Source organism: Melanerpes formicivorus, unplaced genomic scaffold (genome assembly GCF_026170545.1).
Source record: "Melanerpes formicivorus ecotype bairdi unplaced genomic scaffold, bMelFor1.0.p_v2 SCAF_164, whole genome shotgun sequence".
Lineage (NCBI taxonomy): Eukaryota > Metazoa > Chordata > Aves > Piciformes > Picidae > Melanerpes > Melanerpes formicivorus.
The window spans coordinates 161,862-413,697 of record NW_027142516.1 but is presented as its reverse complement, the minus strand read 5'-3'; the positions used below and the strand labels follow the sequence as shown (position 1 = coordinate 413,697).

Genomic DNA, 251,836 nt, shown 5'->3' with positions numbered 1-251,836 from the left:
CCCCGGGCTGCTTATCCTGCAGGCAGGGCAGCTGAGCAGCTTTGGGCAGGGCCCTCAGAGCTGAGGACCAGGAGGCTGTGTGGGTAGAGGTGCCAGGGCTGGGGGGTGCCTCGTAGGCAGGTGATCAGGGCTGTGCTGGAGCTCAGGCAGTGCCCTGTCCCAGCCAGGGGGCAGCAAGTGCAGGGGGAAGGAGCCCTGAGGCCGGGCTGGGGCTGGCAAGGACACACGGAGAGGCAGGGGGTGGCTGCAGCATTGTTTTATTGCAAGGGCAGCAAAAGAGGCACTGGAGACAGAGGAGTGGGGCAGAGGCAGGCAGCTTGTGCCTCCCTGCAGGCTTGCAGAGAGCTCTTCGGGCAGCTTTGTGTCAGCTGTGGCTGCTGCAGGGAGCAGCAAGTGTGCAGAGGAGGCCTGGAGGAGTGGAGGCTGTGGTCAGGGTGAGGAGGCAGGAGGAGAGGAGCAAGGAGCTGAAGGGGGAAGCGGAGCAGTGGGCGAGGAGCTGAGGCAGCTGGGGCTGTGCCTAGCAGGGCCCGCAGGTGTCCCAGAGCTTCTTGGTGTAGCGAGGCAGCAGGCAAGGGCTGCAGGCAGGAGCAGCGTAGGGTCTGCCAAAGGTGCAGAGCCCCCCCGAGGCCTGGGTGGCGCCGGCGCCGTAGAGGCCCCCCAGCCCCAGGGAGCCCCCAAAGGCAGGGGCTCCGGAGGAGCCCACCACGGCTTGCTGGGGGAAGGAGCTGAGGATGGGGCCGGGGAAGGTGACGACGACAGGGGGCGGCTGGATGAAGGCCGTGGAGTCGGGGCACTGGCGGGCACACAGCTCGTTGCAGCTCTCAGCGATGGGCTGGGGCACGGCCACGCTGGTTTTGGGTGGGCACACGTTGGCCTTGGGTGGGCACAGGTCGTAGCAGGACATCGTTGTGGGCGAGAGCTGAGCCTGGAGGACGCAGAACAAAGCAGAGCAGTCAGGAGCAGGGATCAGATCCCAGAGCAGAGCAGCTGGAGAGCTCAGAGCCAGCCCCTTGCCCACAGTGCCCACCCCTTCCCTTCTGCCCGCCAGAGCCCCGAGTGCCCTGCTCTCTGCAGCCCTCCCCGGGCCCTCTCTCCACGCTGCCAGGGCACACCAAGCCCTCGCCGAGAGCCTGTGCAGGGCCTGGCTTGCAGGGTGCCGGCCGGGGGCTTCTTCCTCCTCCTGCAGCCCTGCCTGCCCAAGCCTGCTGCCAGCCTGCCCGCTGCTGCCAGAGCTCTCCTGGCCAGCGAGGCCCCGGGCTGGTCCCTGCCACAGCACAGGGAGCCCCAGGGGCACTCACCGAGCCTTGAGCTGAGCAGAGACAGGCAGGAGCAGTGGATGGCCGTGGCCGGCCAGGGCACAGCTTTTATGCTGTGACGGCCAGCCCGGGGAGGAGCTGCCAGGCTGGGGGCAGGAGGCTCTTGCTGGCCGAGCCCCTGCCTCCTCCCAGCCCGACACGGGGCTGTGCTGCTGACGCCGCTGCCTGCCCAGCCCCAAGCCGCTCGCCCAGCCCCGGCACTGCCCCACCCGGGGCTCTTGCCAGCTGCCACCTCCTGAGTGCCACCAGCCCTGCTGGCTCCCAGCCAGCACCAGGGACCAAGCCAGGGCACTACTCTGCCCACTGCCTCCTCAGCAGCGAGGGCCCAGCATTGCCCACTCCAGCAGGCAGCCTCCCTCTGCCTGCAGGCTTTGCCCATGCCCCTCTGCAAAGCTGGGCGACAAAGACCTCTCCTGCTCCTCCCTGCCACCACAACCACACAGTTCCATAGGGAGCCTTCCAGCACAGCCTCTACCAGCCCTGCCCCACTCCTCCCATTCCCTCTCAGCGGTCCCTACATCCCCATGGCAGGGCAGGTGCCTGATGGCTCTCAGCACACAGAGCATCACAGAATCCTTTCACCTGGGAAGGATCATCTGAGCATTGCTCCTAACTGGAAGGCAAGAGGAGCAAGTAGAGGGCACAGGAAGGAGCTGTGCTGAGGAGGGCACAGCCACAGCTCTGTTGGGAGGCAAGGCTGAGGGCCCTGGGGTTGTGCAGCCTGTCCAGGAGTTGTCTGAGTGGGGTTGGGCTCAGTGCTTCGGGGTGAGGAGGATGACACCACCTCAGAGGTGTCCCCAGAGGTGGCAGGGCTGGGGGTGATGCCTGCTGCCCTTGTGCCCACACAGCAGAAAGGAGAGGAAATGCTGGCAGTGGAATGTGCTGCTGTGGGGAGGGGAAGCTGAGTCAGGCAGAGGGGCAGGATCTGGGCAGCCCTGTCCTCCTTGGCAGCAGGGAGTGGCCCCTCTGCAGGCTGGCCCAGCTGGTGCTGAGCAATGGCAGGGCCCCTATAAAAGCTGTGCCCGTGACACTGGCTGCCATCCTCTGCTCTGGACACCTTCTCCTCGGGGAACAGGGTAAGTGTGCCAGCGCTGCTGCTGCTGCTGCCTGCTGCTGCAGCCCTGCCCCTCCGCCCGGGGCTCTGCCCTCTGCCTCTGCACTGCCATCTGTGCCCTCTTGCAGAGCTGCGTCTGACCCGCCCCAAGATGTCCTGCTACGACCTGTGCCCACCCAAGGCCGACGTGTGCCCACCCAAAACCAGCGTGGCCGTGCCCCAGCCCATCGCTGAGAGCTGCAACGAGCTGTGTGCCCGCCAGTGCCCCGACTCCACGGCCTTCATCCAGCCGCCCCCTGTCGTCGTCACCTTCCCCGGCCCCATCCTCAGCTCCTTCCCCCAGCAAGCCGTGGTGGGCTCCTCCGGAGCCCCTGCCTTTGGGGGCTCCCTGGGGCTGGGGGGCCTCTACGGCGCCGGCGCCACCCAGGCCTCGGGGGGGCTCTGCACCTTTGGCAGACCCTACGCTGCTCCTGCCTGCAGCCCTTGCCTGCTGCCTCGCTACACCAAGAAGCTCTGGGACACCTGCGGGCCCTGCTAGGCACAGCCCCACGCTGCCCCCACACCACTGCCCAGCACCACTGCCCCCATGCACAGTGAGCCTCTGCACAAGAGCCTTCTGAAGGCAGCAACCTCTGCCAGCAGCCCTGCTGCCTCCTGCCCACCAGCTCCCTGACCACCTCTCCTGCCTCTTTGTCCACAATAAATGTTTCTGGCATCCGACTTTGCTCTCTCTTGCTCCTCCTTGCACTATCAGGGGTTGGGAGGTGGGTGCCTGGCTCCTGAGGGAGGTGCCAGCAGGGTCAGAGCTGCCCAGGTAAGGTGAGGGTGGGTGCTGTTGGGAGAGGAGGATGCAGGCAGCAGGCAGAGGAGAGAGAGCCTTGCCTGGGGCTCGCAGGGTGTGTGGGCAGGGCAGAGAGCAGCACAGGCTCTGGCTGAGCTCCTCGGCCTGGGCTGCTCAGCGCAGAAGGGAGCAGCAGCGCAGCTGCCAGCTCCCAGCCGGGAGGCTCTGTCCAGTGCTGAGCTCGCAGCGCAGATGCGGAGCTGCTGCAGAGGCTTCAGCCAAGGCCACGCAGGGCATGGAGGCAGAGATAGCATCTCCCTGGACAGAGCCTCAGCGTCTGGGACTGTTGCTGTTGGCCGGGAGGAGCTTGAGGGCATCTCTGGAAGGAGCACAAAAGTCGGAGGAGGAGGAGGAGTGAGGAAGAGGGAGCCAGGCTGCTTGCAGAGGTGTGCAGTGCTCAGAGAAGAGGCCATGGGCAGCAGCTCAGGCTGCAGGGACTGCAGCTCAGCATCCCAAATTACTTGATCCCTGCGAGGCTGACTGAGCCGTGGCACAGGTTGTTGCCAGAGGCTGAAGTAAAAGAAGGAAAGGTTTGGGGATGTGGTAAAGAGAGAGAAAAAAGGAAACCACGTGGAAAAGGGATTATGAAGGCAAAGAGGAGAGGAATGGGATAGGGATGAAGAAAATGGAAAGGGATAATGGAGGAGAAGAATTAGGGAAAGGGGGAAGGGAAAGCAAATTTGTAGGTGAACAACATTGAAAGAAATGAATGAACAGAATGGATAAGGGGAAGGAAAAGGGGGAAAAAGAAGAGGGGAGGCAATGGAAATGAGAAGAGGCAGAAGAAAATGAAATGAAAGAGGAAAATGGAGCCAAAGAGGGAGAGAAAGTGAAAGGGGAGTGAAAAAGAAATGGCATATAAAGGGAGAAGAGGAAGGCAGAGATGAAAGAGAAGTAGAAGAGGAAGATGAAGAAAGGAAAAGAAAAGGAGAAGGGGAAAATGGATAGGAAAAATGGGGAGAAGAAAGAGGAAAGGAAATTGGAGAGGAAGACGTTGAAGAAAAGGAATGAAAAGTGAAGTGGAAAGAGAAGAAGAGATGGAATGGAAATGAGTTGGGGAAAAGGAGGAAAAAGCAATTGAGAAGGGGTAGTGCAGGTGGCCACAACCTCTGCCCTCTGCCTTCCCTTGCAGAGCCTTCAGCAGAGCTGTGCAGGCAGTGAGGGGCAGGAGCCATGGTAGCTCTTGGCCCTGGCTGGCTGCAAGCCCCTGGGGCACCTCTGCACCTGGCCAGGGAGCCTGCAGCTGTGAAGTTCCCCTCGGCCTGCCAGTCCTGGAGGCAGGGCAGCTGAGCAGCTTTGGGCAGGGCCCTCAGAGCTGAGGACGAGGCGGCTGTGTGGGCAGAGGTGCCAGGTCTGAGGGATGCCCCAGAGGGAGCTGATCAGGGCTGTGCTGGGGCTAGGGAAGTGCACTGTCCCAGCCAGGGGGCACAGCAAGTGCAGGGGAAAGGAGCCCTGAGGCCGGGCTGGGGCTGGCAAGGACACATTGAGAGGCAGGGGGTGGCTGCAGCATTGTTTTATTGCAAGGGCAGCAAAAGAGGCACTGGAGACAGAGGAGTGGGGCAGAGGCAGGCAGCTTGTGCCTCCCTGCAGGCTTCCAGAGAGCTCTTCGGGCAGCTTTGTGTCAGCTGTGGCTGCTGCAGGGAGCAGGAAGTGTGCGGAGGAGCCCTGGAGGAGTGGAGGCTGTGGTCAGGGTGAGGAGGCAGGAGGAGAGGAGCAAGGAGCTGAAGGGGGAAGCGGAGCAGTGGGCGAGGAGCTGAGGCAGCTGGGGCTGTGCCTAGCAGGGCCCGCAGGTGTCCCAGAGCTTCTTGGTGTAGCGAGGCAGCAGGCAAGGGCTGCAGGCAGGAGCAGCGTAGGGTCTGCCAAAGGTGCAGAGCCCCCCCGAGGCCTGGGTGGCGCCGGCGCCGTAGAGGCCCCCCAGCCCCAGGGAGCCCCCAAAGGCAGGGGCTCCGGAGGAGCCCACCACGGCTTGCTGGGGGAAGGAGCTGAGGATGGGGCCGGGGAAGGTGACGACGACAGGGGGCGGCTGGATGAAGGCCGTGGAGTCGGGGCACTGGCGGGCACACAGCTCGTTGCAGCTCTCAGCGATGGGCTGGGGCACGGCCACGCTGGTTTTGGGTGGGCACACGGTGGCCTTGGGTGGGCACAGGTCGTAGCAGGACATCGTTGTGGGCGAGAGCTGAGCCTGGAGGACACAGAAAAAAGCAGAGCAGTCAGGAGCAAGCATCAGATCCCAGGGCAGAGCAGATTCATGGCCCGCACAGTCAGCCCGCAGCGAGAGAGCTCAGAGCCAGACCCTTGCCCACAGACGCCCCCCCCTTCCCTTCTGCCCGCCAGAGCCCCGAGTGCCCTGCTCTCTGCAGCCCTCCCCGGGCCCTCTCTCCACGCTGCCAGGGCACACCAAGCCCTGGCCGAGAGCCTGTGCAGGGCCTGGCTTGCAGGGTGCCGGCCGGGGGCTCCTTCCTCCTCCTGCAGCCCTGCCCGCCCAAGCCTGCTGCCAGCCTGCCCGCTGCTGCCAGAGCTCTCCTGGCCAGCGAGGCCCCGGGCTGGTCCCTGCCACAGCACAGGGAGCCCCAGGGGCACCCACCGAGCCTTGAGCTGAGCAGAGGCAGGCAGGGGCAGTGGATGGCAGTGGCCGGCCAGGGCACAGCTTTTATGCTGTGGTGGCCAGCACGGGGAGGAGCTGCCAGGCTGGGGGCAGGAGGCTCTTGCTGGCCGAGCCCCTGCCTCCTCCCAGCCCGACACGGGGCTGTGCTGCTGACGCCGCTGCCTGCCCAGCCCCAAGCCGCTCGCCCAGCCCCGGCACTCCCCCCACCCGGGGCTCTTGCCAGCTGCCACCTCCTGAGTGCCACCAGCCCTGCTGGCTCCCAGCCAGCACCAGGGACCAAGCCAGGGCACTCCTCTGCCCACTGCCTGCTCAGCACCGAGGGCCCAGCATTGCCCACTGCAGCAGGCAGCCTCCCTCTGCCTGCAGGCTTTGCCCATGCCCCTCTGCAAAGCTGGGCGACAAAGACCTCTCCTGCTCCTCCCTGACACCACAACCACACAGTTCCATAGGGAGCCTTCCAGCACAGCCTCTGCCAGCCCTGACACATGTCTGCCATCCACTTTCAACGTTCCCTACATCCCCATGTCAGGGCAGGTGCCCGTTGGCCCTCAGCACACAGAGCATCACAGAATCCTTTCACCAGGGAAGGATCTTTCTGAGCATTGTTCCTAACTGGAAGGCAAGAGGAGCAAGGAGAGGGCACAGCAAGGAGGTGTGCTGAGGAGGGCACAGCAACAGCTCTGTTGGGAGGCAAGGCTGAGGGCCCTGGGGCTGTGCAGCCTGTCCAGGAGTTGTCTGAGTGGGGTTGGGCTCAGTGCTTCGGGATGAGGAGGATGACACCACCTCAGAGGTGTCCCCAGAGGAGCCTGGGCTGGGGGTGATGCCTGCTGCCCTTGTGTCCACACAGCAGAAAGGAGAGGAAATGCTGGCAGTGGAATGTGCTGCTGTGGGGAGGAGAAGCTGAGTCAGGTAGAGGGGCAGGGTCTGGGCAGCCCTGTCCTCCTTGGCAGCAGGGAGTGGCCCCTCTGCAGGCTGGCCCAGCTGGTGCTGAGCAATGGCAGGGCCCCTATAAAAGCTCTGCCCGTGCCACTGGCTGCCATCCACTGCTCTGGCCACCTTCTCCTCGGGGAACAGGGTAAGTGTGCCAGCGCTGCTCCCTGCTGCCTGCTGCTGCAGCCCTGCCCCTCCGCCCGGGGCTCTGCCCTCTGCCTCTGCACTGCCATCTGTGCCCTCTTGCAGAGCTGCGTCTGACCCGCCCCAACGATGTCCTGCTACGACCTGTGCCCACCCAAGGCCGACGTGTGCCCACCCAGAACCAGCGTGGCCGTGCCCCAGCCCATCGCTGAGAGCTGCAACGAGCTGTGTGCCCGCCAGTGCCCCGACTCCACGGCCTTCATCCAGCCGCCCCCTGTCGTCGTCACCTTCCCCGGCCCCATCCTCAGCTCCTTCCCCCAGCAAGCCGTGGTGGGCTCCTCCGGAGCCCCTGCCTTTGGGGGCTCCCTTGGGCTGGGGGGCCTCTATGGTGCCGGCGCCACCCAGGCCTCGGGGGGGCTCTGCACCTTTGGCAGACCCTACGCTGCTCCTGCCTGCAGCCCTTGCCTGCTGCCTCGCTACACCAAGAAGCTCTGGGACACCTGCGGGCCCTGCTAGGCACAGCCCCACGCTGCCCCCCACACCACTGCCCAGCACCACTGCCCCCATGCACAGTGAGCCTCTGCACAAGAGCCTTCTGAAGGCAACAACCTCTGCCAGCAGCCCTGCTGCCTCCTGCCCACCAGCTCCCTGACCACCTCTCCTGCCTCTTTGTCCACAATAAATGTTTCTGGCATCCGACTTTGCTCTCTCTTGCTCCTCCTTGCACTATCAGGGGTTGGGAGGTGGGTGCCTGGCTCCTGAGGGAGGTGCCAGCAGGGTCAGGGCTGCCCAGGTGAGGTGAGGGTGGGTGCTGTTGGGAGAGGAGGATGCAGGCAGCAGGCAGAGGAGAGAGAGCCTTGCCTGGGGCTCGCAGGGTGTGTGGGCAGGGCAGAGAGCAGCACTGGCTCTGGCTGAGCTCCTCGGCCTGGGCTGCTCAGCGCAGAAGGGAGCAGCACCGCAGCTGCCAGCTCCCAGCCGGGAGGCTCTGTCCAGTGCTGAGCTCGCAGCGCAGATGCGGAGCTGCTGCAGAGGCTGCAGCCAAAGCCACGCAGGGCATGGAGGCAGAGATAGCATCTCCCTGGACAGAGCCTCAGCGTCTGGGACTGTTGCTGTTGGCCGGGAGGAGCTTGAGGGCATCTCTGGAAGGAGCACACAAGTCGGAGGAGGAGGAGGAGTGAGGAACAGGGAGGCAGGCTGCTTGCAGAGGTGTGCAGTGCTCAGAGAAGAGGCCATGGGCAGCAGCTCAGGCTGCAGGGACTGCAGCTCAGCCTCCCAAAGGACTTGATCCCTGCGAGGGTGACTGAGCCGTGGCACAGGTTGTTGCCAGAGGCTGAAGTAAAGGAAGGAAAGGTTTGGGGATGTGGTAAAGAGAGAGAAAAAAGGAAACCACGTGGAAAAGGGATTATGAAGGCAAAGAGGAGAGGAATGGGATAGGGATGAAGAAAATGGAAAGGGATGATGGAGGAGACGAATTAGGGAAAGGGGGAAGGGAAAGCCAATTTGTAGGTGAAGAACATTGAAAGAAATGAATGAACAGAATGAATAAGGGGAAGGGAAAGGAGGAAAAAGAAGAGGGGAGGCAATGGAAATGAGAAGAGGCAGAAGAAAATGAAATGAAAGAGGAAAATGGAGCCAAAGAGGGAGAGAAAGTGAAAGGGGAGTGAAAAAGAAATGGGACATAAAGGGAGAAGAGGAAGGCAGAGATGAAAGAGAAGTAGAAGAGGAAGATGAAGAAAGGAAAAGAAAAGGAGAAGGGAAAAGTGGAAAAGAAACAAGGGGAGAAGAAAGAGGAAAGGAAATTGGAGAAGAAGAAGTTGAAGAAAAGGAATGAAAAGTGAAGTGGAAGGAGAAGAACAGTGTGGCCAGCAGGAGCAGGGAGGTCATTCTGCCCCTGTACACTGCACTGGTTAGGCCACACCTGAAGTCCTGTGTCCAGTTCTGGGCCCCTCAGTTTAGGAAGGAGGTTGAGCTGCTGGAAGGTGTCCAGAGAAGAGCAACAAAGTTGGTGAGGGGTTTGGAACACAAGCCCTATGAGGAGAGGCTGAGGGAGCTGGGGTTGCTCAGCCTGGAGAAGAGGAGACTCAGGGGTGACCTTATCACTCTCTACAACTACCTGAAGGGAGGTTGTAGACAGGCTGATGATGGTCTCTTCTCCCAGGCACCCAGTACCAGAACAAGAGGACGCAGTCTCAGGCTGCGCCAGGGGAGGTTCAGGTTGGATGTTAGGAAGAAGTTCTATACAGAGAGAGTGATTGCTCATGGGAATGGGCTGCCCGGGGAGGTGGTGGAGTCACCGCCACTGGAGGTGTTCAGGAGGAGACTTGCTGGGGTGCTTGGTGCCATGGGTTAGCTGTTTGGGTGGGTTGGATTGGTTGATGGGTTGGACACGATGATCTTGAAGGTCTCTTCCAACCTGGTTTGGTTTATTCTATTCTATTCTAATAAAGAAGAGGTGGAATGGAAATGAGTTGGGGAAGAGGAAGAAAAAGCAATTGAGAAGGGGTAGTGCAGGTGGCCACAACCTCGGCCCTCTGCCTTCCCTTGCAGAGCCTTCAGCAGAGCTGTGCAGGCAGTGAGGGGCAGGAGCCATGGTAGCTCTTGGCCCTGGCTGGCTGCAAGCCCCTGGGGCACCTCTGCACCTGGCCAGGGAGCCTGCAGCTGTGAAGTTCCCCTCGGCCTGCCAGTCCTGGAGGCAGGGCAGCTGAGCAGCTTTGGGCAGGGCCCTCAGAGCTGAGGACGAGGCGGCTGTGTGGGCAGAGGTGCCAGGTCTGAGAGATGCCCCAGAGGGAGCTGATCAGGGCTGTGCTGGGGCTAGGGAAGTGCACTGTCCCGGCCAGGGGGCACAGCAAGTGCAGGGGGAAGGAGCCCTGAGGCCGGGCTGGGGCTGGCAAGGACACATTGAGAGGCAGGGGGTGGCTGCAGCATTGTTTTATTGCAAGGGCAGCAAAAGAGGCACTGGAGACAGAGGAGTGGGGCAGAGGCAGGCAGCTTGTGCCTCTCTGCAGGCTTCCAGAGAGCTCTTCGGGCAGCTTTGTGTCAGCTGTGGCTGCTGCAGGGAGCAGCAAGTGTGTGGAGGAGCCCTGGAGGAGTGGAGCCGGTGGTCAGGGTGAGGAGGCAGGAGGAGAGGAGCAAGGAGCTGAAGGGGGAAGCGGAGCAATGGGCGAGGAGCTGAGGCAGCTGGGGCTGTGCCTAGCAGGGCCCGCAGGTGTCCCAGAGCTTCTTGGTGTAGCGAGGCAGCAGGCAAGGGCTGCAGGCAGGAGCAGCGTAGGGTCTGCCAAAGGTGCAGAGCCCCCCCGAGGCCTGGGTGGCGCCGGCGCCGTAGAGGCCCCCCCAGCCCCAGGGAGCCCCCAAAGGCAGGGGCTCCGGAGGAGCCCACCACGGCTTGCTGGGGGAAGGAGCTGAGGATGGGGCCGGGGAAGGTGACGACGACAGGGGGCGGCTGGATGAAGGCCGTGGAGTCGGGGCACTGGCGGGCACACAGCTCGTTGCAGCTCTCAGCGATGGGCTGGGGCACGGCCACGCTGGTTCTGGGTGGGCACACGGTGGCCTTGGGTGGGCACAGGTCGTAGCAGGACATCGTTGTGGGCGAGAGCTGAGCCTGGAGGACGCAGAACAAAGCAGAGCAGTCAGGAGCAAGGATCAGAATCCAGAGCAGAGCAGATGGAGATCTCAGAGCCAGCCCCTTGCCCACAGTGCCCACCCCTTGCCCTTCTGCCCGCCAGAGCCCCGCGTGCCCTGCTCTCTGCAGCCCTCCCCGGGCCCTCTCTCCACACTGCCAGGGCACACCAAGCCCTGGCAGAGAGCCTGTGCAGGGCCTGGCTTGCAGGATGCCAGCCGGGGACTCCTTCCCCCTGCCGCCCAACCTCCTGCAGCCCTGCCTGGCCAAGCCCCGGGCTGGTCCCTGCCACAGCACAGGGAGCCCCAGGGGCACTCACCGAGCCTTGAGCTGAGCAGAGGCAGGCAGGAGCAGTGGATGGCAGTGGCCGGCCAGGGCACAGCTTTTATGCTGTGTTGGCCAGCACGGGGAGGAGCTGCCAGGCTGGGGGCAGGAGGCTCTTGCTGGCCGAGCCCCTGCCTCCTCCCAGCCCGACACGGGGCTGTGCTGCTGACGCCGCTGCCTGCCCAGCCCCAAGCCGCTCGCCCAGCCCCGGCACTCCCCCACCCGGGGCTCTTGCCAGCTGCCACCTCCTGAGTGCCACCAGCCCTGCTGGCTCCCAGCCAGCACCAGGGACCAAGCCAGGGCACTCCTCTGCCCACTGCCTGCTCAGCAGCACCGAGGGTCCTGCTTAGTCACAGGCAGCATGGCCAGAGCCCTGCAGCTCCCTGCTGAGCCCTGCCCTGCAGCCTGCCTCTGCAGCTCCAGCCTTGCTTGCAGCCACACTCTGCATCTGTTGGAGCAGCCCAGGCCAGGGCTGAGCTCACAGCTCTCACCAAAAGCTGGCTCAGAGGGGAAGCCCGACAAACCCCTGTGCCAGATCTGTGCCAGCCCTTCGGTCCTACACTCTCGATGCCCTCCAGGGCTGACATCAACCAGGGCAATGTTTCTCCTTTGTTCCCTCTCTGTTTATCGGCACAGCTGGGGCTGAGGCCAAGCCCTTGGACATTCCTACTGCTCACCCCTGAGCTCCTTCATGAGCTGCACAGAGGTCCCTTGGGCTTGCAGGACCTTCTGTGCTCAGCACTGCAAGGATGCAGTGTGGGCCTGCCCCTTGCCCCTGCCCTTCTCCCCAGGCCATGGCACCAAAGGGCACAGGGCCTGCAAATACCCTCGGTGCCTGCACTGCTCCCCCTGCCTTGTTCAGCAGCATTGGGCTGAGTCTGTTCCACTCTTTCCCGTCCCCAGCACAGCCCTGCCCCAGCCCTGCTGCCACATCAGAGGTGTCCCCAGAGGTGCCAGGGCTGGGGCTGATGCCTGCTGCCCTTGTGCCCACACAGCAGAAAGGAGAGGAAATGCTGGCAGTGGAATGTGCTGCTGTGGGGAGGGGAAGCTGAGTCAGGCAGAGGGGCAGGATCTCGGCAGCGCTGTCCTCCTTGGCAGCAGGGAGTGGCCCCTCTGCAGGCTGACCCAGCTGCTGCTGAGCAATGGCAGGGCCCCTATAAAAGCTCTGCCCGTGCCACTGGCTGCCATCCACTGCTCTGGCCACCTTCTCCTCGGGGAACAGGGTAAGTGTGCCAGCGCTGCTGCCTGCTGCTGCCTGCTGCTGCCTGCTGCTGCAGCCCTGCCCCTCCGCCCGGGGCTCTGCCCTCTGCCTCTGCACTGCCATCTGTGCCCTCTTGCAGAGCTGCGTCTGACCCGCCCCAAGATGTCCTGCTACGACCTGTGCCCACCCAAGGCCGACGTGTGCCCACCCAGAACCAGCGTGGCCGTGCCCCAGCCCATCGCTGAGAGCTGCAACGAGCTGTGTGCCCGCCAGTGCCCCGACTCCACGGCCTTCATCCAGCCGCCCCCTGTCGTCGTCACCTTCCCCGGCCCCATCCTCAGCTCCTTCCCCCAGCAAGCCGTGGTGGGCTCCTCCGGAGCCCCTGCCTTTGGGGGCTCCCTGGGGCTGGGGGGCCTCTACGGCGCCGGCGCCACCCAGGCCTCGGGGGGGCTCTGCACCTTTGGCAGACCCTACGCTGCTCCTGCCTGCAGCCCTTGCCTGCTGCCTCGCTACACCAAGAAGCTCTGGGACACCTGCGGGCCCTGCTAGGCACAGCCCCAGCTGCCTCAGCTCCTCGCCCACTGCTCCGCTTCCCCCTTCAGCTCCTTGCTCCTCTCCTCTTGCCTCCTCACCCTGCCCACAGCCTCCACTCCTCCAGGCCTCCTCCACACACTTGCTGCTCCCTGCAGCAGCCACAGCTGACACAAAGCTGCCCGAAGAGCTCTCTGGAAGCCTGCAGGGAGGCACAAGCTGCCTGCCTCTGCCCCACTCCTCTGCCTCCAGTGCCTCTTTTGCTGCCCTTGCAATAAAACAATGCTGCAGCCACCCCCTGCCTCTCCGTGTGTCCTTGCCAGCCCCAGACCGGCCTCAGGGCTCCTTCCCCCTGCACTTGCTGCCCCCTGGCCGGGACAGGGCACTGCCCAAGCCCCAGCACAGCACAGCCCAGCTGCCTCTGGGGCATCTCTCAGACCTGGCACCTCTTCCCACACAGCCTCCTGGTCCTCAGCTCTGAGGGCTCTGCCCAAAGCTGCTCAGTTGCCCTGCATGCAGGACAAGCAGGGTGGGGGACACTGCACAGCTGCAGCCTCCCTGGGCAGGAGCAGAACTGCCCCAGGGGCTTGCAGCCAGACAGTGCCAAGAGCTGCCAAGGCTCCTGCCCCTTGCTGCCTGCACAGCTCTGCTGAAGGCTGTGCAAGGGAAGGCAGAGGGCAGAGTTTGTGGCCACCTGCACTACCCCTTCTCAATTGCTTTTTCTTCCTCTCCCCCATCTCATTTCCTTTCTTCCTCTTCTACTCTTCCCACTTCACTTTTCAATCCTTTTCTTCACATTCTTCCTCTTCAATTTCCCTTTGTGACCGGTTGATGCTGTGCCTTTAAGGAAGAGAATATGATGGACGGAAGTTGATAAAGAAAAGAAGGATCTAAACTAATTTCATTGGTAGAGTGGGTGGAAGCACCTTCTGAACTGGGAGTGCAGGAGGGTATCTTGGGCATTCCGGCACTTTATCTTCAGTCTTTCTTCCGCTTCTCCTTTGGGCAGCAGCTTGCAGCGCCTGGGCTTTCAGCCAAGGCTTTGGCCTTGAAAACTGATAAGGCCTGTATTAACTGCTTTCCAATTAACACAAAACTGCTTCTAACCTTTTTTCTCTTTCTCTCTCTTTCTAACCCGCTCTGGGGAAAAGGGGAAGAGAGAGGGAGAGCGGAGGTGGGGAACCCCCTCAGCAGAGGGGGGAACTCTCATTTCTGTGCTACTTTGTTGTATATCTTTGTGTATATCGGCAATATTGTAAATTTGTATATATTCCCCTGCATATCCTACATTGCTTTGTAAATATACAGCTCCATTGCTTTGCTAATTCAGCTGTGAGGTTTTTTTTCCCTTTCCCTTCAATTTTCTTTCCCTTTACTTTACAGGGGGGAGGGAGGAGGCTTTTGGGCCTTACCCTTCCAACCCTACGACACCCTTCCTCTTCCTTCTTCCCTTTTTGTCTCTTATTTCCCTTGCCCTTTTCTATTCCTTTCATTTTCTTCTCTATCATCCTCTTCTTCTTGCATCTGCCCCTTCCTCTTCTCCTTTCATTTCCCTTTAGTTTTTCACTTCTTCTTTCACTTCCTCTTCACTTTCTCTCCTTCTTCTGCTTCTTTTCCCCCTCTCATTTAATTTTCTTCTGCCTCTTCTCATTTGCATTTCTTTCCCTCTTCTTTTCCTCCTTCCCCTTATCCATTTTGTTAATTCTTAACTTTCATTCTTCTTTGCCTACAAATTTGCTTAACCTTTCCCTTTCCTCTTTCCCTCATTCTTCTCGTCCATTTTCCCGTTCCCCTTTCCTTTTTTTTCACCCTTATCCCATTCCTCTTCTCTTTTCCTTCTTATTCCCTTTCCACATGTTATCCCTTCTTCTCTCTCCCTATGACATCCCCAAACCTATCTCTCATTTCCTTCAGCCTCTGGCAACAACCTGTGCCACGGCTCAGACATCTTCTCAGGGATCAAGTCCTTTGGGATGCTGACCTGCAGTCCCTGAAGCCTGAGCTGCTACCCATGGCCTCTTCTCTGGGCACTGCACACCTCTGCAAGAAGCCTGCTCCCTCTTCCTCACTCCTGCCAATCCTCAGCCCTTTGTGCTCCTTCTACAGATGCCCTCTATCTCCTCCTGGCCGTCAGCAACAGTCCCAGACGCAGAGGCTCAGCCCAGGGAGATGCTCCCTCTGCCTCCATGCCCTGCGTGGCCTTGGCTGCAGCCTCTGCCCATCTGCATCTCCACATCTGCACTGCGCTGCGAGCTCAGCACTGGACAGAGCCTCCCGGCTGGGAGCTGGCAGCTGCGCTGCTGCTCCCTTCTGCGCTGAGCAGCCCAGGCCGAGGAGCTCAGCCAGAGCCTGTGCTGCTCTCTGCCCTGCCCACACACCCTGCGAGCCCCAGGCAAGGCTCTCACTCCTCTGCCTGCTGCCTGCATCCTCCTCTCCCAACAGCACCAACCCTCACCTCACCTGGCCAGCCCTGACCCTGCTGGCACCTCCCTCAGGAGCCAGGCACCAGCACCCCCACCCCCTGATGGTCTTCAGACTTGCAAGGAGGAGCAAGAGAAAGCAAAGTTGGATGCCAGAAACATTTATTGAGGACAAAGAGGCAGGAGAGGTGGTCAGGGAGCTGGTGGGCAGGAGGCAGCAGGGCTGCTGGCAGAGGTTGCTGCCTTCAGAAGGCTCTTGTGCAGAGGCTCACTGTGCATGGGGGCAGTGGTGCTGGGCAGTGGTGTGGGGGCAGCGTGGGGCTGTGCCTAGCAGGGCCCGCAGGTGTCCCAGAGCTTCTTGGTGTAGCGAGGCAGCAGGCAAGGGCTGCAGGCAGGAGCAGCGTAGGGTCTGCCAAAGGTGCAGAGCCCCCCCGAGCCCTGGGTGGCGCCGGCGCCGTAGAGGCCCCCCAGCCCCAGGGAGCCCCCAAAGGCAGGGGCTCCGGAGGAGCCCACCACGGCTTGCTGGGGGAAGGAGCTGAGGATGGGGCCGGGGAAGGTGACGACGACAGGGGGCGGCTGGATGAAGGCCGTGGAGTCGGGGCACTGGCGGGCACACAGCTCATTGCAGCTCTCAGCGATGGGCTGGGGCACGGCCACGCTGGTTCTGGGTGGGCACACGTCGGCCTTGGGTGGGCACAGGTCGTAGCAGGACATCTTGGGGCGGGTCAGACGCAGTTCTGCAAGAGGGCACAGATGGCAGTGCAGAGGCAGAGGGCAGAGCCCTAGCGGAGGGGCAGGGCTGCAGCAGCAGGCAGCAGCAGGCAGCAGCAGCGCTGGCACACTTACCCTGTTCCCCGAGGAGAAGGTGGCCAGAGCAGTGGATGGCAGCCAGTGGCACGGGCAGAGCTTTTATAGGGGCCCTGCCATTGCTCAGCACCAGCTGGGCCAGCCTGCAGAGGGGCCACTCCCTGCTGCCAAGGAGGACAGCGCTGCCCAGACCCTGCCCCTCTACCTGACTCAGCTTCCCCTCCCCACAGCAGCACATTCCACTGCCAGCATTTCCTCTCCTTTCTGCTGTGTGGACACAAGGGCAGCAGGCATCAGCCCCAGCTCTGGCACCTCTGGGGACACCTCTGAGGTGGTGTCATCCTCCTCACCCCGAAGCACTGAGCACTTCCCCACTCAGACAACTCCTGGACAGGCTGCACAGCCCCAGGGCCCTCAGCCTTGCCTCCCAACTGTGCTGTTGCGGTGCCCTCCTCAGCACAGCTCCTTGCTGTGCCCTCTCCTATCTCCTCTTGCCTTCCTGTTTGGATCAATCCTCAGAAAGATCTTTCCCCAGTGAAAGGATTCTGTGATGCTCTGTGTGCTGAGAGCTATGGGCCCCCTGCCTTGCCATGGGGATATAGGGTCCGCTGAGAGGGAATGGGAGGAGTGGGGCAGGGCTGGCAGAGGCTGTGCTGGAAGGCTCCCTATGGAACTGTGTGGTTGTGGTGGCAGGGAGGAGCAGAAGAGGTCTTTGTCGCCCAGCTTTGCAGAGGGGCATGGGCAAAGCCTGCAAGCAGAGGGAGGCTGCCTGCTGGAGTGGACAATGCTGGGCCCTCAGTGCTGAGCAGGCAGTGGGCAGAGGAGTGCCCTGGCTTGGTCCCTGGTGCTGGCTGGGATCCAGCAGGGCTGGTGGCACTCAGGAGGTGGCAGCTGGCAAGAGCCCCGGGTGGGGCAGTGCCGGGGCTGGGCGAGCGGCTTGGGGCTGGGCAGGCAGCGGCGTCAGCAGCACAGCCCCGTGTCGGGCTGGGAGGAGGCAGGGGCTCGGCCAGCAAGAGCCTCCTGCCCCCAGCCTGGCAGCTCCTCCCCGTGCTGGCCAACACAGCATAAAAGCTGTGCCCTGGCCGGCCACTGCCATCCACTGCCCCTGCCTGCCTCTGCTCAGCTCAAGGCTCGGTGGGTGCCCCTGGGGCTCCCTGTGCTGTGGCAGGCACCAGCCCGGGGCTTGGCCAGGCAGGGCTGCAGGAGTTTGGGCGGCACGGAGAATGAGCCCCCGGCCGGCACCCTGCAAGCCAGGCCCTGCACAGGTTCTCGGCCAGGGCTTGGTGTGCCCTGGCAGCGTGGAGAGAGGGCCCGGGGAGGGCCAGAGAGAGCAGGGCACTTGGGTGTCTTGCGGGCAGATGGCAAGGGGTGGGCACTGTGGGCAAGAGGTGGCACTGAGATCACCAGCTGCGGGCTGGCTCTGCGAGCCAAGAACCTGCTCTGCCCTGGGATCTATTCCTGCTCCTGACTACTCTGCTTTGTTCTGCATCCTCCAGGCTCAGCTCTCGCCCACAACGATGTCCTGCTACGACCTGTGCCCACCCAAGGCCACCGTCTGCCCACCCAAAACCAGCGTGGCCGTGCCCCAGCCCATCGCTGAGAGCTGCAACGAGCTGTGTGCCCGCCAGTGCCCCGACTCCACGGCCTTCATCCAGCCGCCCCCTGTCGTCGTCACCTTCCCCGGCCCCATCCTCAGCTCCTTCCCCCAGCAAGCCGTGGTGGGCTCCTCCGGAGCCCCTGCCTTTGGGGGCTCCCTGGGGCTGGGGGGGCCTCTACGGCGCCGGCGCCACCCAGGGCTCGGGGGGGCTCTGCACCTTTGGCAGACCCTACGCTGCTCCTGCCTGCAGCCCTTGCCTGCTGCCTCGCTACACCAAGAAGCTCTGGGACACCTGCGGGCCCTGCTAGGCACTCGGCAGCCCCGGGTGGTGCCCGCAGCTCCAGAGGGCACTGGGACCAGCAGGAGATGCCCTTGAGAAGATCTCTCTCCTTGGCCCAGCTCCTGCCAAGCAGGGTCTCTGTCCTTTGTCCACCATGATGCTGTGAATCTCTCCTGTTCCCTTGGGCACAATAAACTCTTCCTGCATGAAGCTTTTGTCTCCTTTCCTCCGTGTTTGAATTTGGATTCGAGTAGCTCTGGGCAGGGCAATCCTTGTCTAAGCCTCCCCTGGGGCATCTTGAGGCTGTTTCCTCTTGCCCTCGCTCCAAGTGCCAGCCCCTGCCCTGCTCAGCTCTGCTCTGAGGCCAGGCTGAGGTCTCTGGGGGTGCTCTACCTGGAGAAGAGAAGACTCCAAGGAGGCTCAGGTGATTTTTCCTCTCCTGTGCCCTTTTTCTGCTCTCAGCCTGTGCTTATCAGAGCTTTCCCTGCAGTCAGCAGGGGCAGGGCTCAGCAGGGGCCTCACTTCATCAGTCCTCACTTCCACCCATTAAGCCTCCTCGATTTTCCAGTCCCTCCTGGTTCATGCCCCTCAGCGTTCTGAGCTTAGCCCAGGAGCCAGACAGCTCCCAGATCACCTCCCAGACTGCTCCCAGATCAGCTCCCAGACTGCTCCCAGATCAGCTCCCAGACTGCTCCCAGATCAGCTCCCAGACAGCTCCCAGATCAGCTCCCAGACTGCTCCCAGATCAGCTCCCAGACAGCTCCCAGATCAGCTCCCAGACTGCTCCCAGATCAGCTCCCAGTGTCATTAATGCAGCCAAATAATTAGAGCTCTTCCAATCCTGGTCCTTGGGGAACCTGTGGAACAAACCCCTCCACTCCTCCAGCTGCCACACAAGAGGAGGCCCTGGCAGCAGAGCTGGCTCCAGGCACTCCTGACATGAGCCATGAGTTCACCCTGAGTACCCAGCCCAGCCACTGCTGCTTGCTGGCCTTAGCTGGGTGCTGAGAGCTGCCAGCAGCCTCCTTATCTTGGGCTGGGCACTTGTCTGACAACACCCTGGGTGCTGCCTGGCACCTGCCTGCTGCTGCCTCGTGGAGAGGATCACAGCATGGCTCAGCTTGGAAGGGAGCTCAGAGCTCATCTGCCCCAACCTCCTGCCGTGCCCAGGGACACCTCTCAACCAGACTCAGCTCCTCATGGCTTTGAACAGCCCCAGGCAGGAGGCAGCCACAGCCTCCCTGGGCAGCCTGTGCCAGGCTCTCACCAGCCTGGTACTGAAGAACTTCCCAAGAGGTGAGCAGTGGAAAAGTTGGCAGTTGGAGCTGGGACAAGAAGAAATGGCCTCGAGTTGCCCCAGGGGAGGTTCGGGTTGGACGTGAGGAACAATTTCTGCCCCTTGAAGGGTGTCCAGATCTGACCCAGGCTGCCCCAGGGCAGTGGTGGAGTCCCCATCCCTGGAGGGCTTTCAGAGCCCTGGAGATGTGGTGCTGAGGGCCACGGTTGAGCACCAGACTTGGTAGAGTTGGGGAATGGTTGAACTCAACGACCTGGAAGGTCCTTTCCATGACTCAGTGCCATGTCCAATCCATTTCGGGGGGGTACACACACACCCCCCCCTCGAAATTCCCTGTCGAGATCAGACTTGTCCACGACGCTGACCGAGGGCTGAGCCCAGGCAGCTTCCACCTGCAGAGCTTTTCCTGGGCAGTTCCTCTGCCCTGCCAGGGAAATCCTGGGCGGTTTGTTGCTCATCTCCATTCACCTGACCCAGCTCAGAGACCCAGCCGCAGCCTCCCCGAGGTGAGGAGGCAGCGATTAAGCCAAAGAAAAGAAGAGGAAGCGCTTGGGGGTGGCTCATCAGATCCTCATCTTCACCTCCTTCGCCCATGGTTTGCTCTCCTCCTGCTGCTCCTTTGCAGGGCTGTGCTTTGGTGGAACTTCAGCACACAGCTTCCTTCCCTCGCCTTTGGAGCGCAGCTCGGGGCCCCCCCAGCGCAGCGCCAAATTCAGGAGGAATCCCAGCGCTAAATTCGTGGTGAAAAAGCCCAGGGCCGAGTGCTGCAGGTCTGACAAACAGGAGAGTGTGGTGGGCACAGCAGCGGCTCTGGGGCTTTTAGATAGCTGAAGGCTGGGGGAGGCAAGAGGCTGGGGCCAGACTGTGCTCAGTGGTGCCCAGGGACGGACCAAGGGGCACAAAGTGGACCCCAGGAGGAGAAAGTTGTTTGGTGTGAGGCTGCTGGAGGCCTGGAGCAGGCTGCCCAGAGAGGTTGTGGAGAGCTTCCAGCCCCCCCTGGGCACTGTGCTGCTGGGCAAGCTGCTGGGGGAGCCCTGCTGGAGCAGGAGGGCTGGGGGGGGATGATCTGCAGGGGTCAAAGCCTTGGAGCAGGCTGCCCAGAGAGGTTGTGGAGAGCTTCCAGCCCCCCCTGGGTACTGTGCTGCTGGGCAAGCTGCTGGGGGAGCCCTGCTGGAGGGCTGGGGGGGATGATCTGCAGGGGTCTCTTCCCACCCCACCACGCTGGGATTCTGTGGCAGACTGGGTAGATAACTTCCTGAGCAGAGGCAGCTGAGCAGGGCTGTGCTGGGGCTCAGGCAGGGCCTGTCCCAGCCGGGGGCAGCAAGTGCAGGGGGAAGGAGCCCTGAGGCCGGGCTGGGGCTGGCAAGGACACACGGAGAGGCAGGGGGTGGCTGCAGCATTGTTTTATTGCAAGGGCAACAAAAGAGGCACTGGAGGCAGAGGAGTGGGGCAGAGGCAGGCAGCTTGTGCCTCCCTGCAGGCTTCCACAGAGGTCTTTGGGCAGAACTTCTCCAGGTGGGAGCAGGAAGTGCCCAGAGGGGCAGTGGCCAACACCTGGCTGGTGGCAGAGGCGAGGAAGAGGTGGAACAGATGAGGAAGGACAGGAGGAGTGCAGCTGATGGAGATGCTGTAACTCCACTGTGTCAACTGGAAGCCTTGGGTGCTCTGCCCCTTGCTGAGCAGTTCAGGGCAGGGTCAGCAGTGGGTCAGGGCTTTGCCAGGCATCCTTTGGCCAAGGGTCACTGCAGCAGGGTCTAGCAGGGCCCACAGCTCCCACGGCGGAGCCTGTTGAACCGGTAGGAGAAAGGGCTGCAGAGGCCAGAACCAAGGGATCTGCCATAGCCATACAGACCCCCAGAGCCATACAGACCCCCAAAGCCCAGGCAGGAGCCCCCAGAGCCATACAGACCCCCAAAGCCCAGGGAAGAGCCTCCAGAGCCATACAGACCTCTGTAGCCCAGGGAGGAGCTCCCAGAGCCATACAGACCCCCAAAGCCCAGGGAGGAGCCTCCAGAGCCATACAGACCCCCAAAGCCCAGGGAGGAGCTCCCAGAGCCATACAGACCCCCAAAGCCCAGGGAGGAGCTCCCAGAGCCATACAGACCCCCAAAGCCCAGGGAGGAGCCTCCAGAGCCATACAGACCCCCAAAGCCCAGGGAGGAGCTCCCAGAGCCATACAGACCCCCAAAGCCCAGGGAGGATCCTCCAGAGGACCCAAGGAAGGGAGCTCCAGAGGATCCCACGACAGAGCTCTGGGGGAAGGAGCTGAGGATGGGGCCAGGGAAGGTGACCACGACTGGAGGAGGCTGGATCAGGGCGCTGGAGTCAGGGCACTGCCGCACGCAGGGCTGGTTGCAGCTGTCAGCCAGGGGCTGGGGGCAGCTGATGCCAGAGGCAGGAGCGGAGCACAGGTCGTAGCAGGACATCTTGCAGCGGTGGAGGGCAGCCTGAAAGAGTTGGGTTTAGCATTATTGACACACAGAGGACACAGCTGCAGAGCCTGGCTGCAGAGCAGGGAGCTTTGGAGGACCCCAGTTCACCCCTGCCTGCCAGGAAGGGAAGCTGAGGCAGAGCAGCAGAAATGGTTTGCTGAGGAGCTTTGGTGACTCAGAGCATCAGCAAGGACTGACTGGGGACTGACTCCCAGAGGGCTGTTTAGGCAGAGTTTCATCACTCTTCCTCCTTCCCACTGCTCCCCTTTATGCTGAGCCCTGTCAGAGAAAGGATTAGAAGCCATTGCCTGCCCAGATTTGCTCTGGGAATGCTTTGCTGAGCCCATTACAGGGAATTGCTCAGCCCCAGCTTCCTGACACTCAATCAGGGCTCTGAGCTATTCCTGACCAGCTCAGCAACACAATGGTCTGAGGCTGGCCTCTGAAAGCTTCTGAAGAAGTCTCACCACAAATGATCTGCTCACACTGACATGAAACCCCCCAGGGCTTCACCTGGCAGCTCCTGGGGTTCCCTTCAGGATTCCCTAACCCCTTTCAGCCTCTCTCTCTCTTTCTCTCTCTCTCTCTTCACTGAATTTCTTACAGGGCACTTCCAACACCTCTCAGTTCCTCTCTGTCTCACCCACTCCAAGCCAGAGCCTGATGCCTGGAGAAGCTTCTTGAGTGCTCTGCAATAAGCTGCAGGCACTCCCAGAATGGTTTGGCTTGGAAGAGACCTTCAGGATCGACCCCAGCCATGGCCTAAGTCTGGCCCATGCCTGGTGCTAAACCCCAGCCCTATAATGGGAGGTCCTTTTCTCAGCTCAGCATTTCCCTGTGAGCCCTGAGGATTCCAACTTTCCCATTTCCAGTGTCCCACAGAGAGAGAGGGGAGGAAGCCAGCTGGGATGAGTCCCCCACACTCCTGCAGCTAAGGATGAACTGGAACAGGCTGCCCAGAGAGGTGGGAGATGCCCCATGGCTGGCACCAGCCCAGCTCAGCTTGCTTGGGGCTCTGAGCAACCTGTTCCAGTTGGGAATGTCCCTGCTGGCTGCAGGGTGGGGTTGGACTGGATGACTTTGGAAGGTCATCATAGTGTCATAGGATCAGTCAGGGTTGGCAGGGACCACAAGGCTCAGCCAGTTCCAACCCCCCTGCCATGGGCAGGGACACCCCACACTGGATCAGGCTGCCCAGAGCCTCAGCCAGCCTGGCCTTAAACACCTCCAGGGACAGAGCCCCAACCACCTCCCTGCACAACCCATCCCAGGGCTTCACCACTCTCATGGGGAAGAACTTCCTCCTCACCTCCAGCCTGAATCTCCCCACCTCCAGCTTCATTCCATTCCCCCTAGTCCTATCACTGCCTGAGATCCTGAGCAGTCCCTCCCCAGCCTTCCTGTAGGCCCCCTGCAGATCCTGGAAGGCCACAATGAGGTCACCTCAGAGCCTTCTCTTCTCAAGACTGAACAGCCCCAACTCCTTCAGGCTGTCCTCACAGCAGAGCAGCTCCAGCCCTCTGATCATCCACCTGGCTCTGCTCTGGACACCTTCCAGCCCCTCCAGATCCCTCTTGTCCTAGGGGCTCCAGAGCTGGAGGCAGGACTCCAGGTGGGGTCTGCCCAGAGCTGAGCAGAGGGGGAGAATCACCTCCCTTGCCCTGCTGGCCACACTTCTGCTGCTGCAGCCCAGGCTCTGCTTGGCTTTCTGGGCTGCAAGTGCAGACTGAGAGCTCCTGGTGAGCTTCTCCTCCCCCAGCACCCCCAAGGCTCTCTCCTCAGGGCTGCTTTCCAGCCAGTGCCTGCCCAGCCTGGATTTGTGCCTGGGATTGCCTCGACCCAGCTTCAGGCCCCTGCCCTTGGTCTTGTTGAACCTCCTGAGGTTGGCTTGTGCCCAGCTCTGCAGCCTGCCCAGCTCCCTCTGGCTGGATCCCTTCCCTCCAGCCTGCCCAGCTCCCTCTGGCTGGATCCCTTCCCTCCAGCCTGCCCAGCTCCCTCTGGCTGGATCCCTTCCCTCCAGCCTGTCCACCTCCCTCTGGCTGGATCCCTTCCCTCCAGCCTGCCCAGCTCCCTCTGGCTGGATCTTTTCCCTCCAGCCTGCCCAGCTTCCTCTGGCTGGATCCTTTCCCTCCAGCCTGTCCAGCTCCCCCTGGCTGGATCCCTTCCCTCCAGCCTGCCCAGCTCCCTCTGGCTGGATCCCTTCCCTCCAGCCTGTCCAGCTCCCCCTGGCTGGATCCCTTCCCTCCAGCCTGCCCAGCTCCCTCTGGCTGGATCCCTTCCCTCCAGCCTGTCCAGCTCCCTCTGGCTGGATCCTTTCCCTCCAGCCTGTCCAGCTCCCCCTGGCTGGATCCTTTCCCTCCAGCCTGTCCAGCTCCCCCTGGCTGGATCCCTTCCCTCCAGCCTGCCCAGCTCCCTCTGGCTGGATCCCTTCCCTCCAGCCTGTCCAGCTCCCTCTGGCTGGATCCCTTCCCTCCAGCCTGTCCAGGTCCCTCTGGCTGGATCCCTTCCCTCCAGCCCATCTGCTGCACCACACAGCTTGGTGTCATAGGTCCTTTCCAACCTAGAGCCTTCTGCCTGAAATCTTCTGCCATACCAAGAGGCTTTGACAGCAAACAGCAGCCCTGAAGGCCTCCAAGAGCAGCTGCCCACAACACCTCAGATCCTGTCAGGGGAGAAGGTAAATCTCACCAAAGCTTTACCCACTGAGCCCCTAGTGGAAGCCCCAGTGCCAGGCCAGAGTGCAGAGCAAAAAGCTCTGCCAGCAGCTGCAGAGAGCAGGCAGAGACTCACCCAGATGTGCCGAGGAGAAGGAGCGAAGAGAAGATGTTGGAGGGGCCCTGAGCGCAGAGAGCTTTTATACAGCTCAGCTTGCCTGGGGGGGGAGAGGCTCACCCCGTGGGGGTGGATCCCATGTGTTGAGGCAGCACATTTTTGGGGATTGATAGCTCTGCAACGTGATGAAATTGGTTTGGGCTCCCTGTTTGTGCTCCCAGCCAGCGCCCGGAGCCAGGGGGTGGCATCAGCCCAGCTGCTGTCACCTGAGAGAGGGATGTGGAGCACGAGAGCATCTCTCACCCCAAACCTATGATTCATGGCAGGAGCAGCACCTCTCTGTCCTCCCTGGAGTTTCACCACACACAGACACTCTCATCCCTTCTGGAAACTCACTGAGCCACTGCTGGAAGCTTACTGAGCCCTTTCTGGAAGCTTTCTGAGCTCCTTCTGGAAGCTTTCTGAGCCCCTGCTGGAAGCTTTCTGAGCCCCTGTTGGAAGCTTTCTGAGCCCCTGTTGGAAGCTTTCTGAGCTCCTTCTGGAAGCTTTCTGAGCTCCTGCTGGAAGCTTTCTGAGCTCCTTCTGGAAGCTCTCTGAGCCCCTTCTGGAAGCTCTCTGAGCCCCTTCTGGAAGCTTTCTGAGCCCCTGTTGGAAGCTTTCTGAGCTCCTTCTGGAAGCTTTCTGAGCCCCTGTTGGAAGCTTTCTGAGCTCCTTCTGGAAGCTTTCTGAGCTCCTTCTGGAAGCTTTCTGAGCCCCTTCTGGAAGCTTTCTGAGCCCCTGCTGGAAGCTTTCTGAGTCCCTTCTGGAAGCTTTCTGAGCCCCTGCTGGAAGCTTTCTGAGCTCCTTCTGGAAGCTTTCTGAGCTCCTTCTGGAAGCTTTCTGAGCTCCTTCTGGAAGCTTTCTGAGCCCCTGCTGGAAGCTTTCTGAGCCCCTGTTGGAAGCTTTCTGAGCCCCTGTTGGAAGCTTTCTGAGCTCCTTCTGGAAGCTTTCTGAGCTCCTGCTGGAAGCTTTCTGAGCTCCTTCTGGAAGCTTTCTGAGCCCCTTCTGGAAGCTTTCTGAGCCCCTGCTGGAAGCTTTCTGAGTCCCTTCTGGAAGCTTTCTGAGCCCCTGTTGGAAGCTTTCTGAGTCCCTTCTGGAAGCTTTCTGAGCTCCTTCTGGAAGCTTTCTGAGCTCCTGCTGGAAGCTTTCTGAGCTCCTTCTGGAAGCTTTCTGAGCTCCTTCTGGAAGCTTTCTGAGCCCCTTCTGGAAGCTTTCTGAGCCCCTGCTGGAAGCTTTCTGAGTCCCTTCTGGAAGCTTTCTGAGCCCCTGCTGGAAGCTTTCTGAGCTCCTTCTGGAAGCTTTCTGAGCTCCTTCTGGAAGCTTTCTGAGCTCCTTCTGGAAGCTTTCTGAGCCCCTGCTGGAAGCTTTCTGAGCCCCTGCTGGAAGCTTTCTGAGCCCCTGTTGGAAGCTTTCTGAGCCCCTGTTGGAAGCTTTCTGAGCTCCTTCTGGAAGCTTTCTGAGCTCCTGCTGGAAGCTTTCTGAGCTCCTTCTGGAAGCTCTCTGAGCCCCTTCTGGAAGCTCTCTGAGCCCCTTCTGGAAGCTTTCTGAGCCCCTGTTGGAAGCTTTCTGAGCTCCTTCTGGAAGCTTTCTGAGCTCCTTCTGGAAGCTTTCTGAGCCCCTTCTGGAAGCTTTCTGAGCCCCTGCTGGAAGCTTTCTGAGTCCCTTCTGGAAGCTTTCTGAGCCCCTGCTGGAAGCTTTCTGAGCTCCTTCTGGAAGCTTTCTGAGTCCCTTCTGGAAGCTTTCTGAGCTCCTTCTGGAAGCTTTCTGAGCTCCTTCTGGAAGCTTTCTGAGCTCCTTCTAGAAGCTTTCTGAGCCCCTTCTGGAAGCTTTCTGAGCTCCTTCTGGAAGCTTTCTGAGCTCCTTCTAGAAGCTTTCTGAGCCCCTTCTGGAAGCTCTCTGAGCCCCTGCTGGAAGCTTTCTGAGCTCCTGCTGGAAACTTTCTGAGCTTCTTCTGGAAGGTTTCTAAACCCTTTCTGCTTCTGGAATGTTTCTGAGCCCTTTCTGGAAGCTTTCTAAACCACTTCTGGTTCTGGAAGATTTCTGAGCTCCTTCTGGAAGCTTTCTGAGCCCTTTCTGGAAGCTCTCTGAGCCCTTTCTGGAAGCTTTCTAAACCCCTTCTGGTTCTGGAAGATTTCTGAGCTCCTTCTGGAAGCTTTCTGAGCCCTTTCTGGAAGCTTTCTGAGCTCCTTCTGGAAGCTTTCTGAGCCCCTTCTGGAAGCTTTCTGAGCTCCTTCTGGAAGCTTTCTGAGCCCCTTCTGGAAGCTTTCTGAGCCCCTTCTGGAAGCTTTCTGAGCCCCTTCTGGAAGCTTTCTGAGCCCCTTCTGGAAGCTTACTGAGCCCTTTCTGGAAGTTTTCTGAGTCCCTTCTTGAAGCTTTCTGAGCTCCTTCTGGAAGCTTTCTGAGTCCCTTCTGGAAGCTTTCTGAGCCCCTTCTGGAAGCTTTCTGAGCCCTCTCTGGAAGCTTTCTGAGCTCCTGCTGGAAGCTTTCTAAACCCCTTCTGGAAGCTTTCTGAGCTTCTTCTGAAAGGTTTCTAAACCCTTTCTGCTTCTGGAATGTTTCTGAGCCCCTTCTGGAAGCTTTCTGAGCCCTCTCTGGAAGCTTTCTGAGCTCCTTCTGGAAGGTTTCTAAACCCCTTCTGGTTCTGGAAGCTTTCTAAACCCCTTCTGGAAGATTTCTGAGCCCCTTCTGGAAGCTTTCTGAGCCCCTTCTGGAAGCTTTTTTAGACAGTCCCCAAACAAACACCCAAGAAGTGGTGGTCAGGTTTCCAGAGAGCAGCTGAGAGCCTACCTGGGAATACTCAAACCTCTCTCAGCTTTCAGAGGATTCCTCTTCCTGAAGTTTCCTTGGATTCCTAACTTGCTCCACAGCCCCTGACCCTGGTCTACAACTGACCACAGAACCATGGAATGGGTTGGAAGGGACCCCAAAGACCATCCAGTTCCAACCCCCCTCCCCCCACTGCCATGGGCACCTTCCCAAAGCAGCTTTAACCCCACCAGTGAGTGCTGGTGGTTCCTTATGAGCCAGCAGTGAGCACTTGCAGCCCAGAGAGTAAATCACATCCTGGGCTGCAGCAAGAGAAGTGTGGCCAGCAGGTCAAAGGAGGAGATTCTGCCCCTCTGCTCCACTCTGCTGAGCCCACAGCTGAAGCTCTGTGTCCAGCTCTGGAGCCTCTGTGCCAGGAAGGATCTGGAGGGGCTGGAAGGTGTCCAGAGGAGGACCACGAGGAGGAGCAGAGGGCTGGAGCTGCTCTGCTGTGAGGACAGCCTGAGGGAGTTGGGGTTGTGCAGGCTGGAGAGGAGAAGGCTCCCAGGAGAGCTTCTTGTGGCCTTCCAGGATCTGCAGGGGGCTGCAAGGAAGCTGGGGAGGGACTTTGGAGGGTGTCAGGGAGGGATAGGACTGGGGGGGATGGAGCAGCACTGGAAGTGGGGAGATTGAGATTGGCTGTGAGGAAGTAGTTGTTGCCCAGGAGGGTGGTGAGAGCCTGGCCCAGGCTGCCCAGGGGGGTGCTGGAAGCCTCAGCCCTGGAGGTGTTTGCAGCCAGGCTGGAGGTGGCTGTGAGCAGCCTGCCCTGGGGTGAGCTGTCCCTGCCCCTGGCAGGGGGGTTGGAGCTGGCTGAGCCTTGGGGGTCCCCTCCAACCCTGACAATTCTGTGGTTCTATGGCTCCACAGCCAAGGAGGTTTGGACTTCCACCCCCACTTCTGAGGCCACTTAGCTGAACCCTTTCAGCCCTCTGGGAATTTCTCCTCCTAACTCCTGCCCTGGCTTCCCACCTTGCTGCTGCTCCTGGCCCTTTTCCACCTTGCCTGGGGTAAAACTGGAGTCAAAACTGCTCAGAATGCTTCCTTCCACCAGCCCAGGTTGACTCAAGGCCTCATCCAGCCAACACCTCCAGGGAGGGGGCAGCCACAGCCCCCCCCGGGCAGCCTGTTCCAGTGTCTCACTCTCAGGGATTCCTTCCTCATCTCCAGTCTCAACCTGTCCCCTCCTCAAGCTTCAACCCATTGCCTCTCATCCCACCACAAGAAGACCTTGCAAGCAGTCCCTTGCAGGACCATCTTTCAGCAGAGGGCAATTAAGCCTTGGGAGTGCACTGGGAAAGGTCACTGCTGGCTTCTGCTGAGGTTCCTCTCCCTGTTTGGGCCGTTGCTGCCACACACTCTCATTATGCTGCTTACCACCACAATTACCACTGCAATTATCCCTCAGAACACAGATTACTGCCCAATTATGAGCTTCCCCAAAGCTGCAGACACATCCAGAGCTCCCCTGACCTCCTGCAGGGAGCAGAAGCCTCCCAGAGCTTTCACAAGGACATTCCAAGGGATTTCTGCATCCCTCAGGAGCCTCCATCAGCAGCTGCTGTGTCACAGCTGGGCCTGGATGGGTGCACCCCACCATTAGGAGAGGTTGGTCACCTCGAGGGAGGGATGCTAAAGGTCACCTGGCCCTGTCCTGGGAGCACTTCCTGGCTTTTAACACCCCTGGCACCTTCTTTTCATTGGAGTTTGGGTTTCAAGCACACATTGGTCCCAAAGCAGACAGCAACCACTGGCCAAGAGAAGCCCCTCCAGGGTGCAGTGGGGTCTGTCTTCATCCTGGCAGGGCTGGAATCCCTTTCAGTAGCCACAGAAACATAGCAGCATGGAGTGGTTCAGGTTGGAAGGGAGCTCAGGGATCATCTCCTCCAACCCCCTGCCATGCCCAGGGCCACCTCTCAGCCAGACTCAGCTGCTCAGGATCTCTTCCAGCCTGGCCTTGAATACCCCCAGGCAGGAGCAGAGAGGATTTGGCTTCCCAGGTCCTGGCTCCACCTTTTAGAGCCAATCTTTGAGGTATCTTTTGGCCTGGCCAGACTCAGCTCTTCCTAACCTTCCTTCTTTGCACCAAACAACCTCCCCCTGGCATAGCTACACCCAGAGTGGTGGAGCAGAGCCCAGAGAGCTCCCTCAGAAGCAGGGGTTCACAGAACCTCAGCGTGGCTCAGGAGGGAAGGGAGCTCAGAGCTCATCTCCTCCAACTCTCTGCCCTGCCCAGGGACACCTCTCAACCAGACTCAGCTGCTGAGGGCCTCATCCAGCCTGGCCTTGAACACCCCCAGGCAGGAGGCAGCCACAGCCTCCCTGGGCAGCCTGTGCCACAGCCTCCCCACTCTGGGACTGCAGAACTTCTTCCTCAGCTCCACTCTCACCCTGCTCTGCCTCAGCTCCAAACCATCTCCCCTTGGCCTGGCTCAGACACCCTCATGAAAAGTCCTTCTGCAGCCTTCAGGCCCTGGCAGGCAGCTCTGAGATCCCCCTGGAGCCTTCTCCTCTCCATGCTGCCCACTCCCAGCTCCCTCAGCCTGTCCTCAGCAGAGCTAAGACCCTCAGAGCAGAGCCACCTGAGACCCTCAGAGCAGAGCCACCTGAGACCCTCAGACCAGAGCCACCTGAGAGAAGGGAAGAGGTGGGGACTGTGGGCAAGGGGCTGGCTCTGAGATCTCCTTCTGCTCTGCCCAGGAATCTGATCCTTGCTCCTGACTGCTCTGCTTTGTTCTGCGTCCTCCAGGGTCAGCTCTCTGTCTCCAGTGCCTCTTTTGCTGCCCTTGCAATAAAACAATGCTGCAGCCACCCCCTGCCTCTCCGTGTGTCCTTGCCAGCCCCAGCCCGGCCTCAGGGCTCCTTCCCCCTGCACTTGCTGTTCCCCGGCCGGGACAGTGTACTGCCTGAGCCCCAGCACAGCCCTGATCAGCTGTCTCTGGGGAAACCCCCAGCCTTGGCACCTCTTACCACACAGCCTCCTGGTCCTCAGCTCTGAGGGCCCTGCCCAAAGCTGCTCAGTTGCCCTGCATGCAGGACAAGCAGCCCGGGGGACACTGCACAGCTGCAGACTCCCTGGCCAGGAGCAGAGCTGCCCCAGGGGCTTGCAGCCAGCCAGGGCCAAGAGCTGCCAAGGCTCCTGCCGCTTGCTGCCTTCACAGCTCTGCTGAAGGCTCTGCAAGGGAAGGCAGAGGGCAGAGGTTGTGGCCACCTGAGCTACCCCTTCTCAATTGCTTTTCCTTCCTCTTCCCAAACTCATTTCCTTTCCTCCTCTTCTACTCTTTCCACTTCACTTTTCATTCCTTTTATTCACCTTCTTCCCCTCCAATTTCCCTTCCTCTTCCTTCTCCCCTTTTTATGTCTCCGTCCTCTTCTCTTTCATCTCCTCCTTCCTCTTCTCCCTTCATTTTCCTTTCTTTACCACCTCTTCCTTCACTTCCCCTTCAATTTCTCTGCTTCTTCTGATTCTTTTTCCACTGTCTTTTAATTTTCTTCTACCTCATCTCATTTGCACTGCCCCCCCCAATTTTTTGTCCCTTTCCATTCCCCTTATCCATTCTGTTCATTCATTTCTTTCAGTGTTCTTTACCTACAAATTTGCTTTCCCTTCCCCCTTTCCTAATTCTTCTCCTCCATTATCCCTTTCAATTTTCTTCATCCCTATCCCATTCCTCTCCTCTTTGCCTTCATAATCCCTTTTCCACGTTGTTTCCTTTTTTCTCTCTCTTTACCACATCCCCAAACCATTCCTTCCTTTGCTTCAGCATCTGGCAACATCCTGTGCCACGGCTCAGTCACCCTCGCAGGGATCAAGTCCTTTGGGATGCAGAGCTGCAGTCCCTGCAGCCTGAGCTGCTGCCCATGGCCTCTTCTCTGGCCACTGCACACCTCTGCAAGCAGCCTGGATCCCTCTTCCTCACTCCTCCTGTTCAGCCGTTTGTGTTCCTTCCAGAGATGCCCTCAAGCTGGGAGCTGGCAGCTGCGGTGCTGCTCCCTTCTGCGCTGGGCAGCCCAGGCCGAGGAGCTCAGCCAGAGCCTGTGCTGCTCTCTGCCCTGCCCACACACCCTGCAAGCCCCAGGCAAGGCTCTCTCTCCTCTGCCTGCTGCCTGCATCCTCCTCTCCCAACAGCACCCACCCTCACCTCACCTGGGCAGCCCTGACCATGCTGGCACCTCCCTCAGGAGCCAGGCACCAGCACCCCACCCCTGATGGTCTTCAGACGTGCAAGGAGAAGCAAGAGAGAGCAAAGTTGGATGCCAGAAACATTTATTGTGGACAAAGAGGCAGGAGAGGTGGTCAGGGAGCTGGTGGGCAGGAGGCAGCAGGGCTGCTGGCAGAGGTTGCTGCCTTCAGAAGGCTCTTGTGCAGAGGCTCACTGTGCATGGGGGCAGTGGTGCTGGGCAGTGGTGTGGGGGCAGCGTGGGGCTGTGCCTAGCAGGGCCCGCAGGTGTCCCAGAGCTTCTTGGTGTAGCGAGGCAGCAGGCAAGGGCTGCAGGCAGGAGCAGCGTAGGGTCTGCCAAAGGTGCAGAGCCCCCCCGAGGCCTGGGTGGCGCCGGCGCCGTAGAGGCCCCCCAGCCCCAGGGAGCCCCCAAAGGCAGGGGCTCCGGAGGAGCCCACCACGGCTTGCTGGGGGAAGGAGCTGAGGATGGGGCCGGGGAAGGTGACGACGACAGGGGGCGGCTGGATGAAGGCCGTGGAGTCGGGGCACTGGCGGGCACACAGCTCGTTGCAGCTCTCAGCGATGGGCTGGGGCACGGCCACGCTGGTTCTGGGTGGGCACACGTCGGCCTTGGGTGGGCACAGGTCGTAGCAGGACATCTTGGGGCGGGTCAGACGCAGTTCTGCAAGAGGGCACAGATGGCAGTGCAGAGGCAGAGGGCAGAGCCCCAGCGGAGGGGCAGGGCTGCAGCAGCAGGCAGCAGCAGGCAGCAGCAGCAGGCAGCAGCAGGCAGCAGCGCTGGCACACTTACCCTGTTCCCCGAGGAGAAGGTGGCCAGAGCAGTGGATGGCAGCCAGTGGCACGGGCACAGCTTTTATAGGGGCCCTGCCATTGCTCAGCAGCAGCTGGGCCAGCCTGCAGAGGGGCCACTCCCTGCTGCCAAGGAGGACAGGGCTGCCCAGATCCTGCCCCTCTGCCTGACTCAGCTTCCCCTCCCCACAGCAGCACATTCCACTGCCAGCATTTCCTCTCCTTTCTGCTGTGTGGGCACAAGGGCAGCAGGCATCACCCCCAGCTCTGGCACCTCTGGGGACACCTCTGAGGTGGTGTCATCCTCCTCACCCCGAAGCACTGAGCACTTCCCCACTCAGACAACTCCTGGACAGGCTGCACAGCCCCAGGGCCCTCAGCCTTGCCTCCCAACTGAGCTGTTGCGGTGCCCTCCTCAGCACAGCTCCTTGCTGTGCCCTCTCCTATCTCCTCTTGCCTTCCTGTTTGGATCAATCCTCAGAAAGATCTTTCCCCAGTGAAAGGATTCTGTGCTGCTCTGTGTGCTGAGAGCCATCGGGCACCTGCCCTGCCATGGGGCTGTAGGGACCGCTGAGAGGGAATGGGAGGAGTGGGGCAGGGCTGGCAGAGGCTGTGCTGGAAGGCTCCCTATGGAACTGTGTGGTTGTGGTGTCAGGGAGGAGCAGGAGAGGTCTTTGTCGCCCAGCTTTGCAGAGGGGCATGGGCAAAGCCTGCAGGCAGAGGGAGGCTGCCTGCTGGAGTGGACAATGCTGGGCCCTCGGTGCTGAGCAGGCAGTGGGCAGAGGAGTGCCCTGGCTTGGTCCCTGGTGCTGGCTGGGAGCCAGCAGGGCTGGTGGCACTCAGGAGGTGGCAGCTGGCAAGAGCCCCGGGTGGGGCAGTGCCGGGGCTGGGCGAGCGGCTTGGGGCTGGGCAGGCAGCAGCGTCAGCAGCACAGCCCCGTGTCGGGCTGGGAGGAGGCAGGGGCTCGGCCAGCAAGAGCCTCCTGCCCCCAGCCTGGCAGCTCCTCCCCGTGCTGGCCGCCACAGCATAAAAGCTGTGCCCTGGCCGGCCACTGCCATCCACTGCTCCTGCCTGCCTCTGCTCAGCTCAAGGCTCGGTGAGTGCCCCTGGGGCTCCCTGTGCTGTGGCAGGGACCAGCCCGGGGCTTGGGCGGGCAGGGCTGCAGGAGTTTGGGCGGCACGGAGAATGAGCCCCCGGCCGGCACCCTGCAAGCCAGGCCCTGCACAGGCTCTCGGCGAGGGTTTGGTGTGCCCTGGCAGCGTGGAGAGAGGGCCCGGGGAGGGCTGCAGAGAGCAGGGCACTTGGGTGTCTTGCGGGCAGATGGCAAGGGGTGGGCACTGTGGGCAAGCAGTGGCACTGAGATCACCAGCTGCGGGCTGGCTCTGCGAGCCAAGAACCTGCTCTGCCCTGGGATCTGATCCTTGCTCCTGACTGCTCTGCTTTGTTCTGCGTCCTCCAGGCTCAGCTCTCACCCACAAAGATGTCCTGCTACGACCTGTGCCCACCCAAGGCCGCCGTGTGCCCACCCAAAACCAGCGTGGCCGTGCCCCAGCCCATCGCTGAGAGCTGCAACGAGCTGTGTGCCCGCCAGTGCCCCGACTCCACGGCCTTCATCCAGCCGCCCCCTGTCGTCGTCACCTTCCCCGGCCCCATCCTCAGCTCCTTCCCCCAGCAAGCCGTGGTGGGCTCCTCCGGAGCCCCTGCCTTTGGGGGCTCCCTGGGGCTGGGGGGCCTCTACGGCGCCAGCGCCACCCAGGGCTCGGGGGGGCTCTGCACCTTTGGCAGACCCTACGCTGCTCCTGCCTGCAGCCCTTGCCTGCTGCCTCGCTACACCAAGAAGCTCTGGGACACCTGCGGGCCCTGCTAGGCACTCGGCAGCCCCGGGTGGTGCCCGCAGCTCCAGAGGGCACTGGGACCAGCAGGAGATGCCCTTGAGAAGATCTCTCTCCTTGGCCCAGCTCCTGCCAAGCAGGGTCTCTGTCCTTTGTCCTCCATGGCTCTATGAATCTCTCCTGTTCCCTTGGGCACAATAAACTCTTCCTGCATGAAGCTTTTGTCTCCTTTCCTCCGTGTTTGAATTTGGATTCGAGTAGCTCTGGGCAGGGCAATCCTTGTCTAAGCCTCCCCTGGGGCATCTTGAGGCTGTTTCCTCTTGCCCTCGCTCCAAGTGCCAGCCCCTCCCCAGCTCAGCTCTGCTCTGAGGCCAGGCTGAGGTCTCTGGGGGTGCTCTACCTGGAGAAGAGAAGACTCCAAGGAGGCTCAGGTGATTTTTCCTCTCCTGTGCCCTTTTTCTGCTCTCAGCCTGTGCTTATCAGAGCTTTTCCCTGCAGTCAGCAGGGGCAGGGCTCAGCAGGGGCCTCACTTCATCAGTCCTCACTTCCACCCATTAAGCCTCCTCGATTTTCCAGTCCCTCCTGGTTCATGCCCCTCAGCGTTCTGTGCTCAGCCCAGGAGCCAGACTGCTCCCAGATCACCTCCCAGGCAGCTCCCAGATCAGCTCCCAGACAGCTCCCAGATCAGCTCTCAGACTGCTCCCAGATCAGCTCCCAGACAGCTCCCAGATCAGCTCCCAGACTGCTCCCAGATCAGCTCCCAGTGTCATTAATGCAACCAAATAATTAGAGCTCTTCCAAGCCTGGTCCTTGGGGAACCTGTGGAACAAACCCCTCCACTCCTCCAGCTGCCACACAAGAGGAGGCCCTGGCAGCAGAGCTGGCTCCAGGCACTCCTGACATGAGCCATGAGCTCACCCTGAGTACCCAGCCCAGCCACTGCTGCTTGCTGGCCTTAGCTGGGTGCTGAGAGCTGCCAGCAACCTCCTTATCTTGGGCTGGGCACTTGTCTGACAACACCCTGGGTGCTGCCTGGCACCTGCCTGCTGCTGCCTCGTGGAGAGGATCACAGCATGGCTCAGCTTGGAAGGGAGCTCAGAGCTCATCTGCCCCAACCTCCTGCCGTGCCCAGGGACACCTCTCAACCAGACTCAGCTCCTCATGGCTTTGAACAGCCCCAGGCAGGAGGCAGCCACAGCCTCCCTGGGCAGCCTGTGCCAGGCTCTCACCAGCCTGGTACTGAAGAACTTCCCAAGAGGTGAGCAGTGGAAAAGTTGGCAGTTGGAGCTGGGACAAGAAGAAATGGCCTCGAGTTGCCCCAGGGGAGGTTCAGGTTGGACATGAGGAACAATTTCTGCCCCTTGAAGGGTGTCCAGATCTGACCCAGGCTGCCCCAGGGCAGTGGTGGAGTCCCCATCCCTGGAGGGCTTTCAGAGCCCTGGAGATGTGGTGCTGAGGGCCACGGTTGAGCACCAGACTTGGTAGAGTTGGGGAATGGTTGAACTCAACGACCTGGAAGGTCCTTTCCATGACTCAGTGCCATGTCCAATCCATTTCGGGGGGGTACACACACACACCCCCCTCGAAATTCCCTGTCGAGATCAGACTTGTCCACGACGCTGACCGAGGGCTGAGCCCAGGCAGCTTCCACCTGCAGAGCTTTTCCTGGGCAGTTCCTCTGCCCTGCCAGGGAAATCCTGGGCGGTTTGTTGCTCATCTCCATTCACCTGACCCAGCTCAGAGACCCAGCCGCAGCCTCCCCGAGGCGAGGAGGCAGCGATTAAGGCAAAGAAAAGAAGAGGAAGCGCTTGGGGGTGGCTCATCAGATCCTCATCTTCACCTCCTTCGCCCATGGTTTGCTCTCCTCCTGCTGCTCCTTTGCAGGGCTGTGCTTTGGTGGAACTTCAGCACACAGCTTCCTCCCCTTGCCTTTGGAGCGCAGCTCGGGGCCCACCCCCAGCGCAGGGCCAAATTCAGGAGGAATCCCAGCGCTAAATTCGTGGTGAAAAAGCCCAGGGCCGAGTGCTGCAGGTCTGACAAGCAGGAGAGTGTGGTGGGCACAGCAGCGGCTCTGGAGCTTTTAGCTGAAGGCTGGGGGAGGCAAGGGGCTGGGGCCAGACTGTGCTCAGTGGTGCCCAGGGAATGACCAAAGGGCACAAAGTGGACCCCAGGAGGAGAAAGTTGTTTGGTGTGAGGCTGCTGGAGGCCTGGAGAAGGCTGCCCAGAGAGGTTGTGGAGAGATTCCAGCCCCCCCTGGGCACTGTGCTGCTGGGCAAGCCGCTGGGGGAGCCCTGCTGGAGCAGGAGGGCTGGGGGGGAATGATCTGCAGGGGTCAAAGCCCTGGAGCAGGCTGCCCAGAGAGGTTGTGGAGAGCTTCCAGCCCCCCCTGGGCACTGTGCTGCTGGGCAAGCTGCTGGGGGAGCCCTGCTGGAGCAGGAGGGCTGGGGGGGAATGATCTGCAGGGGGTCAAAGCCCTGGAGCAGGCTGCCCAGAGAGGTTGTGGAGAGCTTCCAGCCCCCCCTGGGCACTGTGCTGCTGGGCAAGCTGCTGGGGGTGCCCAGCAGGAGGGCTGTGGGGGATGATCTGCAGGGGTCTCTTCCCACCGCACCTCACTGGGATTCTGTGGCAGACTGGGTAGATAACTTCCTGAGCAGAGGCAGCTGAGCAGGGCTGTGCTGGGGCTCAGGCAGTGCCTTGTCCCCGCCGGGGGGCATCAAGTGCAGGGGGAAGGAGCCCTGAGGCCGGGCTGGGGCTGGCAAGGACACACGGAGAGGCAGGGGGTGGCTGCAGCATTGTTTTATTGCAAGGGCAGCAAAAGAGGCACTGGAGGCAGAGGAGTGGGGCAGAGGCAGGCAGCTTGTGCCTCCCTGCAGGCTTCCACAGAGGTCTTTAGGCAGAACTTCTCCAGGTGGGAGCAGGAAGTGCCCAGAGGGGCAGTGGCCAACACCTGGCTGGTGGCAGAGGCGAGGAAGAGGTGGAACAGAGGAGGAAGGACAGGAGGAGTGCAGCTGATGGAGATGCTGTAATTCCACTGTGTCAAGTGGAAGCCTTGGGTGCTCTGCCCCTTGCTGAGCAGTTCAGGGCAGGGTCAGCAGTGGGTCAGGGCTTTGCCAGGCATCCTTTGGCCAAGGGTCACTGCAGCAGGGTCTAGCAGGGCCCACAGCTCCCACGGCGGAGCCTGTTGAACCGGTAGGAGGAAGGGCTGCAGAGGCCAGAACCAAGGGATCTGCCATAGCCATACAGACCCCCAGAGCCATACAGACCCCCAGAGCCATACAGACCCCCAAAGCCCAGGGAAGAGCCTCCAGAGCCATACAGACCCCCAAAGCCCAGGGAAGAGCCTCCAGAGCCATACAGACCCCCAAAGCCCAGGGAAGAGCCTCCAGAGCCATACAGACCCCCAAAGCCCAGGGAGGAGCTCCCAGAGCCGTACAGACCTCTGTAGCCCAGGGAGGAGCTTCCAGAGCCATACAGACCCCCAAAGCCCAGGGAGGAGCTCCCAGAGCCATACAGACCCCCAAAGCCCAGGGAGGAGCTCCCAGAGCCATACAGACCCCCAAAGCCCAGGGAGGAGCCTCCAGAGGGCCCAAGGAAGGGAGCTCCAGAGGATCCCACGACAGAGCTCTGAGGGAAGGAGCTGAGGATGGGGCCAGGGAAGGTGACCACGACTGGAGGAGGCTGGATCAGGGCGCTGGAGTCAGGGCACTGCCGCACGCAGGGCTGGTTGCAGCTGTCAGCCAGGGGCTGGGGGCAGCTGATGCCAGAGGCAGGAGCGGAGCACAGGTCGTAGCAGGACATCTTGCAGCGGTGGAGGGCAGCCTGAAAGAGTTGGGTTTAGCATTATTGACACACAGAGGACACAGCTGCAGAGCCTGGCTGCAGAGCAGGGAGCTTTGGAGGACCCCAGTTCACCCCTGCCTGCCAGGAAGGGAAGCTGAGGCAGAGCAGCAGAAATGGTTTGCTGAGGAGCTTTGGTGACTCAGAGCATCAGCAAGGACTGACTGGGGACTGACTGCCAGAGGGCTGTTTAGGCAGAGTTTCATCACTCTTCCTCCTTCCCACTGCTCCCCTTTATGCTGAGCCCTGTCAGAGAAAGGATTAGAAGCCATTGCCTGCCCAGATTTGCTCTGGGAATGCTTTGCTGAGCCCATTACAGGGAATTGCTCAGCCCCAGCTTCCCGACACTCAATCAGGGCTCTGAGCTATTCCTGACCAGCTCAGCAACACAATGGTCTGAGGCTGGCCTCTGAAAGCTTCTGAAGAAGTCTCACCACAAATGATCTGCTCACACTGACATGAAACCCCCCAGGGCTTCACCTGGCAGCTCCTGGGATTCCCTTCAGGATTCCCTAACCCCTTTCAGCCTCTCTCTCTCTTTCCCTCTCTCTCTCTTCAATGAATTTCTTACAGAGCACTTCCAACACCTCTCAGTTCCTCTCTGTCTCACCCACTCCAAGCCAGAGCCTGATGCCTGGGGAAGCTCCTTGAGTGCTCTGCAATAAGCTGCAGGCAGTCCCAGAATGGTTTGGCTTGGAAGAGACCTTCAGGATCGACCCCAGCCATGGCCTAAGTCTGGCCCAAGCCTGGTGCTAAACCCCAGCCCTATAATGGGAGGTCCTTTTCTCAGCTCAGCATTTCCCTGTGAGCCCTGAGGATTCCAACTTTCCCATTTCCAGTGTCCCACAGAGAGAGAGAGGAGAGGAAGCCAGCTGGGATGAGTCCCCCACACTCCTGCAGCTAAGGATGAACTGGAACAGGCTGCCCAGAGAGGTGGGAGATGCCCCATGGCTGGCACCAGCCCAGCTCAGCTTGCTTGGGGCTCTGAGCAACCCGTTCCAGTTGGGAATGTCCCTGCTGGCTGCAGGGTGGGGTTGGACTGGATGACTTTGGAAGGTCATCATAGTATCATAGGATCAGTCAGGGTTGGAAGGGACCACAAGGCTCAGCCAGTTCCAACCCCCCTGCCATGGGCAGGGACACCCCACACTAGATCAGCCTGGCCACAGCCTCAGCCAGCCTGGGCTTAAACACCTCCAGGGACAGAGCCCCAACCACCTCCCTGCACAACCCATTCCAGGGCTTCACCACTCTCATGGGGAAGAACTTCCTACTCCCCTCCAGCCTGAATCTCCCCACCTCCAGCTTCATTCCATTCCCCCCAGTCCTATCACTGCCTGAGATCCTGAGCAGTCCCTCCCCAGCCTTCCTGGAGCCCCCTGCAGAGCCTGGAAGGCCACAATGAGGTCACCTCAGAGCCTTCTCTTCTGCAGACTGAACAGCCCCAACTCCTTCAGGCTGTCCTCACAGCAGAGCAGCTCCAGCCCTCTGCTCATCCTCCTGGCCCTGCTCTGGACACCTTCCAGCACCTCCACATCCCTCTTGTCCTAGGGGCTCCAGAGCTGGAGGCAGTACTCCAGGTGGGGTCTCCCCAGAGCTGAGCAGAGGGGGAGGATCACCTCCCTTGCCCTGCTGGCCACACTTCTGCTGCTGCAGCCTAGGCTCTGGTTGGCTTTCTGGGCTGCAAGTGCAGACTGAGAGCTCCTGCTGAGCTTCTCCTCCCCCAAGGAGGAGCAAGCACCCCCAAGCACCCCCAAGGCTCTCTCCTCAGGGCTGCTTTCCAGCCAGTGCCTGCCCAGCCTGGATTTGTGCCTGGGGTTGCCTCCACCCAGCTTCAGGACCCTGCCCTTGGTCTTGTTGAACCTCCTGAGTTTGGCTTGTGCCCAGCTCTGCAGCCTGCCCAGCTCCCTCTGGCTGGATCCCTTCCCTCCAGCCTGCCCAGCTCCCTCTGGCTGGATCCCTTCCCGCCAGCCTGCCCAGCTCCCTCTGGCTGGATCCCTTCCCTCCAGCCTGCCTAGCTTCCTCTGGCTGGATCCTTTCCCTCCAGCCTGTCCAGCTCCCTCTGGCTGGATCCCTTCCCTCCAGCCTGTCCATGTCCCTCTGGCTGGATCCCTTCCCTCCAGCCTGTCCATGTCCCTCTGGCTGGATCCCTTCCCTCCAGCCCATCTGCTGCACCACACAGCTTGGTGTCATAGGTCCTTTCCAACCTAGAGCCTTCTGCCTGAAATCTTCTGCCATACCAAGAGGCTTTGACAGCAAACAGCAGCCCTGAAGGCCTCCAAGAGCAGCTGCCCACAACACCTCAGATCCTGTCAGGGGAGAAGGTAAATCTCACCAAAGCTTTACCCACTGAGCCCCTAGTGGAAGCCCCAGTGCCAGGCCAGAGTGCAGAGCAAAAAGCTCTGCCAGCAGCTGCAGAGAGCAGGCAGAGACTCACCCAGATGTGCCGAGGAGAAGGAGCGAAGAGAAGATGTTGGAGGGGCCCTGAGCGCAGAGAGCTTTTATACAGCTCAGCTTGCCTGGGGGGGGAGAGGCTCACCCCGTGGGGGTGGATCCCATGTGTTGAGGCAGCACATTTTTGGGGATTGATAGCTCTGCAACGTGATGAAATTGGTTTGGGCTCCCTGTTTGTGCTCCCAGCCAGCGCCCCGAGCCAGGGGGTGGCATCAGCCCAGCTGCTGTCACCTGAGAGAGGGATGTGGAGCACGAGAGCATCTCTCACCCCAAACCTATGATTCATGGCAGGAGCAGCACCTCTCTGTCCTCCCTGGAGTTTCACCACACACAGACACTCTCATCCCTTCTGGAAACTCACTGAGCTCCTGCTGGAAGCTTTCTGAGCTCCTTCTGGAAGCTTTCTGAGCTCCTTCTGGAAGCTTTCTCAGCCCCTTCTGGAAGCTTTCTCAGCCCCTTCTGGAAGCTTTCTGAGCTCCTTCTGGAAGCTTTCTGAGCTCCTTCTGGAAGCTTTCTGAGCTCCTTCTGGAAGCTTTCTGAGCCCTTTCTGGAAGCTTTCTGAGCTCCTTCTGGAAGCTTTCTGAGCCCTTGCTGGAAGCTTTCTGAGCCCTTGCTGGAAGCTCTCTGAGCTCCTTCTGGAAGCTTTCTGAGCTGCTTCTGGAAGCTTTCTGAGCCCCTTCTGGAAACTTTCTGAGCCCTTTCTGGAAGCCTTCTGAGCCCTTGCTGGAAGTTCTCTGAGCTCCTACTGGAAGCTTTCTGAGCCCTTTCTGGAATCTTTCTGAGCTCCTTATTGAAGCTTTCTGAGCCCTTTCTGGAAGCTTTCTGAGCCCCTGCTGGAAGCTTTCTGAGCTCCTTCTGGAAGCTTTCTGAGCCCTCTCTGGAAGCTCTCTGAGCCCTTTCTGGAAGCTTTCTGAACCCCTGCTGGAAGCTTTCTGAGCTCCTTCTGGAAGCTTTCTGAGCTCCTTCTGGAAGCTTTCTGAGCCCCTGCTGGAAGCTCTCTGAGCCCTTTCTGGAAGCTTTCTGAGCCCCTGCTGGAAGCTTTCTGAGCTCCTTATTGAAGCTTTCTGAGCCCCTGCTGGAATGTTTCTGAGCCCCTTCTGGAAGCTTTCTGAGCCCTCTCTGGAAGCTTTCTGAGCTCCTGCTGGAAGCTTTCTGAACCCCTTCTGGAAGCTTTCTGAGCTTCTTCTGAAAGGTTTCTAAACCCTTTCTGCTTCTGGAATGTTTCTGAGCCCCTTCTGGAAGCTTTCTGAGCCCTCTCTGGAAGCTTTCTGAGCTCCTTCTGGAAGGTTTCTAAACCCCTTCTGGTTCTGGAAGCTTTCTAAACCCCTTCTGGAAGATTTCTGAGCCCCTTCTGGAAGCTTTCTGAGCTCCTTCTGGAAGCTTTTTTAGACAGTCCCCAAACAAACACCCAAGAAGTGGTGGTCAGGTTTCCAGAGAGCAGCTGAGAGCCTACCTGGGAATACTCAAACCTCTCTCAGCTTTCAGAGGATTCCTCTTCCTGAAGTATCCTTGGATTCCTAACTTGCTCCACAGCCCCTGACCCTGGTCTACAACTGACCACAGAACCATGGAATGGGTTGGAAGGGACCCCAAAGACCATCCAGTTCCAACCCCCCTCCCCCCACTGCCATGGGCACCTTCCCAAAGCAGCTTTAACCCCACCAGTGAGTCCTGGTGGTTCCTTATGAGCCAGCAGTGAGCACTTGCAGCCCAGAGAGCAAATCACATCCTGGGCTGCAGCAAGAGAAGTGTGGCCAGCAGGTCAAAGGAGGAGATTCTGCCCCTCTGCTCCACTCTGCTGAGCCCACAGCTGGAGCTCTGTGTCCAGCTCTGGAGCCTCTGTGCCAGGAAGGATCTGGAGGGGCTGGAAGGTGTCCAGAGGAGGACCACGAGGAGAAGCAGAGGGCTGGAGCTGCTCTGCTGTGAGGACAGCCTGAGGGAGTTGGGGTTGTGCAGGCTGGAGAGGAGAAGGCTCCCAGGAGAGCTTCTGGTGGCCTTCCAGGATCTGCAGGGGGCTGCAAGGAAGCTGGGGAGGGACTTTGGAGGGTGTCAGGGAGGGAGAGGACTGGGGGGGATGGAGCAAAACTAGAAGTGGGGAGATGGAGATTGGCTGTGAGGAAGAAGTTGTTGCCCAGGAGGGTGGTGAGAGCCTGGCCCAGGCTGCCCAGGGGGGTGGTGGAAGCCTCAGCCCTGGAGGTGTTTGCAGCCAGGCTGGAGGTGGCTGTGAGCAACCTGCTGTGGTGTGAGGTGTCCCTGGGCATGGCAGGGGGGTTGGAGCTGGCTGAGCCTTGGGGGTCCCCTCCAACCCTGACAATTCTGTGGTTCTATGGCTCCACAGCCAAGGAGGTTTGGACTTCCACCCCCACTTCTGAGGCCACTTAGCTGAACCCTTTCAGCCCTCTGGGAATTTCTCCTCCTGACTCCTGCCCTGACTTCCCACCTTGCTGCTGCTCCTGGCCCTTTTCCACCTTGCCTGGGGTAAAACTGGAGTCAAAACTGCTCAGAATGCTTCCTTCCACCAGCCCAGGTTGACTCAAGGCCTCATCCAGCCAACACCTCCAGGGAGGGGGCAGCCACAGCCCCCCCTGGGCAGCCTGTTCCAGTGTCTCACTCTCAGGGATTCCTTCCTCATCTCCAGTCTCAACCTGTCCCCTCCTCAAGCTTCAACCCATTGCCTCTCATCCCACCACAAGAAGACCTTGCAAGCAGTCCCTTACAGGACCATCTTTCAGCAGAGGCCAATTAAGCCTTGGGAGTGCACTGGGAAAGGTCACTGCTGGCTTCTGCTGAGGTTCCTCTCCCTGTTTGGGCCGTTGCTGCCACACACTCTCATTATGCTGCTTACCACCACAATTACCACTGCAATTATCCCTCAGAACACAGATTACTGCCCAATTATGAGCTTCCCCAAAGCTGCAGACACATCCAGAGCTCCCCTGACCTCCTGCAGGGAGCAGAAGCCTCCCAGAGCTTTCACAAGGACATTCCAAGGGATTTCTGCATCCCTCAGGAGCCTCCATCAGCAGCTGCTGTGTCACAGCTGGGCCTGGATGGGTGCACCCCACCATTAGGAGAGGTTGGTCACCTCGAGGGAGGGATGCTAAAGGTCACCTGGCCCTGTCCTGGGAGCACTTCCTGGCTTTTAACACCCCTGGGACCTTCTTTTCATTGACTTTCATTGGAGTTTGGGTTTCAAGCACACATTGGTCCCAAAGCAGACAGCAACCACTGGCCAAGAGAAGCCCCTCCAGGCTGCAGTGGGGTCTGTCCTCATCCTGGCAGGGCTGGAATCCCTTTCAGTAGCCACAGAAACATAGCAGCATGGAGTGGTTCAGGTTGGAAGGGAGCTCAGGGATCATCTCCTCCAACCCCCTGCCATGCCCAGGGCCACCTCTCAGCCAGACTCAGCTGCTCAGGATCTCTTCCAGCCTGGCCTTGAACACCCCCAGGCAGCAGCAGAGAGGATTTGGCTTCCCAGGTCCTGGCTCCACCTTTTAGTGTCAATCTTTGAGGTATCTTCTGGCCTGGCCAGACTCAGCTCTTCCTAACCTTCCTTCTTTGCACCAAACAACCTCCCCCTGGCATAGCTGCACCCAGAGTGGTGGAGCAGAGCCCAGAGAGCTCCCTCAGAAGCAGGGGTTCACAGAACCTCAGCGTGGCTCAGGGTGGAAGGGAGCTCAGAGCTCATCTCCTACAACTCTCTGCCCTGCCCAGGGACACCTTTCAACCAGACTCAGCTGCTGAGGGCCTCATCCAGCCTGGCCTTGAACACCCCCAGGCAAGAGGCAGCCACAGCCTCCCTGGGCAGCCTGTGCCACAGCCTCCCCACCCTGGGACTGCAGAACTTCTTCCTCAGCTCCACTCTCACCCTGCTCTGCCTCAGCTCCAAACCATCTCCCCTTGGCCTGGCTCAGACACCCTCATGAAAAATCCTTCTGCAGCCTTCAGGTCCTGGCAGGCAGCTCTGAGGTCCCCGTGGAGCCTTCTCCTCTCCATGCTGCTCACTCCCAGCTCCCTCAGCCTGTCCTCAGCAGAGCTAAGACCCTCAGAGCAGAGCCACCTGAGACCCTCAGACGAGAGCCACCTGAGAGAAGGGAAGAGGTGGGGACTGTGGGCAAGGGGCTGGCTCTGAGATCTCCTTCTGCTCTGCCCAGGGATCTGATCCTTGCTCCTGACTGCTCTGCTTTGTTCTGCGTCCTCCAGGCTCAGCTCTCTGTCTCCAGTGCCTCTTTTGCTGCCCTTGCAATAAAACAATGCTGCAGCCACCCCCTGCCTCTCCGTGTGTCCTTGCCAGCCCCAGACCGGCCTCAGGGCTCCTTCCCCCTGCACTCGCTGCCACCTGGCCGGGACAGTGTACTGCCTGAGCCCCAGCACAGCCCTGATCAGCTGTCTCTGGGGAACCCCCCAGCCCTGGCACCTCTTCCCACACAGTCTCCTGGTCTCCAGCTCTGAGGGCCCTGCCCAAAACTGCTCAGCTGCCCTGCACGCAGGACAAGCAGCCCGGGGGACACTGCACAGCTGCAGACTCCCTGGACAGGAGCAGAGCTGCCCCAGGGGCTTGCAGCCAGACAGGGCCAAGAGCTGCCAAGGCTCCTGCCACTTGCTGCCTGCACAGCTCCGCTGAAGGCTCTGCAAGGGAAGGCAGAGGGCAGAGGTTGTGGCCACCTGAGCTACCCCTTCTCAATTGCTTTTTCTTCCTCTTCCCAAACTCATTTCCTTTCCTCCTCTTCTACTCTTTCCACTTCACTTTTCATTCCTTTTCTTCACCTTCTTCCCCTCCAATTTCCCTTCCTCTTCCTTCTCCCCTTTTTATGTCTCCGTCCTCTTCTCTTTCATCTCCTCCTTCCTCTTCTCCCTTCATTATCCTTTCTTTACCACCTCTTCCTTCACTTCCCCTTCACTTTCTCTGCTTCTTCTGATTCTTTTTCCACTCTCTTTTAATTTTCTTCTACCTCATCTCATTTGCACTGCCCCCCCCAATTTTTTGTCCCTTTCCATTCCCCTTATCCATTCTGTTCATTCATTTCTTTCAGTGTTCTTTACCTACAAATTGGTTTTCCCTTCCCCCTTTCCCTAATTCTTCTCCTCCATTATCCCTTTCAATTTTCTTCATCCCTATCCCATTCCTCTCCTCTTTGCCTTCATAATCCCTTTTCCACGTTGTTTCCTTTTTTCTCTCTCTTTACCACATCCCCAAACCATTCCTTCCTTTGCTTCAGCATCTGGCAACATCCTGTGCCACTGCTCAGTCACCCTCGCAGGGATCAAGTCCTTTGGGATGCTGAGCTGCAGTCCCTGCAGCCTGAGCTGCTGCCCATGGCCTCTTCTCTGGCCACTGCACACCTCTGCAAGCAGCCTGGATCCCTCTTCCTCACTCCTCCTGTTCAGCCGTTTGTGTTCCTTCCAGAGATGCCCTCAAGCTGGGAGCTGGCAGCTGCGGTGCTGCTCCCTTCTGCGCTGAGCAGCCCAGGCCGAGGAGCTCAGCCAGAGCCTGTGCTGCTCTCTGCCCTGCCCACACACCCTGCGAGCACCAGGCAATGCTCTCTCTCCTCTGCCTGCTGCCTGCATCCTCCTCTCCCAACAGCACCCACCCTCACCTCACCTGGCCAGCCCTGACCATGCTGGCACCTCCCTCAGGAGCCTGGCACCAGCACCCCACCCCTGATGGTCTTCAGACGTGCAAGGAGAAGCAAGAGAGAGCAAAGTTGGATGCCAGAAACATTTATTGAGGACAAAGAGGCAGGAGAGGTGGTCAGGGAGCTGGTGGGCAGGAGGCAGCAGGGCTGCTGGCAGAGGTTGCTGCCTTCAGAAGGCTCTTGTGCAGAGGCTCACTGTGCATGGGGGCAGTGGTGCTGGGCAGTGGTGTGGGGGCAGCGTGGGGCTGTGCCTAGCAGGGCCCACAGGTGTCCCAGAGCTTCTTGGTGTAGCGAGGCAGCAGGCAAGGGCTGCAGGCAGGAGCAGCGTAGGGTCTGCCAAAGGTGCAGAGCCCCCCCGAGCCCTGGGTGGCGCCGGCGCCGTAGAGGCCCCCCAGCCCCAGGGAGCCCCCAAAGGCAGGGGCTCCGGAGGAGCCCACCACGGCTTGCTGGGGGAAGGAGCTGAGGATGGGGCCGGGGAAGGTGACGACGACAGGGGGCGGCTGGATGAAGGCCGTGGAGTCGGGGCACTGGCGGGCACACAGCTCGTTGCAGCTCTCAGCGATGGGCTGGGGCACGGCCACGCTGGTTCTGGGTGGGCACACGTCGACTTTGGGTGGGCACAGGTCGTAGCAGGACATCTTGGGGCGGGTCAGACGCAGCTCTGCAAGAGGGCACAGATGGCAGTGCAGAGGCAGAGGGCAGAGCCCCAGCGGAGGGGCAGGGCTGCAGCAGCAGGCAGCAGCAGGCAGCAGCAGGCAGCAGCGCTGGCACACTTACCCTGTTCCCCAAGGAGAAGGTGGCCAGAGCAGTGGATGGCAGCCAGTGGCACGGGCACAGCTTTTATAGGGGCCCTGCCATTGCTCAGCAGCAGCTGGGCCAGCCTGCAGAGGGGCCACTCCCTGCTGCCAAGGAGGACAGCGCTGCCCAGACCCTGCCCCTCTGCCTGACTCAGCTTCCCCTCCCCACAGCAGCACATTCCACTGCCAGCATTTCCTCTGCTTTCTGCTGTGTGGGCACAAGGGCAGCAGACATCACCCCCAGCTCAGGTGCCTCTGGGGACACGTCTGAGGTGGTGTCATACTCCTCACCCCAGAAGCACTGAGCACTTCCCCACTCAGACAACTCCTGGACGGGCTGCACATCCCCAGGGACCTCAGCCTTGCATCCCAACAGAGCTGTTTATGTGCCCTCCTCAGCACAGCTCCTTGCAGTACCCTCTCCTATCTCCTCTTGCCTTCCACTTTGGATCAATCCTCAGAAAGATCCTTCCAAGGTGAAAGGATTCTGTGCTGCTCTGTGTGCTGAGAGCCATCGGGCACCTGCCCTGCCATGGGGCTGTAGGGAACGTTGAAAGGGGATTGCAGACATGTGGCAGGGCTGTCAGAGGCTGTGCTGGAAGGCTCCCTATGGAACTGTGTGGTTGTGGTGGCAGGGAGGAGCAGGAGAGGTCTTTGTCGCCCAGCTTTGCAGAGGGGCATGGGCAAAGCCTGCAGGCAGAGGGAGGCTGCCTGCTGGAGTGGGCAATGCTGGGCCCTCGGTGCTGAGCAGGCAGTGGGCAGAGGAGTGCCCTGGCTTGGTCCCTGGTGCTGGCTGGGAGCCAGCAGGGCTGGTGGCACTCAGGAGGTGGCAGCTGGCAAGAGCCCCGGGTGGGGCAGTGCCGGGGCTGGGCGAGCGGCTTGGGGCTGGGCAGGCAGCGGCGTCAGCAGCACAGCCCCGTGTCGGGCTGGGAGGAGGCAGGGGCTCGGCCAGCAAGAGCCTCCTGCCCCCAGCCTGGCAGCTCCTCCCCGTGCTGGCCACCACAGCATAAAAGCTGTGCCCTGGCCGGCCACTGCCATCCACTGCTCCTGCCTGCCTCTGCTCAGCTCAAGGCTCGGTGAGTGCCCCTGGGGCTCCCTGTGCTGTGGCAGGGACCAGCCCGGGGCTTGCCCGGGCAGGCCTGCAGGAGGTTGGGCGGCACGGAGAATGAGCCCCCGGCCGGCACCCTGCAAGCCAGGCCCTGCACAGGCTCTCGGGGAGGGCTTGGTGTGCCCTGGCAGCGTGGAGAGAGGGCCCGGGGAGAGCTGCAGAGAGCAGGGCACTTGGGTGTCTTGCGGGCAGAAGGGCAAGGGGTGGGCACTGTGGGCAAGGGGCTGGCTCTGAGCTCTCCATCTGCTCCTCTCTGGCATCTGATCCCTGCTCCTGACTGCTCTGCTTTGTTCTGCGTCCTCCAGGCTCAGCTCTCGCCCACAACGATGTCCTGCTACGACCTGTGCCCACCCAAGGCCACCGTGTGCCCACCCAGAACCAGCGTGGCCGTGCCCCAGCCCATCGCTGAGAGCTGCAACGAGCTGTGTGCCCGCCAGTGCCCCGACTCCACGGCCTTCATCCAGCCGCCCCCTGTCGTCGTCACCTTCCCCGGCCCCATCCTCAGCTCCTTCCCCCAGCAAGCCGTGGTGGGCTCCTCCGGAGCCCCTGCCTTTGGGGGCTCCCTGGGGCTGGGGGGCCTCTACGGCGCCGGCGCCACCCAGGCCTCGGGGGGGCTCTGCACCTTTGGCAGACCCTACGCTGCTCCTGCCTGCAGCCCTTGCCTGCTGCCTCGCTACACCAAGAAGCTCTGGGACACCTGCGGGCCCTGCTAGGCACAGCCCCAGCTGCCTCAGCTCCTCGCCCACTGCTCCGCTTCCCCCTTCAGCTCCTTGCTCCTCTCCTCCTGCCTCCTCACCCTGACCACAGCCTCCACTCCTCCAGGCCTCCTCCGCACACTTGCTGCTCCCTGCAGCAGCCACAGCTGACACAAAGCTGCCCGAAGAGCTCTCTGCAAGCCTGCAGGGAGGCACAAGCTGCCTGCCTCTGCCCCACTCCTCTGCCTCCAGTGCCTCTTTTGCTGCCCTTGTAATAAAACAATGCTGCAGCCACCCCCTGCCTCTCCGTGTGTCCTTGCCAGCCCCAGCCCGGCCTCAGGGCTCCTTCCCCCTGCACTTGCTGTGCCCCCTGGCCGGGACAGGGCACTGCCTGAGCCCCAGCAAAGCCCTGATCAGCTGTCTCTGGGGCTTCCCTCAGACCTGGCACCTCTGCTCACACAGCCTCCTGGTCCTCAGCTCTGAGGGCCCTACCCAAAGCTGCTCAGTTGCCCTGCATGCAGGACAAGCAGCCCGGGGGACACTGCACAGCTGCAGCCTCCCTGGACAGGAGCAGAGCTGCCCCAGGGGCTTGCAGCCAGACAGGGCCAAGAGCTGCCAAGGCTCCTGCCCCTCGCTGCCTGCACAGCTCTGCTGAAGGCTGTGCAAGGGAAGGCAGAGGGCAGAGGTTGTGGCCACCTGCACTACCCCTTCTCAATTGCTTTTTCTTCCTCTTCCCCACCTCAATTCCTTTCCTTCTCTTCTTGTCCTTCCACTTCACTTTTCATTCCTTTTCCTCACCTTCCTCCCCTTCAATTTTCCTTCCTCTTTCTTCTCCCCTTTTTTCCTATCCAATTTCCCATTCTCCTTTGCTTTTCCTTTCTTCATCTTCCTCTTCTACTTCTCTTTCAACGCCTCCTTCCTCTTCGCCCTTTATGTACCTTTTCGTTTTCACTTCCCCCTCACTTTCTCTCCCTCATTGACATATTTTTCCTTTTTCATCTCATTTTCTTCTGCCTCTTCTCAATTCCATTGCCTCCCCTCTTCTTTTTCCCCCTTTTCCTTCCCCTTATCCATTCTGTTCATTCATTTCTTTCAATGTTCTTCACCTACAAATTTGCTTCCCCTTCCCCCTTTCCCTAATTCTTGCCCTCCATTATCCCTTTCCATTTTCTTCATTCCTATCCCATTCCTCTCCTCTTTGCCTTCATAATTTCTCTTCCACATCTTTTCATAGTTTCATAGTTTCATTCAGGGTTGGAAGGGACCACAAGGATCATCTAGTTCCAACCCCCCTGCCATGGGCAGGGACACCCCACACTAGATCAGGCTGGCCAGAGCCTCATCCAGCCTGCTCTTAAACACTCCCAGGGACGGGGCCTCGACCACCTCCCTGGACAACCCATTCCAGGGTTTCACCACTCTCATGGTGAAGAACCTCCTCCTCACATCCAGCCTGAATCTCCCCACCTCCAGCTTCACTCCATTCCCCCTAGTCCTATCACTACCTGATATCCTGAGAAGTCCTTCCCCTGCCTTCCTGTAGGCCCCCTTCAGATACTGGAAGGCGACAATTAGGTCACCTGGGAGCCTTCTCTTCTGCAGACTGAACAGCCCCAACTCCTTCAGTCTGTCCTCATAGGAGAGGTGCTCCAGCCCTCTGATCATCCTCGTGGCCCTTCTCTGGACACGTTCCAGCACCTCCACATCCCTCTTGTAATAGGGGCTCCAGAACTGGACACAGTACTCCAGGTGGGGTCTCACCAGGGCTGAGTAGAGGGGGAGGATCACCTCCCTCGACCTGCTAGCCACACTTCTCCTGATGCAGCCCAGGATCTGATTGGCTTTGCGGGCTGCAAGCGCACACTGAGAGCTCATGTTGAGCTTTTTGTCCACCAGCACCCCCAAGTCTCTCTCCTCAGGGCTATCCTCCAGCCAGTCACTGCCCAGCCTGTATTTGTGCCTGGGATTGCCTCGACCCAGATGCAGGACCCTGCACTTGCTCTTATTGAACTTCATGAGGTTGGCCTGTGCCCACCTCTCCAGCCTGTCAAGGTCCCTCTGGATGGCCTCCCTTCCCTCCAGCGTGTCTGCTGCACCACACAGCTTGGTGTCATCAGCAAACTTGCTGAGGGTGCACTCAATGCCACTGTCCATGTCCCCCACAAAGATGTTGAATAAGATAGGTCCCAGGACTGATCCCTGAGGGACTCCATTTGTCACTGGCCTCCACTGGGACATGGAGCCATTGACAGCCACTCTTTGGGTGCGGCCATCAAGCCAGTTCCTTATCCATCTAGTGGTCCACCAATCAAACCCATGTGTCACCAGTTTGGAGACGAGGATGTGGTGCGGGACAGTGTCGAAGGCTTTGCTCAGGTCCAGGTAAACGACATCAGTTGCTCGCCCCTCATCTATTAATTTTGTCACCTGCTCATAGAAGGCAACCAGGTTGGTCAGGCAGGATTTGCCCTTGGCAAAGCCATGCTGACTGTTCCCAATCACCTCTTCACTATTCTTTTTTCTCTCTCTCTACCACAGTCCCAAACCTTTCCTTCCTTTTTTTCAGGCTCTGGCAACCACCTGTGCCACTGCTCAGTCAGCCTCGCAGGGATCAAGTCCTTTGGGATGCTGACCTGCAGTCCCTGCAGCCTGAGCTCCTACCCATGGCCTCTACTCTGGGCACTGCACACCTCTGCAAGCAGCCTGGCTCCCTCTTCCTTACTCCTCCTCCTCTTCAGCCCTTTGTGCTCCTTCCAGAGATGTCCTCAAACTCCTCCTGGCCGACAGCAACAGTCCCAGATGCTGGGCCTCTTCCCAGGGAGATTCTCCCTCTGCCTCCATGCCCTGCGTGGCCTTGGCTGAAGCCTCTGCAGCAGCTCCGCATCTGCGCTGCGAGCTCAGCACTGGACAGAGCCTCCCGGCTGGGAGCTGGCAGCTGCGCTGCTGCTCCCTTCTGCGCTGAGCAGCCCAGGCCGAGGAGCTCAGCCAGAGCCTGTGCTGCTCTCTGCCCTGCCCACACACCCTGCGAGCCCCAGGCAAGGCTCTCCCTCCTCTGCCTGCTGCCTGCATCCTCCTCTCCCAACAGCACCCACCCTCACCTCACCTGGACAGCCCTGACCCTGCTGTCACATACCTCAGAAGCCAGGCAACTGCCCCCCATCCCCTGATGGTCTTCGGACTTGCAAGGAGGAGCAAGAGAGAGCAAAGTCGGATGCCAGAAACATTTATTGAGGACAAAGAGGCAGGAGAGGTGGTCAGGGAGCTGGTGGGCAGGAGGCAGCAGGGCTGCTGGCAGAGGTTGTTGCCTTCAGAAGGCTCTTGTGCAGAGGCTCACTGTGCATGGGGGCAGTGGTGCTGGGCAGTGGTGTGGGGGCAGCGTGGGGCTGTGCCTAGCAGGGCCCGCAGGTGTCCCAGAGCTTCTTGGTGTAGCGAGGCAGCAGGCAAGGGCTGCAGGCAGGAGCAGCGTAGGGTCTGCCAAAGGTGCAGAGCCCCCCCGAGCCCTGGGTGGCGCCGGCGCCGTAGAGGCCCCCCAGCCCCAGGGAGCCCCCAAAGGCAGGGGCTCCGGAGGAGCCCACCACGGCTTGCTGGGGGAAGGAGCTGAGGATGGGGCCGGGGAAGGTGACGACGACAGGGGGCGGCTGGATGAAGGCCGTGGAGTCGGGGCACTGGCGGGCACACAGCTCGTTGCAGCTCTCAGCGATGGGCTGGGGCACGGCCACGCTGGTTCTGGGTGGGCACACGTCGGCCTTGGGTGGGCACAGGTCGTAGCAGGACATCTTGGGGCGGGTTAGACGCAGCTCTGCAAGAGGGCACAGATGGCAGTGCAGAGGCAGAGGGCAGAGCCCCAGCGGAGGGGCAGGGCTGCAGCAGCAGGCAGCAGCAGCAGCAGCAGCGCTGGCACACTTACCCTGTTCCCCGAGGAGAAGGTGGCCAGAGCAGTGGATGGCAGCCAGTGGTACGGGCAGAGCTTTTATAGGGGCCCTGCCATTGCTCAGCAGCAGCTGGGCCAGCCTGCAGAGGGGCCACTCCCTGCTGCCAAGGAGGACAGCGCTGCCCAGACCCTGCCCCTCTGCCTGACTCAGCTTCCCCTCCCCACAGCAGCACATTCCACTGCCAGCATTTCCTCCCCTTTCTGCTGTGTGGGCACAAGGGCAGCAGGCATCACCCCCAGCCCTGGCACCTCTGGGGACACCTCTGAGGTGGCCTCATCCTCCTCACCCCTAAGCACTGAGCACTTCCCCACTCAGTCATCTCCTGGACAGGCTGCACATCCCCAGGGCTCTCAGCCTTGCCTCTCAACAGAGCTGTTTATGTGCCCTCCTCAGCACAGCTCCTTGCTCTGCCCTCTCCTATCTCCTCTTGCCTTCTAGTTTGGATCCATCCTCAGAAAGATCCCTCCACGGTGAAAGTATTCTGTGATGCTCTGTGTGCTGAGAGCCATCGGGCACCTGCCCTGCCATGGGGCTGTAGGGACTGCTGAGAGGGAATGGGAGGAGTGGGGCAGGGCTGGCAGAGGCTGTGCTGGAAGGCTCCCTATGGAACTGTGTGGTTGTGGTGTCAGGGAGGAGCAGGAGAGGTCTTTGTCGCCCAGCTTTGCAGAGGGGCATGGGCAAAGCCTGCAGGCAGAGGGAGGCTGCCTGCTGGAGTGGACAATGCTGGGCCCTCGGTGCTGAGCAGGCAGTGGGCAGAGGAGTGCCCTGGCTTGGTCCCTGGTGCTGGCTGGGAGCCAGCAGGGCTGGTGGCACTCAGGAGGTGGCAGCTGGCAAGAGCCCCGGGTGGGGGAGTGCCGGGGCTGGGCGAGCGGCTTGGGGCTGGGCAGGCAGCGGCGTCAGCAGCACAGCCCCGTGTCGGGCTGGGAGGAGGCAGGGGCTCGGCCAGCAAGAGCCTCCTGCCCCCAGCCTGGCAGCTCCTCCCCGTGCTGGCCAACACAGCATAAAAGCTGTGCCCTGGCCGGCCACTGCCATCCACTGCTCCTGCCTGCCTCTGCTCAGCTCAAGGCTCGGTGAGTGCCCCTGGGGCTCCCTGTGCTGTGGCAGGGACCAGTCCGGGGCTTGGTCAGGCAGGGCTGCAGGAGGTTGGGCGGCACGGAGAATGAGCCCCCGGCCGGCACCCTGCAAGCCAGGCCCTGCACAGGCTCTCGGCGAGGGCTTGGTGTGCCCTGGCAGCGTGGAGAGAGGGCCCGGGGAGGGCTGCAGAGAGCAGGGAACTCGGGGCTCTGGCGGGCAGAAGGGCAAGGGGTGGGCACTGTGGGCAAGGGGCTGGCTCCGAGATCTCCATCTGCTCCTCTCTGGCATCTGATCCCTGCTCCTGACTGCTCTGCTTTGTTCTGCGTCCTCCAGGCTCAGCTCTCGCCCACAACGATGTCCTGCTACGACCTGTGCCCACCCAAGGCCACCGTGTGCCCACCCAGAACCAGCGTGGCCGTGCCCCAGCCCATCGCTGAGAGCTGCAACGAGCTGTGTGCCCGCCAGTGCCCCGACTCCACGGCCTTCATCCAGCCGCCCCCTGTCGTCGTCACCTTCCCCGGCCCCATCCTCAGCTCCTTCCCCCAGCAAGCCGTGGTGGGCTCCTCCGGAGCCCCTGCCTTTGGGGGCTCCCTGGGGCTGGGGGGCCTCTACGGCGCCGGCGCCACCCAGGGCTCGGGGGGGCTCTGCACCTTTGGCAGACCCTACGCTGCTCCTGCCTGCAGCCCTTGCCTGCTGCCTCGCTACACCAAGAAGCTCTGGGACACCTGCGGGCCCTGCTAGGCACAGCCCCAGCTGCCTCAGCTCCTCGCCCACTGCTCCGCTTCCCCCTTCAGCTCCTTGCTCCTCTCCTCCTGCTTCCTCACCCTGCCCACAGCCTCCACTCCTCCAGGGCTCCTCCGCACACTTGCTGCTCCCTGCAGCAGCCACAGCTGACACAAAGCTGCCCGAAGAGCTCTCTGCAAGCCTGCAGGGAGGCACAAGCTGCCTGCCTCCGCCCCACTCCTCTGCCTCCAGTGCCTCTTTTGCTGCCCTTGCAATAAAACAATGCTGCAGCCACCCCCTGCCTCTCCGTGTGTCCTTGCCAGCCCCAGACCGGCCTCAGGGCTCCTTCCCCCTGCACTTGCTGCCCCCTGGCAGGGACAGGACACTGCCTGAGCCCCAGTACAGCCCTGCTTAGCTGCCTCTGGGGAACCCCCCAGGCCTGGTACCTCTGCCTACACAGTCTCCTGGCCCTCAGCCTGAGGGGCCCTGCCCAAAGCTACTCAGGGTAGTACTCAGGTACCTTGCCTGCAGGACAAGCAGCCCGGGAGGCACTGCACAGCTGCAGACTCCCTGGGCAGGAGCAGAGCTGCCCCAGGGGCTTGCAGCCAGACAGTGCCAAGAGCTGCCAAGGTTCCTGCCCCTCGCTGCCTGCACAGCTCTGCTGAAGGCTCTGCAAGGGAAGGCAGAGGGCAGAGGTTGTGGCCACCTGCACTACCCCTTCTCAATTGCTTTTTCTTTCTCTTCCCCAACTCATTTCATTTCCTCCTCTTCTTCTCCTTCCACTTCACTTTTCATTCCTTTTTTCACCTTCTTCCCCTCCAATTTCCCTTCCTCTTCCTGCTCCCCTTTTCTTGTCTCCATTTTTCCCTTCCCCTTTTCTATTCCTAACATTTATTTCCATCTTCCTCTTCTCTTTCATCTGCTCCTTCCTCTTCTCCCCTAATTTTCCTTTCTTTATAACCTCTTCTTTCACTTCCCCTTCACTTTCTCTGCTTCTTCTGATTCTTTTTCCACTGTCTTTTAATTTCCTTCTACCTCATCTCATTTGCACTGCCTCCCCCAATTTTTTGTCCCTTTCCATTCCCCTTATCCATTCTGTTCATTAATTTCTCCTCACCTTCCAATTAGCTTAACCTTTCCCTTCCCTCTTTCCCTACTTCTTCTCCACTATTTGCTCTTTTCTTTTTCTTCTGACCCATCCCATTTCTCTTCTCTTTGCTTCATAATCTCTTTTCCATGTCATTTCCCTTTTTCTGTCTCCATAGCACATCCCCAAACCTTTCCTTCCTTTCCTTCAGCCTCTGGCAACAACCTGTGCCACTGCTCAGTAAGCCTCACACGGATCAAGTCCTGTGGGAGGCTGAGCTGCAGTCCCTACAGCCTGAGCTGCTGCCCATGGCCTCTTCTCTGGCCACTGCACACCTCTGCAAGCAGCCTGGCTCCCTCTTCCTCCCTCCTCCTCCTCCTCTGACTTTTTGCTCCTTCTAGAGATGTCCTCAAGCTCCTCCTGACAGGCAGCAACAGTCCCAGACGATGAGGCTCTGCCCAGAGAGATGCTCTCTCCATGCCCTGCGTGGCCTTGGCTGCAGCCTCTGCAGCAGCTCCACATCTGTGCTGCGAGCTCAGCACTGGACAGAGCCTCCCGGCTGGGAGCTGGCAGCTGCGGTGCTGCTCCCTTCTGCGCTGAGCAGCCCAGGCCGAGGAGCTCAGCCAGAGCCTGTGCTACTCTCTGCCCTGCCCACACACCCTGCGAGCCACAGGCAAGGCTCCCTCTCCTCTGCCTGCTGCCTGCATCCTCCTCTCCCAACAGCACCCACCCTCACCTACCCTGGGCAGCCCTAACCCTGCTGGGACCTCTCTCAGGAGCCAGGCACCCGCCCCCCACCCCTGATAGTGGAAGAAGGGGCATGAGAGAGCAAAGTCAGATGCCAGAAACATTTATTGAGGACAAAGAGGCAGGAGAGGTGGTCAGGGAGCTGGTGGGCAGGAGGCAGCAGGGCTGCTGGCAGAGGTTGTTGCCTTCAGAAGGCTCTTGTGCAGAGGCTCACTGTGCATGGGGGCAGTGGTGCTGGGCAGTGGTGTGGGGGCAGCGTGGGGCTGTGCCTAGCAGGGCCCGCAGGTGTCCCAGAGCTTCTTGGTGTAGCGAGGCAGCAGGCAAGGGCTGCAGGCAGGAGCAGCGTAGGGTCTGCCAAAGGTGCAGAGCCCCCCCGAGGCCTGGGTGGCGCCGGCGCCGTAGAGGCCCCCCAGCCCCAGGGAGCCCCCAAAGGCAGGGGCTCCGGAGGAGCCCACCACGGCTTGCTGGGGGAAGGAGCTGAGGATGGGGCCGGGGAAGGTGACGACGACAGGGGGCGGCTGGATGAAGGCCGTGGAGTCGGGGCACTGGCGGGCACACAGCTCGTTGCAGCTCTCAGCGATGGGCTGGGGCACGGCCACGCTGGTTTTGGGTGGGCACACGTCGGCCTTGGGTGGGCACAGGTCGTAGCAGGACATCTTGGGGCGGGTCAGATGCAGCTCTGCAAGAGGGCACAGATGGCAGTGCAGAGGCAGAGGGCAGAGCCCCAGGCGGAGGGACAGGGCTGCAGCAGCAGGCAGCAGCAGCAGCAGCGCTGGCACACTTACCCTGTTCCCCGAGGAGAAGGTGGCCAGAGCAGTGGATGGCAGCCAGTGGCGCGGGCAGAGCTTTTATAGGGGCCCTGCCATTGCTCAGCAGCAGCTGGGTCAGCCTGCAGAGGGGCCACTCCCTGCTGCCACGGAGGACAGGGCTGCCCAGATCCTGCCCCTCTGCCTGACTCAGCTTCCCCTCCCCACAGCAGCACATTCCACTGCCAGCATTTCCTCTCCTTTCTGCTGTGTGGACACAAGGGCAGCAGGCATCACCCCCAGCTCAGGTGCCTCTGGGGACACCTCTGAGGTGGTGTCATCCTCCTCACCCCTAAGCACTGAGCACTTCCCCACTCAGACAACTCCTGGACAGGCTGCACATCCCCAGGGCCCTCAGCCTTGCCTCCCAATCGAACTCTTGCTGTGCCCTGCTCAACACAGCTCCTTGCTGTGCCCTCTCCTATCTTTTCTTGCCCTCCAGTTTGGATCAATCCTCAGAAAGATCCTTCCCAGGTGAAAGGATTCTGTGATGCTCTGTGTGCTGAGAGCCATCGGGCACCTGCCCTGCCATGGGGCTGTAGGGACTGCTGAGAGGGAATGGGAGGAGTGGGGCAGGGCTGGCAGAGGCTGTGCTGGAAGGCTCCCTATGGAACTGTGTGGTTGTGGTGTCAGGGAGGAGCAGGAGAGGTCTTTGTCGCCCAGCTTTGCAGAGGGGCATGGGCAAAGCCAGCAGGCAGAGGGAGGCTGCCTGCTGGAGTGGACAATGCTGGGCCCTCGCTGCTGAGCAGGCAGTGGGCAGAGGAGTGCCCTGGCTTGGTCCCTGGTGCTGGCTGGGAGCCAGCAGGGCTGGTGGCACTCAGGAGGTGGCAGCTGGCAAGAGCCCCGGGTGGGGGAGTGCCGGGGCTGGGCGAGCGGCTTGGGGCTGGGCAGGCAGCGGCGTCAGCAGCACAGCCCCGTGTCGGGCTGGGAGGAGGCAGGGGCTCGGCCAGCAAGAGCCTCCTGCCCCCAGCCTGGCAGCTCCTCCCCGTGCTGGCCGTCACAGCATAAAAGCTGTGCCCTGGCCGGCCACTGCCATCCACTGCTCCTGCCTGCCTCTGCTCAGCTCAAGGCTCGGTGGGTGCCCCTGGGGCTCCCTGTGCTGTGGCAGGGACCAGCCCGGGGCCTCGCTGGCCAGGAGAGCTCTGGCAGCAGCGGGCAGGCTGGCAGCAGGCTTGGGCGGGCAGGGCTGCAGGAGGAGGAAGGAGTCCCCGGCCGGCACCCTGCAAGCCAGGCCCTGCACAGGCTCTCGGGGAGGGCTTGGTGTGCCCTGGCAGCGTGGAGAGAGGGCCCGGGGAGGGCTGCAGAGAGCAGGGCACTCGGGGCTCTGGCGGGCAGAAGGGAAGGGGTGGGCACTGTGGGCAAGGGGCTGGCTCCGAGATCTCCATCTGCTCTGCTCTGGGATCTGATCCCTGCTCCTGACTGCTCTGCTTTGTTCTGCGTCCTCCAGGCTCAGCACTCGCCCACAACGATGTCCTGCTACGACCTGTGCCCACCCAAGGCCACCGTGTGCCCACCCAAAACCAGCGTGGCCGTGCCCCAGCCCATCGCTGAGAGCTGCAACGAGCTGTGTGCCCGCCAGTGCCCCGACTCCACGGCCTTCATCCAGCCGCCCCCTGTCGTCGTCACCTTCCCCGGCCCCATCCTCAGCTCCTTCCCCCAGCAAGCCGTGGTGGGCTCCTCCGGAGCCCCTGCCTTTGGGGGCTCCCTGGGGCTGGGGGGCCTCTACGGCGCCGGCGCCACCCAGGGCTCAGGGGGGCTCTGCACCTTTGGCAGACCCTACGCTGCTCCTGCCTGCAGCCCTTGCCTGCTGCCTCGCTACACCAAGAAGCTCTGGGACACCTGCGGGCCCTGCTAGGCACAGCCCCAGATGCCTCAGCTCCTTGCCCACTGCTGCGCTTCCCCCTTCAGCTCCTTGCTCCTCTCCTCCTGCCTCCTCACCCTGACCACAGGCTCCACTCTTCCAGGGCTCCTCCGCACACTTGCTGCTCCCTGCAGCAGCCACAGCTGACACAAAGCTGCCCGAAGAGCTCTCTGCAAGCCTGCAGGGAGGCACAAGCTGCCTGCCTCTGCCCCACTCCTCTGTCTCCAGTGCCTCTTTTGCTGCCCTTGCAATAAAACAATGCTGCAGCCACCCCCTGCCTCTCCGTGTGTCCTTGCCAGCCCCAGACCGGCCTCAGGGCTCCTTCCCCCTGCACTTGCTGCCCCCTGGCTGGGACAGTGTACTGCCTGAGCCCCAGCACAGCCCTGATCAGCTGTCTCGGGGGAACCCCCCAGCCCTGGCACCTCTTCCCACACAGCCTCCTGGTCCTCAGCTCTGAGGGCCCTGCCCAAAGCTGCTCAGTTGCCCTGCATGCAGGACAAGCAGCCCGGGGGACACTGCACAGCTGCAGACTCCCTGGACAGGAGCAGAGCTGCCCCAGGGGCTTGCAGCCAGCCAAGGCCAAGATCTGCCAAGGCTGCTGCCCCTCGGTGCCTGCACAGCTCTGCTGAAGGCTGTGCAAGGGCAGGCAGAGGGCAGAGGTTGTGGCCACCTGCACTACCCCTTCTCAATTGCTTTTTCTTCCTCTTCCCAAACTCATTTCCTTTCCTCCTCTTCTACTCTTTCCACTTCACTTTTCATTCCTTTTCTTCACCTTCTTCCCCTCCAATTTCCCTTCCTCTTCCTTCTCCCCTTTTTATGTCTCCGTCCTCTTCTCTTTCATCTCCTCCTTCCTCTTCTCCCTTCATTTTCCTTTCTTTACCACCTCTTCCTTCACTTCCCCTTCAATTTCTCAGCTTCTTCTGATTCTTTTTCCACTGTCTTTTAATTTTCTTCTACCTCATCTCATTTGCACTGCCCCCCCCCCAATTTTTTCCCCCTTTTCCTTCCCCTTATCCATTCCGTTCATTCATTTCTTTCAATGTTCTTTACCTACAAATTGGCTTTCCCTTCCCCCTTTCCCTAATTCTTCTCCTCCATTATCCCTTTCCATTTTCTTCATCTCTGTCCCATTCCTCTCCTCTTTGCCTTGATAATCCCTTTTCCACGTGGTTTCCTTTTTTCTCTCTCTTTACCACATCCCCAAACCATTCCTTCCTTTCCTTCAGCCTCTGGAACAACCTGTGCCACTGCTCAGCCACCCTCGCAGGCTTCAAGTCCTTTGAGATGCTGCGCTGCAGTCCCTGCAGCCTGAGCTGCTGCCCATGGACTCTTCTCTGGCCACAGCATACCTCTGCAAGCAGCCTGGCTCCCTCTTCCTCATTCCTCCTGTTCAGCCGTTTGTGTTCCTTCCAGAGATGCCCTCAAGCTCCTCCTGGCCGACAGCAACAGTCGCAGACGCTGAGGCTCTGCCCAGGGAGATGCTCTCTCTGCCTCCATGCCCTGCGTGGCCTTGGCTGCAGCCTCTGCAGCAACTCCACATCTGCGCTGCGAGCTCAGCACTGGACAGAGCCTCCCGGCTGGGAGCTGGCAGCTGCGGTGCTGCTCCCTTCAGCGCTGAGCAGCCCAGGCCGAGGAGCTCAGCCACAGCCTGTGCTGCTCTCTGCCCTGCCCACACACCCTGCGAGCCCCAGGCAAGGCTCCCTCTCCTCTGCCTGCTACCTGCATCCTCCTCTCCCAACAGCACCCACCCTCACCTCTCCTGGGCAGCTCTGACCCTGCTGGCACCTCCCTCAGGAGCCAGGCACCTGCCGCCCACCCCCTGATGGTCTTCAGACGTGCAAGGAGGAGCAAGAGAGAGCAAAGTCAGATGCCAGAAAGATTTATTGAGGACACAGAGGCAGGAGAGGTGGTCAGGGAGCTGGTGGGCAGGAGGCAGCAGGGCTGCTGGCAGAGGTTGTTGCCTTCAGAAGGCTCTTGTGCAGAGGCTCACTGTGCATGGGGGCAGTGGTGCTGGGCCGTGGTGTGGGGGCAGCGTGGGGCTGTGCCTAGCAGGGCCCGCAGGTGTCCCAGAGCTTCTTGGTGTAGCGAGGCAGCAGGCAAGGGCTGCAGGCAGGAGCAGCGTAGGGTCTGCCAAAGGTGCAGAGCCCCCCCGAGGCCTGGGTGGCGCCGGCGCCGTAGAGGCCCCCCAGCCCCAGGGAGCCCCCAAAGGCAGGGGCTCCGGAGGAGCCCACCACGGCTTGCTGGGGGAAGGAGCTGAGGATGGGGCCGGGGAAGGTGACGACGACAGGGGGCGGCTGGATGAAGGCCGTGGAGTCGGGGCACTGGCGGGCACACAGCTCGTTGCAGCTCTCAGCGATGGGCTGGGGCACGGCCACGCTGGTTCTGGGTGGGCACACGTCGACTTTGGGTGGGCACAGGTCGTAGCAGGACATCTTGGGGCGGGTCAGATGCAGCTCTGCAAGAGGGCACAGATGGCAGTGCAGAGGCAGAGGGCAGAGCCCCAGCGGAGGGGCAGGGCTGCAGCAGCAGGCAGCAGCAGCAGGCAGCAGCGCTGGCACACTTACCCTGTTCCCCGAGGAGAAGGTGTCCAGAGCAGTGGATGGCAGCCAGTGGCACGGGCAGAGCTTTTATAGGGCCTCTGCCATTGCTCAGCAGCAGCTGGGCCAGCCTGCAGAGGGGCCACTCCCTGCTGCCAAGGAGGACAGGGCTGCCCAGATCCTGCCCCTCTGCCTGACTCAGCTTCCCCTCCCCACAGCAGCACATTCCACTGCCAGCATTTCCTCCCCTTTCTGCTGTGTGGGCACAAGGGCAGCAGGCATCACCCCCAGCCCTGGCACCTCTGGGGACACCTCTGAGGTGGTGTCATCCTCCTCACCCCTAAGCACTGAGCACTTCCCCACTCAGTCATCTCCTGGACAAGTTGCACAGCCCCAGGGCACTCAGCCTTGCCTCCCAATCGAACTCTTGCTGTGCCCTGCTCAGCACAGCTCCTTGCTGTGCCCTCTCCTATCTCCTCTTGCCTTCTAGTTGGGATCAATCCTCAGAAAGATCCTTCCCAGGTGAAAGGATTCTGTGATGCTCTGTGTGCTGAGAGCCAACGGACACCTGCCCTGACATGGGGCTGTATGGACCCCTGAGAGGGAATGGGAGGAGTGGGGCAGGGCTGGCAGAGGCTGTGCTGGAAGGCTCCCTATGGAACTGTGTGGCTGTGGTGTCAGGGAGGAGCAGGAGAGGTCTTTGTCGCCCAGCTTTGCAGAGGGGCATGGGCAAAGCCTGCAGGCAGAGGGAGGCTGCCTGCTGGAGTGGGCAGTGCTGGGCCCTCGGTGCTGAGCAGGCAGTGGGCAGAGGAGTGCCCTGGCTTGGTCCCTGGTGCTGGCTGGGAGCCAGCAGGTCTGGTGGCACTCAGGAGGTGGCAGCTGGCAAGAGCCCCGGGTGGGGCAGTGCCGGGGCTGGGCGAGCGGCTTGGGGCTGGGCAGGCAGCGGCGTCAGCAGCACAGCCCCGTGTCGGGCTGGGAGGAGGCAGGGGCTCGGCCAGCAAGAGCCTCCTGCCCCCAGCCTGGCAGCTCCTCCCCGTGCTGGCCAACACAGCATAAAAGCTGTGCCCTGGCCGGCCACTGCCATCCACTGCTCCTGCCTGCCTCTGCTCAGCTCAAGGCTCGGTGGGTGCCCCTGGGGCTCCCTGTGCTGTGGCAGGGACCAGCCCGGGGCTTGGCCAGGCAGGCCTGCAGGAGGTTGGGCGGCACGGAGAATGAGCCCCCGGCCGGCACCCTGCAAGCCAGGCCCTGCACAGGTTCTCGGCCAGGGCTTGGTGTGCCCTGGCAGCGTGGAGAGAGGGCCCGGGGAGGGCTGCAGAGAGCAGGGCACTCGGGGCTCTGGCGGGCAGAAGGGCAAGGGGTGGGCACTGTGGGCAAGGGGCTGGCTCTGAGCTCTCCATCTGCTCCTCTCTGGCATCTGATCCCTGCTCCTGACTGCTCTGCTTTGTTCTGCGTCCTCCAGGCTCAGCTCTCGCCCACAACGATGTCCTGCTACGACCTGTGCCCACCCAAGGCCACCGTGTGCCCACCCAAAACCAGCGTGGCCGTGCCCCAGCCCATCGCTGAGAGCTGCAACGAGCTGTGTGCCCGCCAGTGCCCCGACTCCACGGCCTTCATCCAGCCGCCCCCTGTCGTCGTCACCTTCCCCGGCCCCATCCTCAGCTCCTTCCCCCAGCAAGCCGTGGTGGGCTCCTCCGGAGCCCCTGCCTTTGGGGGCTCCCTGGGGCTGGGGGGCCTCTACGGCGCCGGCGCCACCCAGGCCTCGGGGGGGCTCTGCACCTTTGGCAGACCCTACGCTGCTCCTGCCTGCAGCCCTTGCCTGCTGCCTCGCTACACCAAGAAGCTCTGGGACACCTGCGGGCCCTGCTAGGCACAGCCCCAGCTGCCTCAGCTCCTCGCCCACTGCTCCGCTTCCCCCTTCAGCTCCTTGCTCCTCTCCTCCTGCCTCCTCACCCTGACCACAGCCTCCACTCCTCCAGGCCTCCTCCGCACACTTGCTGCTCCCTGCAGCAGCCACAGCTGACACAAAGCTGCCCGAAGAGCTCTCTGGAAGCCTGCAGGGAGGCACAAGCTGCCTGCCTCTGCCCCACTCCTCTGCCTCCAGTGCCTCTTTTGCTGCCCTTGCAATAAAACAATGCTGCAGCCACCCCCTGCCTCTCCGTGTGTCCTTGCCAGCCCCAGACCGGCCTCAGGGCTCCTTCCCCCTGCACTTGCTGCCCCCTGGCCGGGACAGGGCACTGCCTGAGCCCCAGCAAAGCCCTGATCAGCTGTCTCTGGGGCTTCCCTCAGACATGGCACCTCTGCTCACACAGCCTCCTGGTCCTCAGCTCTGAGGGCCCTACCCAAAGCTGCTCAGTTGCCCTGCATGCAGGACAAGCAGCCCGGGGGACACTGCACAGCTGCAGCCTCCCTGGACAGGAGCAGAGCTGCCCCAGGGGCTTGCAGCCAGACAGGGCCAAGAGCTGCCAAGGCTCCTGCCCCTCGCTGCCTGCACAGCTCTGCTAAAGGCTCTGCAAGGGAATGCAGAGGGCAGAGGTTGTGGCCACCTGCACTACCCCTTCTCAATTGCTTTTTCTTCCTCTTCCCCACCTCAATTCCTTTCCTTCTCTTCTTGTCCTTCTACTTCACTTTTCATTCCTTTTTCTCACCTTCCTCCACTTCAATTTTCCTTCCTCTTTCTTCTCCCCTTTTTTCCTATCCAATTTCCCATTCTCCTTTGCTTTTCCTTTCTTCATCTTCCTCTTCTACTTCTCTTTCAACGCCTCCTTCCTCTTCGCCCTTTATGTCCCTTTTCGTTTTCACTTCCCCCTCACTTTCTCTCCCTCTTTGACATATTTTTCCTTTTTCATCTCATTTTCTTCTGCCTCTTCTCAATTCTATTGCCTCCCCTCTTCTTTTTCCCCCTTTTCCTTCCCCTTATCCATTCTGTTCATTCATTTCTTTCAATGTTCTTCACCTACAAATTTGCTTCCCCTTCCCCCTTTCCCTAATTCTTGCCCTCCATTATCCCTTTCCATTTTCTTCATTCCTATCCCATTCCTCTCCTCTTTGCCTTCATAATTTCTCTTCCACGTGGTTTCCTTTTTTCTCTCTCTCTACCACAGTCCCAAACCTTTCCTTCCTTTTCTTCAGGCTCTGGCAACCACCTGTGCCACTGCTCAGTCAGCCTCGCAGGGATCAAGTCCTTTGGGATGCTGACCTGCAGTCCCTGCAGCCTGAGCTCCTACCCATGGCTTCTTCTCTGGGCACTGCACACCTCTGCAAGCAGCCTGGCTCCCTCTTCCTTACTCCTCCTCCTCTTCAGCCCTTTGTGCTCCTTCCAGAGATGTCCTCAAACTCCTCCTGGCCGACAGCAACAGTCCCAGATGCTGGGGCTCTTCCCAGGGAGATTCTCCCTCTGCCTCCATGCCCTACGTGGCCTTGGCTGCAGCCTCTGCAGCAGCTCCACATCTGCGCTGCGAGCTCAGCACTGGACAGAGCCTCCCGGCTGGGAGCTGGCAGCTGCGGTGCTGCTCCCTTCTGCGCTGAGCAGCCCAGGCCGAGGAGCTCAGCCACAGCCTGTGCTGCTCTCTGCCCTGCCCACACACCCTGCGAGCCCCAGGCAATGCTCTCTCTCCTCTGCCTGCTGCCTGCATCCTCCTCTCCCAACAGCACCCACCCTCACCTCACCTGGGCAGCCCTGACCCTGCTGGCACCTCCCTCAGGAGCCAGGCAACTGCCCCCCATCCCCTGATGGTCTTCGGACTTGCAAGGAGGAGCAAGAGAGAGCAAAGTTGGATGCCAGAAACATTTATTGTGCACACAGAGGCAGGAGAGGTGGGCAGGGAGCTGGTGGGCAGGAGGCAGCAGGGTTGCTGGCAGAGGTTGCTGCCTTCAGAAGGCTCTTGTGCAGAGGCTCACTGTGCATGGGGGCAGTGGTGCTGGGCAGTGGTGTGGGGGCAGCGTGGGGCTGTGCCTAGCAGGGCCCGCAGGTGTCCCAGAGCTTCTTGGTGTAGCGAGGCAGCAGGCAAGGGCTGCAGGCAGGAGCAGCGTAGGGTCTGCCAAAGGTGCAGAGCCCCCCCGAGGCCTGGGTGGCGCCGGCGCCGTAGAGGCCCCCCAGCCCCAGGGAGCCCCCAAAGGCAGGGGCTCCGGAGGAGCCCACCACGGCTTGCTGGGGGAAGGAGCTGAGGATGGGGCCGGGGAAGGTGACGACGACAGGGGGCGGCTGGATGAAGGCCGTGGAGTCGGGGCACTGGCGGGCACACAGCTCGTTGCAGCTCTCAGCGATGGGCTGGGGCACGGCCACGCTGGTTCTGGGTGGCCACAGGTCGTAGCAGGACATCTTGGGGCGGGTCAGACGCAGTTCTGCAAGAGGGCACAGATGGCAGTGCAGAGGCAGAGGGCAGAGCCCCAGCGGAGGGGCAGGGCTGCAGCAGCAGGCAGCAGCAGGCAGCAGCAGGCAGCAGCAGCGCTGGCACACTTACCCTGTTCCCCGAGGAGAAGGTGGCCAGAGCAGTGGATGGCAGCCAGTGGCACGGGCAGAGCTTTTATAGGGGCCCTGCCATTGCTCAGCAGCAGCTGGGCCAGCCTGCAGAGGGGCCACTCCCTGCTGCCAAGGAGGACAGCGCTGCCCAGATCCTGCCCCTCTGCCTGACTCAGCTTCCCCTCCCCACAGCAGCACATTCCACTGCCAGCATTTCCTCCCCTTTCTGCTGTGTGGGCACAAGGGCAGCAGACATCACCCCCAGCCCTGGCACCTCTGGGGACACCTCTGAGGTGGTGTCATCCTCCTCACCTCTAAGCACTGAGCACTTCCCCACTCAGTCATCTCCTGGACAGGCTGCACATCCCCAGGGCCCTCAGCCTTGCCTCCCAATCGAACTCTTGCTGTGCCCTGCTCAGCACAGCTCCTTGCTGTGCCCTCTCCTATCTCCTCTTGCCTTCTAGTTGGGATCCATCCTCAGAAAGATCCTTCCCAGGTGAAAGGATTCTGTGATGCTCTGTGTGCTGAGAGCCATCGGGCACCTGCCCTGCCATGGGGCTGTAGGGAACGTTGAAAGGGGATTGCAGACATGTGGCAGGGCTGGCAGAGGCTGTGCTGGAAGGCTCCCTATGGAACTGTGTGGTTGTGGTGTCAGGGAGGAGCAGGAGAGGTCTTTGTCGCCCAGCTTTGCAGAGGGGCATGGGCAAAGCCTGCAGGCAGAGGGAGGCTGCCTGCTGCAGTGGGCAATGCTGGGCCCTCGGTGCTGAGCAGGCAGTGGGCAGAGGAGTGCCCTGGCTTGGTCCCTGGTGCTGGCTGGGAGCCAGCAGGGCTGGTGGCACTCAGGAGGTGGCAGCTGGCAAGAGCCCCGGGTGGGGCAGTGCCGGGGCTGGGCGAGCGGCTCGGGGCTGGGCAGGCAGCGGCGTCAGCAGCACAGCCCCGTGTCGGGCTGGGAGGAGGCAGGGGCTCGGCCAGCAAGAGCCTCCTGCCCCCAGCCTGGCAGCTCCTCCCCGTGCTGGCCACCACAGCATAAAAGCTGTGCCCTGGCCGGCCACTGCCATCCACTGCTCCTGCCTGCCTCTGCTCAGCTCAAGGCTCGGTGAGTGCCCCTGGGGCTCCCTGTGCTGTGGCAGGGACCAGTCCGGGGCTTGGTCAGGCAGGGCTGCAGGAGGTTGGGCGGCACGGAGAATGAGCCCCCGGCCGGCACCCTGCAAGCCAGGCCCTGCACAGGCTCTCGGCGAGGGCTTGGTGTGCCCTGGCAGCGTGGAGAGAGGGCCCGGGGAGGGCTGCAGAGAGCAGGGCACTTGGGTGTCTTGCGGGCAGAAGGGCAAGGGGTGGGCACTGTGGGCAAGGGGCTGGCTCTGAGCTCTCCATCTGCTCCTCTCTGGCATCTGATCCCTGCTCCTGACTGCTCTGCTTTGTTCTGCGTCCTCCAGGCTCAGCTCTCGCCCACAACGATGTCCTGCTACGACCTGTGCCCACCCAAGGCCACCGTGTGCCCACCCAAAACCAGCGTGGCCGTGCCCCAGCCCATCGCTGAGAGCTGCAACGAGCTGTGTGCCCGCCAGTGCCCCGACTCCACGGCCTTCATCCAGCCGCCCCCTGTCGTCGTCACCTTCCCCGGCCCCATCCTCAGCTCCTTCCCCCAGCAAGCCGTGGTGGGCTCCTCCGGAGCCCCTGCCTTTGGGGGCTCCCTGGGGCTGGGGGGCCTCTACGGCGCCGGCGCCACCCAGGCCTCGGGGGGGCTCTGCACCTTTGGCAGACCCTACGCTGCTCCTGCCTGCAGCCCTTGCCTGCTGCCTCGCTACACCAAGAAGCTCTGGGACACCTGCGGGCCCTGCTAGATCCCTGCCCCTGCTCCATCCTGGAAGCCGTTTCCCGTCCTGTGTCTTGGAAGCCTTTTTGTTTTCCCTAACCCTTTGCTCTGGGTCCTTTTAACCCTTCCCTTTCCCCTCAGCTTCTCTCTTCCCTGCTCTGCTCAGTTGTAAATTGACTTTGCTTTGTGTTTTGAGCTCCTTTCAGCTCCTCCTTCTCTTTGTGTCTCTCTCCTCCTCTGCAGCATTTGCCTTGGTTTGCCCTCAGTGTTGTTCAATCCTGAAGGAGTCAAAGCTTTTAGCTGCACTTTTCCATTCTCTCCTCCTCTCTCTTCTCTTCCTTTGAGTTCTGATTTCCTCCACGTGGACTTTCCCAATAAATCTTTTGTGCATCGATATTTCAGTGATTTTTGGTCTTTCTGTTGAAGTTTTTGACCACTGCTGAACATTTCCCTGAGTGCAGCCCTGCCCCTGGCACAGAGCTGCTTCAGCTCCACTGCCCTGAGCCTTGCCCTCTGTGTCCCCCTCACCACCCTGTGCTGCATTCCCCCTCGCTGTGTGTTCTCTGCTCTTGATTCCTTTCAGCAGCACTTTGCCTTCCTGGCCAGTTTCAGGCAGCTTTGCTGGAGGCAGAGCAGAACTCCTGCTTTCAAAGAGCTCTTTCCATCCTGTGTCTCTTTTCTCTCACTTTCAAGCTGTCTCCTGCTTTCAGCAGGCAGCTGTCCAGCTGCAGCCTTTCTGCCTGCTTCAGGTTCTAGAGACTGCAAAGAGCAAGAAGGTTTTAGCTGAGCCCCCACTCCTGCTACCCCCCTCTCCCTCTCTCCTTCTGAAGATGCTGTGAAGGAGGCAGAGGACTGGGAAGCTGCTGAGGGGCCTGGAGCAGCTCTGTGAGGAGCAAAGGCTGAGAGCCCTGGGGCTGAGAGCCTGGAGTGGAGCAGCCCCAGAGGGGATCTGAGCAATGCTCAGCAGGAGCTGAAGGCTGTCAGGGACAAGAGGCTAGGGCCAGACTCTGCTCAGTGGTACCCAGGGGCAGTCAAAGGGGCAAGGGACACAAAGTGGAGCTCAGGAGGCTGCAGCTGAGCAGCAGGAGCAACTTGCTTGTTGTGAGGGTGCTGGAGGCCTGGAGCAGGCTGCCCAGAGAGTTTCTGGAGCCTCCTCTCAAGACTCCTGGATGCCTTCCTGTGGGACCTGTTCCAGGGGAAGCTGTTTTAGCTATGGCATTGGACTTGGATGGTCTCCAGAGGCCCCTTGCAACCCAATCCATTCTGTGATTCTATCTTGGGTGCTACAGAAGGGAATGGAGAGCAGGGACAGGGCTTGGCCAGCCCTGCAGCTATGAACCACAACCTGGTTAGGAGAGTGATAGGAGTGAGGGAGTCTCCCTGCCCAGCCTGCTGGTATTACTCACCTCTGGGACATGCAAGTTCTGTTCTGACAACAGAACAAGATGCAGAAACCATTAGTCAGGATGTCTGAAGTGCTTTGATAGCCTTTGGTCCTCAGAGGCTTGGAAAGTCCACACTAAGCACTTTTATTTCTTCTTCTCTTCTTCTTTCCCCCCCTGAGAACCCCCAGATGTTGTTTTGTGCCCAGTGGAGCATTCCAGTCCCTGTGTTGTTAAATCCAAAGCAGGGTTCAAGGGGGGAGAGGAAAGGGAAGGCTTTGAGGTGGAGAGTGTTTGATGCCCTGAGGCAGAGCCATGAGGGTTGGTGGTAAAAGCTAACTCCAAGCCCTGAGCTGTACCCTGCAGGTGGTCAGTGGTCACTTTCCTCCCCTGCAGAGTTGGCTTTGCCTTCCCCTGCAGCAGATGCAGGGCAGCTGTTGCTGGGGAGCACTTCCCTTAGCCAGTTGTTGTTTCCACTTCCCATCCCCAGCTTTGCTCAGAGTGCAGCAATCCATCCCCTGCCCCAGCAGGGCTTCCCCAGCAGCTTGCCCAGGGGCATTATGCCTGGGGGGTGGGGGGTGTTGGAAGCTCTCCCCAACCTCTCTGGGCAGCCTGCCCCAGGCCTCCAGCAGCCTCACACCAAACAACTTTCCCCTCCTGCTCAGCTGGAGCCTCCTGGGGCTCCACTTCCTGCCCCTTGCCCCGTGTGACTCCTCCTGCTAACAGAAGGTTTGATCAGGGATGTTGCAAGGAGCCTCTTAATGAAGGCAAAGCTGCAGGAAGGTTGCCCCATGGCTGGCAGTGGCAGGAGTTAATGATTTAATTAAAGGAAATGCTGTGCAGCTCCTGGCTTCCTGCAGATGCAAGCAGAGGTGGTTGTGTCACCCTGGCAGTGTCTCAATCCCCTCCACGCTGCCATCCATCAGCACAGCAGCAGACAGCAGCTGGGCTGCAGGGCAGCTGATGAGTGCTGCTGGAACCACGACCAAGCTCTGCTGGCTCAGCAAGCCCCAGGAGGAGCCTGCCAAGAGCTGACCCTCCCCACAGCACCTCCAAAACTAGCCAAAGGATCTGCTGCTCTGGGGGTTCCCTCTGATTTCTGCCTGCTCTGGTGGGCTGTGGGCAGAGATAGGGCTTCAAACCCCTCTGGGTGGTGAATTCTTCTCCCTTCCTGCCTCAAATCTCCTCCAGCAGCAGCACCCTGGGACCCTTTTTAAGCTGAATTTCAGTTTCTCTCCAGTGTCAGGTGAGAGATGAAAAGAAATGGCCTAAAACTGCCCCAGGAGGGGCTTAGGTTGGCCATGAGGAACAATTTCTGCCCTGCAGGAAGAGTGGTCAGGGACTGGAACAGGCTACCCAGGCAGGGGGTGCAGTCCCCATCCCTGGAGGGGGGGAGCTTCATAAATCATGCAGAGATGGCTCTTGGGGCCATGGTTGAGTGGCCATGGTGGGGTTGGGTTGATGGTTGGGCTGGGTGACCTCAGAGGGCTTCTCCAGCCTCGGTGATTCAAGGGCTCTCTGTTCCCACCCAGGGCTGAGTCTGCCCCCAAAGCTGCTGGTGTGTGATGACCACTCCACGATCTCAGCTGATTCTCCTGCCCTCTTGAGACCCACCCTAGGTCAATGAGGTCCCCTGGAATTAGGGAAGGACAAGACAAATTGCTGGGCAATGCCAAGGCTAGGTTGCTCCCTGCCCTTAATTAATTGAGCAGATGAATGTGAAGGGCTCTTGAGGAAGGGAAAAAAAACCCAACCCCAAAGCCCCTGTCAGCCAGAGAGGAGTCTGAGTAAAGCTCTGCCCAGCTTGGGGCAGCTCTGGGACGGAAGAAGTGAGATGTGGAGTCAGCTGGATGCCTGTGGAGATTCCACTGAGGTCACTATGATGATACCAAGAATTGCTTCCAGACCCAAGATTAAAGAACTCAGGATGGTGCAACACGGACAGCACAGCACCAGCTCAGCACCGTCCCCACCGTGACAAGCACAAAGCTGTCATCACCTGGAAGCTGTTAAGTGGCCAAGGGCAAACCCCCCCCCCCCAGCAGCAGGCCCCAGGTGCAAAGCTCAGCAGAGCCCTGAGGAGCTCTATAAAAGCTCCAGACCCTGAGCTTCTCCACACACTCCTCTGGCTGCTCAGCTCCTCCAGCTTGGTGAGTGTGGAGCCTTGGCTGCTTGCTCTGTCCTTGCTCCCAGCCTGCAGCAGGGCAGAGGGAGAGGATTCTCACAGGGATGCTCAGGTTGTGGGCAGTGTTGGAGCATTTCTGGTCTTACCTCAAGGCTTGGGTCATAGAGAATGGCTTAAAAATGCACTAGGGGAGGATTAGGCTGGAGATTAGGAACAAATTCTGTCCTGCAAGAGTGGTCAGGGACTGGCCCAGGCTGCACAGGGAGGTGGTGGAGTCCCCAGCCCTGGAGGTGTTCAAGAAACTTGTGGCCATGGCACTTGGGGTTTGGTGGCCAGGGCAGTGCTGGGTTGATGCTGGACTGGATGATCCTGGAGGGCTTTTCCAGCTGAAATATACCAGGGGTCACGTTCTGCAGACAGAACCTTTGGCTCCAGGAGCTCAGCTGGGGCTGAAGCAGTTAGTGAGGGCTGCACCCAGAGCAGAGCTGCAGCACAGCCACTTCTCCCCCCCACCCAGACCTCATCAACCCTCTGCCTTTTCTTTTTAGCCTCCACAGCCACCTCCACACCCACAACGATGTCCTGCTACGACCTGTGCCCACCCAAGGCCGACGTGTGCCCACCCAGAACCAGCGTGGCCGTGCCCCAGCCCATCGCTGAGAGCTGCAACGAGCTGTGTGCCCGCCAGTGCCCCGACTCCACGGCCTTCATCCAGCCGCCCCCTGTCGTCGTCACCTTCCCCGGCCCCATCCTCAGCTCCTTCCCCCAGCAAGCTGTGGTGGGCTCCTCCGGAGCCCCTGCCTTTGGGGGCTCCCTGGGGCTGGGGGGCCTCTACGGCGCCGGCGCCACCCAGGGCTCGGGGGGGCTCTGCACCTTTGGCAGACCCTACGCTGCTCCTGCCTGCAGCCCTTGCCTGCTGCCTCGCTACACCAAGAAGCTCTGGGACACCTACGGGCCCTGCTAGGCACAGCCCCACGCTGCCCCCACACCACTGCCCAGCACCACTGCCCCCATGCACAGTGAGCCTCTGCACAAGAGCCTTCTGAAGGCAGCAACCTCTGCCAGCAGTCCTGCTGCCTCCTGCCCACCAGCTCCCTGATCATCTCTCCCTCCTCTTTCCCCACAATAAATGTTTCTGGCATCCAACTTTGCTCTCTCTTGCTCCTCCTTGCAAATCCGAAGACCACCAGGGGTTGGGGGGCAGTTGCCTGGCTCCTGAGTGAGGTGCCAGCAGGGTCAGGGCTGGCCAGGTGAGGTGAGGGTGGGTGCTGTTGGGAGAGGAGGATGCAGGCAGCAGGCAGAGGAGAGAGAGCCTTGCCTGGGGCTCGCAGGGTGTGTGGGCAGGGCAGAGAGCAGCACAGCCTCAGGCTTCCTCTCTCCTCACGCCAATTCAGGGATGCCCCGGGGGTGGGAGCCTGGCAGCCAGGGGAAGGAACATTGAACAAAGTCCAGGAGAAGAAAGAAATGAAAGAGAGGCACCGAGGAACCGCACGAAGGGATGAGGCAAAGCTTCTCTTCTGTCCTGGCACTCGGGCTGCTGAGTCCCCGTGCAAGGTCCTGGAGCAATCTTCCCTTATCTAGGGCCCTGCCCAGCTCGGTCTTTGCTTAAGCCAGGGAGTGAAAGTTTAATTAGGATCCCCGAGGCAGGGCTGGGCTAATGAGGGTTTGTTTGGCAATTCCGGAGTCATTATCTTGTGGAGCTTCAGAGCAGGCAGAGTAATTATCGGTATTGCTCTGTGGGCTTCTGGTGACACCGCAGAGGCCCCCAAACCACCACCTCGGTTACCCACCAATTACCAAGGGATTGTAGCCTCTTCCCAAGCTTTAGCTCCTGCTGAGCATTGCTCACATCCCCTCTGGGGCTGCTCTTTTCCAGGCTCTGAGCCCCAGGGCTCTCAGCCTCTCCCCTCCTTACCCACTGCTTCCTTTTTCTCTCTGACATTTCAGGCAGTACTACAAAGATACACAGGAAATTCTGTTCTTGGCCTTCTGTCCTATAAACCTTTAGAAAACCTTTATTAGAATAAACCAAACCAGGTTGGAAGAGACCTTCAAGATCATCCTGTCCAACCCATCAGCCAATCCAACCCACCCAAACAGCTAACCCGTGGCACCAAGCACCCCAGCAAGTCTCCTTCTGAACACCTCCAATGATGGTGACTCCACCACCTCCCCAGGCAGCCCATCCCAAAGGGCAATCACTCTCTCTGTGTAGAACTTCTTCCTAACATCCAGCCTGAACCTCCCCTGGCGCAGCCTCAGACTGTGTCCTCTTGTTCTGGTACTGGCTGCCTGGGAGAAGAGACCAACCTCTGCCTGTCTACAACCTCCCTTCAGGTAGTTGTAGAGAGTGATAAGGTCTCCCCTGAGTCTCCTCTTCTCCAGGCTGAGCGACCCCAGCTCCCTCAGCCTCTCCTCACAGGGCTGTGTTCCAAACCCCTCACCAACTTTGTTGCTCTTCTCTGGACTTGTTCCAGCAAGTCAACCTCCTTCCTAAACTGAGGGGCCCAGAACTGGACACAGGACTCGAGGTGTGGCCTAACCAGTGCAGTGTCCAGGGGCAGAATGACCTCCCTGCTCCTGCTGGCCACACTCTTCCTGATGCAGGCCAGGCTGCCATTGGCCCTCTTGGCTGCCTGGGCACACTGCAGGCTCATGTTCAGCCTACCATCAACCAGCATCCCCAGGTCCCTCTCTGCCTGGCTGCTCTCAGCCACTCTGCCCCCAGCCTGTAGCACTGCCTGGGGTTGTTGTGGCCAATGTGCAGCACCTGGCACTGGGATGTGTTCAATCTCATGCCGTTGGATTCTGCCCATCTGCCCAGCCTGTCGAGGTCCCTCTGCAGAACCTCTCTGCCCTCCAGCAGATCAACTCCTGCCCCCAGCTTGGTGTCATCAGCAAATTTACTGCTGATGGACTCAATGCCCTTATCCAGATCATCAATAAAGATGTTAAAGAGCACAGGGCCCAGCACTGCTCCCTGGGGCACACCACTGGTGCCTGGCTGCCAGCTGGCTGTGGCACCATTCACCACCACTCTCTGGGCTCGGCCATCCAGCCAGTTCCTAACCCACTGCAGTGTGCTCCCGTCCAAGCCATGGGCTGACAGCTTGGCCAGGAGTTTGCTATGGGGGATGGTGTCAAAGGCCTTGCTGAGGTCCAGGTAGACCTCCTCCCTTGCTAATTAAGGAGGGGATGATTTAAATGAAGCTGCCTGCGTCTGACAGTTTAAGGCAGAGGCAAACCCCACCTCGAGGAGACTCCGGGGGGGGGGGGGGGGGAGGCAGAGGGAGAACGAACATTCCCAGGCACGCAGGAGGATGATGCGCTACAAATTTAATGAGTAAGAAAACAGAATGGTTAAAAAAAACCCGAAGGGGGAGAACAAAAACCGAACCAAAACAACCAACATACAACGAAATGGTTTCCAAAAACGTAAAGAAAGCGAAGTGTTGAGTCTGGACCAAACCAAATCGTCCAGGCTGAAGGCAACGCTGGGCAGCTGGACGCCCAAACTCCTGCATGCAACAACAACCCGAGCGACGCATTCACACCTCATTAACAACAGATAAAAAAGGCTTAAGAGTCGGCGGTGCCAAGCTCCTGCGGTCCCGAGAGCTCGGGGGGGAGGGAGAGGGGAAGGGCAGCAAGCGAGCGGCCATGGTCATCAATCCTGTCGTGCGTCCGGGTCACGCTTCCGAGCTCCTGGGTGTTCCCCCCGTGGGGTCCCCGCTCCGAGGCGCTCTCACGGCCCGCAGCGATTGTAGCGCCTGGAGGGCCTCCCGTAGAGGCCGCCCAGAGCGGAGTAGCCAAGGGTGCCAAGTCCTGAGGAGCTGCCCGAGTTGATGGGGACCCCCCCGGCGCTGAGAGCATCCCCAACGGCTGCGGAGGCCGAGGAGCCCACGGTGGTGTTCTGGGGGAAGGAGCTGAGGATGGGTCCCGGCAGGGTGACCACCACCGGGGAGGGCTGGATGACGTAGGTGGAGTCCTGGCACTGCCGGACGCAGGGCTCGTTGCAGCTGTTGGCCAGCGGGGTCGGCCCGCAGGAGCTGGGGGGGCACAGGTCGTAGCAGGACATGGCTTGCAGCAGGGAGCTGGGTCTGCAACACAAGGGAGGGAGGAGGTAGAGGAAAGACGTCGCGGCTGGAGTCACGGAACTGAGCCCCCGAGAGGCGATGGAGAGCGCAAGCAGCTAAGCAGAGTCTCTGTGGGCAGCGGAGTCAGGGCTGAGTCTCAGGCTGAGAAGAGACTCCGGTGAAACCCCAACCTGCAGCCGCCTGCAGGTGTCCTCAACACAGGTGAGGAGCACAGAGGAAAGAGCTCAAAGAGTCAAAGCACAACGCAGGGCAGGCAGCAGCTCAGGACATGGGAAGCAGCTCTGGACTTACCCTTTCCCCGAGGAGAAGAAAGCAGCAGGAGAGGATGGGAGCAGCTCTGCCTGTGCTGGGCTTTTATAGCTTGTCCTGCAGCACCTGAGGAGCTCAGGCACAGCTCTGTGCACGTAGCCCTTTGCCAGCCAATTGCTGGAGCCCTCTGGTATGCAAAGCACCCCCAGCTGATGAGTTAATTTCTGGGCCCCCCCCCCCGCCCCTCTTCTTCGTGTTTCTTGCCCTGATTTGATTTTATTTCCTCCCCACCACGTCTGCATTCCACTCCAGAGCCTCCTTTTATCTCCAGATCTGAGCCCAGCTCCTTCCTGCCCAAATCAAACTGGTTCATCTCCCCCTACAGAGATTCTTCTGCATCCTGAGGGCACTGCGGGCACCCCGTGGCCCCTTGGCATGGTCCCTGTGAGCTGCCCTCTGAAATCCTCCCTCCTCTTGAGGAGCAAAACTTTCTGACACAGATCCCCCCCCAAAAAAAAAGGCCAAGAATTGGCAGTTTATGACTCCAGGCTGGCTCACAGCTTTGCCAGGCAGCAGCCCAGCTCCAGGGGGAAAGTGGTGCCAGAGCTGATGGCACCACCCCAGTGCCAAAGGGGCTGCAGAGGGTTTGAGGGGGAAGTGAAGATTGACTTTTCCTGCCTGCAGACGAGAGGCCACCACAGCCTGAGCCACGCAGGCCACATCAAACCACTGCCAGGAAGGGATCCGGAGCCACAGCTCTGCAATCTGGGGGCTGCGTGGCCAAGTCCTTCATCTAAGCAGTCTGCAGCTAGGGTTTGCTTTCTACATCAAACACCGGGGGGGAGGGAAGCAGAAACCAGGTCAGGCTGAGGATTGTTGTGGGTTTTAGGCTGGTCACAGCCAGGGGCACTCAGAGTCCTCCACCACTCAGCCTTGGGCTCATGAAAGACTCCAAAGAGTTTTTACATCTGCCCTTAAATTACTGCTTTCCCCTGCTGTGTCCTGGGCTATTACTCACAATTATGCTGCTAATTAATGGCAGCTAATTAGAGAAGTTTAGGATCTTCTTGCCCCCCCTTCCCCCCCCCCCCCCCCTTTTTTCCCTCCTCTTTTGAAAGCAAATGAGGTTGTCTCCCTTGCTGCATCATCCAAAAGAGGCTGGTGAGGTACAGCAACTCCATTTCTATTTCAAAGGCAACTCCCAGCCCGAAGAAGCAGCCCCAGAGGGCACAGGAGCAGGCTCCGGGGCAGGGAGCAGGACCCAACCCCTCCTCTCCTGGCGTTTGGGATCAGGTGGAGACATGCAAAGTGTCCCTGAGCTGCATCCCCGGGAAGGTCCCCTGGGAAGCAAACGCTGATGGAGCACTTTTGAAGAACAAAAAGTCGGCCAGGTTCACATCAGCAGCTCAGACATGCAAATAGGGGAGGTTGGGCCAGACGATCTCGAAGGTCCCCTCCAACCTGAGCCATTCTCTGGCTCCAGGAGGATCACAGAGCAGGAGGAAGTGTGCAGGTTTGTGACGCTGCCTGGACACAATCAAGAGTCTCACTGCCCATCACAAATGAATTCCTTCACGGCAAGAAGCCTTCAGTGAGCAGAGCAGCAGCAGGGAGCTTGGGAAAGCAAACTCCAAATGGTGCAGAGACGTTGAAAAGGATCTCAGGTCCTCTGCTGATGGTGATCATGAGTCAGGCAGGCTTGGCTGCCCCAAATCTTCTCATCCCAGCAGCTTAAAAGCTCTGCAATATCCCAGAGAGCAGAGAGCCTGAATCCCTGGAGGGGTTTCAGAGGGGCAGAGCTGCTGTGCTGGGGTCCATGGCTTAGCCCCAGCCCTGGGTAGAGTCAGAGAAGGGCTGGGGCTGGAGGAGCTTGAAGTTCTTCGGCAAGCACAGTGGTCCTGGGGCTCCATACATCTGGGGTTCCATACATCTGGGGTCCTACAAATGCTCAGAGGTGGAACTGCCCACTCAGGACTGATGTGGGAAGCTGCTGTGGGGGGAGGGGGTGGGGGGGAACTCCTGTGAGCCTCTTGCCACCGAAATTCCAAAGAGCAGCCAAAATTCCTAACCAAATCCAGCTCTGACTCATCCCCACTTGGGGAAGGCAGAGCCAGGCCTGGATGCAAAGCAGGGAGATGAAAGAGGCCCCAGGGAGTGTGGCCTCCATGCAAGGCCAGGGCAATAAACACAAACAGTAAACAAAACAACTCCACCAGTGGGGCCCCAGCCAGATGCAAATGCATTAAAATCAATTAGTGCAGGGGGTAATTACTGAATGTGCAGGGATGTCTCAGCTCCCCCAGGCAGGAGCCCTGTGATGGGAAGTGTCTGCATCTGTCCAGCTGAGCATCTTCAGGATGGCTCCAGAGCAGTGCCTCAGCCACAGCTCTCCCCAGGGGTCTCTGCTGTGGGACTCTGCCTGCTCTGCTCTGCCCTGCCTGGCCACAGGTGCTTGGCCTCCCTTCAAGCAAAGCATTTTGCCACCACCTCAGGTGAATGAGGATCTCTATGGAAGGTCATAGAATCACAGAATAGGATCATGGAATCAACCAGGTTGGAAAAGACCTCAGAGATCATCGTGTCCAACCTATTACCTAATCCCCTACACCTCCTGACTAACTAAACCATGGCTCCAAGTGCCACATCCAAGCCTTTTTTGAACACCTCCAGGGCTGGGGACTCCACCACCTCCCTGGGCAGCACATCCCAAGGGCAAATCTCTCTCTCTGCGAAGAACTTTCTCCTCACCTCCAGCCTAAACTTCCCCTGGCACAGCTTGAGACTGTGTCCTCTTGTTCTGGGGCTGGTTGCCTGGGAGAAGAGACCAACCCCCACCTGGCTCCAACCTCCCTTCAGGTAGCTGTAGAGAGCAAGAAGGTCTCCCCTGAGCCTCCTCTTCTCCAGGCTAAGGTGTTCAGCTGGGGGCGAGGGGGGCAAAGAATCCTTTGCCCATGGACCTCAGACCATCACAACATCAAAGTCTCAGCTTCCCCTCCTCTGTGTGCTCAGAAAATGCTCCTTCAAAGCCTGAATTCTCTCAGGAACTGATCTGCCTCCTCTAATTGAGCTCCACTAATGACTGCAGCTTTAATTACAGGTCAGCATCAGCCTCTGCAGACACAGACAGAGACTCCAAGCCAGACAGCTCAGAGATACCAGGCTGGGAGCTGCGTGGCCTGGCAGGACACTGAGTCTGCAGAGCCTTCAGGTAGAGCTTTTCAAACCTTCTTCTTTTAGGGACCAAAGCTCTGAGCACCACCTTCATTCCAGCCCAGATGGAGCCAAGCAAGGCCTGAAGAAGCTCAGCTCCACCAGGCACAGCAGGAGCAGTTTACAGAAACAGCCTCAGAATGGGTTAGAGCTTCAAAGCCTCCAATCTCCTCCCCCCAGATATTGCTGCCCAGGACCAGCACATCTCAAAGGCCAACCCTCTTCCAAACCCCACAAAGCCCTCCCTTCCTCCCTCCTTCCCTCTCCCTCCCCTTCCCATCCTTCCCTTCCCTCCCCTCCTCTCCCCTCCCCTTCCCTTCTCCCCTCCTTTCTTTCCCTCCCCTTCCCTTCCTCTCCTTCCCCTTTCCCATTTCCTTCCCTCCCCTCCCCTCCCCACCACTCCCCTTCCCTCCTTCCCCTCCTTTCCCTCCCCTTCCCCTCCCCTTCCCTCCCTTCCTTCCCTCCCTTCCTTCCCTCCCCTTCCCTCCCTTCCTTCCCTCCTCTCCCTTTTTTCCCTCCCCTCCCCTTCCCTTCTTCCCCAGGTCTTAACCAGGGCCTGATCTCAGCTGCCAGGGGTTCCTGTACCCACCAGGAAGCTCTGAGCTGCTCCCCTGGGGACACCCCAGCTTGTGGCCTCCCTCCCATCCCCTCAGCCCTGAGCAGGCTCAGCTGTGCTCAGGAATGGCTTCCTCCCTCCCTCCCTCCTTAGGAAGGAGTTTTGCTGATTTTTTCCGAGGTAGGCTAAGGAAAGCCACAGTCCTGTGCCAGCTTGCCCAGGCAGGAGCACACCTGCCCCCTCTGTGCCAGCTGACTGCTGGCAGTGCTTCAGGAGGTCTCTCCCTGCCATGCCTGGTGCCCCTGGGGATGGTCCTGCTGCACCACTCTGCCATCTTTCCTCCCTAGGTTCTCTTTGTCTATTGCAGCCACAGGAGGCCAAGGAGGAGCAGCACTGCCCTCAGAGAGCTTTTCCTTGGGCTTAGGCTCCCTGAAGGGCAGCTGAGCTCCCATCTCAGTGCCTCACCCTTGGCCCTCTCCAAGGACCTCCAACTCCCACCACAGGGCAGTGCCAGGGCAGCTAAAGAGCCTTTCTCCATCTCTTTGAAGTGCAAAGAAGCATCTGCCCTGCTTGAGGGTGTCCTGCTCATGCAGCAGCAGGGGGACAACAGCCTGCTGCTGCCTTTGCCAGGTGTGGCACAGCTGCAGCCTGATTTGCTCTCCCCTGGCACCTGGCATGAGGCCACCTGCATGGTGCTGTTTGGAACTGATGCCTTGCAGCCGGCCCTGCCCCACCACGGACGAGCTGAGGAAGGGAGGGCAGGAGAGGGAAGAAGGACAAACAGACTCTGGGTTTGCTGCAGCACAAATTTAATGAGGCTGAGGAATGGAAGGAAGCAACACAAAGGGGAAGGAGACATATCCATAGCCCACTGAGGACAGGGCCCAGTGAGGACAGTGCCCACTCGTGCCACTCACACGGGCACACTCAGCAGGTCGAGCTCTTCCTTCTCAGTGGAGGAGGCTGTGCTGATCCAGCCAGGCAGGGCAGCCCCTGCCCATCCCACAGCTGACTGAGAGGACAAAAACCCTTGGCCAGACACACAAAGGAAAGCAAACACAAAAGGCAAGCACAGGCCTGGCTCTAGGAGCTGCCAAGCTCCCACCGCTCCACCAGCTGCAGGTGGGGCCGTGGGTACCTAAGGTCACTTCTGGAACCCGTGGCCATGAGCTCAGTCCTGCGTGGGGTTGGTGCTTCAGCGTTCCTGGGCATCTCCTCAGGCTTCAGCAGGGTCCATAGAAGCCCCCACGGTAGGAGGCGTAGCGCCGGCCGGGCCGGCTGTAGGCGCTGCCCAGCCCTGGGTACCCAAAGCTCCCCAAGCCCAAGGAGCTGCCAGAGCTGATGGGGACCCCCTCAGCACTGAGGGCACTGCCAATGGCCGCAGAGGCCGAGGAGCCCACGGTGGTGTTCTGAGGGAAGGAGCTGAGGATGGGTCCTGGCAGGGTGACCACCACGGGGGAGGGCTGGATGACCACCGTGGAGTCCTGGCACTGCCGGACGCAGGGCTCGCTGCAGCTGTTGGCCAGCGGCGTCGGCCCGCAGGAGCTGGAAGAGCATCGCTCGTAGCAGGACATGGATGCAGCTGAGCCTGAAACACAGCACCAGGGAGGTGGAGAGACAGCAGAGGGTCAGGGAGTGGGAGGGAGCTCAGAGCTCAGCTGCTCCAACCTCCCCCACCGTGCCCAGGGACAGCTCTCAGCTGCACTCAGCTGCTCGAGGCCTTGAACGCCCCCAGGCAGGAGGCAGCCACAGCTTCCCTGGCCAGCCTGTGCCAGAGCCTCACCTCCCTGGGACTGAAGAACTTCTTCTTCAGCTCCACTCTACCCTGCTCTGCCTCAGCTCCAGAGGAGGCAGCCACAGCCTCCCTGGCCAGCCTGTGCCAGACCCTCACCCCCTGGGACTGAAGAACCTCTTCCCAGCTCCACTCTAACCCTGCTCTGCCTCAGCTCCAGAGGAGGCAGCCACAGCCTCCCTGGCCAGCCTGTGCCAGAACCTCACCCCCCTGGGACTGAAGAACTTCTTCCTCAGCTCCACTCTAACCCTGCTCTGCCTCAGCTCCACAGAGCCACAGAAACATTCAGCTTGGAACAGACCCTCAGGATCACCAAGCCCAGCCCAGAACCTTGCTCTGCAAAGCTCACCCCTCAACCATACCCCCAAGCACCACATCCAAACCACCCTTGAACACACCCAGGGCTGGTGCCTCCACCCTCTCCCTGGTAGCTGTAGAGAGCCAAGAGGTCTCCCCTCAGCCTCTTCTCTTTCAAACCAAGCAGCCCCAGCTCCTTCATCAGATTTATTCTCCAGGCCCTTCCCAGCTTCCTTGCCCTCCTCTGCCCTCACCCCAGCATCTCCACATCTCTCTTGTCTTGAGGTGCCCAAAGCTGCACCCAGAACTCGAGGTGTGCCCTCCCCAGTGCCCAGCCCAGGGGGGGACAATCCCTACCCTGCTGCTGCTGCCCACACTGCGGCTGACCCAAGCCAGGCTGCTGGTGGCCTTCTTGGCCACAGCTCTTCAGCTCTTCAGCACATCTGAAAGCTCTCCTCTGAATGAACCAACACCACCATGCCAAGGCTCTGTGTGTGGCCAAGTCAGGACTCTCAGTCCCAGGGGAGATCCCTTCCATCCCAGCCCATCCTATGGCTCTATGACTCCAGCAGTACCTCCACCTCTAACAGCCAACCCCAACAGCTCCAAGGGGAGAAGCCTCCTCCTCCCCACCCCAAGCCTAATCCAGCAGCTGGCAGAGCAGAAAGGACAACAACCAAAAGGTTCTGAAGGCAAAGAACTCAGCAAGCAGGGAAGGAGAAGCAGAGTTGGACTAACCTGGCTCACAAAAGAGGGAAAAGGGAAGAGAAGTGGCAGGCAGGAGCTGGAGTGGAGTTTGCTTTTATACTGCACCCAGGATGGCCTGGGGACCACAGACAGCCTTTGAGCATCAAATTATTTCCCCAGCCACTATGTCCCACATGCAAAAACGCTCCCAGCCCATTAAATATCTTTCCCCCACTGTTCATTACTTTGTGTTTTTGTTTCCTTATCTTCTGGCACACATTGCCCCAGCCAAGCTCCTCTCATCCCCTGCAGTTCTGGGCCAGATTTATGCCACTGCCACCTTGCAGCCCAGACAGCATCTCCCCTCCAATTGTGTGCTTCACTTTAGTCATAAGGGGGGGGGGGGGGGGGGGAAAACCACCCCACACAACCCCAATTAAGGAGAGTTTATACAATGCATAATTCATCCTCCTGGGGTGTTCTGTTATTAAGGATCTGAGTGGAAAACCTTAATAAGCTCTGGGCCCCACCAATGCGTTTGCCAAGCTCTGGTTCCAGACAAAGCAGCAGAAGAATCGAGGCTGAAGCTCTGCTCTTTGGGAAGGTCCTGCTCAAAGAGCCTCAAATCCTGCTGCATCCAGGAGAGAAGTCAGAGCCCTGTGGGAAATTCAGAGAGAAATGCAGGCAGATCATAGCCCGGAGAGCTTCCAGTGCCTGGGGGGATGAAGGAGAGCTGGGGAAGGGCTGGGAGCGACAGGATGAAGGACAACGGCTTTGAGCTGGGAGAGGGGAGATGGAGAGTGGAGAAATCCTTGAGAGGGAGGGTGAGGAGACCCTGAAACAGGTTGCCCAGGGGAGCTGTGGCTGCCCCTTCCCTGGAGGTGCTCAAGGCCAGGCTGGATGAGGCCTTGAGCAGCCTGGGCTGGTGGAGGTGTCCCTGCCTATGGCACAGGGTTGGAGCTTTGCCAGGCTCTCAGCCCCAGGGAGCTCTCAGCCTTTGCTCCTCACAGAGCTGCTCCAGGCCCCTCAGCACCTTCCCAGCTTCCCCTGGGCTCTCCCCAGTAGCTCCCAGTCCCTCTGAAACTGGGGAGCCCAGCCCTGGCCCCAGCACTCCAGAGGTGACCTCACTTGGTCAGGGAAGATGTGGAGGAGATCTCCCTTGCCCTGCTGGCCACACTCCCCTCTGTGCACCCAAAAGCTTCTTTTTGCTCTGCTAAGTCACACTTTGCAGCCAAACCCTCACTGCAGTCCTTTCCAAGGGGCTCCTGAGCTGTCTCCTGGTCATGACTCAGCCCCCAGATCAGTCTGACTGGCTCCAAGAACTCCTCCAAGGGGCTGGAAGGCCTCCTCCGAGGTTGTTCTTTGCAAAGATGGTGAAGAAATTAACTGGGAGCTGTTGTGAGGTGGCTCAGACAGGGAAGTGGAAACAAAAGAGGTTCAGGAAAGCTCTGGAGTCTGATGTGAAAATTTGCTCCCAAGACAGCCACAAATTGCCGAGGAGCCAAAAAGGGCTTCATGAAAGCCAGCTTGGAGCCATCGCTCGGCGCAGCTCTGGGAGTCAGCATGAGAGCAGCAGGAATTCAAAGTGCCCAGGCCTGGGGAAGATGAAAAGACTTCCTCATGTCCAGGGCAGGCTTCTCCCACTGAAGCCAGACAGGGAGCCACCAGCAAAGCCATTTCATTAGCAGCAGAAGGTTCTGCCTGCAGCCAGGGACGTGGGAAGCGATGGACGCAAAGAGGGAGGCCTGGGTGGGCTCCTCAGCCAGCAGAGCTGCTGCACCCATGCCAGCCCTGGCACACTGCTGGGCACCTTCTGCTCTCCTGCACCAAGGCTGTCTGAAGAGGGCAGGCTCCAGGACACTGCTTTATGCTTTTGATTGTGGTTTGGGTTTTTTTTTTTTGGGGGGGGTCCTTCTAAATGACAGAATCACAAATTCGTTAGGGTTGGGGAAAGGCCTTTCAAGGTCATCCCCTCCAAGCACTCTCTGACTCTGCCAAGGCTGGGGCTAAGCCATGGCCCTCAGCACCTCAGCTCTGCAGCCATGAAACACCCCCAGGGATGAGGATTCAGCTGGACCCACTCCAGCCTCTCAATGTCTTTATTGGAGGGAGGACCCCAAAACTGAACCCAGGGTACCCCAGCTGTGGCCTCCCCAGTGCCCAGCCCAGGGGCACAATCCCTGCCCTGCTCCTGCTGCCCACACCACTGCTGATCCAGGCCAGGCTGCTGGTGCCCTTCTTGGCCACCCAGGCACATGCTGGCTCACCTCCAGCTGCTGGCACCAACCTCCCCCAGGGCTTTCTCTGCTGAGCAGTTTCCAGCTGCTGCCCCCAGCCTGGAGCCTCCATGGGGTGGCTGTAACCCAAGTGCAGGAGCCAGCCCTTGGGCCTTGTCAAACCTCATCCCACTGGCCTCAGCCCACGGAGCCAGCCTGGCCAGCTCCTTGCAGAGCTTTCTGCCCTCAAGCAGAGCAACATCCAAGCCAGCTTGGAGCCCTCAACCAGGCTTGGGGCAGGGAGCAGATCTCCACCAGCACCACCCAAGTGCCTTTCAGGACTGCTGCTGCTGTAGGGCCCAAGCCTCTCAAGCAGCCATTTCATTTTCCTCACATTAATTCCTGGATCCTTTATGTTCCCTGCCCAGTCTGCATGGCAGAAGGACACCTCCCTGGCACTGAGCAGGAGGCCATTCCCTGATGTGCAGAGCAGAGTGAGCAGCAAACAGCTTCAGCCACAGCAGCTGTGTGACAGCCCCAGGAGCTCTGTGAGCACAACCCAGGGACTGCAGTCCTTCTCTGCTCAGAAAAATGCCTTCAGGGAAGCTGATTTTCCATCAGAGACTCCACTCAGCCTGCTGCAGACTCCTGCAGGGGCAGGAAGGGACCTCTGGAGATCGTCTCATCCAACAGTAGGACCACCCAGAGCAGGTCACACAGGAACACATCCAGGTGGAGGTTGAAAGTCTCCAGAGAAGGAGACTCCACATCCACCCTGGAGCAGCTCTGTGAAGAGCAAAGGCTGAGAGCCCTGGGGCTGGGAGCCTGGAGAAGAGCAGCCCCAGAGGGGATCTGAGCAATGCTCAGCCAGAGCTAAAGGCTGGGGGGAGCAAGAGGCTGGGGCCAGACTCTGCTCAGCGGTGCCCAGAGCCAAGCCAAGGGGCAAGGGGCACAAAGTGGAGCCCAGGAGGCTGCATCTGAGCAGGACACTCTGCAGAGGCTTTTTCCCCAGGATGAAACATTCTTGGCCAAGGGAAAGAAAGGCACAAAGAGACTCAGACTCAGATGCAACTTCAGTTTAATGATACAAAGTCAGGAGGGATTCTGCAAAACAAGAGGAACACATCGAGGTTGCTACAAGAGGAGGGAGACGTTTGAACCACTCCAGCTGGAAGACAGCAAGCAAGACTCCACTTTTCCTTAACTCCTGAATTAAACAAAACCACCCCACCCAACAATCACTGACAGGACAGCATCAGACCACAGCAGTGTGAGATGCAACTCACAGGTGTGAGGAAAGACATCAAAAGCGTTTCAAGAGCAAGACAGAGCCTGGCCAGGAGTCCAGCCAGCACCTGGCTGGCCTCCCTCCTTGGCAGGGGCTCGGCAGGGGGCTCAGCCCAGCTGCCAAGCCTGGCCAGCAGCTCCAGCCTCAGCCCAGCGCCTGGCTTGGGGCTCCCCGGTCGAGGCCCTCCCCGGGGGTCCGGCGCGGCTCTAGCAGGGCAGGCAGCGCCTGCCGCAGTAGCGACCACCAAGGCCAGAGAGGCCAAAGCCCCCGGAGCTGATGGGGACTCCGTCCTCGCTCAGGATGCTGCCCACGGCTGCAGAGGCTGAGGATCCAACGGCGGTGTTCTGCGGGAAGGAGCTGAGGATGGGTCCTGGCAGGGTGACCACCACCGGGGAGGGCTGGATCACCACCCGCGAGTCCTGGCACTGCCTCACGCAGGGCTCGTTGCAGCTGTTGGCCAGCGGGGTCGGCCCGCAGGGACGGCACAGGTCGTAGCAGGACATGGCTGTGGCTGCAGCAGCACCTGGGCAGAGGGCAGGGAGGGCACAGCAGCGTCAGGGCCAGCCTGGCAGCTGCCGGCCAGCACCAGAGCCACAGGCTGGGCACGGAGCAAAGGCTTCAGAGGGAGCAAGAGAGACTGAGGAGCAGGAAGTGAGACCTGCAGAGACAGCCCAGCACCTTCTCCCACCTCCCTCCCAGCACGGCAGGAAGAGCAGAGACGCTGAGAGCAGGGCCAGGGAGGCAAAGGCTTGAGGGAGGCCGAGAGACAAAGAGCAGAGCAGGAGAAAGAGAGCAGAGAGGCAAAGGCTGTGGCAGCTCACCTTGGTCAGCAGGCAGCGGAAGGCAAGAGGAGGCTGAGGGAAGCCTGCTCAGGACCTGCCTTTTATAGTGCCCCACTCTGCCCCGGGCCCAGAGCTGCCTTTGCTCATGGAATGTGTTTGCCAGCAGCTCATCTGCCATGCAAAGCATCACCATTAGAGAAATGAGGCCACTGCTGCTGTGCCCTGCAACGCTGCCTTCTCATTTCCCCGTCCCTCACAGGGCCCTTCAGCCTCCCAGGCTCCTTTCAAGTCCCAGCATTAGAGGCCAGGAATGGTGCCAGGGAAAATGACACAGAAGTAAATGAAGACTAATTCTGAGCCAAAACAACTGAGTGAGGAAAATGCAAATCCAGTGGCCAGGTACAGCCCAGAGCCCAGCTGAGCTATCAAACCCTTGGTGACAAAGCAGGGATGAGCTCAAGCAGGGCAGCAGCCCACAGGGCAGGAGCCCACAGGGCAGGAGCAGAGCCAGAGGTGACCATGATGGGTACAGAGCTCACTGATGCTGAGCAGGTCCCTAAAGCCTCCCAGAGCCCTAGGGCACAGACCAAGGAGCCTCATGCAAGCCAGGAGCAGCTCTGCAAAACCAGAAAGCTTCCTGCCCAAGCACCAAGGTGATGAAAGAGCTGAAACAGAGCCCTGGGTCAAAGGCAAGAGGGAGGAGGAAGAGACCCTAGGTGAAGCTCTTCAGGGTCCTTGTACCTGGGGTTCCTGCACTCAGGACACTGCTGGGCAAGGAGAGGACATCTCTGCCCCTGGCACACAGGCAGCAGCTGCATCTGTCCCAGCAGGGGCAGACAGGAGAAGCTCCTCCAAAGGAGGAAGCTGATTCCATTTCTGTCTTCTCTTCTAAGGCTCCATTCAGCCCACCCCCAGCCCAGCAGATCCCCAGCTGGAGGCTCCTGCCAGACCTTGACACCTCCACAGCCTCTGCCCATGGTGAGGCTCTGCCAAGGGCCCCAGTGTCCTGCCAGGTTCTGCTCTCTCCTGGTACATGCTGCAGGTGATGTCTGCCCTCCCTGCTGCCAGCTCTTCCCCCACCCTGCCTCTGCTCTTGTCCCAGCAGGGCTCAGGAGGCTGCAGCAAGCTCCATTGCCTTGCTGCAGAGGGGCTGCAGCTGGCAGCAGCTCTGGCAGGGCAGGAAGGACTGGGGCTCTGGCACAGGTGCTGCTGGGCTGCTCAAGGCTGGCACAGGTGCTGCTGGGCTGCTCAAGGCTGGCACAGGCACTGCTGAGCTGCCCAAGGCTGGCACAGCACAGGAGCTGCCCCTCACTCGGCCTGGAGCAGCACTGGCACCTCTGGGGTAAAACCTCCCCTGGGAAGGCCTGGAGCCTGTGGGGGGAAGGGACAGGCAGCTTGGCCTCTGCCACAGCCCCTGGGGCAGCAGCAACCACCACATGCCAGGGCAGCTGCCCACAGCAGCTCCAGGAGCACCCCAGGCACAAGCAAGGTTCCTTCTGTCCCTGCTGTCAGCTCCTGCAGCCCAGAGCAGAAGGGCAGGAGGGCATCCTGGCTGCACTCTGGAGGGCTTCATTCTGCCCTTCCTCTGCTGTGCAGAAGGCAGCAAAGAGGTCGGGTGAATGCCCTCAGGGCACTGCCATGGAGTCTGCCAGGCAGTCCCTGAACAGCAACACAAAACACTGCAGAGTGAATGAGAGAGGGGCCTGGGGGGCACAGAGCGAGGGGCTGGGGGCAGAAGGGAAGGATCACAACCCCTTGGGCACTTGGCACTCATCACTCTCATCACAAAATGACAGAAACACAGAATCAGTGAGGCTGGAGGAGCTCTCTGAGGTGATCCAGCCCAACACCAACCCAGCACCACCACAGCCACCAAACCCTGGCCCCAGGGGCCGTGGCCACATTTTATTCAACAGCTCCAGGGCTGGGGACTCCACAACCTCCCTGGGCAGCCTGGGCCAGTCCCTGACCACACTCTGAAGGAAGGAATTGCTCCTCAGGTCCAACCTAAACATCCCTTGGTGCACTTTGGGGCCATTTGCTCTTGTCCTAATTTGTTACCTGGGAGAAGAGACCAACCCCCCTCAGACCTCCTTGCAGGGAGCTGCAGAGAGCAAAGAGTTCTCTCCTCAGCCTCCTCTTCTCCAGCCCAAGCAACCCCAGCTCCCTCAGCTCCTCACAAGACTTCCTTAGAATCTCCATCAGTGTCTTTGCCCTTCCCTGGCCCTGCTCCAGCTTCTCAATGTCCTTCTTGGAGTGAGGGCCCCGAAACTGACCCCAGGACGTGAGGTGTGGCCTCAACAGTGCTAGGAGCAGAGGGGACAGCCACTGCCTTGCTCCTCTGGGCAGCATGGGAGCCATGGGCAGCATGAGAAAGGTTTGGAAATGGACAAACAACTTGTGTGAGGCCAAAGTGTTGTGGTGCTTTGTGCAGACCCGGTCAGGTGCATTGCCAGAACACTTCCCTCCAGGTCACCACTTCAGTTGCAAACCCACTCCAGTGCCCCAGGAAAGACACAACTCAAGGACATTCCTTCAGCCAACCTTTTACCCTGCCAGGGCAGCCCAGTGCCCCAGGGAGAGCTTGGGCAGGCAGTGCAGGGGGGAAGGAACACGAGGAGCCAGCAAGCTACAATGCAGCATCAACTTTAATTTAGAGTCAAAAGAGGGAAACAAAGCAGTGCCCAGGGGAAGGGACCCAGGCCAGGCTGCTGCAAGGGCAGCTGGCACTCAGGCCCCCTTCACAGCATGGCACACACACACGTGGGCACGGGGCCAGCAGCAGGGCCCCTCTCAGCTGGCTGCAGGAGGGAGCCCTGGCACAGGGCAGCAGCAGGCAGCAGGGACTCAGGACGGGCAGAAGAAAGCAGCAGAAGCAGAAGACATCTGCTGGCCGCCTCGGCAGGCACCGCAGGCCGGCCCCGGGCTGGCCTCCCTCCTTGGCAGGGGCTCGGCAGGGGGCTCAGCCCAGCTGCCAAGCCTGGCCAGCAGCTCCAGCCTCAGCCCAGCGCCTGGCTTGGGGCTCCCCGGTCGAGGCCCTCCCCGGGGGTCCGGCGCGGCTCTAGCAGGGCAGGCAGCGCCTGCCGCAGTAGCGACCACCAAGGCCAGAGAGGCCAAAGCCCCCGGAGCTGATGGGCACCCCACTCTCACTCAGGATGCTGCCCACGGCTGCGGAGGTGGTGGAGCCCACGGCGGTGTTCTGCGGGAAGGAGCTGAGGATGGGTCCTGGCAGGGTGACCACCACCGGGGAGGGCTGGATCACCACCCGCGAGTCCTGGCACTGCCTCACGCAGGGCTCGTTGCAGCTGTTGGCCAGCGGGGTCGGCCCGCAGGGACGGCACAGGTCGTAGCAGGACATGGCTGTGGCTGCAGCAGCACCTGGGCAGAGGGCAGGGAGGGCACAGCAGCGTCAGGGCCAGCCTGGCAGCTGCCGGCCGGCAGCAGAGCCACAGGCTGGGCACGGAGCAAAGGCTTCGGAGGGAGCAAGAGAGACTGAGGAGCAGGAAGTGAGACCTGCAGAGACAGCCCAGCACCTTCTCCCACCTCCCTCCCAGCACGGCAGGAAGAGCAGAGATGCTGAGAGCAGGGCCAGGGAGGCAAAGGCTTGAGGGAGGCCAAGAGAGACAAAGAGCAGAGCAGGAGAAAGAGAACAGAGAGGCAAAGGCTGTGGCAGCTCACCTTGGTCAGCAGGCAGCGGAAGGCAAGAGGAGGCTGAGGGAAGCCTGCTCAGGACCTGCCTTTTATAGTGCCCCACTCTGCCCCGGGCCCAGAGCTGCCTTTGCTCATGGAATGTGTTTGCCAGCAGCTCATCTGCCATGCAAAGCATCACCATTAGAGAAATGAGGCCACTGCTGCTGTGCCCTGCAACGCTGCCTTCTCATTTCCCCGTCCCTCACAGGGCCCTTCAGCCTCCCAGGCTCCTTTCAAGTCCCAGCATTAGAGGCCAGGAATGGTGCCAGGGGCAGTGCCACGTCAGCACAGGCAGGTGAGGCAGCCAGGGATGGGCACTGTCCCACCTCAGCCGACAGTGCCAGGCCCTTACCCTCCAGGGCATCCCTTTGTGATCCCCATCCTCTGAGGGGCATGTTCCTGCACCCCAGCAATCCCAGGCCAGCACTACCATGTGTCTGCCCAGCTCCTGAGAGCTCAGCAGTGTTTGCAGATCTGCTCAGTCCCTGCTTGGGAGGTTCAATGCCCTGTGGTCTGTGACAGTGCCCTGAGGGCATTTGCCCAGCCCCTTACCGCCTTCTGCAGAGGAAGGGCAGAATGAAACTCTCCAAATGCAACCAGGTTGCCCTCCTGCCCTTCTGCTCTGACATGCAGGAGCTGACAGCAAGGAGGGGATTGAGGCCCTGTTCAGAATGGGGATCACAAAGGGATGCCTGGGGGGTAAGGGCCTGGCAGTGTCGGCTGAGGTGGGACAGTGCCCATCCCTGGCTGCCTCACCTGCCTGTGCTGACGTGGCACTGCCCCTGGCACCATTCCTGGCCTCTAATGCTGGGACTTGAAAGGAGCCTGGGAGGCTGAAGGGCCCTGTGAGGGACGGGGAAATGAGAAGGCAGCGTTGCAGGGCACAGCAGCAGTGGCCTCATTTCTCTAATGGTGATGCTTTGCATGGCAGATGAGCTGCTGGCAAACACATTCCATGAGCAGCTCTGGGCCCGGGGCAGAGTGGGGCACTATAAAAGGCAGGTCCTGAGCAGGCTTCCCTCAGCCTCCTCTTGCCTTCCGCTGCCTGCTGACCAAGGTGAGCTGCCACAGCCTTTGCCTCTCTGCTCTCTTTCTCCTGCTCTGCTCTTTGTCTCTCGGCCTCCCTCAAGCCTTTGCCTCCCTGGCCCTGCTCTCAGCATCTCTGCTCTTCCTGCCGTGCTGGGAGAGAGGTGGGAGAAGGTGCTGGGCTGTCTCTGCAGGTCTCACTTCCTGCTCCTCAGTCTCTCTTGCTCCCTCCGAAGCCTTTGCTCCGTGCCCAGCCTGTGGCTCTGCTGCTGGCTGGCAGCTGCCAGGCTGGCCCTGACGCTGCTGTGCCCTCCCTGCCCTCTGCCCAGGTGCTGCTGCAGCCACAGCCATGTCCTGCTACGACCTGTGCCGTCCCTGCGGGCCGACCCCGCTGGCCAACAGCTGCAACGAGCCCTGCGTGAGGCAGTGCCAGGACTCGCGGGTGGTGATCCAGCCCTCCCCGGTGGTGGTCACCCTGCCAGGACCCATCCTCAGCTCCTTCCCGCAGAACACCGCCGTGGGCTCCACCACCTCCGCTGCTGTGGGCAGCATCCTGAGTGAGAGTGGGGTGCCCATCAGCTCCGGGGGCTTTGGCCTCTCTGGCCTTGGTGGTCGCTACTGCGGCAGGCGCTGCCTGCCCTGCTAGAGCCGCGCCGGACCCCCGGGGAGGGCCTCGACCGGGGAGCCCCAAGCCAGGCGCTGGGCTGAGGCTGGAGCTGCTGGCCAGGCTTGGCAGCTGGGCTGAGCCCCCTGCCGAGCCCCTGCCAAGGAGGGAGGCCAGCCCGGGGCCGGCCTGCGGTGCCTGCCGAGGCGGCCAGCAGATGTCTTCTGCTTCTGCTGCTTTCTTCTGCCCGTCCTGAGTCCCTGCTGCCTGCTGCTGCCCTGTGCCAGGGCTCCCTCCTGCAGCCAGCTGAGAGGGGCCCTGCTGCTGGCCCCGTGCCCACGTGTGTGTGTGCCATGCTGTGAAGGGGGCCTGAGTGCCAGCTGCCCTTGCAGCAGCCTGGCCTGGGTCCCTTCCCCTGGGCACTGCTTTATTTTCCTCTTTTGACTCTAAATTAAAGTTGATGCTGCATTGTAGCTTGCTGGCTCCTCGTGTTCCTTCCCCCCTGCACTGCCTGCCCAAGCTCTCCCTGGGGCACTGGGCTGCCCTGGCAGGGAAAGGGTTTGGTATCCTCCCTAATGCGTGGAAGAGCTGAGTCCCCTCAGGGCCATGGTCACTGGAGGCATCCTGGAATGCTGGAGCAGGGCTGTGGTTTTGACTTCACCCCAATGGGTTCTCAGGAGCTGCCCCAGGGGATGTTTGAGCAACAGCTGTGGGTGGCTGCTGGCTGCCAGCTGCTGGGGGAAGCCATTGGACTGCCCAAAGCCATTTCTGTGCAGCCCAACAAGCCCCTGCCCAAGGCTCTGATTGCACCTTAACCACTCCCAGTGTGTCCTTTCCCTTCCCACTTCCAAGACCTAGAACTGGAAGGAGCCCTAAGGAAGCTGAGGGTTGAGGGAGTAGCCTGGGCAGCTGGGGACCCTCTGCACAGTGGGGCTGGGGTGACCATGGGGGTATGAAATGGGCAGGATGAGAATGAGAACAGGGGATCCAGCCTCCCCCATCTGAAAGACACAGGCAGCCTTCATCACCTGTCCTGGGAATGCTGCAGGGGGCTGGAAGGGAGCAGGAAGAGCATCTCTGACACCCTGGAGCTGCTGTGTGGTCAAATTCATTCAGAGTGATGGAGACCTTCTGTGTGGGTCACAGTGTCCTGGAAGGAGCTCAGCCTGGAGCAGAAGTACAACAGATCCTCCAGAAAACCCTCTCTGCTCTGCAGGCTCTCTGGAGAGGTCCATTTGTGCCTGCAAGAAGGCAGCAAGCTGGGGAGACTGAGGCAGGGACAGCTCAGCAGCTCTGCTCTTAGTCCCTCCTAGGGTGGGCAGCAGGAGCAGGGCAGGGATTGTCCCCCATGGGATGGGCACTGGGGAGGTCACAGCTGGAATCCTGGGGTCAGGGTTGGACTCCTCACTGCCAGAAGGACACTGAGGGCTGGAGCAGGGCCAGGGAAGGGCAACAAAGCTGGGGAAGGGTCTGGAGAGCAGGGCTGGGAAGGAGCAGCTGAGGGTGTTGAGGCTGGAGGAGAGGAGGCTGAGGGGAGAGCTTCTGTGTCTCTCCAGCTCCCTGAGAGGAGGCTGGAGCCAGGTGGGGTTGGGCTCTTCTCCCTATGTCAGGTGATAGAAGGAGAGCAGATGGCCTCAAGCTGCACCAGGGGAGGTTCAGGTTGGCCATGAAGAACAATTTCTGCCCTGCAAGAGTGGTCAGGGCCTGGCCCAGGCTGCCCAGGGAGGTGGTGGAGGTGTTCAGCCCTGGAGGTGTTCAAGAACCCTGTGGCCATAGCACTTGGGGCCAGGGGTTTGGTGGCCAGGCTGGCGCTGGGCTGATGCTGGACTGCACGATCCCAGAGAGCTTCTCCAAGCCAAACCATTCCAGGATCAAATGACCCAATCCAGACACAACCCAGATCCACTGGGAGCAGGTCTGGCAAGGAACCACTGGGGTGGACTGAAGGATCCCTTCCAGGACTCATGGAAATATTTTTCTATCCATCCCAAATGAGACCCAAAAAACCCCAAACCCCAACCCAATATAAAAGCCCTGAGCTGACTGAAGAGTTTCCTCTCCAGCAACAGCAGAATCTTGATCCTCCCTTGCCTCCCTTCCCCAGTGAGGAGGCTCTGGGGTGTGTCTGCCTGCAGACCCTTGGGGCTCCTCTGAAGGACAGAACTTCAAAGCCAGCCCCAAATGGTCATTACTGGGTGAGACATAAAAGTGTGGAGACCATGAAAAGGCTGCAGGTGTGGGGCCAGAGGGCTGGCACCGGGGCAATAATGTCCCTGGAGGTCGGAGAGCCACCCCCAGCAGGCCACAGTTAATAGCTCCAGACACCAGGCTTATTAATTAATTCATTAATGGTCCCTCCTTATTAAGTGGCTTTGACTGTGTCATCGCCACAGCCTCTTCTGAAGCTCCTGCAGCAGGTCCACAGCTGCTTTAAATTCCTCTGGCTGAATAAAGCAGCAGCAGTGGGCAGCAAAATGGAGCTGGAATATCTTGGGGGGTGGTGGTGGTTGGAGGTTAGATCACAAACACAGAGCAAGAGATGCTGAGGAGCAGCCTGGGCTGGGGAGGAGGTGTCCCTGCCCATGGCAGCAGGGTTGGAACTGGATGATCCCTTCCAACCCAAACCACTCTGTGCCTCCTGTGCCCTGGGATCTGCCTTACCCCACAGAGCTTTCCTCCTCTCTGCAGTCCTTTACCTCCTGCTTGTTTGCTCCTGAAATCCAGCAGCAAGAAAAAAAAAGGATGCTTGAGGTTTTGGTAGGTTTGGGGTTATTTTTATTCCCCCTGCCAATCCTTCCTAGAGGCTGGAGGCATCCCACAGGCAGGGGCTGCTGCTGCCAGGGAGGCTCTCAGGGATTTGCTGATTTGCTGTCCTCTCACAAGCGTTCATGACTGAGTTCTCCTGGCAGCCTGCAGGGAGGCTTCAGCCACCCACAGCCTGAGCAATCAGCAGATAAACAAAGCAGAAGGCCCTGGTGCCAGCCCTGCCACCAGCCCTCTCCCAACCAGGTCAGCATGGCAGGAAATTCCACCTCAAGAGGAGCAGAAACTTCTTCGGTGTGAGGGTGCTGGAGCAGCCTCCCGCCAGCCCAGGATGCTCAAGGCCTCATCCCATCCTTGAACCCTTCCACGCAGGAGGCAGCCACAGCCTCCCTGGGCAGCCTGCACCAGGCTCTCAGCACCCTGGGACTGAAGAACTTCTTCCTCAACTCCACTCTAACCCTGCTCTGCCTCAGCTCCAAACCCTTCCCCCTGGGCCTGTCTCAGACCCCCTCATGCAAAGTCCCTCTGCAGCCTTCCTGCAGGATCCCTCGAGGTCCTGGCAGGCAGCTCTGAGGTCCCCCTGGAGCCTCCTCCTCTGCATGCTGCACACCCCCAGCTCCCTCAGCCTGTGCTCACTGCAGAGGAGCTCCAGAGCCCATGGCCCCTCCCTCATTTTGCTAGCTGCTGTTTCCCCTTTGTATTGATCACTCCTCCAGCTGCAGCCCTCCCCCTCTGAGCCACTCCTGCGCCCTGGATGCCTTTGCAAGGATCCCAGCCCCAGGCCAGCCACGGGGAGAAGCCTGCGGAAGTCTCAGATTAAAAGGGATTTCACAGCCCTCTGCGAGCCCTCATTAATTATTTACCCATGCAAAACACTCATTATCGGATTTCACAGTCCCCAGCACCGTGGCAGAGGCACAAAGTCAGCCTGAAGCACCTCTCAGGGTTCCTGGTGGACCTTCTCCAGCCCTCTGTCACGGTGCTTGCATCACAGGACCTCTCTGTGTGACTTTCATGTGAGGGAGCAGCTTTGCACTGCTGCCAAACCCCCGCAGCAAGCAGCTGAGGACACTCCTGGCAGAGGACATCTGAACCTTCTCAGGCAATCCTGAGTTCCTCAGGGATTACACAAACCTGCACCTTGCTCCCTTGCTGTGAGGCTCAACCAGTGGCCAGCAGGGCAAGAGAGCTTCTCCTGATCCTCTGCTCTGCCCTGGTCAGGCCACATCTGGAGTGCTGGGATCAGTTTGGGGCTTCCCAGACCCAGAGAGCCTGGGAGCTATTGGAGAGAGTCCAGTGGAGACTGGGAAGATGCTGAGGGGCCTGGAGCAGCTCTGTGAGGAGCAAAGGCTGAGAGCTGCCTGGGGCTGAGAGCCTGCAGAAGAGCAGCCCCAGAGGGGATCTGAGCAATGCTCAGCAAGAGCTAAAGGCTGAGGGGCAAGAGGCTGGAGCCAGACTCTGCTCAGCGGTGCCCAGGGACAGGCTAAGGGGCACGGGGCACAAAGTGGAGCCCAGAAGGTTCCATCAGGAGAAACTTCTTGACTTGGAGAGTTCAGAGCCCTGAAGCAGGCTGCCCAGAGAGGTTGTGGAGTCTCCTTGCATGGAGAGCTTCCAACCCCCCTGGGCATTGTGCTGCTGGGCAAGCTGCTGTGGGTGCCCTGTTAGAGCAGGGGAGGTGCAGGAGATGATCTCCAGAAAGCCCTTTCCACCCCTCCATGCTGGGATGCTGTAGATGTTCCCACAGCACAGCCTTCCCCTTTCCCCTCTCTGTTTCCCTCTCTGCAGCTGAGGGCGAATCCCTGCTGAGCCTCCTTGCTGAGCACCCAAGGGATGCTTTTTGCTGCAGGATTTTCATGTCAGGGCCATTCCTGTGCTGCCAAAGATCATTGCTGCACACTCAGCAGTTTGCAGGCTGCAGCCATTGCAGGTTGCCTAAGCGGCAGCTTGGATTTCAAAACCCAAACGTGAGGCCATGGAGCTGACAAGGGAGGGTGTCCCAAGCACAGGTGTTCCCTTCAGACCAAGCCTATCTGCACCACAGGAGGACTCCTAACCCCTCTGGATACTCCAAGTCAGCAGATTCCACTCTAAGTCTCTTATCTCTCTCGGGTAAACAAAGTTCTCCCCAAGGGTTGGATGCTGCAGGGTGCAGCCCAGAGGTGCAGCTGTGGTCCCACGCAGCTCAGAAGCTTCACCCCAGGTCCCAGAATGGTTTGGGTTGGAATAGGATAGGATAGGATAGGATAGAGAAGAGAAGAGAAGAGAAGAGAAGAGAAGAGAAGAGAAGAGAAGAGAAGAGAAGAGAAGAGAAGAGAAGAGAAGAGAAGAGAAGAGAAGAGAAGAGAAGAGAAGAGAAGAGAAAGAGAAGAGAAAGAGAAGAGAAAGAGAAGAGGAGGAAGAGAAGAGGAGGAAGAGAAGAGGAGGAAGAGAAGAGGAGGAAGAGAAGAGGAGGAAGAGAAGAGGAGGAAGAGAAGAGGAGGAAGAGAAGAGGAGGAAGAGAAGAGGAGGAAGAGAAGAGGAGGAAGAGAAGAGGAGGAAGAGAAGAGGAGGAAGAGAAGAGGAGGAAGAGAAGAGGGAGGAAGAGAAGAGGAGGAAGAGAAGAGGGAGGAAGAGAAGAGGGAGGAAGAGAAGAGGGAGGAAGAGAAGAGGGAGGAAGAGAAGAGGGAGGAAGAGAAGAGGGAGGAAGAGAAGAGGGAGGAAGAGAAGAGGGAGGAAGAGAAGAGGGAGGAAGAGAAGAGGGAGGAAGAGAAGAGGGAGGAAGAGAAGAGGGAGGAAGAGAAGAGGGAGGAAGAGAAGAGGGAGGAAGAGAAGAGGGAGGAAGAGAAGAGGGAGGAAGAGAAGAGGGAGGAAGAGAAGAGGGAGGAAGAGAAGAGGGAGGAAGAGAAGAGGGAGGAAGAGAAGAGGGAGGAAGAGAAGAGGGAGGAAGAGAAGAGGGAGGAAGAGAAGAGGGAGGAAGAGAAGAGGGAGGAAGAGAAGAGGGAGGAAGAGAAGAGGGAGGAAGAGAAGAGGGAGGAAGAGAAGAGGGAGGAAGAGAAGAGGAAGAGAAGAGGAAGAGAAGAGGAAGAAGAGAAGAGGAGGAAGAGAAGAGGAAGAGAGGAGGAAGAGAGGAGGAAGAGAAGAGGAGGAAGAGAGGAGGAAGAGAAGAGGAAGAGAAGAGGAAGAGAAGAGGAAGAGAAGAGAGACCAGGTTGGAAGAGACCTTCAAGATCATCCTGTCCAACCCATCAACCAATCCAACACCACCTAATCAACTAACCCATGGCACCAAGCACCCCATCAAGTCTCCTCCTGAACACCTCCAATGATGGTGACTCCACCACCTCCCCAGGCAGCCCATTTCAGTGGGCAATCACTCTTTCTGTATAGAACTTCTTCCTAACATCCAACCTAAACCTCCCCTGGCGCAGCCTGAGACTGTGTCCTCTTGTTCTGGTGCTGGCTGCCTGGGAGAAGAGACCAACCCCCACCTGGCTACAACCTCCCTTCAGGGAGTTGGAGAGAGCAAGAAGGTCTCCCCTGAGCCTCCTCCTCTCCAGGCTAAGCAGCCCCAGCTCCCTCAGCCTCTCCTCACAGGGCTGTGTTCAAACCCCTCCCCAGCTCTGTTGCCCTTCTCTGGACACCTTCCAGCAGCTCAACCTCCTTCCTAAACTGAGGGGCCCAGAACTGGACACAGGACTCAAGGTGTGGCCTAACCAGTGCAGTGTACAGGGGCAGAATGAGCTCCCTGCTCCTGCTGGCCACACTGTTCCTGATGCAGGCCAGGATGCCGTTGGCCCTCTTGGCTGCCTGGGCACACTGCAGGCTCATGTTCAGCCTACCATCGACCAGCACCCCCAGGTCCCTCTCTGCCTGGCTGCTCTCAGCCACTCTGCCCCCAGCCTGTAGCACTGCCTGGGGTTGCTGTGGCCAATGTGCAGCACCTGGCACTTGGATGTGTTCAACCTCCTGCCCTTGGATGCTACCCATCTGTCCAGCTGGGCAAGGAAGGGAGCTTAAGGAGCATCCAGTTCCAACCCTCTGCCATGGGACACCTCCCACCAGCCCAGGTTGCTCAAAGCCTCATCCAGCCTGGCCTTGAACACCCCCAGGGAGGTGGAAGCCACAGCCTCTCTGGGCAGCCTGTGCCAGGCTCTCCTTACCCTCACTCTCAAGAATTTTCCCCTCCTCTCCAGTCTCAATCTGCCCTCTCCCAGTTTCAATCCATTCCCCCTCATCCTGGCACTCCCAGCCCTTGTCAGAAGTCCCTCCCCAGCTCTCCTGCAGCCCCCTTCAGACACTGCAGTCCCCAGCTCATGGTGGGAACAGCGCAGGGAGGATGGAATCTGAAGGACTCCAAATGCAATAATGCCTTGCACCCAGGGCTGTGTTCCCTTCCCAGTGCCACAGATCCTTGGTGTAAAGCTGGGGAAGTCACTCCAGGACAAACCAAGGAGCACTGCCTCTGCTTTTGCCACGCAGTGCCGGCCCCTCCCTTAATGCCCTGCATCCAGGGTGGCTTTGTGGGGCAGGGACTGATCCCTCCTCCTTTGTTCCTCAGCTCTCATCGGTTCCAGCCCTCGCTGCTCTGCGTGGGGCTTGCCCTTTGCCTGCCCGAGCCAATGCAATCCCAGTTAGGACTTCAAAGAGCTGCTGGAACTCCAGTTAGGGAGAATGCTGATACATGTCACTGCCAAAAGCCTCTTTTCACTGCTGGCTGCTCCCTGGGCTCACCAAGTGACCTCTGACAATTCACTTTGCCTCTCTGTGCTTCACTATTAAGCCTCCACAATAACTGGGATTCAAATCTGCTAAAGGCAATGAAAAATGCAGCTGGGAGGGAAAACGTTCAGGGAAGTGCTGGGGAGGGCTCAGCGGAGGCTGGGAAGCTGCTGAGGGGCCTGGAGCAGCTCTGTGAGGGGCCTTGGGGCTGAGAGCCTGGAGAAGAGCAGCCCCAGAGGGGATCTGAGCAATGCTCAACAAGAGCTAAAGACTGGGGGGCAAGAGACTGGGGCTGGCATCTGCTCAGTGGTGCCCAGGGACAGACAAGGGGCAAGGGGCTGAGAGCCTGGAGAAGAGCAGCTCCAGAGGGAATCTGAGCAATGCTCAACAAGAGCTAAAGACTGGGGGGCAAGAGGCTGGGGCTGGCATCTGCTCAGTGGTGCCCAGAGACAGGGCAAGGGGCACAAAGTGGAGCCCAGAAGGTTCCATCAGGAGACTGGGGCTGGCATCTGCTCAGTGGTGCCCAGGGACAGACAAGGGGCAAGGGGCTGAGAGCCTGGAGAAGAGCAGCCCCAGAGGGGATCTTCTCCCTGCATGCAAACAGCTAAAGGGTGGAGGGCAGGGGGCTGGGGCCAGGCTCTTCTCCTTTTGCCACCTGGATGATCTTCAAGGTCCCTTTCGACCGCAGGATTCAGCTTCAGAGCCAGGAGCAGCCCTTGCGTGGGGCTGGGCAGGTGCCACCATCTCTGCCTTGCCAGCCAGGAGCAAGGATTCCTTTCTCCGTAATTATTATTTACTGCACATTTCCCTTCCTATCATAAATTATCCTGGCTCGGGAGCCAGCCTGCAAGGGTCCGAAGGCAAAAGCGTTGCCGGCGGCCTTCGAGCAGCACAAAAGACCTCGTCAGGGTGATGCCCACTCCTGCACGCAGATCAAGGGCAGCGCTAACGCCAGGCAGCCGCTTCCATTGTCCTCCCTAAGTTGCCCCCAGCTGTCTCAGCCTTATCCCTGCTATTACAAGGAGGGTTTAATGAATACCTTTTCTGCATTCAAAACCTGGCGCTGATTTGGGAGCTGCTGTCCCCGGCGACTGTTATGCCCCAAAACTCCTGGCAGCAGTGCCTGGCTCCTCTCCCAGACCTCTGCTTCCATCTGAATCCGGATGTCCCTCCTCCTCCAACCTGGTATTTCTGTTGTGATTCCCTCTTTCCCTTTCCCTCTTTCCCATTCCCTCTATTTTTACTCTTTGCCCATTTCGTCTATTTTTCCTCTTTTCAATTCCTCTATTCCTTTATTTCCATTCCCTCTTTCTTTCTTCTTTTCCATTCCTCTATTCCTTCTTTTCCATTCCTCTATTCCTTCTTTTCCATTCCCTCTGTCTTTCTTCTCCATTCCTCTATTCCTTCTTTCCCATTTCCTCTACCTTTCCTCTTTTCCATTCCTCCATTCCTTCTTTTCCATTCCCTCTATTTTTCCTCTTTTCCATTCCTCCATTCCTTCTTTTCCATTGCTCCATTCCTTCTTTTCCATTCCCTCTATTTTTCCTCTTTTCAGTTCCTCCATTCCTTCTTTTCCATTCCCTCTATTTTTCCTCTTTTCAGTTCCTCCATTCCTTCTTTTCCATTCCCTCTATTTTTCCTCTTTTCCATTGCTCCATTCCTTCTTTTCCATTCCCTCTATTTTTCCTCTTTTCCATTCCTCCATTCCTTCTTTTCCATTCCTCCTTTCCTTCTTTTCCATTCCCTCTATTTTTCCTCTTTTCCATTCCTCCATTCCTTCTTTTCCATTGCTCCATTCCTTCTTTTCCATTCCCTCTATTTTTCCTCTTTTCCATTCCTCCATTCCTTCTTTTCCATTCCCTCTATTTTTCCTCTTTTCCATTCCTCTATTCCTTCTTTTCCATTCCCTCTATTTTTCCTCTTTTCCCATTCCCTCTCTTTTTCCTCTTCTCAATTCCTCTATTCCTTCATTTCCCTTTCCTCTCTTTTTCCTCTTTTCCATCAGTAAATGTTGCTACTAACACATCCCGAATCCCTCCACAGGTTGAATTTGAGGAGGGGGTGGGGGGACAAGCAAAGCACCAGCCCCTCGCTGACCCTCCTGCTCCAACCGCGCCGCGGTCACCGCAGCCCCCCGGGGTCGGGCAGGAGCCCGGAGCTGTCCGAGCGGCTGCTGCCTGCAGGGTGCCCAGCGCCGTGCGCGGAGGCTCCAGCAGCTCACGAACACAAACAGGCAGCAAAACAGTTTCATTAGCTGCAGAAGTTATGCACGCAGCAAAGTTTGTTTTGCAACTAATTAAGAGCTGGTGCTCAGAGGGTGTCACATCCTGCAGGCAGCCAGCAGGCACTCAGCTGCCTCTATAAAAGCCTCCGCTGCGCGCAGCTCCTCTCAGCACTTTTCTTACACTCTGCTCCTTGGTGGCCGGGGGTAAGTCAGCTTTGAATTGATTCTTCTCCTTACCTGAACGTTCTCCAGCCATAGATTAACCCTGGGAAGAGGGAGGGGAAGGGGAATCCTTCCAGCAGCAGCAGCAGCTTTTCTCTTCTCCTGGAGTTTGCAACCCATTGCACTTTTCCCACTCCCCTTTGCCAACCTGCTTCGTGGCTCCCCCACAGCAGGTCAGGAAAACGAAAAACCCTGCCCTGGGAGCTCTGAAGAGGCTCAAGGATTTCAGCCTGGCAAGGATTCTTCTCCCATTCTCGAGAGGAGGTTTCATTAAGGAAATTCTCGCTGACAAAAGGCAGTCATTCCCTTTTGTGCACCCTCAGAGGCTGCACTGCCTTTAGGAGCTGGAGATCCTCTCCTAGGTTCCTTCCAACACACTCCAGAGGGTGGAACTCAGAGGTTTTTCTTACTGAAAAAGGCCACTTTGTGCTGCTTTCATTTGAAATCTGTTTCCAGTGTCGAATCCCCAGCCTAGGAGCTCCTTCTTGACATCTTCTGGGGAGCTTTGGCAGAGCACCTGCCCTGGACCCCTCTGAGGATGTCTGCCCTTGGACTGCTCTCTGGCAGCAATTCTTTCCCTGCAGGCCAACCCAGAGCTCTCAGATGCAGCTTTCTAGCTGGTAAAATGATTCTGTCTTTGCTTTTTGTCTCATCCCCAAGGCAAAATGAGGTCTGTGGTCTCTTGGGAAAAGCTGAAGATGCAGCCCTGAGGACTGGAGCAGGCAGCAAGGGGCATGGGGCTCAAATGAGACACAGGAAACCTGCCTTGAACTTTGTGCCCCTCTCAGACCCCGGGGGTACCTGTGGGGGCTCACTGGGGCAAATCAGTCCAAGCCCTTCCTTTATGCCACCCTTAATCTCTCCCACATCAGTTTCAGACTGATCAAGTGAAGCCAATTATCACTTCTGCCTTGCTCTGCTGGCCTAGCCCAATTAGTGTGGGCACAATCCAGGGCACCCTCAGCCTGCCAAGCTCTCATTGAACAAGGGCCAGGAAAATTTGCCCCTGGTATCAGGTGCAGGCTTAGGGAGATTGAGCTATTGTAATCCATAATGAGAGCAATAAAAGCTGGGTGGATCTCCAGCCCAGATCCTACTGCTCCACTTCTAATCAGGTGAGATAAGGCAACCAGCCTCACCCCCACGGCTGTGAGGAGGACAACTGGAGCTGAGCTGGGGCTGGGGCTTCCAGCAGGGTTTGGGCAGGAGTGAGGCAGAGCAGTGCAGCACCCTGGGAAGAAGAGAAGCAATAGGACAAGTGTGGGATGGAGGCAGCGGTGACCTGGGAAGTGTCGTAAGAGGTTCTGCCCCTTTGCTCTGCTCTGCTCTGCTGAGACCTCACCTCCAATCCTGCCTCCAGTTCTGGTGTCCCCAGCTGAAGGAGGACACAGAGCTGGTGGAGAGAGGCCAGAGGAGGCCACAAGGATAAGCCAAGGGCTGGAGCAGCTCTGCTGTGAGGACAGGCTGAGGGAGCTGGGGGTGTTCAGCCTGGAGGGGAGAAGGCTCCAGGGGAACCTCAGAGCTGCCTTCCAGTACCTGAAGGGACCCTAGAGGGACTTTTCCTGAGGGTGTCTGAGACAGGCCAAGGGGGAATGGCTTGGAGCTGAGGCAGAGCAGGGTTGGACTGGAGCTGAGGAAGAATTCTTCAGTCCCAGAGTGGGGACACTCTGCTGCAGGTGGCCCAGGGAGGCTGTGGATGCCTCCTGCCTGAAGGGGTTTAAAATCTGCAGAGGAGTGGAGCTGAGGGCCATGGTTTAGCCCCAGCCTTGCTAGAGTTAGGTCCTGGCTGGGCTCCTTGACCTTGTCCATCTGAAATGGTTCTGTGATTGATCTCTCACCTAACCATCAGCAACTTGGATCTCCCTCCTCTGCCAGTGGTAGCCAATGCCCTGCCTGCAGCCTCAGCTTCACAGGATCTTGTTACCTGCTATAGAAACGTCCAGCAGGGCTAACAAGAGCCTCTGCTCCCTCTCCCCCTCCTGTGTTGCAGGTCTGGATCTGTCCCATGTCTCCCTCCAGCGAGTGCTGCCTGCCCCCAGGGGTGCTGTGCCCCGAGCCGTTCGCCCTCACCTCCAACGAGCTCTGCGTCATCAAGTACCCTGACACCAGGGTGGACATCCTGGACCCTGACTGCCCCCCCTACTCTGTCATCTACCCTGGCCCAACCCTCACCACCTTCCCTCAGCAGACCCTAGTGGGCTCCACTGCCTTGTTTGACATCGGGAACATGCTGGGGTCCAGAGGATCCCCTGGGGCTTGGGATGTGAGTGGCTCTGGGGCAGGATGGAACTCAGGATCCTTTTGTGAGGCAGGAACCTTCCAGCCTCTTCCTCCTCACTTGTCCAAACAATTCTGTTACATCCCTTGCAGGCCAACCTAAACCCAGCCTGGAGAGCTGTGGCTTAAGTGAAAAGCAGACCCTGACCACGGCTGAGTTTATGGATAATGGTTTATGGAATGCTGAGCACCCACAGATCCCAGGGCAGTCCCTAAGAGCTTGGCTGCCTGGCACTAGGAACCTGCCCTGAGGAGCAGGGTCCCCCAACTGCAAGAGATGGAAGTGTCACTGCTGGGCTGATCCACAAGGGAATTAGAACGAAATTCACAACGAGGAGAAAATTCACCATGAAAATGAAATTCACACTGGATTGAAAAGGAAATTCAGAGGGGGAAAGGAAATTCAGAGGGGAAATTAAATTCACAATGAAATGAAAATGAAATTCAGAGGGGAAATTTAAATTCACAATGAAATGAAAAGGAAATTCAGAGGGGAAATGAAATTCACACTGAAATGGAGAGGAAATTCAGGGGGAAAATTAAATTCACAACGAAATGAAGAGGAAATTCAGAGGGGAAATGAAATTCACACTGAAATGAAGAGGAAATTCAGGGGAAATGAAATTCACAACGAAATGAAGAGGAAATTCAGAGGGGAAAAGGAAATTCAGAGGGAAAATGAAATTCACACTGAATTGAAAAGGAAATTCAGAGGGGAAAAGGAAATTCACAACAAAATGAAGAGGAAATTCAGAGGGGAAATGAAATTCACACTGAAACGAAGAGGAAATTCAGAGGGAAAATGAAATTCACAACAAAATGAAGAGGAAATTCAGGGGAAATGAAATTCACAACAAAATGAAGAGGAAATTCAGAGGGGGAAATGAAATTCACACTGAAATGGAGAGGAGATTCAGAGGGAAAAAGGAAATTCACAACAAAATGAAGAGGAAATTCAGAGGGAAATGAAGAGGAAATTCAGAGGGAAATTAAAAGGAAATTCAGAGGGAAATGAAGAGGAAATTCAGAGGGAAAATGAAATTCACAACAAAATGAAGAGGAAATTCAGAGGGAAAATGAAATTCACAACGAAATGAAGAGGAAATTCAGAGGGAAAATGAAATTCACAACGAAATGAAGAGGAAATTCAGAGGGAAATGAAGAGGAAATTCAGAGGGAAATGAAGAGGAAATCCAGAGGGAAAATGAAATTCACACTGAAATGAAAAGGAAATTCAGAGGGAAAAGGAAATTCAGAGGGAAAATTAAATTCACAACAAAATGAAAAGGAAATTCAGAGGGAAAATGAAATTCAGAGGGAAAAGGAAATTCACAACAAAATGAAGAGGAAATTCAGAGGGGAAAAGGAAATTCACAACGAAATGAAAAGGAAATTCAGAGGGAAATGAAAAGGAAATTCAGAGGGAAAATGAAATTCACAACGAAATGAAGAGGAAATCCACCATGAAATAAACAGGGAAATAAACTTCAGGAGGGAATGGAAAGGAAAATGAAATTCCCAAGGGAGTGAAACCGAAATTAAACTCACAATAAACCCCCGAAATGTCTGCTAGAGAAACAAACCCCCAAAGGAAACAAAACCCCAAAGGAAACAAACAAACCCCACAGCAAATCCCAAACCAACCACAACCAAAACCAAATAAAAATTGACTTTTCCAAGAGGAACAAAAAAACCCAAAAGGAAGAAGATTAAAACAAAACTCAGAATCTATTTTATTCTCTTTATTTGGGGGAGGGAGGAGGTTGGGGGGAGAAGTGGGGGAGGGAAGTTAGATCCTGATGGGTCTCCCACTCCATCCCAGGTTTTTCCTCCACTGTTGCCCCTTTGATCCTCAGTCTCTTCCCACCCACCCACCCCCCAAAAAAAAAACCCTAACCCCAAACTGCTTTTGCAAATCAGAGGTTTGAGAATCTGGGGCTCCAAAAATGCCCTGCAGAAGGGATCAGGAACTTGGATGGGTTCTGAGCCAGCACTTCCCATCCAACCTCCACTCCCCCCTCCCCTGCTCCCAGCCCAGCTGCCCCAGCCCAGCTCCCCCTTTCCTCTCAGGCTTCTCTTTCCTCTGCTTGATTTCTGCTCCTTGATGCTTCCCCAGCCTCTCTCTCTCTTTCTGCCTGCAGCTCATCTGATGCCAGCCAGGGCACAAAGCCAACCAGCCCAGAGCTCCAGGTGACTGCCGAGGCAGAGCTCTGTGTGCACCACTTCTGCCCCACCATGATGGAACTGGAGACCCTCTGCAGCCCCTCCTGAGGCCCTGGAGCTCTTCTCTCTCGGCCTCATTCCCTGCCTGTGCATTCAGCTTCTCCTGCCCATTAAAAGTTATGCTGCAGCAGACACCTCTTGGGGTTTCCTTAGTTGTTGTTTGGGGTTGTTTTTTCCTCTCCCCCCCACTTCATTTTGGAACCCTTGGGAGAGTTACCAAGCTGTCACCTTTGGGAGGGTCACCACTCCCCTGCCAGGCTCCCTGGAAGTGGCATGGGCACCTTCCTGGGGCTCAGCACCCATGGCCAAATCACCTCTCAGTGTTTGTGGCTCAGCCAAGCTGCTCTTCCACAGGCTGGAAGCTCCTTTGGTGTGTGAGGGTTGATGGAAGCCTGGAGCAGGCTGCCCAGAGAGGCTGTGGAGTTTTCTTCTCTGGAGAGCTTCCAGTCCACCCCTGGATGCCTTCCTGTGTGACCTGCCTCAGGCAAACCTGCACCTATAAGGAGCTTGGACTCAGTGGTCTCCAGAGGTCCCTTCCAGCCCCCCAACATCCTCTGACTGTGACTCTCTCCAAGGCCACTTCCAGGGTCCTGTTTCCCCCAGGGGACTCTCTCCCCCAGGACATTTTCCCCACGTGAATCTGCTTGAGTCCTCAGAGTCCACAACTGCAGTGTGCAGCTTCTCTGCCCACAAATCCACCCCAGCTTCACCTGGCTGCTGTGGGATCCTTCCAGCAGCAACAACCAGAGGCTGCATCCCAAACATCCTCTGGCACAGGTGCAGAGCCTTGCAAAACTCAGCCCTGGGATTGAGACATCCAAAGGTTGAGCAACCCCAAGGCTCCAGAGACACCTGGGTGAGGACTGCAGGGGACATCCCTGCCCCTCTCCTGAGGCAGGACAATCCCCCTGCACCCCTGCAGCTGAGGGCTTGGCCTGGTGGAAAGCAGCTTCCCAAGAAGAGGATCTGGGAATGCTGGTGGACAGGAAGCCAACCACAAGCCAGCAACCTGCCCTTGTGGTTAAGGAGGCCAATTGAGTCCAACCATCAGCCCAGCACCACCATGGTCATTAAACCATGTCCCCAAGAGCCATCCCTGTGCCTCTTTTGGACACCTCCAGGGATGGTGACTCCACCACCTCCCTGGGCAGCCCTGTTCCAGTGGTTGAGAATCCTCTCAGGGAAGAAGTTTCTTCTAATCTCCAACCTAAGCCTCCCCCTGGTGCACCTTGAGGCCATCTCCTCTCCTTCTATCACCTGATCCGAGGGAGGAGAGCTGAGAGCCGTCCCTGCCCATGCAGGGTTGGAGCAGATGAGCCCTGACCTCCCTCAGCACTGCTGTGACTCTGTCAGCTGAGGCACGTTGTGCCCTGCCCTCTGGAGCTCCCAGAGGGAGCTGTGGAGACCAAAGCTGGCGGTAACTCAACACCTTCTGAAGCTGAGAAGGAGGCTGAAGGCAGGAGCACAGCTGGGCTGGGGCAGGGGCTGCAGCCTGGGCAGGAGCTGCAGCCTGGGCATGCAGACAGAGCCTGCAGCACCTGAAGAATGGCTTTGGGGTCCTGCTGGCAACAAATCAGCACTTGGGTTCTTTTCTGCCCTGCTTCCTTCAGTCACTTTCCTTCCCTGCTCCCTCCAGCTCCCTCCAGCTCCCCACCACAGCTGATTATTTGTTGGTAGCTTTCAGCACTCCCTATCTCAGCTGCCTCCAGGCCAACCCCAGCCAGGAGTGGACAAAAAGTGCAGGTCCTGCAATCTCCACTGCACTTTGGGACCTGCTGAGCCACAGAGACGTCCTGGTGAAGACCAAGCAAGCCCCAAGGCGAACCCCCAGCCCCTTCCATGCACTCAGGGTGTTCCTGACAAGGCTGGGACCAGCCAGCAGGAGGGCATGAGGCCAGCAGCGAGGAAGATTTCCCCTTCCCCCCCCACCAAACAGTCTCAAAAGACCTTCAGCTGCCAAACACCCCCAGGGCAGACCACCCCCTCCCTGCCACGGTTATTATTTGCCACCCCCCCACCCCTTGTGTTAAATCCTTCTCCTGATGCCTCACGTTGGGGATTTCTGAGGTGTTTCTGGAAACACCCTGAGCAATTAAGCAGCCTGGGAACGCTGTGAGGACCCAGGAGGTTTCACAACTGCTCTGTGATCATGGCTGCAGCTAAGAGCTGCTCTTGGGCAATGCTCTGACCCTGGAGGAGCCCTGGCAAGGTCACTCCTGGCCTTGTCCTCGCTGGGCTCTGATTCACTGCCTCAGACTTTGAATTATTCAACTTTCACTTGCAGCTTGGGTAGGACCAGGCAGGCAGTTTCTGATGCAGAGGCCACCTCTGGGGTGCTGGGGCCAGGGCTGGGCTCCCCAGTTTCAGACAGACTGGGAGCTACTGGGGAGAGTCCCAGAGGAGGCTGGGAAGCTGCTGAGGGCTCTGGAGCAGCTCTGTGAGGAGCAAAGGCTGAGAGCCCTGGGGCTGAGAGCCTGGAGGAGAGCAGCCCCAGAGGGCATCTGAGCAATGCTCAGCAAGAGCTAAAGGCTGAGGGGCAAGAGGATGGAGCCAGACTCTGCTCAGTGGTGCCCAGGGACAGGCTAAGGGGCACGGGGCACAAAGTGGAGCCCAGAAGGTTCCATCAGGAGACTGGGGCTGGCATCTGCTCAGTGGTGCCCAGGGACAGACAAGGGGTAAGGGGCTGAGAGCCTGGAGAAGAGCAGCTCCAGAGGGCATCTGAGCAATGCTCAACAAGAGCTAAAGACTGGGGGGCAAGAGGCTGGGGCTGGCATCTGCTCAGTGGTGCCCAGGGACAGGGCAAGGGGCACAAAGTGGAGCCCAGGAGGTTGCAGCTGAGCAGGAGGGGAAACTTGTTTGGTGTGAGGCTGCTGGAGGCCTGGAGCAGGCTGCCCAGTTGTGGAGTCTACTCTGGAGAGCTTCCAAACCTGCCTGGACACAATCCTAGTCTAAACAAACCTGCTGGAGCAGGGGGGGTGGAGGAGATGATCCCCCAGACGTCCACCCCTCAGCATGGTGTGAGAGAGCGCAGAGGATCTCTGCCTGACCACATCATTAACTCCTGGTGCAGATCTGGACCTGTCCTTCAGCCCCAAATTGCCCAGTGGCAGAATTCCTGCTGATCCAACCCTGCTCAGGTGATGTAAGCAAGTAGGAGGCTCTTTGAAGTGAGGAGGAGGAGGAGGAGGAGGGTGGAGGAGGAAAGCTGCAGCCCTGCCTCAGCAGAGCATCCAGCCCTGAGCGTTTGCCTTTGATTATTCCTTCATTAGCAGTGCTCCTGACTCAGCTCCACCACTGCTGTGCTCTGATGCTGAGCAGGTTCAGCCACACCGACCCTATCTCAGCTCAGCAGGAGCCAGGAGTGCTGCTGGGCTCTGCCTTCCCAGGCCAGGCTCGTCTCCAGCAGCTCACAATTGCTGGGTGTTGACCAAAATTAGCATTTCCCATGGTGGGGCAGGAGTGTGCAGTGCTCCCTGCCCTCAACTGCCTCCAATTCCCTTTGTTAGTCACTCCCAAAGCACAGCACAAAAACTGGGAGGGGAGAAAAAAAAGAGCCCCACGACGACAACAACAACAACAACCCTGTGTGGTCTGGGGAGGTTATGGGAGAGAGCTGAAAGGAGTTAATGAGCTGTGGGCAAGGGGTGAATGAGCTGGGATGTGACAGCCAGGAACCAGCTCCCAGCTCTGGCAGGGATCACCCAAAAGGAGAATCCCTGAGTCCCAGCATGGAGGGTGGAAAAAGACCCCTGGAGGAAGGGACCCCTGGAGGAAGGGACCCCTGGAGATCATCTCCTGCTCCAGCAGGGCAACCACAGAAGCTTGCCCAGGAGCACTGTGGCCAGGGGGGGAGCTGGAAGCTCTCCAGAGGGAGCTGCAGGTACTGCTCCCAGCGCTCCAGATGTGGCCTCGGCAAAGCAGAGGGAGAGGCAAAGCTCCCTCAGACCTGCTGGCTGCTGGCACCTGGGCACCTTGCTGGCACCTGGGCACCCTGCTGGCTCCTGGGCACCTTGCTGGCACCTGGGCACCCTGCTGGCTCCTGGGCACCTTGCTGGCTCCTGGGCTCCTTGCTGGTTCCTGGGCACCCTGCTGGCTCCTGGGCACCTTGCTGGCTCCTGGGCACCTTACTGGTTCCTGGGCACCCTGCTGGCTCCTGGGCACCCTGCTGGCACCGGGGCACCCTGCTGGATCCTGGGCACCCTGCTGGCTCCTGGGCACCTTGCTGGCTCCTGGGCACCCTGCTGGCTCCTGGGCACCTTGCTGGCACCTGGGCACCCTGCTGGCTCCTGGGCACCTTGTTGGTTCCTGGGCACCCTGCTGGCTCCTGGGCACCTTGCTGGCTCGTGGGCATCTTGCTGGCTCCTGGGCACCTTGCTGGTCCTGGGCACCCTGCTGGTTCCTGGGCACCTTGCTGGCTCCTGGGCACCTTGCTGGTTCCTGGGCACCTTACTGGTCCTGGGCACCTTGCTGGCTCCTGGGCTCCTTGCTGGTTCCTGGGCACCTTGCTGGCTCCTGGGCACCTTACTGGTCCTGGGCACCTTGTTGGTTCCTGGGCACCTTGCTGGTCCTGGGCACCCTGCTGGTTCCTGGGCACCTTGCTGGCTCCTGGGCACCTTGCTGGTTCCTGGGCACCTTACTGGTCCTGGGCACCTTGCTGGCTCCTGGGCACCCTGCTGGCTCCTGGGCACTTTGTTGGTTCCTGGGCACCTTGCTGGCTCCTGGGCACCCTGCTGGCTCCTGGGCACCTTGTTGGTTCCTGGGCACCTTGTTGGTTCCTGGGCACCCTGCTGGCTCCTGGGCACCTTGTTGGTTCCTGGGCACCCTGCTGGATCCTGGGCACCCTGCTGGCTCCTGGGCACCTTACTGGCTCCTGGGCACCCTGCTGGATCCTGGGCACCCTGCTGGCTCCTGGGCACCTTACTGGCTCCTGGGCACCCTGCTGGTCCTGGGCACCTTGCTGGCTCCTGGGCACCTTACTGGTTCCTGGGCACCTTGCTGGTTCCTGGGCACCTTACTGGTTCCTGGGCACCTTGCTGGTTCCTGGGCACCTTACTGGTTCCTGGGCACCTTGCTGGTTCCTGGGCACCTTACTGGTTCCTGGACACCTTGCTGGCTCCTGGGCACCTTGTTCTCTGGAGCACTCAGCTGGAAGCCTTTTCCAGGGGTGAGTTTCATGCCACATTTTTGCAGCAGCCACTCTGGGGAGGATCCCTGGAGGGCAGAGGTCTCCCAGACAGAAACGACCTCAAAAGTTCTGAACCAAGAGGCACTGCAAAAGCTTCAAAGAGGAGAAGCACCAAAATGTCAACTTTTCAGCTGAGCTGTGAGCCCCTCTGCCGCCTGCAGCACTCCTTCCACCTTGCCAGGGCCAACTCCTGAAGACCTGAGGCTGCTTCTGCCAGGGCACCCAGCAGAGCCCAAGCGCCCAGCTCAGCTGTGGGCCAAGGGAAGCTCCCTCCAGTGGCAGAGGCCACCAGGAGGACCTCATCCCACACTCCTTGTGCCAGGAGCCAGCTCTCCAGGCTCACTCTTCCCTCAGGATGGAAGCTTCTTGCATGAAAGGAAAGCACAGAGCAGCCTGAGACGGATCCAAAGCAGCAGGAGGAGGTTTGTGCCCTGCACTGCTGATGGTAACTGCCCTGATGGGAGCTCCCCTGGGCTGTGGGAGCTTATCAGGAATATTCTGGAGACATCAGGAAATGAGGTTTCAAAGGCAGCTCAGAAGCAGCTCTTGGTTTGTCATGCATGGAAATGCTTTTATGTTCATGGATCCTGGTGGATCCAAGCTGCTCCAACCTCCTGCAAGAGTGGAAGATGTAAACATCTTCACTGAATCAGCTCCTGGTTGGAGGCTTCAGGGTTGCTGATGGCTCCAGGTTTGTTTAGGAGGTAACTCTGGGGTAGTTCTGCTCTTCAGAAGGGTTCTTGCACCAGAGACTTGATCTGGCATAAAGAGGCAGCTGCAAACCTCAGCAGCATCCTAACAGATTCAATCCAGACATGGAGAGCAAGGCTGGATGGCAGCTGGGGATGGGTGAAAAGTGGGGAAGGATGGGAGCTGGGCATGGATAGGAGGTGAGCACAGATGGGAGCTGGGCATGGATGGCAGCTGGGGATGGATAGGAGCTGGGGATGGATGGAAACTGGGGAAGGATGGGAGCTAGGGATGGATAAGAGCTGGGCATGGATGGGAGGTGAGCACAGATGGAAGCTGGGCATGGAAGGGAGCTGGGCATGGATAGGAGCTGGGCATGGATAGAAGCTGGGCATGGATGGCAGCTGGGGATGGATGGCAGCTGGGCATGGATAGGAGCTGGGTATGGATGGCAGCTGGGGATGGATAGAAGCTGGGGATGGATGGAAACTGGGGAAGGATGGGAGCTGGGCATGGATAGGAGCTGGGCATGGATGGCAGCTGGGCATGGATAGGAGCTGGACATGGATGGCAGCTGGGCATGGATAGGAGCTGGGGATGGATAGAAGCTGGGCATGGATGGCAGCTGGGGATGGATGGCAGCTGGGCATGGATAGGAGCTGGGCATGGATGGCAGCTGGGGATGGATAGAAGCTGGGGATGGATGGAAACTGGGGAAGGATGGGAGCTGGGCATGGATAGGAGCTGGGCATGGATAGGAGCTGGGGATGGATAGAAGCTGGGGATGGATGGAAACTGGGGAAGGATGGGAGCTGGGCATGGATAGGAGCTGGGCATGGATGGCAGCTGGGCATGGATAGGAGCTGGACATGGATGGCAGCTGAGCATGAATAGGAGCTAGGGATGGATGGCAGCTGGGCATGAATAGGAGCCAGGGATGGATGGCAGCTGGGCATTTCCAACAAGGGCTTGTGGTGCTAGGAGGAGGGGCCATGGATCTGAGCTGGGAGAGAGCAGACTGAGATTGGAGAGGAGGAAGATATTCTTGAGAGGGAGGCTGGTGAGACCCCAGCACAGGATCCTCAGGGAGGCTGTGGCTGCCTCCTCCCTGGAGCTGTTCAAGGCCAGGCTGGATGAGGCTTTGAGCAGCCTGGGCTGGTGGAGGTGTCCCTGGGCATGGCAGGGGGTTTGGAACTGGATGCTCCTTAAGGACCCTTCCAGCCCAACCCATTCCATGAATCTATGAAACAAACTTCCTCTTGTGAGTGCTGCCAGCCCTGGGCCCTGGCATCTCCAAGGCCCTGTGCAGCCTTGTTTGCAGCTCAGATAAATCACCACAGCTCCATTTAATTCCTGGGTGGTTTTAATGCTTAATGAAATCAGAGGAGCGAAACCAGGAAGGCTGCAGATGAAAAGAGCTTGCAAGGCACCCTGGGCGCTTTATGTCATCACCCAACTCAGCCTTAGATAATCACAAACAGGCAGCAAAATAAAACACAACAACCAAAAACCAATTACTGCAGCTCCAGCAGGAGGAACAGGCAGCAGAGTTTGCCTCAGCAGTAATTAAAGCCTTGACACAAAGAATGTCTCAGCCCCTCCAGGCGATCCGGGCCGGGCTATAAGAGCCTCTCCCCACCCCAGGAGCTCCTGGCTGCTGCTCCTTGGCTCCTGCTCTGCGCTGCTCTGAAGTAAGTCTGATCCAACAGCAATTAAAACAGAACAGTAATCCCGAGGAGCTCTTTGCTTTCCCTTGAATCTTGGTGGGAATGGGGACTGGAGGCTTCCCAAAGCTCCTCAGAGCTCTTGCTCAGCAGCTTGCTGCAGGGGGTGGCCAGGCTGAGCCGGGACAAGGGGGAATGGACGGAGCTGAGGGAAGGCAGGGTGGGAGTGGAGTTGGAGAAGTTCTTCAGCCTGAGGATGGGGAGACTCAAGAAAGAGAGGCTGTGGATGCCTCCTCCCTGGGGGGTGTTCAAGGCCAGGCTGGATGAAGCCTTGAGCAGCTGAGTCTGCCTGAGAGACGTCCCTGCCCATGGCAGGGGGTTGAAGGAGACGAGCTCTGAGCTCCCTTCCAAGCTGAGCCTTGCTGTGACTCTGTGCTAAAGGATTGGCAAAACCAAGAGATCTTTTTTTTCCAGACTGCTTGGGGCTGTTGATTTTAGGGAAGAAGTGAGGATTTTGGGTTAGTTTTCAGCAGAGCTCTGTGGGGCTGAGCAGTGGTGCTGAAAGGGGTGGGGGGAGGTGGTGCTGGAGGGGAGCTGAGAGGCAAATCCCTTGCTGGAAGCCAGCTCCTGGGCAGTGCTGGCTGTGCTCACCCTGGGCCACTTCAGCTCCAGCAAGTTCTGAGCAGTTTTTAATGCACCTGAAAGGAATAAAATTCATTTCTGTCGACCCTTTGCTGGCATTTCCTTCTCTTTGAGCAGAGATTAAATCAAAGCAGGCTGAGTTTGATTGCTCCGCTCCAACCTGAGCAGTGTTTGGGGGTGGGAAATGTTCTGCATGGGTTTTGCCTGGGTTTGGGGTTTCCTGGGGGGTGGGTGGGCATTTTTGGGTTGTTTTAAGGAGGTTTGGGGTTAGGTTTTTATTGCTTTCTTTAGTTTTTATCTGGTTGGGGCTTTGGGGGTTACTTATTCCTCACTCTTGGTAACCTCTTTAGCCTTAGCTTCTCTTTTTCCTGTGCTTCAATGAAATGGTTTAGTGCCTGCAAGTCACAGGGACCATGCAAGGAGAACAAGACAGCAAACCCAGCAGGCTGCTCAAGAAATTATTCAGCATTCAAATCACTGAAGAGGCAGAGTTTGGGGGTTCCCCACCCCTTGCTCCCTGTAAAATGCAGGCTGAAGGCCCTGCCCTGGGAAGCTGTGTGTGGGGAGGAGCAGAGGAGCTGTGGGAGCAGAGGAGCTGCAGGAGCAAGTCCAAACCTGTCTGTAGGAAGGTTTCAGAGCTGGTGTCTGGTTTGGAGGAGGCAGGCAAAGGAACCAGCACCATGAAGGTGCTGGAACACTGCAACAGGCTGCCCAGGGAGGTGGTAGAGGCTCCATCCCTGGAGATATTCAAGGTCAGGCTCAATGGGGCTCTGGGCAACCTCTAGTGGAGGATCTCCCTGCTGAGTGCAGGAGGCTTGGACTGGATGCCCTTTGGAGGTCCCTTCCCACCCAGCCCATTCCATGACTCCCTCTGTCTAAAGCTCTGAGCTCCGAGCTCCAAGGGCTCACCAAACCCAAGCAGATGAAGGTTTTTCTTTTCCTAACTCTACACATCCCTTGCAGGGCCACGGCCAGGCGATGGCTTCCCCCGAGCTGGCCTGCAGCACCCCCTGCGAGGCAAAGTGCCCCCAGCCCCTGGCCAGCAGCAGCAACGAGCCCTGCGTGGTGGCCTGCGGTGACTCCCGGGTGATCATTTACCCACCCCCCGTGGTTGTCACCTTCCCGGGGCCCATCCTCACCACCTACCCGCAGCAAACCGTCGTGGGATCCTCGGCGGCTCCCGAGGTGGCCGCGGCAGAAGCTCCGGCGGCAGCTCCCCTGCCGGCGGCGGTCGCAGGCAGGCTGGAGGCAGCTGCCGACAAACTTGGCCCTCAGGTCATCAGCCGACCTGAGCCCCGAGGTGTCCCCAGGTACTCCTACACTTATTCTTCCCAATGGACACATCCCTGCAGCTCGCACCGCTCCGGGAAGCGTTGGACGCACTGAGCGCCGCCACCGCCGGCAGCTGGAGGAGGCAGCAGAGAGAGCTCCCAGCTGCGAGGGGGAGGGAGGAAGCTGCAGCTCCAGCGGCTCCAGCGGCAGTGCATGAAGGCTGCAAACCTCAGCGCCTGCAGAAGGCAGCCCCAGGCCTGCATTTTCTCCTTTTGCCTTTAGTTTAGCCCTGTTCTCCTCTGGCTTTAGTCAGCTGCTGCTGTTGTGCTGTGTCCTGCCCGGGTTATATTCGTGGCACTGAAGCTAGAGAGGTGGCTGTAGGATGCCAGGAGCTGCACCAAAGGAGAAATCAGGATCCCTTCACACAGACTGCAGCACTCTGAGCCTGGGGATCAGCCAGAGCCTCGCTGAGCCCCTGGGAGGATGTTCCCCAGCTCCTGCACAGTTGTGTCCCAGGGCAGCTGTCTCTATCCAAATAAATTCTCTGTACCAAACTGGGACTTCTGGTTGTCATTGCCAGGGAATTTCTGGAGAAAAGAGGCTGGGGGAAGACCTCCTCAGTCCCTGCAGCTCCCTGAAGGCAGGATGGAGCCAGGGGGTTTGGTCTCCTCATCCAAGCAGCCAATGACAGGGCGAGAGGGAAGGGCCCCAGGCTGCAGTGAGGGAGGTTCAGGTTGGGCATTAGAGAAACCTTCTTCCAAGAGAGGCTTCTGAGGCCCTGGGACAGGCTGCCCGGGGGGGGAGGCTGAATCCCCATCCCTGGAGGCATTCAAAAACCGTTTGGCCATGGCACCTGGGGATATGTTGAGTGGCCAAGGTGGTGTTGGGTTGAGGGTTGGGGTGCATGACCTGGGGGAGCTTTCCCAGCCTCAGGGAGTCTCTGATCTCCAAGCAGCTTCCCTGGCTTGCAGCTCTCAAGCCTTTGCTCTGAGACATTCAGACTTGCCACAACCATTCCCAGCAAACCAATTCTCATCCAATCTTTCCCAACCTTCCTCAGCTCCACACAAAATCCCAACCACAAGGGAGAACAAATTCAGGCCCAGGGAGAAACAAAAGTTCTTGATGCAAGGCAAACTCTTTAATTCAGATGGAAAAACACAACAGGCAGCGAAACAAAGCCACAGAGAAACCATCAGCTGCAAACACAACCACCAGGAGGCTGCAGCAGGGCACAGCCCTGGCCTCCAGCCCAAGGATTCTCCCCTCCTGCTGCAGGTAGGGAGTGCCGGAGCTGGGCAGAGCAGAGGACACTCAGCCGAGGAGCAGCACAGCTCCGCTGGGGCACAGGAACAGAGGAGCTCCTGGAGGCAGAGCTGCAAAGCCTGAAGCCTCCAGCTGGGGCTCTGCAAGGCTGCTCTGGGCTAATAAGGAGGACCAGAAAGGTCAAGCAGCAGCTTGGCAGCAGCCTAGAGAGGGGCTGAGAGCTTTGCATCTGCTGGTAGAGGGCAAAAGAGGCTTCCTGAGGAGGCCAATGGCAGATGCAGAAGGGAAGTCCAAGGACATCTGGGGCTTAGCAGATGCCACAGCTGCTCCCATAGCTTCCATAGAAGCCATAGGCTCCAGAGCCTCCATAGCCTCCACAGCTGCCAGAGCCTCCGTAGCCTCCATGGCCTCCAAAGCCTCCATAGCCTCTGTAGCCCCCATGGCCCCCAGAGCCCCCACGGCCTCCAAAGCCTCCCATCACAGGGGCTCCTGAGGAGCCCACCACGCTGGACTGGGGGAAGTTGCTGAGGATGGGCCCGGGGAAGGTGACCACCGTGGCCGGGGGCTGGATCACAACATTGGAGTCAGGGCACTGCTGCACGCAGGGATGGTTGCAGGTGTCGGCCAGGGGGGTAGGGCTGCACACCCCACAGGGAGCACACAGGCTGGAGCAGGACATCTTGGCCTTCAGGAAGGAGAGCTGCAAGACAATGCACAGCTGTGCTCACTGCAGGGCCCCAGCCCAAAGCCCTCCTGGCCCTCTGCCTTGGCAGCCTGCAGCCCAGGACCTGCTCTGCAGCCGCTCAGGACGCTGCAGCACAATCCCCTGGGAGCACAGCTGCAATGCCCCAGCCTCTCTGACCCCCTGGAGCGCCCCCAGCCTCAGCCGCTAGCCTTCCGCTAAGGGAAGCCCGGCCCCGCCCCGCGGCAGCATTTCAGCTCTCCCAGCAGCCTCGAAAGCTCCTTGGGACGTTTGCCGCCGAGGCTGCGCCGCCTGCTGGCGGGGACGGTGCAGCAGCACCGCCAGGATGCCCTAGCGAGCAGCGTTCCGGGGTCCTTTAGCAGTAGCCTGGGGGCACAGCTGTGCCCAGCAGCCTCTTCTCCTGAGACTTCTTGCCTGGGGCAAGGAACTGAACTCCACCTGCCTCCAGCTTCCTTGGAGGGAGCTGTAGAGAACCAGGAGATCTCCCCTCAGCCTCCTCTTCTCCAGACACAACACAACCAGTTCCCTCAGCTGCTCCTCTCAAGCCTTCTTCTCCAGAACCTTCCCCACCTTCCCTGCCCTTCTCTGGAGCAGCTCCAGAGGCCAAGCCTCTGAGCTGCCCCCAGGTCTGGGCTGTAGGGGTAGAAGGGAAGCATCAAGCACAACCAGGAGCCAATGTTGTGATGCAAGAGAGATTTTATTGCAGTCCCAGGGCAGGACGAAGCTTAGAGAAGAGCAGAGCTGTGGCCAAGGGCAGCTCACGACCCCTGACAGTAGGCAGGCAGCCAGCAGGGACCCTCCCCAGAAGTGGGCCAAGGGTCCTGCAGGGATGCTGAGGCAGAGCAGGGGAAAGGCAGAGCTGGGCTGAAAGCAGGAAGGAGGCAGCCAGGCTCCAGAGCCCAGCGCAGCCAGCAGCAGGTCCTTTCCTCAGGGCTGAGTGGGGACCTGCCAGGGGTTTTCTGGAGCTCTCCTTCATCTGTGGCCAGATCCAGGCTGGGGCTCAGCAGGGCCCACAGCTGCCACTGAGGTACCGAGAGCCACGGCGCCAGCCCCCATAGCCACCAAAGCCTCCATAGCCTCCATAGCTACCGAAAGTGCCACCATAGCCACCCCCAACCCCGGGGACTCCTGCAGAGCCAACAAAGCTGGACTGGGGGAAGTTGCTGAGGATGGGCCCAGGGAAGGTGACCACAACAGGAGGGGGCTGGATCACCACGTTGGAGTCAGGGCACTGCCGCACACAGGGTTCGTTGCAGGTGTCGGCCAGGGGGGCCGGGGCGGCCACCCCACAGGGAGAACACAGGCTGGAGCAGGACATCTTTCAGGCAGGCAAGAGACCTGGAAAAGGGAGCAGGGGTGAGGGGAGGCTGGGCAAGGCAGGCACAGTTCCCCAAGAGGCTTCCAGGAGCTGGACTTACCCAGGAGATGAGGAGAGTCGAGTGGAGGAAGCTGGATGGAGGCTGTGGAGCCCTCAGCTCTTTTATACAGGTCCCAGAGCGCCTGGGGCAGCGGCCAAGGGGTGGTGGCACCAACCGCAGCAGGTAATCACCCAAACGAGCCAGGCCCACCCTCTGCACCGGGGGCACTGCCATGATAATGGTGCTGGGGAAGGACGGAGAGGAGGGATGCGCCGTGACGCACCAGGGTACGCCAGGCACGAGGCTGCTGCAGCTGATCTGGTGTCACCACCGCAGCCTTGATGTGCCCTAATCTGCTGATGCTGCCCAGCCCCAAGCACAGGGCTCTGCCCACCCGTGCCCTGCACACCTCTCATTAGCTCTCTTTTACAAGCTGCCAAACAGAGGCATTGCAGCTGGGCAGATCTAGGCCCACCTGCTCCAGTCCCTCCCAAATGCCTTGGGGGCTGGGGCCCTGCTGGAGCACGTGTATAGAATCCCTGAACCCTGGCTACTTCCTAGCCCCTTCTTGCCATGGGCTCTTTGTGGCTCCCTGAGTGCTTTCCCTGTGATGAGCAGGGGAGGCTCTGGTGTGTGGGGCAGGGACCCGACGGTGCTGGGTCTCAGCCAGCAGGTGGCGCTTCAGACACCATCCTGCAGACATCTGTTCCTCTCCCGCAGCCATCTCCTTCCCCTGCCCTGCAGCCACACCTGTGCCCCACAGCCACCTCCTGCTCCTCCAGCTCCTCCCCCTGCCCGTGCTCAGCCCGCTGCACTTTCTCCCTTGTCACTAGCAGCGCAGCCTGTGGCTAGGAAAGACCCCAGCTGCCAAGGGACCCTGTTGTCAGCAGACAGCCCTGCCAAGGAGGCACTGGTGTCGAGGGGCACTCCTGGCCTGGCAGTGCCTGTGAGTGGCTCTGACCCTGCAGTGATTCCCCCCGGGGTGCTTCGGGATGCAGTGCTCGCAGCCATCCAGCACCTGCAGGAGAGGCTCCCTGGCAACACACAGAAGCTGCCTACAGAGATGGCAAAGCTGGGAGAGGTGGAAGGGAGGATTGAGCAGGTTGGCACAGCTGTGTCTAGATGGGAGAGGGAGGATGACACTTCCCCTGCTCCTGCTGCATGGCTCTGGGTCACGGCAAGCAGGGAGTGCAGTGCTGCCAAGTGGCCAGCTCAGGCTGGGCCCTGCCAACCACCACAGGCAGCCTGGAACCTCCTGTGTGGTCCTGGGAAGGACAGGAAGTGCTGGCACCATAAGGCCACCTCTGAGCTTGCAGGCAGGCCAAAGGAGCTGCTAGATGGCAGCACCAGGGCTGGTGCTGCAAGGGGGTAGCTGTCTCTGAAACCCTTCATCAGCACTAGAGGGGCCCTGCCTCCAGGCAGAGGGAGGGAAGGCACTGCTGGACCTGCTGCACTCTCTGGAACTGGGGGCCTGGCAGGTTGAAGAGATGGAGCCTGGCTGTGACAGAGGCCTCTTGGCTCCTGCATAGTTTGGAAGCTGAGAATGCAAAGGAGGCCACAGATTGAGTCTCCCTGGGGGGCTGGAAAAGTCACAGGACTCAACTGCTTGACTCAGTTGCCCCAGGGCTGGAAACACCACTTGGGAATGGTCCTGACTGGGAGTGACCCAGATGTGGAGTTCCAGAGAATCTGCAGTGAGCAATGTGCTGTGCTGCACAGAGGGACCTCACTCTGAGTGAGGATGGCCAGGGACTGCTCCTTGAGGTCCATTGTTGGATGCTGCTTGTTGCTGGGCATGAGGCCAAGTGTGACTTAAGCTGGAAACGCTGAGGGGACCTGCTCTGAGCTGGCTGGGCTCCAGATTTCTTCTGCTCCCCTGGGAAGTTCAATTTCATCTCCTCTGAGCAGAGGAACACCTTTATCCTGATCCTGAGAGGTGAAGAATGATCTCCTGCTTGGACCTTACTGAATGTTTCTTGTTTGAGGCTGTGTTTGGCACAGGAACTCTGGAAGGAAATAAAGGCTGGAATGGCAGGGTTGGAGATGGGTGCCTTTAAGAAGCATAAAGATGAGGACCTCCAGGAGGTGCAGAGTGAGCAAGGCTGGACAGGACATTGTGATGTTTGTCATTTCCTTCCCAGAATGCCTGCATCTGGCCTTGAGAAGGGGACAGCACAAGCTGCCTCTTCCCCCTCTCCTCTCCCTGCTTCCTTCTGACCTGGCTCCCTTAGCTCCCCTTTATAATGGGGGAGGGGTTTGGGCTGGAGCAGCCTGCTGGCAGCCTGGGTAAAGCTAATTTTCAGCTGAGTCACTCTGGGCCTGGGATCTGGGGCAAGCCCCTGCCCAGCACACCTCTCATTGTCTGTTACAAGCTCATAAACTGAGGCAGCATGAGGCCAAGCCGAGTCAGAAGCCATTCCACACACTCAGAGTGGCTTCCAAATGCCACCAATGCTTCCATGAGTGCCAACACCAGCTGCACCTCTCATGGCCTTGGGCTCCCCAGACCTCTCTGCCAGCTGACTGCTCTGAGGCACTGCAGCACAATGGCACTGTCAGGTTGGGCACACAAGGAGGAAAGTCCTCAGGGACTGCAAAGACACAGGGGGCTGGCAGAGACACACTGGGCATGGAGATAGGAATGGCATGGATGTGGGAATGGCATAGGCATGGATGGAGCATGGGAGAGCTCTAAGGGAGGGGATGTGCATGGAAGAGCCGAGGGCTGCAGAGGGAGCAGGGCACTGTCTGCTCTCACAGCCTCATATCTGTGGGCAGATGACCTCCCTGGGCACTGCTGCCTCATGGCCTGCAGCTGGGATGCTGCTGAGGTGACCTGCTTGGGCCCAGAGATCTTCTGCAAGAGGCCCAGGAGCCCTGCTCTTGAGCAGAGGGGGGATTAGGGGCACCCCGAGGCGGCTGGGTGCTGCCAGCTCAGCTCCAGCAGCCCCTGCTCTGTCCTGCTGCTGTGTCACCTCCTGTCCCTCCCTCCGCGTCCCCTCTCCAGCTCAGGAGTGCAGAGCAGTGCTGCAGGAGCAAGCACATAAATGTCTCAGCCCAGTGTCATGAAGCTTCTCTGCTTGGCTGCGCCAGCAGCTGCATTTTTACAAGCAGCCCTTGGCTCTGGGGTGGTATAAAAGGGCTGAGGGCCCCACAGCCTCCATCCACCTTCCTCCACTCCACTCTCCTCAGCACCCAGGTAAGGCCAAGTCCTGCCTGCAGCTTCCCTTGCCCAGCACAGGCTTTCTGCAGGGCTCTTTGTCTCTCCTCTGCCTCTCCCAGCACAGGGCTGGGATGTGATGCTGCTGCCTGAGAGCTCTGGCAGGGCTGCAAATGGCAGTGTGGAGCTCCAGGGTCCTGAGTGCTCCACTGGACTCCAGTGTTGGGCAGTTTGGGGCAGTCGTTGCTGCCTGCTGTGGGTCAGGAAGCAGCAGGGAGCATGAGGGGATTGAGGGCTGGGAAGCAGCATTGCAGCTGTGCTCCCAGGGGATTGTGCTTTAGGCTCCTGAGCGGCTGCAGAGCAGGTCCTGGGCTGCAGGCTGCCAGGGCAGAGGGCCAGGAGGGCTTTGGGGTGGGGCCCTGCAGTGAGCACAGCTGTGCCTTGTCTTGCAGCTCTCCTTCCTGAAGGCCAAGATGTCCTGCTCCAGCCTGTGTGCTCCCTGTGGGGTGTGCAGCCCTACCCCCCTGGCCGACACCTGCAACCATCCCTGCGTGCAGCAGTGCCCTGACTCCACGGTGGTGATCCAGCCCCCGGCCACGGTGGTCACCTTCCCCGGGCCCATCCTCAGCAACTTCCCCCAGTCCAGCGTGGTGGGCTCCTCAGGAGCCCCTGTGATGGGAGGCTTTGGAGGCCGTGGGGGCTCTGGGGGCCGTGGGGGCTACGGCGGCTACGGAGGCTTTGGAGGCTATGGAGGCTACGGAGGCTATGGCAGCTGTGGAGGCTATGGAGGCTCTGGAGCCTATGGCTGCTATGGAAGCTATGGAGGCTCTGGCAGCTGTGGTGGTTGGGGCCGAGGCAGCTGTGGCATCTGCTAAGCTCCACGCTGGATGCAGTCACAGCTGAAGGAGAGCTCCAGAGATGCTCCTGGCACCTCCTGACTCCCACCTCTGCAGGAATGCCTCTGGAACTGCTGGGCTCTGGAGCTGCTCTCCCTAGTGCCTGCCTGAGGCCCAGCTCTGCACTCCTCCTGCTCCTCCTCTCCATCCATTCAGGATTCCCTTCCCTTGAGCACGCAGCCCTGTCTTGACTGCCTGCTGCTGTGGCTCAGCCCATGCCAGCCTCCCTCTGCCCCATGCCAGGAGCTGTGAGCTGCTCTTGCTCAGGGCACTGCTCCTGGCCCTGCCCCCTCCTCCCCTGCCCCTTCAATAAAAGCTTTCTTGCATTGCAACATTGATCTTTGCTTGGAGTTGATCCTTCAGCCACAGCCAAGAGCCCAAGGCTCAGGATGGATTCCCATCAGTGTCCCAGGCAGCTCCCACCTGGGGCCTTTCCAGGGCAGCCTGCAGGAGCTGCCTCCTTGGCTCCTCCTGCCTGCCCTCAAGCTTCACAACCTCTGCAGCAGGTAGCCAGAGTGGGGACTTCTTCAGAGCCCCTGACAGCAGCTGCTCCTTCCTTGCCCTCCTGTCCTCTCCCCACTTTGTTCTCCTTCACTCTCAGCCCCAAGAAGAGCTGCAGGACCCCACAGTGTCCTTGCTGCCAGCCTTAGCCATCACCCAGGGGATGCAAGCAGGCTGCTAGCACAGAGGAGCCGCTGGAGCAGGGAACCCATGGCTCTGCCAGCTCCTCAGAGTGGTCTTTGGGGATGTGTTGAATTTAGGGCTGTAGGGAGGGCAGAGGGAGTTCAGAGGCACCCAGTGGGCACTGTCACCACCAGCTGGCAGACACTGAGCTCAGAACGCACCTGCTCCAGAGGAGGCTGCCCTGGGGCACTCAGGCAGTGTAGATCAAGACACTCTGAGGTGTTGAAGGAGAAGAATGAAGTAAAGGGGAAGAAGGAAGGTCCAAGAACAGCCATGAGTCAACACTGCGCTGCCAGAGAAATTTTATTGCAGCTCCAGGGGAGCAGGGAGGTGAGAGAAGAGCAGGGCCAGGGCCAAGGGCAGGTCACAACTCCTGGCAGCAGGCAGAGGGACAACAAACAGGAGCTGTGCCAAGGCAGCAGGCATCCGGTCCTGGCCTCCACCATCTGGAGGCAAAGTCTTGGAGGGCAGCTGAGATCCAGGAGGGGAGGGCAGAGTTGGCCCCAGAGCTGGCATCAGGGCCCCACAGCAGAGCAGTGCAGCAGGGGAGTCCTTCCTTGGGTGGTCGACTTGGGATGTGCCAGGGCACCTCTGGAAACCTTCATCCCTGGCTAGCTGCAGCCTGGGGGTCAGCAGGGCCCAGAGTTGCCATTCAGGTCCTGGTGGCCTTGACACCACCCCCAGAGCCATAGTTGCCTACAGAGCCATCCAAATTGCCACCATAGCCACCCCATACCGCGGCGCTGCTGCAGGGCCAATGATGCTTCCCCACCTTCCTTGCCCTTCTCTGGACCTGCTGCAGAGGCCAAGCCTCTGAGCTGCCCCAAGGTCTGGGCTGTAGGGGTAGAAGGGAAGCATCAAGCACAACCAGGAGCCAATGTTGTGATGCAACAGAGATTTTATTGCAGTCCCAGGGCAGGACAAAGCTTCGAGAAGAGCAGAGCTGTGGCCAAGGGCAGTTCAGGACCCCTGGCAGTAGGCAGGCAGCCAGCATGAGCTGTGCTGCAGGAGCAGGCAGCCAGCGGGGACCCTCCCCAGCAGTGGGGCAAGGGTCCTGCAGGGATGCTGAGGCAGAGCAGGGGAAAGGCAGAGCTGGGCTGAAAGCAGGAAGGAGGCAGCCAGGCTCCAGAGCCCAGCGCAGACAGCAGCAGGTCCTTTCCTCAGGGCTGAGTGGGAACCTGCCAGGGGTTTTCTGGAGCTCTCCTTCATCTGTGGCCAGATCCAGGCTGGGGCTCAGCAGATCCCACAGCTGCCTCCAAAGTACCGAGAGCCACGGCCCCAGCCCCCATACCCACCAAAGCCTCCATAACCCCCACAGCCTCCAAAGCCTCCATAGCCTCCCCAGCCCCCAAGGCCTCCATAGCCACCCCAGCCCCCACAGCCTCCATAGCCACCCCAGCCCCCAAGGCCTCCATAGCCACCCCAGCCCCCAAAGCCTCCATAGCCACCCCAGCCCCCAAGGCCTCCATAGCCACCCCAGCTTCCATAGCCTCCATAGCCCCCACGGCCTCCAAAGCCTCCCACCACAGGGGCTCCTGAGGAGCCAACCACACTGGACTGGGGGAAGTTGCTAAGGATAGGCCCAGGGAAGGTGACAACAGAGGCCGGGGGCTGGATCACCACGTTGGAGTCAGGGCACTGCCGCACGCAGGGTTCGTTGCAGGTGTCGGCCAGGGGGGCCGGGGCGGCCACCCCACAGGGAGAACACAGGCTGGAGCAGGACATCTTTCAGGCAGGCAAGAGACCTGGGAAAGGGAGCAGGGGTGAAGGGAGGCTGGGCAAGGCAGACACAGGTCCCCAGGAGGCTTCCAGGAGCTGGACTTACCCAGAAGATGAGGAGAGTCAAGCAGAGGAAGCTGGATGGAGGCTGTGGAGCCCTCAGCTCTTTTATACAGGTCCCAGAGTGCCTGAGGCAGTGAACAAGGGGTGGTGGCACCAACCCCAGTAGGTAATCACCCACATGAGCCAGGCCCACCCTCTACACCGGGGGCACTGCCATGATAATGGTGCTGGGGAAGGAAGGCCAGGAGGGACGCGCCGTGACACACCAGGGCATGCCAGGCACGAGGCTGCTGCAGCTGATCTGGTGTCACCACCACAGCCTTGATCTGCCCTAATCCCCCTTCTGTTGATGCTTCCCGGCCCCAAGCACAGGGCTCTGCCCACCCGTGCCCTGCACACCTCTCATTAGCTCTCTTTTACAAGCTGCCAAACAGAAGCATTGCAGCTGGGCAGTTCCAGGTCCTCCTGCTCTAGTCCCTCCCAACCACCCTGGGGGCTGGGGCCCTACTCGTTTGTGTCAGGAGCATCCCTGAACTATGGCTACTTCCAAGCCCCTGCTTGCCATGGGCTGTTTGGGGCTCCCTGACTGAGATCCCTGTAGTGAGCAAGGGGGGCTCTGACGTACGGGGCAGGGACCCCGATTGTGCTGGGGCTCAGCACTGCTGTGAATGGGAACAGGCAGCTAAGCATCAGGGTCTTGTGCCATGGTTGGAAGCGCAGAGAAGCCTTGGCCTCGTGCCTAAGTGAGGTCCTCCCTGAGCCTTCCTGGTGCACTTGGAGCACCGTGCCAGGAGCTGCTGGATCAGCACCCACACAGAGCCAGGCTTCACGTGGCCATGCTGCACCCAGGCACACTGGGCACTGCTGCCCCGTGGTCTGCAGCCAGGATGCTACTGAGGTGACCTGCTTGGTTCCAGACATATTCTGCCAGAGGCCTGGCATTGCTCTCTGTAAGCAGAATGGGGGATTAGCACCAGATCAGGCTTGATTGGTGCTGCCAGTTAAACCCCAGACGCTCCTCAGTGCCTCGTAAAGATCTGACACTTCCTGTCCTCCCATCACACCTTTCCTCTCCAGGGCATCTCTGCTCCACAAGGACAAGGCCTCCATTAGTCTTGCATCACAGACAATCAGTGGCATGATGCTCGCTTGGGTGATTACCTACAGGGGTTGGTGCCACCACCCCTTGGCCGCTGTCCCAGGCTCTCTGGGACCTGTATAAAAGAGCTGAGGGCTCCACAGCCTCCATCCAGCTTCCTCTGCTCGACTCTCCTCATCTCCTGGGTAAGTCCAGCTCCTGGAAGCCTCTTGGGGACCTGTGCCTGCCTTGCCCAGCCTCCCCTCACCCCTGCTCCCTTTTCCAGGTCTCTTGCCTGTCTGAAAGATGTCCTGCTCCAGCCTGTGTTCTCCCTGTGGGGTGGCCGCCCCGGCCCCCCTGGCTGACACCTGCAACGAACCCTGCGTGCGGCAGTGCCCTGACTCCAACGTCGTGATCCAGCCCCCTCCTGTTGTGGTCACCTTCCCTGGGCCCATCCTCAGCAACTTCCCTCAGTCCAGCTTTGTTGGCTCTGCAGGAGTCCCCGGGGTTGGGGGTGGCTATGGTGGCACTTTCGGTAGCTATGGAGGCTATGGAGGCTATGGAGGCTATGGGGGCTATGGAGGCTATGGAGGCCTTGGTGGCTATGGAGGTTATGGAGGTTATGGAGGTTATGGGGGCTGTGGAGGCTATGGGGGCTGGGGTGGCTATGGGGGCTGGCGCCGTGGCTCTCGGTACCTCAGTGGCAGCTGTGGGATCTGCTGAGCCCCAGCCTGGATCCAGCCACAGATGAAGGAGAGCTCCAGAAAACCTCTGGCAGGTCCCCACTCAGCCCTGAGGAAAGGACCTGCTGCTGGCTGCGCTGGGCTCTGGAGCCTGGCTGCCACCCTCCTGCTTTCAGCCCAGCTCTGCCTTTCCCCTGCTCTGCCTCAGCATCCCTGCAGGACCCTTGGCCCACTGCTGGGGAGGGTCTCTGCTGGCTGCCTGCTCCTGCAGCACAGCTCATGCTGGCTGCCTGCCTACTGCCAGGGGTCCTGAGCTGCCCTTGGCCACAGCTCTGCTCTTCTCGAAGCTTCGTCCTGCCCTGGGACTGCAATAAAATCTCTCTTGCATCACAACATTGGCTCCTGGTTGTGCTTGATGCTTCCCTTCTACCCCTACAGCCCAGACCTGGGGGCAGCTCAGAGGCTTGGCCTCTGGAGCAGGTCCAGAGAAGGGCAAGGAAGGTGGGGAAGGGTCTGGAGAAGAGGGCTGAGGAGGGAGCTGAGGGAGCTGGGGTTGTTGAGGCTGAAGAAGAGGAGGCTGAGGGGAGAGCACCTGGCTCTCTACAGCTCCCTGCAAGGAAGCTGGATGCAGGTGGGGCTCAGTTCCTTGTCCCAAGCAAGAAGCACCAGGAGAAGAGGCTGCTGGGCATAGCTGTGCCCCCAGGCTGCTGCTAAAGGACACCGGAACGCTGCTCGCTAGGGCATCCTGGCGGTGCTGCTGCACCGTCCCCGCCCGCAGGCGGCGCAGGCTCCGCAGCAAACATCTGCAAGGAGCTTCCGAGACCGCTGGGAGAGCTGGAATGATGCCGCGGGGTGGGGCCGGGCCGGGGCGGGGCCACCTTAGCGGGAGTCGAGCGGCTGAGTCTGGGGGCGCTCCACGGGGGTTGGAGAGGTCTCGCTGCGGGAGATCCTGCGCGGCCCTGGTGCGCGGCAGGTTCTGAGCCGGTGCTCGGGCCGGGCTTGGCAGGCCCTTCCCTGTCAGTCACCAAATGTCTGCTCTCAGCCTGCCCTCAGCTCTATGCCATCTGCTCTGTGCCATCTGCATGGTGTTGGTGGCACTGACAGCTGTCTCCTAAGGCTCTGGGGCAGGATTCAGTTGGCTGCCAAGTCACTGAGTCCCAAATTCATTCTCCTTGGAGAAGATCAAACTGTTTGGTCCTGCTTGGTTCTCGGCTAGGGGTGCAAAGAGCAAAGCCATCACCCAGGGAGGTGCTTTAGCTGTCTCAGGTTGAAGGTTGGACTATGATGATCTCAGAGATCTTTCTCAGCTGAAAGAGTTCTGGAGTTCCATGGTTTTAGCTAAGTGCAGGTAAATGAGCCTTGGCACAGCAGCTGGTGCCACACTTCTCACTGCAGGACCCAACCTGGCCTGGTCAGCAGGCACAGGGGCGATGTGGTAGTGCCCATCTGTGACAGCAGGCACAGGGGTGATGTGGTGGTGCCCATCTGTGACAGTAGGCACATAGGTGATGTGGTAGTGCCCATCTGTGACAGCAGGCACAGGGGTGATGTGGTAGTGCCTATCTGGGACACAGGAGAGCTGCTGTTAGCTCAGCCACAAGCCAGGGCCTGTATGTAAGCAAACGGAGGTGGCGTCTGCTGTGACATCACAGGGGTGTTGATGCTTCATCCCACAGTGATGAGTGTGGCCACCATGGGCAGTGGTGACCATGGGTCATGGTGACCATGGGTTGTATTTGGTCTTGCTCAGGGAAGCAGTGAAGCAGCCCAGCTCTGCAGCATGCTGTGCTCTCGTTTTTTGTTCCTCCTTTTCCCCTCTGGTTTCCCCAGGCATCCCCTACAGGATAAGACATCGGATAGCAACAGGTTCTGGCCAGGTCACCTCCTGGACAAGCTCTGCCTTTATTTTCCAGGGCAGCCACACAACAGGGCATGTGCCCTCTTCAGCATGGTTCTGCCAACCAGGCCAATCTACCCTGGCCTCCTCAGGAACCAGTACACTTGGCCTCTGGAGACACTGCCTGCAAGAAGACTCCTTCCACCCGAAGCTCTTCTCCCAGCAGCCGCTGGCTGCTCAGCTCTGTGGCCTCTCCTGGTGCCACAGATGGTTGGGGTTGGAAATGCCCTCTGGAGAGCATCCAGCCCAAGCCCCCTGCCAGAACAGGAGCACCCAGGGACACATCCAGGGGGGTTTGGAAGCTCTCCAGAGAATGAGACTCCACAATCCCTCTGGGCAGCTGCTCCAGGCTCCATCAGCCTCATACCAAAAAAGATTCTCCTCATGTTGAGGTTGGATTTCTGGTGCTCAGCTCAGGGCACCTGGGCCCTGCTTCTGGTTAGGCAAATGTGTAAATGAAGATTTCCTGCTCAAGCTCAGGGTGTGGGGGCTGGAGAGAGCCCAAAATGCACCTCAGGTTTATTGGGGCTGAGCAATGCAGACGTCCGCTGCTGTTCCAGCCCCACCTGAACTACCTCCCTGAAACCCAACTGGCTGGAGGTTGGACACAGGAGAAGCTGAAGAATTTTACCTCCTCTGAGCCAAGAGAGGCCACAGGGAATGGCCTGCAAGGCACAGGGAGGATGGGGAAGGGTGCTCCCTGTGTGAGTGCCCCACCCCAGCATCCAGACTTGTGCAGCTTTGTTAATAAATTGATCATTTTGCCTCGGGGTGAGGCTGGCTCCTTGCACAGCAGGGAAAGAACCTGCCCTTGGGACCAGAGCTGTCTGGTGACCCAGCTGGGGTCCTGTGCACCCAGGGCAGCTCTGTGGGGCTCTGGTGGATCTGCTCCCAGACTGCAGGCAGGAAGCCACACACAGGTGCAGGACCAGAGATATTGATCAGAATCCTAAAGCAGGGAAGGTGGGGAGCACAGTGAAGGAGGGGAGGAGGACAAAGTGGGGGGAAGACAGGGAGGGCAAAGAGGGAGAAGTTGTTGGTGAAGGAGATGAGCAAGGCCCAGCTGCAGGAGATGGAGTGGTGCTGGGATGTGATGCCACAAGGCAGGAGGAAGCAAGGAGGCAGCTCCTGCAGGTACCCCTACAAGCCCTCAGCTGGGAGCCAGCTGGAAGGGCCAAGGAGCCAAACCTGCCACTGCGATCCTGGTTATGGGAGAAGGGTGAAACAAACCCAGGGGTCAGTGCTGGGATGCAAGAGAGATTTATTGGAGTGTCAGAGTAGGGCAGTGGGAGAAGAGCAAGGCTCTGGCTGGGGCCAGGCCACATATGCAGGCAGGGGGCATGATGAACATGAGCCTGAGTTGTGCCCCAGCAGCAGGCACCCAGGGCAGGTCTCTGCCAGCAGGGCTCAACAAGCTGCAGAGGGACAATCAACAGGGCAGGAGGAAAGCAGAGCTGGGACACAAGGGGGTGTGAGGCATCCAGAGCAGTGCAGCAGGGGAGTCCTTCCTTGGGTGGTCAAGTTGTGACAGGCCAGGGCACCTCTGAAGATCTTCAGCCATAACTGACTGCAGGCTGGGGCTCAGCAGGACCCACAGCTGCCACCGAAGTACCGAGAGCCACGGCCCCAGCCCCCATAGCCCCCAAAGCCTCCATAGCCCCCACAGCCCCCAAAACCTCCATAGCCTCCATAGCCACCAAGGCCTCCATAACCACCCCAGCCCCCATAGCCTCCAAAGCCTCCAAAGCCTCCATAGCCTCCATATCCTCCATAGCTACCGAAAGTGCCACCATAGCCACCCCCAACCCCGGGGACTCCTGCAGAGCCAACAACGCTGGACTGGGGGAAGTTGCTGAGGATAGGCCCAGGGAAGGTGACCACCGAGGCCGGGGGCTGGATCACGACGTTGGAGTCAGGGCACTGCCGCACGCAGGGCTGGTTGCAGGTGTCAGCCAGGGGGGCCGGGGCAGCCACCCCACAGGGAGAACACAGGCTGGAGCAGGACATCTTTCAGACAGGCAAGAGACCTGGAAAAGGGAGCAGGGGTGAGGGGAGGCTGGGCAAGGCAGACACAGGTCCCCAAGAGGCTTCCAGGAGCTGGACTTACCCAGGAGATGAGGAGAGTCGAGCGGAGGAAGCTGGATGGAGGCTGTGGAGCCCTCAGCTCTTTTATACAGGTCCCAGAGCGCCTGGGGCAGCTGCCAAGGGGTGGTGGCACCAACCCCAGTAGGTAATCACCCAAGCGAGCCAGGCCCACCCTCTGCACCGGGGGCACTGCCATGATAATGGTGCTGGGGAAGGAAGGACAGGAGGGACGCGCTCTGACACATCAGGGCATGCCAGGCAAGAGGCTGCTGCAGCTGATCTTGTGTCACCACCACAGCCTTGATCTGGTCTAATCGCCCCGTTGTTGATGCTGCCCAGCCCCAAGCCCAGGGTTCTGCCCACCTGTGCCCTGCACACCTCTCATTAGCTCTCTTTTACAAGCTGCCAAACAGAGGCATTGCAGCTGTGCAGCTCCAGGCCCACCAGCCCCAGTCCCTCCCAACGATCCTGGGGCATGTCAGGAGCATTCATGAACCTTGGCCACTTCCAAGCCCCTGCTTGCCATGGGCTGTTTGGGGCTCCCTGACTGATTTCCCTCTGATGAGCAGGAGAGGCTCTGGTGTGTGGGGCAGAGACCTGATGGTGCTGAGGATCAGCACTGCTGTCAATGGGAGCAGGCAGCTCAGGCATCAGGGTGTTGAGCCATGGCGGGAAGCACAGAGAAGAGCTGGAAGGCAGGAAGGGCACCAGGACGCTCTCAGAAGCCTTGGCCTCGTGCCTGAGTGAAGTCCTCCCTGAGCCCTCCCTGGTGCACTTGGAGCACCTTGCCCAGAGCTGCTGGCTCAGCACCCACACAGAGCCAGGCTTCACGTGGCCACGCAGATCACAGGCACATTGGACACGTCTGCCCCATGGTCTGCAGCCAGGATGCTACTGAGGTGACCTGCTTGGTTCCAGACATATTCTGCCAGAGGCCTGGCATTCTCTCTGTAAGCAGAGTGGGGGATTAGCGCCAGATCAGGCTTGATTGGTGCTGCCAGTAAAGCCCCAGCTGTTTCTAGTCGCCTTGTAAAGATCTGACACTTCCTGCCCTCCCATCACTCCTTTCCTCTCCAGGGCATCTCTGCTCCACAAGGACAAGGCCTCCATTAGTCTTGCATCACAGACAATCCGTGGCATGATGCTCGCTTGGGAGATTACCTACTGGGGTTGGTGCCACCACCCCTTGGCAGCTGTCCCAGGTGCTCTGGGACCTGTATAAAAGAGGCGAGGGCTCCATAGCCTCCATCCAGCTTCCTCTGCTCGACTCTCCTCATCTCCTCGGTAAGTCTAGATCCTGAAAGCTTCCTGGGGACCTGTCCCTGCCTTGCCCAGCCTCCCCTCACCCCTGCTCCCTTTTCCAGGTCTCTTGCCTGTCTGAAAGATGTCCTGCTCCAGCCTGTGTTCTCCCTGTGGGGTGGCTGCCCCGGCCCCCCTGGCCGACACCTGCAACGAACCCTGTGTGCGGCAGTGCCCTGACTCCAACGTGGTGATCCAGCCCCCTCCTGTTGTGGTCACCTTCCCTGGGCCTATCCTTAGCAACTTCCCCCAGTCCAGCTTCGTTGGCTCTGCAGGAGTCCCCGGGGTTGGGGGTGGCTATGGTGGCACTTTCGGTAGCTATGGAGGCTATGGAGGCTATGGAGGCTTTGGAGGCTATGGAGGCTATGGAGGCTTTGGTGGCTATGGAGGCTATGGAGGCTATGGAGGCTGTGGGGGCTATGGGGGCTGGGGTGGCTACGGGGGCTGGCGCCGTGGCTCTCGGTACCTCAGTGGCAGCTGTGGGATCTGCTGAGCCCCAGCCTGGATCCGGCCACAGATGAAGGAGAGCTCCAGAAAACCCCTGGCAGGTCCCCACTCAGCCCTGAGGAAAGGACCTGCTGCTGTCTGCGCTGGGCTCTGGAGCCTGGCTGCCTCCTTCCTGCTTTCCGCCCAGTTCTGCCTTTCCCCTGCTCTGCCTCAGCATCCCTGCAGGACCCTTGGCCCACTGCTGAGGAGGGTCCCTGCTGGCTGCCTGCTCCTGCAGCACAGCTCATGCTGGCTGCCTGCCTCCTGCCTGGGGTCATGAGCTGCCCTTGGCCACAGCTCTGCTCTTCTCTAAACTTTGTCCTGCCCTGGGACTGCAATAAAATCTCTGTTGCATCACAACATTGGCTCCTGGTTTTGCTTGATGCTTCCCTTCTACCCCTACAGCCCAGACCTTGTGGCAGCTCAGTGGTTTGGCCTCTGGAGCATGTCCAGAGAAGGGCAAGGAAGGTGAGGAATGGTCTGGAGAAGAGGGCTTGGGAGGGAGCTGGAGGTGTTGTGGCTGGAGAAGAGGAGGCTGAGGGGAGAGCTCCTTCTCTCTACAGCTCCCTCCAAGGAAGCTGGAGGCAGGTGGGGTTCAGTTCCTTGTCCCAAGCAAGAAGAGTCAGAAGAGGCTGCTGGGCACAGCTGTGCCCCCAGGCTGCTGCTAAAGGACACCGGAACGCTGCTCGCTAGGGCATCCTGGCGGTGCTGCTGCACCGTCCCCGCCAGCAGGCGGCGCAGGCTCCGCGGCAAACATCCCAAAGGCGAGCGGCTGAGTCTGGGGGCGCTCCAGGGGGGTTGGAGAGGACTCTCTGTGGGGAATCCTTGGAGGCCCTGGTGCACGGCAGGTTCCGAGCCGGTGCTAGGGCCGGGCTTGGCAGGCCCTTCCCTGTCAGTTACCAAATGTCTGCTCTCAGCCTGCCCTCAGTTTTGTGCCGTATGCTCTGTCCCATCTGCATGGTGTTGGTGGCACTGACAGCTGTCTCCTAAGGCTCTGTCGCCAGGTTCAGTTGGCTGCCAAGTCATTGAGCCTCAAATTCATTCTCCTTGGAGAAGATCAAACTGTTTGGTCCTGCTTGGTTCTCAGCTAGGGGTGCAAAGAGCAAAGCCATCACCCAGGGAGGTGCTTGAGGTCTCTCAGATTGAAGATTGAACTCTGATGATCTCAGAGGTGTTTCTCAGCTGAAAGAGCTCTGGGGTTCCATGGTTATAGCTTAGTGCAGGGAAATGACCCTTGGCTCAGCACCTGGTGCCTCGCTTCTCACTGCAGGACCCAACCTGGCCTGGTCAGCAGGCACAGGGGCGATGTGGTAGTGCCCATCTGTGACAGCAGGCACAGGGGTGATGTGGTGGTGCCTCTCTCTAACACAGGAGAGCTGTTGCTAGCTCGGCCACAAGCCAGGACCTGGATGTAAGCAAAGGGAGGTGGCATCTGCTGTGACATCACAGGGGTGCTGATGCTTCACTCAAAGTGATGAGCATGGCCACTATGGTCAGTGGTGACCATGGGTGGTGGTAACCATGGGCAGTGGTGACCATGGGTAGTGGTGGCCATGGGTAGTGGTGACCATGGGTAGTGGTGGCCATGGTTGTGGTGACCATGGGTAGTGATGACCATGGGTAGTGGTGACCATGGGTAGTGGTGGTCATGGGTAGTGACCATGGGTAATGGTGACTATGGGTAATGGTGACCATGAGTAGTGGTGGTCATGGGTAGTGGGAGTCATGGGTAGTGGTGACCATGGGTAGTGGTGGTCATGGTAGTGATGACAAGGGCTTGTGTCTGCTCTTGCTCAGGGAAGCAGTGAAGCTGCCCAGCTCCGCAGAGCTTGCTGTGCTCTCAGACATATATTGTTCCTTTTTTTCCCCTCTGTGGTGGTTTAGGCTGAGTGCTGGCCCAGATGCCACTGCACAGACCACACCTGGGAGGTCCCAAGGGGTGGGCCCAGCCCAGGGGGTGGTCACAGGAAACCAGGTATTCCATTTCCCATAATGCCCTGCTCCCCTATAATAGATCAGCACAAGGTCTTCACTTCCTCTTTCGTCCCCTGCTGCTGCCTAGGTAAAATGTTGTGAGCCGCCTCCCTTGGGCCTGCCTAGGCCAAAGGATGGGTTTGGGTGGGGGGAGAAAGACCCCTGGGGGGTTTGGGTGCACCCCCAGGTGGGGATGAGACATTCTTGAGTATGTATTGGGATCTCTCTCTCTTTTGTCACGGTGTTTGTGGTTCTCTGTAAAACTCTCGTTGTTGTTTTTTATTGTTTTCCCATTTAAACTTTCCATCACTTTTGCAATCCGTTTGTCTGAGTCATTATTTCTGCCCGTGGTGGGGAGGGGGTTTGCCCCAACCCATTACATTTTGGCGAGCCAACGTGGGGCTAGTTGCTGTGGCGAACCGCTGATCAGATTGCAAAAGATGGAGAGTTTGAAGTCAGACGCGAGGCGTTGCTGGTTTGGAAGTTGGGGCTCAGGTTTTATTGCCGGGGCGACTGTGTGAACTCCTGTGGACTGCAGAAGGACACTTGGTGCGTGGCTGGTGGCATGGAAGTCCCTCCTGTTGCTTGGGAACAGCGAGGGGTGGCTCTTTCTGTGACTTTCTGCTCAGGGTAGCTTAAGAATGCTCGGGTAGCCTAAGAAGGCGAGACCTGCCTTCTCCTCCTTGTTTCTCTGCGGAGCAACAAGCGGCAGAGAATGGTGTGGAGAAGCGGCAGTGTCAAGCAGAGCGGAGTTGGCCCACTGCCGCTGCGGGGGATGGCCACCCGCGGCGAGCGGGCAAGTGACAGCTTCTGAAACCCGAGGGTGAGCAGGGACTTCAGCTGGAAAGCCGTTCTCAATGGCTCTGAGAATGCGCTCGTGGCTTTGGCTGAAACAACCGTTTGGATGCCCGAAGGGGTGGAGGTGACTTTGACTCTGTATCGCGGCGACAGCGAAGGCGGGTGCCGGGCCGGGCTGCCTTCAAGCAGTGGCGGCAGCACCACCCGTGCTGGGCTGCGTTCAAGTGGCAGCAGCAGCTGTAAATCTTTCCCTGGTGTTTTCAGACATGTTCCGAAAATGGCGCCAAGCACCTGGCTCCACCTCCTCTCTTCTCAGCAAGTTGTGCTGCAGCCGCTCCCTCTTCTGGGGGAGGGCTGTGAACTGGATGCGGTGATGCCTCGGTACGCGAACGCCCAGTGGGAGGGCGATGACCTGCGATGTGCACTTGTGTAGCTTTGGACCGCGGCTGGAAGTGGTCAGCTGCGGCTCCCTGGAGGCATGGAAAAAATCGGTCGTGGAGCCTGATTGCTCCGACCGGCTTGCCCCAGGGGTGCAAAAAGCCGCTGAGTAAATGTAAATGCGAACAAAGGCTCGGCTGAGAAGTTGTGAGGTATTTCCAGGTGATCAGGATGTCCCAACAAGTCCACAAGAACTTCACACTGCAGAAGAATGACTCTGCGTCACTGGGAGGTTCCATCACATGAGGAAGAAGAACTGGAATGGATTGATACTTGAGCCTGAATGAGAGACTGTGTGGAAGGACGCCCAGATGAAGACACAGACTGTTGCTAGACATGTCAGCAGAAGAGTTCTAGTTTGATGATATGCTTTGGGTGCAGAGATTATGGATGAAATAAGGGGTGGCATGTGGTGGTTTAGGCTGGGTGCTGCCCCGCATGCCACTGCACAGACCACACCTGGGAGGTCCCAAAACAGTCCAGCCCACTGAGTGGTCACAGCAAACCAGGTTACTTCACCCACAATCCTCTGCTCCCCTATAAAACATCCATGCGGGTTCATCACTTCCTCTTTCGTCTCCTGCTGCTGCGTAGGTAAAATGGCATGAGCCAACTCCCTTGGGCCTGCCCAGCAAGGCCCAAGGATGGGTTGGGGGGGAAGAAAGAGCCCTGTGGGGTTTGGGTGTAAGCCCACGTGGGGTTGGGAAGTTCTTGGGTATGTATTGGGATCTCTCTCTCTTTTGTCACAGTGCTTCTGGTTCTCTGTAAACTTTCATAGCTATTTTTTAATTGTTTTCCCATTTAAAGGTTCCATCACTTTTGCAATCCGTTTGTCGGAGTCATTATTTCTGCCCATGGTGGGGAGGGGGTTTGCCCCAAGCCATTACAGGGCCCAAGGAGCCAAACCTGCCACTGCGGTCCTGGTTATGGGAGAAGGGAGAAACAAACCCAGGGGTCAGTGCTGGGATGCAAGAGAGATTTATTGGAGTGGCAGAGTAGGGCAGTGGGAGAAGAGCAAGGCTCTGGCTGGGGCCAGGCCACAGATGCAGGCAGGGGGCACGGTGAACATGAGCCTGAGCTGTGCCCCAGCAGCAGGCGCCCAGGGCAGATCTCTGCCAGCAGGGCTCAGCAGGTTGTGGAGGGACAATCAGCAGGGCAGGAGGAAAGCAGAGCTGGGACACAAGGGGGTGCGAGGCATCCAGAGCAGTGCAGCAGGGGAGTCCTTCCTTGGGTGGTCAAGTTGGGACGGGCCAGGGCACCTCTGAAGATCTTCAGCCATAACTGACTGCAGGCTGGGGCTCAGCAGATCCCACAGCTGCCTCCAAAGTACCGAGAGCCACGGCCCCAGCCACCATAGCCCCCAAAGCCTCCATAGCCCCCAAAGCCTCCATAACCTCCATAGCCTCCATAGCCACCAAGGCCTCCATAACCACCAAAGCCCCCATAGCCTCCAAAACCTCCATAGCCTCCATAGCTACCAAAAGTGCCACCATAGCCACCCCCAACCCCGGGGACTCCTGCAGAGCCAACAACGCTGGACTGGGGGAAGTTGCTGAGGATGGGCCCAGGGAAGGTGACCACCGAGGCCGGAGGCTGGATCACAACGTTGGAGTCAGGGCACTGCCGCACGCAGGGCTGGTTGCAGGTGTCGGCCAGGGGGGCCGGGGCGGCCACCCCACAGGGAGAACACAGGCTGGAGCAGGACATCTTTCAAGCAGGCAAGAGACCTGGAAAAGGGAGCAGGGGTGAAGGGAGGCTGGGCAAGGCAGACACAGGTCCCCAGGAGGCTTCCAGGAGCTGGACTTACCCAGGAGATGAGGAGAGTCAAGCAGAGGAAGCTGGATGGAGGCTGTGGAGCCCTCAGCTCTTTTATACAGGTCCCAGAGCACCTGAGACAGCGGCCAAGGGGTGGTGACACCAACACTTTGGGTAATCTCCCAAACGAGCTAGGCCCACCCTCTGCACCGGGGGCACTGCCATGATAATGGTGCTGGGGAAGGAAGGACAGGAGGGACGCGCTCTGACACACCAGGGCATGCCAGGCACGAGGCTGCTGCAGCTGATCTGGTGTCACCACCACAGCCTTGATCTGCCCTAATCTCCTGATGCTGCCCAGCCCCAAGCACAGGGTTCTGCCCACCCGTGCCCTGCACACCTCTCATTAGCTCTCTTTTACGAGGTGTCAAACAGAGGCATTGCAGCTGGGCAGCTCCAGGCCCACCTGCTCCAGTCCCTCCCAATCACCCTGGGGGCTGGGGCCCTGTTGGAGCACATTAGGAGCATTCAGGAACCCTGGCCACTTCCAAGCCCCTGCTTGCCATGGGCTGTTTGGGGCTCCCTGACTGAGATCCCTCTGATGAGCAGGAGAGGCTCTGCCTTGTGGGGCAGGGACCCTGATTGTTCTGGGGCTCAACACTGCTGTGAAGGGGAGCAGGCAGTCCAGGCATCAGGGTGTTGTGCCATGGCAGGAAGAGCAGAGAGGAGCTGGAGGGCAGGAAGGGCACCAGGATGCTCTCAGAAGCCTTGGCCTCGTGCCTGAGTGAGGTCCTCCTTGAGCCCTCCCTGGTGCACTTGGAGCACCGTGCCCAGAACTGCTGGATCAGCACCCACACAGAGCCAGGCTTCACGTGGCCACGCAGATCACAGGCAGACTGGACACGTCTGCCCCATGATCTGCAGCCAGGATGCTACTGAGGTGACCTGCTTGGTTCCAGACATATTCTGCCAGAGGCCTGGCATTGCTCTCTGTAAGCAGAGTGGGGGATTAGCACCAGATCACGCTTGATTGGTGCTGCCAGTAAAGCCCCAGATGTTCCTAGTCGCCTTGTAAAGATCTGACACTTCCTGTCCTCCCATCACACCTTTCCTCTCCAGGGCATCTCTGCTCCACAAGGACAAGGCCTCCATTAGTCTTGCATCACAGACAATCAGTGACATGATGCTCGCTTGGGTGATTACCTACAGGGGTTGGTGCCACCACCCCTTGGCCGCTGTCCCAGGCTCTCTGGGACCTGTATAAAAGAGCTGAGGGCTCCACAGCCTCCATCCAGCTTCCTCTGCTTGACTCTCCTCATCTCCTGGGTAAGTCCAGCTCCTGGAAGCCTCCTGGGGACTTGTCCCTGCCTTGCCCAGCCTCCCCTCACCCCTGCTCCCTTTTCCAGGTCTCTTGCCTGTCTGAAAGATGTCCTGCTCCAGCCTGTGTTCTCCCTGTGGGGTGGCTGCCCCGGCCCCCCTGGCCGACACCTGCAATGAACCCTGCGTGCGGCAGTGCCCTGACTCCAACGTCGTGATCCAGCCCCCTCCTGTTGTGGTCACCTTCCCTGGGCCTATCCTCAGCAACTTCCCTCAGTCCAGCTTTGTTGGCTCTGCAGGAGTCCCCGGGGTTGGGGGTGGCTATGGTGGCACTTTCGGTAGCTATGGAGGCTATGGAGGCTATGGGGGCTATGGAGGCTATGGAGGCTGGGGTGGTTATGGAGGCCTTGGTGGCTATGGAGGTTATGGAGGTTATGGAGGTTATGGGGGCTGTGGAGGCTATGGGGGCTGGGGTGGCTACGGGGGCTGGCGCCGTGGCTCTCGGTACCTCAGTGGCAGCTGTGGGATCTGCTGAGCCCCAGCCTGGATCCGGCCACAGATGAAGGAGAGCTCCAGAAAATCCCTGGCAGGTCCCCACTCAGCCCTGAGGAGAGGACCTGCTGCTGGCTGCGCTGGGCTCTGGAGCCTGGCTGCCACCCTCCTGCTTTCGGCCCAGCTCTGCCTTTCACGTGCTCTGCCTCAGCATCCCTGCAGGACCCTTGGCGCACTGCTGGGGAGGGTCCCTGCTGGCTGCCTGCTCCTGCAGCACAGCTCATGCTGGCTGCCTGCCTACTGCCAGGGGTTCTGAGCTGCCCTTGGCCACAGCTCTGCTCTTCTCTAAGCTTCGTCCTGCCCTGGGACTGCAATAAAATCTCTCTTGCATCACAACATTGGCTCCTGGTTGTGCTCGATGCTTCCCTTCTACCCCTACAGCCCAGACTTGGGGCATCTCAGAGGCTTGGCCTCTGCAGCAGGTCTAGAGAAGTGCCAGGAAGGTGGGAAAGGGTCCCTAGAAGAGGGCTGGGGAGGCAGCTGAGGGAGCTGGGGGTGTTGAGGCTGAAGGAGACTGAGGGGAGATCTCCTGGCTCTCTACAGCTCCCTGCAAGGAAGCTGGAGGCAGGGGGGGTTCAGTTCCTTGTCCCAAGCAAGAAGTCTCAGGAGAAAAGGCTGCTGGGCACAGCTGTGCCCCCAGGCTGCTGCTAAGGGACACCAGAACGCCGCTCACTAGGGCATCCTTGCAGTGCTGCTGCACTGTTCTCTCCAGCAGGCGGCGCAGGCTCCGCGGCAAACGTCCCAAAGAGTTTCCGAGGCTGCTGGGAGAGCTGAAATGATGCCGCGGGGCGGGGCCGGGGAGGGATAGGAGCCAGTGCGGTGCTTGGACAGGGGAGGGGCTGGGGCGGGGCCGGGGCCGCCTTAGCGAGGGACAAGCGGCTGAGGCTGGTGACGCCCTAGGGGTTCGGAGAGGCCTCGCTGCCGGGGATCCTGGACAGCCCTGGTTCACTGCAAGTTCTGAGCCGATGCTAGGGCTGGGCTAGAGAGGCCCTTCCCTGTCAATCACCAACTATCTGCTTTCAGCCTGCCCTCAGCTCTGTGCCATCTGCTCTGTGCCATCTGCATGGTGTTGGCAGCACTGACAGCTGTCTCCTAAGTCTCTGGGGCAGGATTCAGTTGGCTGCCAAGTCATTGAATCTCAAATTCATTCTCCTGGGAGAAGATCAAACTGTTTGGTCCTGCTGGGTTCCCAGCTAGGGGTGCAAAGAGTAAAGCCATAACCCGGGGAGCTGCTTTAGTTGTCTCAGGTTGAAGGTTGGACTATGATGATCTCAGAGGTGTTTCCCAGCTGAAAGAGTTCTGGGGTTCCATGGTTATAGCTTAGTGCAGGGAAATGAGCCTTGGCACAGCACCTGGTGCCTCATTTCTCACTGCAGGACCCAACCTGGCCTGGTCAGCAGGCACAGGGGCGATGTGGTGGTGCCCATCTGTGTCAGCAGCCCCTGTCACACAACCCCTCCTCATTCCAACTCCATGCCCCAAACCCTCCACTTCCCTGCGAGGCCTCAGGTGGCTCACACCTCCAGGAATTGTGGGGAAGCCTCCTGCACCTCTGTGTCCCTGACCCTGTGGAGGGGCAGACGGTGGGTGAAGAGAGCTCAGGATGGAGCAGAAACTCTGCCTGCTCCTGGTTTGTTCTTAGGCTGCTGCCACAGATGCAAGGCAGCAGGAAGGGAAGCTCCCTTTGAGAGCCTAGAACTGCCGTTGCCTGCTTGGAAGAGCACAGACAGGACAGGACAGGTAGCTCAGGTGCACTGAGGCAGCTCTTGTCTCACTTGAGTGTAGAAAATCAAGTGGGGTCCTCTCACAGGAAGCAGGGGTGTCTAAAATACACAGACACTGATGCCAGGAAGGTCTCTTCCTGGGGCTCATTTCCCCCTTACTTCCTTTGGGTTCTGCTCATCTCAGGAAAGGTTCTGTTGTCCTTTGCTAGAAGAAGCTTTCTGATGCTTTAGTTCATTGGTCATAGCAGAAGGGCTGCCTGGCTGCACCTCAGAGACCTTTCTGTCGATAGAAAGTGGAACAAAGGGAGGATGAGAGAGAAAAGAGCAGAGCAGGGTTTTGAAAAGAAAGGAAAAGGAAAGAAAGAGAAAGAGAGGGGGAAAGGAGAAGAAAGCAAAAAGAAACAATTGAGCCTGGCTGCTCCTCTTGCATTCCTGGGCTCCTCGAGGAAAATGTCTCTGGGATGCACAGCAGATGAAAGCTGGAAGCATCCATAGGCAGAAGGAAGTAGGAAGAGGAGAAGAAGCAGGAAGGGTCCCCTTGCCAAGAATGCTTCCAGAACAAGCTGGCAGACAGAGCAGCAGGCTGCCAAGGGCCCAGGTATGGCTGTGCCACACTGAGCCTTCACTGGCAGAGCTGCTCCTGCCCCTGCTCCTGGCGGGAGTTTGGAGCAGATGAGCTCCCAGGTCCCTTCCAGCTTGAGCCACGCTGTGACCTCAGACATTTGTCTGCCTTGCATCTGCACCAGCAGGGGGCACACAGCCTTAGATTCCCAGAGCTCATCTCCTACACAGGGAAGAATCCACGGGCAGCCAAGGTTTGGACTAAGGGCAGGAAGGCTTGGAGCTGGGCTGGACACCCTGGGCAGGCTGGAGCAGTGGCTGGCTGGCAAACCTGCCCGCAGCTGCCAGGAGCAGAGGTGCGGGCAGAGGATCAGGGAGGATAGAGCAGAGCACAGTAGAGCTGCTGCCAGCTCAGCATCTGCTGTGACATCACAGGGGTGCTGCTGCTTCACCCCACAGTGATGAGCATGGCCACCATGGGCAGTGCTGACCATGGGTAGTGGTAGTCATGGGTAGTGGTGGTCATGGGTGGTGGTGGTGACCATGGGTGGTGGTGACCATGGGTTGTATTTGCTCTTGCTCAGGGAAGCAGTGAAGCTGCCCAGCTCTGCAGCATGCTGTGCTCTCATTTATTGTTCCTCCTTTTCCCCTCTGGTTTCCCCAGGCAACCCCAGCAGAATAAGACACCAAATAGCAACAGGTTTTGGCCAGGTCACCTCCTGGAGAGCTCTGCGTTTACATTCCTGGGCAGCCACACGACAGGGCACATGCCCTCTTCAGCATGATTCTGCCAACCAGGCCAATCTACCCTGGCTTCTGAAGGCCTCCTCAGGAACCAGGACATTTGGCCTCTGGAGACACTGCCTGCAGGAAGACTCCTTCCACCAGAAGCTCTTCTCCCAGCAGCCGCTGGCTGCTCAGCTCTGTGGCCTCTCCTGGTGCCACAGATGGTTGGGGTTGGAAATGGCCTCTGAAGATCATCCAGCCCAAGCCCCCTGCCAGAGCAGGAGCACCCAGGGACACATCCAGGGGCGTTTGGAAGCTCTCCAGAGAAGGAGACTCCACAACCTCTCTGGGCAGCTGCTCCAGGCTCCATCAGCCTCATACCAAAGAAGTTTCTCCTCGTGTTGAGGTTGGATTTCTGGTGCTCAGCTCAGGGCACCTGGGCCCTGCTTCTGGTTAGGCAAATGTGTAAATGAAGATTTCCTGCTCAAGCTCAGGGTGTGGGGGCTGGAGAGAGCCCAAAATGCACCTCAGGTTTATTGGGGCCGAGCAGTGCAGATGTTGGCTGCTGTTCCAGGCCCACCTGAACTACCTCCCTGAAACCCAGCTGGCTGGAGGTTGGACACAGGAGAAGCTGAAGGATTTTACCTCCTCTGAGCCAAGAGAGGCCACAGGGAATGGCCTGCAAGGCACAGGGAGGATGGGGAAGGATGCTCCCTGTGTGAGTGCCCCACCCCAGCATCCAGACTTGTGCAGCTTTGTTAATAAATTGATCATTTTGCCTCGGGGTGAGGCTGGCTCCTTGCACAGCAGGGAGAGAACCTGCCCTTGGGACCAGAGCTGTCTGGTGACCCAGTTGGGGTCCTGTGCACCCAGGGCAGCTCTGTGGGGCTCTGGTGGATCTGCTCCCAGGCTGCAGGCAGGAAGCCACACACAGGTGCAGGACCAGAGATATTGATCAGAATCCTAAAGCAGGGAAGGTGGGGAGCACAGTGAAGGAGGGGAGGAGGCCAAAGTGGGGAGAAGACAGGGAGGACAAAGAGGGAGAAGTTGTTGGTGAAGGAGATGAGCAAGGCCCAGCTGCAGGAGATGGAGTGGTGCTGGGATGTGATGCCACAAGGCAGGAGGAAGCAAGGAGGCAGCTCCTGCAGGTACCCCTACAAGCCCTCAGCTGGGAGCCAGCTGGAAGGGCCAAGGAGCCAAACCTGCCACTGCGGTCCTGGTTATGGGAGAAGGGTGAAACAAACCCAGGGGTCAGTGCTGGGATGCAAGAGAGATTTATTGGAGTGTCAGAGTAGGGCAGTGGGAGAAGAGCAAGGCTCTGGCTGGGGCCAGGCCACAGATGCAGGCAGGGGGCACGATGAACATGAGCCTGAGCTGTGCCCCAGCAGCAGGCACCCAGGGCAGGTCTCTGCCAGCAGGGCTCAGCAGGCTGTGGAGGGACAATCAGCAGGGCAGGAGGAAAGCAGAGCTGGGACACAAGGGGGTGTGAGGCATCCAGAGCAGTGCAGCAGGGGAGTCCTCCCTTGGGTGGTCAAGTTGGGACGGGCCAGGGCACCTCTGAAGATCTTCAGCCATAATTGACTGCAGGCTGAGGCTCAGCAGGACCCACAGCTGCCTCCAAAGTACCGAGAGCCACGGCCCCAGCCGCCATAGCCCCCAAAGCCTCCATAGCCCCCACAGCCTCCATAACCTCCATAGCCTCCATAGCCACCAAGGCCTCCATAACCAGCCCAGCCCCCATAGCCTCCAAAGCCTCCATAGCCTCCATAGCTACCGAAAGTGCCACCATAGCCACCCCCAACCCCGGGGACTCCTGCAGAGCCAACAACACTGGACTGAGGGAAGTTGCTGAGGATGGGCCCAGGGAAGGTGACCACCGAGGCAGGGGGCTGGATCACCACGTTGGAGTCAGGGCACTGCCGCACGCAGGGCTGGTTGCGGGTGTCGGCCAGGGGGGCCGGAGTGGCCACCCCACAGGGAGAACACAGGCTGGAGCAGGACATCTTTCAGGCAGGCAAGAGACCTGGAAAAGGGAGCAGGGGTGAGGGGAGGCTGGGCAAGGCAGGAACAAGTCCTCAAGAGGCTTCCAGGAGCTGGACTTACCCAGGAGATGAGGAGAGTCGAGCGGAGGAAGCTGGATGGAGGCTGTGGAGCCCTCAGATCTTTTATACAGGTCCCAGAGCGCCTGAGGCAGCGGCCAAGGGGTGGTGGCACCAACTCTTTGGGTAATCACCCAAACGAGCCAGGCCCACCCTCTGCACTGCCATGATAATGGTGCTGGGCAAGGAATGACAGGAGGGATGAACTGACACACTCAGGCATGCCAGGCACGAGGCTGCTGCAGCTGATCTGGTGTCAGCACCACAGCCTTGATCTGCCCTAATCCCCCCTCTGCTGATGCTGCCCAGCCCTGCGCTGCAGCTCTGCAGATCCAGGCCCACCTGCTCCCGTCCCTCCGAACCACCCTGGGGGCTGGCTCCTAGCTGGGGCACATGAGGAGCATCCATGAACCTTGGCCACTTCCAAGCCCCTGCTTGCCATGGGCTGTTTGGGGCTCCTTGACCGAGATCTCTCTGATGAGCAGGGGACGCTCTGACTTGTGGGGCAGGGACCCGATCGTGCTGGGGCTCAGTATCGCTGTGAATGGGAGCAGGCAGTTCAGGCATCAGTATCTTGTGCCATGGCAGGAAGCACAGAGAGGAGCTGGAGGGCAGGAAGGGTACCAGGATGCTCTCAGAAGCCTTGGCTTCATGATTGAGTGAGGTCCTCACTGAGCCTTCCCTGGTGCACTTGGAGCACCATAGGAGCTGCTGGCTCAGCACCCACACAGAGCCAGGCTTCACGTGGCCACGTTGCCCACACCAAGCTGGGCACTGCTGCCCCGTGGTCTGCAGCCAGGATGCTCCTGAGGTGACCTGCTTGGTTCCAGACATATTCTGCCAGAGGCCTGGCATTGCTCTCTGTAAGCAGAGTGGGGGATTAGCACCAGACCAGGCTTGATTGGTGCTGCCAGTAAAGCCCCAGCTGTTCCTAGTCGCCTTGTAAAGATCTGACACTTCCTGCCCTCCCATCACTCCTTTCTTCTCCAGGGCATCTCTGCTCCACAAGGACAAGGCCTCCATTAGTCTTGCATCACAGACAATCAGTGGCATGATGCTCGCTTGGGTGATTACCTACTGGGGTTGGTGCCACCACCCCTTGGCCGCTGTCCCAGGCTCTCTGGGACCTGTATAAAAGAGCTGAGGGCTCCACAGCCTCCATCCAGATTCCTCCGCTCAACTCTCCTCATCTCCTGGGTAAGTCTAGATCCTGAAAGCCTCCTGGGGACCTGTGCCTGCCTTGCCCAGCCTCCCCTCACCCCTGCTCCCTTTTCCAGGTCTCTTGCCTGTCTGAAAGATGTCCTGCTCCAGCCTGTGTTCTCCCTGTGGGGTGGCCGCCCCGGCCCCCCTGGCCGACACCTGCAACGAACCCTGCGTGCGGCAGTGCCCTGACTCCAACGTGGTGATCCAGCCCCCTGCCTCGGTGGTCACCTTCCCTGGGCCCATCCTCAGCAACTTCCCCCAGTCCAGCTTTGTTGGCTCTGCAGGAGTCCCCGGGGTTGGGGGTGGCTATGGTGGCACTTTCGGTAGCTATGGAGGCTATGGAGGCTATGGAGGCTTTGGAGGCTTTGGAGGCTATGGAAGCTATGGAGGCCTTGGTGGCTATGGAGGTTATGGAGGCTTTGGGGGCTGTGGGGGCTATGGGGGCTGGGGCCGTGGCTCTCGGTACTTCGGAGGCAGCTGTGGGATCTGCTGAGCCCCAGCCTGGATCCGGCTACAGATGAAGGAGAGCTCCAGAAAATCCCTGGCAGGTCCCCACTCAGCCCTGAGGAAAGGACCTGCTGCTGTCTGCGCTGGGCTCTGGAGCCTGGCTGCCTCCTTCCTGCTTTCAGCCCAGCTCTGCCTTTCCCCTGCTCTGCCTCAGCATCCCTGCAGGACCCTTGACCCACTGCTGGGGAGGGTCCCTGCTGGCTGCCTGCTCCTGCAGCACAGCTCATGCTGGCTGCCTGCCTACTGCCAGGGGTCCTGAGCTGCCCTTGGCCACAGCTCTGCTCTTCTCGAAGCTTCGTCCTGCCCTGGGACTGCAATAAAATCTCTCTTGCATCACAACATTGGCTCCTGGTTGTGCTTGATGCTTCCCTTCTACCCCTACAGCCCAGACCTGGGGACAACGCAGAGACTTGGCCCCTGGAGCAGGTCCAGAGAAGTGCAAGGAAGGTGGGGAAGGGTCTGGAGAAGAGGGCTGGGGAGGAGCAGTTGAGGGAGCTGGGTTTCTTGAGCCTGGAATAGGGTGAGGGGAGATCTCCTAGCTCTCTACAGCTCCCTGCAAGGAAGCTGGAGGCAGGTGGGGTTCAGTTCCTTGTCCCAAGCAAGAAGTCTCAGGAGAAGGGGCTGCTGGGCACAGCTGTGCCCCCAGGCTGTTGCTAAAGGACACCGGAACGCCACTCACTAGGGCATCCTGGCGGTGATGCTGCACCGTCCCCGCCCGCAGGCGGCGCAGGCTCCGCGGCAAACATCCTAAGGAGCTTCCGAGGCTGCTGGAGAGCTGAAATGCTGCCGCGGGGCAGGGCCAGGGCGGGGCCGGGGCGGCCTTAGCAGGGGGCAAGCGCCTGAGGCTGAGTGAGCCCCAGGGGGTCCGAGATGTCTCACTGCAGGTGGTGCTGGGCGGCCCTGGTGCACTGCAAATTCTGAGCCGGTGCTAGGGCCGGTCTTCCAAGGCCCTTCCGTGTCAGTCCCCATGCTCAGCACCCCCTGCCATGGCCACCTTCCCTGGGCCATCCTCAGCTGCTTCCTGCAGTCCAGTGTCTTTGGCTCTGCAGGAGACCCAGGCTAGGGGGTGGCTCTGGTGGCTGCGCTGGCTCCGGAGACATTTAGGTCCGGGTGGACTGTGGAGGCTTTTAGGGCTGGGGGCCTCTGTAGGCTTCGGCAGCTATGGCCCTGGGGACTGGTGCCGAGGCCACCAGGACCTGAATGGCAACTCTGGGCCTTGCTGAGCCCCAGGCTGCAGCTAGCCAGGGATGAAGATCCATGAAGATCCTGTTTAACATATTCCTTATGATCTGGATGAGAGGATTGAGTCAGTCATCGGTAAATTTGCAGATGACACCAAGTTGGGAGCTGATGTTGATCTGTTAGAGGGTAGAAAGGCTCTGCAGAGGGACCTTGACCGGCTGGACAGGTGGGCAGAGTCCAACATGAAGTCATTTAACAAGTCCATGTGCTGCACTTTGTCACCAACGACCCCAGGCAGTGCTACAGGCTGGGGTCAGAATGGCTGGAGAGCAGCCAAACACAAAGGGACCTGTCAATCAGTAGATTGACAGCTGGCTGAACATGAGCCAGCAATGTGCCCAGAGGGCCAAGAAGGCCAATTGCATCCCAGCCTGCATCACGAATAGCATGGCCAGCAGGAGCATGGAAGCCATTCTTCCCCTGCACTCAGCACTGGATAGGCCACACCTTGAGTCCTGTGTCCAGTTCTGGGCCACTCAGTTTAAGAAGGACAGTGAGACTCTTGAAAGTGTCCAGAGAAGGGCAACAAGGCTGAGGAGGGGTCTGGAGTACAGCCCTGTGAGGAGAGGCTGAGGGAGCTGGGGTTGCTCAGCCTGCAGAAGAGGAGGCTCAGGGGAGAATTTCTTGCTGTCTACAACTACCTGAAGGGAGGTTGTAGCCAGCTGGGGGTTGGTCTCTTCTCCCAGGCACCCAGCACCAGAACAAGAGGGCATAGTATCAAGATGTGCCAGTGGAACTTTAGGCTGAAGGTGAGGAGAAAGTTCACAGGGAGAGTTGGTAAACATTAGAATGTGCTGCCCAGGGAAGTGATGGAGTCCCCATCCCTGGAGGTGTTCAAGAAGGGATTGGACGTTGCACTTGGTGCCATGGTTTCGTAGTCATGAGGTCTTGGGTGACAGGTTGGACTTGATGACCTTTGGGGTCCTTTCCAACCATATTAATTCTATGATTCTGTGATTCAATGATTCAAAGATCAACAGAGGTGCCCTGGCACATCCCAAGTCGACCACCCAAGGAAGGACTCCCCTGCTGCACTGCTCTGCTGTGGGGCTCTGATGCCAGCTCTGGGGCCAACTCTGCCCTCCCCTCCTGGATCTCAGCTGCCCTCCAAGACATTGCCTCCTGATGCTGGAGGCCTGGACTGGATACCTGCTGCCTTGGCACAGCTCCTGCTTGCTGTCCCTCTGCCTGCTACCAGGAGTTGTGACCTGCCCTTGGCCCTGGCTCTGCTCTTCTCTCACCTCCCTGCTCCCCTGGAGCTGTAATAAAATCTCTCTGGCAGCGCAGTGTTGACTCATGGCTGTTCTTGGACCTTCCTTTTCTCCTTTACTTCCTTCCTTCTTCTCCTTCAACACCACAGACTGTGTTGATCTTCCCTGCCTGAGTACCCCAGGGTGGCCTCCTCTGGAGCCGGTGCGTTCTGAGCTCAGTGTGTACCAGCACAGTCCCCACTGGGTGCCTCTGAACTCTCTCTGCCCTCCCTACAGCCCTAAACTCAACACATCCCCAAAGACCACTCTGAGGAGCTGGCAGAGCCATGAGTGCCCTGCTCCAGCAGTTCCTCTGTGCCAGCAGCCTGCTTGCATCCCCTGGGTGATGGCCAAGGCTGGCAGCAAGGCCACTGTGAGCTCCTGCAGCTCTTCTTGGGGCTGAGAGTGAAGGAGAGCAAAGTGGGCAGAGGACAGGAGGGCAAGGAAGGAGTAGCTGCTGTCAGGGGCTCTGAAGAAGTCCCCACTCTGGCTACATGCTGCAGAGGTTGTGAAGCTTGACGGCAGGCAGGAGGAGCCAAGGAGGCAGCTCCTGCAGGCTGCCCTGGAAAGGCCCCAGCTGGGAGCACCCTGGGACACTGATGGGAATCCATCCTGAGCCTTGGACTCTTGGCTGTGGCTGAAGGATCAACTCCAAGCAAAGATCAATGTTGCAATGCAAGAAAGCTTTTATTGAAGGGGCAGAAGAGGAGGGGGCAGGGCCAGGAGCAGTGCCCTGAGCTAGGGCAGCTCACAGCTCCTGGCATGGGGCAGAGGGAGGCTGGCATGGGCTGAGCCACAGCAGCAGGCAGGCAGCACAGGGCTGCGTGCTCAAGAGAAGGGAATCCTGAATGGATGGAGAGGAGGAGCAGGAGGAGTGCAGAGCTGGGCCTCAAGCAGGCACTGGGGGGAGCAGCTCCAGAGCCCAGCAGTGCCAGAGGCATTCCTGCAGAGGTGGGAGTCAGGAGGTGCCAGGAGCATCTCTGGAGCTCTCCTTCAGCTGTGACTGCATCCAGCGTGGAGCTTAGCAGATGCCACAGCCGCCTCGGCCCCAACCACCACAGCTGCCAGAGCCTCCATAGCCTCCACAGCTGCCATAGCCTCCATAGCCTCCGTAGCCTCCAAAGCCTCCGTAGCCCCCACGGCCCCCAGAGCCCCCACGGCCTCCAAAGCCTCCCATCACAGGGGCTCCTGAGGAGCCCACCACACTGGACTGGGGGAAGTTGCTGAGGATGGGCCCGGGGAAGGTGACCACCGTGGCCGGGGGCTGGATCACCACATTGGAGTCAGGGCACTGCTGCACGCAGGGATGGTTGCAGGTGTCGGCCAGGGGGGTAGGGCTGCACACCCCACAGGGAGCACACAGGCTGGAGCAGGACATCTTGGCCTTCAGGAAGGAGAGCTGCAAGACAAGGCACAGCTGTGTTCACTGCAGGGCCCCAGCCCAAAGCCCTCCTGGCCCTCTGCCCTGGCAGCCTGCAGCTCCGGACCTGCTCTGCAGCTGATCAGGACGCTGCAGCACAATCCCCTGGGAGCACAGCTGCAATGCTGCTTCCCAGCCCTCACTCCCCTCATGCTCCCTGCTGCTTCCTGCCCCACAGCAGGCAGCAACAACTGCCCCAAGCTGCCCAAGCACTGCCGTCCAGTGCAACACTCAGGACCCTAGAGCTCCACACTGCCATTTGCAGCCCTGCCAGAGCTCTCAGGCAGCAGCATCACATCCCAGCCTTGTGCTGGGAGAGGCAGAGGAGAGCCAAAGAGCCCTGCAGAAAGCCTGTGCTGGGCAAGGCAAGCTGGTACCTGGGTGCTGAGGAGAGTGGAGTGGAGGAAGGTGGATGGAGGCTGTGGGGGCCTCAGCCCTTTTATACCATCCCAGAGCCCCGGAGCCAAGGGCTGCTTGTAAAAATGCAGCTGCTGGCACAGCCAAGCAGAGAAGCTTCATGACACTGGGCTGAGACATTTATGTGCTTGCTCCTGCAGCACTGCTCTGCACTCCTGAGCTGGAGAGGGGACGCGGAGGGAGGGACAGGAGGTGATACAGCAGCAGCACAGAGCAGGGGCTGCTGGAGCTGAGCTGGCAGCACCCAGCCGCCTCGGGGTGCCCCTAATCCTCCCTCTGCTCATGAGCAGGGCTCCTGGGCCTCTTGCAGAAGATCTCTGGGCCCAGGCAGGTCTCCTCAGCAGCATCCCAGCTGCAAGCCATGAGACAGCAGTGCGCAGGGAGGTCCTCTGCCCACAGACATGAGGCTGCAAGAGCAGACAGTATCCTGCTCGGGCTACAGCCCTTCAGCTCTTCCATGCACATCCACTCCCTTGGAGCTCTCCCATGCTCCATCCCATGCCTGTGCCATTCCCATATCCATGCCATTCCCATCTCCATGCCCTGTCTGTCCCTGCCAGCCCCCTGTGTCTTTGCAGTCCCTAAGGACTTTCCTCCTTGTGTGCCCAACCTGACAGTGCCATTGTGCTGCAGTGCCTCAGAGCAGGCAGCTGGCAGAGAGGTCTGGGGAGCTCAAGGCCATGAGAGGTGCAGCTGGTGTTGGCACTCACGGAAGCATTGGTGGCATTTGGAAGCCACTCTGAGTGTGTGGAATGGCTTCTGACTCGGCTTGGCCTCATGCTGCCTCAGTTTATGAGCTTGTAACAGACAATGAGAGGTGTGCTGGGCAGGGGCTTGCCCCAGATCCCAGGCCCAGAGTGACTCAGCTGAAAATTAGCTTTGCCCAGGCTGCCAGCAGGCTGCTCCAGCCCAAACCCCTCCTCCATTATAAAGGGGAGCTAAGGGAGCCAGGTCAGAAGGAAGCAGGGAGAGGAGAGGGGGAAGAGGCAGCTTGTGCTGTCCCCTTCTCAAGGCCAGATGCAGGCATTCTGGGAAGGAAATGACAAACATCACAATGTCCTGTCCAGCCCTGCACGCTCTGCACCTCCTGGAGGTCCTCATCTTTATGCTTCTTAAAGGCACCCATCTCCAACCCTGCCATTCCAGCCTTTATTTCCCTCCAGAGTTCCTGTGCCAAACACCGCCTCAAACAAGAAACATTCAGTAAGGTCCAGGCAGGAGATCATTCTTCATCCCTCAGGATCAGGAAAGATTTCTTCCTCTGCTCAGGGGAGATGAAATGGAATTTGCCAGAGGAGCAGAGGAAATCTTGAGCCCAGCCAGCTCAGAGCAGTTCCTTTCAGCGTTTCCAGCTTAAGTCACACTTGGCCTCATGCCCAGCACCAAGCAGCATCCAACAATGGACAGCAAGGAGCAGTCCCTGGCCATCCTCACTCAGAGGGAGGTCCCTCTGTGCAGCACAGCACATTGCTCACTGCAGATTCTCTGGAACTCCACACCTGGGTCAGTCCCAGTCAGGACCATTCCCAAGTGGTGTTTCCAGCCCTGGGGCAACTGAGTCAAGCAGTTGAGTCCTGTGACTTTTCCAGCCCCCCAGGGAGACTCAATCTGTGGCCTCCTTTGCATTCTCAGCTTCCAAGGTGTGCAGGAGCCAAGAGGCCTCTGTCACAGCCAGGCTCCATCCCTTCAACCTGCCAGGCCCCCAGATCAAGAGAGTGCAGCAGGTCCAGCAGTGCCTTCCCTCCCTCTGCCTGGAGGCAGGGCCCCTCTAGTGCTGGTGAAGGGTCTCAGTGACAGCTACCCCCTTGCAGCACCAGCCCTCGTGCTGCCATCTAGCAGCTCTTTTGGCCTGCCTGCAAGCTCAGAGGTGGCCTTATGGTGCCAGCACTTCCTGTCCTTCCCAGGGTCACACAGGAGGTTCCAGGCTGCCTGGGGTGCGTGGCAGGGCCCAGCCTGAGCTGGCCGCTTGGCAGCACTGCACTCCCTGCTGGCTGTGACCCAGAGCCGTGCAGCAGGAGCAGGGGAAGTGTCATCCTCCCTCTCCCATCTAGACACAGCTGTGCCAACCTGCTCAATCCTCCCTTCCACCTCTCCCAGCTTTGCATCTCTGCAGGCAGCTTCTCTGTCTTGCCAGGGAGCTTCTCCTTCAGGTCCTGGATGGCTGCGAGCACTGCATCCCGAAGCACCTCAGGGGGAATCACTGCAGGGTCAGAGCCACAAACAGGCACTGCCAGGCCAGGAGTGCCCCTCGACACCAGTGCCTCCTTGGCAGGGCAGTCTGCTACCAACAGGGTCCCATGGCAGCTGGATTCTCTCCTAGCCACAGGCTGCCCTGCTGGTGACAAGGGAGGAGGTGCAGCTGAGCAGGGTCAGGAGGAGGAGCTGGAGGAGTAGGAGGTGGATGCAAGGTAGGAGGTAGCTGCAGGGGACGAGGTGTCTGGCGCGCCACCTGCTGGCTGAGCCCCAGCACCACCGGGTCCCTGCCCCACTCACCAGAGCCTCCCCTGCTCATCACAGGGAAATCAGTCAGAGCCCCAAACAGCCCATGGCAAGCAGGGGTTTGGAAATGCGCAAGGTTCAGGGATGCTCCTCACGTGCCCCAGCAGAGCACCTGCCCCCAGGGCAGTTGGGAGGGACTGGAGAAGGTGGACCTGGAGCTGCCCAGCTGCAATGCCTCTGTTTGGCAGCTTGTAAAAGAGAGCTAATGAGAGGTGTGCAGGGCACGGGTGGGCAGAGCCCTGTGCTTGGGGCTGGGCAGCATCAGCAGAGGGGGGATTAGGGCAGATCAAGGCTGCAATGGTGACAACAGATCAGCTGCAGCAGCCTCGTGCCTGGCATGCCCTGATGTGTCACAGTGCGTCCCTCCTGTCCTTCCTTCCCCAGCACCATTATCATGGCAGTGCCCCTGGTGCAGAGGGTGGGCCTAGGTCATTTGGGTCATTACCTGCTGGGGTTGGTGCCACCACCCCTTGGCCACTGCCCCAGGCACTCTGGGACCTGTATAAAAGAGCTGAGAGCTCCACAGCCTCCATCCAGCTTCCTCTGCTTGACTCTCCTCATCTCCTCGGTAAGTCTACCTCCTGAAACCCTCTTGGGGACCCGTCCCTGCCTTGCCCAGCCTCCCCTCACCCCTGCTCCCTTTTCCAGGTCTCTTGCCTGCCTGAAAGATGTCCTGCTCCAGCCTGTGTTCTCCCTGTGGGGTGGCCGCCCCGGCCCCCCTGGCTGACACCTGCAACCAGCCCTGCGTGCGGCAGTGCCCTGACTCCAACGTGGTGATCCAGCCCCCTGCCTCTGTGGTCACCTTCCCTGGGCCTATCCTTAGCAACTTCCCCCAGTCCAGTGTGGTTGGCTCCTCTGGAGCCCCTGTGATGGGAGGCTTTGGAGGCCGTGGGGGCTATGGAGGCTATGGAAGCTGGGGTGGCTATGGAGGCTTTGGGGGCTGGGGTGGCTATGGAGGCCTTGGAGGCTATGGAGGCTATGGAGGCTTTGGGGGCTGTGGGGGCTATGGAGGCCTTGGGGGCTATGGAGGCTATGGAGGCTTTGGGGGCTGTGGGGGCTATGGAGGCTGGGGAGGCTATGGCGGCTTTGGGGGCTGTGGGGGCTATGGGGGCTGGGGTGGCTATGGGGGCTGGGGCCGTGGCTCTCGGTACTATGGAGGCAGCTGTGGGATCTGCTGAGCCCCAGCCTGGATCCGACCACAGATGAAGGAGAGCTCCAGAGAAGCCCTGGCAGGTCCCCACTCAGCCCTGAGGAAAGGACCTGCTGCTGGCTGCGCTGGGCTCTGGAGCCTGGCTGCCTCCTTCCTGCTTTCAGCCCAGCTCTGCCTTTCCCCTGCTCTGCCTCAGCATCCCTGCAGGACCCTTGACCCACTGCTGGGGAGGGTCCCTGCTGGCTGCCTGCTCCTGCAGCACAGCTCATGCTGGCTGCCTGCCTACTGCCAGGGGTCCTGAGCTGCCCTTGGCCACAGCTCTGCTCTTCTCAAAGCTTCGTCCTGTCCTGGGACTGCAATAAAATCTCTCTTGCATCACAACATTGGCTCCTGGTTGTGCTTGATACTTCCCTCCTACCCCTACAGCCCAGGCCTGGGGGCAGCTCAGAGGCTTAACCTCTGGAACAGCTCCAGGGAAGGGCAAGGAAGGTGGGGAAGGGTCTGGAGAAGAGGGCCGGGGAGGGAGCTGAGGGTGCTGGGGGTGTTGAGGCTGGAGAAGAGGAGGCTGAGGGGAGAGCTCCTGGCTCTCTACAGCTCCCTGTAAGGAAGCTGGAGGCAGGTGGGGTTCAGTTCCTTGTCCCAACAGCAAGCTACAGGAGAAGAGGCTGCTGGGCACAGCTGTGCCCCCAGGCTGCTGCTAAAGGACACCATAGGCTCGCTAGGGCATCCTGGGGGTGCTGCTGAGCCATCCTCGCCAGCAGGCGGCGCAGGCTCCGCGGCAAACATCCCAAGGAGCTTCCGATGCTGCTGGGAGAGCTGAAATGATGCTGCGGGGCCAGGGCGGGGCCGGGGCGGGGCCAGGACGGGGCCGGGGCAGGGCCGGGGCGGGGCTGGGTCCACCTCAGTGGGAGTCGAGTGGCTGAGGCTGGGGGTGCCACAGGCAGCCAGAGAGGTATTGCTGCGGGGGATTCAGGGTGGCTGTGATGCGCTGCAGGTTCCGAGCCGGCACTAGGGCGGGGCTTGGGACGCCTTTCTGTTTTAGTCCCTGAACTCAGGCCCCCCTGCGGTGGTCACCTTCCCTGGGGCCATCCTCAGCTCCTTCCCCCACTCCAGCATCATTGGCCCTGCAGGAGCCCCGTGGTGTGGGGTGGCTAGGATGGCACTTTGGATGGCTCCGTAGGCAGCTATGTCTCTGGGGGCTGGTGCCAAGGCCACCATGTCCTGAATGGCAACTCTGGGCCCTGCTGAGCTTCAGGCTGCAGCTAGCCAGGGATGAAGATCTCCAGAGGTGCCCTGGCACATCCCAAGTCAACCACCCAAGGAAGGACTCCCCTGCTGCACTGCTCTGCTGCGGGGCTCTGATGCCAGCTCTGGGGCCAACTCTGCCCTCCCCTCCTGGATTTCAGCTTCCCTCCAGGACTTTTCCTCCTAATGCTGGAGGCCCAAACTGGATGCCTGCTCGTGATGAAGGCACATTATGCCCAAATGTTGTATCTTGTCCCAGCATGTGGACAAGTTCCCTCTTCTTCTGGAGGAAGGCAAAAGCCAAAGCGTTAGCCAGGCCAGCACGCACCCAGCACATGCAGTGTTCATGCAAATACCAAGTATGGGCACAATTCTAGCTTTGTGCTTCTATAGGCTGAAGCTGGGGCTTTGTCTCTCTCTCCTTGCTGGAGAGGACAACGCTCGAGCCTCTGCCATTGAGCTCATTGTTATTAGCTTCTCTTATTCATGCATGCACGCATACTGAAAGCCTCTGCATCGCGAGGAGCAGACCAGAGAATCATCTCCAGAGGGAGGACCTCCGCTGAGCCCGAGAAGCCCAGCGTTGCCACAGCCAGTCGTACCGACCGGGAGAGCCCACCGTACCACCGGAGGGCTGGACCAACGCCCGAGGGTAAGATCTGCCCGGCTGCCGGGGAGAAGGGACTTGATCGAGACCGAGTCCACATATGCCTAGTCCCCACCATTGCAGGAGAGGAGCTGCCACCTGTGCTGCTCGGAGCCCTGTAAACCTCAGGGAAGACTAAAGTACTATGACCGCTTTCTGCTTCTCCGACTGAGTTAGCCGCGGTTTCTTTGTGTGGGGGGGAGAACTGAACTTTCTCTCACCACCACAAGCACCGTTCGTGCCTATACTGCACCAAGCCCGGGACCACTCCGAGTGTCCCGCTGTTCCTTTAAGCCAAGTAAATGAGCAGCCGCCGCTCGACGCAGCCGCATTCTCTCCCCGAGTCTGTTTACATCAGCGCCGAGAATCATCATAGCTGGGCCGACCCCGCAGCTGTGCCTGCTGCCGTGTCCAACCAGACACCTCCGAGCCTGCCTACCGCTAACCGTTGTGGCACCCTGCCATGCGAGCTGACTCCGAGGGCCGACCCCACAGGCCAACCCGGAGCAGGACCGATCCCTATTGTCTGGAGGGAATCAGCCAAGGCCTGAAGGGAACTGTGCTTCCAGGCTAAGCCTAGGCTCCATTATTCCCTCTCCACCGCTGCAGAGAGAGGAGACAGTAATCCAACGCCGCCGTCCAACTCAACTAGGAACCAGTCCAGTGCAAGTAGTCTGCCGGACCTCCACCTTGCTACAAACAACATCTACAGAGTATCTCCCACCTGCTTTCCATCCACTAGCACTCAGTTCAAAGTATCCGCGTCTAGCAGAGTAATCTCTGACGCACAGAAATATGGTGATAGTGCTGTATACAGCCAGAAGCCGCCCGCGTCCCGCCGCGTCGCCATCTAGTGGCCAAGCGGCAGAACGGCAGCCTTCGTGACATAAATACAGAAAATGTTCTGAAGATAGCTCAATGAACTTCTAAATATAACACTAAGCCACTTATGGAATGTATTTCACGAACGTGCATTAGAACATGTATATAAGTTAGTGATTCATCAGTGATTAGTAATACTGATAATGAAAAATAATATTTCCATAATTCATATTTCATAGTCATAAATGTAATAAACTCTCCATCACACTGCTGCCTTGGCACAGCTCCTCTGCTGTCCCTCTGCATGCTGCCGAGGAGCTGTGACCTGCCCTTGACCCTGGCCATGCTCTTCTCTCACCTCCCTGCTCCCCTGGAGCTGTAATAAAATCCCGCTGGCAGCACAGCGTTGACTCATGGCTGTTCTTGGACCTTCCTTCTCTTCCTTTCATTTCTTCTTCTCCTCCAACACCTTAGAGTGTCTTGATCTACACGGCCTGAGTGCCCCAGGGTGGCCTCCTCTGGAGCAGGTGCGTTCTGAGCTCAGTGTCGACCAGCTGGTGGTGACAGTCCCCGCTGGGTGCCTCTGAGCTCCCTCTCCTCTCCCTACAGCCCTAAACCCAACACATCCCCAAAGACCACTCTGAGGAGCTGACAGAGCCATGGGTGTCCTGCTCCACCAGCTCCTCTGTGCCAGCAGCCTGCTTCCATCCCCTGGGTGATTGCCAAGGCTGGCAGCAAGGCCACTGTGGGGTCCTGCAGCTCTTCTTGGGGCTGAGAGTGAAGGAGAGCAAAGTGGGGAGAGGACAGGAGGGCAAGGAAGGAGCAGCTGCTGTCAAGGGCTCTGAAGAAGTCCCCACTCTGGCTACCTGCTGCAGAGGTTGTGAAGCTTGAGGGCAGGCAGGATGAGCCAAGGAGGCAGCTCCTGCAGGCTGCCCTGGCAAGGCCCCAGCTGGGAGCTGCCTGGGACACTGATGGGAATCCATCCTGAGCCTTGGGCTCTTGGCTGTGGCTGAAGGATCAACTCCAAGCAAAGATCAATATTGCAATGCAAGAAAGCTTTTATTGAAGGGGCAGGGGAGGAGGGGGCAGTGCCCTGATCTAGGGCAGCTCACAGCTCCTGGCATGGGGCATAGCGAGGCTGGCATGGGCTGAGCCACAGCAGTAGGCAGGCAGCAGAGGGCTGCGTGCTCAAGGGAAGGGAATCCTGAATGGATGGAGAGGAGGAGCAGGAGGAGTGCAGAGCTGGGCCTCAGGCAGGCACTGGGGGGAGCAGCTCAAGAGCCCAGCAGTGCCACAGGCATTCCTGCAGAGGTCGGAGCCAGGAGGTGCCAGGAGCATCTCTGGAGCTCTCCTTCAGCTGTGGCTGCATCCAGCGTGGAGCTTAGCAGATGCCACAGCTGCCTCGGCCCCAACCACCACAGCTGCCAGAGCCTCCATAGCTTCCATAGCAGCCATAGGCTCCATAGCCTCCATAGCCTCCACAGCTGCCATAGCCTCCATAGCCTCCATATCCTCCAAAGCCTCCGTAGCCTCCGTAGCCCCCACGGCCTCCATAGCCCCCACGGCCTCCAAAGCCTCCCATCACAGGGGCTCCTGAGGAGCCCACCACGCTGGACTGGGGGAAGTTGCTGAGGATGGGCCCGGGGAAGGTGACCACCGTGGCCGGGGGCTGGATCACCACCGTGGAGTCAGGGCACTGCTGCACGCAGGGATGGTTGCAGGTGTCGGCCAGGGGGGTAGGGCTGCACACCCCACAGGGAGCACACAGGCTGGAGCAGGACATCTTGGCCTTCAGGAAGGAGAGCTGCAAGACAAGGCACAGCTCTGCTCACTGCAGGGCCCCAGCCCAAAGCCCTCCTGCCCCTCTGCCCTGGCAGCCTGCAGCCCAGGACCTGCTCTGCAGCCGCTCAGGAGCCTGCAGCACAATCCCCTGGGAGCACAGCTGCAATGCTGCTTCCCAGCCCTCACTCCCCTCATGCTCCCTGCTGCTTCCCGGCCCAACAGCAGGCAGCAACAACTGCTCCAAGCTGCCCAAGCACTGGAGTCCAGTGGAGCACTTAGGACCCAGGAGCTCCACACTGCCATTTGCAGCCCTGCCAGAGCTCTCAGGCAGCAGCATCACATCCCAGCCCTGTGCTGGGAGATGCAGAGGAGAGCCAAGGATCCCTGGAGAAAGCCTGTGCTGGGCAAGGGAAGCTGGTACCTGGGTGCTGAGGAGAGTGGAGTGGAGGAAGGTGGATGGAGGCTGTGGGGACCTCAGCCCTTTTATACCATCCCAGAGCCCTGGAGCCAAGGGCTGCTTGTAAAAACGCAGCTGCTGGTGTAGCTAAGCAGAGAAGCTTCATGACACTGGGCTGAGACATTTATGTGCTTGCTCCTGCAGCACTGCTCTGCACTCCTGAGCTGGAGAGGGGACGCGGAGGGAGGGACAGGAGGTGACACAGCAGCAGGACAGAGCAGGGGCTGCTGGAGCTGAGCTGGCAACACCCAGCCGCCCCGGGGTGCCCCTAATCCTCCCTCTGCTCATGGGCAGGGCTCCTGGGCCTCTTGCAGAAATTCTCTTTGCCCAAGCATCATTTCCCAGGGAGGTCATCTGCCCACAGACATGGGGCTGTGAGAGCTGACAGTGCCCTGCTCCCTCTGCAGCCCTCGGCTCTTCCATGCACATCCCCTCCCTTAGAGCTCTCCCATGCTCCATCCATGCCTATGCCATTCCCACATCCATGCCATTCCCATCTCCATGCCCTGTCTGTCTCTGCCAGGCCCCTGTGTGCTTGCAGTCCCTGAGGACTTTCCTCCTTGTGTGCCCAACCTGACAGTGCCATTGTGCTGCAGTGCCTCAGAGCAGGCAGCTGGCAGAGATGTCTGTGGAGCTCAAGGCCATGAGAGGTGACTCTGGTGATGGCACTCAGGGGGACATTGGTGGCATTTGGAAGCCACTCTGAGTGTGTGGAATGGCTTCTGACTCAGCTTGGCCTCATACTGCCTCAGTTTACCAGCTTGTAAAAGAGAGACAAAGAGAGGTGTGCTGGGCAGGGGCTTGCCCCAGATCCCAGGCCCAGAGTGACTCAGCTGAAAATTAGCTTTGCCCAGGCTCCAGCCCAAACCCCTCCTCCATTATAAAGGGGAGCTAAGGGAGCCAGGTCAGAAGGAAGCAGGGAGAGGAGAGGGGGAAGAGGCAGCTTGTGCTGTCCCCTTCTCAAGGCCAGATGCAGGCATTCTGGGAATGAAATGACAAACATCACAATGTCCTGTCCAGCCTTGCTCACTCTACACCTCCTGGAGGTCCTCATCTTTATGCTTCTTAAAGGCACCCATCTCCAGCCCTGCCATTCCAGCCTTTATTTCCTTCCAGAGTTCCTGTGCCAAACACCGCCTAAAACAAGAAACATTCAGTAAGGTCCAAGCAGGAGATCATTCTTCATCCCTCAGGATCAGGAAAGAGGTCTTCCTCTTCTCAGAGCAGATGAAATGGGACTTCCCAGGGGAGCAGAAGAAATCTTGAGCCCAGCCAGCTCAGAGCAGTTCCCCTCAGCGTTTCCAGCTTAAGTCACACTTGGCCTCATGCCCAGCACCAAGCAGCATCCAACAATGGACAGCAAGGAGCAGTCCCTGGCCATCCTCACTCAGAGTGAGGTCCCTCTGTGCAGCACAGCACATTGCTCACTGCAGATTCTCTGGAACTCCACACCTGGGTCAGTCCCAGTCAGGACCATTCCCAAGTGGTGTTTCCAGCTCTGGGGCATCCGAGTCAAGCAGTTGAGTCTTGTGACTTTTCCAGCCCCCCAGGGAGAAGCAATCTGTGGCCTCCTTTGCATTCTGAGCTTCCAAGGTGTGCAGGAGCCAAGAGGCCTCTGTCACAGCCAGGCTCCATCCCTTGAATCTACCAAGCCCCCAGTTCCAGAGAGTGCAGCAGGTCCAGCAGTGCCTTCCCTCCCTCTGCCTGGAGGCAGGGCCCCTCTAGTGCTGATGAAGGGTTTCAGAGACAGCTACCCCCTTGCAGCACCAGCCCTCGTGCTGCCATCTAGCAGCTCCTTTGGTCTGGCAGCAAGCTCAGAGGTGGCCTTATGGTGCCAGCACTTCCTGTCCTTCCCAGGGTCACACAGGAGGTTCCAGGCTGCCTGTGGTGAGTGGCAGGGCCCAGCCTGAGCTGGCTGCTTGGCAGCACTGCACTCCCTGCTGGCTGTGACCCAGAGCCATGCAGCAGGTGCAGGGGAAGTGTCATCCTCCCTCTCCCGTCTAGACACAGCTGTGCCAACCTGCTCAATCATCCCTTCCACCTCTCCCAGCTTTCCCATCTCTGCAGGCAGCTTCTCTGGCCTGCCAGGGAGCTTCTCCTTCAGGTGCTGGATGGCTGCAAGCACTGCATCCCGAAGTACCTCAGGGGGAATCACTGCAGGGTCAGAGCCACTCACAGGCACTGCCAGGCCAGGAGTGCCCCTTGATACCAGTGCCTCCTTGTCAGGGTTCTCTGCTACCAACAGTGTCCCTTGGCAGCTGTGGTCTTTCCTAGGCACAGGCAGACCTGCTGATGGCACGGGAGGAGGTGCAACTGGCTGAGCAGGGTCAGGAGGAAAAGCTGGAGGAGCAGGAGATGGCTGCAGGGCAGGAGGTGGCTGTAGCTTACAGAGGTGGCTGCAGGGCAGGAGAAGGAAGTGGCTTGGGGAGATTTCTGCAGGGCAGGAGGTGTCTGCAGGGCAGGAGGTATCTGAAGCGCCACCTGCTGGCTGAGGCCCAGCACCATCGCGTCCCTGCCACACACAGAGTAGAGCCTCCCCTGCTCATCACAGGGAAATCAGTCAGAGAGCCACAAATAGCCCATGGCAAGCAGGGGCTTGGAAGTGGCCAAGGTTCAGGGATGCTCTTCACGTGCCCCAGCAGGGCCTCAGTCCCCAGGGCTTTTGGGAGGGACTGGAGAAGGTGGACCTGGAGCTGCCCAGCTGCAATGCCTCTGTTTGGCAGCTTGTAAAAGAGAGCTAATGAGAGGTGTGCAGGGCACGGGTGGACAGAGCCCTGTGCTTGGGGCTGGGTAGCATCAGCAGAGGGGGGATTAGGGCAGATCAAGGCTGTGGGGGTGCCACCAGATCAGCTGCAGCAGCCTCGTGCCTGGCATGCCCTAGTGCGTCACGGCGCGTCCCTCCTAGCCTTCCTTCTGAGTACAATTAGCATGGCACTGCCCCCGGTGCAGAGGGTGGGCCTGGCTCATTTGGGTCATTACCTACTGGGGTTAGTGCCACCACCCCTTGGCCACTGCCCCAGGCACTCTGGGACCTGTATAAAAGAGCTGAGGGCTCCACAGCCTCCATCCAGCTTCCTCTGCTCGACTCTCCTCATCTCCTGGGTAAGTCCAGCTCCTGAAACCCTCTTGGGGACCTGTCCCTGCCTTGCCCAGCCTCCCCTCACCCCTGCTCCCTTTTCCAGGTCTCTTGCCTGCCTGAAAGATGTCCTGCTCCAGCCTGTGTTCTCCCTGTGGGGTGGCCGCCCCGGCCCCCCTGGCTGACACCTGCAACCAGCCCTGCGTGCGGCAGTGCCCTGACTCCAACGTGGTGATCCAGCCCCCTCCTGCTGTGGTCACCTTCCCTGGGCCTATCCTTAGCAACTTCCCCCAGTCCAGCGTGGTTGGCTCCTCAGGAGCCCCTGTGATGGGAGGCTTTGGAGGCCGTGGGGGCTATGGAGGCTATGGAAGCTGGGGTGGCTATGGAGGCTTTGGAGGCTATGGAGGCTATGGAGGCTTTGGGGGCTGGGGTGGCTATGGAGGCCTTGGCGGCTGGGGTGGCTATGGAGGCCTTGGGGGCTACGGATGCTATGGAGGCCTTGGGGGCTGGGGTGGTTACGGAGGCCTTGGAGGCTGGGGAGGCTATGGAGGCTTTGGGGGCTGTGGGGGCTATGGGGGCTGGGGTGGCTATGGGGGCTGGGGCCGTGGCTACTATGGAGGCAGCTGTGGGTCCTGCTGAGCCCCAGCCTGGATCCGGCCACAGATGAAGGAGAGCTCCAGAGAAGCCCTGGCAGGTTCCCACTCAGCCCTGAGGAAAGGACCTGCTGCTGGCTGCGCTGGGCTCTGGAGCCTGGCTGCCTCCTTCCTGCTTTCCACCCAGCTCTGCCTTTCCCCTGCTCTGCCTCAGCATCCCTGCAGGAGCCTTGGCCCACTGCTGGGAAGGGCCCCTGCTGGCTGCCTGCTCCTGCAGCACAGCTCATGCTGGCTGCCTGCCTACTGCCAGGGGTCCTGAGCTGCCCTTGGCCACAGCTCTGCTCTTCTCTAAGCTTCCTCCTGCCCTGGGACTGCAATAAAATTTCTCTTGCATCACAACATTGGCTCCTGGTTGTGCTCGATGCTTCCCTTCTACCTCTACAGCCCAGACCTGGGGACAACACAGAGGCTTGGCCTCTGGAGCAGGTCCTGAGGAGAGCAAGGAAGGTAGGGAAGGGTCTGGAGAAAAGGGCTTGGGAGGGAGCTGGGGGAGCTGGGGGTGTTGAGGCTGGAGAAGAGGATGCTGAGGGGAGAGCTCCTGGCCCTCCACAGCTCCCTGCAAGGAAGCTGGAGGCAGGTGGGGTTCAGTTCCTTGTCCCAAGCAAGAAGCACCAGGAGAAGAGCACAGCTGTGGCCCCAGGCTGCTGCTAAAGGACACCGGAACGCTGCTCTAGGGCATCCTCGCGGTGCTGCTGCACCGTCCCTGCCAGCAGGCAGCGCAGGCTGCACAAGGTGCTTCTAAGACTGCTGGGATGACTGAAATGATGCCGCGGGGCCGGGGCGGGGCCAGGGCCGGGGCCACCTTAGCGGGAGTCCAACGGCTAAGGCTGGGGGTGTCACAGGGCTGAGGAGAGATCTCGCTGCGGGGTGTGCTAGGCTGCCCTGCTGCACTATAGGATCCGAGCCGATGCTAGGTCCCGGCTTGGGAGGCCCTTCCGTGTCAGTCCCCGAGCTCACACCCCCTGCCATGGTCACCTTCCCTGGGGCCATCCTCAGCTGCATCCCGCACTCTGGCGACTTTGGCTCTACAGGAGCCCGGGGGTATGGGGTGCCTCTTGTGGCGCTTTCAGGGGCTATGGAGGCTTTGGGAGCTGGGTGGCCTCTGGAGGCTTTTAGGGCTGGGGGATCTCTGGAGGATTCAGGAGCTTTGGTTCTGGGGGCTGGTGCCGAGGCCACCAGGACCTGAATGGCAACACTGGGCCCTGCTGAGCCCCAGGCTGCAGCTAGCCAGGGATGAAGATCTCCAGAGGTGCCCTGGCACATCCCAAGTCGACCACCCAAGGAAGGACTCCCCTGCTGCACTGCTCTGCTGTGGGGCCCTGATGCCAGCTCTGGGGCCAACTCTGCCCTCCCCTCCTGGATCTCAGCTGCCCTCCAAGACTTTGCCTCCAGATGGTGGAGGCCAGGACCGGATGCCTGCTGCCTTGGCACAGCTCCTGTTTGTTGTCCCTCTGCCTGCTGCCAGGAGTTGTGACCTGCCCTTGGCCCTGGCCCTGCTCTTCTCTCACCTCCCTGCTCCCCTGGAGCTGTAATAAAATCACTCTGGCAGCGCAGTGTTGACTCATGGCTGTTCTTGGACCTTCCTTCTTCCCCTTTCCTTCCTCCTTCTCCTTCAACACCTCAGAGTGTCTTGATCCACACTGCCTGAGTGGCCCAGGGTAGCCTCCTCTGGAGCCGATGCGTTCTGAGCTCAGTGTCTACCAGCTGGTGGTGACAGTGCCCACCGGGTGCCTCTGAGCTCCTCCTGCCCTCCCTACAGCCCTAAACCCAACACATCCCCAAAGACCACTCTGAGGAGCTGACAGAGCCATGGGTGTCCTGCTCCAGCAGCTCCTCTGTGCTAGCACCCTGCTTGCATCCCCTGGGTGATGGCCAAGGCTGGCAGCAAGGCCACTGTGGGGTCCTGCAGCTCTTATTGGGGCTGAGAGTGAAGGAGATCAAAGTGGGGAGAGGACAGGAGGGCAAAGAAGGAGCAGCTGCTGTCAGGGGCTCTGAAGAAGTCCCCACTCTGGCTACCTGCTGCAGAGGTTGTGAAGCTTGAGGGCAGGCAGGAGGAGCCAAGGAGGCAGCTCCTGCAGGCTGCCCTGGCAAGGCCCCAGCTGGGAGCTGCCTGGGACACTGATGGGAATCCATCCTGAACCTTGGGCTCCTGCCTGTGGCTGAAGGATCAACTCCAAGCAAAGATCAATGTTGCAATGCAAGAAAGCTTTTATTGAAGGGGCAGGGCAGGAGGGGGCAGGGCCAGGAGCAGTGCCCTGAGCTAGGGCAGCTCACAGCTCCTGGCATGGGGCAGAGGGAGGCTGGCATGGGCTGAACCACAGCAGCAGGCAGGCACCACAGGGCTGCATGCTGAAGGGAAAAGAATCCTGAATGGATGGAGAGGAGGAGCAGGAGGAGTGCAGAGCTGGGCCTCAGGCAGGCACTGGGGAGAGCAGCTCCAGAGCCCAGCAGTGCCAGAGGCATTCCTGCAGAGGTGGGAGTCAGGAGGTGCCAGGAGCATCTCTGGAGCTCTCCTTCAGCTGTGACTGCATCCAGCGTGGAGCTTAGCAGATGCCACAGCCGCCTCGGCCCCAACCACCACAGCTGCCAGAGCCTCCATAACTCCCATAGCAGCCATAGGCTCCAGAGCCTCCATAGCCTCCACAGCTGCCATAGCCTCCATAGCCTCCATAGCCTCCAAAGCCTCCGTAGCCTCCGTAGCCCCCACGGCCTCCATAGCCCCCACGGCCTCCAAAGCCTCCCATCACAGGGGCTCCTGAGGAGCCCACCACGCTGGACTGGGGGAAGTTGCTGAGGATGGGCCCGGGGAAGGTGACCACCGTGGCCGGGGGCTGGATCACCACCGTGGAGTCAGGGCACTGCTGCACGCAGGGATGGTTGCAGGTGTCGGCCAGGGGGGTAGGGCTGCACACCCCACAGGGAGCACACAGGCTGGAGCAGGACATCTTGGCCTTCAGGAAGGAGAGCTGCAAGACAAGGCACAGCTGTGCTCACTGCAGGGCCCCAGCCCAAAGCCCTCCTGGCCCTCTGCCCTGGCAGCCTGCAGCCCAGGACCTGCTCTGCAGCCGCTCAGGACCCTGCAGCACAATCCCCTGGGAGCACAGCTGCAATGCTGCTTCCCAGCCCTCACTCCCCTCATGCTCCCTGCTGCTTCCTGGCCCACAGCAGGCAGCAACAACTACCCCAAGCTGCCCAAGCACTGGAGTCCAGTGCAACACTCAGGACCCTGGAGCTCCACACTGCCATTTGCAGCCCTGCCAGAGCTCTCAGGCAGCAGCATCACATCCCAGCCTTGTGCTGGGAGAGGCAGAGGAGAGCCAAGGATCCCTAGAGAAAGCCTGTGCTGGGCAAGGGAAGCTGGTACCTGGGTGCTGAGGAGAATGGAGTGGAGGAAGGTGGATGGAGGCTGTGGGGACCTCAGCCCTTTTATACCATCCCAGAGCCCTGGAGCCAAGGGCTGCTTGTAAAAATGCAGCTGCTGGCGCAGCCAAGCAGAGAAGCTTCATGACACTGGGCTGAGACATTTATGTGCTTGCTCCTGCAGCACTGCTCTGCACTCCTGAGCTGGAGAGGGGACGCGGAGGGAGGGACAGGAGGTGACACAGCAGCAGGACAGAGCAGGGGCTGCTGGAGCTGAGCTGGCAGCACCCAGCCGCCTCGGGGTGCCCCTAATCCTCCCTCTGCTCATGAGCAGGGCTCCTGGGCCTCTTGCAGAAGATCTCTGGGCCCAAGCAGATCACCTCAGCAGCATCCCAGCTGCAGGCCATGAGGCAACAGTGCCCTGGGAGGTCCTCTGCCCACAGACATGAGACTGTGAGAGTAGACAGTATCCTGCTCGGTCTACTGCCCTTCGGCTCTTCCATGCACATCCCCTCCCTTAGAGCTCTCCCATGCTCCATCCATGCCTATGCCATTCCCACATCCATGCCATTCCCATCTCCATGCCCAGTGTGTCTCTGCCAAGCCCCTGTGTCTTTGCAGTCCCTGAGGACTTTCCTCCTTGTGTGCCCAACCTGACAGTGCCATTGTGCTGCAGTGCCTCAGAGCAGGCAGCTGGTAGAGATGACTGGGGAGCTCAAGGCCATGAGAGGTGAATCTGGTGATGGCATTAAGGGTGGCATTGGTGGCATTTGGAAGCCACTCTGAGTGTGTGGAATGGCTTCTGACTCAGCTTGGCCTCATACTGCCTCAGTTTACCAGCTTGTAAAAGAGAGACAAAGAGAGGTGTGCTGGGCAGGGGCTTGCCCCAGATCCCAGGCCCAGAGTGACTCAGCTGAAAATTAGCTTTGCCCAGGCTGCCAGCAGGCTGCTCCAGCCCAAACCCCTCCTCCATTATAAAGGGGAGCTAAGGGAGCCAGGTCAGAAGGAAGCAGGGAGAGGAGAGGGGGAAGAGGCAGCTTGTGCTGTCCCCTTCTCAAGGCCAGATGCAGGCATTCTGGGAAGGAAATGACAAACATCACAATGTCCTGTCCAGCCCTGCACGCTCTGCACCTCCTGGAGGTCCTCATTTTCACAATTCTTAAAGGCACCCATCTCCAACCCTGCCATTCCAGCCTTTATTTCCTTCCAGAGTTCCTGTGCCAAACACAGCCTCAAACAAGAAACATTCAGTAAGGTCCAAGCAGGAGATCATTCCTCACCTCTCAGGATCAGGAAAGAGGTCTTCCTCTGCCCAGAGGAGATGAAATAGGACTTCGCAGGGGATGAGAGTGCTGAGGAGCAGCCATCCGGATTGAAGCCTGAGGCCAAGCGGTCCCCACTGTAGTAGAATGGGCTAAGGAATGCCTGCAGGTCTGTTTGGATCTCTGATAAGATAAGGAATGCCTGCAGGACTGCCTGGCCCTCTGCTAAGATAAGGAATGCCACAGAACATGATGGATGTAGCTGAATTATCACGAAGTGTCACAAGGGCACTGTAATCGTGTAATCATGAGGGTCGTAAAACAAGTAGGGGGTTTATCCAAACAAGATGTGTGTGGCTAGCTGAAGTAGGATGTTAGAACCGCAAGAGGTGGGGTTGACATGTAATCTGTAACCAATAGTATGTTACCAAGTAGGCATAATTATAGTAAACTGTATAAAAGATGTGTCTGATGCTCAATAAAGTTGGATTCCGCTGCTCACATTGATCGTATAGCGGCCCCTTCTTGCAACACCCCACCAACTGTAACGACCAGCTCCACAAGGAAAAGAAGCGTTATAGTTCATGGGGACTCACTCCTGGGGGGTACTGAGGGACCCATATGTTGTCCGGTCCCATCCTGCAGGGAGGTCTGCTCCCTACCCGGGGCGTGGGTTAGGGACACCGCATGGAGACTCCCTAAATTATACAGCCCTCTGACTATTACCCAGAAGAAATCTTGAGCCCAGCCAGCTCAGAGCAGTTCCCCTCAGCGTTTCCAGCTTAAGTCACACTTGGCCTCATGCCCAGCACCAAGCAGCATCCAACAATGGACAGCAAGGAGCAGTCCCTGGCCATCCTCACTCAGAGTGAGGTCCCTCTGTGCAGCACAGCACATTGCTCACTGCAGATTCTCTGGAACTCCACACCTGGGTCACTCCCAGTCAGGACCATTCCCAAGTGGTGTTTCCAGCTCTGGGGCATCCGAGTCAAGCAGTTGAGTCTTGTGACTTTTCCAGCCCCCCAGGGAGAAGCAACCTGTGGCCTCCTTTGCATTCTCACCTTCCAAGGTGTGCAGGAGCCAAGAGGCCTCTGTCACAGCCAGGCTCCATCTCTTCAACCGGCCAGGCCCCAGTTCCAGAGAGTGCAGCAGGTCCAGCAGTGCCTTCCCTCCCTCTGCCTGGAGGCAGGGCCCCTTGGCAGCTGTGGTCTTTCCTAGGCACAGGCAGCCCTGCTGATGGCACGGCAGGAGGTGCAACTGGCTGAGCAGGGTCAGGAGGAGGAGCTGGAGGAGCAGGAGATGTCTGCAGGGCAGGAGGTGGCTGTGGGGCACAGGAGTGACTGCAGGACAGCACAAGGAGGTGGCTGTGGGAGAGGAACAGGAGGTGGCTGCAGGCCAGAGGTTGGTTGTGGGGTACACAGTTGGCTGCAGGACAGGAGAAGGAAGTGGCTTAGGGAGATGTCTGCAGGGCAGGAGGTGTCTGCAGGGCAGGAGGTGTCTGAAGCGCCACCTGCTGGCTGAGGCCCAGCACCATCGCGTCCCTGCCACACACAGTAGAGCCTCCCCTGCTCATCACAGGGAAATCAGTCAGAGAGCCACAAACAGCCCATGGTAAGCAGGGCCTTGGAAGTGGCCAAGGTTCAGGGATGCTCCTCACGTGCCCCAGCAGGGCCCCAGCCCCCAGGGCAGTTGGGAGGGACTGGAGAAGGTGGACCTGGAGCTGCCCAGCTGCAATGCCTCTGTTTGGCAGCTTGTAAAGGAGAGCTAATGAGAGGTGTGCAGGGCACAGGTGGACAGAGCCCTGTGCTTGGGGCTGGGCAGCATCAGCAGAAGGGGGATTAGGGCAGATCAAGGCTGTGGGGGTGCCACCAGATCAGCTGCAGCAGCCTCGTGCCTGGCATGCCCTGGTGCGTCACGGCGCATCCCTCCTGGCCTTCCTTCCCCAGCACCATTATCATGGCAGTGCCCCCAGTGCAGAGGGTGGGCCTGGCTCATTTGGGTCATTACCTACTAGAGGTGGTGCCACCACCCCTTGGCCGCTGCCCCAGGCACTCTGGGACGTGTATAAAAGAGCTGAGGGCTCCACAGCCTCCATCCAGCTTCCTCCGCTCGATTCTCCTCATCTCCTGGGTAAGTCCAGCTCCTGGAAGCCTCTTGGGGACCCGTCCCTGCCTTGTCCAGCCTCCCCTCACCCCTGCTCCCTTTTCCAGGTCTCTTGCCTGCCTGAAAGATGTCCTGCTCCAGCCTGTGTTCTCCCTGTGGGGTGGCCGCCCCGGCCCCCCTGGCTGACACCTGCAACCAGCCCTGCGTGCGGCAGTGCCCTGACTCCAATGTCGTGATCCAGCCCCCTCCTGCTGTGGTCACCTTCCCTGGGCCTATCCTTAGCAACTTCCCCCAGTCCAGCGTGGTTGGCTCCTCAGGAGCCCCTGTGATGGGAGGCTTTGGAGGCCGTGGGGGCTATGGAGGCTATGGAAGCTGGGGTGGCTATGGAGGCTTTGGAGGCTATGGAGGCTATGGAGGCTTTGGTGGCTGGGGTGGCTATGGAGGCCTTGGCGGCTGGGGTGGCTATGGAGGCCTTGGGGGCTACGGATGCTATGGAGGCCTTGGGGGCTGGGGTGGTTACAGAGGCCTTGGAGGCTGGGGAGGCTATGGAGGCTTTGGGGGCTGTGGGGGCTATGGGGGCTGGGGTGGCTATGGGGGCTGGGGCCGTGGCTACTATGGAGGCAGCTGTGGGTCCTGCTGAGCCCCAGCCTGGATCCGGCCACAGATGAAGGAGAGCTCCAGAGAAGCCCTGGCAGGTTCCCACTCAGCCCTGAGGAAAGGACCTGCTGCTGTCTGTGCTGGGCTCTGGAGCCTGGCTGCCTCCTTCCTGCTTTCCACCCAGCTCTGCCTTTCCCCTGCTCTGCCTCAGCATCCCTGCAGGAGCCTTGGCCCACTGCTGGGAAGGGCCCCTGCTGGCTGCCTGCTCCTGCAGCACAGCTCATGCTGGCTGCCTGCCTACTGCCAGGGGTCCTGAGCTGCCCTTGGCCACAGCTCTGCTCTTCTCTAAGCTTCCTCCTGCCCTGGGACTGCAATAAAATCTTTCTTGCATCACAACATTGGCTCCTGGTTGTGCTTGATGCTTCCCTTCTACCTCTACAGCCCAGACCTGGGGACAACACAGAGGCTTGGCCTCTGGAGCAGGTCCTAAGGAGAGCAAGGAAGGTAGGGAAGGGTCTGGAGAAAAGGGCTTGGGAGGGAGCTGAGGGAGCTGGGGGTGTTGAGGCTGGAGAAGAGGATGCTGAGGGGAGAGCTCCTGGCCCTCCACAGCTCCCTGCAAGGAAGCTGGAGGCAGGTGGGGTTCAGTTCCTTGTCCCAAGCAAGAAGCACCAGGAGAAGAGGCTTCTGGGCACAGCTGTGGCCCCAGGCAGCTGCTAAAGGACACCGGAACGCTGCTCTAGGGCATCCTGGCGGTGCTGCTGCACCTTCCTTGCCAGCAGGCAGCGCAGGCTGCACAAGGTGCTTCTAAGACTGCTGGGATGACTGAAATGATGCCGCGGGGCGGGGGCGGGGCCGGGGCGGGGCCAGGGCCGGGGCCACCTTAGCGGGAGTCCAACGGCTAAGGCTGGGGGTGTCACAGGGCTGAGGAGAGATCTCGCTGCGGGGTGTGCTAGGCTGCCCTGCTGCACTATAGGATCCGAGCCGGTGCTAGGTCCCGGCTTGGGAGGCCCTTCCATGTCAGTCCCCGAGCTCACACCCCCTGCCATGGTCACCTTCCCTGGGGTCATCCTCAGCTGCATCCCGCACTCTGGCGACTTTGGCTCTACAGGAGCCCAGGGGTGTGGGGTGCCTCTGGTGGCACTTTCGGTGGCTATGGAGGCTTTGGGAGCTGGGTGGCCTCTGGAGGCTTTTAGGGCTGGGGGGTCTCTGGAGGATTCAGCAGCTATGGTTCTGGGGGCTAGTGCCGAGGCCACCAGGACCTGAATGGCAACACTGGGCCCTGCTGAGACCCAGGCTACAGCTAGCCAGGGATGAAGATCTCCAGAGGTGCCCTGGCACATCCCAAGTCGACCACCCAAGGAAGGACTCCCCTGCTGCACTGCTCTGCTGTGGGGTTCTGATGCCAGCTCTGGGGCCAACTCTGCCCTTCCCTCCTGGATCTCAGCTGCCCTCCAAGACTTTGCCTCCAGGTGGTGGAGGCCAGGACCGGATGCCTGCTGCCTTGGCACAGCTCCTGTTTGCTGTCCCTCTGCCTGCTGCCAGGAGTTGTGACCTGCCCTTGGCCCTGGCCCTGCTCTTCTCTCACCTCCCTGCTCCCCTGGAGCTGTAATAAAATCTCTCTGGCAGCGCAGTGTTGACTCATGGCTGTTCTTGGACCTTCCTTCTTCCCCTTTCCTTCCTCCTTCTCCTTCAACACCTCAGAGTGTCTTGATCCACACTGCCTGAGTGGCCCAGGGTAGCCTCCTCTGGAGCCGATGCGTTCTGAGCTCAGTGTCTACCAGCTGGTGGTGACAGTGCCCACTGGGTGCCTCTGAGCTCCTCCTGCCCTCCCTACAGCCCTAAACTCAACACATCCCCAAAGACCACACTGAGGAGCTGACAGAGCCATGGGTGTCCTGCTCCAGCAGCTCCTCTGTGCTAGCAGCCTGCTTGCATCCCCTGGGTGATGGCCAAGGCTGTCAGCAAGGCCACTGTGGGGTCCTGCAGCTCTTATTGGGGCTGAGAGTGAAGGAGATCAAAGTGGGGAGAGGACAGGAGGGCAAAGAAGGAGCAGCTGCTGTCAGGGGCTCTGAAGAAGTCCCCACTCTGGCTACCTGCTGCAGAGGTTGTGAAGCTTGACGGCAGGCAGGAGGAGCCAAGGAGGCAGCTCCTGCAGGCTGCCCTGGCAAGGCCCCAGCTGGGAGCTACCTGGGACACTGATGGGAATCCATCCTGAGCCTTGGGCTCCTGCCTGTGGCTGAAGGATCAACTCCAAGCAAAGATCAATGTTGCAATGCAAGAAAGCTTTTATTGAAGGGGCAGGGGAGGAGGGGACAGGGCCAGGAGCAGTGCCCTGAGCTAGGGCAGCTCACAGGTCCTGGCATGGGGCAGAGCGAGGCTGGCATGGGCTGAACCACAGCAGCAGGCAGGCAGCACAGGGCTGCATGCTGAAGGGAAAAGAATCCTGAATGGATGGAGAGGAGGAGCAGGAGGAGTGCAGAGCTGGGCCTCAGGCAGGCACTGGGGAGAGCAGCTCCAGAGCCCAGCAGTGCCAGAGGCATTCCTGCAGAGGTGGGAGTCAGGAGGTGCCAGGAGCATCTCTGGAGCTCTCCTTCAGCTGTGACTGCATCCAGCGTGGAGCTTAGCAGATGCCACAGCCGCCTCGGCCCCAACCACCACAGCTGCCAGAGCCTCCATAACTCCCATAGCAGCCATAGGCTCCGTAGCCTCCATAGCCTCCACAGCTGCCATAGCCTCCATAGCCTCCATAGCCTCCAAAGCCTCCGTAGCCTCCGTAGCCCCCACGGCCTCCATAGCCCCCACGGCCTCCAAAGCCTCCCATCACAGGGGCTCCTGAGGAGCCCACCACGCTGGACTGGGGGAAGTTGCTGAGGATGGGCCCAGGGAAGGTGACCACCGTGGCCGGGGGCTGGATCACCACCGTGGAGTCAGGGCACTGCTGCACGCAGGGATGGTTGCAGGTGTCGGCCAGGGGGGTAGGGCTGCACACCCCACAGGGAGCACACAGGCTGGAGCAGGACATCTTGGCCTTCAGGAAGGAGAGCTGTAAGACAAGGCACAGCTGTGCTCACTGCAGGGCCCCAGCCCAAAGCCCTCCTGGCCCTCTGCCCTGGCAGCCTGCAGCTCCGGACCTGCTCTGCAGCCGCTCAGGAGCCTGCAGCACAATCCCCTGGGAGCACAGCTGCAATGCTGCTTCCCAGCCCTCACTCCCCTCATGCTCCCTGCTGCTTCCTGGCCCACAGCAGGCAGCAACAACTACCCCAAGCTGCCCAAGCACTGGAGTCCAGTGCAACACTCAGGACCCTGGAGCTCCACACTGCCATTTGCAGCCCTGCCAGAGCTCTCAGGCAGCAGCATCACATCCCAGCCTTGTGCTGGGAGAGGCAGAGGAGAGCCAAGGATCCCTAGAGAAAGCCTGTGCTAGGCAAGCGAAGCTGGTACCTGGGTGCTGAGGAGAATGGAGTGGAGGAAGGTGGATGGAGGCTGTGGGGACCTCAGCCCTTTTATACCATCCCAGAGCCAAGGGCTGCTTGTAAAAATGCAGCTGCTGGCACAGCCAAGCAGAGAAGCTTCATGACACTGGGCTGAGACATTTATGTGCTTGCTCCTGCAGCACTGCTCTGCACTCCTGAGCTGGAGAGGGGACGCGGAGGGAGGGACAGGAGGTGACACAGCAGCAGGACAGAGCAGGGGCTGCTGGAGCTGAGCTGGCAGCACCCAGCCGCCTCGGGGTGCCCCTAATCCTCCCTCTGCTCATGAGCAGGGCTCCTGGGCCTCTTGCAGAAGATCTCTGGGCCCAAGCAGGTCACCTTAGCAGCATCCCAGCTGCAGGCCATGAGGCAACAGTGCCCTGGGAGGTCCTCTGCCCACAGACATGAGACTGTGAGAGTAGACAGTATCCTGCTCGGTCTACTGCCCTTCGGCTCTTCCATGCACATCCCCTCCCTTAGAGCTCTCCCATGCTCCATCCATGCCTATGCCATTCCCACATCCATGTCATTCCCATCTCCATGCCCAGTGTGTCTCTGCCAACCCCCTGTGTCTTTGCAGTCCCTAAGGACTTTCCTCCTTGTGTGCCCAACCTGACAGTGCCATTGTGCTGCAGTGCCTCAGAGCAGGCAGCTGGCAGAGATGACTGGGGAGCTCAAGGCCATGAGAGGTGAATCTGGTGATGGCACTAAGGGTGGCATTGGTGGCATTTGGAAGCCACTCTGAGTGTGTGGAATGGCTTCTGACTCAGCTTGGCCTCATACTGCCTCAGTTTACCAGCTTGTAAAAGAGAGACAAAGAGAGGTGTGCTGGGCAGGGGCTTGCCCCAGATCCCAGGCCCAGAGTGACTCAGCTGAAAACTAGCTTTGCCCAGGCTGCCAGCAGGCTGCTCCAGCCCAAACCCCTCCTCCATTATAAAGGGGAGCTAAGGGAGCCAGGTCAGAAGGAAGCAGGGAAGGAGAGGGGGAAGAGGCAGCTTGTGCTGTCCCCTTCTCAAGGCCAGATGCAGGCATTCTGGGAAGGAAATGACAAACATCACAATGTCCTGTCCAGCCCTGCACGCTCTGCACCTCCTGGAGGTCCTCATTTTCACAATTCTTAAAGGCACCCATCTCCAACCCTGCCATTCCAGCCTTTATTTCCTTCCAGAGTTCCTGTGCCAAACACAGCCTCAAACAAGAAACATTCAGTAAGGTCCAAGCAGGAGATCATTCTTCACCTCTCAGGATAAGGAAAGAGGTCTTCCTCTGCCCAGAGGAGATGAAATAGGACTTCGCAGGGGATGAGAGTGCTGAGGAGCAGCCATCCAGATTGGAGCCTGAGGCCAAGCGGTCCCCACCAACTATAACGACCAGCTCCACAAGGAAAAGAAGCGTTATAGTTGTTGGGGACTCACTCCTGGGGGGTACTGAGGGACCCATATGTTGTCCGGTCCCATCCCGCAGGGAGGTCTGCTCCCTACCCGGGGCGTGGATTAGGGACACCGCATGGAGACTCCCTAAATTATACAGCCCTCTGACTCTTACCCAGAAGAAATCTTGAGCCCAGCCAGCTCAGAGCAGTTCCCCTCAATGTTTCCAGCTTAAGTCACACTTGGCCTCATGCCCAGCACCAAGCAGCATCCAACAATGGACAGCAAGGAGCAGTCCCTGGCCATCCTCACTCAGAGTGAGGTCCCTCTGTGCAGCACAGCACATTGCTCACTGCAGATTCTCTGGAACTCCACACCTGGGTCACTCCCAGTCAGGACCATTCCCAAGTGGTGTTTCCAGCTCTGGGGCATCCGAGTCAAGCAGTTGAGTCTTGTGACTTTTCCAGCCCCCCAGGGAGAAGCAACCTGTGGCCTCCTTTGCATTCTCACCTTCCAAGGCGTGCAGGAGCCAATAGGCCTCTGTCACAGCCAGGCTCCATCTCTTCAACCTGCCAGGCCCCAGTTCCAGAGAGTGCAGCAGGTCCAGCAGTGCCTTCCCTCCCTCTGCCTGGAGGCAGGGCCCCTTGGCAGCTGTGGTCTTTCCTAGGCACAGGCAGCCCTGCTGATGGCACGGCAGGAGGTGCAACTGGCTGAGCAGGGTCAGGAGGAGGAGCTGGAGGAGCAGGAGATGTCTGCAGCGCAGGAGGTGGCTATGGGGCACAGGAGTGGCTGCAGGACAGCACAAGGAGGTGGCTGTGGGAGAGGAACAGGAGGTGGCTGCAGGCCAGAGGTTGGTTGTGGGGTACAGAGGTGGCTGCAGGACAGGAGAAGGAAGTGGCTTAGGGAGATGTCTGCAGGGCAGGAGGTGTCTGCAGGGCAGGAGGTGTCTGAAGCGCCACCTGCTGGCTCAACACCAGCACCATCGCATCCCTGCCACACACAGTAGAGCCTCCCCTGCTCATCACAGGGAAATCAGTCAGAGAGCCACAAACAGCCCATGGTAAGCAGGGCCTTGGAAGTGGCCAAGGTTCAGGGATGCTCCTCACGTGCCCCAGCAGGGCCCCAGTCCCCAGGGCTTTTGGGAGGCACTGGAGAAGGTGGACCTGGAGCTGCCCAGCTGCAATGCCTCTGTTTGGCAGCTTGTAAAAGAGAGCTAATGAGAGGTGTGCAGGGCACGGGTGGGCAGAGCCCTGTGCTTGGGGCTGGGTAGCATCAGCAGAAGGGGGATTAGGGCAGATCAAGGCTGTGGGGGTGACACCAGATCAGCTGCAGCAGCCTCGTGCCTGGCATGCCCTGCTGTGTCACGGCGCGTCCCTCCTGGCCTTCCTTCCGCAGCACCATTATCATGGCAGTGCCCCCGGTGCAGAGGGTGAGCCTGGCTCATTTGGGTCATTACCTACTAGAGGTGGTGCCACCACCCCTTGGTCGCTGCCCCAGGCACTCTGGGACGTGTATAAAAGAGCTGAGGGCTCCACAGCCTCCATCCAGCTTCCTCCGCTCGACTCTCCTCATCTCCTGGGTAAGTCCAGCTCCTGGAAGCCTCTTGGAGACCCGTCCCTGCCTTGTCCAGCCTCCCCTCACCCCTGCTCCCTTTTCCAGGTCTCTTGCCTGCCTGAAAGATGTCCTGCTCCAGCCTGTGTTCTCCCTGTGGGGTGGCCGCCCCGGCCCCCCTGGCTGACACCTGCAACCAGCCCTGCGTGCGGCAGTGCCCTGACTCCAACGTCGTGATCCAGCCCCCTGCCTCTGTTGTCACCTTCCCTGGGCCTATCCTTAGCAACTTCCCCCAGTCCAGCTTTGTTGGCTCCTCAGGAGCCCCTGTGATGGGAGGCTTTGGAGGCCGTGGGGGCTATGGAGGCTATGGAAGCTGGGGTGGCTATGGAGGCTTTGGAGGCTATGGAGGCTATGGAGGCTTTGGGGGCTGGGGTGGCTATGGAGGCCTTGGAGGCTATGGAGGCTTTGGGGGCTGGGGTGGCTATGGAGGCCTTGGCGGCTGGGGTGGCTATGGAGGCCTTGGGGGCTACGGATGCTACGGAGGCCTTGGGGGCTGGGGTGGTTACGGAGGCCTTGGGGGCTGGGGAGGCTATGGAGGCTTTGGGGGCTATGGGGGCTTTGGGGGCTGGGGTGGCTATGGGGGCTGGGGCCGTGGCTCTCGGTACTTCGGAGGCAGCTGTGGGTCCTGCTGAGCCTCAGCCTGGATCCGGCCACAGATGAAGGAGAGCTCCAGAAAATCCCTGGCAGGTTCCCACTCAGCCCTGAGGAAAGGACCTGCTGCTGTCTGTGCTGGGCTCTGGAGCCTGGCTGCCTCCTTCCTGCTTTCTGCCCAGCTCTGCCTTTCCCCTGCTCTGCCTCAGCATCCCTGCAGGAGCCTTGGCCCACTGCTGGGAAGGGTCCCTGCTGGCTGCCTGCTCCTGCAGCACAGCTCATGCTGGCTGCCTGCCTACTGCCAGGGGTCCTGAGCTGCCCTTGGCCACAGCTCTGCTCTTCTCAAAGCTTCGTCCTGTCCTGGGACTGCAATAAAATCTCTCTTGCATCACAACATTGGCTCCTGGTTGTGCTTGATGCTTCCCTTCTACCCCTACAGGCCAGCCCTGGGGACAATGCAGATGCTTGGCCTCTGGAGCAGGTCATGAGGAGGGCAAGGAAGGTGGGGAACGATCTGAAGAAGATGGCTGGGGAGGGAGCTGAGGGTCTTGAGGCTGGAAAAGAGGAGGCTGAGGGGAGATCTCCTGGCTCTCTACAGCTCCCTGCAAGGAAGCTGGAGGCAGGTGGGGTTCAGTTCCTTGTCCCAAGCAAGAAGCACCAGGAGAAGAGGCAGCTGGGCACAGCTGTGGCCCCAGGCTGCTGCTAAAGTACCCCGAAAGCCACTCGCTAGGGCATCCTGGCGGTGCTGCTGCACCGTCCCCACCCGCAGGCTGCGCAGGCTCCGCAGCAAACGTCCGCAAGGAGTTTCCGAGACTGCTGAGAGAGCTGAAATGCTGCCGCGGGGCGGGGGCGGGGCCTGGGCGGGGCCGGGGCGGGGGCAGGGCCGAGTCTGCCTTAGCGGGAGTCCAACGGCTGAGGCTGGGGGTGTCACAGGGCTGAGGAGAGATCTCGCTGCGGGGTGTCCTGGGCTGCCCTGCTGCGCTGCAGGTTCCAAGAAGGTGCTAGGGCCGGGCTTGGGAGGATGAATACAAACCTCTGAGCCTTATGGATTCTATCTGCTTCTCAAACAAATGCAGTAAGAACAGGACTGCTGCTCTTGCCCACTTCTCATTAACCTGTGATTATCTTGGAAATGCAGGCAAATTCGGACTGAAGAGAAGGAGGCTCTTCCATGTCATTCCCCCAGCTCACTCCCCCTGCCATGGTCACCCTCCCTGGGGCCATCCTCAGCTGCATCCCACACTCCAGCGACTTTGGCTCTACAGGAGCCCAGGGGTGTGGGGTGCCTCTGGTGGTACTTTCTGTGGCTATGGAGGCTTTGGGAGCTGGGTGGCATCTGGAGGCTTTTAGGGCTGGGGGGTCTCTGGAGGATTCAGGAGCTTTGGTTCTGGGGGCTGGTGCCGAGGCCATCAGGACCTGAATGGCAACACTGGGCCCTGCTGAGCCCCAGGCTGCAGCTAGCAAGGATGAAGATCTCCAGAGGTGCCCTGGCACATCCCAAGTCGACCACCCAAGGAAGGACTCCCCTGCTGCACTGCTGTGCTGTGGGGTTCTGATGCCAGCTCTGGGGCCAACTCTGCCCTCCCCTCCTGGATCTCAGCTGCCCTCCATGACTTTGCCTCCAGGTGGTGGAGGCCAGGACCGGATGTCTGCTGCCTTGGCACAGCTCCTGTTTGCTGTCCCTCTGCCTGCTGCCAGGAGTTGTGACCTGCCCTTGGCCCTGGCCCTGCTCTTCTCTCACCTCCCTGCTCCCCTGGAGCTGTAATAAAATCTCTCTGGCAGCGCAGTGTTGACTCATGGCTGTTCTTGGACCTTCCTTCTTCCCCTTTCCTTCCTCCTTCTCCTCAACACCTCAGAGTGTCTTGATCCACACTGCCTGAGTACCCCAATGTGGCCTCCTCTGGAGCAGGTGCGTTCTGAGCTCAGTGTCTACCAGCTGGTGGTGACAGTCCCCACAGGGTGCCTCTGAGCTCCCTCTGCCCTCCCTCCAGCTCCTGCAGGAAGGAGCAGCTGCTGTCAGGGGCTCTGAAGAAGTCCCCACTCTGGCTACCTGCTGCAGAGGTTGTGAAGCTTGAGGACAAGTAGGAGGAGCCAAGGAGGCAGCTCCTGCAGGCTGCCCTGGCACGGCCCCAGCTGGGAGATGCCTGGGACACTGATGGGAATCCATCCTGAGCCTTGGGCTCTTGGCTGTGGCTGAAGGATCAACTCCAAGCAAAGATTAATGTTGCAATGCAAGAAAGCTTTTATTGAAGGGGCAGGAGAGGAGGGGACAGGGCCAGGAGCAGTGCCCTGAGCTAGGGCAGCTCACAGGTCCTGGCATGGGGCAGAGCGAGGCTGGCATGGACTGAGCCACAGCAACAGGCAGGCAGCACAGGGCTGCGTGCTCAAGGGAAGAGAATCCTGAATGGATGGAGAGGAGGAGCAGGAGGAGTGCAGAGCTGGGCCTCAGGCAGGCACTGGGGAGAGCAGCTCCAGAGCCCAGCAGTGCCAGAGGCATTCCTGCAGAGGTGGGAGTCAGGAGGTGCCAGGAGCATCTCTGGAGCTCTCCTTCAGCTGTGACTGCATCCAGCGTGGAGCTTAGCAGATGCCACAGCCGCCTCGGCCCCAACCACCACAGCTGCCAGAGCCTCCATAGCTTCCATAGCAGCCATAGGCTCCAGAGCCTCCATAGCCTCCACAGCTGCCAGAGCCTCCATAGCCTCCATAGCCTCCAAAGCCTCCGTAGCCTCCGTAGCCCCCACGGCCTCCATAGCCCCCACGGCCTCCAAAGCCTCCCATCACAGGGGCTCCTGAGGAGCCCACCACGCTGGACTGGGGGAAGTTGCTGAGGATGGGCCCGGGGAAGGTGACCACCGTGGCCGGGGGCTGGATCACCACCGTGGAGTCAGGGCACTGCTGCACGCAGGGATGGTTGCAGGTGTCGGCCAGGGGGGTAGGGCTGCACACCCCACAGGGAGCACACAGGCTGGAGCAGGACATCTTGGCCTTCAGGAAGGAGAGCTGCAAGACAAGGCACAGCTGTGCTCACTGCAGGGCCCCAGCCCAAAGCCCTCCTGCCCCTCTGCCCTGGCAGCCTGCAGCCCAGGACCTGCTCTGCAGCCGCTCAGGAGCCTGCAGCACAATCCCCTGGGAGCACAGCTGCAATGCTGCTTCCCAGCCCTCACTCCCCTCATGCTCCCTGCTGCTTCCTGGCCCACAGCAGGCAGCAACAACTACCCAAAGCTGCCCAAGCACTGGAGTCCAGTGCAACACTCAGGACCCTGGAGCTCCACACTGCCATTTGCAGCCCTGCCAGAGCTCTCACGCAGCAGCATCACATCCCAGCCTTGTGCTGGGAGAGGCAGAGGAGAGCCAAAGAGCCCTGCAGAAAGCCTGTGCTGGGCAAGGCAAGCTGGTACCTGGGTGCTGAGGAGAGTGGAGTGGAGGAAGGTGGATGGAGGCTGTGGGGACCTCAGCCCTTTTATACCATCCCAGAGCCCTGGAGCCAAGGGCTGCTTGTAAAAATGCAGCTGCTGGCACAGCCAAGCAGAGAAGCTTCATGACACTGGGCTGAGACATTTATGTGCTTGCTCCTGCAGCACTGCTCTGCACTCCTGAGCTGGAGAGGGGACGCGGAGGGAGGGACAGGAGGTGACACAGCAGCAGGACAGAGCAGGGGCTGCTGGAGCTGAGCTGGCAGCACCCAGCCGCCTCGGGGTGCCCCTAATCCTCCCTCTGCTCATGAGCAGGGCTCCTGGGCCTCTTGCAGAAGATCTCTGGGCCCAAGCAGGTCACCTCAGCAGCATCCCAGCTGCAGGCCATGAGGCAACAGTGCCCTGGGAGGTCCTCTGCCCACAGACATGAGACTGTGAGAGTAGACAGTATCCTGCTCGGTCTACTGCCCTTCGGCTCTTCCATGCACATCCCCTCCCTTAGAGCTCTCCCATGCTCCATCCATGCCTATGCCATTCCCACATCCATGTCATTCCCATCTCTATGCCCAGTGTGTCTCTGCCAGCCCCCTGTGTCTTTGCAGTCCCTAAGGACTTTCCTCCTTGTGTGCCCAACCTGACAGTGCCATTGTGCTGCAGTGCCTCAGAGCAGGCAGCTGGCAGAGATGACTGGGGAGCTCAAGGCCATGAGAGGTGAATCTGGTGATGGCACTAAGGGTGGCATTGGTGGCATTTGGAAGCCACTCTGAGTGTGTGGAATGGCTTCTGACTCAGCTTGGCCTCATACTGCCTCAGTTTACCAGCTTGTAAAAGAGAGACAAAGAGAGGTGTGCTGGGCAGGGGCTTGCCCCAGATCCCAGGCCCAGAGTGACTCAGCTGAAAATTAGCTTTGCCCAGGCTGCCAGCAGGCTGCTCCAGCACAAACCCCTCCTCCATTATAAAGGGGAGCTAAGGGAGCCAGGTCAGAAGGAAGCAGGGAGAGGAGAGGGGGAAGAGGCAGCTTGTGCTGTCCCCTTCTCAAGGCCAGATGCAGGCATTCTGGGAAGGAAATGACAAACACCAAAATGTCCTGTCCAGCCCTGCACGCTCTGCACCTCCTGGAGGTCCTCATTTTCACAATTCTTAAAGGCACCCATCTCCAACCCTGCCATTCCAGCCTTTATATCCTTCCAGAGTTCCTGTGCCAAACACAGCCTCAAACAAGAAACATTCAGTAAGGTCCAAGCAGGAGATCATTCTTCACCTCTCAGGATCAGGAAAGAGGTGTTCCTCTGCCCAGAGGAGATGAAATAGGACTTCGCAGGGGATGAGAGTGCTGAGCAGCAGCCATCCGGATTGGAGCCTGAGGCCAAGCGGTCCCCACCAACTATAACGACCAGCTCCACAAGGAAAAGAAGCGTTATAGTTGTTGGGGACTCACTCCTGGGGGGTACTGAGGGACCCATATGTTGTCCGGTCCCATCCCGCAGGGAGGTCTGCTCCCTACCCAGGGCGTGGGTTAGGGACACCGCATGGAGACTCCCTAAATTATACAGCCCTCTGACTATTACCCAGAAGAAATCTTGAGCCCAGCCAGCTCAGAGCAGTTCCCCTCAATGTTTCCACCTTAAGTCACACTTGGCCTCATGCCCAGCACCAAGCAGCATCCAACAATGGACAGCAAGAAGCAGTCCCTGGCCATCCTCACTCAGAGGGAGGTCCCTCTGTGCAGCACAGCACATTGCTCACTGCAGATTCTCTGGAACTCCACACCTGGGTCACTCCCAGTCAGGACCATTCCCAAGTGGTGTTTCCAGCTCTGGGGCATCCGAGTCAAGCAGTTGAGTCTTGTGACTTTTCCAGCCCCCCAGGGAGAAGCAACCTGTGGCCTCCTTTGCATTCTCACCTTCTAAGGCATGCAGGAGCCAAGAGGTCTCTGTCAGAGCCAGGCTCCATCTCTTCAACCTGCCAGGACCCAGTTCCAGAGAGTGCAGCAGGTCCAGCAGTGCCTTCCCTCCCTCTGCCTGGAGGCAGGGCCCCTTGGCAGCTGTGGTCTTTCCTAGGCACAGGCAGCCCTGCTGATGGCACGGGAGGAGGTGCAACTGGCTGAGCAGGGTCAGGAGGGGGAGCTGGAGGAGCAGGAGATGTCTGCAGGGCAGGAGGTGGCTGTGTGGCACAGGAGTGGCTGCAGGACAGCACAAGGAGGTGGCTGTGGGAGAGGAACAGGAGGTGGCTGCAGGCCAGAGGTTGGTTGTGGGGTACAGAGGTGGCTGCAGGACAGGAGAAGGAAGTGGCTTGGGGAGATTTCTGCAGGGCAGGAGGTGTCTGCAGGGCAGGAGGTGTCTGAAGCGCCACCTGCTGGCTGAGGCCCAGCACCATCGCGTCCCTGCCACACACACTAGAGCCTCCCCTGCTCATCACAGGGAAATCAGAGAGCCACAAACAGCCCATGGTAAGCAGGGGCTTGGAAGTGGCCAAGGTTCAGGGATGCTCCTCACGTGCCCCAGCAGGGCCCCAGCCCCCAGGGCTTTTGGGAGGGACTGGAGAAGGTGGACCTGGAGCTGCCCAGCTGCAATGCCTCTGTTTGGCAGCTTGTAAAAGAGAGCTAATGAGAGGTGTGCAGGGCACGGGTGGGCAGAGCCCTGTGCTTGGGGCTGGGTAGCATCAGCAGAGGGGGGATTAGGGCAGATCAAGGCTGTGGGGGTGACACCAGATCAGCTGCAGCAGCCTCGTGCCTGGCATGCCCTGCTGTGTCACGGCGCGTCCCTCCTGGCCTTCCTTCCCCAGCACCATTATCATGGCAGTGCCACCGGTGCAGAGGGTGGGCCTGGCTCATTTGGGTCATTACCTACTAGAGGTGGTGCCACCACCCCTTGGTCGCTGCCCCAGGCACTCTGGGACGTGTATAAAAGAGCTGAGGGCTCCACAGCCTCCATCCAGCTTCCTCCGCTCGACTCTCCTCATCTCCTGGGTAAGTCCAGCTCCTGGAAGCCTCCTGGAGACCTGTCCCTGCCTTGTCCAGCCTCCCCTCACCCCTGCTCCCTTTTCCAGGTCTCTTGCCTGCCTGAAAGATGTCCTGCTCCAGCCTGTGTTCTCCCTGTGGGGTGGCCGCCCCGGCCCCCCTGGCTGACACCTGCAACCAGCCCTGCGTGCGGCAGTGCCCTGACTCCAACGTGGTGATCCAGCCCCCTGCCTCTGTTGTCACCTTCCCTGGGCCTATCCTTAGCAACTTCCCCCAGTCCAGCTTTGTTGGCTCCTCAGGAGCCCCTGTGATGGGAGGCTTTGGAGGCCGTGGGGGCTATGGAGGCTACGGAAGCTGGGGTGGCTATGGAGGCTTTGGAGGCTATGGAGGCTATGGAGGCTTTGGGGGCTGGGGTGGCTATGGAGGCCTTGGAGGCTATGGAGGCTTTGGGGGCTGGGGTGGCTATGGAGGCCTTGGCGGCTGGGGTGGCTATGGAGGCCTTGGGGGCTACGGATGCTACGGAGGCCTTGGGGGCTGGGGTGGTTACGGAGGCCTTGGGGGCTGGGGAGGCTATGGAGGCTTTGGGGGCTATGGGGGCTTTGGGGGCTGGGGCCGTGGCTCTCGGTACTTCGGAGGCAGCTGTGGGTCCTGCTGAGCCCCAGCCTGGATCCGGCCACAGATGAAGGAGAGCTCCAGAAAACCCCTGGCAGGTTCCCACTCAGCCCTGAGGAAAGGACCTGCTGCTGTCTGTGCTGGGCTCTGGAGTCTGGCTGCCTCCTTCCTGCTTTCTGCCCAGCTCTGCCTTTCCCCTGCTCTGCCTCATCATCCCTGCAGGAGCCTTGGCCCACTGCTGCGGAGGGTCCCTGCTGGCTGCCTGCTCCTGCAGCACAGCTCATGCTGGCTGCCTGCCTACTGCCAGGGGTCCTGAGCTGCCCTTGGCCACAGCTCTGCTCTTCTCTAAGCTTCGTCCTGTCCTGGCACTGCAATAAAATCTCTCTTGCATCACAACATTGGCTCCTGGTTGTGCTCCATGCTTCCCTTCTACCCCTACAGCCCAGACCTGTGAACAACACAGAGTCTTTGCCTCTGGAGCAGGTCCTGAGGAGGGCAAGGAAGGTAGGGAAGGGTCTGGAGAAGAGGGCTTGGGAGGGAGCTGAGGGAGCTGCGGGTGTTGAGGCTGGAGAAGAGGAGGCTGAGGGGAGAGCTCCTGGCTCTCTACGGCTCCCTGCAAGGAAGCTGGAGGCAGGTGGGGTTCAGTTCCTTGTCCCAAGCAAGAAGCACCAGGAGAAGAGGCAGCTGGGCACAGCTGTGGCCCCAGGCTGCTGCTAAAGGACACCGGAAAGCCGCTCGCTAGGGCATCCTGGCGGTGCTGCTGCACCGTCCCAGCCCACAGGCCGCGCAGGCTCGGCAGCAAACGTCCGCAAGGAGTTTCCGAGACTGCTGGGAGAGCTGAAATGATGTCGAGGCGCGGGGACGGGGCCGGGGCGGGGACGGGGCGGGGGCCGGGGCGGGGCCGGGCTGGGGCCTGGCCGGGGCCTGGGCGGGGCCGGGGCGGGGGCAGGGCCGGATCTGCCTTAGCGGGCGTCCAACGGCTGAGGCTGGGGGTGTCACAGGGCTGAGGAGAGATCTCGCTGCGGGGTGTCCTGGGCTGCCCTGCTGCGCTGCAGGTTCCAAGAAGGTGCTAGGGCCGGGCTTGGGAGGATGAATACAAACCTCTGAGCCTTATGGATTGTATCTGCGTCTCAAACAAATGCAGTAAGAAAAGGACTGCTGCTCTTGCCCACTTCTCATTAACCTGTGATTATCTTGGAAATGCAGGCAAATTCGGACTGAAGAGAAGGAGGCTCTTCCATTTCAGTCCCCCAGCTCACACCCCCTGCCATGGTCACCCTCCCTGGGGCCATCCTCAGCTGCATCCCCCACTCCAGCGACTTTGGCTCTACAGGAGCCCAGGGGTATGGTATGCCTCTGGTGGTACTTTTGGTGGCTACAAAGGCTTTGGGGGCAGGGTGGCCTCTGGAGGCTTTTAGGGCTGGGGGGTCTCTGGAGGATTCAGGAGCTTTGGTTCTGGGGGCTGGTGCCGAGGCCACCAGGACCTGAATGGCAACACTGGGCCCTGCTGAGCCCCAGGCTGCAGCTAGCAAGGATGAAGATCTCCAGAGGTGCCCTGGCACATCCCAAGTCGACCACCCAAGGAAGGACTCCCCTGCTGCACTGCTCTGCTGCAGGGCTCTGATGCCGGCTCTGGGGCCAACTCTGCCCTCCCCTCCTGGATCTCAGCTGCCCTCCAAGACTTTGCCTCCAGGTGGTGGAGGCCAGGACTGGATGCCTGCTGCCTTGGCACAGCTCCTGTTTGTTGTCCCTCTGCCTGCTGCCAGGAGTTGTGACCTGCCCTTGGCCCTGGCCCTGCTCTTCTCTCACCTCCCTGCTCCCCTGGAGCTGTAATAAAATCTCTCTGGCAGCGCAGTGTTGACTCATGGCTGTTCTTGGACCTTCCTTCTTCTCCTTTCCTTCCTTATCCTCCTTCAACACCTCAGAGTGTCTTGATCTACATTGCCTGAGTGCCCCAGGGTGGCCTCCTCTGGAGTAGGTGTGTTCTGAGCTCAGTGTGTTCAAGCTGGCAGTGACAGTCCTCAGTGGGTGCCTCTGAGCTCCCTCTGCCCTCCCTCCAGCTCCTGCAGGAAGGAGCAGCTGCTGTCAGGGGCTCTGAAGAAGTCCCCACTCAGGCTACCTGCTGCTGAGGTTGTGAAGCTTGAGGGCAAGCAGGAGGAGCCAAGGAGGCAGCTCCTGCAGGCTGCCCAGGCAAGGCCCCAGCTGGGAGCTACCTGGGACACTGATGGGAATCCATCCTGAGCCTTGGACTCTTGCCTGTGGCTGAAGGATCAACTCCAAGCAAAGATCAATGTTGCAATGCAAGAAAGCTTTTATTGAAGGGGCAGGGGAGGAGGGGGCAGGGCCAGGAGCAGTGCCCTGAGCTAGGGCAGCTCACAGCTCCTGACATGGGGCAGAGCGAGGCTGGCATGGGCTGAGCCACAGCAACAGGCAGGCAGCACAGGGCTGCGTGCTCAAGGGAAGGGAATCCTGAATGGATGGAGAGGAGGAGCAGGAGGAGTGCAGAGCTGGGCCTCAGGCAGGCACTGGGGAGAGCAGCTCCAGAGCCCAGCAGTGCCAGAGGCATTCCTGCAGAGGTGGGAGTCAGGAGGTGCCAGGAGCATCTCTGGAGCTCTCCTTCAGCTGTGACTGCATCCAGCGTGGAGCTTAGCAGATGCCACAGCCGCCTCGGCCCCAACCACCACAGCTGCCAGAGCCTCCATAACTCCCATAGCAGCCATAGGCTCCAGAGCCTCCATAGCCTCCACAGCTGCCAGAGCCTCCGTAGCCTCCATAGCCTCCAAAGCCTCCGTAGCCTCCGTAGCCCCCACGGCCTCCATAGCCCCCACGGCCTCCAAAGCCTCCCATCACAGGGGCTCCTGAGGAGCCCACCACGCTGGACTGGGGGAAGTTGCTGAGGATGGGCCCGGGGAAGGTGACCACCGTGGCCGGGGGCTGGATCACCACCGTGGAGTCAGGGCACTGCTGCACGCAGGGATGGTTGCAGGTGTCGGCCAGGGGGGTAGGGCTGCACACCCCACAGGGAGCACACAGGCTGGAGCAGGACATCTTGGCCTTCAGGAAGGAGAGCTGCAAGACAAGGCACAGCTCTGCTCACTGCAGGGCCCCAGCCCAAAGCCCTCCTGGCCCTCTGCCCTGGCAGCCTGCAGCCCAGGACCTGCTCTGCAGCCGCTCAGGAGCCTGCAGCACAATCCCCTGGGAGCACAGATGCAATGCTGCTTCCCAGCCCTCACTCCCCTCATGCTCCCTGCTGCTTCCTGGCCCACAGCAGGCAGCAACAACTACCCCAAGCTGCCCAAGCACTGGAGTCCAGTGCAACACTCAGGACCCTGGAGCTCCACACTGCCATTTGCAGCCCTGCCAGAGCTCTCAGGCAGCAGCATCACATCCCAGCCTTGTGCTGGGAGAGGCAGAGGAGAGCCAAAGAGCCCTGCAGAAAGCCTGTGCTGGGCAAGGCAAGCTGGTACCTGGGTGCTGAGGAGAGTGGAGTGGAGGAAGGTGGATGGAGGCTGTGGGGACCTCAGCCCTTTTATACCATCCCAGAGCCCTGGAGCCAAGGGCTGCTTGTAAAAATGCAGCTGCTGGCGTAGCCAAGCAGAGAAGCTTCATGACACTGGGCTGAGACATTTATGTGCTTGCTCCTGCAGCACTGCTCTGCACTCCTGAGCTGGAGAGGGGACGCGGAGGGAGGGACAGGAGGTGACACAGCAGCAGGACAGAGCAGGGGCTGCTGGAGCTGAGCTGGCAGCACCCAGCCGCCTCGGGGTGCCCCTAATCCTCCCTCTGCTCATGAGCAGGGCTCCTGGGCCTCTTGCAGAAGATCTCTGGGCCCAAGCAGGTCACCTCAGCAGCATCCCAGCTTCAGGCCATGAGGCAACAGTGCCCTGGGAGGTCCTCTGCCCACAGACATGAGACTGTGAGAGTAGACAGTATCCTGCTCGGTCTACTGCCCTTCGGCTCTTCCATGCACATCCCCTCCCTTAGAGCTCTCCCATGCTCCATCCATGCCTATGCCATTCCCACATCCATGTCATTCCCATCTCCATGCCCAGTGTGTCTCTGCCAGCCCCCTGTGTCTTTGCAGTCCCTAAGGACTTTCCTCCTTGTGTGCCCAACCTGACAGTGCCATTGTGCTGCAGTGCCTCAGAGCAGGCAGCTGGCAGAGATGACTGGGGAGCTCAAGGCCATGAGAGGTGAATCTGGTGATGGCACTAAGGGTGGCATTGGTGGCATTTGGAAGCCACTCTGAGTGTGTGGAATGGCTTCTGACTCAGCTTGGCCTCATACTGCCTCAGTTTACCAGCTTGTAAAAGAGAGACAAAGAGAGGTGTGCTGGGCAGGGGCTTGCCCCAGATCCCAGGCCCAGAGTGACTCAGCTGAAAATTACCTTTGCCCAGGCTGCCAGCAGGCTGCTCCAGCCCAAACCCCTCCTCCATTATAAAGGGGAGCTAAGGGAGACAGATCAGAAGGAAGCAGGGAGAGGAGAGGGGGAAGAGGCAGCTTGTGCTGTCCCCTTCTCAAGGCCAGATGCAGGCATTCTGGGAAGGAAATGACAAACATCACAATGTCCTGTCCAGCCCTGCACGCTCTGCACCTCCTGGAGGTCCTCATTTTCACAATTCTTAAAGGCACCCATCTCCAACCCTGCCATTCCAGCCTTTATTTCCTTCCAGAGTTCCTGTGCCAAACACAGCCTCAAACAAGAAACATTCAGTAAGGTCCAAGCAGGAGATCATTCTTCACCTCTCAGGATCAGGAAAGAGGTCTTCCTCTGCCCAGAGGAGATGAAATAGGACTTCGCAGGGGATGAGAGTGCTGAGGAGCAGCCATCCAGATTGGAGCCTGAGGCCAAGCGGTCCCCACCAACTATAACGACCAGCTCCACAAGGAAAAGAAGCGCTATAGTTCATGGGGACTCACTCCTGGGGGGTACTGAGGGACCCATATGTTGTCCGGTCCCATCCCGCAGGGAGGTCTGCTCCCTACCCGGGGCGTGGGTTAGGGACACCGCATGGAGACTCCCTAAATTATACAGCCCTCTGACTATTACCCAGAAGAAATCTTGAGCCCAGCCAGCTCAGAGCAGTTCCCCTCAGCGTTTCCAGCTTAAGTCACACTTGGCTTCATGCCCAGCACCAAGCAGCATCCAACAATGGACAGCAAGGAGCAGTCCCTGGCCATCCTCACTCAGAGTGAGGTCCCTCTGTGCAGCACAGCACATTGCTCACTGCAGATTCTCTGGAACTCCACACCTGGGTCACTCCCAGTCAGGACCATTCCCAAGTGGTGTTTCCAGCTCTGGGGCATGCGAGTCAAGCAGTTGAGTCTTGTGACTTTTCCAGCCCCCCAGGGAGAAGCAACCTGTGGCCTCCTTTGCATTCTCAGCTTCCAAGGTGTGCGGGAGCCAACAGGCCTCTGTCACAGCCAGGCTCCATCTCTTCAACCTGCCAGGACCCAGTTCCAGAGAGTGCAGCAGGTCCAGCAGTGCCTTCCCTCCCTCTGCCTGGAGGCAGGGCCCCTTGGCAGCTGTGGTCTTTCCTAGGCACAGGCAGCCCTGCTGATGGCACGGCAGGAGGTGCAACTGGCTGAGCAGGGTCAGGAGGAGGAGCAGGAGATGTCTGCAGGGCAGGAGGTGGCTGTGGGGCACAGGAGTGACTGCAGGACAGCACAAGGAGGTGGCTGTGGGAGAGGAACAGGAGGTGGCTGCAGGCCAGAGGTTGGTTGTGGGGTACAGAGGTGGCTGCAGGACAGGAGAAGGAAGTGGCTTAGGGAGATGTCTGCAGGGCAGGAGGTGTCTGCAGGGCAGGAGGTGTCTGAAGCGCCACCTGCTGGCTGAGACCCAGCACCATCGCGTCTCTGCCCCACACAGTAGAGCCTCCCCTGCTCATCACAGGGAAATCAGTCAGAGAGCCACAAACAGCCCATGGTAAGCAGGGCCTTGGAAGTGGCCAAGGTTCAGGGATGCTCCTCACGTGCCCCAGCAGGGCCCCAGTCCCCAGGGCTTTTGGGAGGGACTGGAGAAGGTGGACCTGGAGCTGCCCAGCTGCAATGCCTCTGTTTGGCAGCTTGTAAAAGAGAGCTAATGAGAGGTGTGCAGGGCACGGGTGGGCAGAACCCTGTGCTTGGGGCTGGGTAGCATCAGCAGAAGGGGGATTAGGGCAGATCAAGGCTGTGGGGGTGACACCAGATCAGCTGCAGCAGCTTTGTGCCTGGCATGCCCTGGTGCGTCACGGCGCGTCCCTCCTGGCCTTCCTTCCCCAGCACCATTATCATGGCAGTGCCCCTGGTGCAGAGGGTGGGCCTGGCTCATTTGGGTCATTACCTACTAGAGGTGGTGCCACCACCCCTTGGCCGCTGCCCCAGGCACTCTGGGACCTGTATAAAAGAGCTGAGGGCTCCACAGCCTCCATCCAGCTTCCTCTGCTCGACTCTCCTCATCTCCTCGGTAAGTCCAGCTCCTGGAAGCCTCTTGGGGACCAGTCCCTGCCTTGTCCAGCCTCCCCTCACCCCTGCTCCATTTTCCAGGTCTCTTGCCTGCCTGAAAGATGTCCTGCTCCAGCCTGTGTTCTCCCTGTGGGGTGGCCGCCCCGGCCCCCCTGGCTGACACCTGCAACCAGCCCTGCGTGCGGCAGTGCCCTGACTCCAACGTCGTGATCCAGCCCCCTGCCTCTGTGGTCACCTTCCCTGGGCCTATCCTTAGCAACTTCCCCCAGTCCAGCTTTGTTGGCTCCTCAGGAGCCCCTGTGATGGGAGGCTTTGGAGGCCGTGGGGGCTATGGAGGCTATGGAAGCTGGGGTGGCTATGGAGGCTTTGGAGGCTATGGAGGCTATGGAGGCTTTGGGGGCTGGGGTGGCTATGGAGGCCTTGGCGGCTGGGGTGGCTATGGAGGCCTTGGGGGCTACGGATGCTACGGAGGCCTTGGGGGCTGGGGTGGTTACGGAGGCCTTGGAGGCTTTGGAGGCTATGGAGGCTTTGGGGGCTGTGGGGGCTATGGGGGCTGGGGTGGCTATGGGGGCTGGGGCCGTGGCTCTCGGTACTTCGGAGGCAGCTGTGGGTCCTGCTGAGCCCCAGCCTGGATCCGGCCAGAGATGAAGGAGAGCTCCAGAAAACCCCTGGCAGGTTCCCACTCAGCCCTGAGGAAAGGACCTGCTGCTGTCTGCGCTGGGCTCTGGAGCCTGGCTGCCTCCTTCCTGCTTTCTGCTCAGCTCTGCCTTTCCCCTGCTCTGCCTCAGCATCCCTGCAGGAGCCTTGGCCCACTGCTGCGGAGGGTCCCTGCTGGCTGCCTGTTCCTGCAGCACAGCTCCTGCTGGCTGCCTGCCTACTGCCAGGGGTCCTGAGCTGCCCTTGGCCACAGCTCTGCTCTTCTCTAAGCTTCGTCCTGTCCTGGCACTGCAATAAAATTTCTCTTGCATCACAACATTGGCTCCTGGTTGTGCTTGATGCTTCCCTTCTACCCCTACAGCCCAGCCCTGGGGACAACGCAGACACTTGGCCTCTGGAGCAGGTCCTGAGGAGGGCAAGGAAGGTGGGGAAGGGTCTGGAGAAGATGGCTGGGGAGGGAGCTGAGGGTCTTGAGGCTGGAAAAGAGGAGGCTGAGGGGAGATCTCCTGGCTCTCTACAGCTCCCTGCAAGGAAGCTGGAGGCAGGTGGGGTTCAGTTCCTTGGCCCAAGCAAGAAGCACCAGGAGAAGAGGCTGCTGGGCACAGCTGTGGCCCCAGGCTGCTGCTACAGGACACCCGAAAGCCGCTCGCTAGGGCATCCTGGCGGTGCTGCTGCACCGTCCCCGCCCACAGGCCGCGCAGGCTCCGCAGCAAACGTCCGCAAGGAGTTTCCGAGACTGCTGGAAGAGCTGAAATGCTGCCGCGGGGAGGGGGCGGGGCCGGGGCGGGGCCGGGGCGGGGCCTGGCCGGGGCCTGGCCGGGGCCGGGGCGGGGGCAGGGCCGGGTCTGCCTTAGCGGGAGTCCAACGGCTGAGGCTGGGGGTGTCACAGGGCTGAGGAGAGATCTCGCTGCGGGGTGTCCTGGGCTGCCCTGCTGCGCTGCAGGTTCCAAGAAGGTGCTAGGGCCGGGCTTGGGAGGATGAATACAAACCTCTGAGCCTTATGGATTCTATCTGCTTCTCAAACAAATGCAGTAAGAACAGGACTGCTGCTCTTGCCCACTTCTCATTAACCTGTGATTATCTTGGAAATGCAGGCAAATTCGGACTGAAGAGAAGGAGGCTCTTCCATGTCATTCCCCCAGCTCACTCCCCCTGCCATGGTCACCCTCCCTGGGGCCATCCTCAGCTGCATCCCACACTCCAGCGACTTTGGCTCTACAGGAGCCCAGGGGTGTGGGGTGCCTCTGGTGGTACTTTCTGTGGCTATGGAGGCTTTGGGAGCTGGGTGGCCTCTGGAGGCTTTTAGGGCTGGGGGGTCTCTGGAGGATTCAGGAGCTTTGGTTCTGGGGGCTGGTGCCGAGGCCATCAGGACCTGAATGGCAACACTGGGCCCTGCTGAGACCCAGGCTGCAGCTAGCAAGGATGAAGATCTCCAGAGGTGCCCTGGCACATCCCAAGTCGACCACCCAAGGAAGGACTCCCCTGCTGCACTGCTGTGCTGTGGGGTTCTGATGCCAGCTCTGGGGCCAACTCTGCCCTCCCCTCCTGGATCTCAGCTGCCCTCCATGACTTTGCCTCCAGGTGGTGGAGGCCAGGACCGGATGTCTGCTGCCTTGGCACAGCTCCTGTTTGCTGTCCCTCTGCCTGCTGCCAGGAGTTGTGACCTGCCCTTGGCCCTGGCCCTGCTCTTCTCTCACCTCCCTGCTCCCCTGGAGCTGTAATAAAATCTCTCTGGCAGCGCAGTGTTGACTCATGGCTGTTCTTGGACCTTCCTTCTTCCCCTTTCCTTCCTCCTTCTCCTCAACACCTCAGAGTGTCTTGATCCACACTGCCTGAGTACCCCAATGTGGCCTCCTCTGGAGCAGGTGCGTTCTGAGCTCAGTGTCTACCAGCTGGTGGTGACAGTCCCCACAGGGTGCCTCTGAGCTCCCTCTGCCCTCCCTCCAGCTCCTGCAGGAAGGAGCAGCTGCTGTCAGGGGCTCTGAAGAAGTCCCCACTCTGGCTACCTGCTGCAGAGGTTGTGAAGCTTGAGGGCAAGCAGGAGGAGCCAAGGAGGCAGCTCCTGCAGGCTGCCCTGGCACGGCCCCAGCTGGGAGATGCCTGGGACACTGATGGGAATCCATCCTGAGCCTTGGGCTCTTGGCTGTGGCTGAAGGATCAACTCCAAGCAAAGATTAATGTTGCAATGCAAGAAAGCTTTTATTGAAGGGGCAGGAGAGGAGGGGACAGGGCCAGGAGCAGTGCCCTGAGCTAGGGCAGCTCACAGCTCCTGGCATGGGGCAGAGCGAGGCTGGCATGGACTGAGCCACAGCAACAGGCAGGCAGCACAGGGCTGCGTGCTCAAGGGAAGGGAATCCTGAATGGATGGAGAGGAGGAGCAGGAGGAGTGCAGAGCTGGGCCTCAGGCAGGCACTGGGGAGAGCAGCTCCAGAGCCCAGCAGTGCCAGAGGCATTCCTGCAGAGGTGGGAGTCAGGAGGTGCCAGGAGCATCTCTGGAGCTCTCCTTCAGCTGTGACTGCATCCAGCGTGGAGCTTAGCAGATGCCACAGCCGCCTCGGCCCCAACCACCACAGCTGCCAGAGCCTCCATAGCTTCCATAGCAGCCATAGGCTCCAGAGCCTCCATAGCCTCCACAGCTGCCAGAGCCTCCATAGCCTCCATAGCCTCCAAAGCCTCCGTAGCCTCCGTAGCCCCCACGGCCTCCATAGCCCCCACGGCCTCCAAAGCCTCCCATCACAGGGGCTCCTGAGGAGCCCACCACGCTGGACTGGGGGAAGTTGCTGAGGATGGGCCCGGGGAAGGTGACCACCGTGGCCGGGGGCTGGATCACCACCGTGGAGTCAGGGCACTGCTGCACGCAGGGATGGTTGCAGGTGTCGGCCAGGGGGGTAGGGCTGCACACCCCACAGGGAGCACACAGGCTGGAGCAGGACATCTTGGCCTTCAGGAAGGAGAGCTGCAAGACAAGGCACAGCTGTGCTCACTGCAGGGCCCCAGCCCAAAGCCCTCCTGGCCCTCTGCCCTGGCAGCCTGCAGCCCAGGACCTGCTCTGCAGCCGCTCAGGACCCTGCAGCACAATCCCCTGGGAGCACAGCTGCAATGCTGCTTCCCAGCCCTCACTCCCCTCATGCTCCCTGCTGCTTCCTGGCCCACAGCAGGCAGCAACAACTACCCAAAGCTGCCCAAGCACTGGAGTCCAGTGCAACACTCAGGACCCTGGAGCTCCACACTGCCATTTGCAGCCCTGCCAGAGCTCTCAGGCAGCAGCATCACATCCCAGCCTTGTGCTGGGAGAGGCAGAGGAGAGCCAATGAGCCCTGCAGAAAGCCTGTGCTGGGCAAGGCAAGCTGGTACCTGGGTGCTGAGGAGAGTGGAGTGGAGGAAGGTGGATGGAGGCTGTGGGGACCTCAGCCCTTTTATACCATCCCAGAGCCCTGGAGCCAAGGGCTGCTTGTAAAAATGCAGCTGCTGGCACAGCCAAGCAGAGAAGCTTCATGACACTGGGCTGAGACATTTATGTGCTTGCTCCTGCAGCACTGCTCTGCACTCCTGAGCTGGAGAGGGGACGCGGAGGGAGGGACAGGAGGTGACACAGCAGCAGGACAGAGCAGGGGCTGCTGGAGCTGAGCTGGCGGCACCCAGCCGCCCCGGGGTGCCCCTAATCCTCCCTCTGCTCATGAGCAGGGCTCCTGGGCCTCTTGCAGAAGATCTCTGGGCCCAAGCAGGTCACCTCAGCAGCATCCCAGCTGCAGGCCATGAGGCAACAGTGCCCTGGGAGGTCCTCTGCCCACAGACATGAGACTGTGAGAGTAGACAGTATCCTGCTCGGTCTACTGCCCTTCGGCTCTTCCATGCACATCCCCTCCCTTAGAGCTCTCCCATGCTCCATCCATGCCTATGCCATTCCCACATCCATGTCATTCCCATCTCCATGCCCAGTGTGTCTCTGCCAGCCCCCTGTGTCTTTGCAGTCCCTGAGGACTTTCCTCCTTGTGTGCCCAACCTGACAGTGCCATTGTGCTGCAGTGCCTCAGAGCAGGCAGCTGGCAGAGATGACTGGGGAGCTCAAGGCCATGAGAGGTGAATCTGGTGATGGCACTAAGGGTGGCATTGGTGGCATTTGGAAGCCACTCTGAGTGTGTGGAATGGCTTCTGACTCAGCTTGGCCTCATACTGCCTCAGTTTACCAGCTTGTAAAAGAGAGACAAAGAGAGGTGTGCTGGGCAGGGGCTTGCCCCAGATCCCAGGCCCAGAGTGACTCAGCTGAAAATTAGCTTTGCCCAGGCTGCCAGCAGGCTGCTCCAGCCCAAACCCCTCCTCCATTATAAAGGGGAGCTAAGGGAGCCAGGTCAGAAGGAAGCAGGGAGAGGAGAGGGGGAAGAGGCAGCTTGTGCTGTCCCCTTCTCAAGGCCAGATGCAAGCATTCTGGGAATGAAATGACAAACATCACAATGTCCTGTCCAGCCCTGCACGCTCTGCACCTCCTGGAGGTCCTCATCTTTATGCTTCTTAAAGGCACCCATCTCCAACCCTGCCATTCCAGCCTTTATATCCTTCCAGAGTTCCTGTGCCAAACACAGCCTCAAACAAGAAACATTCAGTAAGGTCCAAGCAGGAGATCATTCTTCACCTCTCAGGATCAGGAAAGAGGTCTTCCTCTGCCCAGAGGAGATGAAATAGGACTTCGCAGGGGATGAGAGTGCTGAGCAGCAGCCATCCGGATTGGAGCCTGAGGCCAAGCGGTCCCCACCAACTATAACGACCAGCTCCACAAGGAAAAGAAGCGTTATAGTTGTTGGGGACTCACTCCTGGGGGGTACTGAGGGACCCATATGTTGTCCGGTCCCATCCCGCAGGGAGGTCTGCTCCCTACCCGGGGCGTGGGTTAGGGACACCGCATGGAGACTCCCTAAATTATACAGCCCTCAGACTATTACCCAGAAGAAATCTTGAGCCCAGCCAGCTCAGAGCAGTTCCCCTCAGCGTTTCCAGCTTAAGTCACACTTGACCTCATGCCCAGCACCAAGCAGCATCCAACAATGGACAGCAAGGAGCAGTCCCTGGCCATCCTCACTCAGAGTGAGGTCCCTCTGTGCAGCACAGCACATTGCTCACTGCAGATTCTCTGGAACTCCACACCTGGGTCACTCCCAGTCAGGACCATTCCCAAGTGGTGTTTCCAGCTCTGGGGCATGCGAGTCAAGCAGTTGAGTCTTGTGACTTTTCCAGCCCCCCAGGGAGAAGCAACCTGTGGCCTCCTTTGCATTCTCAGCTTCCAAGGTGTGCGGGAGCCAACAGGCCTCTGTCACAGCCAGGCTCCATCTCTTCAACCTGCCAGGCCCCAGTTCCAGAGAGTGCAGCAGGTCCAGCAGTGCCTTCCCTCCCTCTGCCTGGAGGCAGGGCCCCTTGGCAGCTGTGGTCTTTCCTAGGCACAGGCAGCCCTGCTGATGGCACGGGAGGAGGTGCAACTGGCTGAGCAGGGTCAGGAGGAGGAGCTGGAGGAGCAGGAGATGTCTGCAGGGCAGGAGGTGGCTGTGGGGCACAGGAGTGACTGCAGGACAGCACAAGGAGGTGGCTGTGGGAGAGGAACAGGAGGTGGCTGCAGGCCAGAGGTTGGTTGTGGGGTACAGAGGTGGCTGCAGGACAGGAGAAGGAAGTGGCTTAGGGAGATGTCTGCAGGGCAGGAGGTGTCTGCAGGGCAGGAGGTGTCTGAAGCGCCACCTGCTGGCTGAGGCCCAGCACCATCGCGTCCCTGCCACACACACTAGAGCCTCCCCTGCTCATCACAGGGAAATCAGTCAGAGAGCCACAAACAGCCCATGGTAAGCAGGGGCTTGGAAGTGGCCAAGGTTCAGGGATGCTCCTCACGTGCCCCAGCAGGGCCCCAGTCCCCAGGGCTTTTGGGAGGGACTGGAGAAGGTGGACCTGGAGCTGCCCAGCTGCAATGCCTCTGTTTGACACCTTGTAAAAGAGAGCTAATGAGAGGTGTGCAGGGCACGGGTGGGCAGAGCCCTGTGCTTGGGGCTGGGTAGCATCAGCAGAAGGGGGATTAGGGCAGATCAAGGCTGTGGTGGTGCCACCAGATCAGCTGCAGCAGCCTCGTGCCTGGCATGCCCTGGTGCGTCACGGCGCATCCCTCCTGGCCTTCCTTCCGCAGCACCATTATCATGGCAGTGCCCCCGGTGTAGAGGGTGGGCCTGGCTCATTTGGGTCATTACCTACTAGAGGTGGTGCCACCACCCCTTGGTCGCTGCCCCAGGCACTCTGGGACGTGTATAAAAGAGCTGAGGGCTCCACAGCCTCCATCCAGCTTCCTCCGCTCGACTCTCCTCATCTCCTGGGTAAGTCCAGCTCCTGGAAGCCTCTTGGGGACCCGTCCCTGCCTTGTCCAGCCTCCCCTCACCCCTGCTCCCTTTTCCAGGTCTCTTGCCTGCCTGAAAGATGTCCTGCTCCAGCCTGTGTTCTCCCTGTGGGGTGGCCGCCCCGGCCCCCCTGGCTGACACCTGCAACCAGCCCTGCGTGCGGCAGTGCCCTGACTCCAACGTCGTGATCCAGCCCCCGGCCTCTGTTGTCACCTTCCCTGGGCCTATCCTTAGCAACTTCCCCCAGTCCAGCTTTGTTGGCTCCTCAGGAGCCCCTGTGATGGGAGGCTTTGGAGGCCGTGGGGGCTATGGAGGCTATGGAAGCTGGGGTGGCTATGGAGGCTTTGGAGGCTATGGAGGCTATGGAGGCTTTGGGGGCTGGGGTGGCTATGGAGGCCTTGGCGGCTGGGGTGGCTATGGAGGTCTTGGGGGCTACGGATGCTACGGAGGCCTTGGGGGCTGGGGTGGTTACGGAGGCCTTGGAGGCTGGGGAGGCTATGGAGGCTTTGGGGGCTATGGGGGCTTTGGGGGCTGGGGTGGCTATGGGGGCTGGGGCCGTGGCTCTCGGTACTTCGGAGGCAGCTGTGGGTCCTGCTGAGCCCCAGCCTGGATCCGGCCACAGATGAAGGAGAGCTCCAGAAACCCCTGGCAGGTTCCCACTCAGCCCTGAGGAAAGGACCTGCTGCTGTCTGTGCTGGGCTCTGGAGCCTGGCTGCCTCCTTCCTGCTTTCTGCTCAGCTCTGCCTTTCCCCTGCTCTGCCTCAGCATCCCTGCAGGAGCCTTGGCCCACTGCTGCGGAGGGTCCCTGCTGGCTGCCTGCTCCTGCAGCACAGCTCCTGCTGGCTGCCTGCCTACTGCCAGGGGTCCTGAGCTGCCCTTGGCCACAGCTCTGCTCTTCTCAAAGCTTCGTCCTGTCCTGGGACTGCAATAAAATCTCTCTTGCATCACAACATTGGCTCCTGGTTGTGCTTGATGGTCCCCTTCTACCCCTACAGGCCAGCCCTGGGGACAACGCAGATGCTTGGCCTCTGGAGCAGGTCATGAGGAGGGCAAGGAAGGTGAGGAACGATCTGGAGAAGATGGCTGGGGAGGGAGCTGAGGGTCTTGAGGCTGGAAAAGAGGAGGCTGAGGGGAGATCTCCTGGCTCTCTACAGCTCCCTGCAAGGAAGCTGGAGGCAGGTGGGGTTCAGTTCCTTGTCCCAAGCAAGAAGCACCAGGAGAAGAGGCAGCTGGGCACAGCTGTGCCCCCAGGCTGCTGCTAAAGTACCCGCGAAAGCCGCTCGCTAGGGCATCCTGGTGGTGCTGCTGCACCGTCCCCGCCCGCAGGCGGCGCAGGCTCCGCAGCAAACGTCCGCAAGGAGTTTCCGAGACTGCTGAGAGAGCTGAAATGATGCCGAGGAGCGGGGAGGGGGCCGGGGCGGGGCCGGGGCGGGGCCGGGGCGGGGCCTGGCCGGGGCCTGGCCGGGGCCGGGGCGGGGGCAGGGCCGGGTCTGCCTTAGCGGGCGTCCAACGGCTGAGGCTGGGGGTGTCACAGGGCTGAGGAGAGATCTCGCTGCGGGGTGTCCTGGGCTGCCCTGCTGCTCTGCAGGTTCCAAGAAGGTGCTAGGGCCGGGCTTGGGAGGATGAATACAAACCTCTGAGCCTTATGGATTCTATCTGCTTCTCAAACAAATGCAGTAAGAAAAGGACTGCTGTTCTTGCCCACTTCTCATTAACCTGTGATTATCTCGGAAATGCAGGCAAATTCGGACTGAAGAGAAGGAGGCTCTTCCATGTCATTCCCCCAGCTCACACCCCCTGCCATGGTCACCCTCCCTGGGGTCATCCTCAGCTGCATCCCCCACTCCAGCGACTTTGGCTCTACAGGAGCCCAGGGGTGTGGGGTGCCTCTGGTGGCACTTTCGGTGGCTATGGTGGCTTTGGGAGCTGGGTGGCATCTGGAGGATTTTAGGGCTGGGGGGGCTGTGGAGGATTCAGGAGCTTTGGTTCGGGGGGCTGGTGCCGAGGCCACCAGGACCTGAATGGCAACACTGGGCCCTGCTGAGCCCCAGGCTGCAGCTAGCAAGGATGAAGATCTCCAGAGGTGCCCTGGCACATCCCAAGTCGACCGCCCAAGGAAGGACTCCCCTGCTGCACTGCTCTGCTGTGGGGCCCTGATGCCAGCTCTGGGGCCAACTCTGCCCTTCCCTCCTGGATCTCAGCTGCCCTCCAAGACTTTGCCTCCAGGTGGTGGAGGCCAGGACCGGATGCCTGCTGCCTTGGCACAGCTCCTGTTTGTTGTCCCTCTGCCTGCTGCCAGGAGTTGTGACCTGCCCTTGGCCCTGGCCCTGCTCTTCTCTCACCTCCCTGCTCCCCTGGAGCTGTAATAAAATCACTCTGGCAGCGCAGTGTTGACTCATGGCTGTTCTTGGACCTTCCTTCTTCCCCTTTCCTTCCTCCTTCTCCTTCAACACCTCAGAGTGTCTTGATCCACACTGCCTGAGTACCCCAATGTGGCCTCCTCTGGAGCAGGTGCATTCTGAGCTCAGTGTCTACCAGCTGGCAGTGACAGTCCCCCCTGGGTGCCTCTGAGCTCCCTCTGCCCTCCCTCCAGCTCCTGCAGGAAGGAGCAGCTGCTGTCAGGGGCTCTGAAGAAGTCCCCACTCTGGCTACCTGCTGCAGAGGTTGTGAAGCTTGAGGGCAAGCAGGAGGAGCCAAGGAGGCAGCTCCTGCAGGCTGTCCTGGCAAGGCCCCAGCTGGGAGCTGCCTGGGACACTGATGGGAATCCATCCTGAACCTTGGGCTCTTGGCTGTGGCTGAAGGATCAACTCCAAGCAAAGATCAATGTTGCAATGCAAGAAAGCTTTTATTGAAGGGGCAGGGGAGGAGGGGACAGGGCCAGGAGCAGTGCCCTGAGCTAGGGCAGCTCACAGCTCCTGACATGGGGCAGAGCGAGGCTGGCACGGACTGAGCCACAGCAGCAGGCAGGCAGCACAGGGCTGCATGCTCAAGGGAAGGGAATCCTGAATGGATGGAGAGGAGGAGCAGGAGGAGTGCAGAGCTGGGCCTCAGGCAGGCACTGGGGAGAGCAGCTCCAGAGCCCAGCAGTTCCAGAGGCATTCCTGCAGAGGTGGGAGTCAGGAGGTGCCAGGAGCATCTCTGGAGCTCTCCTTCAGCTGTGGCTGCATCCAGCGTGGAGCTTAGCAGATGCCACAGCTGCCTCGGCCCCAACCACCACAGCTGCCAGAGCCTCCATAGCTTCCATAGCAGCCATAGGCTCCAGAGCCTCCATAGCCTCCACAGCTGCCATAGCCTCCATAGCCTCCATAGCCTCCAAAGCCTCCGTAGCCTCCGTAGCCCCCACGGCCTCCATAGCCCCCACGGCCTCCAAAGCCTCCCATCACAGGGGCTCCTGAGGAGCCCACCACGCTGGACTGGGGGAAGTTGCTGAGGATGGGCCCAGGGAAGGTGACCACCGTGGCCGGGGGCTGGATCACCACCGTGGAGTCAGGGCACTGCTGCACGCAGGGATGGTTGCAGGTGTCGGCCAGGGGGGTAGGGCTGCACACCCCACAGGGAGCACACAGGCTGGAGCAGGACATCTTGGCCTTCAGGAAGGAGAGCTGCAAGACAAGGCACAGCAGCACAATCCCCTGGGATCACAGCTGCGATGCTGCTTCCCAGCCCTCACTCCCCTCATGCTCCCTGCTGCTTCCTGGCCCGCCGCAGGCACCAACAACTGCCCCAAGCTGCTCAAGCACTGCCGTCCAGTGCAACACTCAGGACCCTGGAGCTCCACACTGCCATTTGTAGCCCTGCCAGAGCTCTCAGGCAGCAGCATCACATCCCAGCCCTGTGCTGAGAGAGGCAGAGGAGAGCCAAAGAGCCCTGCAGAAAGCCTGTGCTGGGCAAGGGAAGCTGCAGGCAGGACTTGGCCTTACCTGGGTGCTGAGAAGAGTGGAGTGGAGGAAGGTGGATGGAGGCTGTGGGGACCTCAGCCCTTTTATACCATCCCAGAGCCAAGGGCTGCTTGTAAAAATGCAGCTGCTGGCACAGCCAAGCAGAGAAGCTTCATGACACTGGGCTGAGACATTTATGTGCTTGCTCCTGCAGCACTGCTCTGCACTCCTGAGCTGGAGAGGGGACGCGGAGGGAGGGACAGGAGGTGACACAGCAGCAGGACAGAGCAGGGGCTGCTGGAGCTGAGCTGGCAGCACCCAGCCGCCCCGGGGTGCCCCCAGTGCCCCCTCTGCTCATGGGCAGGGCTCCTGGCCTCTTGCAGAAGGTCTCTGGGCCCAAGTAGCCTGAGAGGAGGGCTGAGGGAAGCCCTCACTGACAGATGTAGCTAAAGCAGCTGAGAGTGTCCTGCTCCTGTCCTTGTCCTCCTGACACTCCCTGCACATCTCCCCTCACACAGGTGCCCAGTGTCCCACTGCCCTCCCACCTCTGTGCCACCACTGCCCTCCCACCTCTGTGCCACCACTGCCCTCCCTCCTCTGTGCCACCACTGCTCTCCCACCTCTGTGCCACCACTGCCCTCCCACTTCTGTGCCACCAGTCCTCATACTCGGAGCTTCCTCTCCTCTGCTCTTGGCACGACCACCAAGGCAGCAGGGAAGCTCCAACTCAGCCTTGCCTGCAGTGGCAGGAAAGTGCCCAAGGCTTCAGGCTCCCCTTGGGCTGCACTGCTGCCACCTCCTCAGCCTGTGCCAGCGTAGGGCAATTGTTGGCACTTGGGAGCTTCCTGGCTGGGGTGTGATGGCTTCACTTGCCCAAGCCCCAGTTTAGCAGCCTGTAAAAGAGAGGTAATGAGAGGCTGTGCCAAACATTGCAGAGAGCTCCTGCAGGCTGCCCAGGACTCCTCCACATCAGGTCATGCTGGGGGATTAGGCACAGGTTGGGGTTTGTGGGAGCCATGAGGTCACCCCCAGCAGCACTGAATCTTTCATGTCTCTGTGTCACCCTGCAGCCCTCCCACCACCTCTGGCTTCTCCAGGGCACCTTTGCTGGCTTCTGTAGCCAATTAGAGTGGATGTAATTGGCTGGCATCAGGCTTTGCTTCATCAGGTCCACTTGGTGAGGGGATTAGCTGGGGCTTGCGCCACCACCCCTTGGCCGATGCCCCCTGGGGCTCTGGGGTGGTATAAAAGGGCTGAGGTCCCCACAGCCTCCATCCACCTTCCTCTACTCCACTCTCCTCAGCATCCAGGTAAGGCCAAGTCCTGCCTGCAGCTTCCCCTGCTCAGCACAGGCTTTCTCCAGCACTCTTTGGCTCTCCTCTGCCTCTCCCAGCACAGGGCTGGGATGTGATGCTGCTGCCTGAGAGCTCTGGCAGGGCTGCAAATGGCAGAGTGGAGCTCCAGCATCCTAAGTGCTCCACTGGACGGCAGTGCTTGAGCAGCTTGGGGCAGTTGTTGCTGCCTGCTGTGGGCCAGGAAGCAGCAGGGAGCATAAAGGGAGCGAGGGGTGGGAAGCAGCATTGCAGCTGTGCTCCCAGGGGATTGTGCTGCAGGCTCCTGAGTGGCTGCAGAGCAGGTCCTGGGCTGCAGGCTGCCAGGGCAGAGGGCCAGGAGGCCTTTAGGCTGGGGCTGTTTAGTCTGGAGAAGAGAAGGCTGAGAGGGGACCTTACCAATGTCTATAAATATCTGAGGGTGGGTGTCCAGAGGAAGGTGCCAGGCTCCTTGCAGTAGTGCCCAGGAGCAGGAGAAGGGATGATGGATGTGAGCTGGAAGCCAGGAAGTGCCACCTCAACATGAGGAGCAACTTCTTTATTTGATGGTGCTGGAGCCCTGGAGCAGGCTGCCCAGAGGAGGTGTGGAGTCTCCTTCTCTGGGCACTTTCCAGACCTGTGTGGATCACACTGGACATTAGGATGAATTTTTTTCCCAGCCAGAGTGGTCAAGCACTGGAATGTGCTGCCCAGGGAGGTGGTGGAGTCACCAGCCCTGGATGTGTTTAAAAGTGGTTGGGATGTGGTGCTTGGGGATATGGTTTAGGGGTAAGCCTTGTAAAGTAGGGTTCTGGGTTAGATTTGGTGATCTTGAGGCTCCTCTCCTGCCCTGCCCTGGGTCGCTGCTTTGGCAGGGGTTGGACTTGATGATCTCCCGAGGTCCCTTCCAACACCTACTGCTCTGTGAGTGTGAGCACAGCTGTGCCTTGTCTTGCAGCTCTCCTTCCTGAAGGCCAAGATGTCCTGCTCCAGCCTGTGTGCTCCCTGTGGGGTGTGCAGCCCTACCCCCCTGGCCGACACCTGCAACCATCCCTGCGTGCAGCAGTGCCCTGACTCCAATGTGGTGATCCAGCCCCCGGCCACGGTGGTCACCTTCCCCGGGCCCATCCTCAGCAACTTCCCCCAGTCCAGCGTGGTGGGCTCCTCAGGAGCCCCTGTGATGGGAGGCTTTGGAGGCCGTGGGGGCTATGGAGGCCGTGGGGGCTACGGAGGCTACGGAGGCTTTGGAGGCTTTGGAGGCTATGGAGGCTCTGGCAGCTGTGGAGGCTATGGAGGCTATGGAGGCTCTGGCAGCTGTGGAGGCTATGGAGCCTATGGCTGCTATGGAAGCTATGGGAGCGGCTGTGGCATCTGCTAAGCCCCAGATGTCCTTGGACTTCCCTGCTGCATCTGCCCTTGGCCTCCTCAGGAAGCCTCTTTTGCCTTCTACCAGCAGATGCAAAGCTCTCAGCCCCTCTCTAGGCTGCTGCCAAGCTGCTGCTTGACCTTTCTGGTCCTCCTTATTAGCTCAGAGCAACCTTGCAGAGCCCCAGCTGGAGGCTTCAGGCTTTGCAGCTCTGCCTCCAGGAGCTCCTCTGTTCCTGTGCCCCAGCAGAGCTGTGCTGCTCCTCGGCTGAGTGTCCTCTGCTCTGCCCAGCTCTGGGACTCCATGCCTGCACCAGGAGCGGAGAATCCTCGGGCTGGAGGCCAGGGCTGTGCCTTGCTGCAGCCTCCTGGTGGTTGTGTTTGCAGCTGATGGTTTCTCTGTGGCTTTGTTTCGCTGCCTGTTGTATTTTCCATCTGAATTAAAGAGTTTGCCTTGCATCAAGACTTTGGCTTCTGGCTGCTTTGTGTGAGTCTGCTCTGCCAGCTCTCCTCATTCCCCAGGATTAAGCTGACAGTGAAGCTCAAGCCACAGGGCTAGTGGCACAGGGGTCAGTGACCAGGGTTTGTGAGGCTCTCAGCAGCTTGTGCTGGATAGAATCAGAGAATTTTTTTGGCTGGAAAGAGCTTTTAAGCTGCTCCAGCCCAAACATCCTCCAACTCTGCCAAGCCTGGTGCTAAACTACAGCCCTCAGCACCACATCCAGATGGCTTCTAAACAACCCCCCAGGGGTGAGAATTCAACACCCTCCCTGGGCAGCCTGAACCCTCTCAGGCAACAGTTTTCTTCTAATGTCCAACTTAAGCCTCTCCTGGTGCAGCCTGAGGCCATTTCTTCTCATTCAATCCCTTGTTCCTTGGGTGAAGAGCCCAAGCCCCTCCTGGCTCCAGCCTCCTTTCAGGGAGCTGTAGAGAGCCAGAAGGTCTCCCCTCAGCCTCCCCTCCAGGCTAAACATCCCCAGCTCCCTCAGCCCCACCCCGTGCAGATGGAATTCACATCCCATTTTCCTTAAGGATTGATTGGTTGAATCCCCAACCCTGGAGGTGTGGAAAAGCTGCAGAGCTGTGGTGCTGAGGGCCATGGTTTAGCAGCAGCCTGGCTGGAGTTAGGGAAGGGTTGGACTTGGTGACCTTGCAGGCCTGCAGAAGGGGAGCTGAGGTTCAGCCTCTGCGCACAGGGAAGCTGCAGGGTGCAGCATGGCTCTGCCCAGTCAGCCAAGCAGGGGAACAGAAACCTCTGCAGCTCCAAGTGAACAATGCAGACAGGCAGCTGTGGTGATGCTCTGAGGTTTTTAATAAGAATAAACCTGACAAAGAGGATCTGAACCAGCACAGGATGCAGGAGCAGAAGGGAGGGCTGCAGAGATTCCTTCACAGCTGCAGGAAACCTCCTGGTTTCTTGGGGCCAGATTTGCTGCTGCAGCAGCATTCTGCCTTCTGTTGCCATTCCCAAAGGTTTCCACTTGCTTTAAGCCCAACGAATCGGCTCTGGTGGTTTCCAGCTTCCTTGGTGGAGCTTCAGCAGCAGAAAGGTATCCATAGGAAGACTGGGACAGGTTCCCCTCTCGATGTCGCTGGGGGGCTGAGCAAAGTTCCCCCGGGAGCCATCGGCCGCAGGTCGCTTCCCGGACGCTGCGGGAAGGTCTCGGGGGGCTCAGCAGGGGGAGCAGCTGCTGCCTTGGTGGAGCTGAAGCAGCAGAAAGGTATCCATGGGGACACTGGCACAGGTCCCCTCTCGATGTCACTGAGGCAGCTGGGGCAGAGCCGCAGGTGAGGGAAGCTTCCCCCTCTTAAGCCCAGAGTCCCTCACAGCCCCAGATCCGCGCAGGGTTAAGAAGTCAAAAAGAGAGGAAAAGAATCATTTGGGTAGAAGATTGAAGAAGTTTCAGAGAGGCACCGAGACTGCCAAACCCCCAGCCCCAGCTTCCCGCCGCGGTGCTGGGCTCAGCGCTCCTGCGGAGCTTCCTGCCGAGCGCAGCCGCGCTCCGCTCCCGGGTGCTGCTGTGCCGGGGGCTCGGGGGGCTCAGCAGGGGTAGCAGGGGGAGCAGCTGCCGTAGCTGTAGCGGCCGCTGTAGCAGGAGGCGGAGGGGAAGCAGTAGCGAGAGCTGTAGGACGGCAGGCAGCTGCGGTAGCCGCCCAGAGCGCCGTAGCCGCGGGGGGCGCAGGGGCTGCCGCAGTCGTAGCTGCGGTAGCTGTAGACGGTGCCGTAGCTGCAGGGAGCGTAGCAGGGCTCGGCACACTGCGTCTGGTAGCAGAAAGTCATCTTGGTGAGGCGGAGGGAGGCGAGCCTGCAACACAGCAAGGGAGAAGAAGCTGTAAGGCACCGGTCCCGGTGAGCAAATCCCGAACAAATGCTCTGAGCAGGGCAGGAGGGGAGAGGCAGCAAATCCGGACGGGTTGCCTGGCACACTCTGTGCTCAGCTGTTCTTCTGTCCTGGGTTTTCTCCTTAATCCTCCCTCCTCTGCAGCCTTCCTGAGCTCCCTTGCACAGAGCCCCACTGGCTGCACTCCTGGATCGAGGCAGGAGCAGGGGTTGTGAACCCTGGTGCCTGTCCAAAGGGAGCTGTCAGGAGATGAGCTGGGAAGAACATTCTTCCTAGCCCAGCTGAGCTAAAGGCTTGAAGGGGAAAGAGGAAGCCCTGCAGGGCTGACACAGATTCAAACACTCTAATAAATCCAGGGAGGAGAGAGAATCTCCCCCATCAGCAACTCATCCACTCACAGCCTTACCCCCACTGCAGTCCTGAGCAGCACTTAAGGATTAGTGGGAGGGAGGAAAAGAGGGAGGGAAAAGAATCCCAGAAGATCTTTGGTTGTAAGAGACCTTCAAGACCGTCATCCACCTTTGAGCCCAGCTCTGCAGGGTCAATCCCATCTCTGCCCTCATTCCCTGGCTTTCCCAAGTCTCCTGCAACTCACCCAGCTGTACAGGAGGACCAGGCAGGAGCAGTGGCTGCCTCCCCCTCCGTAGCTGGGGCTTTTATGGAGCTCCCAGTCCCGCCCCGTGTGTGGATGTCCGCAGCCTGGGCCAGCCCCAGCTTCCCAATTCCATTTGGCTGCCCTCACGACTGCCCCCTCGTCACTCCCCCCTCGTCACTCCCCCCCTCGTCACTTCCCCCTCACGGAGATGCTGCTTCTCCACAGGGTCTCTGATTATGGCCCCACCACTGTGACGTGCAGGCTGCACCCTGCAGAGCTCTTTCATCTCAGCACAATTAACTCCTGGTCTCATCCTGCTGAGCTCACTGCTTCGGCACAGTGCAGAGTGTGCAGAGACCCAAGGAGTTACCCAACAGGAGCCTCCCTCTGCTCCTCTGCTTTGTGGGACCTTAATTTAGTTCTGGGCTATTTGTGGCAGGGGCAACCTCCCCTTTTCATCTATTTCATCACTTTAATGAGCTATGAACCAGCACCTTCTTGCCAAACCCTCCTCACATTTCCTGTGACTGGCAAAGGGGAATAGACCACTCCTGGAACCAGAGAGGAGTTGTAGTTGGAAAGCATCTTTCAGGCCATGGAGCCTCACCATGCCTTTGATTCAATGCCATCAGGGATTCATGGAATGGGTTGGGTTGGAAGGGACCTCAAGGCTCAGCCAGCTCCAACCCCCTGCCATAGACAGGGACACCTCTCACCAGCCCAGGGTGCTCAAGGCCTCATCCAGCCTGGCCTTGAGCACCTCCAGGCAGGAGGCAGCAACAGCCTCCCTGGGCAACCTGTGCCAGTGTCTCTCCATCCTCACTGTAAAGAATTTCTTCCCCCTCTCCAGTCTCAATCTCCTCTCTCCCAGCTCAAATCCATTGTCCTCTGGCCTGGCACTCCCAGCCCTTGTCCAAAGTCCCTCCCCAGCTCTCCTGGAGCCCCTTCAGGTACTGGAAAGCTGCTCTGAGGTCTCCCTGGAGCCTTCTCTTCTCCAGGCTGAACAACCCCAAATCCCTCAACCTGTCCCTGTAGTACCAATTGATTCAGCTCCAAAATTGCCCTGCAAGCATCAAAGAGGTCTGGAGGTGACCTACTGGGGGGGGGGGAAACCCCAAGAACATTAAGCCCCAATTCTGCAGCTATAAATCACAGCTTTAATGAAGCACATGAGCAGGAGCCCCTGATCAATAGCTTTGAACAGCAGGTTACACAAGAGCAGGGTGGCTTCCCCTCACCTAGAATTCATCCTCAAACCATTCCCCTCTCTGGATGTGTAAATCTTTAATAAGTATTAATGAAGGCCTGGATGTTCCACATGCAGAGAAAGGCCCTGGACACCTGGGCACCTCTGTCATTATCCTTCCTCTGGCTGCCAGCAAACAGCAGTGCTTGGAGCTGAAGGTCACCCAGGCAAGGCCAGGATGTTGCTGCTCAGCAGGTGACATCCACAGGGCTCAGCATTGTTCACTGTCATTAGCAGCATTGAATGAAACAAACACCTCAGCAGCACCAAGAGGGTGGCACATGGAGCTGAGGGTGGCACATGGAGCCATGGGTGGCACCTGGGGGGTCTGCTCATGTGGACAGCAGCCAGCACACAGCCATCTGCCTCTCTCTGTTGTCTTGGTCCTTGTCACCAAGGACCAAGACAGATCTTTGTGCAAGCACCCAGCAGATATTTGTGGCTCCAGTGGCATTGGCCTGGCTCCCCAAGTGCCCTGAGCCTGTCACTGTGCTTCATGCATGGTGCAAAGCCTGCAGGTTTCACACAGATCCTTTCTGCTTGAAAGCCTTCAGATGGATTATTGATTTCCACCTGCTTTGGAATGATGAAACGCTGCAGGGACCTTCAAAGCTTACCCAGCCCAGAGCCCCTGCAGCCAGCAGGGACAGCCCCAACCAGAGCAGGCTGCTCACAGCCCCAGACAACCTGAGCTGGGCTGGTGCCAGCCAGGGAGCATCTCCCACCTCTCTGGGCAGCCTGGGCCAGGCTCTGCCCACCCTCAGCAGCACCAATTGCTCCTTCTCTCCGCTCTCCATCTCCCTCTTGCACTTCCAAACCATCCCTCCCCTTGTCCTGCCACCACAGGCCCTGCTCCAAACTCTGTCCCCAGCTTTCTGCTCAGTTCTGGAAGCTCTCCAGAAGGTGTCCCTGGAGCCTTCTCCTCTCCAGGCTGAACTCCCCCAACTCTCCCAGCCTGGAGCCTCCCAGCAGAGGGCTTCCAGCCCTGCCCCAGCATTGCTGTGGCCTCCTCTGGCCCTGCTCCACCAGGTCTCAGTCTGTGCTGAAGACTCCAGCACTGCAGGGAGGTCTCATCAGTAAAACCAAGCAGAAAAAAAACCTCTTTAAAGATTATGATCCTGCAAAACAAGCCTAAAATCTTCCTTCCTCAAACCAATCCACAGCAGTGCAGGCTTCATGTCCAGAAATGTGCCCATTCCTCCAAAACTGGGACTGGGGACATCAATCCATCCTGCTCCAAACATCCTCCCTTCCCTGTCCTGTTATAATTCAGGTTTCACCACACTGCAAATTCTGCAAATGGAATTGACCCAGGAAGTCTGAAGATGAAAGGAAACTGCAGTGCAAGGTCATGGTTTGGGGAAGCCAAGAGCTGAGTAATTGTCACAAACAAAGGCAGACAATTGCAGCAACAGAAGGGGATGACAGGCACCAGGAAATGTGAGCTGTGATGAATGGGAGCTGAAAGCACTCTGGGCTGGGGCAGATAAATGAATAAAAGGCAGAGGAAGCTCAGGCTCTGCACTCCTGGCAGCTCCAGACCTGCAGCCTCCCTCTGCTCGGTAAGTCAGGCTGCAAGCTCCTCCTGCTCTGTGCCCTCTCCTCCTGCTGCTCCCTCAGAGATCCATGCAATGGGTTGGGTTGGAAGGGACCTTAGAGCTCATCCAGTTCCAAACCCCCTGCCATAGGCAGGGACACCTCCAGCAGCCCAGGCTGCTCAAGGCCTCATCCAGCCTGGCCTGGAACACCTCTGGGGATGGGGAATCCAAAGCCTCCCTGGGCAACCTGTTGCAGGCTCTCTCCATCCTCACCCTGAAGAATTTCTTCCTCATCTCCAATCTCAATCTCCCCTCTCCCAGCTTCAAAAGAGAGGGAAAAATAGGTAGGAGTGAGATGGGCAAGAAGGAGACAAGGTATAGGCTGGAGTGAAGCTGTCTGGTTGGTTCTTCTCTCCTCTCCTCTGCTTGTCTGGGGTTTGCTAGAGGCAGGAGGCTGCTGCTTGATCTCTGGGACAAACCTCCACAAAATACCAGCATGTGAGGGGTTGGAGAGCATCTCCCCCACCCCCCTCTGCTCCAGCAGGGTATCCACAGCAGCTTGCCCAGGGGCACAATGGCTGGGGGGGGGGGGGTGGAAGCTCTCCACACAAGGAGACTCCACAGCCTCTCTGGGCAGCCGACTGCAGGGCTCCAGCGGCCTCAAAGTGAAGCAGTTTGGTTCAGGTGGAACCTCCTGGGTTCCAGTTTGTGCCCTTTGCTCCATAGCCTGCCCCTGGGCAGCACTGAGCAGGTTCCCAGCCCCAGCCTCTTGCCCCCCACCTGTTGATCAAGATCCCCTTAAACAATTTTCTCCCTTGCTGTGTTGCAGGCTCGCCTCCCTCCGCCTCACCAAGATGACTTTCTGCTACCAGACGCAGTGTGCCGAGCCCTGCTACGCTCCCTGCAGCTACGGCACCGTCTACAGCTACCGCAGCTACGACTGCGGCAGCCCCTGCGGCCCCCGCGGCTACGGCGCTCTGGGCGGCTACCGCAGCTGCCTGCCGTCCTACAGCTCTCGCTACTGCTTCCCCTCCGCCTCCTGCTACAGCGGCCGCTACAGCTACGGCAGCTGCTCCCCCTGCTACCCCTGCTGAGCCCCCCGAGCCCCCGGCACAGCAGCACCCGGGAGCGGAGCGCGGCTGCGCTCGGCAGGAAGCTCCGCAGGAGCGCTGAGCCCAGCACCGCGGCGGGAAGCTGGGGCTGGGGGGTTGGCAGTCTCGGTGCCTCTCTGAAACTTCTTCAATCTTCTACCTAAATGATTCTTTTCCTCTCTTTTTGACTTCTTAACCCTGCGCGGATCTGGGGCTGTGAGGGACTCTGGGCTTAAGAGGGGGAAGCTTCACTGACCTGCGGCTCTGCGCCAGCTGCCTCAGTGACATTGACAGGGGACCTGTGCCAGTGTCCCCATGGACACCTTTCTGCTGCTTCAGCTCCACCAAGGCAGCAGCTGCTCCCCCTGCTGAGCTCCCCGAGACCTTCCCGCAGCGTCCGGGAAGCGACCTGCGGCCGATGGCTCCCGGGGGAGCTTTGCTCAGCCCCCAGCGGCTGCGGCCAGCCACGGTCCTGAGCGCTGCGCAGGGAGGGCGCTGAGGGCTTAGTGCTGCTCCTCAAGGTCCGCAGCTGCTCTGAGTAAGCTGCTCGCAGGGTGATTTCTTCCTTCGTAGCCTTGGGTGGTGGAGATGCTCTGTGCTTGGCTGTGCAGCTTGGTGGCAGGGGCTGAGGCCCCCCAGCAGAGCCTTTTATATTGCTGTGCTGAGGGAGCTGCTCCTCAGCCAACAGCTCCACGGCCCCCAGATCATCTGCTGTGAAGTGTAGTAACCCTCTGTGTAGTTGTGTGAACCCCTGGGTGCTCCTACTCTGTACTACTACAAGGTGTAACTGCTGTGTGCAGTGCTTCTGATTCTCATTAAAAGATCAAGCATCCAAGTTCTGCTCTCTGCAGCCCTTCAGTGCTTGGGGTTTGTCTTTTCTGCTTGGCTTTGGTGAGCATTTGCCTGGCAGCTGGCACACAGAGGGCAGTCCCAGGCCTGGCAGAGCTGCAGTTCTGAGCAGCCTGTAGGGTCTGAGGTGACTGAGTGTGAGCAGAGCACAACCAGAGAGGTTCTGCTGCTCCTCTGCTCTGCTGCTCCTCTGCTCTGCCCTGGGGAGGACACCTCTGGAGTGCTGGGGCAGGGCTGGGCTCCCCAGTTCCAGACAGACTGGCAGCTACTGGAGAGAGTCCAGGAGAGGCTGGGAAGGTGCTGAGGGACCTGAAGCAGCTCTGTGAGGAGCCCTGGGGCTGAGAGGCTGGAGAAGAGCAGCCCCAGAGGGGATGTGAGCACCACAAGGGCATCCTTCAAACCCTGCTTTGCAGGTTCCCCTTTCTGGGCCTCCCGCAGAGGGACCCCAGGGTTCTTCTGGTCTCATCACCACCTGACAGAGGCTCTCTGTGCTCACCCTGCTGAGCTGTGCCTTGCCCTGCAGACATTCTCAGCTGACCTAGCAGCTGGAAAATGCAAATCAGTTTCTTCCTCAGCTGGTCACCAGGGGTAAGCTCAGACCCAGAGGTGCCCCCTGGCAGGGACCTCTGCTTTGGGCCCTTCCTTGGTTTGCTCAGGCTAAAAGAAGCTGTCAGGATCCTGTGGGTCTCCCACTTCAGAGCCACAGAATCCCAACATGGAAGGGTTGGAAGGGACCTCTGGGGACGGTTTCAGCGCCCAGCTATTTCTGGGGGACACACACACACTTGGCCTCAGTGCTGATGGCAAAGACTGCTTGGTCACCCCCAAATTAGCATCTTCCAACCTGCACAAGCAGCAACAAGGCCAAAAATGTTCTGCCCACATCACAACTCCAATTAATTTAATTGGTTTCTTCAGCAGCAGCAGCAGTCTGTCCTCAGCCCCACGTGACAGAGCCAAAGTGAGGACCTTCTCTCTGTACTCCTTGGTTTTGGGTCAGCCTCTGCTTTAAATCCTCAGATCAAGGTGCCAGGCCAAGGGGAGGCTGCAGACTGGCACAGGAGGCAGCTGAGGATCAAAGGTCATAGATTTGGGGTATTTCTACCACATCAGCCTGGATTGTATCCCCATTTCCTGCAGGAAAAGACAGTTTCTTGTACCCTGCCCCTGACAGGCAGGGAAACTCAAACCTAGATCCAAGGAAGCAACTTCTGACACTGCTGAGCTCTGCTGAGACCTCCCTGCAGGGCTGGGGGCAGCTCTGGAGCCTGCAGCACAGCACAGACAGGGACCTGGTGGAGCAGGGCCAGAAGAGGCCACAGCAATGCTGGGGCAGGGCTGGAAGCTCTCAGCTGGGAGAGTTGGGGGAGTTCAGCCTGGAGAGGAGAAGGCTCCAGGGAGACCTTCTGGAGAGCTTCCAGTGCTGAGCAGAAAGCTGGGGGCAGAGTTTGGAGCAGGGCCTGTGGTGGCAGGACAAGGGGAGGGGTGGTTTGGAAGTGCAAGAGGGAGATGGAGAGCGGAGAGAAGGAGCAATTGGTGCTGCTGAGTGTGGGCAGAGCCTGGCCAGGGCTGCCCAGAGAGGGGTGAGGGATGCCCTGTCCCTGGGTTTCAGCTTCATCCCACTCTGGCTTCCCAGAGTACTGCAAGAAGGGGGCCGCTTTAACGACCAATTTGATCAGCGGATTCCACTTTATTGAGCATCAGACACATCTTATATACAGTTTGCTATAATTATGCCCACTTGGCAACATACTATTGGTTGCTCTCTAAAAGGTTACATCATTGTTTTCACAACTCTGTGGAATTCTTCCATCCGGCCTAATTGCTCTCTTTCCCAGATCTCGCCTCCTCCTTATCTTGCTTGCCTCCCATCTCAGGGGCAGCTGGACTTCAGCATACCAAGCAATCAGCACTTTCTCACATCTCCTCTCCGCCAGTATATTATCAACAGAGAATTCTTCAAGGCCTGAATTGCACAGGTGTTCCTGGGACCCATGTCCCCTCTTGTCCGACAACACCAGAGGAACACAACAAAGCTCAAAAGCCACCTTTGGGTCTTCCCCCCCCACCCCCCCCCCCGCGGTGTGACCTTCATTGCAGTGAGCCATGCCTCATTTGCATATTAAATGAGCTTAATAACAGACAGGCCAAAAGTGCTGAACCTCATCAGAATTTCTGGTATCAATCCCAAAACAGTCATTAAAGGGCTTCATTTGGCAGTGCCTCTGCCCCTGCAGCAGGAGTGGTTGGTGCTGGGTGCTCTACAATAAACAGCTCTGGGAAGGGAACCCCTGGGGCTAGGCAGGGTTTGTCCCCAGGAAAACTGAGGGATTGCAATGCAGGCAGGCAGGGACCCAGCTCCATCTCACCATCAAACATCCAAGGAGGGATTTCTCCTTCCCCTGCTTAGCACAATCCCTTCTGTGTGCCCAGCCAGGGCAGGGGTGGCGAGGTCCCAGCTGGCAGCTCACAGACAGGACCTGGAGAAATGGCAGCAGGGAAATGGCCTTGGCAAGAGCTGGGCAGAGCTGACCATGAGCTGCTGCCTGGGGAAATGGCAGCAGGGAAGCCTTGGAAGGTGCTGGGCAGAGCTGATCATGAGCTGCTGCCTGGGGAATGGCAGCAGGGAAACCTTGGAAGGTGCTGGGAAGAGCTGATCATGAGCTGCTGCCTGGGGAATGGCAGCAGGGAAACCTTGGAAGGTGCTGGGCAGAGCAGAGCTGGCCATGAGCTGCTGCCTGGGGAAGTGGCAACAGGGAAGCCTTGGCAGGTGCTGGGCAGAGCTGACCATGAGCTGCTGCCTGGGGAAATGGCAGCAGGGAAGCCTTGGAAGGTGCTGGGCAGAGCTGAGCCTGAGCTGCTCCCTGGGGAAATGGCAGCAGGGAAATGGCCTTGGCAGGTGCTGGGCAGAGCTGACCATGAGCTGCTGCCTGGGGAAGTGGCAGCAGGGAAACCTTGGCAGGTGCTGGGCAGAGCTGACCATGAGCTGCTGCCTGGGGAAGTGGCAGCAGGGAAACCTTGGCAGGTGCTGGGCAGAGCTGACCATGAGCTGCTGCCTGGGGAAATGGCAGCAGGGAAACCTTGGCAGGTGCTGGGCAGAGCTGACCATGAGCTGCTGCCTGGGGAAGTGGCAGCAGGGAAGCCTTGGCAGGTGCTGGGCAGAGCTGACCATGAGCTGCTGCCTGGGGAAATGGCAGCAGGGAAACCTTGGCAGGTGCTGGGCAGAGCTGAGCCTGAGCTGCTGCCTGGGGAAATGGCAGCAGGGAAACCTTGGCAGGTGCTGGGCAGAGCTGAGCCTGAGCTGCTGCCTGGAGAAGTGGCAACAGGGAAACCTTGGCAGGTGCTGGGCAGAGCTGACCATGAGCTGCTGCCTGGGGAAGTGGCAGCAGGGAAACCTTGGCAGGTGCTGGGCAGAGCTGACCATGAGCTGCTGCCTGGGGAAATGGCAGCAGGGAAACCTTGGCAGGTGCTGGGCAGAGCTGGCCATGAGCTGCTGCCTGGGGAAATGGCAGCAGGGAAACCTTGAAAGGTGCTGGGAAGGGCAGAGCTGGCCATGAGCTGCTGCCTGGGGAAATGGCAGCAGGGAAATGGCCTTGGCAAGAGCTGGGCAGAGCTGAGCCTGAGCTGCTGCCTGGGGAAGTGGCAGCAGGGAAACCTTGGCAGGTGCTGGGCAGAGCTGACCATGAGCTGCTGCCTGGGGAAGTGGCAGCAGGGAAACTTTGGAAGGTGCTGGACAGAGCTGACCATGAGCTTCTGCCTGGGGAAGTGGCAGCAGGGAAACCTTGGCAGGTGCTGGGCAGAGCTGACCATGAGCTTCTGCCTGGGGAAGTGGCAGCAGGGAAACTTTGGAAGGTGCTGGGCAGAGCTGACCATGAGCTGCTGCCTGTTCTCCTGCCTTGTTTCTTGTGGCAGAGCTGCAGAAGCCTGGGGAAGGTTCAGGTTTTGTGTCTCAGTGCACTCTGGATCCTCAAATGCAGCACAAATGGGGCTGGAGTGCACTCACCAAGTACTGACTGAAATGTGCTAAACCCTCACATGTCTGAGCTGCTCTTTGTGGAATCAGCAGATGGAACCTGCTGGGGTCCAGCTGATGCCCCTTGGCCTGGCCCTGGGCACCACTGAGCAGATGCCAGCCCCAGCCTCTTGCCCCCCACCCTTGAGCTCTTGCTGAGCATTGCTCCCAGGCTCCCAGCCCCAGGGAGCTCTCAGCTTTCCTCCTCCCAGAGCTGCTCCAGGCCCCTCAGCAGCTTCCCAGCCTCCCCTGTACCCTCCCCAGTAGCTCCCAGGCCCTCTGCAACTTGGGGGGAGCCCAGTCCTGGCCCCAGCACTACAGAGGTGTCCTCCCTAGGGCAGAGCAGAGCAGGGCACAGCAGAGCAGGGCAGAGCAGAGCAGGGCAGAGAAGAGCAGAGCAGGGCAGAACAGTGCAGGGCAGGGCAGAGCAGAGCAGGGCAGAGAAGAGCAGGGCAGAGCAGAGCAGAGCAGGGCAGAGCAGGGCAGGGCAGAGCAGAGCAGGGCAGAGCAGGGCAGAGCAGGGCAGGGCAGAGCAGGGCAGAGCAGAGCAGAGCAGGGCAGAGCAGGGCAGAGCAGAGCAGGGCAGAGCAGAGCAGAGCAGAGCAGGGCAGAGCAGAGCAGGGCAGAGCAGGGCAGAGCAGAGCAGGACAGAGCAGTGCAGGGCAGAGCAGGGCAGAGCAGAGCAGGGCAGAGCAGAGCAGGACAGAGCAGTGCAGGGCAGAGCAGGGCAGAGCAGAGCAGGACAGAGCAGTGCAGGGCAGAGCAGGGCAGAGCAGTGCAGGACAGAGCAGTGCAGGGCAGAGCAGTGCAGGACAGAGCAGGGCAGGGCAGGACAGATCAGAGCAGGGCAGGACAGAGCAGGGCAGGACAGATCAGAGCAGGGCAGAGCAGAGCAAGGCAGAGCAGGGCAGGGCAGAGCAGGGCAGAGCAGGGCAGGACTGAGCAGAGCAGGGCAGAGCAGTGCAGGGCAGAGCAGGGCAGAGCAGAGCAGGGCAGGGCAGGGCAGGGCAGAGCAGGAGCAGAGCAGAGCAGGGCAGAGCAGTGCAGGACAGATCAGAGCAGGGCAGAGCAGAGCAGGACAGAGCAGAGCAGGGCAGGACAGAGCAGAGCAGTGCAGGGCAGAGCAGGGCAGAGCAGGGCAGAGCAGGGCAGGGCAGAGCAGGGCAGGACAGAGCAGAGCAGGGCAGGGCAGAGCAGAGGGGGTCTCAGGAGGCATTGATTCAAGCATCCTTTTCTAATGATTTAATCCAGAGTAGAGGTGTGTGTGGGGGGGGGGGGAAATTCCAAATCCATTCCCTAGATGTGAGCCTCCTTGCTCAGCCCCTTGGATAATTGATCCCTGCCTTGGCCTGAGCCTCTCACACTGCAGACACCAAATTAGAGGCAGGAGCAGAAGCTGCAGGAATCGATGGAATCCCTTCATTAATTGCGACGGAAATGAATCAAAAGTGTTGGTGCAGGCCCTAGGCCAAGGCCTGCAAAGGCCTCTGCCCTCCTTGGGGGGGATTTTGGCCTGCCCCAAATAACCTGCAGACTGCAGCTCCCTTGTGGGGCCCTAGCCTAAGGAACCCCAGGAGCTGCCAGCTAAGCAGCCCTCTGGAGCTGCTCCGTGTAACCTCCAGGCTCATTCCCAGCTGTCCCCTGGTGAATTCCACGAAACTCCTTTGTCCTGGAAAGTTGGAAGATGAAAGAATCTCTGCCAGATTTAATCACCAAGTGGTACCAGAGGAATCTGAAAATTGTCCTAAGTGTGGAGGGAAAATAATTACAGCAATTGGGCTGCTGAGCTGCTTCCCAAGTGGGGCTGTGACTAAACAGGGTGGAAGTGCTTGGAAGGCTGCATGGAATTCCCAGCTCCAGGAACCCATATAAAAGGGCCCAGAGCCCCACACTCCTCACATTGCCTCTTGCTTTGCTCTCCCTGCTGAGCTTGGTAAGTTCAGATCTTGCTGTCCTAGAGGTTCCTTTGCCTTGGGAATGAGTCCTCTGCTGGCATCCTCTGGGAGAAGCTTTTTCTCCTGCGTGGGTTTGCTCTGGAGAGTGAAAAACGGTTGGGGACATTGAGGGATGGAGGCTCAGGTGGCAGTGGGGAGATGTGGAGCCCTGGGAGATGGGAGAAGGCCTGGGGAACAAATCTGAGGAGGGGCTGAGGGAGTTGGGGTTGTTTGGTCTGCGGAAGAGGAGGCTGAGGGGAGACCTCCTGGCTCTCTACAGCTCCCTGAGAGGAGGCTGGAGCCAGGCTGGGCTCTTCTGCCCAGTCTCAGATAGAATGAGAGGAAATGGCCTGAAGCTGTGCCAGGGAAGGGCTGGGTTGGAGATTAGGAAAAATCTCTTGGCTGCAAGAGTGGTCAGGGCCTGGCCCAGGCTGCTCAGGGAGGTGGTGGAGTCTCCATCCCTGGAGGTGCTCAAGAAACCTGGGGCCGTGGCACTTGGGGCCGTGGTTTGGTGGCCATGGACAGCTGGATTTGATCCCAGAGCTCTTTTCCAACCTGTCTTGGCCGCAGAAAAATCCTCAGCTCTGCTTCTTTGGCTTTCTGAACGCAACTGAGATTTCTTGCTGAACCTGGTGCTCCCTCCCCCTGACACTGAGCCCTGTGGGAAGAGTTGTGTGGCACGCAGAGTGGGTTTGGTGCTGCACCCAGGAGTGTGGGCAGGCCACTGGAGCTGCCTCAGGCTCTCTGCAGTCGGTGGAGCAGCTCTGGTCTGTAGTATGAGGAGCTAAAGAGTGGAAACTGGGTCTGGGGGTCGAATCTGGAGGGGGCAGAGAGAAGGGGCTGGGTACCAGGAAAGCCAAAATGACACCAAAGGCTGAGGGCCAGGCTCAAGGTTTCTTTCCAGACCCACCACCCCCTCACCAAGCCTCTGCTGCCTGCAGGCTGAAGCCTACCCTTAACCTGCTGCCTTCTTTCAGGTTTTGCTGCCTCCCCCGCTCCACCCAGCACCCCAAGATGTCCTGCTGCTCCCCCTGCTACAGCCTCTGCTGCTCCCCCTGCTACAGCCTCTGCTGCTCCCCCTGCTACCGGACCGTGCGCCGCACCTACAGCTGCTGCAGCCCCTGCAGCTACCGGACCCTCTGCAGCTACCGGAGCAGGAGCTGCGGCACCTCCTGCACCACTCGCTACTACTACCCAAGCTGCTGCAGCTACAGCTGCTGCTACCCCTGCTGCTAAACCCAGAGGCAATGTCCCCAGGACTGACACCGACCCGACCCGACTGGACCCGACTGGACCCGACCTGGCGAGCGCAGACGGAAGGCTGAGCCCAGGGGCAGAGCTCAGGGCAGCCCTGAGCCCCTGTGGCAGCAGCTGAGGCTCCTGGCCAAGGGCAGCTTGGCTGCTCACCAAACCCTCCTGGGATCTCTGCTTTTCTTCTTCTCCCTCCTGCCTGCTTCCTCCTGCCTGCTTCCTCCTGCCTGCTCCCTCCTGCCTTTCTCTGCTGGGAGTCCTCTCCTCAAACCCCCCTGCCTGGAAGCCCCTTCCCGAGCCTCCTGCAGCTCACCCGAAGGACTTCTGCAGACTCAGCTTTGCTGTCAGCTGCATCTTCCACAGCTGCTTGCAGTGAGCTGCTGCAGTGCTGCGTAATGGAGGAGGATTGCAGCTGGCTCCCCTTTGATCTGGATTTACAAGCACCTGGAGGCTGAACACCACAGCCCCAGCAGACAGGAACCTTCCCTGGTGCAGACTGCAGTGAGTCATCTCCTGCAGCTCTTCCCAGCATCCCCAAGCTGCCCTCTCCCCACACCTCTGTCACCTTCTTTTCTTGTTGCATTAAAATTTTCCTGCATGCATAAAACAAACCCTAAAGAGTTGCAGTTCTTTCCTTCCCTGCCCCCCACCTTGCCTGGATGTGAGGTGGTGGCATCCTGAAGGCGCTTTCTGGCCCTAGTGGTGGCAAAGGACTTCATAGCCCTCCACCTCCAGAACTGCTGGTCCCAGGGAATGCAATACAGAATACAGAATTAACCAGGCTGGGAAAGACCTCAGAGGTCATCCAGTCCAACCTCTCACCCAGCACCATCTGATCAACTCAACCATGGCACCAAGGGCCTCATCCAGGCTCTTTTCAAACACTTCCAGGGATGGGGACTCCACCACCTCCCTGGGCAGCACATCCCCAGGGCCAATCTCTCTTGCTGGGAAGAACTTCTCCCTAACATCCATCACACACCTCCCCTGGCACAGCTTGAGACTGTGTCCTCTTGTTCTGGTGCTGCTTGCCTGGGAGAAGAGACCAACCCCCACCTGGCTACAACCTCCCTTCAGGGAGTTGGAGAGAGCAAGAAGGTCTCCCCTGAGCCTCCTCTTCTCCAGGCTAAGCAACCCCAGCTCCCTCAGCCTCTCCTCCCAGGGCTGTGCCCCAGACCCCTCCCCAGCTTTGTTGCCCTTCTCTGGACACCTTTCAGCATCTCAACATCTTTCTTAACCTGAGGGGCCCAGAACTGGACACAGGACTCAAGGTGTGGCCTAACCAGTGCTGAGCACAGGGCAGGATGAACTCCCTGCTCCTGCTGGCCACACTGTTCCTGATGCAGGCCAGGATGCCCTTGGCTTTCTTGGCCACTTGGGCACACTGCTGGCTCATGTTCAGCCTACCTTCAACCACTACCCCCAGGTCCCTCTCTGCCTGGCTGCTCTCAGCCACTCTGCCCCCAGCCTGTAGCACTGCCTGGGATTGTTGTGGCCAAAGTGCAGCCCCTGGCACTTGGATGTGTTCAACCTCCTGCCCTTGGCCTCTGCCCCTCTGCCCAGCCTGGCAAGGTCCCTCTACAGAGCTCTCCTACCCTCTACCAGCTCAACTCCTGCCCCCAGCTTGGTGTCGTCTGCAAACTCACTGCTGATGGACTCCATCCCCTGGTCCAGATCATCAATAAAGATATTGAACAGCATGGGGCACAGCACTGATCCCTGGGGGACACCACTAGTGCCTGGCTGCCAGATGGATGTGGCACCATTCACTACCAAACTGGCTGCAAATCTTTCCTCCCTTCTGTCCCTCAGCCACAAGGTTTCCCTGAACCTCCCTGAACCTCTGCCCAGCTTTGTGTGAGCACATTTCAGCCCCATGGGGCTGCAGCAGCCTTTACGGTGCTTGAAATCACAGCGTGGCTTGGGCTGGAAGGGACCTTCAAGATCATCCAGTTCCATGGGCAGGGACACCTCCTCCTCCAGCAGCTTGCTCAAGGCCTCATCCAGCCTGGCTTTGAACGCTGCCAGGCCTGGAGCCTCCACAACCTCCCTGGGCAACCTGTTCCTGCGCCTCGCCAGCCTCATGGGGAGGAGTTCCCTCCTCATGTCTCCTCCCAGCCCAGCTTCTCCCAGTCTGAATCTCTCCACCCCCACTCGTCCTGTCACTCCAGACTGCACAAAGTCCCTCTGCAGCTCTCCTGCAGCAGGCAGACCCTCCAGCACAGCAGGTTACCAGCTGTGCCACGCAGCCCCCGTGGTGCTGGAGAGGTTTCCAGAGACACCAATGAGGAATAAACCCAGAAAGGCAGAAGTGATGCAGCAGGTTTTTATTGTGAGTCAGAGACAGAGACACCTTGGAAGGCACAGAGAGAGCTGAAATCCAACATCCCCAGAGACTCTTCCCCCCCACCCCCCACCCCCCACCCCCACCAGTCATTCACAGCTGATGTCTTCTCCCAGAAACAGTAAGACCATTTACAAAGAACCCAAGGAGCAGGAACATTGTTTCTTTGATCAAGAGGAGAGAGTTTGAGTGGCCTGAGATCAAGCAGCCCCAGAGCAGGACCAGGAGAGGCCATCAGGAGCCTCCACGCAGCATCGCGCAGCGCTCCGGGCCCCCGCGCTGCAGGGTTGCCGGCACCAGGGCTCTGCCGGTCAGGGGCTGCTGCTGCTGCTGCCAAGGGTCAGCAGCGCTCCGTGCCCAGCAGGCCTGGGCTGAGCTTCACCTCAGGAAGCTTTTCCCCTCCTGGTGCCTAGCAGGAGTAGCAGCCCCCATAGCCGAACCTCTGGCCGTAGCGAGAGCTGAAGGGGTAGCCGTAGCGGCTGGAGTAGAGCCCCCCGTAGCCATAGCAGTCCCCAGAGCCAAGGAGGCTCCGGGAGCCACCGTACAGCCCCCCGTAGCCATAGCAGTCCCCAGAGCCAAGGAGGCTCCGGGAGCCACCGTACAGCCCCCCGTAGCCATAGCAGTCCCCAGAGCCAAAGAGGCTCCGGGAGCCGTAGAGACCACCCCAGCCATAGCGATCCCCAAAGCCGCAGAGGCCGCGGGAGCCGTAGAGACCTCCGTAGCCGCGGGAGCCGCAGGGGCTGCTGCAGTCGTAGCTGCGGTAGGTGTAGACGCTGCCGTAGTTGCAGGGGGAGTAGCAGTCGTCCTCACACTGCCCTTGGAGGAAAGTCATCTTGCTGAGGTGGAGGTGAGCCTGGGATGCAGCGCTGGGGAGGAAAGGAGGAGGAGGAGGAGTCAATGAATGCCTGCAGCGGCAGGAGCAGGCTCCGGGCACAGAGAGCTCCTCCCTGGCCCCAGCGGAGCAAGGGCAGAAGCAAAGAACGGAGCCTTGAGGAAGCTGCTCGAGGAGGAGGAGTCCCTGCCCATGACAGAAGGGTTGGGATTGGATGGTCTTGAAGATCCATTCCAACCCAAACCATTCCAGGAAAATGAGGAGCAAACTCCTCAGCTGCTTGCTCCCTCCTGGTCACTCCTGAGCTCCCTCCTGGTCCTGCCCCTCTCTCACTCAGCTCTCTCCTGCTCCTGCCCCTCTCTCACTCAGCTCCCTCCTACTCCTGCCCCTCTCTCACTCAGCTCCCTCCTACTCCTGCCCCTCTCTCACTCAGCTCCCTCCTGCTCCTGCCCCTCTCTCACTCAGCTCTCTCCTGCTCCTGCCCCTCTCTCACTCAGCTCCTTCCTGGTCACTCCTGAGCTCCCTCCTGCTCCTGCCCCTCTCTCACTCAGCTCCTTCCTGGTCACTCCTGAGCTCCCTCCTGCTCCTGCCCCTCTCTCACTCATCTCTCTCCTGCTCCTGCCCCTCTCTCACTCAGCTCCTTCCTGGTCACTCCTGAGCTCCCTCCTGCTCCTGCCCCTCTCTCACTCAGCTCCCTCCTGCTCCTGCCCCTCTCTCACTCAGCTCCTTCCTGGTCACTCCTGAGCTCCCTCCTGCTCCTGCCCCTCTCTCACTCAGCTCCTTCCTGGTCACTCCTGAGCTCCCTCCTGCTCCTGTCCCTCTCTCACTCAGCTCCCTCCTGCTTCTGCCTCTCTCTAACTCAGCTCCCTCCTACTCCTACCCTTCTCTCACTCCCCTCCCTCCCGCTCCTGCCCTTCTCTCACTCCCCCTCTGCTTTCAAACCATTTCTTCTCTTGCTGGGGAAAGGGCTGACTCTGGAACCTGCCAGCTTGGACCAAAGCCTCCTTGTGGCTGTCCCAGGATTGCTCTTTGGGGAATGTCGTCAGGAGTGAAGAGCCCCAAATTTCTTGTAGGCTGTCAGCTTTGCATTGAGCTCTGCATTCCCAAACCCTCCAAGAAAGTCCCCAGGCAAGCTGGCAGTGTCTGATCTTGGCCCTGCTCACACACCTCAGCTTTTTGGGGCCATTTCTCCAAGCCCCATTTCAGTCATTTACAGCAGTTTTGTGTCTGGCAATGCTGGCAGCAGATGCCAGAGGCTCAAGGAGCACTCAGGGACAGCTGCTGCCCTGCCAGCAGAGCTGGAGACCTCCCTTGAGACAAAGCAGAAGAATTTTGGAGGCAACCAGCAGAAGGTTTAGGGAAGGGGTGAGGAAACCCTTCCCTGACGCTGCTGGAAGCATCTCTGCAGACCTCATCACCTTTGCTGGGCAACCAAGACACCCTCAGGCTGTGCCAACAGAACCAGGACAGCTTCATCCCCACCTCTAAATCCTGAGCTCCCCCCCATCCAAACCCCTGCATGCAGCCACAAGGTCCCCAAGCAGAGAAGCCTCAACCCTGACACAAACCAACCCCAAAAATCTCTGACCAGACAGCCAGAAGGAGCAGAGCCTTACCAAGCTGGTTGGGAGGAGGAAGGCAGGAGAGGAGCTGATGAGGAGCTGCAGTCCTGAGCCCTTTTTATACTCTGCCTCTGCCTGCCTGGCTTATCTAAGCTGCCCTGAGGAGCCCAAAGCTTTGGAGCCTTATTGGTTGGAAAACAACTTTGCCTCTCCGCGTCATATCTTCAATTAATGTAATTTTCCTCTTTGTTTGGGATTATTATTGTGTTCCCAGCCTCCCCTGGCACACATATTACAGGTTTCTTTCATCTGAAAAATGTGCTGGGCCAACCACATTCCTGATAGTATTTTATTGTCTCTGCTGTCAAAACTGAAGGTTGGGTCTTGGGTTGGGTTTGGGTTTGGGTTTGGGTTTGGGTTGGGGTTTGTTGTCGGGTTGGGGTTGTGGGGTTGTTTTTTTTCCTTCCCTTTCCAAGCTTCCCCTCAGAAGCCTTTGGGGAGAGAGAGAGAGAGGAAACTTTTTTAGTCAAAATAGTGGGGGGAAAAAAAAGACTCTCCCCACAGGTTTGGAAATCCCTGAAGTTTGAGGCACTGGGGCACAGGCTCCCTGCTTAAAGCGGGTTTAATGCATCCTAGATGCACTTGGGGTTGGAGAAGTCCTCCCAGGTCAAGTCCAACCTTCAACCTAAGACCCCCCCACAGCCACTAAGCCACATCCCCGGGGGGGAGGGGTGGGGGGTGGGGGGGGGTGGAGGGCACAGCCACCCATTTCCTGCACACCTCCAGGGGATTCAGGCATTCGATGTCAAACTGCGAGATTGCAGGAAACAGGAGCAGCACAAACAACGAATCAGCTGAAGCTGCATTCCTGCCCCGGGAAGGATCCTGCTGCCGCTTGAGCAGAAAGAGAGCTGTGGGCAGGGAAACAACGAAAAGCCCCAAACTGACAGCTGCAGCCTGGTTGGTGCTGGAGTTCACTGCAGGGCTTGACCCTGAGCCCAGCAGAGGAAAGGGAAGGAAGCAAGCAGGAGCTTGGGCTGGAAAAGGCTAAGCCATAAAAGACTTTCAGCTGCTGCCTGTGTTGGGTCTTTGCTTCTCAGAGGCTCAAACCTCCCTGCACCAGCTGCAGGAGCGCCGGAGCTGGCTGCAAAGCTCCTTGGGTGACCTTCACCTAGTTCCTGGCACTAATTTGACTGAAAAACAAAGGCAATAATGAGCAAGCAGGATGCTGAGGCTGCCTCAGAATTCTGAATACCAAAGCCCTTCCTCAGCACTCATTAATGTTTCCAATTTGCAAAGTGTTGCACTATTTCAATAGTAATAGTTTGTCACCCAGGGACACCCCCACTTTTAATAACCTGCTCACAGCCCAGGCACATCTGGGTCTCCTCTTTCCAAGCCCTGAGAATTTGATGCCAAAACACACCCAAAAAAAGCCCAAAGCTAGAAGTTTCATTTAAAATGGGGGTGGGGGGGTGTGGGGGGGTGTGAAATCTGTAAGCAATTCCTAAGGCAGCAGCAAAACCTCCTCCAAATCCCTGCTGTGGAAGCAGAGAGACACAAAGCTGGTGGCAAGAGGTCTCCACCAAGGTCAGAGGCCACGATGGTCAAGAGCCACGTGGAAAGGTGGCACTTGGGGATGTGGTTTGGTGGCCTCAGGTTGGAGGTTGGACTCGATGGGATTTGAGCTCTCTTCCAACCCAAACACCTCTGTGGTCCTCCAACGCTGAGCAGAGGCTCTGCTGCCTTCTGGAACAGTGAAGCCAGAGCTCATCCAAGCCACTGGAAGGCCCCAGGAGCAGGTTGAGCAAGCAGGAATGATCTAAATGTTCCCCAAAATGATTCCCAGCCAGCTACAAAGCATCCCCAGCAATTTTGTGTTCCATGTGCTGAGCCCCTTCCCTGCTCCCTTTCCTCCTGCTCTTGAGATGAAAGGAGGTCTGGAGGTGTCAGCTGCTGCGTCACAGACTTCAAACCTATGGAAATCAGCCCCTCCAATTACACCAATTGAGGGCACAAGGCGGCCAAGGACATCAGCTGGACACCGGCACCCCATATATAGGGACCCACAGCACCCAGGGCTGCAGTCACTGCTCTCACCTCATCCCCCTCGGAGCACCAGGTGAGTCGGTGCCCACTCTGGCCTCTCCCCAAGGTCCCTCTGCTTGGCTGTGGGAGGGTTTATATGGGGCAGATAGAGCGGGAGCTTAGAAAGGCTCTGAAGGAGGAAAGTTTGGTGCCACAAGGTGAGCTGTAAGGGGTTTGCAGGTCCAGATTATGTTCATTGGGTGTTGGGAGCTCCAATCACAAAGGGTTGGGAGCTCAGATCATGAAGGGTTGGGAGCTCAGATCATGAAGGATTGGGAGCTCAGATCACGAAGGGTTGGGAGCTCAAGTCACAAAGGATTGGGAGCTCAGATCATGAAGGACTGGCAGCTCAGATCATGAAGGGTTGGGAGCTCAGATCACAAAGGATTGGGAGCTTAGATCACGAAGGGTTGGGAGCTCAGATCATGAAGGGTTGGGAGCTCGAGTCACAAAGGATTGGGAGCTCAGATCATGAAGGACTGGCAGCTCAGATCATGAAGGGTTGGGAGCTCAGATCACAAAGGGTTGGGAGCTCAGATCACAAAGGTTTGGAAGCTCAGATCACAAAGGGTTGGGAGCTCAGATCACAAAGGGTTGGGAGCTCAGATCACGAAAGTTTGGGAGCTCAGATCACGAAGGGTTGGGAGCTCAGATCAGAAAGGGTTGGAAGCTCAGATCACGAAGGGTTGGGAGCTCAGATCACGAAGGGTTGGGAGCTCAGATCACAAAGGGTTGGGAGCTCAGATCACGAAGGGTTGGGAGCTCAGATCACGAAGGGTTGGGAACTCAGATCATGAAGGGTTGGGAGCTCGAGTCACAAAGGACTGGCAGCTCAGATCACGAAGGGTTGGGAGCTCAGATCACGAAGGTTTGGGAGCTCAGATCACAAAGGGTTGGGAGCTCAGATCATGAAGGACTGGCAGCTCAGATCACGAAAGGTTGGGAGCTCAGATCATGAAGGATTGGAGCTCAGATCACGAAGGGTTGGAAGCTCAGATCACGAAGGGTTGGGAGCTCAGATCACGAAGGGTTGGGAGCTCAGATCATGAAGGGTTGGGAGCTCAGATCACAAAGGGTTGGGAGCTCAGATCATGAAGGGTTGGGAGCTCAGATCATGAAGGGTTGGGAGCTCAGATCACGAAGGGTTGGGAGCTCAGATCACGAAGGGTTGGGAGCTCAGATCATGAAGGGTTGGGAGCTCAGATCATGAAGTGTTGGGAGCTCACAGTTTTGCCTGGTTGGAAAAGGCCTTCAGTTCACTGATTCCAACAGTCCAAATGATGAAGTGCTGGGACTCACTCAGATGATGAAGTGCTGGGACTCAGCTCCTTGAGTTAACCCTTCATGAGCCATTGCCTGCTGCAGGCAGACATCTAGCAGGGAATTTTGCCCTTTTGTTGCTTTCTTGGAGCTCATCCCCTGGTGAGTGGCTCGCAGAGTTGCAGGAGATCAGGGGGTGCCTGTGGCAGGCTGCTGCTGCTGGTCTCAAGCTTTGCTGCCTGAATTGTGTCTTTTTCTTTAATTCATTTGAATTTCTTTGACTTCTGGGCCGGGGAAGTTCAGTTCTCAGCTGGTAAAAGCCCGGCTTGGGCTTGGACTCGAAGGTCTCCAGAGGTCCCTTCCAAGTCCTAGCATCCTGTGAACTTTGAAGCCATTTTGAAACATTGAGGGGGGGGTGGGGAAAACAAAACAGGGAAGTTGTTTGGGACTGAGGAGATTAGGAGCAGCAATAAACTGTGTTTAGGAGTATTAAGAAGCCTGCAGGAGGAAGCAGGCTGCGTTTCCTCAGCCCTCAGCGAGCTCTGAGCCTCTCCTCCTGCTGTCAGCAGCTTGTGGACTCACCTTGCTCCTGGCTCTGCCTTTCAGGTGTGCCTGCATCCACCAACCATGACCTTCTACAGGGACTTCTACGACGCTGGCTGCTGCTCCCTGCTGGGCCAGGAAGACCTCTATGGCTTTGGGGGGCTGAACGGCTACAGATTTGAAGGTCCTTACGGCTACTACCACGAGCGGCGCCGCTACGGCAGCCCCTCCAACTACAGGAGCTTCGGGAACCTGGAAGACAGCAGGGGCTGGGCTGGGTTTGGTAGCTTCTATGGGCATGGGGACCTGTATGGCTCTGGGTTTGGCTACCCCTTCTTCTCTGGGTTTGGAAACAGAGCCTTCTACTGACTGAGCAGCCCAGCACTGACCTGCAGGACCCGGGCTCACGGCTAAGGTTACGGCGCTGAGAAACGCTGAGCACCCCAGCTCTGGCTGAGGCCAGGGGGTGCCAGGCTGCCCCAGGCCCCTCTCTGACTTCTCCTCTTTCTGCAGCTATTCCTCTAACAAAATAGGGCAACACGAATCACAGCAAGCACCGAGGCAGCTCCAGAGCACAAGTACTGAGGCAGCTCCAGAGCACAAGCACTGAGGCAGCTTCAGAGCACAAGCACCGAGGCAGCTTCAGAGCATAAGCACTGAGGCAGCTCCAGAGCATAAGCACCGAGGCAGCTCCAGAGCACAAGCACCGAGGCAGCTCCAGAGCATAAGCACCAAAGCAGCTCCAGAGCACAAGCACCAAAGCAGCTCCAGAGCACAAGCACCGAGGCAGCTCCAGAGCACAAGCACCAAAGCAGCTCCAGAGCATAAGCTCCAGAGCATAAGCACCAAAGCAGCTCCAGAGCACAAGCACTGAGGCAGCTCCAGAGCACAAGCACCAAAGCAGCTCCAGAGCACAAGCACCGAGGCAGCTCCAGAGCACAAGCACCAAAGCAGCTCCAGAGCATAAGCTCCAGAGCATAAGCACCAAAGCAGCTCCACAGCACAAGCACCGAGGCAGCTCCAGAGCACAAGCACTGAGGCAGCTCCAGAGCACAAGCACCAAAGCAGCTCCAGAGCACAAGCACTGAGGCAGCTCCAGAGCATAAGCACCGAGGCAGCTCCAGAGCATAAGCACCAAAGCAGCTCCAGAGCACAAACACTGAGGCAGCTCCACACTGGTGGAGCAAAGAGAGACTCTCAGGTGCGGGCCCAGTGCCTCCTGAGTTAATACACAGCCAGAGCAAAAGAGTCTCTGCAGCCAGCATGAGCAAGTCCTCTGTGCTCAGCTCTGGGCTTCACCACAGATCACATCTGGTAGAGAAGTTCCTGCTGTGCATCCCTGCTGTGCATCCCTGCTGTGCATCCTTGCTGTGCATCCCTGCTGTGCCTCATCTGCACTCAACTTGTGAGCAGCTCTGTGAGCAAGGACCATGTCTGGACTGCCAAACTCCAGCATTCCACAGGGAGATGGCATCAGCCAGCACCCAGCCAGCATCCACCCAGCTCACTCTGCTTGCTGAAGACCCTTCTGTAAAACTCTGAACCTCTTCTCTCTGTCACTCCTCCTCATCTTCATTAAAATCTCTCTGCTTGGTAGTACCTGGGCTCCAGGCTTCTTTGGTCTCTGCTCACACACCACTGCAAAGGGACCAGCAAGGCTGCTGCTCTGAGCAAGCAGAGAAGAAGAGGGAGATGCTGGAGCATCACCCCACTGAGCATCACCACTTTGAGTATCACCACACTGAGCATCACCACACTGAGTATCACCACACTGAGCATCACCACACTGAGCACCACCACATTGAGTATCACCACACTGAGCACCACCCCACCTAGCATCACCCCACTGAGCACCACCACATCTCCACCTGGAATGCTCCAATCCCAACTCACTTCCCATAGGAAGAAGTTTGAGGCAAGACCTCATTGTTCTCTACAGCTCCCTGAGAGGAGGCTGGAGTGAGGTGGGGGTTGGGCTCTTCTCCCTAGTCTCAGGTGGCAGAAAGAGAGGGAATAGCCTCAAGTTGCACTAAGGGAGGTTCAGGTTGGACCTGAGGAACAATTTCTGCCCTGCAAGAGTGGTCAGGGCCTGGCCCAGGCTACCCAGGAAGGTACTGGAGTCACCATCCAAGAACCCTGTGGCCATGGCATCTGGGGCCATGGTTTGGTGGCCATGGTGGTGCTGGGTCAGTGGTTTGACTCAATGATCTTAGGGAATAGGTGGAAGTCTCCTGGGCTGCCAAGCAAAGAGGGCAATGACAGCCAAGGTAAAAGACTCCTGGGAGGAAAGACCAAAGGGAACAAAGTCAGGAGGAGCTGCTGCAGAGTGCATCTCCTTTGCAAACTGAGCAGCCAGGTTCTGCAGGGAGCTCCTGCCAGCCTCTGCCAGGTCACCTCAGGAGACAGAGGAGCCTGAGCTCAGATTTGGATCATTAAAGGGTGATGATGGAGCATGGAAAGAGGTTCAGCAAGCACAGCCTGGGCAGGGATCCCAGCATCAAAGAGATCCCAGAGATGTCATCCCAAAGCCCTGACAGCAGTGACTGTGAGGGGGCACCTTGGGGCTGATTTTCAAGAGATGGTTTCCCCTTCCCTTCCCCTGGAGGCCACTCAGGCAGTTCTGCATTCCCCAGCTGCAATCCCAAGTCCATCTCTCCACACCCAGGCCATTGCTTTCCTTCAACCCTTTCACCTTGAACTGGAGAGCAGCAGGAGAAGAGCCCCCGAGAGTCACAGAGCCACAGAATGCATCTGGTCAGGGGGAACCCTCCAAGGGCATCCTGTCCAAGTCCCCTGCACTCAGCAGGGACTCCTTCAACTCCATCAGGCTGCAGGAAGGAGCAGCCACAGCCAAGGGATGTGCCTGGCCTGCTGCCTCGCTGCTCAGAACTCTGTGTCCTAATTGGGGCAAGATGGAGCTGCATCAGGTCAAGGGCAGCAACCTCCACCCTGGCCTCCTAGGAGGGCAGCTTGGCAGGACATCAGCTCAGCCCTTTCTTGCTGGCAGAGCTCTTAAGACATCCTCAGTAATCCTGCAGCTCGCTGCAGTCAGCAGCAAACAGGGCTGGGTGCCCCTGGGAAAGGTGGAGGAACGTTGGAGTCTCCCAGCTCCATAAACTCAGCTCTGCTGCCTCGGCTGCCCTGCCCTGCCCAGCTCTGCCCACCTGCAGCACAGCACAGGAAGCTGCAGGGAGGAGGTTCCAGGGAGAAAGGAAGGAAAAGAGCCAAAGATTTGGGTCAAATTCTCAACCTGCTCAAGGTCCCTTGGAGCCAGCAGCATCAGGACCACATTTGCCAACACAGCAGCACCCCTGCTGCTGCTTCCCTTCACAGAGAGGGGTTGGAAGTGACCTTGGAGATCATCCAGTCCAAGCTCCTGCTCAGGCAGGGTCAGCACAGAGCTGGCTGGGGGTGAGAGCAGCATTTTTCCCCCCCTTCCCTGGGGCTTTAAGCCCTAAGGCTGAAGGAAAGCTGAGGAGAGGAGCTCCTTGCCTGCCTCCCAGACGTTATCCTAACAGAGGCAGGAGGCTCATTTAGCTAACAGAAACTCAGCTCCTCTCATTCCATTCAAATTCCTGAGAGCAGGATGTCTTTATCCCATTAGACATTTAAATGGACCTTGTGAGCAACCCAGGGATGAGGCAGGCCACAGGACCTGCCTCCAGCACTGAGCTTCACTGCTGGGCTGAGAACCTCCTGAAAGAGGAAATTTGTCCCAAACCTATCCCTGACTGCTGAGCAGCCTGGGAGGGGAAGAGCTGCAGGTGCAGGAGGCCACAGCAGCGCTGGGGCAGGGCTGGAAGCCCTCTGCTGGGAGGCTTCAGGCTGGGAGACTTGGGGGAGTTCAGCCTGGAGAGGAGAAGGCTCCAGGGAGACCTTCTGGAGAGCTTCCAGAACTGAGCAGAAAGCTGGGGACAGAGTTTGGAGCAGGGCCTGTGGTGGCAGGACAAGGGGAGGGATGGTTTGGAAGTGCAAGAGGGAGATGGAGAGTGGAGAGGAGGAGCAATTGGTGCTGCTGAGGGTGGGAAGAGCCTGGTCCAGGCTGCCCAGAGGGGTGGGAGATGCCCCCAGGGCTGGCACCAGCCCAGCTCAGGTTGTCTGGGGCTGTGAGCAGCCTGCTCTGGTTGGGGCTGTCCTTGCTGGCTGCAGGGGCTCTGGGCTGGGTAAGCTTTGAAGGTCCCTGCAGTGTTTCACCATTCTAAAGCAGGTGGAAATCAATAATCTGCTTTCAAGCAGAGAGGATCTGTGTGAAACCTGCAGGCTTTGCACCATGCATGAAGCACAGTGACAAGCTCAGGGCACTTGGAGAGCCAGGCCAATGCCACTGGAGCCACAAATATCTGCTGGGTGCTTGCACCAAGATCTGTCTTGGTGGAAATCAATCATCCATCTGAAGGCTTTCAAGCAGAGAGGATCTCTGTGGAACTGCTTGAGAGAAGGAGAGATGATCTTGAAGGTCCCTTCCAAGCCAACCCTCTCCCCCTTGGGAGGCCTCATGGAATCATGAAGGTTGAAAAAGCCTTCTCAGATTATCCAGTCCAACCACCACCAAGAACCTCCAGTTCCTTTCCCAATGAGCCATTAGCAGCACAAAGAGGATCCCTCCAGCCTGGCTTTTGGGGGATTTCCTCTTCTGCAGGGCAGGATTCCTGTGGTTGGTGAGGATCTGCTTTAATCACCCGGTGCAAGGCTCCCCAGCAGTCAGTTACTCACTCCTGGCCAGCACCCAGCCAAGGAGGGACTGCTGGGAGCTGAGTCAGCATTTCCCAGCCCCATCTGAATTCTGAATTCTGCTTCCTCCTGGACAAAATGTCCAACACAGCACAGCACAGACAGGCAGCAGCACAGATCTTGTTAAAGGTTTTATTATCAGCACAGTCCTGGGGAAGTTCCAGATCCCATGGATGGGCATCACCAGCCCCAGGTGGTGTAGAAGCTGGAGCAGAGCAGCAGAGGCAGGGCCTGGGCTGTGTTAACCCAGCACACGGTGCCAGCAATGCATTCTCCCACCCAAAGCAGCTGCTGGCCCAGGCTTGGCTTTCAGATTCTTCCCCCAGCAGCTCTGCTCCTTGTAGGTGAGCCTGGGGAGGCCAGGTGGCAGCATCAGGAGGAGCCAGGCTGAGGAAAGGTCTCCAGGGAGCCAAGCACCCCCAGCAGCAACGAAAGCAAAGCTGTGGGCAGCAGCTTCACCAAGTGGCAGCCACAGCTTGGAGGCTGCTGTGGGAAGGAGATGCTCAGAGCCCCACTGCTAAGCCTCTCCAGGAGGCTGAAGCAGCCCAGCAGGACCAGCCTGGTGCAGCAGGAGAAAGCTGCTGAGCCAGGAGCAGCAGGGGGGGACACAGAGGCAGGCACAGGGGTGTTGCAAGGTGCTGCTTAATGAGCAGGATGACAGGGCACAGATTGCCCACAAGCTGCTCTGCTTCACCCTGAGTCACCTAACCACTGATGCTGCTGCCCTGTTCCAAGCCCTGTGGTGATCAGAGAATCAGCAAAGTTGGAAAAGACCTCAGAGATCATCAAATCCAACCTAACCTCCTGACTAACTAAACCTTGGCTCCAATCCCCTCTTGAACACCTCCAGGGACGGGGACTCCACCACCTCCCTGGGCCCTGATCACTGCAGGAGGGGAACAAGGAGCAGGGGCTGGCTGACTCCACAGCCCTGCATCAGCAGCCACAGAAAGAGCTTACAAAGAGCTGAGATGGAGCTGATAGCAGATCACTCACCCCACAGTGAGTCCTGTGTGCCCTGAGGAAGGAGGCAGCAGCACAGTCCAGGCCACTGAGAGCAGAGCACTGAGAGCCACAGCATGGGTTGGGTTGGAAGGGACCTTGGAGATGATCCAGCCCCAGCCCCCGTGGAGGGCAGCAGGAAAAAAAAACCCCACCAACAAACCAGGAAAGGAACAATGTGAGGACACAAAGGCATTGTGCAGGAGATCTGAGCACCTCCAGATGCGTTTAATGGCAGCCCCGAAGCTCCAACCCTTCTGCGGCGCTCAGCCCCCATCCTCTTTGCCATGCCCTGGGCATGGCTCCTCCGTCAGCAGCGGCCCCCGCCGGGTCTAGCAAGGTCTGCAGCTTCCAACGGGGTACCCCCGACCCCAGATGGCACCGCCGTACACGCGAGAGCCCCCCGGGACCCGGGCAGCGCCGGCGCCACTCCCGACTTCGGGGGCTCCCTCGGAGCCCACCACGCTCTGCTGCGGGAAGGTGCTGAGGATGGGCCCGGGGAAGGTGACCACCACGGGCGGGGGGTAGATGACCACGGTGGAGTCCGGGCACTGCCGCACGCAGGGCTCGTTGCAGCTGTCGGCGATGGGCTGAGGCGCGGCCACCCCGCACGGGGAGGCACCGCCGGCGGCGCAGGAGTTCAGGGAGGGCATTCCTGGGGGCTGGGCGAGCAGAGGCACAAGGGAAGAGTGTTAGAAGAAAGAGAGAGAGAGAGAGAAAGGCAAATTCCTGACAGTTTTGTCCTCAAACCTCCCAGGAAAAGCTGAGCAGCAGAGGCAGAAGTGTCAGAGCCCAGCCCAGGAGCTCCAGCCCAGGAGCTCAGGGAGTGCATTCCTCAGGGCTGGGCGAGCAGAGAGGTGCAAGGGAAGAGTGTTAAAAGAAAGAGAGAGAAAGGCAAATTCCTGACAGCTTTGTCCTCAAGCATCCCAGGAAAAGCCGAGCAGCAGAGGCAAAAGTGTCAGAGCTCAAGCCCAGGAGCTCAAGCCCAAGGAGCTCAGGGAGTGCATTCCTCAGGGCTGGGCAAGCTGAGGCACAAAGGAAGAGTGCTTTAAAAAGAGGAGGGGGAAAAAAAGGCAAATTGCTGACAGTTTTGTCCTCAAACCTCCCAGGAAAAGCTGAACAGCAAAGGCAGAAGTGTCAGAGCTCAGATGAGGAGCTCAGCCCACAAGTTCAAGCCCAGGAGCTCAGGGAGTGCATTCCTCAGGGATGGGAGAGCAGACAGGTGCAAGGGAAGAGTGTTAAAAGAAAGAGAGAGAAAGGCAAATTCCTGACAGCTTTGTCCTCAAGCATCCCAGGAAAAGCTGAGCAGCAGAGGCAGAAGTGTCAGAGCTCAAGCCCAGGAGCTCAAGCCCAAGGAGCTCAGGGAGCGCATGCCTCAGGGCTGGGCAAGCTGAGGCACAAGGGAAAAGTCTTAAAAGAAAGAGAGAGAGAGAGAGAGAGAGAGAGAGAGAGAGAGAGAGAGAGGGAAAGGCAAATTCCTGACAGTTTTGTCTTCAAACCTCCCAGGAAAAGCTGAGCAGCAGAAGGAAGTGGCAGAAATGTCAGAGCTCAGCCCAGGAGCTCAGCCCAGGGCAAGCTGAGGCACAAGGGAAGAGTGCTTTAAAAAGAGGAGGGGAAAAAAAAAGGCAAATTCCTGACAGTTTTGTCCTCAAACCTCCCAGGAAAAGCTGAACAGCAAAGGCAGAAGTGTCAGAGCTCAAGCCCAGGAGCTCAAGCCCAAGGAGCTCAGAGAGTGCATGCCTCAGGGCTGGGCAAGCTGAGGCACAAGGGAAGAGTCTTAAAAGGAAGAGAGAGGAAGAGAGAGAGGAAGAGAGAGAGGAAGAGAGAGAGGAAGAGAGAGAGGAAGAGAGAGAGGAAGAGAGAGAGGAAGAGAGAGAGGAAGAGAGAGAGGAAGAGAGAGAGGAAGAGAGAGAGGAAGAGAGAGAGGAAGAGAGAGAGGAAGAGAGAGAGGAAGAGAGAGAGGAAGAGAGAGAGGAAGAGAGAGAGGAAGAGAGAGAGGAAGAGAGAGAGGAAGAGAGAGAGGAAGAGAGAGAGGAAGAGAGAGAGGAAGAGAGAGAGGAAGAGAGAGAGGAAGAGAGAGAGGAAGAGAGAGAGGAAGAGAGAGAGGAAGAGAGAGAGGAAGAGAGAGAAAGAGGGAAAGGCAAATTCCTGACAGCTTTGTCCTCAAGCATCCCAGGAAAAGCTGAGCAGCAGAGGCAGAAGTGTCAGAGCTCAGCTCCAGGGAGCCCCCTGCAGCTCTGCCGAGCACCACCACAGCCGGGCAGGAGGCCTCCCGAGAAAGTCAGCTGGAGCTCATCAGCCACTTCTGCATCCAGCAAGCCAACAGCTGGAAAGTCAACACTTAGCCTACAGCAGGAAAGCCTCAGGCTGGTGTCAGGGCACAGGCTGCACCTTGCCGTAGAACCACAAGCAGAGGGTTGGTTAGGAGGAGGAATTCAGCTCAGACTTACCTTAGTGCACAAAGAGAAAGCAAAGGAGGGAACTGATGCCCAGGAGCTGCTGAGGAGCTCTTTTATACTGCCCTTGGAGTGCCCAGGGCATGACTCAGCCCCACACGAACCTCCCCAGCAGCTCCCCAGCACGTTTTTTTTGTCCTTACCTTTGCTAATCGATGGCAGCAGCTTTACAGGAGCTGCCCTTTGTAATTAGCAGCCTGAGCTCCCACCCCCTGCCCTCTGCTTCCCTGCCCTTCCAGCCCCTGCTGTGTCAGAGCTTTGCACAGGGCTGCTCTGCTGACCCTGCAGAGAGGGACAAGAAGTTTATCTGGTTCCTGCTGATGTGCTCCATGGATGGGCTTGTGCCTAAGGCAGCTGCTAAACAGCAAATTGGCTTGGGAGAAAAATGTCCTTGAGTCAGCCCAGGAAGGGTTGCAGAAGCAGGGGGGGAGGAATCTGTGATAGAGTCACAGGATAGTTGGGTTGGGTTGGGTTGGGCTGGAAGGGACCTGAAAGATCTTCCAGTTCCAACCCCCTGCCACAGTCACTTCCTATCAGACCAGGCTCTGAACACTGCCAGGCTTGGAGCCTCCACAGGTCCTCTGGATAACCTGTTGCAGCGCCTCAGCACCCTCCTGGTGAAGAACTTCCTCCTCATGTCCCATCTCAATGCAGCTCCTTCCAGCTAGAGGCCATCACCCCTGGTCCTGTCACTCCAGGCCCTTGCACAAAGTCCCTCTCCAGCTCTCCTGGAGCCCTCTTCACACGCTGGAAGGCTGCTCTGAGGTCTCCCTGGAGCCTTCTCTTTCTTCTCCAGCTCTCCCAGGCTGTTTTCATAGCAGAGATTCTCCAGACCTCTCCTGGCCTCAGACCTCAGCTGGGCCAACCCTAGGTCCCTTCCAACCCCTAACATCCTCTGAGCTGAATTAACACCACTGAGCCAGCAGCCTGGGGATAGAGGGCTGGAAAGAGGGAAACTCTTGCAGGGAGTTTCAGCTCAGGAAGTGTCACATTCCCCATCCTCAAGGACTACTGAGACTTGTGAAGCTGCAAGGCTCAGGCACAGCTTCAGTGTTTCCATCACCCCCCCAGTGGCTTCGTTCTTCCTCTGAAGAGGGCAGAGCACACCCCAAATGCTGGGTTTTATAGAGCTGCAGGCCTTGTGGGATTGAAATACAGAAGGTTTACCATTTCCCACCCACCTCCTGCCCCTCTCTGGAGCCTCTGGAACCTCATGCTGCTTAAACACCTCAAAAACCATAACCCAGGCTTCAGCAATGTAAAAAGCAAACAAACCAAAGGAGGGCAAAGGGCGAGGGCAGATGTCAGGGAGGTGAAGCAGCCCCTCCTGGGCAGCTGTAAATCCTGACCTGGTTTGTGAACTGGCCAAAAATAAAACCAAACCAAAAGGAGCACAGTTAAGGTGTGGCCCAGGCAGGATCTTCCCAGGCATTCATTCCAGCGAGTGGCTTGGTCAATAAAAGGTCACCTGAAGCTGTGATGCTCATAAGCTGTGTTGCAACAGGGAGCAAGGAGTGGAAGATGCCTCCCTGGAACCCTCCAATCAGTGCTGAGTGGCAGCTGCCAGAGTGGGGCTATCACCCCTGATAAATGGGAGCCTGAGCAGGAAGCTGAGGCTCAGCAGAGGCAGCAGGATGCCAGGGATGGCAAGAGCTTGAGCCAGCAGGCACTGCCAGCGGGGCAGAGGGGCAGCAGCTTCTCCATCCTGACCTCACAGAATCGTTGAGGTTGGAATCACTGAGTCCAGCCCAGCCCCACCGTGGCCACCAGACCACAGCCCCACGTGCCACGGCCACAGGCTCCTCTTGAGCACCTGCCTGGATGGGGACTCCACCACCCCCCTGGGCAGCCTGCTCCAGGCCCTGACCCCTCTTCCAGTCAAGACATTGTCCTTCAGTCAAGAAATTGTCCTTCATGTCCAACCTCCCCAGGTGCAACTTGAGGCCATTTCCTCCCCTTCCATCACCTAAGGGGAAGGAACAAACCCCCGAGGTCAGAGCTGAGCTCTCCTCAGCGGTGCCCCAGGCCAGGGCAAATGGCACAAAGTGGAGCCCAGGAGGCTGCAGCTGAGCAGGAGGAGAAACTTGTTTGGTGTGAGGCTGCTGGAGGCCTGGAGCAGGCTGCCCAGAGAGGTTGTGGAGTCTCCTGGTGTGGAGAGCTTCCAAACCCAACTCCCCCCCAGGCATTGTGCCCCTGGGCAAGCTGCTGTGGGAGCCCTGCTGGAGCAGGGGCCTTGGGGGAAGATGCTCTCCAGAGATCCCTTCCCACCATGCTGGGGGGCTATGAAGAAGAGGGAAAGGCAGCAAGGATGATGAGCACTGACCCTGCCCACCACTGCTGCCTGCTCCTCAGCCTGCTGAAGGAAGCTTCCAGAGAGGAGGGCAAGGTGACCACTAATGAGGTCAAAGGACCAGAGGTGGCTTCTGCTTCTCCCATAAAGGTTTGGCCTGGAAATCCGCTGCAGGGTGTGAGGAGGACCTCACCTCCTCTGGGGATAACAACCTCATGATGCTCCCAAGTGAGTAAAGTAAGTAATTACAGCAGGGGAGAAGCAGGGCAGGAGCAAATCCCCCCCCCCCTGTGCCCAATTAGGGTCTGAGCCAGGGTGGCTCAGCTCTTCCAGGCACTCTCAAAGCCTATATAAAAACCACCTGGCTGCAGGCTTCCAGCCCAGGTCTCATCCCCCCCACAGCTGGGAGCTCGGTGAGTTGCTGACTTCTTTCTGTTCCCAGCCAGCAAAATTGTCCTCTGGTGACACTGGGAGCCTGGAGCTGGGTCCTGCCGAGCTGCTCTGGCACTGCAGATGAAGAGGGCTGCTGCTGCTGCTGCTTCTGAAGGCTTCTTGGGGCCCCCAGAGCCTCCTCTGTCCTTCTTTCCTCTCCTTCTGCCCCCCACTGGGCCACCTCTGCCTCTCTGTCCTTTGCCACCCACAGCCAGCTCAGGGTTTTTGAGCTTGAGCCTGAGACTTGCAGAGCTTCAGCCAGTCTGAGCTGATCTCTCCCCTCTGAGCCTGGTAACTTAGGGACCAACAACTCCAACTTGCTTTGGAAGCTTCTGAATTGCTGTTTTTCTCCTCTCTTTTCAGTGGCTGACCCTGACTCCCCCCTCGGGACAGACTGAGGTAGGTGACTGCTGTGGTACCAGAGGCTGATTCGTGTTTGTGAGACCTCCCCTCAAATCCTGCCTCCAACTCTGCTGGCCCCAGCAGGAGGAAGCCACAGAGCTGCTGGAGAGAGGCCAGAGGAGGCCACAAGGATGAGCCAGGGGCTGGAGCAGGGGGTGTGCAGCCTGGAGGGGAGAAGGCTCCAGGGGGAGCTCAGAGCTGCCTGCCAGGACCTGAAGGGATCCTCCAGGAAGGCTGCAGAAGGACTTTGCATGAGGGGGTCTGAGACAGGCTGAGGGGGAAGGGTTTGGAGCTGAGGCAGAGCAGGGTTGGGCTGGAGCTGAGGCAGAGCAGGGTTGGACTGGAGCTGAGGAGCTTCAGTACCAGGGTGGGGGGAGCCTGGAGGCGTCAGCTGCTGCAGTCAGTGAGCAGTGGTGGGTGGGGGTCGGTGCTGGGGTTCTCATCCTTCCCTGGCAGGAGCTGTCACTGTTTGCTCTCTGGCTGCTGACGCTGGAATTGCTCCCTGCCGGCACAGGCTAAAGGAGATCAGAGCCGAGGCTCAGAGCAGGAAGCTCCAGCAGCAGCAAGGCAGCTTCCAGAGCAGCCCTGCAGGGGATTCCTTCACCTTCCTTCCCTGCTTTGGTTCTCAGGTCCCCCTGCAGCCCAGGACGATGTCTTACTACGACTACCAGTACAAGCAGCAGTGCGTTGTGCCCTGCGGGAGGAAGTGTGGGGGGAAGTGTGCCACCCAGTGCCACCGCCCCTGCTCTGGGTGCTGCGGCTCCTGCTCCCCCTGCACTGCCAAGGTTGCCAAGCCCTGCACCGTGAAGAAGATCGTGCAGAGAAGCCCCCCCTGCTCCGCCCCCTGCTCCAGCCCTTGCTCTGCCCCCTGCTCTGCCCCCTGCTGCACCCCCTGCTGCTCAGGCTGCGTGGAGGTTGTGGAACGTTCCTGCTCCCCCTGCGGCCCCGCACCTGCTCTCTGTGTGCCCTACTGCGGGCAGCAGAGCTTCGTGGGCTGCTCCCAGCCCTGTGCTCGGGTCCCTGTGTGCCAGCACAGCTCCTACCAGTGGTCCAACTGCTACCACTACAAGTGTGTCTAGCAGTGAGCTCCCTGGAGGCGCCCGCAGAAGAAGCAGGAGCTGGAGAGCACAGCCAGAGCTGAGCTCACAGCTCCTGCTGCAGGCATTGAGGCTCCTGGACAGACAGCTCCCCCAAACCAGCCCTTCTTTAGTCCTCTCCACCTTATCCTCTGTGTTCAGTTTCAAGGTCCCATAGCTTCACCTCTGCAGTCTCCTGGGCTTGGACCTCAGCTGCATGAAGACACTGCCCCTGCTGAGGCCTCACTGCTGCTCTCAGCATGGCTCCAGAGGAGATTCTGCGTAGAAACTGAAGTTTCCTTCCCCACAGCCAGCAGGCATGGGACGAGCAAACCTGACCTGGTGCCAAGCAGGACCTGGCTTTGAAGCCAAGGGGCTCTGCTGGGAGGAGCAGCTGGCTCTGGAAGCCCTTTGCAGTCATGGAATGGTCAGGGCTGGAAGGGACCTCGAGGCTCATCCAGTTCCAACCTCCCTGCCATGGGCTCACACCACAGCAGGTTGCTCAGAGCCACCTCCAGCCTGGCCTTAAACACTTCCAGGGAGGAGGCTTCCACCACCTCCCTGGGCAGCCTGTGCCAGTCTCTCACCACCCTCATGGGGAAGAACTTCCTCCTAACTTCTTCCAGTCCCCAGCTCTGATGCAGCAGCTGCAGGACACTTGCTGCAGTCTGCATTAAGTGCTGTGGAATTAACACCTCCCCTAATAAAGCCTCTCCTGCAACCAACCAATTCCTGTTCTGCTTTGGGGTTTTTTGCTCTTTTTCCTTCCCTCCCACTTCACTGACTCAGAGCTGAGCTTCCACAGCTGCAGAGCCACCATGGAGAGCAGCTGGCACACGCTCAGGTCCCCACACTGGATCTCTAAGCAGCTTCCAGAAGAGCTGAGGCAGCTTCAGGGTGACCAAGGCCGCGAATCAAGCAGCTACCAGCAGGCACTGGAGCTGCCTGGGCAGTGCTCCCACCCCTGGGCCCCACTGCTGAGCTGTAGAGAGCCAGGAGGTCTCCCCTCAGCCTTCTCTTCTCCAGGTTGAGCACCTCCAGACCCTTCCCCAGCTTCCTTGCCCTTCTCTGGCCCCACTCTAGCCCCTCAGTGTGCTGCTGGCAGTGAGGTCACATCATGAGACGATTGGGCAGGCTCCAGGGCTCCAAACTCAGTTTGCTCCGAGCAGCAGGGGAGTGCCTGGTGAAGGGCCCCGAGGTTGGTGCCCAGAGCACAGACAGCAGACAGCCTTGGTGCCCAGCCCCAGCTGAAACCCAGAGGCAGCAGCTCTGACGTGGCAGAGCCTCCCCAGAGCCAGCAGAGGCTGCTCCAGATCTGCCTGCTGGGAGGGAAGTGATGAAGTTGTGCTCCACACCAAGCAGCCACAGGGCAAAGCTCTAATGTGGTGGCGTCCCAGGGAGGGTGCAGCTCCGTGGTGGTGCCCAGCAAGGGCTCTGCCTCTCCTGGCTGCCACCCTGTGGCCTCAGCATCTCAGCAGGATGATGCCTAGCAGCAGCAGGAGCCTTTCTGCAGCTCCCCCTGGGGCTTTGCACCTATCAGGCTCTAAAGGGTCCTGGCTGGCCAAAGGCCTCCCCAGTGTGTGTTCAGCTGGGGAGCTGCTCCCAGAGCTCCTCTCTCCCTTCCTTGTGGTCTCTGCACCCCTTGCCCACCAGCACTTCCCCCCCCCCTGCCCAGCTCTGCTGAGCTCCACCACTCCTGGACAAGAGAACTGCTTGGGGTTTGTGTCTGCTGTGCCCCAGCTCTGCAGTCACAGCCTGGCTAAGGCTGCTGGGCTGTGCCCCTCTCTGTGCCCTCCTCTGGGCACCTCCAGCTTCCACAGCCCCTGGGTTCCACAGGAGCTCCAGCAGCTGCTCCCTTGCTGCTAAGCCAAGATGCATCTTGTGAGGAGCAGCTGAGGGACCTGGGGGAGCTCAGCCTGAAGAAGAGGAGGCTGGGGGAGACCTTCTGGCTCTCTACAGCTCCCTGAGAGGAGGCTGGAGCCAGGTGGGGTTCAGGCTCTTCTGCCAAGCCTGGAGAGCAGTGGCACCAAGTGGCTGAGGCAGCTTTTGGGGAAGGTCTCTCCAGGTCTCCCTGCAGTTGTTTTAACTTCCCAACCGCTCTGGCAGCTGCGGAGACCTCGAACCCTGCCCTGCTTCGAGGCTTCTCCCGAGCAAAGACGGTCAGAGAGCACCATCCTGCGGCAGCGCAGGTGCTGAGCCGCGGGAATGTGTCCCCTCCTGCCCCACCGCTTCCTCATTCCTGCCTCGGCTGCTCCCTTGTGATTCGCTGCTGCAGCTCCCAAAGCTCAGCTGCTCCCCGGCCCAGAGCCTGCTCGGGCTGAGGCTGGGAGCTGAGCAACCCCGCTCAGCACCCCTGGGAGCTCAGCACCCCTGGGAGCTCAGCACCCCTGGGAGCTCCGCTGCTCTCCGGGTGGGCTCTGCGGGGCTCAGCCCTCGGCTTGCGCCGGTGCGGGAGGCGACTTGCAGCCCGCAAAGCCAATCAGATCCTGGGCTGCATCAGGAGAAGTGTGGCCAGCAGGTCGAGGGAGGTGATCCTCCCCCTCTGCTCAGCCCTGGTGAGACCCCACCTGGAGTACTGCCTCCAGTTCTGGAGCCCCTATTACAAGAGGGATGTGGAGGTGCTGGAAGGTGTCCAGAGAAGGGCCACAAGGATGAGCAGAGGGCTGCAGCACCTCTCCTATGAGGACAGACTGAAGGAGCTGGGGCTGTTCAGTCTGGAGAAGAGAAGGCTCCCAGGTGACCTCATTGTGGCCTTCCAGTGTCTGAAGGGGGCCTACAGGAAGGCTGGGGAGGGACTGCTCAGGATCTCAGGCAGTGACAGGACTAGGGAGAATGGAATGAAGCTCGAGGTGGGGAGATTCAGGCTAGATGTGAGGAGGAAGTTCTTCCCCATGAGAGTGGTGAAGCCCTGGAATGGGTTGTCCAGGGAGGTGGTTGGGGCTCTGTCCCTGGAGGTGTTTAAGAGCAGGCTGGATGAGGCTCTGGGCAGCCTGATCTAGTGTGGGGTGTCCCTGCCCACGGCAGGGGGGTTGGAACTGGCTGCTCCTTGTGGTCCCTTCCAACCCTGAATGAAACTATGAAACTATGAAACCTCGCAGCTGCGGCTGCGGCTCTCGGCTCGGAAGGCAGCACCGGGGGTGTGGCGCCAGGGGATGCTGGCAGCTGGAGGAGGATGTGGGAGGCAGAGCGGCAGCAGGGAAGGTGTCCTGCTGTGGAGCCTGCAGCCGGCTGGTGGCAAACTCCGGCTGCGAAGCGCTGCGAGCCCAGGCAGCGGTGGAGGTGTGGAAGAGCAGCTGAGTGGTGCCAGGCATGGCCCTGCACGGTGGCACTGGCCTGCCTGTGAGCCAGGGAGGTGTGGAGGACGGGGACAGCCTCAGCAGGAGAGAAGTGCCCCATCTGGCAAACATCAGATTGTGGTGAGGAACAAAAAGGTTCGGCTCCAAAGCCTTCCTCAGCTCTGAGCCTCCCTCAGCTGTGGAGGTCGCAGCTCTGAACCTTGCAAGATCCTTGGTCCAATTGTGCCAACTCCTTTCCTTCCCCTCCCCGAGGAAGCTGCTGCTTGACTTCAGCTCCATAGCCTCCATCTGCTGCAGCCCTGGTGGACATTGATTGCAAGAGGGACAACGAGAGCTGCTGAGCACCAATTCTGCTCCCAAGCAGCAGCTCCAGCACCATGGCTGAGGAGCAGCAGGAGGCTCCTGATGAGTGATTCACATTGGGATAGCAAACAGGGAGTGGGGTTTGGGCTCCTGACTCCCAGAAGGACATTGAGGGCTGGAGCAGGGCCAGAGAGAAGCAACAGGGCTGGGGAAGGGTCTGGAGAGCAGGGCTGGGGGAGCTGGGGGTGTTCAGCCTGGAGAAGAGGAGGCTGAGGGGAGACCACCTGGGTCTCTCCAGCTCCCTGAGAGGAGGCTGGAGCCAGGTGGGGTTGGGTTCTCCTGCCAAGGACCAAGGGACAGGACAATAGGAATTGGCCTCAGGTTGCCCCAGGGGAGGTCTGGGTTGGACATGAGGAGAAACTTCTTCACTGAAAGGGTTCTCAGGGCCTGGCCCAGGCTGCCCAGGGGGGGTGGCTGAATGTCCATCCCTGGAGGGGTTTCAGGGAGGCAGAGCTGTGGCGCTGAGGAACACCTCTCAGCTGCTCAAGGCCTTGAACACCCCCAGGGAGGAGCCATCCACAGCCTCCCTGGGCAGCCTGGGCCAGGGTCTCACCACCCTGGGATTGAAGAACTTACTCCTCAGCTCCTCTCCAACCCTGCTCTGCCTCAGCTTCAGCCCTTTCCTGCCTGAGACACCCTCATGAGGAGTCCCTGAAGCCTGTGGGGAGTTCCCAGGCAAACAAATTAAGAGTGGGATATGAGCAGTGGAGTTAATGAATGGGGCAATTAAGACTTTCCATTTGATGACTGTAATTTACTGGGCTGGGGCACAGGGGAAGGAAGCTGCCTCCCTGGCAGAGGTAAAGGCTGGGCAGTGACCCACTGGGTGGGTCCCAAAACCAGGGAGCTATGCAGTGGAACTGGCCAGGGGATGAGCAGCAAGGGCTGCCCAGGGAGCTGCTGCTCTGCACAGCCTCTGTCGCCAGGGCTCCACGCAGGACACGCAGCTGAGCTTGGCCGTGACACATCCTGAGTGGTGCTGGTGCCCAGGTGACAAATGAGAGGTTCCCCAAGCCTGCTCCTCCCCTGGCATCTCAGCAATGCTCCTGCTCCCTCTTGGAGAGGGCACAAGGAGGAACTGCTGGAGATGTTTGGATGAACAATAAGCTGCTGAGGAATGGCCTTCATCCCATGGGAGCAGAGGATGTGCTGGGTGGGAAGGTTTTGAAGTCTCATCCTGTCCAACCCCACTGCAGCCAGCAGGGACATCCCCAACTGGAGCAGGTTGCTCACAGCCCCAAACAGCCTGACCTGGAATGTCCCCAGGGATGAGGCCTCCACCACCTCCCTGGACAGCCTGTTCTGGTGTTCCCCCACCCTGGTATGAAGAACTTCTCTCCCTCAGCTCCAGCCTGACCCTACTCTGCCTCAGCTCCAGCCTGACCCTACTCTGCCTCAGCTCCAAGCCATTCCCCCTTGGCCTGTCTCAGACATCCTCCTCCAAAGTCCCTCTGCAGCCTTCCTGCAGCTTCCCTCCAGCCCAGGGCTTGCTCCTGGCTCTGTCTCAGCCCATGGCTTCCAGCAGCAGCAGCAGCGTGGGGAGGGGCAGGGCAGCCGTGGCAGCAGAGGGCAGGCTGCCAGCAGCTCTGTGCTGCCTTTCAGCACCTTCCCCTCCGTGCTCCAAAGCTTTGCTGTGGTTACAAAACCTCCCAGTGAGGAGCCCGTGGGTGTGATAAGAGATCTGCAGCTCTCCTGCAGCAGGCATCTTGCTCAACTCCGGTTTCTCCTCCTCTCTGCTCCCTCTGCCTGTGGCCATCTCACTTGGTCAGGTCTGTTCCTAGGCTGAGCTCACACAGAAGGCTTCCCCCCACCCCTTCTCCCCCCAAGATGCTGGTGTCAGACAACTCCCTGGGTTGGAAGCAACCAATTCTGTTTGCTGCTGCTGCCAGGGCAGTCCCAAGCCCTCCTCTGCCCTACCTCCCCAATCCCCACTGCTGCTCCAGCCATTTCCCAAGGCTGAGGAACTGAGATGGGGAAAGAAGGAAGCAGAGAGCAGGGTGTGGCTGTGGCTGGGATGTGTGAGGCCAACTGCAGGCACCAGCAGAAAAAAAGTGAAACCAGGGCAAGGAGGCAGTGCTGGAGGCCTGGCTGCTGCCTGCCGCTGGGGAAAGTCGTTCTGCTCGGGGTGCCCAAACCTCAGCCACCTCTGCCCATGTTCCTGGGCAGAGAGGCACAGAGCAGGGAATCATCAAGGTTGGGAAAAGCCTCTGAGGTCATCCAGGCCAAGCAGCAACCCAACCCCACTATGGCCACCAAGTCCTGGCCCCCAGTGCCATGGCCAAGAGGTGCTTGGACTCCTCCAGGGCTGGGGACTCCACCACCTCCCTGGGCAGCCTGGGCCGGGCCCTGACCACTCTTGCAGGGCAGAAGTTGTTCCTTATGGCCACCCTGAACCTCCTCTGGGGCAGCTTGAGGCCATTCCCTCTCACCCTCTCACCTGCTGCTTGAGAGCAGCCCCCAGCTCTCCCCAGCCTCCTTTCAAGGGAGTCCTGGAGAGCAAATGGCTCACATGGAAAGGAGGAGAAAAGCTCAGCAAGGGCCCTGGCCAAGGCTGTTAAGGATCAGAATAAGGGCAAGAAGGGCAACTCCTCAGTGGTGAGACCTGGGGGGGGGGGGAAGCTGGCAGTGAGGAGAGGAAAGGATTGAAAGTTCAGATCCCCAAAATAGAAGCAGAAGCCAAGGGGTGGAGGCAGAAACCCTTCCAGATTAAAGCTAATCCCTTCCCTTCCAGTCCCTGCACCACTCAGACACCAGGGCTGGGCTGGGCAGAGGCAGGCTGTGGCTTGTCTGGAGAGAGGGCAGAGAGCAGGACAGGATCCCAGGGGCTGGAGGAGAGACCTCTAAGGTCACTGAGGGCTCTGGAAGGAGGAGGTGTGAGGAGCAAAGCTGGATCCATGCCCCCAGGACAAGGGCTCTGAGCACAGCTGGGCAGGGGCCACCGCCACACAGCCTGGCAGCAGCCTGGGCCATCAGCAGGAGCTGTCAGCTGTGCACACCACGCACTCTGCAGCTGTCTGTCTGTCTGTCTGCCACCCCCAGCAGCCAGCCTGGCACCACCCAGGCGCCTGGCAGCGCGGGCAGGCTGCCTGCCCGGGGCACAGCTGGGCGGGTCCTGCTCTGCTGGCACTCAGCTGGGGAGGAGATGAAGCTGCTCTGAATGTCCTTCATCCACCTTCACTGCAACCATGCTCTGAGGTCAACTGCTGTGGAGGTTCCTGTTGGGTGCTGGGTCCTGCCCTTGGCTCACCTCAGAGAGGCAGGGAATGGGTTGGGCTGGAGGGGAATTTTCTTCGCTGCAAGGGTGGTCAGGGCCTGGCACAGGCTGCCCAGGGAGGTGGTGGAGTCCCCAGCCCTGCAGGGGTTCAAGGCCATGGTTTGGTGGCCAGGGAGGTGGTGGAGTCCCCAGCCCTGCAGGGGTTCAAGGCCATGGTTTGGTGGCCAAGGAGGTGGTGGAGTCCCCAGCCCTACAGGGGTTCAAGGCTATGGTTTGGTGGCCAGGGAGGTGGTGGAGTCCCCAGCCCTGCAGGGGTTCAAGGCCATGGTTTGGTGGCCAGGGAGGTGGTGGAGTCCCCAGCCCTGCAGGGGTTCAAGACCATGGTTTGGTGGCCAGGGAGGTGGTGGAGTCCCCAGCCCTGCAGGGGTTCAAGACCATGGTTTGGTGGCCAGGGAGGTGGTGGAGTCCCCAGCCCTGCAGGGGTTCAAGGCCATGGTTTGGTGGCCAAGGAGGTGGTGGAGTCCCCAGCCCTGCAGGGGTTCAAGGCCATGGTTTGGTGGCCAGGGAGGTGGTGGAGTCCCCAGCCCTGCAGGGGTTCAAGGCCATGGTTTGGTGCTGGGCTGAGGGTTGCTGGATGGTCTCAGAAGAGCTTCCCCAACCCTACTGCTCCTGTGCTGCTCCCTCCCTCCAGCCACATCACCTCTGCCTCCCCATCCTCCCCCCACCAGCCCCTGGGGTGCAAACAGCACAGCTGGAGGAGAGGCTGAAGCAGGAAGCAAGCTGAGGGCTGCAGAGGCTGGGCAGGGCTCCAGGGCAGAGCTTTCCTTGGTCCCAGCCACGTCCAGGCCATGCCACCAGCAGCAGGGTGCCCCTCACCCACAGCCAGGATGGATGTGAGGCTCCCTGCTCCCACGCAGGGGATGGCATCAGGGCTCTGTGGCAATCTCCCTGCCCCACCCTGCTGGTCCAGCCCTGGAGCTGGCAGCACAAAGAGCTCTTGGGAGGCTTCTGCAGGAAGTGGCTGAAAGAGAGAGAGAGCTCAGCCCCTGCCATGGAGTTTTCCTCACCTTGAGGCCTTAAGTTGCCCCAGGGGAGGTTCAGCTTGGCCATGAGGAACAATTTCTGCCCTAAAGGAGTGGTCAGGGCCTGGCTCAGGCTGCCCAGGGAGGTGGTGGAGACACCAGCCCTGAAGGTGTTCCAGGGCCCTGTGGCCATGGCAGCTGGGGACAGGGTCTGGTGGCCAGGGTGGTGCTGGGGTGGTTGTTGCTGATTCTGTGACACACACCCCCACACCCCTGCCTCCAGCCTCCTTTCAGCGTGTTGAAGAGAGCCAGAAGGTCTCCCCCCAGCCTCCTCTTCTCCAGCCTCACACCCCACCCCCCCGGGTCCCTCAGCTGCTCCTCCCCAGCCCTCTTCTCCAGCCCCCTCCCCAGCACCGCTGCTCTCTGAGCTCTCACTCCCAGCTCAAGGACATCTCCTACGTGCCAGGATGTGCTGAGCCTCTTCCCACTGCATCCTGGCTGCCCTGGATCTGCAGAGCAAGGCACAAACAAACTGCTCCCACTGCAGCCACAGCCCTTCCTCTGCCCTGCCAACACGGAACACCTGCCCCGCCCTGCCCCGCCCTGCCCCGCCCTGCTCTCCTCCAGCCAGCAGAGCCTCTGCTGCTCCCTGTGCTGGTGCCTCCATCCCATGAGGAAGCTCTTGCTCCCCTCTGGGCGTTCCTAGCTGGAAGCCCTGCAGCAAGCCCCCAGGGCCAGGCCAGGCAGGATGGGGAGCAGGGAGCAGCCTCCACCAGAGCAAGGTGGCTCAGAGCTCTGTCAAGCCTGACCCTGAGTATCTCCAGGGATGGAGCCTCAGCCACCTCCCTGCTGCAGGGTCCCCAGCACCCTCCTGAGGTGCTCGGCCACACAGCCAGGATGGCAGGCCCCCCAGGCTGGCACAGCACCGCTGGCACAGCACTGCCTGGGAGGGCAGAGAGGAGAGGAGGCTGAGCAGGCTCCTGCTGCAGGGCTCCTGCTGCAGGCCTCCTGCTGCAGGCCTCCTGCTGCAGGGCTCCTGCTCCTGCTGCAGGCCTTCTGCTGCAGGCCTCCTGCTCCTGCTGTAGGGCTCCTGCTCTTGCTGCAGGCCTCCTGCTCCTGCTGCAGGGCTTCTGCTGCAGGCCTCCTACTCCTGCTGCAGGCCTCCTGCTACAGGGCTCCTGCTCCTGCTGCAGGCCTCCTGCTCCTGCTGCAGGGCTCCTGCTCCTGCTGTAGGGCTCCTGCTGCAGGGCTCCTACTCCTGCTGCAGGGCTCCTGCTCCTGCTGCAGGGCTCCTGCTGCAGGGCTCCTGCTGCAGGGCTCCTACTCCTGGGCTCCTACTCCTGCTGCAGGGCTCCTGCTCCTGCTGTAGGGCTCCTGCTCCTGCTTTAGGGCTTCTGCTCCTGCTGCAGGTCTCCTGCTCCTGCTGCAGGCCTTCTGCTGCAGGGCTCCTGCTCCTGCTGCAGGGCTCCTGCTCCTGCTGTAGGGCTCCTGCTCCTGCTTTAGGGCTTCTGCTGCAGGGCTCCTACTCCTGCTGCAGGGCTCCTGCTCCTGCTGCAGGCCTTCTGCTGCAGGGCTCCTACTCCTGCTGCAGGGCTCCTGCTGCAGGGCTCCTACTCCTGGGCTCCTACTCCTGCTGCAGGGCTCCTGCTCCTGCTGTAGGGCTCCTGCTCCTGCTTTAGGGCTTCTGCTCCTGCTGCAGGTCTCCTGCTCCTGCTGCAGGCCTTCTGCTGCAGGGCTCCTGCTCCTGCTGCAGGGCTCCTGCTGCAGGGCTCCTACTCCTGGGCTCCTACTCCTGCTGCAGGGCTCCTGCTCCTGCTGTAGGGCTCCTGCTCCTGCTTTAGGGCTTCTGCTCCTGCTGCAGGTCTCCTGCTCCTGCTGCAGGCCTCCTACTCCTGCTGCAGGCCTTCTGCTGCAGGGCTCCTGCTCCTGCTGCAGGCCTCCTTCTCCTGCTGTAGGGCTCCTGCTCCTGCTGCAGGCCTTCTGCTGCAGGGCTCCTACTCCTGCTGCAGGGCTCCTGCTCCTGCTGCAGGCCTTCTGCTGCAGGGCTCCTACTCCTGCTGCAGGGCTCCTGCTGCAGGGCTCCTGCTGCAGGGCTCCTACTCCTGCTGCAGGGCTCCTGCTCCTGCTGCAGACCTCCTGCTGCAGGGCTCCTGCTCCTGCTGCAGGGCAGGAAGCAGAGTTGGGCAAAGCAGGGAAGGAGGCACTGGGCAGGGGCTGCAGCTGGCACAGTCCTCAGCCCTGTGGCTCTGTGGGCACGCAGCAAAGCACAGCCTCTGCCAGCCAGAGCTGGGTGAGGATCCCTCCAGAGCTGCCCTGCAGAGCTTGCCTGGAGCTGCAGGGGGGTGGAGGAGGAACCTCCTGCAGCTCTTGGTGATGATCCCAGCTTGGCAGAAGAAAGAGAGGGAGCCATGGAGCTGCAGGGAGGTGGTGGAGGAGCTTCCTGCTGCTCTTCCTAATGACTCTGCTTTGGCAGAAGAAAGTCCTGGGGAGGGAGAGCAGAGGCAGCTGTGGCCTTGCAGCCAGGGGGGTGAGGAGGTCCCAAGAGGAGGCTGGCAAAGGTGACCTCTTTTGGCTCTTAGCCCATGAGAAAATGTGGCCAGTGGGGACTCCACCACCGCCCTGAGCAGCCTGGGCCAGGGCTGCACAACCCTCAAGGGGCAGAAATTGTTCCTCATGGCCAACCTGAACCTGCCCTGGGGCAGCCTGAGGCCATTTCACAGCATCACAGGATCAAGGATGACAGCATCAAGGCCACAGGATCAAGGCTCACAGGATCACAGGATCAATGATCACAGGCTCACAGGATCAAGGCCAGAGGATCAAGAACCACAGGATCACAGGATCACAGGATCACAGGATCAGGGATCACAGGACCACGGGATCACAGGACCACAGGACCACAGGATCAAAGATCACAGGACCACAGCCACAGGCTCAAGGATCACAGGACCACAGGATCACAGGATCAGGGATCACAGGACCACAGATCACAGGACCATAGCCACAGGCTCAAGGATCACAGGACCACAGGATCACAGGATCAGGGATCACAGGACCACAGGACCACAGGATCAAAGATCACAGGACCACAGCCACAGGCTCAAGGATCACAGGATCACAGGATCAGGGATCACAGGACCACAGGATCAAAGATCACAAAGCCACAGCCACAGGCTCAAGGATCACAGGACCACAGGATCAGGGATCACAGGACCACAGGATCACAGGATCAAAGATCACAGGACCACAGCCACAGGCTCAAGGATCACAGGACCACAGGACCACAGGATCACAGGATCAAAGATCATAGGACCACAGCCACAGGCTCAAGGATCACAGTCTCAAGGATCACAGGACCACAGGACCACAGGATCAAGGATCACAGGACCACAGATCACAGGACTACAGCCACAGGCTCAAGGATCACAGGACCACAGGATCAGGGATCACAGGACCACAGGATCAAAGATCACAGAGCCACAGGCTCAAGGATCACAGGACCACAGGATCACAGGATCAAGGATCACAGGATGCTAGGGGTTGGAAGGGACCTCTGGAGGTCTTGGAGCCCAACCCCCACCCCTGCAAGCCCAGGGGAAGAGCTCTTCACTGCTCCCTGGGTTTCTGTCCTTCCTCTCTCTGTAGGTCAAAGCCTGCAAGGCTGTAAATCCCCTGGAGCCTCCCAGGTTTGCATCACCTCCTTCCTCTGCCTCTGTGGGCAGCTGTTGTCCTCTGGGGAGCTCCAGCTCGTGGGACCAGAGCCCAGGCTGAGTCC

General features: G+C 59.5%; 57 protein-coding genes and 2 long non-coding RNA genes across 59 annotated transcripts; 29 read left to right on the top strand and 30 right to left on the bottom strand.

Annotated features, from left to right (window-relative positions):
* Positions 1–241: 241 nt before the first annotated feature.
* Positions 242–1,328, bottom strand: LOC137457184 (scale keratin-like). The gene is made up of 2 exons (XM_068169006.1): positions 1,299–1,328; positions 242–925 (listed from the first exon to the last, which is right to left on the bottom strand). Exon 2 carries the CDS (start codon positions 902–904, stop codon positions 518–520), a length of 387 nt encoding a protein of 128 aa, XP_068025107.1. The 5' UTR covers positions 905–925; positions 1,299–1,328; the 3' UTR covers positions 242–517.
* A 1,027-nt stretch (positions 1,329–2,355) lies between these two features.
* LOC137457188 (scale keratin-like) lies at positions 2,356–3,090 on the top strand. The gene is made up of 2 exons (XM_068169011.1): positions 2,356–2,392; positions 2,499–3,090. Exon 2 carries the CDS (start codon positions 2,522–2,524, stop codon positions 2,906–2,908), a length of 387 nt encoding a protein of 128 aa, XP_068025112.1. The 5' UTR covers positions 2,356–2,392; positions 2,499–2,521; the 3' UTR covers positions 2,909–3,090.
* Positions 3,091–4,709: 1,619 nt separating this feature from the next.
* Positions 4,710–5,865, bottom strand: LOC137457179 (scale keratin-like). The gene is made up of 2 exons (XM_068169001.1): positions 5,796–5,865; positions 4,710–5,393 (listed from the first exon to the last, which is right to left on the bottom strand). The coding sequence occupies exon 2, from the start codon at positions 5,370–5,372 to the stop codon at positions 4,986–4,988; it is 387 nt and encodes a 128-aa protein (XP_068025102.1). The 5' UTR covers positions 5,373–5,393; positions 5,796–5,865; the 3' UTR covers positions 4,710–4,985.
* A 959-nt stretch (positions 5,866–6,824) lies between these two features.
* Positions 6,825–7,589, top strand: LOC137457218 (scale keratin-like). Its single transcript, XM_068169047.1, has 2 exons — positions 6,825–6,891; positions 6,996–7,589. Exon 2 carries the CDS (start codon positions 7,020–7,022, stop codon positions 7,404–7,406), a length of 387 nt encoding a protein of 128 aa, XP_068025148.1. The 5' UTR covers positions 6,825–6,891; positions 6,996–7,019; the 3' UTR covers positions 7,407–7,589.
* A 2,214-nt stretch (positions 7,590–9,803) lies between these two features.
* On the bottom strand, positions 9,804–10,971 carry LOC137457229 (uncharacterized). Its single transcript, XR_010991219.1, has 2 exons — positions 10,826–10,971; positions 9,804–10,488 (listed from the first exon to the last, which is right to left on the bottom strand). It is a non-coding gene; the product is annotated as an uncharacterized lncRNA (long non-coding RNA).
* A 1,009-nt stretch (positions 10,972–11,980) lies between these two features.
* On the top strand, positions 11,981–12,857 carry LOC137457264 (scale keratin-like). Its single transcript, XM_068169098.1, has 2 exons — positions 11,981–12,053; positions 12,171–12,857. The coding sequence occupies exon 2, from the start codon at positions 12,194–12,196 to the stop codon at positions 12,578–12,580; it is 387 nt and encodes a 128-aa protein (XP_068025199.1). The 5' UTR covers positions 11,981–12,053; positions 12,171–12,193; the 3' UTR covers positions 12,581–12,857.
* A 2,270-nt stretch (positions 12,858–15,127) lies between these two features.
* Positions 15,128–15,868, bottom strand: LOC137457192 (scale keratin-like). The gene is made up of 2 exons (XM_068169016.1): positions 15,829–15,868; positions 15,128–15,719 (listed from the first exon to the last, which is right to left on the bottom strand). The coding sequence occupies exon 2, from the start codon at positions 15,694–15,696 to the stop codon at positions 15,310–15,312; it is 387 nt and encodes a 128-aa protein (XP_068025117.1). The 5' UTR covers positions 15,697–15,719; positions 15,829–15,868; the 3' UTR covers positions 15,128–15,309.
* A 923-nt stretch (positions 15,869–16,791) lies between these two features.
* On the top strand, positions 16,792–17,876 carry LOC137457234 (uncharacterized). Its single transcript, XR_010991220.1, has 2 exons — positions 16,792–16,923; positions 17,286–17,876. It is a non-coding gene; the product is annotated as an uncharacterized lncRNA (long non-coding RNA).
* Positions 17,877–20,350: 2,474 nt separating this feature from the next.
* Positions 20,351–24,292, bottom strand: LOC137457211 (scale keratin-like). The gene is made up of 2 exons (XM_068169039.1): positions 24,186–24,292; positions 20,351–21,410 (listed from the first exon to the last, which is right to left on the bottom strand). Exon 2 carries the CDS (start codon positions 21,387–21,389, stop codon positions 20,718–20,720), a length of 672 nt encoding a protein of 223 aa, XP_068025140.1. The 5' UTR covers positions 21,390–21,410; positions 24,186–24,292; the 3' UTR covers positions 20,351–20,717.
* A 6,966-nt stretch (positions 24,293–31,258) lies between these two features.
* Positions 31,259–32,052, bottom strand: LOC137457181 (scale keratin-like). The gene is made up of 2 exons (XM_068169003.1): positions 31,980–32,052; positions 31,259–31,850 (listed from the first exon to the last, which is right to left on the bottom strand). Exon 2 carries the CDS (start codon positions 31,825–31,827, stop codon positions 31,441–31,443), a length of 387 nt encoding a protein of 128 aa, XP_068025104.1. The 5' UTR covers positions 31,828–31,850; positions 31,980–32,052; the 3' UTR covers positions 31,259–31,440.
* A 918-nt stretch (positions 32,053–32,970) lies between these two features.
* LOC137457210 (scale keratin-like) lies at positions 32,971–34,027 on the top strand. Its single transcript, XM_068169038.1, has 2 exons — positions 32,971–33,074; positions 33,438–34,027. The coding sequence occupies exon 2, from the start codon at positions 33,459–33,461 to the stop codon at positions 33,843–33,845; it is 387 nt and encodes a 128-aa protein (XP_068025139.1). The 5' UTR covers positions 32,971–33,074; positions 33,438–33,458; the 3' UTR covers positions 33,846–34,027.
* A 2,563-nt stretch (positions 34,028–36,590) lies between these two features.
* Positions 36,591–40,191, bottom strand: LOC137457219 (scale keratin-like). Its single transcript, XM_068169049.1, has 2 exons — positions 40,085–40,191; positions 36,591–37,629 (listed from the first exon to the last, which is right to left on the bottom strand). Exon 2 carries the CDS (start codon positions 37,606–37,608, stop codon positions 36,958–36,960), a length of 651 nt encoding a protein of 216 aa, XP_068025150.1. The 5' UTR covers positions 37,609–37,629; positions 40,085–40,191; the 3' UTR covers positions 36,591–36,957.
* A 5,615-nt stretch (positions 40,192–45,806) lies between these two features.
* On the bottom strand, positions 45,807–46,545 carry LOC137457201 (scale keratin-like). Its single transcript, XM_068169024.1, has 2 exons — positions 46,515–46,545; positions 45,807–46,398 (listed from the first exon to the last, which is right to left on the bottom strand). The coding sequence occupies exon 2, from the start codon at positions 46,373–46,375 to the stop codon at positions 45,989–45,991; it is 387 nt and encodes a 128-aa protein (XP_068025125.1). The 5' UTR covers positions 46,376–46,398; positions 46,515–46,545; the 3' UTR covers positions 45,807–45,988.
* Positions 46,546–47,513: 968 nt separating this feature from the next.
* Positions 47,514–48,631, top strand: LOC137457183 (scale keratin-like). Its single transcript, XM_068169005.1, has 2 exons — positions 47,514–47,610; positions 47,948–48,631. The coding sequence occupies exon 2, from the start codon at positions 47,969–47,971 to the stop codon at positions 48,353–48,355; it is 387 nt and encodes a 128-aa protein (XP_068025106.1). The 5' UTR covers positions 47,514–47,610; positions 47,948–47,968; the 3' UTR covers positions 48,356–48,631.
* Positions 48,632–51,544: 2,913 nt separating this feature from the next.
* Positions 51,545–52,273, bottom strand: LOC137457191 (scale keratin-like). Its single transcript, XM_068169015.1, has 2 exons — positions 52,245–52,273; positions 51,545–52,136 (listed from the first exon to the last, which is right to left on the bottom strand). Exon 2 carries the CDS (start codon positions 52,111–52,113, stop codon positions 51,727–51,729), a length of 387 nt encoding a protein of 128 aa, XP_068025116.1. The 5' UTR covers positions 52,114–52,136; positions 52,245–52,273; the 3' UTR covers positions 51,545–51,726.
* Positions 52,274–53,240: 967 nt separating this feature from the next.
* On the top strand, positions 53,241–54,361 carry LOC137457194 (scale keratin-like). The gene is made up of 2 exons (XM_068169018.1): positions 53,241–53,339; positions 53,677–54,361. Exon 2 carries the CDS (start codon positions 53,698–53,700, stop codon positions 54,082–54,084), a length of 387 nt encoding a protein of 128 aa, XP_068025119.1. The 5' UTR covers positions 53,241–53,339; positions 53,677–53,697; the 3' UTR covers positions 54,085–54,361.
* Positions 54,362–55,987: 1,626 nt separating this feature from the next.
* LOC137457189 (scale keratin-like) lies at positions 55,988–56,757 on the bottom strand. Its single transcript, XM_068169012.1, has 2 exons — positions 56,686–56,757; positions 55,988–56,579 (listed from the first exon to the last, which is right to left on the bottom strand). The coding sequence occupies exon 2, from the start codon at positions 56,554–56,556 to the stop codon at positions 56,170–56,172; it is 387 nt and encodes a 128-aa protein (XP_068025113.1). The 5' UTR covers positions 56,557–56,579; positions 56,686–56,757; the 3' UTR covers positions 55,988–56,169.
* A 941-nt stretch (positions 56,758–57,698) lies between these two features.
* Positions 57,699–58,838, top strand: LOC137457199 (scale keratin-like). The gene is made up of 2 exons (XM_068169022.1): positions 57,699–57,780; positions 58,154–58,838. The coding sequence occupies exon 2, from the start codon at positions 58,175–58,177 to the stop codon at positions 58,559–58,561; it is 387 nt and encodes a 128-aa protein (XP_068025123.1). The 5' UTR covers positions 57,699–57,780; positions 58,154–58,174; the 3' UTR covers positions 58,562–58,838.
* A 1,592-nt stretch (positions 58,839–60,430) lies between these two features.
* Positions 60,431–61,226, bottom strand: LOC137457200 (scale keratin-like). Its single transcript, XM_068169023.1, has 2 exons — positions 61,132–61,226; positions 60,431–61,022 (listed from the first exon to the last, which is right to left on the bottom strand). Exon 2 carries the CDS (start codon positions 60,997–60,999, stop codon positions 60,613–60,615), a length of 387 nt encoding a protein of 128 aa, XP_068025124.1. The 5' UTR covers positions 61,000–61,022; positions 61,132–61,226; the 3' UTR covers positions 60,431–60,612.
* A 903-nt stretch (positions 61,227–62,129) lies between these two features.
* On the top strand, positions 62,130–63,248 carry LOC137457180 (scale keratin-like). Its single transcript, XM_068169002.1, has 2 exons — positions 62,130–62,226; positions 62,564–63,248. The coding sequence occupies exon 2, from the start codon at positions 62,585–62,587 to the stop codon at positions 62,969–62,971; it is 387 nt and encodes a 128-aa protein (XP_068025103.1). The 5' UTR covers positions 62,130–62,226; positions 62,564–62,584; the 3' UTR covers positions 62,972–63,248.
* A 1,626-nt stretch (positions 63,249–64,874) lies between these two features.
* On the bottom strand, positions 64,875–65,647 carry LOC137457193 (scale keratin-like). The gene is made up of 2 exons (XM_068169017.1): positions 65,565–65,647; positions 64,875–65,445 (listed from the first exon to the last, which is right to left on the bottom strand). The coding sequence occupies exon 2, from the start codon at positions 65,420–65,422 to the stop codon at positions 65,057–65,059; it is 366 nt and encodes a 121-aa protein (XP_068025118.1). The 5' UTR covers positions 65,423–65,445; positions 65,565–65,647; the 3' UTR covers positions 64,875–65,056.
* Positions 65,648–66,561: 914 nt separating this feature from the next.
* Positions 66,562–67,772, top strand: LOC137457177 (scale keratin-like). Its single transcript, XM_068168998.1, has 2 exons — positions 66,562–66,659; positions 66,997–67,772. The coding sequence occupies exon 2, from the start codon at positions 67,018–67,020 to the stop codon at positions 67,402–67,404; it is 387 nt and encodes a 128-aa protein (XP_068025099.1). The 5' UTR covers positions 66,562–66,659; positions 66,997–67,017; the 3' UTR covers positions 67,405–67,772.
* A 3,040-nt stretch (positions 67,773–70,812) lies between these two features.
* LOC137457220 (scale keratin-like) lies at positions 70,813–72,029 on the top strand. The gene is made up of 2 exons (XM_068169050.1): positions 70,813–70,908; positions 71,432–72,029. Exon 2 carries the CDS (start codon positions 71,461–71,463, stop codon positions 71,845–71,847), a length of 387 nt encoding a protein of 128 aa, XP_068025151.1. The 5' UTR covers positions 70,813–70,908; positions 71,432–71,460; the 3' UTR covers positions 71,848–72,029.
* A 2,173-nt stretch (positions 72,030–74,202) lies between these two features.
* On the bottom strand, positions 74,203–75,379 carry LOC137457206 (feather beta keratin-like). The gene is made up of 2 exons (XM_068169033.1): positions 75,272–75,379; positions 74,203–74,983 (listed from the first exon to the last, which is right to left on the bottom strand). Exon 2 carries the CDS (start codon positions 74,959–74,961, stop codon positions 74,629–74,631), a length of 333 nt encoding a protein of 110 aa, XP_068025134.1. The 5' UTR covers positions 74,962–74,983; positions 75,272–75,379; the 3' UTR covers positions 74,203–74,628.
* Positions 75,380–79,787: 4,408 nt separating this feature from the next.
* On the bottom strand, positions 79,788–81,903 carry LOC137457222 (feather keratin 4-like). The gene is made up of 2 exons (XM_068169052.1): positions 81,823–81,903; positions 79,788–80,583 (listed from the first exon to the last, which is right to left on the bottom strand). Exon 2 carries the CDS (start codon positions 80,567–80,569, stop codon positions 80,219–80,221), a length of 351 nt encoding a protein of 116 aa, XP_068025153.1. The 5' UTR covers positions 80,570–80,583; positions 81,823–81,903; the 3' UTR covers positions 79,788–80,218.
* Positions 81,904–85,048: 3,145 nt separating this feature from the next.
* Positions 85,049–86,250, bottom strand: LOC137457227 (feather keratin 1-like). The gene is made up of 2 exons (XM_068169056.1): positions 86,097–86,250; positions 85,049–85,798 (listed from the first exon to the last, which is right to left on the bottom strand). Exons 1-2 carry the CDS (start codon positions 86,248–86,250, stop codon positions 85,482–85,484), a joined length of 471 nt encoding a protein of 156 aa, XP_068025157.1. The 3' UTR covers positions 85,049–85,481.
* A 2,437-nt stretch (positions 86,251–88,687) lies between these two features.
* Positions 88,688–89,889, bottom strand: LOC137457231 (feather beta keratin-like). Its single transcript, XM_068169061.1, has 2 exons — positions 89,736–89,889; positions 88,688–89,435 (listed from the first exon to the last, which is right to left on the bottom strand). Exons 1-2 carry the CDS (start codon positions 89,887–89,889, stop codon positions 89,119–89,121), a joined length of 471 nt encoding a protein of 156 aa, XP_068025162.1. The 3' UTR covers positions 88,688–89,118.
* An 847-nt stretch (positions 89,890–90,736) lies between these two features.
* Positions 90,737–91,850, top strand: LOC137457233 (feather beta keratin). The gene is made up of 2 exons (XM_068169063.1): positions 90,737–90,804; positions 91,103–91,850. Exon 2 carries the CDS (start codon positions 91,123–91,125, stop codon positions 91,417–91,419), a length of 297 nt encoding a protein of 98 aa, XP_068025164.1. The 5' UTR covers positions 90,737–90,804; positions 91,103–91,122; the 3' UTR covers positions 91,420–91,850.
* Positions 91,851–101,201: 9,351 nt separating this feature from the next.
* LOC137457243 (feather beta keratin-like) lies at positions 101,202–105,913 on the top strand. Its single transcript, XM_068169078.1, has 3 exons — positions 101,202–101,265; positions 103,274–103,546; positions 105,702–105,913. The coding sequence occupies exons 2-3, from the start codon at positions 103,289–103,291 to the stop codon at positions 105,708–105,710; spliced, it is 267 nt and encodes an 88-aa protein (XP_068025179.1). The 5' UTR covers positions 101,202–101,265; positions 103,274–103,288; the 3' UTR covers positions 105,711–105,913.
* Positions 105,914–113,240: 7,327 nt separating this feature from the next.
* LOC137457245 (feather keratin 4-like) lies at positions 113,241–115,790 on the top strand. Its single transcript, XM_068169081.1, has 2 exons — positions 113,241–113,349; positions 114,928–115,790. Exon 2 carries the CDS (start codon positions 114,943–114,945, stop codon positions 115,348–115,350), a length of 408 nt encoding a protein of 135 aa, XP_068025182.1. The 5' UTR covers positions 113,241–113,349; positions 114,928–114,942; the 3' UTR covers positions 115,351–115,790.
* A 5,902-nt stretch (positions 115,791–121,692) lies between these two features.
* LOC137457190 (claw keratin-like) lies at positions 121,693–122,955 on the top strand. The gene is made up of 2 exons (XM_068169013.1): positions 121,693–121,762; positions 122,176–122,955. The coding sequence occupies exon 2, from the start codon at positions 122,197–122,199 to the stop codon at positions 122,596–122,598; it is 402 nt and encodes a 133-aa protein (XP_068025114.1). The 5' UTR covers positions 121,693–121,762; positions 122,176–122,196; the 3' UTR covers positions 122,599–122,955.
* A 1,228-nt stretch (positions 122,956–124,183) lies between these two features.
* Positions 124,184–125,209, bottom strand: LOC137457186 (claw keratin-like). The gene is made up of 2 exons (XM_068169009.1): positions 125,129–125,209; positions 124,184–125,048 (listed from the first exon to the last, which is right to left on the bottom strand). Exon 2 carries the CDS (start codon positions 125,026–125,028, stop codon positions 124,537–124,539), a length of 492 nt encoding a protein of 163 aa, XP_068025110.1. The 5' UTR covers positions 125,029–125,048; positions 125,129–125,209; the 3' UTR covers positions 124,184–124,536.
* Positions 125,210–126,272: 1,063 nt separating this feature from the next.
* On the top strand, positions 126,273–127,239 carry LOC137457253 (claw keratin-like). Its single transcript, XM_068169087.1, has 2 exons — positions 126,273–126,369; positions 126,450–127,239. The coding sequence occupies exon 2, from the start codon at positions 126,470–126,472 to the stop codon at positions 126,884–126,886; it is 417 nt and encodes a 138-aa protein (XP_068025188.1). The 5' UTR covers positions 126,273–126,369; positions 126,450–126,469; the 3' UTR covers positions 126,887–127,239.
* A 2,748-nt stretch (positions 127,240–129,987) lies between these two features.
* Positions 129,988–130,946, bottom strand: LOC137457187 (claw keratin-like). Its single transcript, XM_068169010.1, has 2 exons — positions 130,851–130,946; positions 129,988–130,770 (listed from the first exon to the last, which is right to left on the bottom strand). The coding sequence occupies exon 2, from the start codon at positions 130,748–130,750 to the stop codon at positions 130,325–130,327; it is 426 nt and encodes a 141-aa protein (XP_068025111.1). The 5' UTR covers positions 130,751–130,770; positions 130,851–130,946; the 3' UTR covers positions 129,988–130,324.
* A 1,102-nt stretch (positions 130,947–132,048) lies between these two features.
* Positions 132,049–132,973, top strand: LOC137457252 (claw keratin-like). Its single transcript, XM_068169086.1, has 2 exons — positions 132,049–132,112; positions 132,193–132,973. Exon 2 carries the CDS (start codon positions 132,213–132,215, stop codon positions 132,618–132,620), a length of 408 nt encoding a protein of 135 aa, XP_068025187.1. The 5' UTR covers positions 132,049–132,112; positions 132,193–132,212; the 3' UTR covers positions 132,621–132,973.
* A 3,812-nt stretch (positions 132,974–136,785) lies between these two features.
* LOC137457250 (claw keratin-like) lies at positions 136,786–137,732 on the bottom strand. Its single transcript, XM_068169083.1, has 2 exons — positions 137,631–137,732; positions 136,786–137,550 (listed from the first exon to the last, which is right to left on the bottom strand). Exon 2 carries the CDS (start codon positions 137,528–137,530, stop codon positions 137,123–137,125), a length of 408 nt encoding a protein of 135 aa, XP_068025184.1. The 5' UTR covers positions 137,531–137,550; positions 137,631–137,732; the 3' UTR covers positions 136,786–137,122.
* A 1,077-nt stretch (positions 137,733–138,809) lies between these two features.
* LOC137457255 (claw keratin-like) lies at positions 138,810–139,783 on the top strand. The gene is made up of 2 exons (XM_068169089.1): positions 138,810–138,904; positions 138,985–139,783. The coding sequence occupies exon 2, from the start codon at positions 139,005–139,007 to the stop codon at positions 139,428–139,430; it is 426 nt and encodes a 141-aa protein (XP_068025190.1). The 5' UTR covers positions 138,810–138,904; positions 138,985–139,004; the 3' UTR covers positions 139,431–139,783.
* A 3,933-nt stretch (positions 139,784–143,716) lies between these two features.
* LOC137457249 (claw keratin-like) lies at positions 143,717–144,664 on the bottom strand. The gene is made up of 2 exons (XM_068169082.1): positions 144,562–144,664; positions 143,717–144,481 (listed from the first exon to the last, which is right to left on the bottom strand). Exon 2 carries the CDS (start codon positions 144,459–144,461, stop codon positions 144,054–144,056), a length of 408 nt encoding a protein of 135 aa, XP_068025183.1. The 5' UTR covers positions 144,462–144,481; positions 144,562–144,664; the 3' UTR covers positions 143,717–144,053.
* Positions 144,665–145,651: 987 nt separating this feature from the next.
* Positions 145,652–146,606, top strand: LOC137457256 (claw keratin-like). The gene is made up of 2 exons (XM_068169090.1): positions 145,652–145,754; positions 145,835–146,606. The coding sequence occupies exon 2, from the start codon at positions 145,855–145,857 to the stop codon at positions 146,251–146,253; it is 399 nt and encodes a 132-aa protein (XP_068025191.1). The 5' UTR covers positions 145,652–145,754; positions 145,835–145,854; the 3' UTR covers positions 146,254–146,606.
* A 2,821-nt stretch (positions 146,607–149,427) lies between these two features.
* On the bottom strand, positions 149,428–150,626 carry LOC137457235 (claw keratin-like). The gene is made up of 2 exons (XM_068169064.1): positions 150,557–150,626; positions 149,428–150,158 (listed from the first exon to the last, which is right to left on the bottom strand). The coding sequence occupies exon 2, from the start codon at positions 150,135–150,137 to the stop codon at positions 149,781–149,783; it is 357 nt and encodes a 118-aa protein (XP_068025165.1). The 5' UTR covers positions 150,138–150,158; positions 150,557–150,626; the 3' UTR covers positions 149,428–149,780.
* A 2,944-nt stretch (positions 150,627–153,570) lies between these two features.
* Positions 153,571–154,626, top strand: LOC137457257 (claw keratin-like). Its single transcript, XM_068169091.1, has 2 exons — positions 153,571–153,663; positions 153,744–154,626. The coding sequence occupies exon 2, from the start codon at positions 153,764–153,766 to the stop codon at positions 154,271–154,273; it is 510 nt and encodes a 169-aa protein (XP_068025192.1). The 5' UTR covers positions 153,571–153,663; positions 153,744–153,763; the 3' UTR covers positions 154,274–154,626.
* Positions 154,627–157,998: 3,372 nt separating this feature from the next.
* On the bottom strand, positions 157,999–159,265 carry LOC137457267 (claw keratin-like). Its single transcript, XM_068169101.1, has 2 exons — positions 159,162–159,265; positions 157,999–158,762 (listed from the first exon to the last, which is right to left on the bottom strand). Exon 2 carries the CDS (start codon positions 158,739–158,741, stop codon positions 158,340–158,342), a length of 402 nt encoding a protein of 133 aa, XP_068025202.1. The 5' UTR covers positions 158,742–158,762; positions 159,162–159,265; the 3' UTR covers positions 157,999–158,339.
* Positions 159,266–162,197: 2,932 nt separating this feature from the next.
* Positions 162,198–163,265, top strand: LOC137457262 (claw keratin-like). The gene is made up of 2 exons (XM_068169095.1): positions 162,198–162,299; positions 162,380–163,265. Exon 2 carries the CDS (start codon positions 162,400–162,402, stop codon positions 162,910–162,912), a length of 513 nt encoding a protein of 170 aa, XP_068025196.1. The 5' UTR covers positions 162,198–162,299; positions 162,380–162,399; the 3' UTR covers positions 162,913–163,265.
* A 1,847-nt stretch (positions 163,266–165,112) lies between these two features.
* On the bottom strand, positions 165,113–166,322 carry LOC137457273 (claw keratin-like). The gene is made up of 2 exons (XM_068169105.1): positions 166,291–166,322; positions 165,113–165,892 (listed from the first exon to the last, which is right to left on the bottom strand). Exon 2 carries the CDS (start codon positions 165,869–165,871, stop codon positions 165,470–165,472), a length of 402 nt encoding a protein of 133 aa, XP_068025206.1. The 5' UTR covers positions 165,872–165,892; positions 166,291–166,322; the 3' UTR covers positions 165,113–165,469.
* Positions 166,323–169,596: 3,274 nt separating this feature from the next.
* Positions 169,597–170,644, top strand: LOC137457269 (claw keratin-like). Its single transcript, XM_068169103.1, has 2 exons — positions 169,597–169,678; positions 169,759–170,644. The coding sequence occupies exon 2, from the start codon at positions 169,779–169,781 to the stop codon at positions 170,289–170,291; it is 513 nt and encodes a 170-aa protein (XP_068025204.1). The 5' UTR covers positions 169,597–169,678; positions 169,759–169,778; the 3' UTR covers positions 170,292–170,644.
* Positions 170,645–172,515: 1,871 nt separating this feature from the next.
* LOC137457272 (claw keratin-like) lies at positions 172,516–173,721 on the bottom strand. The gene is made up of 2 exons (XM_068169104.1): positions 173,690–173,721; positions 172,516–173,291 (listed from the first exon to the last, which is right to left on the bottom strand). Exon 2 carries the CDS (start codon positions 173,268–173,270, stop codon positions 172,869–172,871), a length of 402 nt encoding a protein of 133 aa, XP_068025205.1. The 5' UTR covers positions 173,271–173,291; positions 173,690–173,721; the 3' UTR covers positions 172,516–172,868.
* Positions 173,722–176,566: 2,845 nt separating this feature from the next.
* LOC137457176 (claw keratin-like) lies at positions 176,567–177,684 on the top strand. The gene is made up of 2 exons (XM_068168997.1): positions 176,567–176,667; positions 176,748–177,684. The coding sequence occupies exon 2, from the start codon at positions 176,768–176,770 to the stop codon at positions 177,329–177,331; it is 564 nt and encodes a 187-aa protein (XP_068025098.1). The 5' UTR covers positions 176,567–176,667; positions 176,748–176,767; the 3' UTR covers positions 177,332–177,684.
* Positions 177,685–179,508: 1,824 nt separating this feature from the next.
* On the bottom strand, positions 179,509–180,785 carry LOC137457217 (claw keratin-like). The gene is made up of 2 exons (XM_068169046.1): positions 180,689–180,785; positions 179,509–180,290 (listed from the first exon to the last, which is right to left on the bottom strand). The coding sequence occupies exon 2, from the start codon at positions 180,267–180,269 to the stop codon at positions 179,868–179,870; it is 402 nt and encodes a 133-aa protein (XP_068025147.1). The 5' UTR covers positions 180,270–180,290; positions 180,689–180,785; the 3' UTR covers positions 179,509–179,867.
* A 2,785-nt stretch (positions 180,786–183,570) lies between these two features.
* Positions 183,571–184,670, top strand: LOC137457258 (claw keratin-like). The gene is made up of 2 exons (XM_068169092.1): positions 183,571–183,671; positions 183,752–184,670. Exon 2 carries the CDS (start codon positions 183,772–183,774, stop codon positions 184,315–184,317), a length of 546 nt encoding a protein of 181 aa, XP_068025193.1. The 5' UTR covers positions 183,571–183,671; positions 183,752–183,771; the 3' UTR covers positions 184,318–184,670.
* Positions 184,671–186,567: 1,897 nt separating this feature from the next.
* On the bottom strand, positions 186,568–187,838 carry LOC137457212 (claw keratin-like). The gene is made up of 2 exons (XM_068169041.1): positions 187,742–187,838; positions 186,568–187,343 (listed from the first exon to the last, which is right to left on the bottom strand). The coding sequence occupies exon 2, from the start codon at positions 187,320–187,322 to the stop codon at positions 186,921–186,923; it is 402 nt and encodes a 133-aa protein (XP_068025142.1). The 5' UTR covers positions 187,323–187,343; positions 187,742–187,838; the 3' UTR covers positions 186,568–186,920.
* Positions 187,839–190,623: 2,785 nt separating this feature from the next.
* LOC137457175 (claw keratin-like) lies at positions 190,624–191,691 on the top strand. Its single transcript, XM_068168996.1, has 2 exons — positions 190,624–190,719; positions 190,800–191,691. Exon 2 carries the CDS (start codon positions 190,820–190,822, stop codon positions 191,336–191,338), a length of 519 nt encoding a protein of 172 aa, XP_068025097.1. The 5' UTR covers positions 190,624–190,719; positions 190,800–190,819; the 3' UTR covers positions 191,339–191,691.
* Positions 191,692–193,549: 1,858 nt separating this feature from the next.
* LOC137457207 (claw keratin-like) lies at positions 193,550–194,826 on the bottom strand. Its single transcript, XM_068169034.1, has 2 exons — positions 194,730–194,826; positions 193,550–194,331 (listed from the first exon to the last, which is right to left on the bottom strand). The coding sequence occupies exon 2, from the start codon at positions 194,308–194,310 to the stop codon at positions 193,909–193,911; it is 402 nt and encodes a 133-aa protein (XP_068025135.1). The 5' UTR covers positions 194,311–194,331; positions 194,730–194,826; the 3' UTR covers positions 193,550–193,908.
* Positions 194,827–197,615: 2,789 nt separating this feature from the next.
* Positions 197,616–198,687, top strand: LOC137457261 (claw keratin-like). The gene is made up of 2 exons (XM_068169094.1): positions 197,616–197,716; positions 197,797–198,687. Exon 2 carries the CDS (start codon positions 197,817–197,819, stop codon positions 198,333–198,335), a length of 519 nt encoding a protein of 172 aa, XP_068025195.1. The 5' UTR covers positions 197,616–197,716; positions 197,797–197,816; the 3' UTR covers positions 198,336–198,687.
* Positions 198,688–200,563: 1,876 nt separating this feature from the next.
* On the bottom strand, positions 200,564–201,736 carry LOC137457178 (claw keratin-like). The gene is made up of 2 exons (XM_068168999.1): positions 201,658–201,736; positions 200,564–201,339 (listed from the first exon to the last, which is right to left on the bottom strand). The coding sequence occupies exon 2, from the start codon at positions 201,316–201,318 to the stop codon at positions 200,917–200,919; it is 402 nt and encodes a 133-aa protein (XP_068025100.1). The 5' UTR covers positions 201,319–201,339; positions 201,658–201,736; the 3' UTR covers positions 200,564–200,916.
* A 1,143-nt stretch (positions 201,737–202,879) lies between these two features.
* Positions 202,880–204,753, top strand: LOC137457221 (claw keratin-like). The gene is made up of 2 exons (XM_068169051.1): positions 202,880–202,925; positions 203,884–204,753. The coding sequence occupies exon 2, from the start codon at positions 203,905–203,907 to the stop codon at positions 204,301–204,303; it is 399 nt and encodes a 132-aa protein (XP_068025152.1). The 5' UTR covers positions 202,880–202,925; positions 203,884–203,904; the 3' UTR covers positions 204,304–204,753.
* Positions 204,754–221,460: 16,707 nt separating this feature from the next.
* LOC137457275 (keratin-associated protein 6-1-like) lies at positions 221,461–224,035 on the bottom strand. Its single transcript, XM_068169107.1, has 2 exons — positions 223,941–224,035; positions 221,461–222,358 (listed from the first exon to the last, which is right to left on the bottom strand). Exon 2 carries the CDS (start codon positions 222,322–222,324, stop codon positions 221,902–221,904), a length of 423 nt encoding a protein of 140 aa, XP_068025208.1. The 5' UTR covers positions 222,325–222,358; positions 223,941–224,035; the 3' UTR covers positions 221,461–221,901.
* A 1,950-nt stretch (positions 224,036–225,985) lies between these two features.
* On the top strand, positions 225,986–229,368 carry LOC137457260 (peroxisomal membrane protein PEX13-like). Its single transcript, XM_068169093.1, has 2 exons — positions 225,986–226,008; positions 227,841–229,368. Exon 2 carries the CDS (start codon positions 227,862–227,864, stop codon positions 228,144–228,146), a length of 285 nt encoding a protein of 94 aa, XP_068025194.1. The 5' UTR covers positions 225,986–226,008; positions 227,841–227,861; the 3' UTR covers positions 228,147–229,368.
* Positions 229,369–233,842: 4,474 nt separating this feature from the next.
* LOC137457278 (claw keratin-like) lies at positions 233,843–234,163 on the bottom strand. Its single transcript, XM_068169110.1, has one exon. The coding sequence runs from the start codon at positions 234,161–234,163 to the stop codon at positions 233,843–233,845; it is 321 nt and encodes a 106-aa protein (XP_068025211.1).
* Positions 234,164–238,632: 4,469 nt separating this feature from the next.
* LCE4A (late cornified envelope 4A) lies at positions 238,633–240,895 on the top strand. Its single transcript, XM_068169037.1, has 3 exons — positions 238,633–238,669; positions 239,052–239,087; positions 239,720–240,895. The coding sequence occupies exon 3, from the start codon at positions 239,741–239,743 to the stop codon at positions 240,167–240,169; it is 429 nt and encodes a 142-aa protein (XP_068025138.1). The 5' UTR covers positions 238,633–238,669; positions 239,052–239,087; positions 239,720–239,740; the 3' UTR covers positions 240,170–240,895.
* Positions 240,896–251,836: the final 10,941 nt, after the last annotated feature.

Coding starts and splice junctions, on each gene's coding strand:
- LOC137457219 (XM_068169049.1), bottom strand. CDS start 37,608: ATGTCCTGCTACGACCTGTGCTCCGCTCCTGCCTCTGGCATCAGCTGC.
- LOC137457272 (XM_068169104.1), bottom strand. CDS start 173,270: ATGTCCTGCTCCAGCCTGTGTGCTCCCTGTGGGGTGTGCAGCCCTACC.
- LOC137457207 (XM_068169034.1), bottom strand. CDS start 194,310: ATGTCCTGCTCCAGCCTGTGTGCTCCCTGTGGGGTGTGCAGCCCTACC.
- LOC137457191 (XM_068169015.1), bottom strand. CDS start 52,113: ATGTCCTGCTACGACCTGTGCCCACCCAAGGCCGACGTGTGCCCACCC.
- LOC137457199 (XM_068169022.1), top strand. CDS start 58,175: ATGTCCTGCTACGACCTGTGCCCACCCAAGGCCACCGTGTGCCCACCC.
- LOC137457253 (XM_068169087.1), top strand. CDS start 126,470: ATGTCCTGCTCCAGCCTGTGTTCTCCCTGTGGGGTGGCCGCCCCGGCC.
- LOC137457227 (XM_068169056.1), bottom strand. CDS start 86,250: ATGGTGATGCTTTGCATGGCAGATGAGCTGCTGGCAAACACATTCCAT. Junction 85,799..86,096: donor TCCGCTGCCTGCTGACCAAG/GTGAGCTGCCAC, acceptor CCCTCTGCCCAG/GTGCTGCTGCAGCCACAGCC.
- LOC137457177 (XM_068168998.1), top strand. CDS start 67,018: ATGTCCTGCTACGACCTGTGCCCACCCAAGGCCACCGTGTGCCCACCC.
- LOC137457250 (XM_068169083.1), bottom strand. CDS start 137,530: ATGTCCTGCTCCAGCCTGTGTTCTCCCTGTGGGGTGGCCGCCCCGGCC.
- LOC137457180 (XM_068169002.1), top strand. CDS start 62,585: ATGTCCTGCTACGACCTGTGCCCACCCAAGGCCACCGTGTGCCCACCC.
- LOC137457221 (XM_068169051.1), top strand. CDS start 203,905: ATGTCCTGCTCCAGCCTGTGTGCTCCCTGTGGGGTGTGCAGCCCTACC.
- LOC137457192 (XM_068169016.1), bottom strand. CDS start 15,696: ATGTCCTGCTACGACCTGTGCCCACCCAAGGCCGACGTGTGCCCACCC.
- LOC137457278 (XM_068169110.1), bottom strand. CDS start 234,163: ATGCCCTCCCTGAACTCCTGCGCCGCCGGCGGTGCCTCCCCGTGCGGG.
- LOC137457257 (XM_068169091.1), top strand. CDS start 153,764: ATGTCCTGCTCCAGCCTGTGTTCTCCCTGTGGGGTGGCCGCCCCGGCC.
- LCE4A (XM_068169037.1), top strand. CDS start 239,741: ATGTCTTACTACGACTACCAGTACAAGCAGCAGTGCGTTGTGCCCTGC.
- LOC137457175 (XM_068168996.1), top strand. CDS start 190,820: ATGTCCTGCTCCAGCCTGTGTTCTCCCTGTGGGGTGGCCGCCCCGGCC.
- LOC137457186 (XM_068169009.1), bottom strand. CDS start 125,028: ATGTCCTGCTCCAGCCTGTGTTCTCCCTGTGGGGTGGCCGCCCCGGCC.
- LOC137457178 (XM_068168999.1), bottom strand. CDS start 201,318: ATGTCCTGCTCCAGCCTGTGTGCTCCCTGTGGGGTGTGCAGCCCTACC.
- LOC137457212 (XM_068169041.1), bottom strand. CDS start 187,322: ATGTCCTGCTCCAGCCTGTGTGCTCCCTGTGGGGTGTGCAGCCCTACC.
- LOC137457235 (XM_068169064.1), bottom strand. CDS start 150,137: ATGTCCTGCTCCAGCCTGTGTGCTCCCTGTGGGGTGTGCAGCCCTACC.
- LOC137457217 (XM_068169046.1), bottom strand. CDS start 180,269: ATGTCCTGCTCCAGCCTGTGTGCTCCCTGTGGGGTGTGCAGCCCTACC.
- LOC137457201 (XM_068169024.1), bottom strand. CDS start 46,375: ATGTCCTGCTACGACCTGTGCCCACCCAAAGTCGACGTGTGCCCACCC.
- LOC137457188 (XM_068169011.1), top strand. CDS start 2,522: ATGTCCTGCTACGACCTGTGCCCACCCAAGGCCGACGTGTGCCCACCC.
- LOC137457193 (XM_068169017.1), bottom strand. CDS start 65,422: ATGTCCTGCTACGACCTGTGGCCACCCAGAACCAGCGTGGCCGTGCCC.
- LOC137457189 (XM_068169012.1), bottom strand. CDS start 56,556: ATGTCCTGCTACGACCTGTGCCCACCCAAGGCCGACGTGTGCCCACCC.
- LOC137457275 (XM_068169107.1), bottom strand. CDS start 222,324: ATGACTTTCCTCCAAGGGCAGTGTGAGGACGACTGCTACTCCCCCTGC.
- LOC137457264 (XM_068169098.1), top strand. CDS start 12,194: ATGTCCTGCTACGACCTGTGCCCACCCAAGGCCGACGTGTGCCCACCC.
- LOC137457218 (XM_068169047.1), top strand. CDS start 7,020: ATGTCCTGCTACGACCTGTGCCCACCCAAGGCCGACGTGTGCCCACCC.
- LOC137457269 (XM_068169103.1), top strand. CDS start 169,779: ATGTCCTGCTCCAGCCTGTGTTCTCCCTGTGGGGTGGCCGCCCCGGCC.
- LOC137457210 (XM_068169038.1), top strand. CDS start 33,459: ATGTCCTGCTACGACCTGTGCCCACCCAAGGCCGCCGTGTGCCCACCC.
- LOC137457220 (XM_068169050.1), top strand. CDS start 71,461: ATGTCCTGCTACGACCTGTGCCCACCCAAGGCCGACGTGTGCCCACCC.
- LOC137457260 (XM_068169093.1), top strand. CDS start 227,862: ATGACCTTCTACAGGGACTTCTACGACGCTGGCTGCTGCTCCCTGCTG.
- LOC137457262 (XM_068169095.1), top strand. CDS start 162,400: ATGTCCTGCTCCAGCCTGTGTTCTCCCTGTGGGGTGGCCGCCCCGGCC.
- LOC137457179 (XM_068169001.1), bottom strand. CDS start 5,372: ATGTCCTGCTACGACCTGTGCCCACCCAAGGCCACCGTGTGCCCACCC.
- LOC137457211 (XM_068169039.1), bottom strand. CDS start 21,389: ATGTCCTGCTACGACCTGTGCTCCGCTCCTGCCTCTGGCATCAGCTGC.
- LOC137457252 (XM_068169086.1), top strand. CDS start 132,213: ATGTCCTGCTCCAGCCTGTGTTCTCCCTGTGGGGTGGCTGCCCCGGCC.
- LOC137457190 (XM_068169013.1), top strand. CDS start 122,197: ATGTCCTGCTCCAGCCTGTGTGCTCCCTGTGGGGTGTGCAGCCCTACC.
- LOC137457222 (XM_068169052.1), bottom strand. CDS start 80,569: ATGTCCTGCTACGAGCGATGCTCTTCCAGCTCCTGCGGGCCGACGCCG.
- LOC137457181 (XM_068169003.1), bottom strand. CDS start 31,827: ATGTCCTGCTACGACCTGTGCCCACCCAAGGCCGACGTGTGCCCACCC.
- LOC137457258 (XM_068169092.1), top strand. CDS start 183,772: ATGTCCTGCTCCAGCCTGTGTTCTCCCTGTGGGGTGGCCGCCCCGGCC.
- LOC137457200 (XM_068169023.1), bottom strand. CDS start 60,999: ATGTCCTGCTACGACCTGTGCCCACCCAAAGTCGACGTGTGCCCACCC.
- LOC137457255 (XM_068169089.1), top strand. CDS start 139,005: ATGTCCTGCTCCAGCCTGTGTTCTCCCTGTGGGGTGGCTGCCCCGGCC.
- LOC137457273 (XM_068169105.1), bottom strand. CDS start 165,871: ATGTCCTGCTCCAGCCTGTGTGCTCCCTGTGGGGTGTGCAGCCCTACC.
- LOC137457206 (XM_068169033.1), bottom strand. CDS start 74,961: ATGTCCTGCTACGACCTGTGCCCCCCCAGCTCCTGCGGGCCGACCCCG.
- LOC137457249 (XM_068169082.1), bottom strand. CDS start 144,461: ATGTCCTGCTCCAGCCTGTGTTCTCCCTGTGGGGTGGCCACTCCGGCC.
- LOC137457187 (XM_068169010.1), bottom strand. CDS start 130,750: ATGTCCTGCTCCAGCCTGTGTTCTCCCTGTGGGGTGGCTGCCCCGGCC.
- LOC137457245 (XM_068169081.1), top strand. CDS start 114,943: ATGGCTTCCCCCGAGCTGGCCTGCAGCACCCCCTGCGAGGCAAAGTGC.
- LOC137457176 (XM_068168997.1), top strand. CDS start 176,768: ATGTCCTGCTCCAGCCTGTGTTCTCCCTGTGGGGTGGCCGCCCCGGCC.
- LOC137457233 (XM_068169063.1), top strand. CDS start 91,123: ATGTCCTGCTACGACCTGTGCCGTCCCTGCGGGCCGACCCCGCTGGCC.
- LOC137457194 (XM_068169018.1), top strand. CDS start 53,698: ATGTCCTGCTACGACCTGTGCCCACCCAAGGCCACCGTGTGCCCACCC.
- LOC137457231 (XM_068169061.1), bottom strand. CDS start 89,889: ATGGTGATGCTTTGCATGGCAGATGAGCTGCTGGCAAACACATTCCAT. Junction 89,436..89,735: donor TCCGCTGCCTGCTGACCAAG/GTGAGCTGCCAC, acceptor CCCTCTGCCCAG/GTGCTGCTGCAGCCACAGCC.
- LOC137457267 (XM_068169101.1), bottom strand. CDS start 158,741: ATGTCCTGCTCCAGCCTGTGTGCTCCCTGTGGGGTGTGCAGCCCTACC.
- LOC137457256 (XM_068169090.1), top strand. CDS start 145,855: ATGTCCTGCTCCAGCCTGTGTTCTCCCTGTGGGGTGGCCGCCCCGGCC.
- LOC137457261 (XM_068169094.1), top strand. CDS start 197,817: ATGTCCTGCTCCAGCCTGTGTTCTCCCTGTGGGGTGGCCGCCCCGGCC.
- LOC137457183 (XM_068169005.1), top strand. CDS start 47,969: ATGTCCTGCTACGACCTGTGCCCACCCAAGGCCACCGTGTGCCCACCC.
- LOC137457243 (XM_068169078.1), top strand. CDS start 103,289: ATGTCTCCCTCCAGCGAGTGCTGCCTGCCCCCAGGGGTGCTGTGCCCC.
- LOC137457184 (XM_068169006.1), bottom strand. CDS start 904: ATGTCCTGCTACGACCTGTGCCCACCCAAGGCCAACGTGTGCCCACCC.